General features: G+C 42.9%; 2 protein-coding genes and 1 long non-coding RNA gene across 32 annotated transcripts; 2 read left to right on the top strand and 1 right to left on the bottom strand.

The window, feature by feature from the left end:
- The first annotated feature begins 1,685 nt into the window (after positions 1-1,685).
- CACNG1 (calcium voltage-gated channel auxiliary subunit gamma 1) lies at positions 1,686-9,270 on the top strand. Of its 2 annotated transcripts, XM_086355734.1 has the most exons (6): positions 1,686-2,131; position 2,460; positions 2,932-3,018; positions 7,402-7,476; positions 8,260-8,397; positions 8,646-9,270. In XM_086355734.1, exons 1-6 carry the CDS (start codon positions 1,895-1,897, stop codon positions 8,870-8,872), a joined length of 765 nt encoding a protein of 254 aa, XP_086211860.1. In that variant the 5' UTR covers positions 1,686-1,894; the 3' UTR covers positions 8,873-9,270. The 2 variants fall into 2 exon arrangements, with proteins under 2 accessions (XP_086211860.1, XP_086211859.1); XM_086355733.1 differs by lacking the exons at position 2,460; positions 2,932-3,018 and having other exon boundaries at positions 1,704-2,126.
- Positions 9,271-11,627: 2,357 nt separating this feature from the next.
- Positions 11,628-12,636, top strand: LOC147350909 (uncharacterized). The gene is made up of 2 exons (XR_015146965.1): positions 11,628-12,121; positions 12,205-12,636. It is a non-coding gene; the product is annotated as an uncharacterized LOC147350909 (long non-coding RNA).
- A 3,802-nt stretch (positions 12,637-16,438) lies between these two features.
- On the bottom strand, positions 16,439-169,099 carry HELZ (helicase with zinc finger). 29 transcript variants are annotated; one of them, XM_086355704.1, is made up of 34 exons: positions 169,051-169,099; positions 167,745-167,800; positions 163,814-163,870; positions 156,659-156,821; positions 148,132-148,359; positions 145,348-145,384; positions 128,997-129,121; positions 126,973-127,029; positions 122,265-122,316; positions 120,824-120,899; positions 118,647-118,845; positions 118,077-118,184; positions 116,763-117,060; positions 111,335-111,602; positions 103,043-103,376; positions 102,069-102,199; positions 96,800-96,979; positions 96,153-96,257; positions 88,429-88,607; positions 85,160-85,278; positions 83,878-84,023; positions 82,349-82,496; positions 78,066-78,249; positions 76,679-76,907; positions 68,410-68,614; positions 61,490-61,541; positions 60,339-60,529; positions 58,443-58,650; positions 49,065-49,144; positions 46,501-47,050; positions 45,870-46,110; positions 44,569-45,082; positions 29,033-29,285; positions 16,439-24,339 (listed from the first exon to the last, which is right to left on the bottom strand). In XM_086355704.1, exons 5-34 carry the CDS (start codon positions 148,339-148,341, stop codon positions 24,005-24,007), a joined length of 5,814 nt encoding a protein of 1,937 aa, XP_086211830.1. In that variant the 5' UTR covers positions 148,342-148,359; positions 156,659-156,821; positions 163,814-163,870; positions 167,745-167,800; positions 169,051-169,099; the 3' UTR covers positions 16,439-24,004. The 29 variants fall into 29 exon arrangements, with proteins under 29 accessions (XP_086211830.1, XP_086211843.1, XP_086211829.1 ...); XM_086355717.1 differs by having other exon boundaries at positions 96,153-96,254; XM_086355703.1 differs by lacking the exon at positions 156,659-156,821 and adding an exon at positions 152,360-152,407.
- Between the last annotated feature and the right edge of the window lie 74,694 nt (positions 169,100-243,793).

Below are 243,793 nucleotides of genomic sequence, written 5' to 3'. Positions count from 1 at the left end.
TTGACTACACCCCAAAAGAGGCTACTGGTGACTTGAGAAAGGAGACGCAGACCCGGGAGGGTGTCGGGGTGCCAGCCTGGAGTACCAGCCTGCGGCCGGGGGGTGGAATGGGTGGACATGATGGGGGAGTCAGGACCCTCGCTTGGTGGTCCCAAACCCCAAGTGTCCTCTGCTGAATCCATACACCCAGTAGCCACTTAATCAGATCAAATCAGATCAGATCAGTCGCTCAGTCATGTCCGACTCTTTGCGACCCCATGAATCGCAGCACGCCAGGTCTCCCTGTCCATCACCAACTCCCGGAGTTCACTGAGACTCACGTCCATCGAGTCGGTGATGCCATCCAGCCATCTCATTCTCTGTCGTCCCCTTCTCCTCCTGCCCCCAATCCCTCCCAGCATCAGAGTCTTTTCCAATGAGTCAACTCTTCGCATGAGGTGGCCAAAGTACTGGAGTTTCAGCTTTAGCATCATTCCTTCCAAAGAAATCCCAGGGCTGATCTCCTTCAGAATGGACTGGTTGGATCTCCTTGCAGTCTAAGGGACTCTCAAGAGTCTTCTCCAACACCACAGTTCAAAAGCATCAATTCTTCAGCGCTCAGTTTTCTTCACAGTCCAACTCTCACATCCATACATGACCACAGGAAAAACCAGAGCCTTGACTAGATGAATCTTTGTTCGCAAAGTAATGTCTTTGCTTAATAGTCACCTGTAAATCAATCTACTTTTGTTCTTCTTCACTGAAGTATAGTTACTTTGTAAAGGACAATATAACCTGAAAATCTTTATTACCTGCCATTGAAGTGAAGTCGCTCAATCGTGTCTGACTCTTTGCGACCCCATGGACTGTAGCCTACCAGGCTCCTCTGTCCATGGGATTTTCCAGGCAATAGTCCTGGAGTGGACTGCCATTTCCTTCTCCAGGGGATCTTCCCCACCCAGGGCTCAAACCCGGGTCTCCCGCATTGTAGACAGATGCTTTACCGTCTGAGCCATGAGGGAAGTCGTTGATAGAAGGTAAACCTAAAACTAAAAGCCTGGCGTGCTACAGTCCATGAGGTTGCAAAGAGCTGGACGCGACCTGGCGACGAGCAACAAAGCTGACAGGACAGTGAGAACAGCGCTGCAGTCCGGTCAGCGGGCTTTGCTCTCCCTGCACGAGGCTTTGATTTGCAAGTGTCAGAAATGCGTGAAAGACTTACTAGCCCCCAAAGAGCTTTTCTTCTGGACCCAGTTGGAGGGAAGGAAAGAGAACTGACAAGGAGACAGTGCAGGAGCGACCTGGGGTGGCTTGTGGGGGTTCAGGTCTAGAGCGTGCCCCCCTGGGCCGTGGGCGCCAGAGGCCCCGGGTGGGGCCCCCCAGGCCCCAGAACAGAGCCCCATTCACCTGGTCCCAGGCGAGGACAGAGGCCTGTGTCCCTGGGTCTGCGCCCTCCCCCAGCAGCTGACTCCTCTTTCAGCCCCAGCAGGAAGAGGCTGGCACGCGTAGCGCCAGGCCTGTGCCCCTCGCCCTCCCGGCTCAGGGCCCGGTCTGAGGGTAACCCGGACTTTGAGGGTGGCGAGTCTGCAGCCCGTCTGGGCCTTCTCTCCTGCCCCACCCTGGTGTGCTCCTGGCCCCCGGGAGGGGAGCCAGCCCTGAAACCCAAGGAGCAGCCGTCCTCAGTGAGGCTCCGGGGTGCGCATTAATAGAAGCTTCCTCAGGCCTCTGACACGCCTGGGCAGCTGCTGAGCCCGTCCAGTGGCCTCGCCCACGGCCAGCCCACCCTGGCTCAGCCCGCACACTAAACTTAGCTTCCACGCCCCGCTGGAGCCACTGCCGCCGCCCCAGCCCGGCTGCCCCCGGCCCGGAAGGACACGGCCGACGGACCCCAGGCGCCCACGGCCCCGGGATCACCATGTCCCAGACCAAAACCCTGAAGGTCCGAGTGGCCCTCCTCTGCATCCTGGTGGGCGTCGTGCTGGCCCTGGTGGCCGTGGTGACGGACCACTGGGCTGTGCTGAGCCCGCACGTGGAGCACCACAACACCACCTGCGAGGCGGCCCACTTCGGCCTCTGGCGGATCTGCACGAAGCGGATCTTCGTGGGCGACAAGGAGAGGAGCTGCGGCCCCATCACCCTGCCCGGGGGTAACGTACCGCCGCGCCCGCCCCTGTGGGACGACGGGGCTCCAGGGACCGGAGCGAGCCTGGGCGGGGGCGGTGGGCCGGCCGAGGCGGTGCTGGCGGGGCGGGGCCGGGCTGCGGAGTGCGGGTGCTCGTCTCCCGCTATTCCGTGCGCTGGGGCTCGCGGCTGGTCAGGGGGCAGGGGTCTGGATGGGCGGACAGACCGCGGCTCAGCAAAGAGCGCGCGGGTCTGCAGACAGCCTGGACGCCCGGCCCCCACCAAACGCAGGCCTCAGGTGGAAGGGCCGCCTCGGGGGAGTTCATTCCAGGCTGGCGTGCGGACACACTCCGCTAAAGGGTAACCCGAGCCCGTGCAAAAGGGGAATGCAGGACTCCTCCTCCTGAAGGCGGCAGGAGGAACCCGGCGCGCGGCCCTCCTGGGTGCCGGCCCTAAGTGCCCACAGGTGACTGTCTGTGAGGCGGGGCTGGCTTTGTGCAAGGACTGTGTCCCGCGCCTCCTCCTGAACGGGGTCCCCTTCAGACTCAGAAAACGCTTCCTCTCGCTGTGATTTAAGTGCCTGCCTCACTCTCCTAGTGGTGCGCGAACCACACTTGAAGGCCTCTTTGTGGAGAACACCTGGTGTGAGGGTGGCCGCCTCTCCGCAGGTGTGGAGCCTCCACGTTCTCAGTGGGCAGAGGCCTGCTGCGGAAAGGCCTGGGGCCGCGTCAGAGTCTGGGCTCCGTGCGGGCCCTGCCCACCACCCCCAGAGGACTGGGCGCTGACAAGCCCATCGCAGACTCCACGCCTTCCTTTAACACACGGGCTCAGGCCCAGCAACCCAGAGTCCCCTCCAGCGCTCCTTCCAATGTCACCCCAAGGCGGCCAGCAACCAGGCTGAGTGCAGGGTCCCGCCTGGTTTTCAGAATTAGTCTGTTATCAGACTGGGTGTTCCTTGAACCCTGCTCTTCAAGGAAGGCACTGCTAAGTCCCCGAAGACCCTGCGGCCTCTGTTGGGGGTGAAGGAGCCCAAACCCCACCCCTCCGCCTCTCACCTTCCTCGCCCACCCCCACCCCCCTACCCCAGGAAAGCCCTGCCCTGCTCACTCCCACCGATCACCTGGAAGACACAGCGAGTCCCAAGCCTGAGGGCTCTCACAGGCACGGACATGTGCTCGAAGGGTATCATGTAGCCCACATGCCCACGCCTCTCGGCCACTGCCGAACACACCCATAAACAGATGCACCATCCCTCCAGCCCTCCTGGGCAGGGCAGATCCTCCAGGGACCGTGCGTGGGAACGCACTGTTACGGTCCACCTGTCCTTGGCCTTTTAAAGCCTGGTGAATTTACAGAGCAGATGAGCAGGGTGGTGAGGGGAGTCTATACAAGGAGAGACGACGTGGGACGTGACCAGACCCGCCAAAGGGGATGCGCTGGCTCAGCCGTGAGCCTGAGTCGAGTCAACCTCTAGGCCGCCTTCTCCTGGCCCAGAGTGAATGGCACCTTCCGAGCCTGTGAGCGCTGGACGAGCTGTCCAGGTGCACTTCTGCCTTCTCCCCTATCCTTTCTCTGCAAGTAGACGTCGTTTCCCTTCTCTACCCATCCTGCCTATGCTCTACTGGATCAGTGTTTCTTGGAGGAAGAGAGCTCATATGCCTTCTCTCATTAGTTAACAACATCTACAAATACAAGTATAGCGCTGTCTGCCAAACGTATACATGTTAACTTCGGATGACATCAGAAAAAACAACAGAGTAAGGACCTCCAAAAATTCTTTTCTCCATAAAAACAATGAGAACATTGGCTAACACGGTCAGGATACACTTTTTCAGAACTCTAGAAGTTAACCAGTCTTGCAGCAATAAGCAAGTGCTTATTCAAGAAAGAGGAGTGAATCCCAGTAGGAACAATGAGGTCTGTGGTGTCTTAAGCTGCTATTCCAGTTCTTTCCTCCCTGACTCTGTCACAGCCTCAAAAACCAACAGCCTGCCATCAGAGTGAAGCCAGCTGCCTGGAAGTCACCAGAAGGGACAGACTAGGGCTGGATCCCTTTCAAGGCCTCATTCCCAGAGTGCTGTCATTATCTGATCTGTCTGGTGGCTCCCTAGAAGTTCGTATTTGCAAGGCTGTCTTTATTTGACCTGACTCTGAGCTCATCCAGTGGAAACAGTCTTTTACCCAGGAGGCATTTGTCAAAAACAATTAGAGACAGTTGTTTAATATCGTAACTGCCTAAGGGAGCACATAACAGAGCAAACAATAGGCTAACCAGAAAACTGGAGAATAAGATAGGTGGCTTTGAAAAGCCCCAAAATATTCCTGGGAGTTTAGGAGGCCACGTGGGTCCACAGTGCAACAAGCGTGCACGGGAAAGATCTGAGAAGGCCATAAGCTCTCACCTCTGGCTTATGCAGAGCTGTGTGAAGAGAGAGAGAGAGAAGGAGGGAGACAGCACGAGGGAGGGAGAAAGAGACAAAGAAGGGAAGGGAGAAAACGAGCCCAGGGCAGGGGAGTGGGGGAAGAGAAAGGGAGAAAAAGGCTAAGGCAGCACGCAGGCCACTTGGCTGAGTGCTTGGCTGTCTACTGGCACGGAGCTCCTCAGCAAAGACTGGGCATGGCTTTAAGCATTCTAGGAAATGTCTGCGAGCTGACCACCAAACTACCTGAGCAGAGATTTCAGTGGCCATACATGAACACAGACTTCACATATTTCATTCAGAAATGAAATTTAACAAGCAGCCACAGAAACAAACCCTGAGGAAGAGTGGACATCTAATTTCCACAGTTACACTGTTTAAAAACGTCAAGTTTTTAATTTTAAATTTTAAAAGATTACAAGACACGAAGGGGCTGCCATCTCTGATGGGCATTCACAGGGCCCTGTAGCGGTGCTTCTCCTGGTTCAGCACAGGGGACACCAATCCTCCTCAAGCACTGAGTCAGGAGAGGGCACGGGCGGGAGGGCCCATCCGCGCGCCCGAAGACCTGCCACGGAGGGAGGGGACTGGGAGCCCCCAGCCACCCTGTGAGAGCACTTAGTAAGGGGGGTGCCTGTACTTGTCCCCGCACAATCTGCAGAGGGGCTTCCCCAGAGGCTGGTGCTGGTCTGGGGGTGCTGACACCCCAACCACCACCTGAGCAAGAGGACCTTTGGCAACATGGACGTGCCTGCCTTGGCCGGGTCCTCGATGGGCCTTATGTCCAGGCCACTCGTGCTGAAGGCTTCTAACTCAGGGTCTGCAAATTGTCAGGGAGGCAGCCAATCGTGAAACACACTTGAATTCAGTCAATTCCCTTCAGAGGGTTTTCAAAAGCAACCAAAGTTGGCCCTTAAAGAATGAGACAGAAATTATTCCTCTGTCCAGAGGGAGACTCTGGGGGACCCATCACCTCGCAGGAGCCATTAGAGCAGGTCTGCTGCAGCTGATAACCTAACACATACATGAGAGCTCCGTTATGCTGGAAAATAGCACCAGAAGTGCCTGACATCACCAGCGGCAGCCACACACCCCAGGTAACTCAGCTCAAAAGGAGAGTGATTTAAATATAGAAGCTCAAAGAAAAGGCTGTTTACTTCATGGAACATTTGCTGCTGCTAAACCAGGCTCCATCTCCCGGGGCCATTCTCTTCCTCCACTGCGGAGCAGCAGTAACCTTGACATTAGGGGGTCGGGGGCCAGAGATTTCAGTGGGAGATGATCATCTCAGGCAGACGGAAGCCTGGACTCCAGTGAAAGTTAAGACTGGCAGCAGGCTTTTTTCCAAAAGAAACGAGGCACCAAACACCTGGTGAACATTAAGCTGTGGCCTGAAGATAAAAACCAAATGCAGGCGCAAAGCAGACGCGTCTGAACCCGGAGCACAGAGCTTCCCACTGGGGCTCCAGGAGACACAGGAGAAACGATCCCATGCAGTGCCTCACACAAATAAAAAGCAACATGGTTTAGTTTTTTAAGAAACAAAATAGTATAAAATAACCCATTCATCTACTTCCTAAATCAGCAGTAAAGAATATTAAACTATGCAATAAGCAATAGTCCTTTAATTTTACAGTATATCTAGTTGTAAGAGAGATTTAAAGAGAAAAATGGAGGAGAAATTATATTGAAAATCAGTGTGAATTTCTTTGTTCTGTGTTCTTCCTCCACTGCTGCTGCTGCTCAGTCAAGTCAGTCGTGTCCGACTCTGTGCGACCCCATAGACAGCAGCCCACTAGGCTCTGCCATCTCTGGGATGCTCCAGGCAAGAATACTGGAGTGGGTTGCCATTTCCTTCTCCAATGCATGAAAGTGAAAAGTGAAAGTGAAGTTGCTCAGTTGTGCCTGACTCTTAGCAACCCCATGGACTGCAGCCCACCAGGCTCCTCCGTCCATGGGATTTTCCAGGCAAGAGTACTGGAGTGGGTTGCCATTGCCTTCTCCGGAGTTCCTCCTCTGCCCCCTACCAAATCCAGATTTGGGGCCCTGTGGCCAACACACGTTTTCCATGGCTTTCCCGGAGCTAATCAAGTGGGCCGAGCAGCTCACCTAGGAGGTCTCAGCTGCGCTGCCTCTATGCTCACAGGCGTGGAGGGCCTAATGCGTGAGATGATGGTCACACGTGGCCCTTCATCCAAGCCCACACAATGGCCCACTCAGCAAAGCCCTTCGGGCGACATTTTAAGGGGGTTGGAGCCAGGTTTCTAAACCTGGCTGAACATCAGAATCTCCTGGAAAGTTCTTCAAAAAGACTTTGCCTGGATGCTGATTGGAAACCAGCCCTGGGTTGTATGTGATCCTGGGTCTGGCAACCCCAGCGGCTCTGGCATCTGAGGGCTGGTAGTTTTGTGCACTGCAGGGTGTTTGGCATATCCCAGGCCACCACCCACCAGGTGCCAGTAGCCGTCTGCCCAGCTGGGACACAGAAATGTCTCCAGACACTGCCAAGGGTCCCCTGGGGACAGAATCAGCCCCAGCTGAGGACCACTGTCTGGCCCTGATTGACCATGTGTCTCACAGTCCCGAACAGACTTGAACTCTAGGCTTCAGTTACCCTATCTGCCAAAAGGGCTCAGTACCCAGTGCTCTGCACCTGGACTGAGTCAGCCTCAGCTCCCTGAAGATCCTCAGGCTCTTATGCAGCCTCTTTCCCACCAAACTTTTGGTCTAAGGGTGGAAGAAAGATGCTTGTTTCAGCCCAGAGTCAGGGTTTAGAGAGCAGACAGCAAGCCAGAAGCCCCAGTGGGACTGGCCCACCCCCTCCTTGCCAGCTCCCGCCCCAGCTGCAGCCCTTTCTCTCAACTGTCTCCCTCCTTTGCAGAGAAAAACTGTTCCTACTTCAGGCATTTTAACCCAGGCGAGAGCTCGGAGATCTTCGAAGTCACTACTCAGAAAGGTGAGCCTGGGTGGAGGGTAGGGAAGGGGAGGAAAAGTAGATTCTACCACTCCCTGCTGAGCTGGAAAATCCCTGGCATGAAAGCCCCAGCCTCCTGCTTGATGACAAGCAGCCCCTCCTGAAGTTTGTCAGAGGCAGCCGGGCCAACCTCTGTGCCCAGAAACGACAGCTCCCACCTCCAGGTGTCTCAGGTCTCTGCATCAGGGCTCCCAGGCACACACACGCGTGCCCAGGTACACACATGCACGCCCAGACACACACACACACACACCGACACACACATGCACACACAGACACACATGCACACACACGCACACCCAGGCTCACCCTGGCATACGCATACAGATCCTCTCCGGCACCGAGCTCTGTAATAAGCCGCACTCTGTCATCCTTCCAGAGGCTGCTTGTCAGTCCCAGGACAGGCCACCCTGAGCCTGGGTGTCACCTTCAGCCCTGACTCTGGGAGGGAGGTTTCTGCTCCAGGCAGGTCTTAAGCCACAAATCTCCCACCACCTTCTGAGGCCTGTGCCCCTGGAAGGAGGACCTTCATTTTGGTGCCTGGACGACCTGGAGAAGGAATTAGGTCGTGTGGACATCCTGGCCCCATCCCTTACTCATGTGCCACTCGGAAGGAATGGTTTCATCTCTGGCCCTCAGTGTTCTCACCTGGGAAACGGGGACGACAGAAGGCGAAGCATGGCTAATCTGGGGGGCAGGCACAGCAGGTGAGGGGACGCCGAGCCCCTCCTGAGGCCCCGGCGTCCCCACACTCTTGTGCCGCAGAGTACAGCATCTCAGCCGCCGCCATCGCCATCTTCAGCCTGGGCTTCATCATCGTGGGCACCCTCTGCGCACTCCTGTCCTTCCGGAAGAAGCGGGACTACCTGCTGAGGCCGGCCTCCATGTTCTACATCTTCGCGGGTAGGATGGGCCTCCTGTGGGTGCGGGGCCGAGGGATGCTCCTGCCCCTCTCCCTAGCCCGCCGGGGTGGGGGCTGGGTTTGGACAAGGCCCGGCTCCAGGCCCCTGCTCCCCATGCCCCCGTGACCCCGCCCCACCCCCCAATACCCCACCTGACTCCCGCACTCACCTTCCCCCCTGGTCCCCCCGCACCCCCCGCCCTGGGTCTGCCCCTCAAGGCCCGCAGCCTGAGCCCGGCTGTGCCCTCAGGCCTCTGCCTCTCGGTGTCGGCGGAGGTCATGCGGCAGTCGGTGCAGCGCATGGTCGACAGCGAGCACACGGCCTGGATCGCGCACTCGCTCGCCTGGTCCTTCATCTGCGCCTGCGTCGCCGCAGCTCTACTCCTGGTCGGCGGCCTCGCGCTGCTGCTCCTCGCGCTGCCGCGGATGCCCCGCGACCCCTGGGAGTCCTGCATGGACGCCGAGCCCGAGCACTAGTCCTGGGCCCGGGCGCGGGGCCTGCCTCGGGAGGCTGAGCCTTGGACGGGCCGGAGGTGGCGGCGTGACTTCTCCGCGTCCCCACTGCGCGCACACGGCGCGGCGCTTCTCCGGGGCCGGCCAGTGGACACGCGGCGCGGCCCGCTCGGCCAGTGGACTCGGCCCGGCCGGCCGGGAGGGGCGGGGCAGCCGGTGCTGGGGTCCCCGGGGGTCCTCGACCGGCCTCCCCGATGTTCCTCCGCGGCTTGCCCGCAGCCCCAGGTGCTCAGCTGTCCGAGCCGCCAGCGCCTCTCTGCTTCCTGGTCACCCGACATCCCCTCCTTGGCTTCCGGCAGACCCGACAAGCACTTTTTAACTGGTCTGACGGCGATTTGAAATAAAAACTCTTTGAAACATGCCTTTCCTTGGCCTTGCATAGAGATCGCTTGGGTTTCTGACCACACAGCCCAAGGGCCCCCTTGACCCAGAGGAGAGATGAAGGCATAGGCCCCGGGGATGGTGAGGACTTCTGTGGGGACACAGGGACAGAGGGTCTGTTTACTGGCGAGACTTAGAGGCTCTGAAATCCAGTTTCTAACTCTGGGCCCTGGGTTGTCTTCAGGAGAAACCAGAGGCCATCTGAATTGGCAAGAGCGTGAAAAACAAGGAGCATTATTTCCAGAGCTGCCAGTGCCAGAGGCATCCCAGTTCTGACACAGGGCTCCAGCTGCCCGGCCACGAGGGTCTGGTTTCAGACGCTGGATTTTTGTGGCAGAGAACATTAGGTAGCCGGGCTTAGCAGCTAGACACGAAGGGCCACCTGGAGTGTCACAATTTACACTCTTCTGCCTTTGAATCCCCTGCATTCAGCCAGCCCTTGGGGATGGAAAGCCAGACTAGTGAGCAGAAAGGACCCCGTGCCCCTTACCTTGATCTGTTCCAGAGGCTGTGGCCAGCCCCTTTTGCAGGGACGGGTCAGCAAACTACCAGCTGAGGGTCAATCTGGGGCCTGTCTCTTGCTAAGAATGGTTTTTATAGTTTTAAATGGTTAAGAAACATCAAAGAGGAAAAAGATTTCATGATGTGAAAATTTCACGAAATTCAGATTTCAGTGTCCATAAATAAAGTTTTATCAGAACTGCCAGAGATAAACAAAGCCACAGGTATAGTGGTCAGGACAGATTTTAATCAGTAACACACTATTGCAGCAGGAACAGAACTCAACTGTATGCCCAGAGGTGATCAGGAGTTTTCTAGGGTGGGCAATGGCAAGCCACTCCAGTACTCTTGCCTAGAAAATCCCATGGATGGAGGAGCCTGGTGGGCTACAGTCCATGGGGTCCGCACGAGTCAGTCGAGACTGAGCAACTTCACTTTCACTTTTCACTTTCACGCAATGGAGAAGGAAATGGCAACCCACTCCAGTGTTCTTGCCTGGAGAATCCCAGGGACTGCAGAGCCTGGTGGGCTGCTGTCTATGGGGTCGCACAGAGTCGGACACGACTGAAGCGACTTCGCAGCAGCAGCAGCAGGCTCTGTAGAGTTAGAGAAGCAAAGGGCTGTCCAGGGGTGGAAGGGGGTGGGCCTGGGAACCCATCTGGGGGTTGTCTAACAGGAGGTGATCCAGTTAGGTGCCGACCCTCACACAGAGGTTGGGAGACCAGGGCCTGTGGCAGGTTTTGGCTGGACAAACAGCAGAGTCTTCAAGCAGCCTCGGATTTCCTCAGGCAGACATTTTGGGGGGGTGGGGGGCTGGGGTCATCCTAAGGATGTGGCCTTGAGCAGTTAGAAACTGTGTTTGCATCTTTCCAGGCCAACAGTGAGTGCAGAGAGGGCTGGGGGCACCGGGCTGGAGTCTGGTCCCTTCGACTCTAGTTCCCACGGGACCGGTGTGAACCGAACGGTCGTCAAACCCTGAGGTTCCATAACGTGTTCACTTTCTTAACTTTTAAAATTCATCAGATCCCACGAGGTAAGGGGGGTGGCAGAGCCAGGACTGGCAACTCAGTCAGATAAATAACATTTAAGTGTGAGATCTTTTTTAAAATGTGGTAAAATATACACAGCATGAAATTTACCACCTTAATTATTTGTACGTGTCCAGCTCCACCATGTTACCCACTGTCCATGGCTCTTTACATCTTGCCAAACAGAAGCTCTGCCCCCTTTAAACGACTCCCCGCCCCCGACCCCTCCAACCATACACTTTCTGTCTCTGTGAACTTGACTGTTCAGGTGCCTCATACGAGTGAGAGGAAACAGTATTTGCTCCTCTATGTCTGCCTCACGTCACTAATTAGTGCTAGTTCGTCTTCTTGGGGCTTTGCTCCTGACGAGTTTCTGGCCTGAATGTGAAGGACTAGCCACCTGGAGGTGCTTGCTGATTTGGCTTTAAGCCTGCCTCTGTCTTCGCCCACAGAGCAGTCCTGGTAGAACCAGAGAGAAACAGAGGTGGGGGGAAGGAGGTGTTTGCAGCCACAGTCTGAGGTCCTCAGCTCTGAGCTTCAGAAGCTCAGAACACCACCCAAGTCACTGATGTAAACAGCTCGCCCCGCCCCATCCCACCCCGTCCCGCCCCCACCACGCCCAGCCACGCCCCCCATGCCCCCCGCCCCCCCGCCCGCGCCCCTGCCACGCCACGCCCGCCCCCACACCACGCCACGCCACGCCACGTCACGCCCCCGCCACGCCCTACCACGCCCCCCCACGGCGCCCGCCCCCACACCACGCCCCCTCTGGCCACGCCCTCGCCCCGCCCCACCTCGAGACAGTCGGAAGCCCATCCAGGCTGAATGTTCAGTAAAGGGGAGACCCGGCATGTGCCTCACGGGCCGAACGACCTCCGGATAAACAGGGATACAGTCCGGATACGTCCCAGAGGCAGGGAGGTGGCAACGTACGACCCGCTCCACCTAATGGGAAGGAAAATGAGAAAAGGAGCCGACACCAAGGCTGCCCCCACCTCAGCGAGAGGCGGCCCCCAGTCACTGAGACCAGGAGGTCCTACCTGCCGGCTCCAGAAATCCAGGTGTGAGCCCTTAGCAGAGACACCGATTCCCGGAACACAGAGCCACGCCCTGTGGGTGTCGTAGAAGTGAAGTGACCTCTGCAGAGGACCGGGCCCCTGGCTGGAAGAAGCGTCGTTTTCCTCCCACCTTCTCCAAGGAGTTGGACGGTGTCTCAAGCCCGAAGCAGCGGTCTGCGGGGTGCTGACAGGCTCACTCCGGCCCGTGGCCCCAGGACGGCACGAGCTCGGGGGGACACACTTCGGTCTGGTCCTTTTTTCGTCCTGGGCCCACTTCCAGCCCCAGGTGGAAAGCCTTAAAATGACATTTCCATTGCTTTTCTTACAGATGGCCAGGGAAGGTTTGAGAGAGGAAGCGGTGTGTGATGAAGGTAAACGAACTAGCTGCAGAGGAGAGGAGGTGCTGTGCTCCCTCACCCGTCTCTGCTTCCCGCCTCACAGCTCCCTCTTGAAAGGACCTCTGCTCACACTGCGTCCATCTGGACCATCCACGCTAAGCGCTCCCCACCCTCAACCCACCAAGGCCCTTGGCTCAGTCATGTGTGCAGCGTCCCTTTTCCATACAAAGTATGGTTCCCCCGGTCAGGGTGTGGACATCTTGGGGACCATTGTCCTGTCTCATCCCCTGACTGCAGCATGTGTGCTGAGCCAGGACAGGACCTGCTTGTGGACAAAACCAGGGATGGGTTATGGACCTGCCCCTCATGGCCTAGAGTCCAATATAGTCAGTGCCTTTAAAGTAAAGCCAAGTGCTATGTGATTGAGGTTCCTTGGCCGCAGGTCGCCTGCCCCCTTTCAGAAGCTGCTGGAGTCCTCCTTACTCCCTAGGGCCCAGCGTGGACATGCCTCTAACCCCTCTGTGCAAAATCCATGCTTTCTTCCTTGTGTGGCCTTGACACTGGGCTCATATTCCCAGTTCCTACCCCATTCTGCGTGGTTCCCCGCACCTGCCTTGGTTGGTGATATTTTCCTGAGTCACCCTGGCAGCTAGAACCTTCCCCACCCAGTCAAATGCTCCTCACAGTGCCCCTGGGGTGCACCGGCACATCAGACAGGTGTGTGAGCTCGAAGAGAGCAGGGAGGAGAGCGTAGGGGTGCTCCAGAGAAGCAGCAGGACGCACAGGGAGAGGACCACTGGATCTCACTGGGGACCTGGGCCATGCCCACAGGGCCCACAGCCCTGTGGCTCGCCCTGGGCTGGGCCTGGGCCCCTGCATCCGCCACAGCGGAGCTCGCGGCTGCAGGCCTGGATGAGATGGGTTTTCTCAGCTGGAACACGTCAGCCGGCAGCCTTTAAGAACAGACAGGTTTCTGCTGAACACCTGAAACTGACACAGCTTCAATTAAAAGAAAAAAAGGAATAGATAGATTTCTACAAGGCCTTTGCTGGATGATTCAAAACTACCTTTAATGACACTAGAGCACAATTTTTTTTCAAAATGCTGTCTCTTCCACTCTTTAGCACAACCAGCAGGAACGATGCAGGTTTTAGAAGGTCTATAGCAGGGTCCCCAACCTCCGGGACCTAGTGCCTGATGATCTGAGACGGAGTTGATATAATAATAATAAAGTGCACAATAAATGTGATGCACTTGAATCATTCAGAAGCCACCCCCCTCCATCCAGTCCTTGGAGGCCAAAAAGGTCCGTGGTGCCCCAAAGGTTGGGAGCTGCTGCCTGCAGGGTTGCAGGGAGGAGAGCTGATCTGTCGGGTAAAGCCTGATCGCTTACACACCTGCCAGCAGTTCCCTGTTACTTTGGTTCCAGGTCACACCGCTCGCTCTATGCCCAATTGCCAAGTTAAAAGAGGACTAACGCCTTAAAACTTTGAAGGGGAGACTCAGCCAAGAGTGCCCACTCCTGCTCAGTTTGTAGAAACACGTGCCTGTCTGGATTCCACGCCGACAGAGGACCTAAGAGCAGGTGCGTTTGAAGAGCAGGCCCAGGGACAAGCCACCTACCCCCGGACTTCAGGCCCTTCCCCTGTGGCCCTGCTCATGTCTAGAGGGCTTGTCAGAGATGCCTCAGATTACATTTCTGTCCAACTAGTGGGCAAAACAGCAAACCCATTCTCCTCTGGTTTGTTTGCAGAGGAGCCCATAGGGCAAGCCACATGACCAGCCAGCCAAGCCCACCTTCCAGAGCCTTGGCTGGTTCACCCCATCATCACACTAGTGTCCTCTCTTCCAGGAATTAGCCCCACGGTCTCCCAAAACAATGGTTTAAATCAATTTGCAGAGCATCTGCTTTAATGAGCTAAGAGTGGGCTAACACCACAGACTCAGCAAGCTGTAGCTCTCATTCTATTTAGTCACCTCCCTCTGTGGATTTAAAATCCACCAGAGCTTCAGACCAAGGGGAATGTCATCACTTTCCCAAAAGTCTGTGTCGTAGGTTTAAGCCTACATACCGGGAGATGCTAAGGTAGGCAGCATCCATCAAAGTTGACGTAACCATGGTGAAGCTGTCACATCAGGGGTTCCAACAGTGACACCCGGGAAGACACAGAACACTGGTGACTGTTAAAGCCGTGTCATTGCTGGGGGGCGAAGCGGAGCGGACGGGGATGTGGCTGCGCCCGGGCCATGGCTGCCAACAGCAGCCGGCGTCTGGCCGCACCGCACTGGCAAAGGGCATCCGTGGGGAGGGGAGAGGGTCCTTACGCTCGTCTCTGAATCCACCCCTCTGAGGTGCTTCCGCCGGCATTTCAGGATGTGCTCTGTAGAAGGTGCAGAGCCTACGCTGTAGGTCTGGGGCCTCGGGACCCATCTGTCACCCAGAAGCTCACCAGCTCCCAACTCGAACACAAAAATTGTGGTAACGCAAGTATAAGGCCCTTAGAGGAGAAGGGAGCTAATTCCAAGTGGGGAGTGTGGGAGGTGAATTTACAGAATCCTGAGTACCAAGTAGCATTCCCCAGAGCAAGCCTGGGTGTCTTTGTGCTGAAGGGTGTGCTCCTTGCTGAGAAGCAAGGAAGGACGAGGGTTCATCTAGGGAAGGAAGGGGAAGCAGACTTAGGGGTCTGTGTGCAGTACTCTAGAGTCCAACTAAGAAGTTGAAGGTGCGACAGGAAACCATGGAGGGCTTCCCGGTAAGAGTGGCACCATCAGATCCACTTCAGAAAGGTAGGTCAACTGCAGTCTGCAGGTAGGGTGAACTGGAACTGAGGCCATGCGATCAAGAGGTCTCCATCCTCGTGGGAAGTGATTTGTTAGGACAACACCGCTGTGTGCATCAGGCACACAGCCCATAACAGACCCTGCCTCAGCTCCAAGGCACAGGAGCGTCGGCACGTTCCAGTTTAACCAAGCTCCATTTCAGCGCTGCCCCCAAAGCCGACTCTCCATTCTTCAGCTCAACCCATGCTCCATACAGAATGATCCCGCCTTGCAGTTTTGATGAAATCACATTCTACTTTCATTCTCAGAAAAGTGCTTCAAAGAGCACCAGTAATGCACAGGAATTAACACCTGGGAGAGTCTTATTTGCATGTTTCCCAATGAAAATTGGTCTTGGTTACTTCCTCTAGAGCAGATAGCAGCCCAAGGGCTTCTCCACAGCCGTTTGATTTATATGTAAAGAAGTGTGTTTCTTTGCAAAACCCAGAAATGATTTATGTCGGATCAGATCAACTCAAAGAAAGCAGGATACCCATCTTGATTATGATTCACTGCGCTAAGAATTGTAACTTGTCTTTAAGAAAGGCCAACTGTCCCATCTCCCCACACTTGCAAACCTGAAGCACAGTATACTCAAGTTTGATTCATGGTGCCACATTAATGGGAGGTTAAAATAAGACTGCCAGAGCACACAGTGCCTCTGTGACTGGCTAATGCTTCTCGAAGTCGTATCATGGCACATGCGAAGAATTATTCCCCCAACGAAAACGAGACCCTGACTCAGGACAATTTTGTGCCCAGCCAGCATTTGGAGGGTAGGGGAGGGAGTGTGATTAATGCTTGGCACACCCCCTAATATGTTGATGTTGATGTCAACTAGGTTTACAATGTCTGAAATAAATTCTGGGTTGCACAAGCCCAGCATTAATAAGGGACTTGTTAAGAGCAATTCATGATTGTCTCTTCTCTCTCAGCTCAGTCGTATCTCCTTTAGACTCTTTGGATTGCATCCTACCGGGCTCCTCTGTCCATGGGATTGTCCAGGCAAGAACACTGGAGTGGGTTGCCGTTTCCTCCTCCAGGGGATCTTCCTGAGCCAGGGATCAAACTTACATCTCCTGCATTGGCAGGAGGATTCTTTACCACTGAGCCATCTGGGTTACTTTTTTAACTTGAAAAGGGCTGATGATCTTTAAACTTTCAGGTAACTAACAACTGAAGGCTTAGGCCTTCACTACCGCTGAAGTTTAGAGATTTACGTTGTAAATTGCTGAAAACCAGAGTCACAGCTTTACAAATTAATATTTAGTTCTGTTACTTTAGCTGGTTTTACTGATTAATATCATGAATAAAATCAAAGTACTGTGCTTCACTTCTGTCAGACCTTTGATCTTGAAAGGAAGCAGAGGACAGTGTTTCACAGATAATAAACAGATCTCCAAATTATTAAAAAGGCATTTTATTATAAATACATTTTAGTTGTAGCAGTAAAATACATTTTGTGTTACCATGAATCTTTTAAAACAAAAGAATTTCACTGAGACAATGATCACAATGTAGGAATTGTAGAACTCTGAACTGAAACCTTGTTCTAAGGAACCAATGTGGCCAAAGTAATTCCAAAACTAAGTTTTAAAAGAAAATGACAAAAAAGAGAAGGAAATAAAAACCCTAGAGAGTGGCTTTGGGGTTATTTTATGGTACAAAGTCATTTTTACTTTTAAGGATAAACTCTTTAGGCATTAGAATTCTCAGATGAGGTATCATTAACCACAAAGAAAAAAATAATAATTTTGCCATAAATTATGATTATTAGATAGATGGCTGTACAGCTGGTACTTTTTGAAGAGATGGAAACGGGTCAAATCAGTTTTATGTAACCTTCCTTTGGAAGGCTTGCCAAACTAAGGCCCTGTATGACTTTGCTAAATGACTGTATGAAGTTAGCTGAACAAGTGTAGGTAAGAACTGTATTCTTGAAGCATTAAAAAAGAAACCACTGTGTCACTAATGAAGCCTTCAGTAAAATGAAAACCCATTACCTTTACAATTTAGAAGAGAGGTATTCTATTCACCCTATTCACCTAGGATACAACCACCATATTTAACCAGTACCTTCATGGGCTTCAAAGAATCAGACTGGATGACTGGCACAGAAAGCGGATACAGTACTTGTCATACACACGGGTTATGAGAAGCTGGCCTGGTCTGGATACATGGAAACCTGACTCGTCCTCTGGGGGGGTGGGGGCTGAGAAACATTCTCAGGTGCAGCGGACCTGTCAGGACTTCAACCTGGACAGAGCCCCCGGACCAAATGAACGAGAGAGAGAGGTCTCCGTGCCCAAGGCATCGTGCAAAGCAAAGGATAAATAAACTGAAGCTCCCTATGAGCTGCAACTGAATACAGTAACCTGTGCTGAACATATAAACAATCCCACCAAAGATTATCAAGGCTTGCAAGGAGGAAGTACTGTGTTTTAAGACTTCCAAAGCTGTGTGTTCTAGGTCGCTTGTCATATGGTCTACATCTAAGTCATCCTATAATCTGTTACCTTAAAAATAATTGTTTCTCTCTTTCTAGTCTCAGTAAATTCAAAACCAAACAAAAAACCAGAGGCAGAGACCAAAACCTCTCAAGCTGCACTCCAGGGGGAGTATTAACGACAATAACACACACATTTTAAAATATCCATAGACCTGTAGGTTTATTATATCAAAGGCAGTTTCTCTCAAAAATAACTTGCTAATACGTGTGGACCTATAGTTTATGAATAACTCATGCTGTGTAGGTGGTAGATTCCTCTAGACTGTTTCTTGCAAACATATATAAATTTTTTTTAAAGGTAGCAAAGAAATCAGAGACAATTGTCAATTTTCTTCCCTAAACAATACTGCAGGTTCCCCTAACACCTATTGGCAAAGAATCCAAAATAAGTTTAACCTGAGAAACACATAATTTGAAAAGCAAATCCTTTGCCCTCACCTTTCTCATCCCCCAAAACATGAAAACCACAAAGACATCATTTGGGGATTATCTATCATCTTCCACGCTCAATGTCACTGCCGTCTTAGTCTGGGGCCTTTGATGCTTAGGGCCTCCATAAACGCAAAGGGCATTCCCGTGCCAGGCCGATGGCTTCCTACCACAATGCTCATTTCTATGTGTGGAGCATCAAGACCGACTCTAAGCTCTCCAAACAAATGCTCAGCTTCTAGACAAAAGCCCAGGCTGCAGTGCCCAGGAAACCAAACTTGCCCTGGAAACGACAGCACTCCTACCCTGACTTGGACGCGCAGCACAGACCTCGAGGGTGAGTGCTGCTGGGGAGAGGTGGCGGCCCTACCCAGAGGGCTCTTGGCTCCAGAGGTCTTTCTCCATGAACGTCCCGAATTATAAAAATGTTTCAAGAGATCAGTTTTGCACACTGAATAAATACATGCATGATTAAAAAGACCCTCGGACTTTCTCTAGATCAGTGGTTCTCAAGGTGTGTTGCCTGGACAGCAGCCTGAGCCTTGTCTGAATCTTTTTGGAAATGCAGACGACCGGGCTCCAGCCTGGAGTCAGAGATGGCGGGAGTGGGTCCAACAACCTGTACTTGACAAGGCTCCTGGACGGTTCTGACGCAGGCGCTCAACTCTGAGGTCCATGCTCTGTCCTGCTCAGTCAGACAGGACAGACGTGTAAACAGATACTCTTTCTATTCTGTGTGGAAACCTATGGAATTCACCCCTTCCCCTCCACTGCTCAGACATCAAAAAAAAAAAATAGAAGCTAATGACAAAATTTATTTCAAAAAATCAAAAAGAATTTAATATTGGTTTCCCCTCCTATACATAGTTCTAAGGCAGGCAGTCACATGCTAGTATGCAAAATAAAATACAAAAGACACCTCAGATGAGGTGTAGAAACAGCTAAAAGACTCCCAAAGAATATAATGAAAAGTCCATAATGTTGTTTAATAAACTTACAGAATTATATAAAACTTACTATGCATTATGCTTAATATTCGTATCAAAATAAAATCTCTCTGTTGAACAAATTGCAAATGAAGTCTGGTCTAATACATTACTGGAACTATAAGTATATGAATGTCTCTGGGTTTTCTCAACACTCCAGTTTTAGAAGCTTTAGACTAACACTGTAAAACTGAGTTTAGGATTTAACCACAGTTCACGTTACTAAGTCTAGATTCTTCTGTTAGGTATCTCCTTTCAAAGAAATTTAGAAACTCCTGTGACTATTTCCTTAACATTTATTCCAAAGTAGATTATTTTCAAACATTTCAAAAAATTTAAATACATTAAAATTTTTGTAATTGTTTAATCTGATATTCTAATTTAAAGGAATAACAATGCCATTTCCTGAATGTGTTTTATAAAAATGTTAGTAAGATCCATTCCTTGTAACAATGGTCTTGAAATTGCTTATTAAACAGGTATGGAAGTAGTTAAGTGTCAATTTAGCAGCTTGACAGTGAAACCTCAGCACATAAACATCCAACCTCAAGTAGAAGGAGAGTTTGAGAAACCTAATACAAGGAGTACTTTGAAGGCTGAAATGCCGCTTACTATTTCCTGATGTCTTTATAGTATGTGACGGACAGCACTAAGTGATATTCTGAACAAGAAATCATAGTTAGAACGTTATCCGTTATTTCTAAGTGCCTAATAGTTGTGGATCAGGTGGCAAAGAGTGGAGCAAACCATCAGATCCACTCAAACATTTATTTTGAGATTTAGGAACACATAGCGTCATGCTAGAAATTGAGGGTTCTCCTACTTTAAAGGGATGGTTAGCAAGAAACACGTCCAGTAAATCTTACAAAAGACAAATTACTACCTTCGTGGAGCTAGAAGAAAAACCAGATAGCCTAAGTAACATTTATGGTAGCAATTTGTATCTTTCAATATATTTAAAGTTTTAATCTTGTATTTTTATAGGCTTTTTCTGGGTTCTCTTTTTAAAAACAACTCCAGTTTGAAAAAATGCTGTCTAAGGATAACAGGTGTCTCTTCTTAAAATGGTGATTTCAGTAAGTCTAATCTTCATAACAGTAGTTGAAATCTAAAATTTATCTTGACGCTGGTTTTCACACCCTGGCTCTTAGGCAAAGTGGCTCTCTCCAGTCAAGGTGGCTAGAGATGAATTCTTACATGTTTATAGCTTTGCTCTCAGATGTGTACATGTGGAAAATATGAAACATGTAAAATCGACTACACGAGAGCAAGGTAACACTATATATTCATTATTTCAAGTTAGGAAATTCAGTTAACTTTCTCAGCAATTTCAATGCCTCCGTAAACACGGAAACTGTTTTCACAAATAGGTCTTGGAGACTGCTATGTTTAATTAGGTGATGCTTATTCAGTGGGAATTCTGCTTATTTTACTTATTCTGAAATTCTTTGAACTGAAAAGACCAATTGATGTTTACATCAAACCCAAACTTATTCTAGAATCTTTGATGAATAAAGCCACAAGGCAGTTTGTTATTTCACACATACAGCATGACCCGGATAGAGAGAAAGCCGACCTGTCTGAGGAAAGGAAAATGAAGGTTATGTTGTTTAAACGGTCAATAATTAACTGCTGGTTAATCAAAAACAAAGCTCTGCTACAACAATTTGGCAAAGCGCAAGCCAAAATGCCAAAATAGCAACCAAAACCCCCTTTAAAACACACCAGAAATATCCATGTTACAGTGAATGAAGCTCTTCAAATCTTAATAGAAATTCATTTTTAGATCAGGAAAAAAAATTAGCATGAAAACTCTACAAATTCTATCATCCAAAAGAAGTTTAATGTAAAAAAAAAAAAATCTCAGTAGCACTGAAATTAAAAAGTAAAATGAATAAAAAATAGTTCTGGCAAAAGAAAAGGAAACTTCAGAGTGATACAGAGAACAAAGCAGCAGAAAGACATCATGTGAACAATTAACTTCACTTGGAAGAAATCTGTATTGCAAGAAAAGGAAGTTGGTAACACTTGGTATTATCCCAGAGGCAACATCAAGCTTTAAAAATAAGGAAGTTCTATCTGAACTTAGGTTGAACCTTTATATGAAATAAGGTCATCCCTTGGGATCTGCAGGCGCTGGAGTTCAAGTCTCTTCTATAAAATGACACGGTATTTGCATGTAACTCACACACCCTCCCATATACTTTAAATCATTCTCTAGATTACTTATAATACCTGATACAATATAGATGCTATGTAAATGGTTGCCAGTGCATGGCAAATTCAAGTTCTCCTTTCTGGAATATTCTGGAATCTTTTTTAGTATCTCTGATCTGCACTTGGTTGACTCTGTGACCACGGCCCCTGCAGACAAGGGGGCCGACCATCAACTGCTGTATCAGTCTGATCCGTGGGCGCCTGCTCATGCTGCCCAAGTCAGATCCAGGAGCAGGACTGGTACTCAGAAGCCACGCCTCACTGCAATGGAAACTTGCAATGATTCCTGCAGTTAAGACTTCCTCAAAACTCTCACAAGGATTACACATACATAATACTCAAAGCACAGCTGGAAATATGGCATTAAGGAAAGCTGAGGACCAAGCATATTAGAGGTTGGCGTACGCATTTGAAGGTGAATCTAAGAGCGTACTGGATGGGAAGAACGTTGATTCCTTGACTGGCTACAGGAACGACAAAGAAATAAGGATCACTCAGACATGCTCAGCACAGCAGAGGACTAGGAAGTAGCTATTATTTTTAGTTTTTCAGAAATAACTGCTTAGCACATTCAAGTCACAACGACCCAAGCTTCCTTAGGCAAAGCTTCCATCATCAACATACTTATATAAGGTGGTGGGGTGGGCACATTTAAATAATTTTAAAACTAGTATTTTTTAAAGGTTCAGGTATGGAAAACAGGTAATTAGGCAATTACTTTATGACACAGGCTTAACTGACAGCCCTGAGGTGACAGTTCAGTCTTCACCAACATACTTTCGACCATTCACCTAGCTGTGTCGTAGTCCTGGATATTTGTGGGGGAGGAGGGTCCTCACTAACAAGAACGCTGCTTTTCACAGACACCCTCACGTCAGGAGATCTCATTTTCATCTGGGCTCTATCTTGAGTTTTGTCACCAAGTTGGAAATACGCAGCTATGTAGCAAGATTTTTCTTCTTTTTTCACGACTAAAGTTATGTTGAGTAAAATCCAACACCGCTGAATGTGGTGATCTGACATGGTACACAGAAACCGAGGTGCTGTTCAATTGCTGGCTTCATTCCCAACTGTGACTTGCACTAACCGTGACCACGCGTGCAGCCTGCAACACCTGCCCCTCACACAGCACCAAGGCCTCTGTGGAGCGGCCACACACAAGCCAGCCGCACTCTGGACAGAAGAGGCTTCCCCGTTGGTCGTGCGGCTCGGCCACCTCCAACCAGAGGCCCACTCCTCTCCTCTCCCGAGCTCCTATGGCTACAGGGGACTGCTGCTGCGGCCAAACTCCTGCTCTACAAGTTTTCCTTTATCCCTCTGCTTTTCAGCTGTTTTACAAATGGACTGCGAATATATGATGGCCTACTCAAAAGGAGTCTTCCAAAAAACTATTGCTGAACGGATCATCAGGATCCATTCAGGATTTGCAATGTTTCCCAACCTTATCCTATTATTTTATTTTTTAAAAAAGGTTATATTGTAGTTTCAAGACACCTCTGAAATAGAAAAGTAGTACGACTAGGTCAGGAAAACAATGCGGACATGCTTTGCTTCAAAAGTGTCACAAGACCACACGTTTGAAGAGGGTCAACGCTTTTCTTTGGATTTTACCAAAGTTCACTCAAAACAATGTCTAGACTGTAGAATATTTAGGAGAGCTGTTTAAATTTTATATTTTTGTACAAGTTCAGTGGGGTTCTTTCAGAAGAATCGAAAGACGAAAAACAAGGGTAGTTTTTGCCCCAGATTTTGATGAATTTTGATACATCTTTGATAAACATTATATTTCTTCTTTAATTATATTCCTCAAACAAAACAGTTAGCAAAATATTTGAATTTGCCATGTATAATGTCACATTTTAATGTAAACATCAAATAAGGTACCAAAATTTTTACTGGAGGGAAAAGAAACCGTAAAGCGGCACAGTTCTTTAACCACTGGAGGGGGAAGCCAGATTACAAACATTTACACATGCAGAGTGGGGAAAAAAAGATTTTACTAAATTCACGCATTTTTAAAATAGTTATCAAGTCTACTAAGCACCAACAATCCTAAAAATTTTTCAGCTTCATGATTGTTTAAAAAAAACCACACTATCAAATGAACATTAAAAACAAGCTTGAAGGGTAGCTTGTCCAAAAAATAACTAAGTATGCCCATGTTTTTTTCAGGTTACAAAAAACAGTGGCATAGGAAATACACCTGCGAAGAATGCCTTTAACTCTGTCCTACGGTGGATGGAGAGGACAATAGCGCATCATACAGACTAAAACTATAAAAGTTTTAGAGGGCAGCATCTTGCCACCAAAAAAAGCTGATGAAACTTAAAAGTATTCAGAAGATGCTGCCCCTTTATTTTAAAAAATTTTCAATGAATTTAAGCAAAAATAACATACATTTGTACATCAACTGGCCATTTCTGGTACAGAAACCCAGCATATGGTAATATTATTGAATAAATGTAAATGCTACTTACAATTTTTTTTCTCTTTAAATACATTTTAGACAAACTTTTTTTTCTTTTTTTTTTAATAGTTGCACAATTAACTTCTTAGCTGCTAGCTTGATGCAAACATATATAACAATACACAAATTTAAAAATATTTTTTTATTCCACATAAAAGCTGTCAAAATTCTGACTCACGTCAAAAATGCAAATAATGGAATATACTTAAAAAAAATTAGTTGCAAGTCTAGCAGCAAAGCAATTAAGTGAGAACATATTTAACATGAAAACAAAGGAAACTGTGCAGCTATAGGTGAAGGCTGGCTACCTTAGTTCTACTGATACAGAAATTAGAACATTCTCCCTGGAGGAAAAAAAGTGATTATTTAAAATAGGAGTAAAAGCCATTGCTGCCGGCTGAGCTCCCCAGGCTGAGTTCTTGAAACAGAGACAGAGGGTCGCTGCTCTTCTTGGCCTGCTCGGGCGGGGGCCTGGGCTTTGGAGGGGCCCGCAGGGCGCTGGCGTAGGACATGGCAGGCTTGCCGCCCCCGGAGCTCTGCGGGCTGCTGCTGCTGGCCGACTCGGCGATCTGCTTGTTGGGCATGAGCGGGGGGAACTGGCCGAGATGCTGCAGCACGCTGTAATTGAAGGAACTGGACCCCTCAAGGCTCTCAGGCTTCAGATGTTCCTCGGGGGCTTTGACGGTCTTGGGTGGAGCTAGAAGCAGAAAACAGTAACACCGATTTAGGGGCAAGCCCAGCAACGCCCAGGCACCTCATTAACTCCGTGTCTCTACTGGTTCTCACCTCCAGGAACTCAGGGACAGATGGCTTCTGCCACAGAACCCTGAAACCACAACATATCTAAGCAAACTTCTTCATCTCAGAAACGCTTGAAAAAAGTTAACTATGTAAGCTGCAGTAACTAGACATATTAAAACCTGAAGGTCAAGTCTGAAGGTCTGCTTCAAAAACTAATTTGTTTAATTGTACACTTTGATATTTATTAACTACTCATAGGCTGAAAATGGGAGCAAATACGTTCTTTCTTAAAAATGAGCTCTTCAACCAGTCGTCTGGTTAAGATAGCTTCTATTATTAACTGAAGAACAGTAGCATCAGATTCTGTTTCTTAAAAATGCTACCTTTTCTTGTAATATGTAAGTAAAAATGGAATAAAGTGAGAGAAGAACGGTAAACTTCACTTCACACTTCCTGTAATCTGCCTGATTTTAATATTGACTCCACTCTTCCTAACTCATTTCATGGCCCCACTACATCATAACTTGCTTTAAACACTGATTTTATTTCCAATGCTTTAAAATTTTAACCATTATATTGAGTGATAATCATAATACATATTCATTGAGGATAACACGAAACTACACAAAAGCCAAAGAAGAAAATAACCATTCAGATTTCCAGATACCAGAGCTAAGGCTTAACCTGTTGGTGCATTTTCCCTAAGGATGTCAAACAATGCAGACATTTCGTAACTTTTTAAAGGAACCTCTCATTTAAAGAATCTGGATAGCAGTCAATTTTTCACTTTTCAAATGTTATAAAAGATAGAGTTTCCTAAATATTCATGCCTGTTTCCTTCAGATAAATCCCTAAAAGTACCATACAGCACATGTGTGTGTGAACGTTGCTCAGTTGTGTCGGACTCTTCATGACAGCCCACGGGATTCTCCAGGCCAGAATACTGGAGTGGGTTGCCATTCCCTTCTCCAGGGGATCTTCCCAACCCTTGGATCGAACTCGGATCTCCTGCACTGTAGGCAGACGCTTTACCAGCTGAGCCACCAGAAAAGCCCCATCTAATGAGACCCCACTGAGCAGTTATCAGAACGGCCCATATCGGGACGCTGACATTGCCAAATGCTGGTGAAACGTGGAGCAACAGGAACTCTTGGTGCAGGAGTTTGCTGGTTTCTTACAAAGCTAAACATACCCTAACCATCAGAGTGAAAGTCAAAGTCACTCAGTGGTGTCCGACTCTTTGTGACCCCAGGGACTGTATATTCCATGGAATTCTCCAGGCCAGAATACTGGAGTGGGTAGCTGTTCCCATCCCCAGGGGATCTTTCCAAACCAGGGATCAAACTCAGGCCTCCCGCACTGCAGGTGGATTCTCCACCCACCAGCTGAGCCACCAGGGATACACAGTGCTAACTGTGCTAGCTGTGGCCAGTCACCCCGTGGGAAAGCACTGCCCGGTTACACTCAGTCAACAAATCTGCCCGCGTCCCTGCTACATCACAACACAGTGTTACTATTTATCTTAGCCTAGTTTATAAGTGAATAATTATCTTACAGTTCTACTCTGCATGTCTTTGATTATTGATATTTATGGACATTTTCCGCTATGTTTATTACCTATTTGTGGACTGGAAAGTTTAGTTTTAGTATTTCATTGACTCAGTATGCTAATTTCATATTACTATTTTAAAACTTTAAAAAATTCACAAATTGTTTAAAATTATTTTAAGCCATTTAACAGCTTTCTGGAACATTTATCACCTTTCCCGTCTAAATGTCATTTTGTGAATGAAAACAATTGCTTTTAAGCGTATTAGTTTAACAAACATTTCAATATAAAAGGATCTTGCACTGCCTAATACACAAAATAAGTATTTTATTGGTTGTTCAAAACTATTTTTATTTACCAAGTCTTCTTACTTAACCATGCTCTCATTTTCAGAACAATTAGAGTTTAGAATATTTTTAATTAAATAATACATACAAAATAATATTTTAGAGGCAGTTTAACCTAATGCCTACATGCTTATTAACCATGAAAGTAAAGATGTCTGTCAATCTGATTTACCACATATACTCCAGATAAGACAAACTATTCTTTAAAACTATGAATTTTACTAATTTGGCAACCAATACTTTTTTTCAAATACATTTTTCTACCTAATCTTTAATTTTCATCTGTTTATGAAAAGAAAATGCTTGATAAAGTATGCTTTGTCACCAGGACAAAAGAACAGAACTGGAACACCCAGTGTCGGGGGCTGAGCCCCACCCTCACTGTGGGCGCCGTCAAGGACCAGGCCCCACACTGAGACTGGTCACCCCCTCGATCGCACAGGATCTGTTTTCATGCTCTCCTTACTCAGCAGTCAGGCGTTCACCAAGAGCCAGAAGTGTGATCAGTGCCAAAATGGGAATCCAAAAGTTCAAAAAGGTCAGAAACATGACCTTTGCTCTCATGCTTGCAAATGTGGAGAAATACAGCCATGTCATGACCTCCTTTAAATTCCAAACCAATACAGTTTCCTTCAACTCAAGAAATAAGTCTCAAACTTTAGAAAGAACTTTCCCAAGTGGTGATAATTCTCCTTCTGATTTGCTACTGGCAATTGCTACCTTCCTCTACAAGTAAAATAAGACAAAATAAAATAAATGCATATACACATATATACATACACATATATACGTGCTGTGAGACTAGAAGGTGTGCTTCAGGATATTAGTGATTTTTGAATTAGTTTTTAAACATTTAGCTAAGTGGTGTGTGTGTGCTTTGTCATGTCTGACTCTGTGTGGCCCATGGACCATAGCCCACCAGGCTCCTCTGTCCATGGGATTCTCCAGGCGGGAACACTGGAGTGGGTAGCCACGTCCTTCTCCAGGGGTCCTCCTGACCCAGGTTCTCCCGTCTCCTGCGTGGGCAGGCGTTTTCCTTACTGCTAGTGTCACCCAGGAATCCCTTAGGTAAGTGTTACTTTCAGCTAAAGGACACTGCTATTTGTTTTCTAGCAATGAAGAAAGCGGGCTTCCCCAGGGGCTCAGTGGTAAAGAATCCTCCTGTCAATGCAGGAGACCCAGGTTTGATTCCTGCGTCAGAAGATCCCCTGGAGAAGGACATGGCAACTCACTCCAGTATTCCTGCCTAGGAAATCTCATGGACACAGGAGCCTGGCGGGCTATAGTCCCTAGGGTCACAGAGTAAGACACGACTTACCAACTAGACACACCACATGACTTAGTGACTAAACAATACAAGGAAAAAAATAATAATATTTGTGGAAAAGACACCATAAATGACATATGCTCTGGGCACTTGTTCAGGAAATTTCTACCTTATCAACTTTTTATTGATTTTGGCCAAAGTGAAAGTGAAAGTCTCTCAGTCGTGTCTGACTCTTTGCGATCCCATAGACTACACAGTCCATGGAATTCTCGGGGCCAGAATACTGGAGTGGGTAGGCTTTCCCTTCTCCAGGGGATGTTCTCAACCCAGGGATTGAACACAGGTCTCCTGCATTGCCGGCGGATTCTTTACCTGCTGAGCCACAAGGAAAACCGAAAGCTATCTTAAAGTTTAGGTTGGAAAAAAAAGGAGAAATGATGTTGTTTTTAAAATAAATTATAATAAACAAAACAACTAAAAAGGAACAAATTTTCAACACTTATTTGTAATTTAGATGTTTCTCAGGAAATCCAAATATGATGAATGTGTTTTTGCTAGACCTCGAAAATGACAAAGCAATCCCAGGTGAAATACAGCAGCTTACACACAGAAGGTACTAATGAGTGTTTAAAGATTAAAGTGACAATGTCTCTTGCTGGGAATGAAACTAGTACCTATTTAATGCTTCTGACCTACCATACCTCTTGTTCTAAAAATATGCTTGTATGCACATTCTCCAAAATGGGTCAGTTACAGAAACAATGGATTCACATTCTAACGAGGAATACAATTAACAAAACACAAAGGTTGATGCTACCAAGGCAGAAATTTACCAACGACTACAGACTTGTTCACAAAGATCAACACTTACAGCCTACAAAGACAAGGCCACAGATCAGACATCAAATAACACCATTCTTCACATTTAACATTTCTTTACAGTCAACATAAAAAAAGGAGACAAGGGAAAGACAATGGTGTTCAGACTTCCCACCATACTAGTTCACAGCCATGTCTGTTCCAACGCCTTCCTATGTCTTCTTTTTCTTCTTTGGATTTGGATTTCTTACTTCATCACAATATAAGAAATAAACTCTGGATTTCTAAATCTCAAAATATTAGACCCTACTGGAAAAAAAAAAAAAAGAGACAAAAATCCCCAAAGCAAGCTCTTCCCAAGCAAAGGTGATTCTATTTAGAAATGTATTTTTGTTGCCCTTACTTCTTTCACCCATTCACAGGTTACAATCATCAAAATAATCAGTTCCCAAATATTGATACATTACTTACCTTCCAGATCATATATGTAGAACCTATATGGTCCTAAATTAATATGAATCCTGAGGCACAGCTGTAAGCAATGACCATTAACTACTGTTCAAAGACAATCATGCAAATGGAAGAAATGGGAGAAGAAAAAACCCCATCTACAGTGGGAGCTGACCAGTTAGCACTGCAGCTGTGGCCACCACCAACCCTGTCTTACCTGCCAACTCTCTGGGCTGGGCTGGCCTGCTGGATCCATTGCACGGAATGTTCTGATAGGGGGTGGATGAGGTGGCGTTTACCCAGGACTCCGGGGAGGAAAAGGTGAAAGAAGACTGGTTATTATGGTCCTGAAGCTCTTTACGCTGAGCAAGACTGTCTTGAGGAGTGCTTGCTTCTTCAGAACAAGGCTGCACTGAGCTAGATGAGATTCTTCTTTGGTACAAGGGCCGACCCGGTCCTCTGGGTTCATACTACACAAAGAAGAAGGACATTTCATAAATCTGTGAAACTGACACCCTACTCTCTTATGTACACAGCAATCTCACTGTATTAAGTGGAAATTCTCAAAACCACTCTCTTCTGTGACTATGAAACACCCCCACAAAGCAGCCTGAGCTGTGGACATGGTGTATGGAGACCTGGATTCAAACGCAGTTCTGGCCCTTGGCAGGCAGTCCTATCACACGACACATCTCATTTCTAACTCTGCTTTCTTGTTTGTAAGACATGGGACTGAAGCACCTGTCTTCAGTTCCAAAGTTCCATCAACATTTTAGGTAACATTAAATTAAGCATGAAGAAACATATCTGCTCAAAATTAAAAGGGGATATTATAGTCACAACCAATTGAACCACAACATCTTGAACATACTCATCCATTTGAGACTCATCTTGTGGGCCCTTCACAACCTCCTGGTTTATTATTCCTTAGATCTGATAGCAAGGCAGGGTTCCCCACCCCCAACGAGGTGCACCTGCTTGGCCCCACTGCAGCCTTCCTTTAAACCGTCTTCAACTAAAACGGAACATTCATTATTCTTCAACCAATCCTTTGTATGTCTGAAACTTAAAATTAACGTTTTTCTCTTCCCTACATTGCATGAAAATTTCTTTAGCCCTCTGTCAGGATGCATTTGCCAGAAACTCCTTAAGTGCCCTCCAAGTTTCCTGGCCTGACTTTTGTGACCATGGCTCAATCTCAGTCCTAACAGCAAGGCAGGATGTAGCAGAGTGAGTTGCCCAGCCTCAGTCTATGGCCAGACTCTCTGGGCAGACTTCAGGCTGCTTTTACTGGGAACATCACCCTGGACAACTGACTTCACCTCTTGGGAACTTCAACCGTGCGTGTATCTTCATAACCCAGAGTACGCAGCTCTTAGGACTGTGAGAACCGAGTGAGTTCGGCTCACACAGCCGCTAGAGCACTGGAAGGGTCCGTTGTGACCTAACATAGAAGAGACTTCCTCGCTAGATCTTAAACGACAGGATGGGGCTGGCTTTTTCTTTCCCCCTCCCTCTCCCTATAGTAACAGATTTGCTATTCAGTTTCTAGTCATTATTGTTAGGGGAAGCACACTGATTGAAACCGCCCACCGTGGCCTGCCGGGGTCCAGCCCCGGCTGATCCAGGGTGTTCGAAGGAGAGACGGAGTAGGCGAGGAAAAGGAAACAATTGCTTAATTAAACGTTAATTAAGGATATAAAGAGTAATGGAATGAGGATAGCTCAGTGAGGAAATTCAGTGGAGAAAAGAGGCTGAATAATTCAGCCAGAAGGTGAGAGAAGGAACGACATGGGGAGACCAAGTTTCGGAGAACAAGGCCCGCACTTTATTTTCCAAAGTAGTTTTTATACCTTAAGTTATGCATAGAGGATAATGGGGGAAGGGGTAGAGTCTTGCAGCAAACCAGGCTTTCTTCCTGCAAACTTATCATACGCAAAAGCTTAGGTGATTTGCATCATCTTCTGGCCCGGAGGCCTGTTAACATTTTAAGACCCTTTCTTCAGAAAACTTATTTTTCTCTAAAGGTGATCGGTCAGGAGCCACCCTCCAAAAGCATTAGATAAAGTTGCATTCCTACAGAGCAAAGGTGTGGTGGGCTATAACAAGAAAAAGAATTAACTCAAGGGTCCCAGGTTACAAACATTAAAGCTACTATTTACACCAATTATATTAATCAATACACTGCCAGGGACACAGCAGGTAAGGGATATGGAAACTTAGCAGCAAACATTGGCCCAACAAGTGAAAAGCCCTTCACCAATACAATTTCTAATCAATCTTTTAACTGCTCAAAGGAATCTGTATTTAGACAGTTTAGAACATCTCATGCCTCTCACAGTTGGGAGGCTCTGAGCAATCACATGTGGCCGGAAAAACCTATTCAGGCAGGCTAGAGGACTTCCAAAGGAGTTTGTAGGTTAAACACTGTCACACCCAGAAACTGTTAACTGGAGCTGTAAGCTAACTCTTTTTTCAGAGAGAGGTAGTGGGGGACAGCCCCCCGTAAAGTCAGAGGTGTAGGTGAGAGCACAAAGCAGAAAGTAGGCAGACTCTGGATTTGGGGGTAGATGGGGGACTCCTGAGGCTCGATCCCGCCTTTGCGTATGCCGAGCCTCCTTCCTCATGACCTTTGTCATGGGCGGAGTTCCTCACGCTGGCTCCCGGCAGTGACAGAATTCCAGTTGAGCCATTCCAGATCCTGAAAGATGATGCTGTGGAAAGTGCTGCACTCAATACGCAATATGCACTCAATATGCAATATGCCGGCTCCCGGCAGTGTCCAGGCACCATAGCGACTATTTGCATGAGTTGTTTTATGACAGGAGGGCCTGGTAAGGAACATGGAACTAATAAGCTACCATCAACCGGAAGAGTTCGGGAAAAGTCAGAAAGAGACACCCCATGTCCGACCACCTCCCAGAATCCTTCTCTCTGGCATCCGTCTTGGCTGAACAAGGCACCACCAGGAAGGACTGAGTCAGAATGATTGGCTGAAGACAACTGGAAACTAATGCCATCACCATAAACGCCTCGTGGCAGAGCTGTTCTCCTGCGTTCCCTTACCCTGCTGCTCTCCCTGGGGGCGCCCTTCTCAATAAAATCTCTTGCTTTGTCAGCACATGTGTCCCCTCAGACAATTCGTTTCCGAGTGTCAGACAAGAGCCCAGTTTCAGGCCCTGGAAGGGACTCCCCTTCTGCAACAATTATGACTGGGAGGGAACTTCCTTTTACCTTTGTTGTTACAAAAAATCGGAAATCAGGAACTGGATGTTAGATTACAAAGAAGAGAGAGAGATAAATAGGCACAGAAATAGCAGGATTTGGGGGGGATAAAATGTAAGACAGCACAAGCAGATATTGTCAGGTCAATTAAATGGGGAAAACTGTAGAGTAAGCACGTGAGAGTGATCACCACAGATGGAACCACAAGGATATCAACTGGGGGAGGGAGTGGGCCTGGACTGGCTGCCCTGAAGCAGAAGGAAGGAGGGAGGGAGGAGAGACTCTCACTGTCAAATAAGGGATGTCCGGGTCACTTCTGCATTTCCAAAGTTTTAGCTACTGGGTGAAAAAGGCAAGTGACAACTCCAGTACTTCCGCCTCATCAATCCTTTCTCATATATTTTTACTGTTTTTCTGTCTTTATGTATAGTATCTAAATTCAACTTTAGTTTTACTCTACTTTAAAGGTATTTTTTTCTCCCAGTGGTTAAGATCATTCTGAATTTCCTATTTTCTAGACTATTAACCATTCTAACTACTGTCAACTGTGAATTTAATCAGTACATTTGAAATTTCTTTGTTGCAGTTATTACTTTACGGTATTGGGTGGAGCGACCCAGCTTCTCGACTGCTTTGCTCTCCTTGGACGGGCAGGGCGTGAACGAGTGGCCACAGCAGCCTGCACAGTGCGCCCCTCTTACCAAGGTCTGCCGCGAAGAAGCTTAGCTCTCAGAGTCAAAACAAAGCACTTCTTTTCATTACCATGCCCTGAGTGTTCAGCACAATCAAAAACTGTAGGGGATCACATTCTAAAGGCTTTATGTGTGAAGGGTGGTTGTTGTTCTACTCAAGTACAAAACTAATGTCTGTTACAGCCTTAAAAGGAAGAGGTAGAATAAATGATCTTCAAGGCCTCAGCTAATTCCAGTGTTCTAAGTTTTACTTTAAAGTCTTCAGTAAATCAAAGTTCTAATCAATGACAATATATTTAAACTTTTTATTGTTAAAATATCCAAACATAATCCATCAACTTTAACAATCATCAACAATTTGATGTATCTGCTAAAATAAAGTGTTATGCCATATAAAGCCTATTTAAGTTACTTAAATTAAAAAAAAAAACTACTGAAAGCATGCTAATTGATTACAATTGTTAGGTAGTTAGAATAGGAACAAGGAGTCCACAATGGCAGTGGCTAAAAGACAAAGGGAAAAGTCCCCTGACGTGAGTGAGAACCTCAAGTGAGACAAACACTCCCCCTTCCAGGCTAGCCCTAATTTGCATAAGGCTGGTTCTGGGGAAGAGACAAAACCTATAGAAAGAGAAAGCAAGGCCCTCACGCTTCGAGGGGGTACCATCCTCTGCCAAATAAAACTCTGAGGGAGAACCACTCTGGTCCCCCTGGTCCCCTGTCGTGAGACAGAAATGAGGAAATTACACTCTTCCAACACAATGAAATCCATTACGCACAATGAGTTCAAAATTTCAGATTTTTTTCCCCAGATGGAAATTCCTATGAAGTACGTTGAGAAAGAAGGGCTCGCTAACAAAAATTTGAGAAAAAGATCCCTTGCCTATAAAAAATTTATGTATTTTTGACAGAGAATGTCCTTTTATTTCCACCTAGGCTATGGTTTTTCCTGTGGTCGTGTATGGATGTGAGAGTTGGACTGTGAAGAAAACTGAGCGCCGAAGAATTGATGCTTTTGAACTGTGGTGTTGGAGAAGACTCTTGAGAGCCCCTTGGACTGCAAGGAGATCCAACCAGTCCATTCTGAAGGAGATCAGCCCTGGGATTTCTTTGGAAGGAATGATGCTAAAGCTGAAACTCCAGTACTTTGGCCACGTCATGCGAAGAGGTGACTCATTGGAAAAGACTCTGATGCTGGGAGGGATTGGGGGCAGGAGGAGAAGGGGACGACAGAGGATGAGATGGCTGGATGGCATCACTGACTTGATGGACGTGAGTCTGGGTGAACTCCGGGAGATGGTGATGGACAGGGAGGCCTGGGGTGCTGAGATTCATGGGGTCACAAAGAGTCGGACACGACTGAGCGACTGAACTGAACTGACTGACACTTAGGACCCTTAGGCTGTTTAAATATATAAGTTATACTTTTCATCGTTTATTTTGTTTCTTCTTTTCTTATTTCCTGACCATTTTTTGTTTCCTGTTGTTTTTGCCCAGCTCTCATTTTTTTCCTAAAGAGACTACTCTTTCTACCTACATCTCCTGCCAATCCGAATATTCTGTTACTTTTAGATGGCAACTCTACCAATGACTGGCATGCAGATTTAATTTTAGAGTCCTCAGGTCTAATAATTGAAATAATAATAAATAAAATAATAAAAATAATAATAAATAAAAATAATAATTGAAATAATTTCACTGCTTACTCCTTAAAGTCTTATTTTCCTCTGTCAGAGATCCTTACACCTGGGTTCAGTATCAGCTTCACACATACTGTGTGTTTACAAACATTCTTCGTGTTTAAACTGTGAATTCATTATGTTGCTAAACATATGATCATTATTTTCTAAGTCTACTGCTAATATTTCCTTCTAAAAATCAAAGTATAATGCTAAAGTTCCAAATACGTTTAAGAAGAAAAAGCTAAATGACTAATTTCATGTATGAATTTCTATTTTTAAAGACTGCTGTCAGTTTAAGCAAAAATTCACAGTCTGCTTACCGCTGTCTTAAAAGGTCCATCTCTAATATATAGGGTTAGCTGGCCATTCATTTCACGTGTATATGTATAAATAAAAACCGGGGGAGAGGTTAGCAACTTAATGAATCAGGGCTCTACTTACAATTATACTATCAAAGCTGATCACTAAGGAAGAGCTAAATGCTCTGGTGGAAATTCCAAGTCTCATTACCTACGGTGCCAGAAACCTTAATTAAAACAGAACATCTCATTTAAATGATTAGCCTTGATAATTTGAGCATGAATAGAGGTCTGATTTATTAATCTGTCGATCACTGTCTCTGTTATACGCATTAGATGTTTGTGAGGCCACGCAGTGACGCGCTCTCTGAGAAGAGAGCACTACCTGGTTATGCAACATCAATCATGAGCTATCGTCATCCACCTTTAAAGTCAGGACAGGCAGAACACGTCAATCAGCCAAAAATATAGCCTTCCAGCTCCACTTGTACAGTAATACCGTGTTCCACAGAAGGAGACCTGGCTGGAGAGCTGGGGTGGGGGGATGGGAGGATGATCAGACAACAGTATTGAAATCGAGTACCGAAGGACAAGTACTTCCTGAAAATGTACTGAAAACTAAGCTCAAAACAGAGTTGATTCAAAGAAAAAATGAAAATAAATAGATAGGTCAAAAGTGTCTTTGTTCAAAAGCCTACATATAAGACAGAATTATTTCAAAGCAGATAACATCACACAGACTTACATGTCATCTCTAAGATGGTATAAGTAAATGCTGATTTATAGGAAGCCGATCAAAATTGGCGACTTATAAGAATTCTGTTTTCTTTAGCAGGCCACCTAAAATACCACCACTGCAGCACAAACATGTACAGCTTCATAACCATTTGGAGACTTTTACAATGGCATTTTAAAAAGAATTTTCCATTTATTACTAATTGAGCACTTTTAAACAAACTATCTCATGATAAGTACATCTTAAATGATAAGAACTTGGCTCTGCACCAGTATCAGCAGTGCTGGCTCTATGTTAAACAAAAGTTTTTTTACATGATAAAACTATCTCCACCTAAGAAGAATGAGGATTTGTCTCTCAAGACAAAATGACTAGAAAGTATAATGGGGAAAAGAAGGTCCTATTCATAACAAACAGCAAGGAAAAACCAATCTAAGGATACATTCAACCAGAAATGAAAATATTACAGAATTTTACAGAGGAACATTCAGAACACAAAGAAAAAAGGAAGGGAGGGAGGGAAAAAGGAAAAAAGAATGAAAATATTGGAGACTGTACCAGTTCCTAAGTCAGAGGTTTAAAATATTTTTAAAGACAAAATTCCTCCAGTGTAAGCTACCCACTCAATGTCACTAAAATTAAAACCTCAGAAAGGTTTTAGCTTCTGTCTCAGGGGGAGGTGTTCATACAGGTATTCTAAGTTTCTAGTACAAAAAACAGAGAATAACCTCCTCTGTCCTGCACTTTTGAACAGTGACTGGAAGAAAAAAAAGAAGTAATAAGGGAGACACTTCACACCATCCAATCAGAAGACCAGAAAGCCTCAAAAATTAAAACAGTGTAATTCTGGTACAGAGACACATAGACAGATGAGGCAGAAAGCCAAAGTCCAGAGACACTGCAGAGTATACTGAAGAAGCGCGTCTCAGAGGTTAGACTCTAAAGTTATCGTGCAAAGCGGAAACCCACTCAGATCAAAACCACCCCCGAAAAAATCCAAGTCACAACAAAGTACTAGAAACTGAATCCTTGGAAGCTCAGAAGTCAGAGTTAACTTCTATTGTTTCTCTTTGAATTTCAGTGCTGTTAGAAAGAATTTAGTATTTGACAAGAAAGCTACTATTCTATTCCGTGAAAATGCAATAATTTAATAAAGAGCATGAAAACAACTGGCTAAATATTTGGAGAAAACTGAATCATAACCTCAAGCTTACACTGAAATTTGAAATCAAACTGGAGCCAATCAGGAGTGGTCTGTAACCTGGGCCAGGTAAGGAAGACCCTTTGCCCTTTGTTCTCCTTACTCCATCACAGTGGCAAAGAATTAGATGTGGGTGAGACCGCAGACACCTCTGCCAGACTCAGAGCCCCAGCCTCATCCAGGCAGCTGAGGGCCCAGTGAAGCAGGTAAGGGAAACTGATGGAGTAAAGCTTTAAGCACCTAAAAATACTAAAAATTCTATGAGTTTTAAGTTGCAAAGAGTGTCACAGAATAGTATGAAGGTCACCTTTAGGGATCTTGACCTGGTGGGGAGAAAGGTCTGATGGGGTGACATAACTGAGCACAGCAACTAGGGAAAAAGTTGTTTCATATCTTCAACAAGCAATCCCCCTCCACTAATCAGTCGCGTGCTCTCACCTGTGAGTGCTACGAAGCGCTACCCGTCACTGCAGGAGAACAAAAGTGGCCACGCCAAAACTGTCTCTCTGGCGTGAGGGTTCACTTAGGCTGACTGTCTGTAAGGCCTGAAAGACTCAGGAAGAACCTCCCTTCCCCTTCACCGTCTAAAAGAATGCAGCTAGAGGGCCTGAGAGAAATACAGTGCGAACCAGGGGTCCAGCCAGGGAGGAAGCCAGCAAAGTCTGTCTGTCAAGATTCCTCTCCAGTCCCCTTGCCTCTGCGCTGTGGGCAAGCACCACACCACACCTGTGCTTTTCCCTCTCCCTGTCAGCTGGCTGCCTCCCTCCACTCGGAACACCCAGCTACCCCACATCCTTTAAGTCTTCAGTTGAAGACGGTACCTGAGGTAAGGGCTTCAACCATTTTGGTGAGTTACTCAGTTTTCTTGGATCTCACCCATGTACAGACAGTTATTAAACCTGGTTTGATGTTTCTCCTATTCATCTGTTTCATCATGTCAATTTAATTCTTAGGCCAGCCGGAAGAACCTAGAAGGGCAGAGGAAATTTCCTCCTTCCTGGCATTACAGTAGCTATCTTGGTATGACAAAATTAGGAATAATTGCTCTAGCTTCCACACTTTCCATGCTGAACAGGTACATCTTTTGTTAATACAAAATCAAAATTATTATAAAAAAGAAAAAACAAGCAAAACACAGTATGAAAACCCGTCTGCTCAAGCTAGCTGCTCACATCTGGGTATTTTCATCCTGCTTAAGCCTCATCTATCAAGGCTCCTAGCAATGAAGGAATTCACAGTAAACATCAAAACCTGCAAATGTGGTAAACATATTTTTCTTTGTCAAGGTATTTTCTTCAGTGTTGCAAGTTAGTCATTATTCGTGAATTGCATGCATCAAAATAAAGATGACCAAATGTTTTTGCAAAAGCAATTTTACTCTGAGAACCCAATGACAATTGAAAGCACTTATTCATACCCTCACAGCTAAACAGTAATAACAAATGTTAAGAGCTTGAAGGTATAAAGAACTAAATTCCAAAAATAAGAAATGCTTAAATAGATCAATGATTTTAAGTGTAGTATTCAGTATTCAGCATTATTTACCAAAGTATGAAACTTTATAAAACCGTATAAAAACTTTGGCATGCTACTTCCCCCACACATTATGAGTTCATTTGACTAGAGTATCACAAGTGTTAGCGGTAAAAACGGTGGAATAAGGAACACCATAACAGCAATGAACACTGACAAAGACTGTCACAACCACTTTCTTGGAATTCAGAAGATTAAAGCCGGGGAACACTCACTCAAGAAAAACCAGGAAAACTTAGTAAGAACAGCAAGATTTGTGGTACTTTAACTTACCCTAGTCCCATTCCCCTAGTAGCCTTAAAAATAAGACCCTCCATTTTCCAGCACCAGTATCAGAGCAGAAGGGCCTCACTGCCACAGAGCTGTAATTATTTATTTTGGCCTTTCTGGTACAAAACAACACCTGACTTCTCTTATCGACCCCAGAACTCAGCCAGCGCCGAAGGGGCCGTGTTGCAAGTACTGACAAGGCCAATGAGTTCGTTGCTGCTGCCTGAAGCGATGGGCAGCGACTGGACTGGCAACAGACTAGCCAGAAAGCTCTGGAGGAAAGGCCAAGGTGTAAGACATTTCAGGGAAGAAAGACCTTGACTAGCTCTGACCTATTCCTTCCTGGGAATCCAGAAGACCGCAGACATGCTGTGCACCCACTCAGGACAGGCCTGAAGAGTTCTCCCCTCTGGCTGAGCTAGAGCCTGGAGAGGCAGGAAGTGAAAGTTAAAGCAGACATGTGAACTGCCCAGCTCAGTGTGCAAAGTGCACACACGCACACACACATACACCTCTGCAAAACTGGACAATGTCTTTGGTCCTGAGCCTTTAAGGAGATCTCTTGGCAATGACTAGTCAATTACTCAGCCCTTCGAAGAAAAACATCAAGAGGCCACACACAACGATTACAGACTTTAAAAAATTACTTCAAAATTTAAAATTAAAAAATTAGTTCAGAAATGTCAATAGACAAATGACAACAAAATAAAAAAGCAAAAAGATGAGAAAAAGACAGTCCATGCAAACAATAACCAAAAGTGAGCTGGAGTGGCTTTACAAATGTCAGAAAAAAACACACCTGAAGACAGAAATTGTTAGGAGAGACAAAGGACATCATATAATGATGAAAGGTTAATCTATCAAGATGATATAACAACTATAAATATATAAATCCTAAAGACAGAACTCCAAAATAACATGATGAAGTATAAACTGACAGAATTAAAAGGAGAAATAGACAATTCAACAACAACAGCTACAGACTCCAACATTCTCCTTTCAATAACAGATATAAGACCTGAACAACAGATCCAAGGGAAAGACAAACTGTGAACAACAATATAAACCAAAGAGACCTAACAAGTCCACAGAACCCTCCATCCGACAAGAGCAAAGCACACATTCTTCTCCAGTGCACCAGTGTTTCAGGCACATCAAACAAGTCTCAAAAATTTTTTAAATAATAGAATTATACAAAGTATGTTCTCCAACCACATGGTATGAAATCAGAAGAAATCAATAACAGCAGGAAATTTGGAAACAGAACCCAGCAATATCTGTTTTCTCTAATTTTGCCAAATATATACCTTAGACATTAAACTAGAAGTTCTGGCTAGGGCAATTAAGCAAGAAAAAGAAATAAAAGACATCTACGTTAGAAAGAAAGAACAAAATTATATTTGTAGATGACATTATCTTCTATATAAAAAAATCCAAATTACCCACCAAAAAAATCTATTAGAGCTAATGAAGAGCTCTGCAAGTCTGAAGATATACAATCAATACACAGTCAACTGTATTTCTAAACACTAGCAGTGAACAATCAAAAAAAAACGGAAATTAAGAAAACATTTACAATAGCACAAAAATATACTTGGAATAAATTTAACAAAGGAAGTGTAAGAAATAATTGGAAAATTAAAAAACACCACTGAAAGAAATTTTCAAAGACATCTCATGTTCAGGTACCAGAAGACTTTATATTGTTAAGATGTCTATACTTCCCAAGTTAATCTACAAATTGAAAGCAATCCCTTTTAAAATCCCAGCTTGCTCTTTTTTGCAGAAACTGACAAACTACCCTAAGTTCAATATGGTAATTCAAAGAACCCAAAATAGCCAAAACTATCTTGAAACAGAAGAACAAAGTACAAAGGCTCACACTTCCAAACAGGAAACTCAGGACAAAGCCACAGATGGTATACAAGCCAGTGTGGTCAGCATAAGGACAGAGATCAATGAACAGAACTTAGGAGTCGAGCTGTAAACCCAAAGGTCTAGGGTCAGTTGATGTTTGACAAGGTTGCTAAGATCATAAACTGGAAAAAGAACAGTCTTTTCAACAAATGGTGCAAAGAAAACTCAACAACCACACGTAAAATAATGAATTAAGACACCTACCTCACAAAATGCACAAAAATTATTTCAGAATGAATCAGAGAATTAAACGTAAGAACTAAAACTATAAAACTAGGAAAGGTAGATGTAAATCTCTGTGACCTTGGAGTAGACAAACATTTCTTAGACATGACACCAGAAGCATGATGACCAAAGGAAAAACAGATGAATTGGACCTTATCTGAATTAAAGCCTTTGCTGCATCAAAGGATACTCTCAAGAGGGTGAAAAGACAGTCCACAAAATGGGAGGAAATACTGCAAATTATGTGATACTGCTACTGCTACTGCTAAGTCGCTTCAGTCGTGTCCAACTCTGTGCGACCCCATAAACAGCAGCCCACCAGGCTCCCCCGTCCCTGGGATTCTCCAGGCAAGAACACTGGAGTGGGTTGCCATTTCCTTCTCCAATGCATGAAAGTGAAAAGTTAAAGTGAAATTGCTCAGTCATGTCCAACTTTTAGTGACCCCATGGACTGCAGCCTACCAGGGTCCTCTGTCCGTGGGATTTTCCAGGCAAGAGTACTGGAGTGGGGTGCCATTGCCTTCTCTGAATTATGTGATAAGAACCTAGTAATTAAGATATACATAAAAATCCGTATGGCTCCACAACACAAAGACAATTGTCTTTCAAAGCAAAGGATCTGAATAGACATTTCTCCAAAGAAGATGTACAAATGGCCAATACACGTATTAGAAGATGTTCAGCATCATTAGTTGTTAGGGAAATGCAAACCAAAATGAAATACTATTTCACACCCACTAGAAGGCTATAATTTTTTTTAAAAAAGGACAAATTAGAATATAAAATGATGCAAGACACTGTGGAAAACAGTTTGGCTGCCCCTCAAAAACAGAGTTACCATATGACCCAAGAATTACAGGTACAAGAGAACTGAAAATATACTTTCAAACAAAATTTGTTCATGAATGCACATAGATACATTATTCATAATAGCAAAAGAAAAAAAAAAAGAAACAACCCAAATGTTCATCAAATGATGAACAGATAAACAAATAGCAGTATATCCATGCAACAGAGTATCACTCAGCCATGAAGAATCATGAGGTACCAGTACATGCTACAAAGTGGACGAGCTTCAGAAGCATGACGCTGAATGAAAGACGACACAGAAGACCACATGTATGACTCCATTTATACCAAAAGTCTCTACAGAGTCAGAAAACAGATTATGAGTTGTTGGGGACTGGGGGCAGAGAGGGTTGAGGAGTAATTGCTCCATGGCTACGGCGATTCTCTTAGGGTGACAAAAATGTTCTAAAATTAGATGGTGGTGGTTGCTGCATGATATTGTGCATATACGAAAATCCATTAAATTTTACTCTAAAATGGATACTTTCAAATGAATAAAATAGTGAATTGGAACAAATTACCTCCAAAACAGACAAATAAGATATATATAAATGTCCCTATGACACCTAACTTTTTAATCAGCATCTACAGCAGAAAACTTGCAAAATATGAATAAATTATTTCTAAAGCCTTTAGAAATCACTAAGGAACCACCAAAATGAAGTAAAAAAAATTTTTATATAAAAAGAATTTTCATATCTCAAAATTCTAAATGTTTACCCTGTGTTAAGACATCTGTGATTGACAATGATCACATGAACTTTACACATTCTTATTTCTAATAACTGAGCTTAAAAGGAATAGCTAGACAACATTTTTATAGTCCAAACAGTACCATTTTTGAAGTTTTATAATCTAGAATTACTATGATTTTTATATCAGTGAAGATCCATAAAGATGCTCTTTGGTAACATCAATATATTTTTTTAAAAATTCTGTTTACCTTAAAATGCTTAGTTTAGCATTGCCAATTCTATGCTAAACACTGCACATTCCGACGTCTGGGAATCAGATGTTAACTGCCCCAGGCTAAGAAAGCACCGTGATGGGCGACAGGAGAAAGCACTGCTGGCTGAGAAAGCCAGCACTGGTCATGGACTCTAATAAACAAACTTGTAATTAAGAAAAATAAAGTAAGTAAAAAGATGAGACACTAAATTCCATTTCCGCAGATTAAATAGGACAAAGCTTCTTGAATGAAGAGACTCAAGTGAGTCAGATGTTAAATATTCTAAAACAGTTACAACAAAATGCTCCGACAGGCTTCATGTTTTAACAATGACCCTTCTACAAGGTCTGAAATAGCACAGTAACAGGGGAAAAATGAAAACGAATTCCAAGAACATGCAGGTAAATCAATGAAATTAGAACACTCCCTCATCTCACATACAAAAATATACTTAAGATAGTTTAAAGACCTAAATATAAGACATGACAACAAAAAACTTCCAGAAGAGAACACAGTCAACATTTTTGGACATAACGCATAGCAGTATTTTCTTACATCAGTCTCTCAAGGCAAAAGAAATAAAAGCAAAAATAAACAAATGGGACCTAATCAAACTTAAAAGCTTTTGCACAGCAAAGGAAATCATCAACAAAATGAAAAGATAACCTAAGGAATGGAAAAAATATTTGTAAATGATCTCACCATCAAAGGGTTAATTTCCAAAGCACACAAATAACTCATACAACTCAGTGGCAAGAAAGCAAACAACCCAATCAAAAAATGGGCAGGAGACCTAAACAGACATTTCTCCAAAGAGATACAGATGGCCAAAAAGCACATGAAAAGATGCTCAACATCGCTAATTATTAGAGAAATACAAATTAAAACCACAATAAGGTACCACCTCACACTAGTCAGACTGGCTATCATTAAAAAGTCTACAAATAATAAATGCTAAAGAGGGTGTGGAGAAAGGGGCACCCTCCTGCACTGTTTGTGGAGTGCAAGGTGGAGCAGCAGCCACCGTGGAGAACAGTGTGGAGGCTCCTCAACAACTGGAACTGGAGCTACCACATGGTTTGGCCACTTCACGCCTGGGCACACATCTGGAAAAGACAAAAATTCTCATTTGAAAAGATACATGTGCCCCAGTGTTCATAGCAGCTCTGTTTAAAATAGCCAAACTCAGTGTCCATCAACAGGTAAATGGATAAAGAAAATGTGTGTGTGTATATATACGGGCCTTCCTTATGGCTCAGAAAAGAATCTGCCCACAATGAGGAAGACCCAGGTTCGATTCCTGGCTTGGGAAGATCCCCTGGAGAAGGAAATGGCAAACACTCCAGCACTCTTACCTGGGAAATCCCATAGACAGAGGAGCCTGGTGGGCTACAGTCTGCGGGGTCATAAAGAGTCGGATACAACTGAGCAACTAACACTAACACACACACACACAGTGGGAGATATGTGTGTGTGTGTGTGTGTGTGTGTGTGTGTGTGTGTGTGTATATATATAAAATAGAATACCATTCAGCTACAAAAAAAAATGAATTTTGCCATTTGCAGCAACATGGACGGACCTGGAGATTATCATACTAAGTGAAGTCAGACAAAGTATTATATGATACCATTTATATGTAGAATCTGTAAAATAACAGAAATGAACCTATATACAAAACAGAAACAGGCACACAGACGTAGAAAACTTATGGCTATTAACTTATGGCTATCAAAAGGCGGGGAAGGGGGATAAACTGGGAGTACGGGATTAACTAATACAAACTGCTGTAAATTAAACAGATAAGCAACATAGATTTGCTGTGTAACACAGGGAATAGTATTCAGTATCTCATAATGACCCACAATGGAAAACAGATTAATAAATATACACACATGTATATATACAACTAAATCGCTTTGCTATACCCCTGAAACTAACACAATATTCTAAAGCGGCTATGCTTCAATAAAAACCAAATAAATCTTTAAAATGTAGCTGAAAAATAAGTTGCAAGAAAAGATTGTATTTACGTAAGATAATCTTTTAAGTTGCAAGAATTTAAGACTATTAAATTCAATAAGATCTGTCCACTATCATTATCAAACCAATAAATATTGATTTTTTCTCACAATCAACTCCTGCTGAAAGGAGAAATGGAGAAGAAAGAAACGCACCTCTTCTAAGCTGGGGAGCGAAGAGGACGACACTGTCCGAGAGGACAGCGGCTGGAGCGGCTCCTGGCCAACAGCGGGCTGGTGGGTCTGCATTTGCACGAAAGGGTTCTGCGGGGGCCTGTGAGGCAATGGAGGTAGGCCGTAGGGGAAACTCGGCCCCATCAGGTGATTCTGCTGTAAGTTAGCAAAAGTCCAAGCTCCATCAGGCGCCAGGTATTTCAGAGGAGGGGTGAGGTGCTCAGATGGCAACGAGAAAGGAGAGCTAAACATTGGGGGCGGCAGGCGCTGTGGGAACGCCGGGCTGTTGGCCACTTCAAGGTCTCTGCTGCTGTCAGTGAAGTTTGGAAAGTGGGTGCTGTGGTCTGCGCCGGACGGGGGCGAGGGGGCTGCTGGTGGGCTCCTAGTCTGAATTTGTCTATATTGCAAAAGCCTTGATTGAGGTGGTGGCATTTCAGCTAGTTCCCGTGTTTCACTTTGCTCACGATTAGACAGTTCTCTGAGTAAGTCTTGAAACCTATGTAAGGATGATGAAATATGAGGAGAGCTTAGTCAACTACATGTGTAATTTTTACAAACAAAAGCACAGTAACTAGAACTAGCATTAATTCATCTCAAAAGTAAGCGTCAGTGCTCACAGATGTTGAGCTGAAGACACTAAATATACCCAAGTATCTGATTTCTTTCTTCCCCTTGGCTTTAAAAGCAACTGTCCTTGTCTTTCCACGCCTTTGGTAGCTGGCAGTTACAGAAGGTCACCGTAACAGTGGATCTTACTCAGAAGGGATTAGGAAACGCTTCACTGCAGTCAAATGACACACCATAAAAACAAATTTAGAATGAGCACTGAATACTCAAACATCTGACTTAAAAGAGGGTAGAATTTTGTGCAAAAAATATATTGATAGTAAATTTATAATTTTTAACTTTTAACCTCTAATTTAATTCTGTTCTCTTTACATTCTTTGCATTATGACTGAATATGGAAAAAACACCCACAGTGATGGTACATGTCTCTTTCACAAGAGACTGCAAAGCCAGAGGCCACATAAATGCACGGTCCACAGCAGACCTTCCACGCCTAGGTTTTCACAAAAGTTACTTCTAAAAAGGTGTTCTGTATTTTAGAGTCAATCAACAGAACTGTGTAGCAGCTGCCTAGAAGGCTGGCATCCAATTTCTTTGGGACAGTATTCCAGTATGAGGCTAAACGGACAACATTCAAGAGAGAAAACAGTAAGCAGGCCACATTTCAGGGGCCCTTTTCAGTCTGCTGAAATGAGTGTGAGTCAGTTGTTTCTGACCGTGAGTCAGTTGTTTCTGCTTCATCTTCGGCACTGCTGGGGAGTTTCCAGTCTGCTCTCACTGGGGGCTGATGCAATCCAACGGGCGGCTGGGGAAGGTGCTGGAGGTGCGGGTGAGGGTGGTGATGGTGCGGGTACGGGAGGCTGCCCTGACTGAGATAGGCGTGGTGCTCGCTCCACTGCTGTAGCCGCACATGCTGCTGCCTCAGGGTTTCCAGAGCCACACTCCCGTGCATACGATCTGCAAACATATTTGTAACAAGTTTAAGTTTTCAGCATTTAGGGTTTCCAGTTAATTTCTTCAAGAATTTTTACAATCAGACATTCTCCACAGAGACATAGCTACCATGTGAGTTTGGAGAAAACAGGACTTCTAATTTTGCAGTAACTAAATCACGGTAACGATGGGGATTCCTCCTCACCTACAGCATGACGTAACCTGACACCAACTGTACGCTTAGTTCTGTGTAGCATTTGGAACTAGATTCTGATTATTACACTAAGTGATTTTTTGGCCAGCGTTATGTGAAGAAGTTACTCAATCCTGAGTCAAATGAATACTGTACAGCACATGTCTCTGAAGTAAACACTCTCAGACGCTGTCCCGTCCTGCAGTGACACGAGAACTCACCCAAAGCCTCCCCCATCGGCAGGCCCGGGGGGCTCTCGTCCGGGAAGCTGTTCAGAGGTGAAGGCAGGATGGGGCCGGGCTGTGCGAGGGCCCGCAGGGGACTGTGGCCCTCCTGCAGCACGGGTGGGGGCTGCTGCTCGGGAACCACAGCCTCTGCAGGCGGGGACTGTGGTCGGTGGGGAACCGCGTTATTGAAAAACGCGCTGCCGGGGCCAGCCGGGTAGGCAGGGGAGAGCTGAGGCGGCGGCGGGCCCAGCTGAGGGGCCACCTGACTGGGCTGGGCTGGCACGGGGCTCGGCTGTTCAGGCAAGTTACTCTGCTGCTGATTCAGCAAGGCGTGCTGCTGCGGAATTGGGAAGGGTGGTCTCGGGAGCTGGGGGAGGGGATGAAAATGACGACCGGGGATGGCATACTGGGCATGGGGGGCAGGGAGAGGAAGGTTTATGTGTCTTGGGGTGAGATTATCTTTGCGATGAAATTTGGGATGGGGATAAACAATGCCAGAACGTGATTCAGGACTTCTGTTCTGTGGGTTTGATTCCAAATCAATCTAAAAAAAATAGAGAAATATTTTTTAGCTGCAGAAGATCTAAGTCCTGTGGCTGCCCACCTCTCCTCCCCTCAGCACTTCTAAAGGACATGATCCATTCTTATCAGCAGCAGCAGGAGCACTGCGTGCCTAGTAAATCACTTTCTGACAATCAAAGAAGAGAATATGCTTTACATCAGGGAAGATGAAACTGAAAAAACGCATATTACATCTGAGTCATAAAGAGAGATACTATTATTTTATTAGCATATTGACTTTAAAAACATCATTTTTTTTTTTACACTTCCTTCCTTGGAAAGACAACCAATTATTTACTACTGATACAAATAATTGAAATGTGTTCTTTCTTTCTGATTTTATTGCTTTTATACATCTCTTCCCTCAAACATATCTACATTAAAATAAAAAACTTGTCTCAACTTAACTTTGAAGTGAACAAAAAAATAAGTACTATATCATCTTTGAATAATCACTTCAGCTGTCAATTTTTGCCATCATTCCTTCAACAAACACTTATTGAGGGCGTACCAAGGACACTGTGCCTGGTGTGGGAGATTAAAGGCACAATAAGTCTGTATCTGTACCATCGAGAGTGCAGAGCGAGGGCTGGCAGACCATGGCCCCCAGGCCATTTCCAGTCCACTATATTTTTGTACAAAAAGTTTTACTGGAACACAGCCACACTCATTCGTTTACATGTTGTCTGTGTCTGTTTTCTCACAACGATGGCAGAGGTGAGTAGCTGCAACAGAAGCCATATGGCCCACAAAGTCTGAAAATTTACTATTTGGCCTCTTACAGAAAGTTTGCTAAAATCTGGCTCAGAGTCCAGTAAAGGACATCAACATGTAAACTTAAAATCAGAGGTGTTGTAAGATGATGTGACATGAGATCCCACAGCCTGAGAAAATCAAAGGTGACTTCACAGAGATGATGACACTTGAGCTGAATCTTTACAAGAGGTTGGAGTTTTGCAGTGAGGGAAAGACATACTAGATAAAGGTAACAGCTTACACACTGAGAGAGGAGAGAAGAGAAAACGTATGGTGGATCTGAGGGGATGAGAAGTTTTGTGTACACAGAGCTACAACTAGGCTTGCATGCTAATTTCCTCCTCCTTGACATCAAATGAAACTACAACAGCCCAATTACACAAGACCCTGAATGATTCAATACTGAATATAAACATTTTTCTTTTAATCTCAAAAACTGTGGTAAGCTACTGAAAGTTTTTAAGCTACTGAGTGCTGTCTTCCTTCTGAAACACAAGAAGGGAAGTGACTGGAAGAGGAGACATTAGTTTTCATGGCAACTCCCTCTGAGGCTGGTGCTGAAGTAAGGGTGTCTGAGGACAAAAAGTGTCAAGTCCAAAGTTCTCAGCTAGCAGGGTGAAATCCTGAGGGTTTAATCTCTAAGGCGAGGTCATCTTCTGATCATGAGAATAATGGCAGAAGGTACCCAGTCACCAAAAGAGCTGCTGAGTAAACTGGGCAAAGGGAGCCTGGCACACGTAAGAGACACATGGAGGTGCCCCACGGGCGCCCCGATTAGGAGACACGAATCTCCAGTAGCACTGATTCAACCATGATTTGACTTTTCCCTAACTGGTTCATGAGTACAGACGCAGATGAACAAACAGGTTAAGAGTTAAGGATGGACATAGCAGGCGTGATGAGAGGGGACTTGAGAATGTTAAGTCTTCCTTCACTGTAACAGCTCTTCCCAATGTGAGATAATTTTTAATGACACAACTATAGCTATGTCTTCACTTACTACTTTATCATAAGAAGTCTCTAAATTTGAGTCTATCACTGAATAACATAATTTGAGAAAAGTACTCTGATAAAGAAAATAATGTAGCGAAGAAACAGCAGAGGGAGAGAGCGCAATGTGCCCTCATCAAACAACAAAACCTAAAAGGGGAGATAATTTTCTATAAAACACCAGGATTCTAAGATGATCAATTAAATTAAATCCATGAGAACAATGCATTCACCAAAGATAAATCACATACCTGTTTTGCTTCTGTAGGTTTTTTCTCTGGTGTTCGAATCTTATTAATTTCAGGTCCAGGATTATTTGTATCACTTTTACCTAAGGAAATATTTTAAAGCTGTTATACACTGTCTCCAGTAGATGTCACAAATTCCAATGACTATTCAATATTAGACAGAGAGTAGGATATTTTAAACATTTTTTCACCCATTATTGAGTATTACTACTTTGGTTTTGTTCTTAAAATTTTGGAGTTGCAATTTCTCAGCAAGAAAGAAAGTTTATAAATAAAGCAAATTTCTTTGACAAGGCAAAAACTCAGTAAGGGATAACCTTAAAACAAATAATCCAAAAGATAACTGCCCATTCTCTAGGAGTTTACAGCCTCATTTTTGTAGACTAGACTTAGAAAAGGCCTTGGTGTTCCTGCCTATGTATGGCTTAATACTTTGGCCACTTACAAATGCAATTAAGCAAAAATCCAAATAATCTGTCTATTTTATTTAGTAAAGGAATCTAAGATCCCCTGGAGGAAGGCATGCCAACCCACTCCAGTATTCCTGCCTGGAGAATCCCATGCACAGAGAAGCCTGGTGGGGTACAGTCCATGGGGTCGCAAAGAGCTGGAAATGACTGAAGCAACTTAGCACACATGCACGCAAAGGAATCTAAACTAAATAAAGATATTCTGAAAAGAATGCAGTTCTATTTTCAAAAGTAATAGATATCAAACTAAATATAAGTGGATGATAAATAATAAAGGAAGCATATTAAGGTTAAAAAAATCACAATTATAATAGACAAATAACGCTAGTTCATGCATGTGAAAGGCTTTTAATCTATAAGAACTAACTACTGGATATTCTAAACCTCTTGAAAGAATCCTTAATTTGAGTTCTTCCTTGAAAACATTCTTTTAAGAATGCCACTGGAACTCTGTGCCAAAAATAGCCTTACTACTAAACCTCAGAAATGAAAACTACAACGCCCAAGATGAAAATACACCAGATGGAGTGAGCAGATTAGACATTGCAGAAGAAAAACAGTGAACCTGAAGGCATTAGCAGTAGAAACAATGCTTGATGAAACACAAAAAGAAAAAAGAATTTTTTTAAAAATGAAAAGGGCATTATCACAGTGGAAGTGATAAACAGATTCAAGGGATTAGACCTGACAGAGTGTTTGAAGAACTATGGACGGAGGTTCATGACATTGTACAGGGGGCAGGGATCAAGACCATCCCACATGAACTGTGGGAAAATTTTAGCTCAGTTCAGTCGCTCAATCGTGTCTGCTCTTTGCGACCCCATGAACCGCACACAGCACGCCAGGCCTCCTTGTCCATCACCAACTCCCAGAGTTTACCCAAACTCATGTCCATTGAGTCAGTGATGCCATCCAACCATCTCATCCTCTGTCATCCCCTTTTCCTCCCGCCTTCAATCTTTCCCAGCATCAGGGTCTTTTCAAATGAGTCAGCTCTTCGCATCAGGTGGCCAAAGTATTGGAGTTTCAGCTTCAACATCAGTCCTTCGAGAAGCCTAATAAATCTATGCCCCAACCAGTAATGCTGAAGAAGCTGAACGGTTCTATGAAGACCTATGAGACCTTCTAGAACTAAAACCCAAAAAAGATGTCCTTTTCATTATAGGTGATTGGAATGCAAAATTAGGAAGTCAAGAAATACCTGGAGTAACATGCAAATTTGGCCTTGGAGTACAGAATGAAGCAGGGCAAAGGTTAATAGAGTTTTGCCAAGAGAATGCACCGGTCATAGCAAACACCCTCTTCCAACAAACACAGGAGAAGACGTCACACATGGAATCACCAGATGGTCAACACCGAAATCAGATTGATTATATTCTTTGCAGCCAAGATGGAGAGGCTCTATACAGTCAGCAAAAGCAAGACTGGGAACTGACTGTGGCTCAGATCATGCACTCCTTATTGCCAAATGCAGGCTTAAATTGAAGAAAGCAGGGAAAACCACTAGACAATTCCAAACCAAATCCCTTATGATTATACAGTGGAAGTGATAAACAAATTCAAGGGATTAGATCTGACAGAGTGCTTGAAGAACTACGGATGGATGACATTGTACAGGACGCAGTGATCAAGACCATCCCCAATAAAAAGAAATGCAAAAAGGCAAAATGGTTGTTTAAGGAGGCCTTACAAATAGCTGAGAAAAGAAGAGACGAGAAAAGCAAAGAAGAAAAGGAAAGATATACCCATTTGAATGCAGTTTCTTTTTTTTTTATTTTATTTTTAAACTTTACAATATTGTATTAGTTTTGCCAAATATCGAAATGAATCCGCCACAGGTATACATGTGTTCCCCATCCTGAACCCTCCTCCCTCCCCATACCATCCCTCTGGGTTGTCCCAGTTCACGAGCCCCAAGCATCCAGTATCGTGCATCGAACCTGGACTGGCGACTCGTTTCATACATGATATTATACATGTTTCAATGCCATTCTCCCAAATCTTATGCAAAGAAATAGAGGAAAACAATAGAATGGGGAAGACTAGAGATCTCTTCAAGAAAATCAGGGACACCAAGGGAACATTTCATACAAAGATGGGCTCAATAAAGGACAAAAATGCTATGGACCTAACAGAAGCAGAAGATATTAAGATGAGGTGGCAAGAATACACAGAAGAACTATACAAAAAAACCCAGATAATCACAATGGTGTGGTCACTCACCTAGAGCCAGACATCCTGGAATGTGAAGTCAAGTGGGTCTTAGGAAGCATCACTAAGAACAAAGCTAGTGGAGGTGATGGAATTCCAGTTGAGCGATTTCAAATCCTAAAAGATGATGCTGCGAAAGTGCTGTACTCAATATGCCAGCAAATTTGGAAAACTCAGCAGTGGCCACAGGACTGGAAAAGGTCAGTTTTCATTCCAATCCCAAAGAAAGGAATTGTCAAAGAATGCTCAAACTACCTCACAACTGCACTCATCTCACACACTAGCAAAGTAATGCTCAAAATTCTCCAAGCCAGGCTTCAACAGTATGTGAACCGTGAACTTCCAGATGTTCAAGCTGGATTTAGAAAAGGCAGAGAAACCAGAGATCAAATTGCCAACATCCGCTGGATCATCAAAAAACCAAGAGAGTTCCAGAAAAACATCGACTTCTGCTTTATTGACTATGCCAAAGCCTTTAACTGTGTGGATCACAACAAACTGTAGAAAATTCTTTAAGAGATGCGATTACCAGAGGACCTGACTTGCCTCCTTTGAAGTGTGTATGCAAGTCAAGAAGCAACAGAACTGGGCATGAAACAACGGACTGGTTCCAAATCAGGAAAGGAGTACATCAAGGCTGTATATTGTCATCCTGCTTATTTAACTTATATGCAGAATACATCATGAGAAATGCTGGACTGGATGAAGCACAAGCAGGAATCAAGATTGCTGGGAGAAATATCAATAATCTCAGATATGCAGATGACACTACCCTTATGGCAGAAGGCAAAGAAGAACTAAACAGCCTCTTGATGAAAGTGAAAGAGGAGAGTCAAAAAGTTGGCTTAAAACTCAACATTCAGAAAAGTAAGATCATGGCATCTGGTCCCATCACTTCATCGCAAATAGATGGGGAAACAATGGAAACAGTGACAGACTTTATTTTCTTTGGGGGGGGGGGGCTCCAAAATCACTGCAGATGGTGATTGCAGCCATGAAATTAAGAGATGCTTGCTCCTTGGAAGAAAAGTTATGACCAACCTAGACAGCATAATAAAAAGCAGAGATATTATTTGCTAACAAAGGTCTGTCTAGTCAAAGTTATGGTTTTTCTTGTAGTCATGTATGGATGTGAAAGTTGGACTATAAAGAAAGCTGAGCACCAAAGAATTGATTCTTTGGAACTGTGGTGTTGGAGAAGACTCTTGAGAGCCCCCTGGACTGCAAGGAGCTCCAACCAGTCAATCCTAAAGGCGATCAGTCCTGGGTGTTCATTGGAAGGACTGATGCTGAAGCTGAAACTCCAATACTTTGGCCACCTCACGCAAAGAGCTGACTCATTTGAAAAGACCCTGATACTGGGATTGACTGAAGGAGGGAGAAGAAGGGGATGACAGAGGATGAGATGGTTGGATGGCATCACCGACTCAATGGACATGAGTTGGAGTAAACTCCGGGAGTTGGTGATGGACAGGGAGGCCTGGCGTGCTGCAGTCTATGGGGTCGCAAAGAGTCAGACACGGCTGATTGACTGAACTGAACTGAACTGAACTGAACTGAATAAATGGGTAGCTGAAATTCCAGAAGAGAAAAAGAGGTGAGACAGAAACAAATTCTAACGAAACAGAAATCAAAGCTTTCCAAATTTGATGAAAACTGTAAACCCACATATCCAAGAAGCTCAACAAACCCCAAACCCAAGAAGCATGGATAAAACTACTCCAAGGAATATTATCCTAATCAAATTACTTAAACTAGTATAAAAAGAAACTCTTAAAAGTAGTTAGAGAAAAAAAGACATGTTATATACAGAAAAACAAAGATAAAGATGACATCAGATTTCTCACTGGAAACAATATAAGCAAGAAAAGGAAAAGATAAAAACTATCAACCAAGATTCTCTACCCTGGAAAAATCTTTCAAAAATGATAGTGAAATAAAAACATTTTCAGACATATAAATGCTGAAAGAAGTCATCACCAACAGGCTTGAAGTACAAGGAGTGTTAAAAGAAGTACTTCAGGCAGAAGAAAACTTATTCAAATAGAAACATGAATATCAAGATTATCAGAAATACAACATGGAGATACAAAAGATTATTTCTCTTATTATTTAAAACACTTTAAAAAGATTCTTGGCTATTTCAATGAAAATAATAACAATGTTTGGGGCTTATAACATATGTAAAAGTAAAATGTATGAAAACAATACTTAAAGGCCAGAAGGGGAAAAACTGAAATATTGTAATGTTCTTTTGCTATACCTGAAGTGATAAAACATAAAACGGAAAGTAAACTGTGGTGAATTAAAGATGAATGCTATTAAGCTTAAAGCAAATACTAAAATAATAAAAAGAGCTAAAGCTAATGATCCAACAAAGGAGATAAAATGGAAACATAAAACATATGCAACTAATTCAAAAGAAGGCAGAATCAAAGGAAAAAGGGAACAAAACCAGACTGGACAAATTTAAGACAGATAGGAAGATGATAAAATAACTCTATCAATAATCACATCAAGTATAAATGTTCTAGATCTGCCAACTAAACAACAGAGATTGTCATATTAGATTTTTTGTAAACTAAAAGAAATACACTTTAAGTATAAAGACACAAACAGATTAAAAACAGAAGTTAAAACAAATACTGTGCTGCTGCTGCTGCTGCTGCTAAGTCACTTCAGTCGTGTCTGACTCTGTGTGACCCCATAGACGGCAGCCCACCAGGCTCCCCCATCCCTGGGATATTCCAGGCAAGAACACTGGAGTGGGTTGCCATTTCCTTCTCCAATGCGTGAAAGTGAAAAGTGAAAGTGAAGTCGTTCAGTCATGTCCGACTGTTGAGACCCCATGGACGGCAGCCTACCAGGCTCCTCCGTCCATGGGATTTTCCAGGCAAGAGTACTGGAGTGGGGTGCCATTGCCTTCTCCGAAATACTGTGCTATCACTTGCCAAAAGAAAGCTGAAGTGTCTGCACTGATCTTCAGCAAAGTAGAGCACAGAGCAAAGAATATTATCAGAGATAAAGAACTCCATTCCATAATGAAAAATGAGTTAATTAATCAAGAGTTGTTGTTGTTCAGTCGCTAAGTCGTGTCTGACTCTTTGTGACCCCATGAACTGTGGCATGCCAGGCTTTCCTGTCCTTCACTATCTCCCTGAGTTTGCTCAAACTCATGTCCAAGAGTATACAATTCTAAATGTTTATGTACCTAACATCAGAAACTTCAAAAATCATCAAGAAAAAATCAAAGGAAAAATAGATAAACACCAAAGGAAAAATATTTGGAGAATTCAACATTCCTCTCTCAATATTCATTTTTAACAGGTAGACAGAAAACCAGCAAAGACAAAGCAGCCTATGAAGCGCCCTGGCCTGCAGCACTGGAGCACTCCACTCTTATCCAATGTGCACGGAGCACTGGAAAGACAGACCGCATCCTGAGCTGTGAAACACATCTCAATAAGCTCAAAAGGATTCAGGTCATGCAAAGTGTGTTACCTTATCACAACTGAATTAAAACTAGAAAGCAGTAAGAGAAAAATACTTAGAAAATCTCTAATAACTCACCTAAATTCACCTTTGTAAATAATCCATGGATCTAATTTTAAGAGAAATCAGAAAGTGTACTGGACTGAATGAAATAAAAATGTAACACTGGGATTCTGCAGGATGCACTACTGGGGAGATACCTGTATCAATCCAGGCCGTCACCTGAACAAAATACGTGCAAGATTTGTAGTTTGAACAAAAACCTTTTTTAAGGCACAAAGTAAGGATCTTAAAGAAGAGAGAGACACTCTGTTCATATATCAGAAAATTAAATATTAAGATGTCAGTTCTCCCCCAAAACTGACCCACAGATTCAACCAATTCTAATCAAAATCCCAGCAGGCTTTCCAGGAGAAACTGATAAGCTGATTCTAAAATGTAGGTGAAAATGCAAAGGACCTGGAATAGAGTCTTCTGAAAAAGAAGAATAAAGTTGGAGGACTCACACTACCTGATTTCAAGACTTTCATAAAGCTATAGCACTCAACAGGAGCATATTTGGCAAAAATAAGCACATGCCCAGCAGAAGACAACACAGCCTTCACACATGTGGTAAACTGACTTTCACAAAGGCACCAGGCGATTTTAACGGAGGAAAGGAGACTGCTCTCAAAAAATGGTGTTAGCTGTTTACAATAGCCAGGACATGGAAGCAACCTAGATGTCCATCAGCAGATGAATGGATAAGAAAGCTGTGGTACATATACACAATGGAGTATTACTCACTTATTAAAAAGAATGCATTTGAATCAGTTCTAATGAGGTGGATGAAACTGGAGCCTATTATACAGAGTGAAGTAAGCCAGAAAGAAAAACACCAGTACAGTATATTAAGGCATATATATGGCATTTAGAAAGGTGATAGCAATGACCCTATATGCAAGACAGCAAAAGAGACAGATGTAGAGAACAGACTGTTGGACTCTGTGGGAGAGGGCGAGGGTGGGATGATTTGAGAGAATAGCACTGAAGCACGTATATTACCATGTGTGAAACAGATCACCAGTCCAGGTTTGATGCATGAGACAGGGTGCTCAGGGCTGGTGCACTGGGATGACCCTGAGGGATGGGATGGAGAGGGAGGTGGGAGGCGGGGTTCAGGATGGGGAACACATGTACACCCATGGCTGATTCATGTTAATGTATGGCAAAAACCACTACAATACTGTAAAGTAATTAGCCCCCAATTAAAATAAATTAATTTTTTAAAAATAAAGAAAAACAAAAAAATGGTGTTAGAACGACTGAGCATACATATATGCAAAACAAAATGATCATAAAGAAAATTTTCAATTCTTACCTCATACCATATATAAAAATTAATTCAAAGTAGACCCTAATAGCAGCTGAAACTATTAAACTTCTAGAAAAAAACACAGAAGGCAAAAAAATTTCAGAAATAATGCCAAAAACATGGCACATAGAAGAAAAAAAAAATGAATAAACTGGACTTCATCAAAAATGGAAACTTCTATTCTTTGAAAGATACTGTTAAGAAAATTAAAAGGCAAGAGACAACCTAGGAGAGAATATTTTCAAAACACACATCTAATTAAAGGTTTTTATCCAGAATGTATAAAGAACTCTTATAACTTAGTAAGACAAGCCAATAAAGAAGTAGACAAAAGATATGAATAGACACTGCATCAAAGACGTACACATAACAAATACGCCCAACGGAGAGATACTCAACATCACTGCTCACCAGGAACGTGCAAAACAATACAGCAATTGGATACTATCAGATATCCATGAGCAAGGGTAAAATTTAAAAAGCTGATGGCACTAAGAACTAAGGAGAACTAAGGAGCAACCAGAAATCTCACACATCGTAGAAATTAAAAATGGTTTTGGTCACTTTAGAAAACAGTATGGCAGTTTGTTACAAAGTTAACAGAAGTGCCAACATAACAGTTCATCCTGGGTATTTACCCAAGAGAAATGAAAATATGTTTGACACATGTTCATGGCAGCTTTACTCATGACAGCCAAAACTCAGAAATAATTAAGGACAGATAAAAACAATTAATGGATAAAGACAGTACAGTTCATCCATACAAGGGACTACTAATCAACAGCAGAAAGGAACAAACAACTGATACAGACAACACAAATCAACCTCAAAAGTTTAAATTAAGCTAAGTGAGCGAGCCCAGACACTATGATTTAATGTACATGACAGACTAAAGACAAAAGTACAGGGACATAAGTCAGAGGAGCAGTCGCCCAGGGCTGGGGCTGGAGGAGGAGACTGACTGCAAAGGAATAAGAGGGTGTCTCTAGGGTAATGTAAAAACTCTGAATGTCGATACTGGTGGTGGTGAACACCTCTATATATGTGTCAAAACACGTCAAATTACATTTTAAAAGGCTGAATTTTACCATGTATAAATTATACCTCAATGAACTAGAGTTTAAAAAATATAGAGGGTAATTTTTCCTTATTTATAAATTCTAGTAGACAAGAGACTAGGATTTACAGAAGAAAAAACTACTGTAAATCAATTATTGCCAGAGTAGTCATTCATGTTTGCTACTAAGTCGCTTCAGTTGTGTCTCTGTGTGACCCCACAGACGGAAGCCCACCAAGCTCTCCCGTCCCTGGGATTCTCCAGGCAAGAATACTGGAGTGGATTGCCATTTCCTTCTCCATGCAAGAAAGTGAAAAGTGCAAGTGAAGTCACTCAGTCATGTCCGACCCTCAGCGACCCCATGGACTTCAGCCTTCCAGGCTCCTCCATCCATGGGATTTTCCAGGCAATAGTACTGGAGTGGGGTGCCATTGCCTTCTCCGAGTCATTTATGTTTAGTATGCTATAAAAATATTTTGCATCAACAAAAATGTTTAACAGGAGAGGGCTTACTGTCTCAGTTTTAAATGATTATCATTTAAAATTATCTAAATACTAACTTTTTTTTCAGAAAATGGATAATATTAATCGTAAGTGACAGGCTTCATGCAAATTATGTATATCTGTGCACATATCTGTGTCTTCTGGAGAGAGGACCCAGGGTTTTTATATTGGATTCCTTCTCAAAGAGGTCTTCTATGAACAAGCTAACAACCATCCTGCTAGAGGAACTTTACATGGTGATACCACTTGGCATGTCATCAACTAATGAGCATGAGAACAATGAAGCAGCTCACCGTTGCGACTTTGCTCATGCTGATCCTTCTCCTGATGCTGATTCTGTGGCTGCCCTATGCTGACAGGTGGGTGGTGCCCAAGGCCATAAGGAATAGGAGACCCACGTCCATGTGTCTGTAAGAGGTTCATGTTGTAGGCCATTGCTGCCTGGTGTGTAATGATTCGAGGATCAACCGCAAACCTGCCCTGGTATCCTGTCCATGGCACCTAGGTTATTACAAGAAACAAAATAATTGCTTTAAGGGCATTTTGGCAGTCAAACTGCTATAGTGCTATTAATTAGGAAAGAGCAAACACACAGAGATGTTAATTCTACCAAACTGAATAACTACAAAACGAATGCTGGTGGTAACAACTGGTAGAATGATGGTTGTATCTTAACTAGCTCTTTGAATCTTTAGTGTGGAAGGGAAAATTGATCATTTCCTGTATACACTAGGTTAGGAAGAAATCAAGGACTTAAAATAGGTATTAACAATTATTTTTTGAGGCATCGAATCATTTTATAGACTTGAATCATTTTCCTTCAATATGAATGTACATATGTAACAGATTACCATGAAAATTGCCTTTTAAAGTCATAACTGTATAGATATATGGTTTAATAAACTTGAATAAAAGAACAGGGAAAAAATTTAAGAAAGAATTCAGTCTAAAGAGTCTCAACCCAAAAAAATATGTATTACTACTCTTTTATATGACTAACCAAATCATTTAAGGTTCATTTACTGTCAGCAAAATTCAAACAGGTCACTAATTTAACTAATGCTTCTGATTAATTAAACTACAGAAACAGAAAATTTCTTTAGGTGTGTCTAAATATATAATTGCTGCATATTAACACAAAAGGAATAAATATGATGACATCTGAGCTACCATCTCTATTATTTGAATCTAACTGTTAAATGCAGACTCTTAGAAATCTTATATAATAAAAGCCTCTGTGACCTAGCGAAATGAAATCTAGATCCTAAGCGACTTACTATTTAAAGCAGATGATGTATAATGTTGCCAGGCTGTCTGGGAAGAAATAACTCAGCTAAAATTCAAAGTCTATGGGGAGTCGACATAAATGAGATACTTCTTATTGACAGTTATCCTCCCTGGCTGCCGTGATTGTGAACTATCATGACCAATACGGCTGAAAAATGCCAGCAGCTATGCATTTTTGCATTTTGGGAGTGTGGACAGGGGTGTCCAAGATCCTTGACAGTGATCACCTCCATTTGAAATTATAGCACTTGTCTTAAATGAAAGAAATATTTTCTAGGCTAAAAATTCCTGAATTTGGAAATATTTGTTTAACAGTAAATTTTTCACTTACCAAAATATTCAAAAATCTTAAAGAAAATAAAAATGAGTTTTACATAAGTTGGAAACCCTCTAAAAATCTAGGCAGTCTTAGAAATGATTTAATAATGTTTTTAAGTACAGGCAGGATTTGCAAGGAAGGCATGGAATTCCTCAGATATGTTTAGATCCAAGGGAGCTAGACTGCTCTGTGCCTTTCTGTCTCCTTCTTAGGGAGCGGTAGTAAATTATAGAAGAATGAAAAGGCAAAAGATAAAATAAAAACATCACTTTACAAAACAAGAGTCCAATTTACTAGCTCTGTTAACTTTTAGCCCAACTTTTCCCAGTAAAAATATTTAAAACAATACAAAGGCTTCTCAATCAAAACATCCAATCTACAGATTTCTTGACAGCCACTGACAATCCAGTAACAAACTGTAAGCAACAATTCACATTTTTGGGGCCATAAGAGCTGCTTTTAAAGAAGCTTACAGGCACTGAAAAGCTGAAAAGAGAGACTGGTAGAACACTATTTGGGTAGGAATTTAGTGAATCCTATTTTATCTCATTCGATAGAGAGTATCTTAAAAACAGCTACTTACAGGTACAGGCACCGACATAACGACATTCCCTCCATAGACAGCAGGTACATAAAGAATACTCGTCCCAGTGTGAGGATCGATTCTTTGAACAGGACTTGGAGATTTCCCCAAATTTGGGTGAGGTCCAAGAGGAGGTGGAGGAGTATATGCTCTGATAGGATTGCCAATAAGCACAGAGGGATTGGGCTGAACTGAAAAACAAATAGAAAAAGGACATAATAGCTCTACATATTGACATAGACAAAAATAATTAAAGTCATCCCACAGCAAAATACATTTCCTAGGTTTGCCATAAGGTATCTTATAATCAAAGAGTTATCAGTGTGGAAGAGTAAAGCATATTAAAAAAACATAATCATTTTACCACATTCACTGAAATTATTTGACTTGAGAGGTACAATGTATTTCTTTTATAAACTTTCTCACAAGGGAAGCCCAAGAATACTGGAGTGGATAGCCTATCCCTTCTCCAGCAGATCTTCCAGACCCAGGAATCCAACCGGGGTCTTCTGCATTGCAGGTGGATTCTTTACCAACTGATCTAGCAGGGAAGCCCTTTTATAAACTAGCGTAATTTTAAATGTCTTGCAAGGAGCTGGAGACATGTCTTTCAAAAGAGACAACCATACATATAACACATAAACATGCACATACAGTAAACATTCTTCTAGAGTAGAAAACAAACACAATTCTTCAGAATAAAGTTCTGACCTGCAACTGTTACACAGTCATGTACAAAATGGTTAAGCAATTATTGTTTTAAAAGCATAATTCTGAAATTTTTAAAAAATTTTTTGTGCTTTTTCTTTGATAATTCTGCAACATTTTGAATCAAATAAACTTTATCTTAAAATGTATAAACAAACATTTGTAAGATATCAATGATATATCAATATTATATCAAAACCTTATACTGCACAGGAGGCTTAAATGTTCATCCTCACAACTTCTAGAGCATGTACCTTGGTGCCCATAAAACCACCCCTTGACAGATATGACATATCAAAGCATTCACAAGAACAGTTGTGTTAAATAAAAGTTGGCTGAGTTCCAACTTTTAGAGGGTCTGCGTGTCCCTCTCCCCATGAAATCTGGGATAAATGTCTTACATCACAAAAACAAGTTTTCATAGGACTAATTCTTCCACTTACCAATTCCATCATTCTGGAAATGATCATTCTGGGTATGATGGAGGCTTTTCCCCTTTACAGAAAAACACAAATGTATAATAATTTAAACATACCTAATATGAAAGAACAATAACCATTTTCCTAGTCCCATGCAAAAGAAATGTACAGAACAACAATTAAAATTTAAAGATTGTGAGTCTGTAATTAACAACCCATAGATGCCTCTGAGCTGAGTTTCTGTTTTAAACACTAAGTCATGGTGCTAGGCCTCAAGTTTCCTCAACTTCAAATTAAGGGTACTTAAAATTCTTTTTTCTTTTTAAACGAATTTTTATGTTAAAAGAAATATGCACAAATATGACTGACACCTAAATTCTATTCCTTTGCAGCTTCTCTATCAATTCTCTATGAATTAGATGAGGATGTACAAGCTCTTTTCGAGGGAAACATATCCGTCTTCAACTCTTGAGGATGAGAGCCTTTAAAATGGTGACGTGGACGTAAATACGCTCTGGGTGTGAGATGCTGTGAGTGTGACTCACGGTGGTCTTACATTGTGAGCGTGACTCACAGTGGCCTTACATTGTGAGCGTGACTCACGGTGGCCTTACATTGTGAGCGTGACTCACGGTGGCCTTACATTGTGAGCGTGACTCACGGTGGCCTTACATTGTGAGCGTGACTCACGGTGGCCTTACATTGTGAGCGTGACTCACGGTGGTCTTACATTGTGAGCGTGACTCACGGTGGTCTTATATGGTCTTATATTGTGAGCGTGACTCACGGTGGCCTTACACTGTGAGCGTGACTCACGGTGGCCTTACACTGTGAGCGTGACTCGCGGTGGCCTTACACTGTGAGCGTGACTCGCGGTGGCCTTACACTGTGAGCGTGACTCGCGGTGGCCTTACACTGTGAGCGTGACTCGCGGTGGCCTTACACTGTGAGCGTGACTCGCGGTGGCCTTACACTGTGAGCGTGACTCGCGGTGGCCTTACACTGTGAGCGTGACTCGCGGTGGCCTTACACTGTGAGCGTGACTCGCGGTGGTCTTACATTGTGAGCGTGACTGTGACTCACGGTGGCCTTACATTGTGAGCGTGATTCACGGTGGCCTTACATTGTGAGCGTGACTCACGGTGGTCTTACATTGTGAGCGTGACTCACGGTGGCCTTACATTGTGAGCGTGACTCACGGTGGCCTTACATTGTGAGCGTGACTCACGGTGGTCTTACATTGTGAGCGTGACTCACGGTGGTCTTACATTGTGAGCGTGACTCACGGTGGTCTTACATTGTGAGCGTGACTCATGGTGGTCTTACATTGTGAGCGTGACTCATGGTGGCCTTACACTGTACAATTTACTGAGTGAACAGGAAAGTACACAGTGTCATAATCTGCTTAAAATAATGTACAAGTTTTCTAGAATGTAATGTGGCAGTGCATGTCAAAAGCATCAGAAATGTGCATACACTTCAACACAGTGATCGCACTGGTAGGGATCTAAATGGCCATCAATAGAAAATTTAATAAAATAAGCAATGGCAGATTCATACAGTGGCATTAAAAATGATGACTCTGGGGCAGAAATAACATTTGAAGAAACAATGGCTGTGCGTGTCTAGACTTTAAAACTTGTTTTTTCTCTTTCCATGGGCTGAACTGAACATACTAAGCCACTGTATAGCACAAGTAAGCACACTATACAACTCACCCTTCAGCCACATGAATTTTTTATTTTGTATATTACACCTGAAAACTCAAGTAGGGGTAATGTCTACAGCAAGAAGAAAAGTTCATTCTTGACTAGAGCAAAGGTCAGTGATGCCTCATTTATCTCCCTATCAGTTAGCACTTTAAATACCCAGATCATCCAGCTGGTTAGAGATGGGTATGCAAGGGCAGCTAAGCTCTAACTCTTAAAAAGTTAAAACAAAAACAAAAACAGTCCAGGAAGAATCACAGTTGGTTCATTAACCAGAGAAGGTTCACAGTAACTGTCATTAGCTATAAAAACAAACAAACAAAAACAAAAAACGAGCTTCTGAGGAAGAGAGAAGTGAAAAGAAAAGCAGGCAGAAGAAAGGAGAGCAAGTGAGCACAAGGAGCGCACAGCAAGGACGGCAGCACAGCGGGAAGATGAGAAGCACAGGCAGTTAGAAGTGAGAACAGGAGCAGCCGCAGGCAGACGCTCGGCAGAAGAAAGGAGAGCCAGTGGCACAGAGTTAAGATTGGTCCAAGAGGTTAACAAACTGTTCAGATTTCTTAGCCGGTAAACCCGTCAACCAGGGGCAACTGTGTAGCACGTGGAGAAACCACAGCAGTGTAGTCAGTGTGGGAAGCAGAGCAGTCCCCCACAGATATGTCCACCTCAATCCCTGGCCCCATGTTATGGGGCAAAGGGGACTCTGCAGATGTAACTAAAGACAATACAGGAAGATTATCCTGGATTATCTGGGGAGACCCAATCTAATCACATGAGCCTTAAAACAAGGGAAATCTCTCCAGCTGGAGTCAGAGATGCGGTAGAAAAGGCAGTAAGGGATGTGGCAGAAGGGGAAGTCAGAGATTCCCAGAGACAGAAGGCTGCATGCACTGCTGACAGCTCTGAGATGCGGGGCCACAGTGGGGAACTGGAGAGAAGTCAGCAGAGGCTAAAAATGGCTCCCAGGTGACAGCCAGCAGAGAGACAGGAACCCCAGTCCTTACAGCCACAAAGACTGGATTCTGCCAACAGCCTGCATGACCTTAGATAAGAGCCCAGCTGACCAACACCTTGATCCTGGCCTCCTGAGGTGCAGAGCCAAGAAACCAACCAAAAGAGCCTGGACATCTGACTCAAAGAAATGTGAGATAGGAAATGCGTGTTGTTTCAAGTCACTTAGTGTGTGCTAACTTGTTACAGCAGCAATAGGAAACCAACACAGAGAGTAATAATAGTCTAGAGTAGACAATACACACCAGCACCGTGGTGCTATGTTGATCACCTGAGTGGAAAAGAAACTTGGAAAGATAACATCCACATCTCAGTGCTGTTGTGATGACTCTGTTGAGGCAGACGATGCATGTAAAGTCTGAAAGGACCTGAATATCTGGGAGTTTATCTGTTTACCTCCTTAATGATTCCCTGAACCTACAACATCTCCTGGCCCAATGAATAGTGCTGAATAAATGGGGGAAAAAAGCAACCTGAGGACTCTCACATTAAAAGACAGCATACTATCTTCAAGCGCACCCGGCACCGGTACTGCTCGCTGCACTTCAGTGTGGTTCAGTGCTGGGAAGCTCGTCCAGCGTATTTAGACCAAGTGTGCAACGGCAGGGCAGTAAGTGTGCGTGGTCTATGCAAAACACACACTGTTTGGTAGCATATGAACAAAATAATAATGCAGCAGTCAGCTGGGACTAACTGTAAAAGTCATTCTATGATGATAATTCCAAACTTTTGTGAATACATCTCAGAAAGTACACATACCTCTGGTAGAAAGATCATAAGTAAATGCAGTTCGTATCATCTATTTTTTGAGGCCTGTTTTTTTTTTAACTCTACCGTTTATTCATTCAATTAATTACTTTTCATTCACTCATTCTTTCATCACTTTCCATTTATTCATTCAACAAATGTCTGTGGGGGCCCACGACATGTCCACCCTGCCTGCTGCTGCTGCTGCTGAGTCACTTCAGTCGTGTCCGACTCCGTGTGACCCCATAGACGGCAGCCCACCAGGCTCCGCCGTCTCTGGGATTTTCCAGGCAAGAACACTGGAGTGGGTTGCCATTTCCTTCTCCAATGCGTGAGAGTGAAAAGGGAAAGGTAGAGGCTAACGGAAGACTAAGACACACACAAGTAGCTGGAGACAGTGAGGAATGCCGCACAAACTACAGTCCAGAAAACAACGCTACAGTCTGCTCAGAAGGTCCATTTCTGAACACTATCCACCCTCTGAATACCTCTCGGAGAGGTACAAATGAACCCTTTCCATTTTAGCAGCTTCTCAACACTGCTCCAGCATGGAGCCTAGGACTAAGCAGACCGAAGACAGGCAAATCAAGTCCTCCATACACACTCTGTAGGCACCTGTGAAACAGACGCTTTCCAACAAATACATGATGCCTGGAGACAGTGAGGCAATGAAAGCTTAGCTAGGACTACCTGCTGCTCCTCACATCTGAAATATTTTGCACCTTCACTAAACCACAGGACCGACATCTCAGTGAGGAGAAAAAAGCGACCTGACTGATAAACAGCTGGAGGCATGCTTTCCTGCCAAAGACGGTCCTGAGGAAGCAGGTCCCAGAGCATGTTCAAGCATCACCCACCCCTGGATGACTTTATCCACATTAAATCTTGCTGTGATTTTAAGTCTTAGCCCAACATTAACAACACTAAGCTTTAACATTTCTTACGCCAAGAACTGTATTAAAAGTTAAACATTAAGGAAACTTGGCGGGGAGGGGAATGACATGGCTTAATGTCATGTTTTCAGAAATAGCATTTTTACTGCAGTGAAGTAAATTCCTCTTCATCAAAAGAGTCTAGCATATGAAATAAATTATCCAAAATTTGTTTCAAAATTCTCCATTGTGTATATGCGGTGGTGGTAGAGTGAGAGAAGTGGGCTGTAGGTGAAACAAAATTAAAGATAAATTGATAGTTAAATGAAGCCAAATGATACGGACTTCCTTATACTATTCTATTTATGTATACGTTTGAAATTTTCTACAATAGAAAGCTAGATTTAAAATAATGATTCCAGTACAAATTCAATCCTCAAAACAATTTAATAGAAATAAAATAAAGTACTGGGGAGTGAAGGGAGAGAGGATGACAAAAGTAACCTTTGGCTCACTGTACCTTAGTTATCTAAAGTCACTATTATTACATATGAACAAGTAACAACTTTAAATAGCCAGGTATATAAACAATTTAGTGAACCACTGTGTTAGTGACAGTAAAATACCAGATGATAACCATTGGATCAATGAAGAAAATTTCCTAAAACGTTAAAAAGAAAAAACTCGGAAAACAGCTACTGTGGCCTTTAATCACACAGTCTTCCTGTTGAAAGAAGAAAGCCACATGGCGCTCTCCTGGACGCATGACAACCTTTATTTACTTATCAGATCCTTACTGAGCGCCCACTCCGTGCGGAGAGGGGCTAGGCGCTAGGTGCCATAAAGAGTACAGAGACTTGGAGTTTTGGCTTCAGGGAGCTTAGAGTTTTAGAAAAGCAAGTGGATTCAATACATATTTTCTTTACCTTTAAGATAAAAACAAAAGCAAACTTCAGGATCTTGCTTAGGGTCAGTACACATCTAGTATCACGGCTTAAATATAGCCACATCTATCATACATTGATTAATGTTAACACTGGTCAATTAAAAATTTATTGTAGTTATGGTATTTTAAGAATGTGCAAAAGGTATAATGTCTTTGCAACATTTTAAATATAAAACAATAAAGTTTAAGGGTTTCTAACTGGGTTTCCACTCTTCACACACTTTAAGCTACTTGGGGCTCCCTGAGAGCTCGCTCTCTCTCATGCCTCTTGCTTTTTGTCTGAGCTCCTTATTGGGCATCACTCACTCATCTTCTAAGCACCTATGATAAACCAGATGCTGTTCTGGGCACAGAGGCTGGAGCAGGAACTAATATAGGCAAAAACGTTTGCCCCCAAGGGAGCTTCTACCCTAAGTTTCTGACACACCTCCCCTCTCTTGCCCTCACTCCGTTCACTCGGTGCTCTCCTAAGCAGTATCTCCATAGTGGGAACTACCCTAAACCTCCATACTTGTGGAACGTACTTCCTCTGACCATCATCCCTCCAACATCTACCACAAGAAGACTGGAGCTAATTTGCTTCTCTAGCACACACTGTAATGGCTGTCACATAGAAGAAACTTAGCTATTTGATAAATAAGTTGATTATTAGTTTGTTCATAGTTTAAACTTTAGAAATCTAGAGGATTCAGTTATGCAAAATGCTTAATCTCCTGGCAACCCCAAATCACTGAAGCATTACTGCACATCAGGTCCATTTCTATTAAACTCAGACAACAGCATATTAACACGGGAAAATCAGTTCTCATCTCAGTTGAATACCTACTCAGCTAAAAGGTTCAAGATATTAAACCAGTAATTACTTCTTACACCTTATGTTTTACGTTTTTAAAATGAAGTCCCAAACTGGCATACTCTCTCAATTCGTGTCAGTAAGTTTAATATCATGCTGATGACTATAAATATACCCCCCAAAACCAGAATAAATACTAAACAGACCACTCTCATAGCTTTCTTTTCTAGATGGTAAGTGCAAGCATTTCTCTTTTTTTAGGCAATCTAGCAAATAAACAGCTGTTTCTGCCCAAAATAACTATAGTTCAAAAGTAGAAATGGCCCTGATTCCCCCACATCCAATCCCAATGCCTGGACTGTTTCTTACAACAAACTCTTAACAACAAACAATTCAAGTTATCTTCAGGAAGTTGGCCAATTTTCTCACACTGTCAAATTCCACTTGAAACTAGCCGATCATCAGTAAGAGATGAGAACTATTTTCTTTATACAAACATTGTTATATTATTCCTTGTAAAAAAATGCTGTAAGAGCATGGTTTTACTACGTGTGACAGTCTTTTAAGCTGCTTTGCTTTATTCATGTCTTGCTAAAGTATGTCTATCAGTAGAGAGGACTGGGAGATTATACTAAACAAAGGACCCAGTCAGGTCCTTGAAAACGTTTTGAGGATGATAATGCCATCAAGTAGCGTGGCTGATCAACACACCGTATTTTCACTTACATGCCCACACTGGACAAGCTCCTTGCAGAAACTGCTGGTTGTCAACCCCAATACTTGAAGTAACCTGAGGCCCAAAACAGCTCTGACACCTCAGTGTGTTCTCTCGCTTTAACCTCTTCGACTTTACTAACGGGCTTTACCTTGGGGGGTGATTGCTGCGGTTTGTTGGTGTTTCCCGCGTGCTGTGCTCTTAGAGCCCGGGGTATAAATTCAGGTGCCAGTGGATTCAACACGTACGTCTTCTTTAGTTCTAAAGCCTCTAGCTGAGCTTTGATCTGTTCAAAAGTGATTCCATGCAGGCTATTGTTTTCATGACACAGGGCAATAAACCGCTCCCAAAATTTCCTACAGAAAAGATTTAGATCAGTTTGCAATTAAAGTGGACAAGATCACAGAAATGACTGTAAGCAACTAAAGATAATTTAGGATCCCCTCTCCCACTCCAACCCCAAACCCTTAGGTCCAATATTCATCTATGATTCAGGTATAATCTTCCCGCCAGATCACAGGACTTTGGAAGTGTGGTTCTGAAGCTCAGTTACGTCTAGTACCGTGGGATATACAAACTCTCAATTCATTCTGGTGGGCCACACAGTCAGTGCTCGACTATGCATACAAACAGGTTTGTTATCCACACAATAGGCAAGGATTTCAGAACTGATAAGAAGTAACTAATTACTACCATACTTATCTTTTAATTAACTGATGCCTGTCACAGCACAGCTTATAATATTAACTAAGTTAAAAGAGTTAAATTATGAAAAATACAGGAAGTTGGAATGCTAATTTTAATGATTATCTCCTAATCAAATTAAAAAATACTAATGGAGAAAAATACATTCAAAATTGTTCCAGTCGTACACTGTTGTCCTAAAGTTTTGAAAACTGATCTCCAAATAGTAAAAATATTACATATATATTACAAAAGACAACATATAAAAAGTTTAAAGATTTTAAATGATTATTATAAATATGCATCAGTTCACTCCAGTTCAGTCAGTCGTGTCTGACTCTTTGCGACCCCATGGACTGCAGCACGCCAGGCCTCCCTGTCCATCAATAACTCCTGGAATTTACCCAAACTCATGCCCACTGAGTCGGTGATGCTATCCAACCATCTCATTCTCCGTCGTCCCCTTCTCCTCCTGCCTTCAATCCTTCCCAGCATCAGGATCTTTTCAAATGAGTCAGTTCTTCGCATCAGGTGGCCAAAGTACTGGAGTTTTCAGCTTCAACATCAGTCCTTCCAATGAACATTCAGGACGGATTTCCTTTAGGATGGATTGGTTGGATCTTGCAGTCCAAGAGACTCTCAAGAGTCTTCTCCAACACCACAGTTCAAAAGCATCAATTCTTTGGTGCTCAGCTTTCTTTAAATATACATACCTATTTTTAATATGAGGTTCACATAATGTTTTATTATGTTATGAAAGCTGTGTGATATGATTTCTTCCCAAGTTGGTATCCTTGTGTCCAGGTGGACAGCAGGTAATCAAAATGGCTTCAAGAAGCATAAATACAAAGCTGTATATCACAAAAGTCAGTATATGAATGGGAGTGGAGTTAAAGTATTTATAAAACTGCAGATATTAATTTCAAACTATGTTTCTCTTACATACGCTTTTTTTAATTTTTTAAAGATGAGTTTAAGAAATAAGTAGAGAAAAAATTTCAGGCCTCCACGTCAACAGGAAAAGTAAAAATGCTGCAAGATAATACATACGTTGAAGAAAACTCTTGAGAACCCTTGGACTGCAAGGAGATCAGACCAGTCAATCCTAAAGGAAATCAGTCCTGAATTGTCATTGGAAGGACTGATGATGAAGCTCCAATACTTTGGCCACCTGAGGCGAAGAGCTGACTCATTAGAAAAGACCCTGATGCTGGGAAAGATTGAGGGTGGGAGGAGAAGGGGACGACAGAGGATGAGATGGTTGGATGGCATCACCATCCAACCATCAATGGACGTGAGTGAGCAAACTCCGGGATTTGGTGATGGACAGGGAAGCCTGGGGTGCTGCTGTCCACCGGGTCACAAAGAGTCAGACACGACTGAGCAACTGAATTGAACTGAGCTGAGTAAGTATGTATTTCTGACAATAAGACATAAAGGCTAACAAGATGGTTACTGAGCCACTGAAAGTGTGTGTCTCTAAGAAATGCTCTTTTATTCTTAAGAACCTTTCCACAGGAATCAAGTTTTTATTTTCATAGTCTGATGGCAAAGGGAAGATGGTTGTCAACATAGCACTCAGGATCTAAAAATCCATGAAGTCTCTACTCTTTTGATAAAATCCCACAATGTTCAACTGCATTAACATTTATCAACACATTCCACTACATGCTGTATTAAAAAGGAATTTTTTTTTGGTCTAATTGATAAAGTAACAATTTCATAGAGTGACATTTCATATTCATGTGAACTTAAAGACACAGCAAAACAAGGAGAGAGTGGACTGACTTTACTATAGCCCAGTTTTTAATATTAAATTCTTGTATTTCATTCCCAGCTTACATAGCCAAAATGCTAGAACTTTTTCTATTTCAAGCTCCTTTTTAAACTCCATACCCTGCCCCTATACTCCTCTCACCGACCTCAATGCACTGAGTGAAGTCCAGTGAAGCGGAACCGTGAACCAGCCTCGCGCCACGAGAAGCCGGTAGCTTCCTGACAAGGCTCTGTCTGTAACAGAGGTTCCCAACCTTTGGGGCACCAGGGGCCAGTTTCATGGAAGACAAATTTTCCACGGACAGAGACGGGGGAAGGGGATGGTTTAGGGATGATTCAAGCACAGGGCTGAGCTCCTTTGAGAATCCAAAGCTGCTGCTGATCTGACAGGATGCGGAGCTAGGGGGTAACGTGAGCACAGGGAAAGGCTGTCCACAGGCATGGAGCTTGCCTGCCTTGCTCTCCTCCTGGGGTACAGCCCGCTCTGTGGCCCAGGGGCTGAGAAACCCTGGTCTGTACGATCCCAGGGATCTCAAGGTATGGATTTCAAGTTAAAGGACACCATTTCAGAAGTAACACTGACCACTGGCTATAAGCTCATCAAGCTAAAACAACTCCAAAAGCAGCCTGGAATCTCCCTCTTAAACTTCACTGTCTCCTGATTGCCCTGGGGAGGTCAAGTACAAGGGTTCCAGATCTAGCCTGCCTGGGCCTCAGTCAAGGCTCAGTCAGCTGGGCAAGTTATTTAACCTCTCCTCCTACCTCAGTCCCCTCATGTGTAAAACAGGGCACCAACAGTATCATTATTATATTTTATTACTTAATAAAAATGCTTTATTTCTCCACTTTTAAACCTTGAGAGAAACGTATTTTTTCCTTCAAAAATTCTTACAGCCAGAAAGATTCCTTTCTCTCTGTGAAGGCTCTTTCACAGACTATTTCACTGTTCTTGAACTCAGAACTTTAATGCAATACTGGTGGCTCAGACGGTAAAGCGTCTGTCTACAACGAGGGAGACCCGGGTTTGATCCCTGGGTTGGGAAGATCCCCTAGAGAAGGAAATGGCAATCCACTCCAGGATTATTGCCTGGAAAATCCCATGGACAGAGGAGCCTGGTAGGCTACAGTCCATGGGGACGCAAAGAGTCGGACACGACTGAGCGACTTCACTTTCACACATGGTATTATGAGGCATTTCAGAACACCTAACTCAAAGATCACTTGAGAAATTCAACACTCAGACTGAAAAATTTACCACTAGGTTATTTAAATGCTTCATCAATTCTCAGCCACTCCATAAAATGTTAACATGTTATGTAATGTTGGTTAGAGAACACAAGTGTGTCTCTACGAGAAAACAAAACCTTACTGTCACTCAGTACATGAATACAAAGTCTGCTTTTAGTTTCACGCCAACCTTGCTTCTAGGATCATGGATAAAACACTGAAAATTCATTTGGTATCCTTATTTCACACAGAGAGAGGGTGTGTGTGCACACACACATATACACACGTCTCCACGTCTGTGAAATACGTTTATATCTTATAGAGTACATGAAGTGAAGTGAAGTGAAGTCGCTCAGTCGTGTCCGACTCTTTTCAACCCTGTGGACTGTAGCCCACCAGGCTGCTCTGTCCATGGGATTCTCCAGGCAAGAAAACTGGAGTGGGTTGCCATTTCCTTCTCCAGGGGATCTTCCCAACCCAGGGATCGAACCCAGGTCTCCCACATTGCAGGCAGATGCTTTAACCTCTGAGCCACCAGGGAAGCCCTATAGAGTAGATGGAATTCACTAATAAATTCACTTCAAAAGAAGATCTTTTCCAAACATGCTTGTTTGGAGAAAATGTACAATCCCCCCCAGCCCACCCCCACCCACTCCCTCCCCACCGGCCCCCTCTGCCTCTCCCTCTTCAGGACGCTTTTATCCACACATGCACCACTTCCTGGGAGAGGCAAGGTAACTCAGCAAAAAGAGTGTGGGTTTTGAAGTCAATGTGACATCTATTTGAATGAGCTATGTGGCCCTGGGCAGAAACTGAAGCTCTACTTCAGGCTGCCCATTTAGAATGCAAATAAAATACCCACAATTGCAGGGTTATTGCGATGACTGAAGAGGCTGAGTGTGCAAAGCACTTGACCCAGCACCTGGCACTGAGAAAGCTGTCAATAAACAGCAGTTACTATACTAAATACTTGCTGGTTTGGCGAGGAGGAGAAGGGAAAGTTCCCCACATTCATTTAGAGTTAACAGGAAAATTTTGTTTAAAAATACTTTACAACAAATAAAGATTATATAACTGGCTGCCTTCTAAACCGATATACTATACACAGTAATTATTCCTAAAAACTTGATCAGTATTTGGAAGTATCACATTAGTTTTGTATAAATATCATATGAGGGATGAGTGAGACAGCCTGACCGCCTCAAACCACAAAGAACCTACACCTTCATCACTACAGCACCCAAGAACCATGATATGTTCTCCAGGGTCACTTGTATTTTGAGATTAATTTAATTCCTAATTAAATTAAATTAAACTGGAAAGAGTGAAGCATAAATATCCATATGCCTCAACTATCAGCACTTGGGTTATACAGTTCACTAAACTGTTCACATGACACAGACAATCAGCATTCCCATTCAGCTACAGGGCGTGTCATTTTCTCTCCCTGCACAGTGTACTGACTTCTTTGAAAATATTTTACCCAGCTTATACATTAATGTGAGGTCCTCGACACACTCCAACTGAGTAGTAAGAAATAAACAACCAATAGACCTGGCTTCAAGTTAAAAATTAGCCTGACAGCATGGCCTCGAAGAATTCTGAGGAATAAAAAATAATTTTTTTAAATGCAAAATTTAAGATATTTTACAACAGAATTGTTTAGCTATATAAAACAAACCATGGACCATTCAAATTTTATTTCCTTAAAAATAAAAGGTTATTGTTCATAATGTAGCCATAAATTAAACTCTGCCTGACTCCATTGTTAATGGCTTTCCCCTATAAAGTATATTAACTTCGTTTGGAGTCTAATATACACAGCTTACTCGTAAATTAAAGGTCCCAAACTGTCTCCCTTCCCCAAAAGTACTTTTTTCCTGCTGAGACAGGAAAACAGATAATAAACTGCTGCTCTATCTGTCCTCCAACAAACGACTTGGTCTAAAAGGGCCACTTTCTAACAGCTTGTCTACTTCAACATATCAAGAAGTAACTACCCAAGGTATATTTGAGGTCATTCTACTTTTCTGAACTCACTTTGACAGGTACTACAATACTTCTAAAATTTTAAGTAATCTCTAGTACATTTTGTCCTTTTTCATTAAGAATCATCTAAATTTCTGTCCATTTTTTTTTTGCTAACACAGTCTTTCAACACTGCATAGGCCAAGTCTCACATTACAGGTTTCATACAGTTAAAATTCCTATTAACTAGTATAAAACATAAGTGTACAAGGAGAAACTTTTTATCAGTTCAGTTCAGTTGCTCAGTCGTGTCCAACTCTTTGCAACCCCATGACTGCAGCATGCCAGGCCTCCCTGTCCATCACCAACTCCCTGAGTTTACTCAAACTCATGTCCATTGAGTCGGTGATGCCATCCAACCATCTCATCCTCCGTCGTCCCCTTCTCCTCCTGCCTTCAATCTTTCCCAGCATCAGGGTCTTTTCAGATGAGTCAGCTCTTTGCATCAGGTGGCCAAAGTATTGGAGTTTCAGCTTCAACATCAGTCCTTCCAATGAACATTCAGGACTGATTTCCTTTAGGATGGACTGGTTGGATCTCCTTGCAATCCAAGGGATTCTCAAGAGTCTTCTCCAATACCACAGTTCAAAGGCATCAATTCTTCAGTACTTAGCTTTCTTTATAGTCCAGCTCTCACATCCATACATGACTACTGGAAAAACCACAGCCTTGACTTAGACAGACCTTTGTTGACAAAGTAATGTGCTGTCTAGGTTGGTCATAACTTTTCTTCCAAGGAGTAAGCATCTTTTATTTTCATGACTGCAATCACCATCTGCAGTGATTTTGGAGCCCCCCAAAATTAAGTCTGTTACTGTTTCCACTGTTTCCCCATCTATTTCCCATGAAGTGATGGGACCCGATGCCATGATCTTAGTTTTCTGAATGTTGAGCTTTAAGTCAACTTTTTCACTCTCCTCTTTCACTTTCATCAAGAGGCTCTTTAGTTCTTCACTTTCTGCCATAAAGGTGGTGTCATCTGCATATCTGAGGTTATTGATATTTCTCCCCCCTAATCTTGATTCCAGCTTGTGCTTCATCCAGCCCAGTGTTTCTCATGATGTATTCTGCATATAAGTTAAATAAGCACGGTGACAATATACAGCCTTGACGTACTCCTTTCCCAATTTGGAACCAGTCTGTTGTTCCATGTCCAGTTTCTAACTGTTGCTTCCTGACCTTCAAACAGATTTCTCAAGAGGTAAGTCAGGTGGTCTGGTATTCCCATCTCTTGAAGAATTTTCCACAGTTTATTGTGATCCACACAGTCAAAGGCTTTGGTATAGTCAATAAAGCAGAAATAAATGTTTTCCTGGAACTCTCTTGCTTTTTCAATGATCCAGTGGATGTTGGCAATTTGATCTCTGGTTCCTCTGCCTTTTCTAAAACCAGCTTGAACATCAGGAAGTTCATGGTTCACATATTGCTGAAGTCTGGCTTGGAGAATTTGGAGCATTACTTTGCTAGCGTGTGAGATGAATGCAATTGTGTGGTAGTTTGAGCATTCTTTGGCATTGTCTTACTTAGGAATTAGAATGAAAACTGACCTTTTCCAGTCCTGTGGCCACTGCTGAGTTTTCCAAATTTGCTGGCATACTGAATGTAGTACTTTCACAGCATCATCTTTTAGGATTTGAAATAGCTCAACTGGGATTCCATCACCTCCACTAGCTTTGTTCGTAGTGATGCTTCCTAAGGCCCACTCGACTTTGCATTCCAGGATATCTGGCTCTAGGTGAGTGATCACACCATCATGATTATCTTGGTCATGAAGATCTTTTTTGTACAGTTCTTCTGTGTATTCTTGCCACCTCTTCTTAATATCTTCTGCTTCTGTTAGGTCCATACCATTTCTGTCCTTTATTGAGCCCATCTTTGTATACATGCTGATATTTTAACACTCCTTATGACTACAATCTACAGAATATTATCCATTTTTTTTCTAAAGCCAAGTAACAACCCTTCTTAACCCCCTAATTTTAAGGTTCTCTGAATTAACCAGACACAAAGAATTATTTGCACTGTGAAGCCTTGAGAAAAAATGAGAAGGGAATTTATCAAAAACAAGCTAAAGCAATACTGAAGGAGAACAAAGGGAAGTAAGTGTATAAAATTCAGTCTATCAAAGATAACGCACGTCCACAAAGCCACTTTCAGGACCCCACTGGGTGCCCGCTTGTTCTGCAGCACTTTCACGCCAGACGCCTGCAGAGCACACAGCCCACCTCCAAGGTCAGCTTCTCCAAGAGGCCAACTCTAACCACACAGAACAATCACAAGCTGGTCCATCTACCCCCATCACTTTTAATCCCCCTTTCATGTTCTATTTCTCTTCCACTGAAGTTACCACAAAATATTACAAAGTGTTTTTATTGTCGGTCTTCCTCTCCTCCCCAATAAAATGTTAAGCCCCCAAAAGGCAGAGATTTTTGTCTGTTTTGTTCACTGATGCATCCTCAGTGGCTAGAAGAGTGCTTAGAACACAGTAGGCACTCAGGAAATGTTGAATGAACGACGATGAACAATGAATACACAAGTGTATATATACAATGAACACACTCAAAGCAATATATTTTTGGTTCCCACTGGACATCAGGTAAGACTAAACTTTAATTAGCAAAGAGGTCATGTAAATAAACAGGCACACAGGGATACAGATCCCTACATTTCTCCATCCACCGTCTCCCACACTAACACGTAATTACCTGCATCTCCCAATGGAGCACAGAGCGATGGGGTCCCCCACCACGGCAACCAGGGACTGTGCTCTTGTGATGGCGGTGTTGAGGAGCTTGTAGTTAGACAAAAAGCCATAATCCAAGTCCTCTGTGGAGTCTTCTAGCAGCTGCTCCTTCTTTTTAATTGGTGTCTGTTTATGTTTACAAGTATGCCTTGTACGTACTGTGCTAAGAAACAAAACTCTGAATTGCTTTCCTACAACAAAAGAAAAGAGGACTGTTATTCTGAACCAGTGATCTAATAAGAGAATTTCATTGTTAAAATGTTACTGCTGAATAACCGGTGCTGTTAAGGACGTGGAGAAGCTGGAACTCTCGTCCCTGTAGGTAGAAACGTAAAGTGGTATGTGAAGACGTACAGGAAACAGTACGGCAGTTTCTGAAAAATCAAACACAGAATTAACATATGACGCAGAAATTCCACTTCTGGAAATAATTTCCAAAATAACTGAAAGAACTGACACCAGGAGGAAGCCTGGAGAGCCCAGTCTATACCCTTACCCCAGGTTCTTTATTACGTTAACATATCTATCCCTCATTCTGTGACAAGCCTCCACATATGTGAGTACAGTTTTAGCATCAATTCTTAGTACTTTCTTCTCCAGGCCAAACAACAGTAGTTCTTTCAAGCATTTCTGACTCCACATGGAGGTTCTAGACCACTAACCAGGCTAGGTCTTCTCTGGATGCTTCCTGGTTTACTAGCAGTATTCTTCCTAAAACGCACACCCAAATTCTGCGTGATCTGAACGCACGGTACAGTGGAGCTATTCCCCCCGTCCCCAGCATAATTTAGAAAGTATTACTGGATACTCCCATGGAACCTAATATTGTACTTGGCTTCTCCGGCACTCACATTATAGTGCTGCTTTACTTACTTAAATGCACAAATTTCATAGCAACTAATCACATGAAAATTTTTAAGAGTTGCTTTATTCACTTAGGAAAATTTGGATAAAGAACAAACTATGCCTTTAATAAGCTATGCCTATGCCTTGCTTGACAGGTGCAAGTTTTAAAAAATCTTTATGAACAGATAAAATCTTTAGTTCTTGGATACATTATAATGACAATAAGTGCTGGACGCCACTGTGACTGTAACTATAGCACACATATTCACACAGTTATAGCCACAGAAGAAGTCAATTTGTTCATACTTCTTTTATTCAGATACAAAAAATTAATAAGCATGTAAATGAACTCAACATTTAATTGCCAATGTTGGCATTAAAGAACTTGATGTGAAATGAATACACAAATGCTTGTCCAGAAATCTTGAAATCTAAATATCAGAAGTGCACATACTTTGAAATTTAAGCATTTGAATAACCAATTCATTTCAATTAATAGTTACCTTGAACATTGAGCACCCTTTCTACGTTAACGTCAGATAACCTCTTTTTTCGAAGTTCGGCGCGTATCCTGAACACCTGGTCTGCATATGGGGTCACCACACCAATACTGCCATCATCCAACTTGCCCCACGCTACTGGCCACTTCCTTCTCAGCTCTTCCACTCGCTCCACCACTTCAAATACCTTTAAGTAAGCATACACGTAGACATATTAAAGGCATCAAAAAAATACGGTAACTGAAATAGATGTACAAATGATCCCATATCAGCAAATGTCAGTTTAAAACAACCTCTAAACAGGAGTACTGCTTTGCTGATATGAACACAGGGAGAATAAAAAATTTTTATTTACATTTCGAGCAGTCAATTTCTACAATAGTGCACCCAGTGAGAACATGGAAAGCAGAGAAAATGTGACTGGCAGTTGGCCCCCACCCTTTGCCTCACCTCCATTCCTATATGAGGACAGGTTTGAGTTCCTACCTGGAGAGAAGGGCATGAAGCTGGCAACCCCACTGGGGAAACAGGGAAGCATGTTCCCACATCACTAGCATTTCTCAGTCCATCTCTGCAGGTCAAGCCAATGAAACCACCAGACTCCCAGAGTCAGGGCCTCCCATCAGGTCTCAGCAGTACAAGGGCTAACACCACCTCCATCCCCACTGACAACTCAACAGAGCAGCCAATTTGGCAAAACTAATACAATTATGTACAGTTTAAAAATTAAATAAAAATTAAAAAAAAAAAAAACTAAAAAAACAAAAAACAAAAAACAAAACAGAGCAGCCGAGAGCTGGGGGCGCCAAACTGCAGCTGGGATGAGCACACACCTGGACAGAGGGACTGATGTTCAGCAGTCACTGCCTTCCAGCAGCTCAACTTCACCCAGGCCACTTCAGGACCAGTGCAACCAAGCCATACCACATTTCACCCATTTGAATTTTTCAGACCCCACTTACTGAATCATAACATGGCTTTTAGTGTAGTTCAATCTACTTTAACTCAATGAATTGATCAGTTTCAATGCTTGGCACAATAGGTGATAAAATGATTAATAAAACAGGTTCCTTGTCTGCTAAAAGATCACTGTATATTTAGAAAATAGTGTCCTAGTTTAAAATGGATATATAAGGCAAGCTCAATAGAGGGTCAGGCAAGAGTCTAAGGGGAGAGGAAGGACATAATTTTTAATATATTTTAAATACATTATTTATTCACTATTTGTCAGTAACATCTATCCAAATTTATAAGAGTGACTATACAAAAATCTGATAGTTTTATTCCTTTTAAGAACTTGAGGATTATTGGCCAGGATGCAGCTCCCACTTGCAGATATAAATTCAAATGAATGACAGAGGAATAGCCTCCAGTCGTCCTATTGCTATAATGAAATAGCAGCAAGTGAAACAAAGACTGTCTAAGGACTCTGGTGAGCCCGCTGGATTGAAAACAGCATGCTCTCACCACAAGCATGAGGAAGGCGGGTCCGAGTCTCCACAACAAGGAGCAAGGGCAAGCTATCTCGCCCAATGCATTAGGTGTGGTGGTGTGTGAACGGTGGGGCCACAGCTCTGCTGACCACCTCTACACACTGTCCCCCGACTAAGCAACACAACCATTTCGTCTCTCCCCTGCCCTTTACATCGTAAGCAGCAGAAAACTGCAGTCAAAATACACAGACTTGGAATGCTTTGAGGATTTGGGGAGCCTCTCTCCTAGACAGACTCTACCAAGCTCATCAAGGTTAACAGATAATCATCTAAAGTCTCTGGAGATTAATCAAAGAGTTCACAAGAAACTGAGAAGCACTGTTTCAACAAAACCTACAGGAAGTCAGAGTGCGGAGTGGAAGGCTAGGCACTCAGGCCCGGGACTGCACCCACTCTCCACAGCAGAGTCTCAAGGACCACGTCAGCGGCCGAGGGGCAGCCCCATCTGCTCGTGCTCCCTGGGCTGAAAGAGCTACTCCAGGCGGCTTGGGCAGCAGTTGAACATCAGAGATCTCCTTTTCCCAGCAACGTGCAGCAGAAGGCCTGTGAACAATTAGCAGCACTTGGGCAGCACCTCCTTCTCCTCCCCTTCCCGAGCCCTGGTCTGCAGCGAGGACCTGAGTGGATGGTGGGCGAGGCTGGTGGCCTTCTCTGCTCAGACAGGACATGTCACAGGAGAGCTGATCGGGTGAGCCCAGCAGCCAGGTGGCAGCTGCCACCTCCTGCAGCTTCCGAGGACAGAAGACCCACTCTGTAGACTCAGCAGCCAACAGACAACAGCAGACCTTGCCTCCCAGCTCTGGGCTGCAGAGGGCCCACTCTCCGGGACAGCAGCTCCTGGACGGCAGCACAGATTCTACACACGTGACACTCAGAGCTCCTTCTGCAGGACAACGCAGTGAGATGGCCGAAGAGCAAGTCCACACCTTCCTGCAGCAACTGTGCGAGTTCTGCCCTGGAGATCAGAGCGAACCTCACAAGGCAGTGCCCTCTGTCCTACCGAGGGCCCAGCTTCAGCTGGACCGCACTGCAGAGCGCCTGATGCCTCGGGGAGATGAGAAGTGAAATAATGGAGACGAAGAGTGCACCAGAGGGTGCCAACAATAGATCTGAGCTGGTAGAAAAACAGACTAGCAAACAAAAACATTCAGATAGAGATCGTGTGATTTGAAGACAGAGCGGGGATGGAAAAAAAGACAAAGCCTCAGAGAAACATGGAACACCATTAAGTTCACCAACATACTGGGAGACCCAGAAGAGATAGAAAAGAGCAGAAAAAAAATTCAAAGAAATAATGGCTAAAATTTTTCCAAATTTGATGAAAAACTATAATCAACACATCAAGTTCAATGAACTTCAAGTAAGATAAATGCAAAGGGATCCACAACCAGACATACCATGGTCAACATGGTGGGAGTCACAGACAAAAGCAAGTCCTTGAAAACAGCAGCAACAAAAAAACTCATCATCTACAAAGAACACCAACAAGATTAACAGATGACTTCTCATCAGAAACAATGATGGCAATAAAGCAGTAGGAAAGCATATTTCAGTGTGCTGAAAGAACTCAAACTATAATCTAATATCCAGCAAAACTACTTTCCAAAAATGAAGGCAAAATAAAGACATTCCCAGAAAAACAAAAACTGAAAGATTTCCTTACTAGCAGACGTGCCCTAAAAGAAACACTAAAATTCTTCAGGCTGAAAGCAAGTGACTCTAGACAGTAATTCCAATCAACACAAACAAAGCATACTGCTAAACTCAATTACATGGTTAATTATAAAAGATGGTAAAACAGTGTATTTATTCTCCTTTCTCATTTTAACTGACTTTCCAGCCAGCATTTTCCAACCTGAGTGCAAAAGTAATAAAGGAAATCTTTAGAGCTATCTGTCAATATTTCAAACGTAAAGAAAAGTTTACCTTTTCCTAAAATTAACTGGCACAGACTAATTAAAATGCCAAGTTGCTTTGCTTCTGGCTAGGATTTTACCAAATGGGTGCTGTCAATTTTCTTGTACTGACTTCTAACTCCAGGCCTCTGATCAATTTTAAAAGGGAAAGATGAATTATTATTACATAATAAAAGCCATTTCTCTATAAATAAAATGAGTAAAGCATGGGACTCAAGGGAGGAGATAGAGATAGACATCACAGATCAAGAATCATTCCCCTAGTGACCAACCACGCACACTGCCTCCCCTAGGCTTCCTGAAGTCCAGAACTCCACTCCCATGTGACAGCCAGAAACAAACCTCAGGGTCTCTGGTCTGAGACCCTGAAGACACCAGGGTTTTTGTCTGCTGCCTGATCTGACCCCTTATACTATCCACATTTTCTCTAAACTTAAAAAGTCAGAACTGTAAGAGAACCGTATAAGTTGTAGCACATAATGGGTTGGCGACGTCGTCATCCGTGTGACCTCTTGGAGCACAGGACTCTTGTCAAGTCTTACACGTTTAAAGTTGATACCTGATTCAAGCGTGCACTATAAAATGTGATCATAGTCCTTTTTAGATGGCTAACAATAATAACCTATATGAAAACACCGACTTTTAAATTAAGCTCTGTACTTCGGCATAAGACAGAATGTAAACCAAAATTTTTGTTTCCCACAGGAGATTTATCTTAACAAATCAATGTTACACAAAAAAGAATAAACCTTCATACCGTTTTTATGTAAATCAAGTCAACACATGATAAAATATCAACCCAAATTTTAAATAAATGCTTAATAAGACCAGACTTGCTGACTGCAAAAATGTTGGCAATTTGCAAGAACTAAGGTACCTCTGCATTATTATAAAAAGCTGTGCTATTTTTCTCCTGTACGTCTTCCCCTCGTGCTGTAAAGAAGGTTAGTGGATAGAACTCCTTGTGTGCTGGTTGCTTTCCACTGGCCATCAGCTTGCCCTCATAGAAGAGCTCAGAGGTGTAACTGCAGAAAAAGACCAAAATAAATAAATAAGTAAAAAGCAACTGAGCTCCAAAATTAATTTTACCCATAAGAAACAAAATTTATCAGTCAAATCTAATGTTGCTGTATGCCCATGGTTAATTTTAATCCAAACATCTAATATCCATGATGCTACGATTTCCTCCAAAATTAACCACAGCAATACAAACACTGTAGGCTCCTGGTATACCACCACTATATGAACTGACCTGGGGAAGGCATGAAGCCAGATACAGAAAGAAAAGAAGAAATAATGACAGTTCAATTCTAAATGAGAATGTTGCTCCATAAGGAAATTTGCTAGCTGTTATGGTTCTCTACACTAAAATTATTTTAAACGCGTATTTTTATTTATGTGGCTCATATACTTTTGCAAACAAAGATCTATAGATGCTGAAACAACACACACAGCTGAGGGTCATTCCACCTTCAACAGTAAAATGAATGCTCTTCACTGAGGGAGGCGCTGCCTAGTACTCGATCCATCACTGACTGCAGCCAACGACCGGCAACAATAAACGAGTCACGTGTTGAGATAAAGATAAAAGCCATAGTTAAATCTAAATTTATTTTTCTCCCTCCTGTTGCTTTCACAGAAACCTAAAAATGATTTTCCCACGACCGCCATAATCAATATTATTAAATTACACTAAATTTGAAAAAGTCTTAAGTTTTGGTGGTGATAGGGGTTCGTCTGGATGAGACTGGAGGGTACTCTGGCCTGTGGCTATTCAGTGAGCTACTGCTCAAGATACTTTCACTTTCAACGATGCACGCTCTACTTAACAGAAACCTTTTAAAACTTTTGTTACTAATTTCATGGCTTTCCTTCCTTCCTTCCTCCCTCCCATCCTTCCTTTCTTCAAAACAGATTCCTCGCGTAACACAACCAGACACATATTCATAAACCATTGTGCAGTCTGTCAATGCGTTTGCTTATTCTATCATGTAGTTTTACATACACATTATGTATTCACTCACAGAAAAAGGTGTTATAGCTAGCAGAAACTGAAGATTTGCCTCCAGAACAGCCCTGCTATAGAAAATTACAGCCAACTCTTACTGCTGCTGCTGCTAAGTTGCTTTAGTCATGTCTGACTCTGTGCGACCCCATGGACTACAGTCCACCAGGCTCCCCTGTCCATGGGATTTTCCAGGCAAGAGTACTGGGGTGGGTTGCCATTGCCTTCTCCAAGCGAACTCTTATGGTGTAACTTTTACGGACATAAAATTAAAAATAATTTGCAACACTAGGGATGCCATGTAGCTCTGCTGGGAATAACCTGTCCCTGGGACAGCGCTGTGCTCAGTCACCTCCCACCAGGCCACAGACAGCGCGCCAGAGCCAGCAGCTCACACCTACTTGATGATAGCTTCGTGGGAACGGTAGTTCTCGCACAGGAGGATCCTACAGGGAAACTCGGCAGGGTAGTGCTCATAGAGCCGATCAAGTAACGACACGTGAAGGTTCCTCTCCCTGGCAAACTCGCTGTAAACAAAAGGACTGAGCTGTAACAGATAAACACATGGGAGAAAATTTAACTAAACAGACAAATAGTATTCTTATTAACATACTTATAAAAAAATCCACCACGCTGGAACTTCTGATATACTAAATCTCAGCATGCTGAATGTTGCAATAAGCAGAGTCAAACATATATTCTAGGAAAAACTTTACTACTATAAATAATGAGGCTAAGTTTTCCAACTTTTCCTTCCAGTATGTCAACACTAACCTTGAGTTTCTGTATCCAGGTTAATAAAGGACTTCTCAGACTTAATAATAAATAGCTACTACCTTAGTAATTTTAGGAATGTGACCCATTGTATCACTGGTGGAGTCAAACGACTGTTTCACTAAAATTAATCAACTATTTCAAATGGTAAGCTGGCAACATATATAGCCTATGACTAAAAAACTTCTTTTTAATAATTAGCAGAAAGCCATACTTATCTCGTAAAGTGTAACGAACCATTCTCGACTATAACTTAGACGCTAAGAACAAAAACTAAACTACTTCTGGCAAAGCAATAAACAGAATTTGTTCCTCTACATTCAATTCTTTCCTAAAGGTCTGGACAACTACAATACTCTATGCGTTCGATCAATCAGCTGTGACAAAAGAGAAAGAACCTTAATTTGCATCTTTGTAAAACTGATATTTTATTAGAAAAACTGTAATTCTCTTTCATATATAGGTATTAATAAGATCAGAAAAGTTCCTTGAGATTTTGACTCATTTTTTATTTTAATTTCCCATGTAATGAAAAATTTAAGGCTTCAGGAAAACAAACGTTGGGGACAGGAACTGGGGAATCATAGGGAGCATGATTTAAATTTATTCAGTAAAGAAAAGAATCAAATATTCCTACTGTAGAGACCTGAAATTCAAATTAACAAACATGAAAATGGTAACACTGATAACTTTATTCATTCTACTCTCTATCCAAAGGAAATAAAGTGGTAGGGTAGCAATTTTCCTTCAGAAATACCAACATTTTTCACTATTAGTACAGAAACATTTAAAGTACTTGAACTGAAACGCATGGCACAATTTCATAGGATGCTTTAGAAAACAAACAAGATATGAAACATCAAAACCTAACACAAACTCCTTCTGATGCACTGCCTTGGAGGGACCTACCTGCATGTGGTCGCCAGCCAGGACAACCCGCGTGTGTCTAGTCGCTAGTGCCAGAGGCATGATGGTTTCACACTCCATGGCCTGGGCAGCCTCGTCTAACAAGATGTGAGTAAAAAACCCTACAAGGCACAGGGCAAACACAGGACAGCCATTACAGCAGCGATAAAGGGAGGAAGTCCTGTTTTCTCTGCTAAGGAAAGAATTCAGAGGCCTAATTTAAGAGTTCTGAGTGCTTTAATGCCAATCCTAGATTTAGAAGCCTGTACGTACATTTCAGTCATTATTTAGAAAACAGAAGTTGAAAAGAATAACTATTTTACTCAATAATAGACAATAAATGGCACCTGGACCTCCTGGCCTCCAGACTAACAAGTTCCATCACTGCATGTGAAAGAGTCTTTAGAGTTCAAGATAGCAGCTGCTGCTGATGCTAAGTCGCTTCAGTCGTGTCCGACTCTGTGCAACCCCATAGACGGCAGCCCACTAGGCTCCCCTGTCCCTGGGATTCTCCAGGCAAGAATACTGAAGTGGGTTGCCATTTCCTTCTCCAATGCATGAAAGTGAAAAGTGAAAGTGAAGTCGCTCAGTCCTGTCTGACTCTTTGCGACCCCATGGACTGCAGCCTACCAGGCTCCTCCGTCCATGGGATTTTCCAGGCAAGAGTACTGGAGTGGGGTGCCACTGCCTTCTCCACAAGATAGCAGCTCTCACCACAAAGAAAAGCTAGCAATGAGACAGTGACAGGCCCAAGTCCTTTCACTGTTTATTTGCTAAAACACCAAAAATAAAACAATGGTAGTTCATGAGTAACTTTAGCTTAAACATACGTATTAGATATACGATAAAGAATATCATACCCAAAATCTAATATAAAAGAGAAAGTTATAATCCATCTTTGACCAAAAACAAAGGTTATCTATCAGCAAATTCACTATTTTGATTATTTAGGTTTATTTTGTGTGTGTGTGTCTGTGTGTGTGTGTGTATGTGCGTCTGTGTGTATGTGCGTGTGTGTGTGTACAGACAGATTATATATAATTTTTTAGTCTAAGAACCTATCCTGGTTGGAAAAAAAATAAATCACCAGTCTGAAAAAAAATGATACAACAAGCATCAAAAATGTACATTATCAAATATTCCCCAGATGCAAACATCCCAGGCCTGGCTCACTGCTGTCGCTCACACTGCACACAGGAATCTGTGGACAGGGTGAGGAACCTGTGCCCTTTCCTGAGGGGGAGCAGAGTGGGAATCTCCCTGCTGTCTCGACGTGCAGGAGTAAACGCTGCTCCCGCCGCCAGCTCCGAGCTGGGGGCCCTGCTTTCACTCCACAGCAGAGAACACAAACGCTTTCTCAACAGAACGGCTTGCTATAAACTCTCTAGGTTATTTAGCCTCCTGTGAGTTGGCCCAAGAACCTAACCTCTATTTCTCTGAATAGCAATGAGTTCCCAACAGTCTGTTTATACAGCTTTCTATGCAACTTGTTTCTAGGTTGGAAACTTTCTAAATCTTACTGACGGACAGGAATCACCACCACCACTACCTTCATCGTGGTCTATTCAAATAAATGGCTGTGCTGACAATACAAGTATCAGTAACTGTTGTCTGTTTAATGACAGTGGCCCAAGCATGATGTGGACACATGCGATTTTCTCCCTGTTTAGGAGAACTTGTGCTTTCTGTTCTATAAGAATAATTAAAAGATGTCTATGTAACTACAGGATCGAATTGGAAAAACTGAAACTAGTGAAAAAAATCTACTGTTTCTGTTAGATAACTTTTTAATTAAATATAGTTAGGCTTAAATCAGGAATTGAATAAATCCTGAAATTGTTATACTACAGCTTAAGCTAGTAAAATAAACTTAAATTAGTCAAACTGATTTAGCCTGGGCCTTGGTTGTCTAGCGTCTAAAATAACCCTCCATGAGTTGACATGAGAATTAAAGTATAAACAATGCCAAAAACAAATCAGGTAGCTGACTTCCAATAAATGTACTACACTCTTGCTCTTCAAAGCCATTCTTTACTCTTCACAAAACTATACTGTTTAGGAGGTTTGGGTATTTAATTTACGTGGCAAATATGCAGAGTATAATCATAAAGTAATGAGACTGATTGTTAAATAAACATACCAAAATTTACATTGCAAATAAGTGTTGTTCCATCAAAGAAGTCAGTTGAGAGGAAATATAACTCATTCCAATGGATGCAGCCACTGTTCAAAACATTTTTGAAACTCTGCTTTTGTAACTGCCCTCACCAGCCAGCTATGAGCTGCGTGCACAAGAAAAATAAGTCTCATTACATGAGAGGCACGTCTCTCTCTTTTTTTATACCCCTAATGGTATTGCTCAGTTTGATAACCTACCTTATTTACCAGACATGTCTCCAAAAGATTTTGAAGCTTTTCTAAAATTAAATCTACCTTCAAAAGAGAAAGTTTGGCCATTGTTCATTTTTTAAGATAAACAGAGGTTTATCAAGGGCCTCCAGGTGCCTATGCCCTGGGCCAGGTGCCAGGAATACAAGGGGAAGGGAACTGTCTCTACCTTTCAGAAATGGAAAAGAACTTGGTACTGGCTCTGAAAGCAATTCCAAAAGGAGAGAGCAAAAACGGGTTGAGCAATGTCGACAACTGTAATATTAGAACAAGAAATGAATGTCCTTCCAAAGCAACTATCTTAAAGTGACACACATTCTGATGGTTAAGCTTTGCCATATTTATCAGAACTTTTTGTTACCTTATATCTGTACTTTCTATATTTGATTTTACATAGTTCCTATAATTAAATATAATAATCTTAATAGTATGTCAAAAAAACTATCCTAATTGTTGTCTCTACACTGTATTAATGCACAAGTATTTTAAAATTATATACTTGAGAAAACTGTAAAAAAAAAAGCTGTCCAACTTTGAATTTCTCACGTGATCAATATTAAATACCATCTGATCAATCAGAGAACAAGACAAAGTAACAGCCACTGAAATGTCTGAAGCAGGGATGGGTAATGCTTTCTGTGTGAAGGCCAACAGTGACGTCTCAGGCCCCAGCCGTGCATCTGTCGCGACTATTCAGCTCCGCTGCTGAAGCACAGAGGCGTCCGAAGAAAATATAGGGAGTGAGTGGGCACGACTGTGTTCCATCCGATAAAACTTTATTCACTAAGACAGTAGGCCAGATATGGCCCACACGCCAATGCCTGGTCTAAACTGAACGCAGAAGCCCTGTGCAGTCACTCTTTCTGGGTCTGGAGTCAGCATACCAGGTTCGAGGTCCAGCTGACAGAGGTACTGGGAAGTGTTCAATGTAACAACCACCACTCGGTGTTTCAGAATATCTTCTTTCTGTGGCATCTGAAAGGTGGAATGTGCGCTTGAGATCAAACAGTACTGATGCACAACTGGGTGGACAGTCTTCACCCAGCGGTTTCTGAAATATACCCTATAAAAGAAGATAACATGTCCTGTTTATACTTATCTACATCTTACTGTATCTGATTATCAAAATACTGAGTATCATTTTAAGACAACACCTGGAATTTAACAAATAAATCTGATAACTGTTATCAGTCTACTGGATTAGAATTTAACATACAATGGTGACTTCCCCCAGAATGAAGCAGAAAGTACATACACTATGATAGGAAAAATATCAAATGATTTTAAGCGTTCAGATTAATTTTACAACAGAATGACACAAAGGGTTTCATAAGCATTGGTTTTCTTTTTAATTGAAAACATTTCCAATTACTTTTTTCCCTGGAATATCTTACAAAAATAACATTTTAATTATCTATGCTAATAAAAAACAATGAATTGCATACTTACAAGAGATTTCAAAAGTTACTTGCATTTTCACTTTAGAATACAGTCTTACACCTATATTTAAGCAGATCTTTATCTAACGTTCTGGAGATTTAAAAATAAATTTAAATTCTGGACAACCAGAAAATCTTAAAAGCATCTCTTCTATTAATTGCAAAACAAAAATATAAATAGGACTCATGCAACAGATTACTAAGATGGTATAGAAACATCTCATCCACCTTCCTCCCGTCTCTTAACTCACACCATCACAAAGATCCACTGGGTACCTATCCACTACAGCCCAGTACAGAGGCAAATCACATGGCTTGCAAGCTTTCATAAAGACTTTGGGTTTACTGTGATTTTAACTGAAAGCCATAGGAGAGTTGTAACAAGGCACATGTCATGTGACATGACTTATGTTGTTAAAGGACTGCTCTGTTTCTGTAGACAGAATACACCGTTCCGGAGGCAGGGAAGACGGCTGGACAGCGGGGTGCCGGTAAACGCTGCACAGTCAGCTCTCAGGCGCAGGGGGCACGGCCTGATCTGTGCTATAAACCTCGCTATCAGGGCCCATTTCAAGCTACCAACATGATGTTACTGAACATGAACCTGGGCAGACATGCACATGACTGGCTCTCACAAACCAGCACGAGCGGCTCCACCACACCACAGACTACGAGAGGCAGGGGCAGGGACCACAGCAGGGAGGCCCGTTAGGAGGCTACGCTAAGGACCTGGATAAGAGAAACCAAATGTGTGAAGCAGGGTGGTAACAACAGAGACGTGAAAGTGGTCAGATGCACTGTACACTCTGAGAGGAGCACTAACAGGATTACTGATATACCAGATGTGGCATTTAAGAGAAAGGTGATTCCATGGCTTTGAAACTAGATGCATGGCAGTGGTGATGAAACGGAAGAACAAGTCTGGGGTGGGAACTGAGAATTCAGTCTTGAATATATTTAGTAGCAGACACCCAAGTAGAGATATCCAGTAAGCAAAGGCACTTGTAAGGGTGGAGAATGCCCTAGATGAGAAAATACAATAGAGTTAAACCTGAAGACTAGAAGAGCTCGCCTGGAGAACAGAGTAGTTAGAAAGGAAACTAGCTGGAAGAATGGTCAAGGGACCATCTTGACAAGCAGAGACTGGGCAAGGAGAGGCGCAGGGGGGAGACCAGGCAACGGAGAGGCGCAGAGGGGAGACTGGGCAATGGAGAGGCGCAGCGGGGAGACTGGGCAACGGAGAGGCACAGAGGGGAAACCGGGCAACGGAGAGGCGCAGGGGGGAGACCAGGCAACAGAGAGGCGCAGGGGGGAGACCGGGCAATGGAGAGGCGCAGGGGGGAGACCGGGCAACGGAGAGGCGCAGGGGGGAGACCAGGCAATGGAGAGGCACAGGGGGGAGACCGGGCAACGGAGAGGCGCAGGGGGGAGACTGGGAAACAGCAGTCAATGAAGCAGGAGAGAACTCAGGAGATGGTGGGGTCCGGTCAGGGAACGTACACTGCCATGGCAGTAAATTGTGCGGGCATTTTCCGGGCCCATCAAGTCACTTGCAGTGGCACCTCACTCTCTGGCTGCATCCTTCCTGAAATGCCCTCTTCTCCCGGCTGCCAGGACTCAGCCTCCCCTGCTCTCCTTCCTCCTGCTCCCCCTGCTGGGGTTTCTCAAGGCTGAGTCTTTAGCGCTCTCCCCTATCATCCCAGGCCTAAGCCTTCAATTACTACCAATGACCACCCTGATGACTCCTCTCTTCAGCCATGACCTCACCTCAGCTCCAGGATGCATATCTAACTATTTGACAGCTGTCTCTTCTAGAATGTTTCAAAGGCAGTTCAAATGTAATATGTACGAACACTAATCTCATGATCTTCTAAAATGTGTTCTAACCCTCCTTGAAACAATTAAAACTGGTTGTCCTTTTTTTTTAAGCAAAGCAAAAAAGAAAAAAGGATTTAATAAATGTCCCTAATTTATAATTATAATAGAGGAAAGTAAAGTAATGTATTTTAAAAACATTACTATGATAGGAAGGACTGTGAAAGTAACCAATATCATTCCTAAAAGATGTAAAAATCTTAAACATGTTTTAGGCTTTAATAAAAAATATTTAAGATCAGCGAGTCAGAATTTATTTTTAAATATATGAAAAACCTAATTTTACAAATTATCTGAATAAAAACACTTACAAATTATAACTCCATTAATATTAACTTCAGTGTGTGTATTTAAGCATATAAATTACCAGAAATTAAACTCAAAAATGTTAGTATTTATCTCTGACTGGTAAGATTACAGATAATCTTTATTTTCTTCTTTATGTTTTTCTATATCTTCTTAAATGAACACTTCATTATAAAATTGAAAAAGTAGTTTTCAAATTATTTATCCGATCTAACTCCAGGCACTGCTTCTTCCTCAAAGACAGAACAAAAATAGAAGCTCTGAGCCTCAACACTGACTTTCTGTAGTTACCCCAGAAAGTGTCCTCAAAGCTGAAGCTAGTGAGAATACAAAGTTTGATCATCAGCCCTCTTTCCTGAAAAATACAAGTTAGTCTAGGGCTAACTTTAAAAAGACTTAAATCTTTTCTCAGTATTTTCATTTTGTGAAACATCTAAGGCAGACACCATCTAGAAGATCATTTAAAACACACCCAACAACATTTTTCACCCACTCCAGTGTTCTTGCCTGGAGAATCCCAGGGACGGAGGAGACTGCTGGGCTACCGTCTATGGGGTTGCACAGAGTCGGACACAACTGACATGACTTAGCAGCAGCAGCAACATTTTTCAAAACTGGAGAACTGACACTCCCAAGTTCATAGTATAAAATGTAAAAGTGATACCAACTAAGTAATTTACATATTTTTAGAAACAAACTGTCTGCACATCCCACAAGAAGTATAATGAAATTTAAAACAAAAGACTGGTAATATATTATTTCAATTCACTGAAATCTTATTTATGTATTCTATACATATGTAATGAATACCCCCAAAATATTATTACTTAAGATACTACAGAATCAGAAAGATCTGATCTATTTATTTAAAAATCTTTATAAAATAATACTTTATATCTGTCCAGGAAACACTACCCTTTCTCCACAGATAGCCTTTATGTAATAGGTAAGAACTCGGCCAGAATCAGATACTGATCTTCAGAACCATATATAGAAACAAGCTATGTTTTCCTTTCTATTCCATTTTAAAATCTTCTAACAAAGTAGCAAGTAAACACTGAAACTAAATGTCATTAAAGTAGATTCTAAAACCTCCATTCCTAAATAATTTAAGGTCCTGCTGCTGCTGCTGCTAAGTCGCTTAAGTCGTGTCTGACTCTGTGTGACCCCATGGACTGCAGCCCACCAGGCTCCCCCGTCCCTGGGATTCTCCAGGCAAGAACACTGGAGTGGGTTGCCATTTCCTTCTCCAATGCATGAAAGTGAAAAGTCACTATGGAGAACAGTGTGGAGATTCCTTTAAAAACTGGAAATAGAACTGCCTTATGATCCAGCAATCCCACTGCTGGGCATACACACTGAGGAAACCAGAAAGGAAAGAGACACGTGTACCCCAATGTTCATCGCAGCACTGTTTATAATAGCCAGGACATGGAAGCAACCTAGATGTCCATCAGCAGATGAATGGATAAGAAAGCTGTGGTACATATACACAATGGAGTATTACTCAGCCATTAAAAAGAATTCATTTGAATCAGTTCTAATGAGGTGGATGAAACTGGAGCCTATTATACAGAGTGAAGTAAGCCAGAAGGAAAAACACCAATACAGTATACTAACGCATATATATGGAATTTAGAAAGATGATAACAATAACCCTGTGTACGAGACAGCAAAAGAGACACTGATGTATGGAACAGTCTTATGGACTCTGTGGGAGAGGGAGAGGGTGGGAAGATTTGGGAGAATGGCATTGAAACATGTAAAATATCATGTATGAAACGAGATGCCAGTCCAGGTTCAATGCACAATATTGGATGCTTGGGGCTAGTGCACTGGGATGACCCAGAGGGATGGTATGGGGAGGGAGGAGGGAGGAGGGTTCAGGATGGGGAGCACATGTATACCTGTGATGGATTCATTTTGATATTTGGCAAAACTAATACAATTATGTAAAGTTTAAAAATAAAATTTAAAAAAAAAAAAAAAAAAGAAGTTACTCTCTAAGAAAAAAAAAAAAAAAAGAAAGTGAAAAGTGAAAGTGAAAGTGAAGTCGTGTCCGACTCTGTGCGACCCCGCCAGGCTCCCCCGTCCATGGGATTCTCCAGGCGAGAGGACTGGAGTGGGGTGCCACTGCCTTCTCCGATTTAAGGTCGTGAGTGGGTGCTAAGTCGTTTCAGTTGTGTCTGACACTGTGACATCATAAACTGTAGCCCGCCAGGCTTCTCTGTCCAGTGGAATTCTCCAGGCAAGAATACTGGAATAGGTTGCCTTGCCCTCCTCTAGGGCATCTTCCTGACCCAGGGAGTGAAACTGTATGCCTCCTGCATTGGCAGGCGGGTTTTTTTTTTTTTACCACTAGTGCCACCTGGGTGGAGAAGGCGATGGCACCCCACTCCGGTCCTCTTTCCTGGAAAATCCCATAGACGGAGGAGCCTGGTGGGCTGCAGTCCATGGGGTCGCGAAGAGTTGGACACGACTGAGAGACTTCGCTTTCACTTTTCCCTTTCACGCATTGGAGAAGGAAACGGCAGCCCACTCCAGTGTTCTTGCCTGGAGAATCCCAGGGACGGGGGAGCCTGGTGGGCTGCCGTCTCTGGGGTCGCACAGAGTCGGACACGACTGAAGGGACTTAGCGGCAGCAGCAGCGCCACCTGGGAAGCCCAATTTAAGCTCAACTCCTGATAACTATAGAATTTTATATGTTTTAACCCTAAGTGTGCATATTTAAACACATTCACTGCTTTCACTGCTTCCTCTCTATGGCCGTTCTCTCCCTTTATCGCGTGTGCTAGGCCCCCTCTAAACTATAGGGTGAGAGGCAAGGTTGTCAGTATCACTTGTACTCCACAGACAACACATCTTCAAGGTCATATGTGGACAATGAGTGTCCCCTGGTGTCCTCTCCCCTGAATCCTGGGACAACTCAGACAAAGCTGATCTCCCCAGAGTGCTCAGCCATTCTAATTTTCTCTATTCTGGCTCCCACACCTCTCATATTTGTTGTCCATTAGGAATATCATTAATTAATCTCACGTAATATGATTATTGGGCTTCCCAGGTGGCTCAGACAGTAAAGAATCTGCCTGCAATACAGGAGACCAGATTCAATCCCTGGATCGGGAAGATCCCCTGGAGGAGGAAATGGCAACCAACTCCAATATTCTTGCCTGGAGAATTCCATGGCGGGAATTGAGAATTTCCGGTGGGCTAAAGTCCACGGGGTCGCAAAGAGTTGGAAATGACTGAGCAACTAACACTCGCTGTAACAGATGGTCCTAAGAAACTCTAACATTTCAATGTACTAACTTTTCTAGGAAACACATTCACAAGTCAACATCTTTCCTCAACATAAAACTATGGTGAAAATATAAGACCACATAAAGAAAATAAATGGGGAGGCCAAGCCTTTTCTTATTTTATTCCACTTACTAAATGAAATAACATGAAATTTTTATTTAAATAAATTTAAGTATCTTTTGCCAGAGGGCAAGTTTCTGTACTTGGGCCACCCTACTGGAATATGTTGGATTATAACTCATCAAACATAATTTTACACAGGAAAAGCCAAACACAATGCTAGTCAATTAATGGATTTCAGTGTTTATCACCAACAGCTGTCATGCCCTCAAGGCCAAATGACCTATGGTGGGTCAGCCGAGAGTGGAGGGGCCTTCACCCCACTGTTTCCAAGCCGAGTACAATGATAAGTGAGACTGTCACACTTCCTACATAACACACATATACAAACATACAGACATAAGCACACACACAAGCTCTACCAACAATAAAATCTCTTCTCTCCACTGAAGTAAGAACACGCATAGCAAAAATGCTATTGCTAACTCAATTTCACTTATGAGCTAAAAAAGATTAGAATATGAAGCAAACTAGTTACTGATTAATTTATCCACTGGTAGATACCACATTTTCATTTATAGTGATTGTATGCATGTGATATTTTCTTATCAAATAAAACTGAATTTTACTTAAAATAATGATCTCTTCTCTCATCCGTCTTGAGAGTAGGAACAGTACAGCGTAAACGCCTGTGCTAACAGGCCAGGCCACTTTCTTCTCTTCTGTTCTTCTTCATGGAATTGTTACCTCATTCAAATGGCTTTGCTTATGGTTATTAAAGAATTAAATAGTGTAACCTCATTTTTCCATGCCTATGCTCAGCTAGAAATAAAAAGTTAGTGTATTATGATTCAAAAGTGTGGTTAGAAATTAATTTTTAAACAATAATTGTATTTGAACAACACAGGGCATGACATATTAGTTTGTAAAATGGCAAAACTAAATATTAATTCATATAACAATGAAAGCAAATGGTATAATAAATAACCATTTAATGACTCTTTATTGTTTTCTGAAGAAAAGGATTTTATTCCCCCACAATCCTGTATTTAAGAACATTTCATATCCATACACACTTAGAGGACCCACATTAACCTAGAATTTTCTTTGACAGTTTATCTCTTAAATGATAGCAAAGAGTTGTAAACACCAGTCAGTTACATTTTGTTGCAGCAATCACTTCAATTTCAAGCTTCTCTAATGTATAGTGACTATTAAATTACCTGCATGATCACAGTCAAAATTTTATTTCCATACTGAACTATCACTGCATGACTACTCTGCCATGCAAAATATACTACAAATTTAATTAAAATTGGTATAATCATAAATGTATTATTTTGTCATAGTAGTTTTTAGAGGAACACATCAAAACTGGCTTAGATTGTAACAACATTTCTTTACATACAAAACTTAAAAAAGGATGTCTTTCTCTTAATGTTTAAGAAATGAATGGTCAAAGATTTTAAAACTTTTCCTTAAATAGTTTCTTCAAAAGGCATAACCTCCAAATGCCAATGCATAGTTAAAGATTTTGGTTTTCTCAATGTTACTGAAATCTTAATAGACACCTTTTCTTAAGAATAATAAAGTATGATACAGATACATAATAAGCCTTAAAAAAATACCTGAGAGGTCTTGCCTGGGGATTGCCTGCTTCTACATATGGATGTAAATAATCCTTTATGTAGAGATCAGCAGCACTATTAGAATGGGTGCAAATGAGAATCCTGCTGAAATAAATGGTGCAAATAAAAAGAATGATACAACACAAAACTATTCAAGCAGTATAACACCAAAAAAAAAGCAGTGGCCATTTTAATATAATACATTTCCCTCAACCTACTCAGTAACCTCTAACATATTCAATTACTCTTTTAGGCAATTATTCTTAAAGCTTAATTACTCTCTAAGCTGTAAAGGAGAAAACTTCCCCCAAATTATTTTTAAATCATATAAAATTATTTTTTAAAAACCCAACCCTTTTAACTCTAATATTTATCACAACTCTTAGCAGACTCAGCATTTTGATGACTATTTAAAAGCTACTATTCTCTATGTTACCAATTTTTTAAAACAAGATGTTTTCAGAAAATTCAAATTTTAGTGCTTTGGGGTCCGAGTGTGGGCTCTTTTGGGGTCTTTTTATAATTTTATTTTTAAAATCTTTACAAGCAAGATGAAAACTGTCTTGCTAGCCCTTGCTCTGTTTTCACAACAAGGACACGAGCTGTGCCCTGCTGATGAGGTCAGAGCACGCGCACGGCCATCTTACCTGGTCTCCTGTTGCTGGAGAATGTGCTTGACGGCCTGAGCTAGAGTGAATGTTTTGCCCGTCCCGTATGGGCCGATGATGAGGACAGGAGGCAACTGTATTGAAAGTGGGGTGGTAATGGCCAGAACAGCCTCTTTCTGTTTTGCATTTAGCCGAGGATCCAACTGTTCGTCCCATTGCCTAAAGAAAATTAAAATCTAAGTTATTTTAAACATAACACGACATATAGGTATCCTGAATTTCAATGAACCATTAAAAATACGGAAATAACATAGCACCTCTAACACCAAATGCTTATTCTAAAACTACATGTCAAACTTCCCCAGGGACTTCCCTGGCGGTCCAGTGGCTAAGACTCTGAGCTCCCAGTGCAGGGGGCCCAGGTTCGATCCCTGGTCAGGGAGCTAGATCCCACATGCTACAACTAAGACCCAGAGCAGACAAATAGATAAATAAAATTAAAAAAAAAAATAATTCCCCAAACAGAGTCAGTACAGGGTATTTTACTATGATGATCAGAATTCACCTGTAGTCATCTTGTCCTTTCCAGGCACACAAGACTCTGATCACTAACCTGAAGACATCACAACACACTTCTAGTCGAGCTGCTGCCACGTCTTCAAACAGTGACAGTAATGTCTCAGAAATGTACTTTCCCTCTTCCATAAAAGCACCAGAAAACTTTTTTTCTGGTAATAACATATTAGCAGTTTCTTTGCATAGCAAATTAAATGCCAAAGGAAAACTAATTTTTAAATTCTAAACCACTGCAAGATTTCTCAGTAAAATCTAAAACAAAAGAAAAATAAAAACCTTTGTGTGTCACTGATTAAGAGATATCAAACTTTTATAAAGATCTTAATTTAGAAAATAAGAGGTTTTGTTCATGGTGCTTTTTAGGTCTATCATATCCTTTAACTTTTCTATTCATTCTATTAATTTTTGAGAGTTTGATACTGAAACTTCAACTAAAAATCTTAATTCATCTACCCAAAAAATAATTTTATAGTAGAACTTTATGTAACTTTGTTCTGTATTCTCCAAGTTTCCTATAAATGTACTATCATACTTTCATAATTTAAAAAAGAAAACAGTTTAAGGCCAAACAAGATGAAATGTTTTCTAATATTCCCACACACAAGTAAGACAGGTGTGTCATATTCTTCAGGGCAGAGACACCTGTCATGACAGCACAAATGGCTCTCTAAGGAGGTCTATCTTATTAGTGTCACTTCTCTGACTTGGCTAATTTTGAAGATTTAAATGGACAGCAGATGCTGAAAGGGATCAAACTAAGTGGAGAATCAACAGCATTCTTTCTCACAACTACAGTTATAGTACTAAAGACTGCAGCAACTATGGTAAAAATGAGAAAGATGTGAACCAAAATAGGAAGGGTGTGCAAAGAGACTCTGGGAAATTTTGCAAAATGCCTACAAAACAATCCTGAAATAGGAGAACACGGTTTAGACAGAACAATTCCCACTCTATGAGGCTACACTGTACTTAAAACAGAAGCTAGCTATTTATGGAAAATCTTAACTCTTTCAGTTTTAAAAAAGTATAACAAATGCTATGTATTATGATAGAAAATGTCAAACAAATTCTACTAATGTAAAACCTCAGAAAACAAATTTTAACCATATAAGCATGTCATTACTTATTTTTCTGATATTTACAATTTTTTTTTTTTTAAGTAAAAACCAAAAGGACTCTGACCAGTGACACTAGATTTCCTAGAAGGAATTCACTAAAAATTCAAGGACTCTCTCATCCAATTTATTTACTCACAATTCTGCCAGTACCCAGCAATGCTCCATCTTCTGTAAGTAAGGAAATTGCTTTAGCTGAGTACTGAGTCCAAATCTGATCTATGTGGCAGACACTGTGGAACGGGTCCCACTCAAACCATCCACAGCACCCTTCTCTACCTCCTCGATTAGTGAACCTAGCCAGCAAGAATACTCCTTTCTCCAGTCTCTGGAGACCCAACTCTGGTCTAAGTGGAGAGGAAAGGGAGACCTCATCCTCAACGGCACTGCTGAGCCCCTGCACCGGCCCTGGACCACCAAGCTCTGGGTCTCAGTTACTACTTGCTTAAGGCACAGTTAGTTCAGCAAACTGCTACCTGCATCCATACTAACCACTGTGATTCTATGATGCCTCACCTCAAGAGCTCCCTTATCTGTACATGGAGATAATCACATTCCATCAGATAGATATTTTAAAGATGAAATGAGATAATGCATGCAAGCTGTTAAGAAAAACAGTTGAGCAACAAGTGCAAAATTAATGCTGACTTCTATTACTATAATATTTTCTAAAGATTTCAGAAAAATAAGATATTATTATATTATTTGACCAGAGCACACTTTTGAAAATACAAGAATGTTCTTAAAATATCCTCTCATCTCTCAAATTTGGGAACTTTAATGAGACAGATATTAGATTATCGATATATACCTAAGTAAAATCTAAGAGATTAACGATAGATTTATAGGTATAATTCTAAAATATGTTGGTATCTTTTGTTTTATTTATATTGGCCATTCTATTTGTCAATTGTTTCAGTGTAAATAAATGCTTCAGAGTAGATGAGAAACTTTATCATGTGTTGTCTCTCTAGTTTCTGGTTATGAATAATGAACATGTATAGAAAGCCAGTAAGTAAAATACACTGTCTTTATTTATTGTACCACCTGCTTAATAAAGAAGAAGATTTACAATAAACATGCTGGTAAAACTTCTGATTTTCACAATTAAAAAAATGTAAAGTCTCTCCATTTACTCTTCATTTAAAGGTTATTTTGTTTCCTGAACCAATTTAATATTAAGTTCTTTTTTTTCCTGGTCTAATGCATTGTTATTATTAATTTATAGGCTACAGCTTCAAGAATAATTTCTAAATTTCATTTATCTTTGCATATTTCATCTTATTCCAGAAAAGATTTTAAATAGCTAACAGTTTCTTAAAACTCCTAGACTCAGATACATTTTAATTGCTTTTTAAATTATAGTGATATGAACTCTCTTCCTGCTTGAAAGTTTTCTGCTACTTGACCTTTCCTTACTGTTGCAGTTAACACCATCAGTGGTACCTGAATATACTGCTATATACAAAACATTTTTCAGAAGTGAGTATATCAAGGAAACACCTAAAAGTTTACTGGTATGGCTTCACATTTAAAATCCTAATTTTCTTCTTTAAACATGATGTTCTTATTAACTTAAATGTGTCATATATTAATAATGTGCGAGGCCATGCTGGAGACTCAAAGAGAAATAAGATATGGTCTCTTCTAAAAAGATCAGAGTCTAATGAGAACAGAAATGTATACAACTGAAAAAATTAACGTTGGAGAAATTATGCTTGAAAGCACAAAACCGACTGAAACAAGCACGTAGTAGGCATCAGTAAGTATCTGCTGAAATACTGAAATGGAAAGGTCAGGTTCATTTTCTTTAGGAGAGAGCACTTAAGCTGAACTAAATCTTAAAGGACAGACAGATTCTCTAATAGAGCAATACTGGGCAAAGATGGTTTCAGGGAGGAAAAAAAGCAGAGCTAGAACACAGGGCTGGGGAGGGGGAAACATAGAGTTTAATGAGCATGAAGTCTCAGTTTTACAAGGTGAGAAAGTTCTGGAGATTATAAACACTGTGAATATAGTTAGCACTCTTGAACTATACACTTAAAAATGGTTAAGTCTTATGTAGATTTTACCAGTTTTTTTTTTTTAAGGTCTTTTTTTTAAAGATAAGGAAGCAAGTAAGTGCAGGGCAAACTGAACAAACATCAAGGTAATTCAATATGGCTAGTACATGAGGATTTAGAGGAAGAAAGGGAGAGTAAAGTAGGAAAAACTGTAAGAAATCTGAAAAGATACTGTTGGAAAGCACTGTCAATGAGACACATAATGAAAGTTTTGTATTAGGATGTTCAGATTTTATCCACATATGCAGGAGACGCCTTCAGGGGTGTGTATGTAATGAAATGAAATGATTATTTTAGCAAAACAACTTTGGAAGAAAGAAATATGTGGGTTAGCCCACAGAACTAGTGGGACTGACGATCAGCTTGAAGGCTACCAAAATAGTGCAGCTCTAAATATGCACTGGTCTACGGACAGAGAGGAGGAAGGATGCAGAGAAGCCAATCACATGAGAGCTAGAAAGGTGAGATGTCAGGGGTTTTTACAACTGGCAGATCTCTGACTGCTCTCAGGAGAGTGAGAAAGTAGAGAACAGAGATTACAGGATGGGTAAATAAGAATGCCAGAACCAGGCTGATTGTTTCCACTCAAGAATGTTGGCGATAAAAAGAAACACAGGGAAGGGGTAGCAGGAGTCAGTGAGAGCAGGGAGAAGTGACGTGGATTTTGTGCCGTAAGGTGTATTTTGCTTTGTTCTGTTTTTAGGACCAGAAGAGACGAATGTGAGGGGAAATGATGTAAGTCACGTCTAGGCCTGGCCCATACAAACTTCCCCCGTGATCCTCTTTGCTCATGCTTCCCTGTCTGCCAGCTCCTGTCAACACTGAGGGTGACCTTGGAAATCACTTATTAAAGATAACCAGAGCCTCTGTTAGAGACGGAGCAGGGCCCCCTCCCACGGCTGGATTGACACAAGTGATGAAAAAAATAACCCATTTTGTATAGCCACTGAGATTTTAAAGAAACGTGGAGTGAGCTGAGCCTGGGTGGGGGCTAAGAGGATAAACCAGGAAGAGAGTGAAAAGAAGGTGCAGGCATAGGGCATCCACTGCAGTCCATCTGGAGACAAACAGAAGGGTCATATTTAATTACATGTAACAATGTGTAAAGAGAGTTAAGCAGAAAAATATTTACACAATGATTAATTTTATAGCATCTTCTATAATACATCCTCCATTTTTTCTTAAATTACAAAAATGTATTTCATACTCAAAAATCACTTTATATTAATTCTTTGAACTACTTTTAAAAAGGCCCTGGATTTCCTATTCAACCTCTACTCAGAAATATTCCTAAATTGCGTGGCATCAATCGATCAAATTACATCTGTTGAGAAAAGCAAAAGAACTCATTAAGACTCTGAGGGAAAGTGAAGAGAACAGATGAGGAACTTCAAATGCTTTATTCTAAGCGTTCCTGCACTCTCTTTTCTCAACTAAGAACATGTCTCTTGAAGAATATATGGAAATTTTCTTACAAACATGCTTGAGTTACTTGATATAGATATTCAGTTTAATATTAACATAACCTCCTGAACGAGGTATCGCTTACTGTACCTGTTGGGACTCCAAGGTATGGTTGGAGCCATAGTGATGTCTGGAAACAAAACCCCATTGTCCTTGACCCTGTCTAGCGCATAATGCATTTCACAGAGGGGTAATCGATTTAACTGAAACTGGAGTTCAACCTGAAATACAAAAAAAAAAAGGTTCTTTAAAAAGCATTAAGGTAAACACCGATATTTTTCAGTTTGCTAGAATGCTCTGTGGAGATAACCTTTGACAGGAGCCAAGTTTAGAGATGCCTTTAAAGTGTCATCATTGTCTAATCATAATTATTTATGTGTAATATTTGCTTTATTTAGTACCAGGCACTGTTATATTCACTTCACATAGCACCAATGATGTGTATACTATGATTAACCTCATTTGTCAACTAAAGAAACTGAGGCACTTAATTACTTAATCATTAAATAAAGGCTATCTGATTCCACCATTTCTATGAAGAATATATTTGGCAAAATTAGTAGAACATCTCTGAAATACCATCTCTCAAGGATTAAAACCAACCCTATGACACTGTATTGATTTACTATGAATGAATAATATTCACCAAATGCTATATTTAGATATAAAAAAAAAGCAGCTTTCCACTTAAATATGGCAGACAGACTGAGCAGAGTTCACCTAAAAATCCATAAAGACACAAAGCACGAGAGCAGATACAACTTCAGATAAGAATGGCCCCAGGACCTAGCTCAGTTTCTCTTTAAACTGCTTTTCCATTGCTGATTTAAAACAGAAATCAGAAAGCTTGACCATGTATAAAAATGGAACATTTTAGATTTTACTTAAATAAAATCGATTTTTCTCTGAAAGTCACCAAAGGTCTGATTCTCCACCCACCAGAATTAATACTCCAAGACAGCTGTACTTCTCGCTGCAGCAGAGAAAGGGAAATCAAACCAGAAGAAGAGTATCAGCTAACAAGGAGACCAACCACAGCGAAGTCGCCACTCTTCGAACCATACCTGTGTGTCGTAATCAGGCCGAAGATTAAGTTCTTCACAGCATTCCCTGGATATCCTTAAAAATATATATTCTTTTGTTTTTTCTTCAATAGTAGCTTCATAAACCTTCTCTTTGGTTCCCTGGGTCTGTACTAACTTTTCTTTAGGGACTGGTAATAAATAAACAGCATTGACTTTGGTCATCACCAGCCGTCCAGCCAAAGTATCTTCAGAAAGAGTTTCAGTAAGCTTAAAGCGACCAAAAAGTTGTCCATTCTGAGCGTACTTTGCACCTCCAGAAACTCCAGTGAGCATGAAGCTTGCTAGAATCTGCAACTGCACTTTAAGATTGAACCTAAATCAGAAGTAGAAAAATGAGTTTAAATTTTTTACATTTAAACATTTTTACATTCAAAACATTAAAACTAAATAAAAGAATAAAACAAAATAAAAATAAACAGAAAAATTAAAACTTAATTATCCATTACATTTTGCTGAGCTACAAATTATATATACTTTCTTTCTGTCTTTAATCCAAGCTGGAAACAGCAAAACTTTAAGTGAATGAATAAACTCTGCATGTTTACAAAAATGCATGGTTAGTTGTATTGAAGAATACACATGTTTTTAAATCTGAGCATTTAATATGAAGCTAAGATAGATTTTTTTTTTAATAAAATGAAACATCACGTACTATTTAATGTGAAAGCCTGTTTGAATACACCAGTAAGACAATCAAGACTTTAAAATCACCTAAGCCAGAATGAAATGTATGTGTTGAAACTACAACAGACTTTGATTAAACTGATGCTAAGTAGTTCTTACCGAAAGAGTCTAACCATAAAATTTCACTTCCAGTGCTGTTAATGAATAACATCCAGAATACATTTCTGCTCACACCTACACCGAGGCAGATCTCATGCCCAAATCTATCTTATCCCCCATTCCCACTCCATGCGCACATGTGAGCATGAAAGAGAACATGTGTGTGCAAGACGCACACAGAGGCAAAATTAACCCACAGGCAAGAAAGACGAAGGGAAAGAAATATTCAAATTAATTAACAGCTCTTCTTTGCCATTCTGAAATGATGCTGTGAGAGAGAAGACAAAGTGTTAACAATAGGAACATTTTCTTTTTCTTAGTAAGGTTTAAAAATTTACTTGTTTTATAATCTATACACCCATTTGTGGAAAGGCTACTTTTTAGTGGTGGTATGGAACTGTTTGCTGTTCAGGTCTTCTTTTGGATACATGATGTCCAGAATGTCTTATAAATTCTTAAAGAAAAAGAAAGAAATATCCTTTTCCAAAACATTATACATTTCACTATACAAAAACATCTGTATTGTTTACAATATTAGGAAATCAATTCTAATTTAAATATATTAAAATTCTGAATTTCCATTTATATACTTTAAAGTTAGAAAACTGTAGTTAGAGAAGTATTTAAACAGCAATAATAAAATATTTAAGAAAAATAAAACAGCTATTTATGTACGTAGTAAGTCACAGTATTTATAAGCTCCATTATAAGTTATTTTAAAATACACTTACAATATACTCAAAGCTACAAAAAATACATAAAAATGTTTTATTATAAATATAAATTTAATATTTAGTAACATGGCTTTCTTCAGGATCAGATGAATTCTAGGAGTACTTGCTGAGTGTGTGATCATACACATGTACACGTAATGCATGGGATTCCTGAAAGCCATATTCTATCTCTCTCATTCTCTACGCACCATTCCACTAGATCCAAACTAGAAAAGTAGGGTATAATTTAAAGAAACAGACTGCATGTTATCCAGATACATTTGACTCTTTGAAGACCGGAATGTGCACTGAAGATTCATATAAAAATACGTCACAAAGTGAAAGTGAGACAAAAGTGTGCCACCCTGCCCAGCTTACACACAATCCCCATTCACCTCCCTTAAAAACAAGGCAGAACAGAGCACAAGCTTTATAAAAGAACAGGAACCCTTAGGTTATTCATGTTTTTTCATATAAAGTTAAATTTCTACTTTGCTTTTATCACCGTATAACTGAGATGTGTGAACATTAGAACTTTCTCAGAGAAGAGATCCCTTACAGCCCATTCTTCACTCACAAATGACCTCTATGTTGCCAAAGGTGATGAACACATTTCTGACTTTGTTTCTCATTATCACTACTTTGCAACCACTTTCCGTTTCTTTTAAACTGCTTCTCCCACTGGCTTCTGTCCAGTCACACTCTCCACAGTTCCCTTCCTGCCCTTCTGCCTGATCCTCGATCTCCCAACTAGGCACCACCCACCCTGCCCTCTTCTTGTGTTGGCTGAGGTCACCCTCTCACCAACCAAGGTCATCCTCTCCAAGATGTCTCAGCTCAGGGCTGTAAACCCAACTGCCAAATACGCACCCTGGATTACGTGCTCTGCAAACTCAGTGCAAACAGAAGAGACTCTGCACCCAACCTCCCTGCACGCTTCCATACACCAACCCTCCCATGTGTCACACAGCCCAGATAAGGGCACTGTTTACCTAGCTGCTGCTGCTAAGTTGCTTCAGTCGTGTCCAACTCTGTGCAACCCCACAGATGGCAGCCCACCAGGCTCCCCCGTGCCTGGGATTCTCCAGTCAAGAACACTGGAGTGGGTTGCCATTTCCTTCTCCAGTGCATGAAAGTGAAAAGTGAAAATGAAGGTGCTCAGTCGTGTCTGACTCCTAGTGATCCCATGGACTACAGCCTACCAGGCTCCTCAGTCCACGGGATTCTCCAGGCAAGAGTACTGGAGTGGGGTGCCATTGCCCTCTCCATTTACCTAGGGTCCCAGTCAAAAGTTGTCCTTGACTTTGTCTCTATCACCAACCTTCATTCCCCACCACATAATCACCAGGCCCTGTTATTTCCTCTTCTTCCTAATCATCTGCATGTCAGCATTTCTAACCTGGATGACTGTAACAAACTCCTTCCATAACTTCTGGCTTCAAATCTATTCTCTAAACCACCACTGGAGAATCTCTGTAAAATGCAAGTCTGATGATACACAGCTCTGTGGGTAAAGTTTAAACAGCTTTCTATCTCACCAACCCCACTCCACCACACAGCACCCTCCATGAAAATTACGATGACCTACTTGCAGTTTCCCCCAAAACTCTATGCTCTAATTCTCATATCCTGCTTCTTCAAACTAAGTACCTTTGTCCTACTTTGCCACCTGACAATTCTGCTTTTCAAAATTCAGCTTAAATGCCAGCTAGTCCAGAAAGCAGACTTGAAAGGCCATTTAAGCTTTGGGGGGACAAGGAAACATAACTTGTTTGCATTAGAATCAGCAAAGACCAGCCTAGAACCTGACACTTTGAATACTCAGTAATTTTGTTCACTGAATTAATTGTACATGTTTGTAATAATCTGACTTTTTCCAAGGCACCATATTCCCATTTCAACTACTTTATATTATTCTCTAACAAATTCTTACAACCGTATGATATTTTCTCAACTAACTTGGGTAATATTTAAAGTCTTACTGTTACACCTGTTTTAGAATCTGCCATCCCAAAACACTTGGTCACAACTTAGGCATGAAAAATTAATCTCAGTTTTAAAGCAGTGAGAGGGTTCTTTTATGACACTCAATTGTGCCCTGCAACAAAACTCTTAAGGCAGAGGCACTGGAAAATAAAAGTACTAAGAAAATAAAAGTACTAAGCTCCTCCCACAAAAGACTCACTGTTATGTTCAAGAAGAAAACATCAGAGACCTTCTCAAAGTAACAGTTACCAATACTTAATTTTTCTAAAAGGTTAATAGGCTGAAACTAAAAAGACATTAGTAAGTTTTAAGTATTTTAAATAACATGCATTTTTGAGATTTAATAACTCAAATACCTAGAGTATAAAATACATCCTATAATTAGCAAAGATATTTCCACTGTTACACGCCACACTTTGAAATCAACTTTAAAGCTTACAGAATTTCTAACATATTTGGAAGTGGCAGAAGAGTAGCCCATGGAAGTAAATTAACCCAGAATATTCACTGGAAGGACTGATGGTGAAGCTGAAGCTCCAATACTTTGGCCACCTTATAAGAAGAGCCGACTCATGAGAAAAGACCCTAAGGCTGGAAAAGACTGAAGGCAAAAGGAGAAGGGGGTGACAGAGGATGAGATCGATAGATGGGATCACTGACTCAATGGACATGAGTCTGAGCAAACTCCAGGAGACAGTGAAGGACAGGGAAGCCTGGTGTGCTGGGGTAGCAAAGAGTCAGACACAACTTAGCGACTAAACAAGAAGATAAAAGATATATGGTTCCATCAGTGTTAAAAATAGTTAAACTTCTCGAAAAAGTCACTCAGTCGTGTCTGACTCTTTGCGACCCCATGGACTATACAGTCCATGGAATTCTCCAGGCCAGAATACTGGAATGTATAGCTGTTCCCTTCTCCAAGGGATCTTCCCAACTCAGGAATTGAATCCAGGTCTCCCGCATTTCAGGCGGATTCTTTACTGTCTGAACCACTAGAGAAGCCCTCTTGAGTGTAACTTTAAAAAAACTTCAAAGCTATAGTGAATTTCCTTTTGTGCAATTGCTGACTAAATAAATGACAACAAAAGTCAACCAAGGTCATATGTCAAAAAACACCTGGGGCTCCTGAGGCCAAGCCAGGCTGAACCAGTAGAGGCCTGAACCACTGCAACACAATGCCCCAGCGAGCAACATGCAGCAGGCCTGTTCTGCCGGCTGTCAGCGTTCCCAACACCTCGATCCAGCAGGCCATGACACACTCTGATGCACATGCACACAGCAGCTTCAGCCAAAGCCAATTTCTTTTGAAAATGTTTATCTTAGAATGAAACTGATTTCACTTCAAGGTGGAATCATTATGGAATGCAGAGCAATATGTAGCTGAGGACAAGAGAAGTTAAAAAGAAAATCTTGAAAGAACTCAGAAGCATATTTTAAAACTTAAATGAAATGCAGCATTATTCTTATCAACTCCAAACATCTCACACTAAAAATTAACATAAAAAGAAATCTTAATATCTGGACTGCTTTGAAAAAAATTATCTTAAAAAAAAAAATATATATATATATATACACCTATCAAATTCAGCCTCAAGTCAAAATACATTTTGTCTAATCTTGAGAGGCTTCATTCAACCTATTTCCAAAAAGGGAATTCTAAGCTGATCATGTAAAAAGCACAGGCATAGGTCGTTTTACTGCACTTTATGGTCCTTTGCAGATATTGCTTTTGTTTCATTTTTTTTTTTCTAAACAAATTGAACGTCTACGGTACCCCTAAGTCAAGCAAGGCTATGGGCACCATTTTTTCCAGCAACTGTTTATTACATATCTCTGTGTAACGTTTTGGTAGCTGTCACAGTATTTCAAGCTTTTCCACTATAACTACATGTGTGGTGGTGATCTTTGATGTTACTACTTTAACTGTTTTGGGATGCCACGAAATGTACCCATTCAAGACAACAAACAGTTGACAAATGCGTGTGTTCTGACCACTCCACACCTGGCCATTCCCCCATCTCTCTTGCTCTCCTCAGGCCCCCTACTCCCTGACACACAACAATAATGAAATTAGGCCAATTAATAACCTTATAATCAGCCTCAAGTGAAAGGAAGAGTCACGTCTCTCACTTTAAATCAAAAGCTAGAAATGATTCATAAGCTTAATGAAGAAAGCCTGTTGAAGCTAAGACAGGCCAAAAGTTAGGCCTTTTGCACCAGTCAGCCAAAGTTGTGAAAGTAGAGGAAAAGTTCTTGAAGGAAATTAGAAATTGTGTTTCAGTGAACACACAAATGGTAAGAATGAAAAACAGCTTTATTGCTGATACGTAGAAAATTTTAGTTGTTTGGATACGTGATACCAGCCACAACACTCCCTTCAACCAAAGCCTCATCCAGAATAAGCCCTGACAATTATATACAGGCTGAGAGAGGGACTCCCATGGACAGCAAGGAGATCCAACCAGTCCATCTTAAAGGAAATGAGTCCTGAATATTCATTGGAAGGACTGATGCTGAAGCTGAAACTCCAATACTTTGGCCACCTGATGCGAAGAACTGACTCATTTGAAAAGACCCTGATGCTGGGAAAGATTGAAGGCAGGAGGAGAAGGGGACGACAGAGGATGAGATGGTTGGATGGCATCACCGACTCAACGGACATGAGTTTGAGTAAACTCCGGGAGTTGGTGATGGACAGGGAGGCCTGGCGTGCTGCAGTCCGAGGAGTCGCAAAGAGCTGGGCACGACTGAGGAACTGAACTGAACTGAATTGAGAGAGGGAGGAAATCACAGAAGAAAACCTGGAAGCTAGCAGAGTTTGGTTCATGAGGTTTAAGAAAGAAACCATCTCTAACGTAAAAGTACAAGGTAAAGCAGCAAACACTGATGTAAAGGCTGTAACAAGTCAACCAGAAGATGGAGCTCAGATAATTAATGCAGGTGACTGCACCAACCAGCAGACTCTCAGTGTAGACGGAACAGCCTTCTCTCAGAAGGAGACTCTGCCTGGGACTGTAGAGTCAGAGAGAAGTCCATGCCTGGCTTCAAAGAGCAGGCTGAATCTCATTATGGGCTAACGCATTTGATGGCTTTAAGTTGAAGCCAATGTTCACTTATCATTCCAAAAACCCTATAAGGCCCTTAAGAATTATGCTAAATCTACTCCACCTATGCTCTATAAATGGGACAACAAAGCCTGAATGATGGCACATATGTTTACAATATAGTTTACTAAATATTTTAAGCCCACTGTTGAGATCTGCTCAGCAAACAGGATTCCTTTCAAAATACTACTGCTCACTGACAATGCACCTGGTCACCCGAGGTCTGATGGAGATGAACAACACGACTAATGCTGATCCATTCTGCCAACACAGATCCATTCTAAAGCTCATGGATCAAGGAGTAATTTCGACTTCCAAGTCTCACTCTTTAAGAAATACATTCTGGGAGGTTAAGGCTGCCATAGACAGTGACTCCTCTGACAGATCTCAGCAAAATAAACTGGAAACCTGTCAAGGATTCACCATCCTGGATGCCATTAAGCAAATTCACGATTCACGGGAAGAGGTCAAAATGTCAGCACCAGTCACAGTCTTGTTGGGATGACTGAGAGGTTGACGACTGATGACTGAGGGGTTCAAGACTTCAGTGGAGGAAGGGGCTGCAGATGTGGTAGTAACAGCAAGGAAAGAAGAAGTGGAGCCTGAAGACATGACTGAACTGCTGCAAACTGTGATAAAACTTTAACAGCTGGGAGTTGCTTTTTATGGACGAGCAAAGAAAGTGGTTTAAGATGGAATCTACACCTGGTGAAGAGGCTGTGAAGACTGTTAAAATGACAACAGAGGATTTAGAATATGACATAAACTCAGCTGATAAAGCAGTGGCAGGGTCTGAGAGGACTAACTCCAATTTTGAAAGTTCTAACTGTGGATAAAATGCTGTCGAAAAGCACTGCATGCTCCAGAGAAATTGTTCATGAAAGGAAGAGTTAACTGATGCAGCAAACTTCACTGTTGCCTTTTAAGAAATTGCCACAGCCACCCGAACCTTCAGCAACCACCACCCTGACCCGTCAGCAGCCATCAGCACTTGACGCAAGACCCCCAGAGCAAAAAAGACGACGACCTGCCAGATGGTCAGCAATTTTTAGCAATAAAGGATTTTTACTTATGATATGTTATTTTTTTTAGACATAATGCTATTTAACTTAATAGCCTACAGAATAGTGTGGGCTAACTACACTAACTCTTATGTGCACTGGGAAACCAACAAATCCACGTGACTGGCGTTACTGCAATATTCACTTTACTGCGGAGGCCTGGAACTGAACCTGCACTCTCTCTGAGGTGTTCCTACACAGTCCAACCCTTACAATTAAAATGTAAGAAACCAGTATGAATTCCCTCGATACGACTCTCATGATTACTTTTCAAAATATGTGGTCTCTTTCAGTTTTTGTACATTTTTCAAAAAATAATCATTGAGTGTTTGCTCTACCACTGAGAGGAAGCTCCTGAAGAGCAAGGACCATGTATGTGCTCATACTCCCAGAACACGCAGAGTCATGTGGAGCGCAAAGAGGCACTGAACACGAGACGCCACGGTGAGCACAGTGCTTGCCTGGAGAGGCTCACGCACAGTGCTAAAGAACAGCTACTGAGTAACAGCCAGTTCACCACCTGACTTCATTAAGGCACCCCTCCTTAATTTAAATATGAACAATACCATCCAAAGGGGAGATTTTGAAAAAGAAAGAAAGAAAAGTGTTTCTAAAGTAACTTACTTGCTGACTTCCTTATACTGGGCTATCTCCTCAATATAAAGAAGGTCATGCAACCGTGACTGATAGTTGGTCTTGGTCAATGATTTGTCTAAAACGGACTGGGTAAACAGCTGGTCAGCAGAGAGAGGAATTTGGTATCTGATAAGAAGGCTCTTCTCCAAATCAGTAGTTTCATTAGGTTCAAAATCTACAATAGTCTTAGAAGAAGAATCCCAACGTTTAGCTGTAGTTACTAGCTGTTGTTTTGCATGCATCAGGTACTCAAGATCTAAATGGAAACAAAAAACACATTTATAAAGGAACACAACATTAAAATTCTCAAGTAATACATTATGCATTTTGGTATGAGAATTTTATATGCTAGAGCTAAAGTTCTTAAAAATGAAACAGTACAAAACCCCATTTGACAGAGTATTTTTCCCACATCAGAAATCTTTTTTTTTTTTTGGTCTAGATTAACAAAATAACATAAATTGGAATACATGTAAAAAATATTCTTCTCTACCTCAGGCTGGGACACACCAGAAATAGTTATTAACATTTTAAAAATACAGAGCAGAATTTAGAATTTAACTCTTCAGTGAAGAGAAATCTGATCTGCAGAAAGAAAGCATGGTAAATCTTTCATAAGACAAATTTTTATTAGGTGATAATCACTTTTCTCCTCCTACCAGCAATACCTGCCCCATTATAGAAAAAGATTAGAAAACTGTGAGAGGTTAAATCTTGTGTGGTAAAGCACAGTGAAACCCTCTGAAAATCAATCTACAACAAACAAAAACCTTTTGTGTCTTTTTCCCACATTAAACTGCACATTAAATCATGGTATAATGTACTATTCAAATGCCATTTCAGAAAAATCCAGTTTAGTCTCAGTTAAATTGCACGGTGACTAGGGCACAATGTAAAAATGAACGGCTGTTCGAGGTCGCCAGCTCTAGGGAGAATGCAGCACAGGGCAAAATGTGTCGCAACGTAACTCTGAGCCTGTCAGGCTCCCTGTGTGTGCGTCTCAGCCGTCTGCTGGGTGGGACACAGACACCTTCACTGTGAAACCTGACCAACTCACTGGGCTAAGACCCAGTTTTTATATAATATAATTGGAAAGATGGTCTTGCAACTTATTAAAATTTCAGGAAGAAATAATAACAAGTTTAAACAGAGATTAGTCTCCAAAGTACAAAGTTAACCTGTGCTATCTATGAAATGACAGCAGACTGTATAATTGTCTTGTATTGCTTAGTGAGAGCTTTTACTATATTAAAATGCTATATATAAATTATAAACATGTAAGTATAATCCTCCTCCAAGAGAAATTTCTCAATATTAGAAAATAGTTCATCCTAATTATCTTTAAAGATTAAAATGGAAAAGTCCTAATTTCTAGTCTTTGTTCCTTGGAACCAAGTTTTCTTATTCACCAAACAGCTACATAAACACTAGTATAGCCATCAGGGTACAAAGATGGTTTTCTCATGGAAATTCTGCATTTTAAAACTACTCTGGAAGAGACAATGACGGTCAGTTTTTGCAATAGCCTCAAAAGCAAAAGTTTCATAAAGTAAACTAACTGCATTTTCATCCTAAATCACTCTAATATTGGGCCTTTCCTACTCATTCATTAGAACACAACTATAAAAGATATTTAAATTATACAAATGCCAACATTCCTAAAACAAGACTATCCCATGTCACTAAAGATCAAATACTATTAACCAAATAGCAATAATGTACTTACTTTTCTTCCTTAATCAAAAGTCAAAAGGAGAAATACAAATGGCACAGTGACAACCCAAATAACCAGCCCTCAAAAAAAACAAACTAAACTCTGCGTAGTGCTGAGCAATTCAGTATATAATAAAAGGATGTGTATTCTTTTGGCATAGGGAAATTATACTTCATAAATTTATTTTAAATAAGGAATGGATTCAGACTATGCCTATATCAATATTATATTCCCATTCTTTAAAAAGTCACTATTCTTCACATTTAAGTAACTAGGATAAAAACAAAACTAAAATGGTACAACTTTCCTCTAAAAAAAACTTTTTGTATTACCTATTTAATATATAAAGCAAATTATACAGAAAATCATTCCACCCTGGGCTAAAAGTATTCAGGCTTTTTGGTAAAAGTGCCGTGAGAAATAGTATTTGTTTTTCTCATTTTATCTATTTAGTGCCATGATTTTATGAAATTTTTAAAATGAGTATCTTCAGCAGGAAGATACAAGAATTTCAAAACAAGTCCAAAACAATGTTAACTTTTATTCCCTCTTTTTACTAACTGTAAATACAATACAGAAGAGAGGAGAACTAGGGAAGCAGAAAGAACAATCTTGAGAAAATCCTTGCGTGCCGGCATCAGATAAAGTCCACAAACAATGGATCTCGGCCATTAACTCAGGTGTCCAATATGAGCCGGGCCAGCGACTACTGAGGAATCTCCTGCAAGAACCACTTCTGTTTCCCTAGTCATGTTGGTCTTGAAACAAAATTCTGCCTCCAGTCCTCTCAGCAGTAAAAAGCTTCTTTAAATTAAACTTGTTTAATTTCCATTTAACGACCTTTAAAGGCCATTAGGTACTAAGAGCTCCTCTTCAAACAGGAAGAAGCTGAGGCTCCCCCTGGGGACGCTGGACACAACCACTCCTGGGGCTCATTTCATCCCATGTGCACACACGCACACCTGCCAACATCTAACCCAGATGTGTGCAGCACCCAGGGGGGCCTGAACCAGTTCATTCTCGATAATTAAGTACTTTTCTTCAATCTGCTGCTGCTGTGGCGCTTCAGTCGTGTCCGACTCTGTGCGGCCCCATAGACGGCAGCCCACCAGGCTCCGCCGTCCCTGGGATTCTCCAGGCAAGAACACTGAAGTGGGTTGCCATTTCCTTCTCCAATGCATGAAAAGTGAAGAGTGAATGTGAAGTCACTCAGTCATGTCCGACTCTATGCGACCCCATGTACTGCAGCCTACCAGGCTCCTCCGCCCATGGGATTTTCCAGACAAGAGTACTGGAGTGGGTTGCCATTGCCTTCTCCGTTTCTTTAATCTAGATCGGGCTAAAAAAAAGAAAGCAATTCTGGGAAGATGAAACGTGAACAGGTTAGAATCAATATTCATAAAATCACTTAGGAAGAGTTTAATGCTGCCTTATTAACCAACTTCTATAATAATACACCTGAAATCCTGACAAATTATAAACCTATGGAACTTGTTACCCTGAGATATGATGGGTAGAAGCTACACAAGTATTTTAAGAGAAATTCATAAGAAAAACTTAAAGATAGTTAGAACATACCTAATTTCCTGAAGATAACATAAGGGAAGAACTGCTACTATCAAAAACAGAATTCAAGGCTGGAGTCAACCAGTGGGACGCAAGATTTGCTACCCAACTTCCCTCACCCCTCTGATTACTGTGAACAGCAAATGCTCTCATTTCAGCCGTATAGTTACTATTCTAATAAAGTATCCAAAGGGTTGGTCCGTTTTCTCTTGAAGTATGTAGTACAGCAGACTTGCAAAATTATCCTTAACAAAACCTGGACAGTGGGTAAGATAAGAAGTAAGGAGGAAAAAATCCAGTGTTCTTTGCACTCAGCACAAGGGGTGAAGAGGTATGCCATAAATGCATGTTAAACGTGGAATTTATTAAAAACAAGTATATTTATCTAGTTCTTAAAAAGAATGAGATGAAATGATTCCTAATTCCAGAACCGGACACAACACTCTTCGTTAGAAAACATCTGGGTCTGTGGCTTTAATAAAACAAAATCCCAAAGGAAAGCCACACTAGGATTTCAGCTATCCTTTCCAACATCATTCCTTTCACTAAGACAGCTACACAGAGGTAAGATGAACATTTCTTAGCTTATGTATGTTGTCTGTTCTCTTAATGAGGCTAATGAAAAGTTAAAACAGTGGAGTAACAACACAGGAGCACCTCACACTTTTTACATGCTTCTACTCAGTTATATTTAGTATTTACTGACAATTAAACTATTTTGAAATCTATTTTTCTATTAATTTTCCTATAGTTTTAAATTTTAAAATTTATTTTTAATTATTTTTAATAATTTTAAAATCTATTTTTCTATTAAATTTCCTATAATTTTCTATTATATATTTATATATGTATAATTATGTGTGTGTGTGTATATTATATATATAAACATGTCTTTAATTTACCAACAACTTTGACAGCTGGAGATAATTTTTAAGACATACTAACTTTTAATGCTAATGTTAACATATATTGCTAGACTGAAAGTAATGAATAATATCAAGTTTTCAAATTTAAATATAAGAATTAATTTCCAACATATAGCTTCCAGATATTCAAAGCAGAATTCCAAATCAATTTTGTTAAGCAAAAATCTTTCATTACTTAAAGTTGAGGTATAAAGTGTATAAAACAGTTTGTGTTCTAAGCAAGGGGAAAAGTCACTAACTTTCTTTTTCTGTAAATGTCCTTTTCCACAAATTTGTGAGAAGCACATCTTTAACCACTCCCCTCCACAAATTTTTTTTAATTCATATGGGGCTTCCCTGGTGGCTCAGCAGTAAAGAATCCACCTGCAATGCAGAAGATGTGGGTTCAATCCCTGAGTCAGGAAGATCCCCTGGAAAAGGAAATGGCCACCCACTCCAGGATTCATGCCTGGGAAATCCCCAGACAGAGGAGCCTGGGGAGCTACGGTCCACAGGATCTCAAAAAGTCAGACACGACTTAGTGACTAAACCACCACCAAATCCAACCAAGAGCCAAAGAAATGTAGACTAACATGCCCTTCCCTTATCCAGCTGGATCTTGGCATAAAATTTAAGTTGAGGCAGTAATAGACAATTTACACAGTAATTCATCATCTCCACAGGTGCCTACATATTGAAACCAGGACCTCTTCCCAAGACTACGAAGCAGATCCTAGTAAAGGCACCTTGGTCTCCTTTATACTAGTGAAATCAACTTATGAAAGCTAGTATTTAGGACTTTTCTTCCACAGGTAATGTACTACTATGAACAAAGTTAACTGGACCGTCAGTAGAACATGGAAATAGACACTGTAGGTGTATTCACAATTACCATTAAAATTATATTCTACCCAAATTAATACTGAAAGGTTTTACTGTGCTGAATAAAATCAACCAATGAAGTTGGCAGACCAAAAAGAGACCTGATCACCTACTCATACCAGTCTGGGGAACCTCAAAGCAAGCTTTGCCTGATGACTGTATAAAGTGACCAGGGTATAATGCAAACATTCTAATTCCATCACACAGTCAATGAGTCAAAGAACTTGGGATCTTTTTCCTTCCTATTCCCTTCCTATCCATGGAATATTTAGGGGCCAATACATATCTTTTAATGTTGTTATAGTGCCTTTTAATACATAGTATCAGGGGGAAAAAGTCTAAATATTACCTTCTGTAGAAGCTGCATCAATCATTACTCTTTGCATGAGTACTGGTTCCAATCCAAAGTCGAAAACTATGGTTTGGCGAAAAGTTCCAAATATTTCTGTGTTAAATGCTATCCCGACTTTATACACGTAATGATCTAATCCATTTGGGGCCATCTTCCCTCCTATCCATTCTTGACAGTTTTCTGGGACTTCTTGTGATACCTGGGTAGTACTATCTCCGGCAGATATTGCAATGATACTAAAATGAGGACGATGAGCATCATAAAGCAATGCTACACGACACAGCATTCTTGCAGGCTACAAGGAAGTTAAAATAATTCATTGAGTACAAGGGGTTGAAAAATCCAGTTGTAATTGGGCTCTTCAATGAAAATATTTCCATAAGGGACTTTTACTTTCCCATGCTTCTAAGATACTATATTAAAAATACAAATTGTACTCATAAGCCATTTAAGAAAAAAAATCAGAATGGTTAAAAAAAATCGTTTGTTAAAATGATATATTTATGATGTCAATTATATCTCAATAAGGTTGCCATTTCTAAAAACGATATATTCACACTACATTTCTAGCCTCCCTGCTTTCTGCGATACATTCATCCTTCACTGTGTCAAACGCTTTCACCCTGTACCACCATCACCTCCAATTTTCCATCCCTTGGCCTCAAGTAAAAAGTCTTCACAGGAGAGCAATTACTTCTGAAAGCACTTGATCGGGTTCACGGCTGAAGCCAAATGTTCCCAGACTTTTCATCCCAAGATACAGATGGTACAGTGGAGGAAACATTACAAAAAAGTACACAAAACTTTTCCACTGCACATATTAACAGAAATTGTTTACTTTGCTTCATTCTTAAACTTTAAACATTATAATTCAAGATAGGAAGCACTGCAGAAAATGCCTCAAATAAAAAATCTGTTATCACAGAGTTTGTGATTTCACAAAATCAAAAATAAAAACAAGTTGTTGTTTCAATAGTTTAGAACTGCCAGATTAAACAGTTCAACTTTTAAATACTTAACTACAAGCCATGAACCCCATCCTACGTTTCAAGTTTGGAAGACAACATGTCAAATATATCTTCATCAAATAAATAAATAAGCAAGTATCTCAGTATCTACAAAGATTTTATCTCAAAAATCTCAAAAAATATATATATATAACCTTGATGATCAAAATACAGAAATACACTTTATTATAATATAGAACCTACATAATTTTCAATGCTCTTTCAATATACACATTTAAAGGTCCATAAAACTCTAAGAAAATGGAAAGCAATTCACACTGCTTAACTGTCACAAAGCTCATACCTTACAGGTGAGAGCGAAGGTCCAGGTCTGGTGGGACTTTTTGGTGTTGACAGTGACAGACAGACCAGGGTCATGCTCCACCTTCACTCCTTCCACACACTCACTGAGCTGAAAGCAGAGAGCAAGTCCCGTTATGCTCTCATTCCTAAGAACACAGACGCTTTGGCATGGTAAATAAATGTCAACGGTAAAGATGCTGATGGAACTGTTTACAAAGCAAGGTACTTTATACATTAATTCTCAGTTATTTTTATAAGTACAAAATAAAATAAAGCTAAACTAAGAGACATAAGAAAACTAACAATAACAACAACAACAAAATGGCAGTAAAAACTCCCTGAATGAAGACAAGTTAATATAATTCCTGCAAGTCTCCAAACAAATGGCTTAGTTCTGCTCTTTATTTTAGTAAATGGGTCTACTTTTGCTACCAAAACACTTTATCAAGAATCAAGTGTTTCATAGAGGATAGGGATATAAACCAATACACAGCATGAAATAAAGTCAAGATTCAAACAAGGTCACTGTTTAAAACAAACAAACAAAAAAAATGCAGTTTATTTTCCTCACCACTTTCTCAGGAGATAATGAATTCATCCACTTTTCTATCAAGGTTTCCATGTAACTGCCTGAGAGCTGTTTATTCTCATTTTGCTGTTTCAATTTTATCAACCGTGAAGCATATCTTTTCTGCCATTCTGCTAGTTCTTCCTGGGAATGTGCTGAAGTACACTGCGCACCATACCTACAGATTCCTTGCTCTAAAAATCTAAGTAGAACAGGAAAGACTGTTTTATCATATACTTTGTTGGACCATTTAAAAGATAAACTTCCAGCATTTGCCCTCCGTCTCTTCAGTAACAAAAACAAAACTTCATCTCCTGAAAGGGTTTGTTTATCACAGAGGAGGAAGAAGAGGTTAGAGAACATTCACAACAGTTAATGAAGCAGCAACCCCTCTCCCACCAACATGCACTGACCTCTTTCTCTGGAATAAGGGGCGACAAAGCAGAACATGTTCATAACCATCCCCACCCACAAAAATGGGCATTGAAAAGGTAGGCTCCTTCGTGATAAAACAACTCTCTTAGACAATTCCTCCTAGAGCAGTTTCTCTAAAGCAACACTGACATCGAGTGGATTAGTTTGTCAAGCACAGGTATGCCCTACTTCCTAAACTGAAAGGACCTACAGAAAATTTTCCACATCCTAGGAATTTTGTTCTGGAAAAAAATAAAATATGTCACTGAATTAACATTTCAAGACTTCTACGTTTCACCTTCAAATGTAATCCCTTCACTCTTCTCTACATTACTATTACCTATATTTCACTGAAAATACTGGACTATATTAATTTGCTTTAAGTTTTAAATAAATTAAGAATAAAAGTTTTATATAAGAATCTTAATTATTTCAATAGATTAAGTTCTTCAATGGGTAAATTCACAAATGTCCATTTTAAAGGATATATAGTTAATGATTTCTCAACATTTATGACTCAGAAAATTCAACTGACAATTCGATGGTCAAAACAGATAAAAATGCAAGACTGATCAGTAACTTTAAGTCTAAAATACTCTATGAAATAAGAGATCCAGCCAGTTTTTAAACAATTGAAACATTACAAAATTAATGAAAGATCTTCTGAGAGAAAAAAAATGAAAATCAAGTTATAAATAGCAATGGGTTAAAAAGGATGCTATGTTTTAGATAATTTTTCAATTGGAAAAATATGGACATTACAAAATACAAAATGAACCATCAAGTGGCTCATCCTACTTGAAAAGACAAGTGTGTTTAAAGTTTTTTTTTGATGATACACAAAGTATTTGAACTTAAAGTATGCTATTAAGTTCTCATATGCTTCATATAAGACATTTAAAATCATGCATTTTTTTTCTCTTTAGTATATCTTAATGAGCCAAATATTTGTTTTCCTATTGCTTTAAATTATTTCCCTAAAGATGGAAGGCTTGATACTCTATCTGGACTACAAAATTTCTTATATGTCCTTTGCATCAGATTGTGTCCTACCTCTCTGCCACCAGAATCTTCAAATTTACCTCTCAGTTTCTTTATTTCTACTATAAAATCAAAACTACATATCAAATTTCCTTCATTATCAAAAGTAATCTAGAGTAATTAGAACTTGTATCTAAAAAACCACTAGTCACTAGTTCTTATAAAAAGAACCTTCTGATGTGACTTTAATAATTCTACCTTAACATACAATCACTAAATTTTGAAAGGTTAGCCCTTCAAATATAAACTACTCATAAATTCTATATAAGATTATGTGAAGGTAATAGATTTTCTTTTTTCTTAGAAAAGTTATCAAAATAATTCAACATTTATCTATTTTATGCTCTATTTCAGTTTATATAAGGTAACTTCAGTTTAAATCATCATAATTTAGGTTAGGCAAATTTCACATAAACAAGAGACCAGTAATTAAGTCATATTATTCCAACTGGTATGACAAAAGTCTTAACAATTTCCATTTAGATCATTGTTCTTTATAATTAAAAGAAGGATCATCAATATGGTTTTGATTTTTATTATTTAATGATAATGACCATTATGGCTTCTGTTTCAAACTGAAAATAAACCATTTTACTCAATCATTATACTTCTTCCTTCACTTCCTTTATCTTCTTTAAATTTGAATTATTTTCAAAAAGTGAAGGAAAATTAACTATCCTTTGAATAAAGATATGTCATTGGTTTAAAAAAAAAATTCACGTTACCTTTTACACAAAGTATATTCCTCGCTGCTTGTGATTCCCCTAGGTGGTGGGCGGAAATGCCAACCATTACAAGATCCTAGAGAGTAATCAGGATATAGTCTTATCATTTGAGGCTTGCTGATAATTCTGATATTTAATGTGTAAGAAATACTATTAACCCTCCATACACATCATCTCAGATGATGTAAAATGAACATGACATGCTTGTCTCTACCAAAAAGAGTAATTCACCAATCAAGTGGATTAAATCAGTTAGCCACATGAAACTTAGAAACCACTGAAGGAGCAGTTACACAACCGCTAAAACAAGTCAGTGACCCTTACTCTATCCCAGCAACCGGTGGACATACTCCAAGTGCAGTCTCTCCCCTGGCACCTAAAGGGGGATGTGTTGGCATGCTTGTCACGTCTTAGGTATGAGTTACATCTCTATTAGGAACTACTTCCAGAAGCAGAAAATTATGGTCTCCTGGGAAGAGGAAATTTTGTAAAACAAATTCCAGTCCTGTATATGGAATACGTTCCACATTGCCATCCATGTTCCTTAGGGGGTGTCTGACACGTGTCGCTGCATAAAGTAATCCTTTTTTAACAATTAAAGTTCATAAAGGTGAATTCTGAGATAGGAGCTAAAAATAACACGTGTTTACTTCTGAATACAGTGAATTTTGATGCATTCAGATAAAAGGTTCCAAATAATCCAATGGAAACAAAGTGTCCAAGAAAAAAGGCTGGAGCCATCAAGGCTCAACAGCAGCAAGCCTCCAGGACCTTGAGGCCATTTCCTGCCTCCTCACAAGTCACTGTGCCCAGCCCACACCGCCGGACAAAATCCACTGAGCCAGACTGAGCTTAAAGCTATGAGTCATCCCTTTACTGTATGCGTGACTGGGAAATTACTGAACCTTAACAAACATCAGTTTCATCACCTATCAAAAAGATGGAGAAGGGCTCTAATAACTCAGTACTTGTTTTGTGAAAGCCACTGAACAGCAGACGTCACTGAGCAAACACTCAGTGAGTGCTGGCCTCTCTCCACCTTCCTCTGGGAAGAGAAGAGGAGCCCACGGACCTTACTACTGGCAGGACCATTTCCAGAAAGTAGTAACTGCACCAGCATGTGACAGAGCGTGAGAAAGGAGAAAAGATCTCCCTCCACAGATTGCTAAGAATGAGGTTTTAATTTAGAACTACGTATACGGTGGAAAAGAGATGAACAGATGACTTCCGCAATTACCTCCCGCCTCCACTCCTCTATTATTCTATGAATAGGGGTTAGGGAAAAAATTGCTTTCATCCACATTTCTTAAATGAAACTTTTATATTCTCTTCTATGCTTCCACTAACCTGTACTATAACTCAGAAATGCCCTCCCATTAATCAACAAGAAGCAACGCCCAATGTAATTATAGCTACAGAGGTTGCACAGTTTAGTACTTACCCTCCTCTAAGTCTTCCACATGATATCCAGAGAGGACGTTACTAGTTGCTGTCTGCAAGTTTTCAAATGAAAGAAATTTTTATATAAGAAATAACTAGCTGATTTGAATTAAACTTGGAAAATTTCAACATTTTAAAAAGCTTGAGATGGAATATTTAGAAACTTAATAAACACTAATATTACAAGTGGTATTTTTTGCTCTTTGCGCTATGGTTCCACATTTAAATATGGAAAAGAAGTAACTGTGTGGCCCACATTAAGGAAACCGATAAAAACTCCCTACATAACAATTACCTGTGGGCAAAAGCAGCCTCGGTCCCCAGCCCTGAGCCCCAGGGAGCAGCACCCTCCCCTGTTGTGTGCACGGCTCTCTCTTCTAACATCTGGAGCAGGGCCAGTCGGGGCGGCATCACACCCACCCCCACCCCCCCTCCATTGAGTCCAGTACCACCGCTCACTGTCTGAAATCAGCCGTTCTCCCACAGCAGAGGCCGTGGCTGAGGACCTACTCACTCTGATTTCCTCTAATGCAGACAAGTCCTCCATCTGCCCCTTTGGCTTTTACTTTACTCTAAGTAAGCTCCGTCTAATCAAGGCTATGGTTTTCCCTGTGGTCATGTATGGATGTGAGAGTTGGACTGTGAAGAAGGCTGAGCACCAAAGAATTGATGATTTTGAACTATGGTGTTGGAGAAGACTCTTGAGAGTCCCTTGGACTGCAAGGAGATCCAACCAGTCCATTCTGAAGGAGATCAGCCCTGGGATTTCTTTGGAAGGAATGTAAAGCTGAAACTCCAGTACTTTGGCCACCTCGTGCAAAGAGTTGACTCATTGGAAAAGACTCTGATGCTGGGAGGGATTGGGGGCAAGAGGAGAAGGGGACGGCAGAGGATGAGATGGCTGGATGGCATCACTGACTCGATGGACATGAGTCTGAGTGAACTCCGGGAGTTGGTGATGGACAGGGAGGCCTGGCGTGCTGCGATTCATGGGGTCGCGAAGAGTCGGACATGACTGAGCGACTGAACTGAACTGAAGTAAGCTCCACATCCCCAATTTCAACTGAGTGCCAGCTAAAGCATTTTCACTTAACGACTCTATAGCATTTTACCTGCTGGGTCCCTGTCAGCCACATACAGATCCACTGTTAACAGCCTACAACTAACTGCCTGTCTGCATTCCTGTGCCTCAGAGCATCTGGCACATAATGGATGCCCAGTAAATCTGGATGGCTGGATAGATGGGTGGAAGGAAGGGTGGGTAGATGGATGGGTAACTACCCAAGCGCTTCAAACTGTAGTATGTCTAAAATAAAACTCATCAACTTTAATTTCAAATCTCATCATCCTTCAGTGCTCCTTGTCTCAAGTTAATGGATTCACCTTCCCCAAAAAGAGCCAGACTGAAATCCTGAAAGACATCTTGAACCGTCCCTTTTCTGTTCTGCTCTGAAAAGTGAAAGTGAAAGTGAAGTCGCTCTTTTGTGTCTGATTCTTTGGGACCCCACGGACTGTAGACTACCAGGCTCCTCTGTCCAAAGGATTTTCCAGGCAATAGTCCTGGAGTGGACTGCCATTTCCTTCTCCAGGGGATCTTCCCAACCCAGGGATCGAACCTGGGTCTCCCGCATTATAGACAGATGCTTTACTGTCTGAGCCACCAGGGAAGTCCTGTTCTGCTCTGAGTAGTCTCCAAATCTTGCCCAGCAAGGTCCAGAATGTCTCTCACGTCTATCTCATACTCGACCCCACTGCCACTGCCCTGTAAGCGCCTCATTCTGCTTGTCTCATCTGCCCCAAAGCTGCCTGACGGCCAACTTAGTATTAGTAGCAAGGCACTTTTGGGTCTGCCCTCAGCTGCCTCCATCCTTTAACCGCAATTCTCACACTCTAGCCTCCCTGGTTTCCCACAGGGTGTCTATCTCCCCTCTCCCTGCTTGTTCTTCTGGTACAGCACTTACTGACCACAGGTAGCCCTGTGGGTACATTAGCTATGCACATCTTGGGTTGGCCCTTCAGACTGTTTTCCATGGCTCTCTCAGCTTTCCAAAACCCACAGACCCGTGAACAGCACAGCACTCAGTAAATGCTGAACTGAATCACAAGGAGGAAACAGTACCCCAGGACGAAATTTGGAATGTTTTGTATCATAGAAAGAATGTCATAAATGCTAATTGGATATAACTGAAGCAATATCACCGTAATTTACATGTTACTGATTAAATTGGACCCTTTTGAGGCTGGGCTGGAAGTAAACCAGGAAAAAGCTTTCTGATTCTCAAACTACTTACTAAATAGTTTTTGAAGACAACTCAATTTTTTTCGTAAAACAAGGACCAAGTTTAAGACTATGTAGAAGCTAGCAAATAAATCAGGACATAATTATTCACATTATAAAGACTCTATACCCACCAAAAAGATGTATTTAATGATCCTTTAACATTCTATAAGCAAGACCTAAATGGTACAGTCCCATACTAGCCCTTAAAATATGATTCCAATTACACAGAATTTATAAAAGAGCTAAAAACTCACTTCAAGTATGAATTGAAAGTATCTCCTCTAAAAAAAATTTATCAAAATAAATTTACCAAATACGCAAGAAAAAATGGAGGAAGATGTTTGAGTGATGAGATAAAGCTTAAAGCATCTGTAACTGCTGAAAGGGAAAGACACGCGTATATCTGTGAGTCTGCGTCTGCAACAGCCTGCAGCGGCAGGAGATGCCTGTGCCGACACTGTTGCTCTCAGCCTGGAGCGGGGAGCGGGGAGGGGTGCCGGTGAACTGCCCACCCTCATCAGAAGAGCCGGTAAGAATAAGAAAATCGGCCACTGTGGCTTTTAGGTTCCAACGTATTGTACTTTTGAAAACACCCTTTTTATATGCTCAGACCCCAAGACAGAAAGGCAACATCAAGAAGGTCTTTACTGAGACCTTCAGGGAAAGCAGACACATTTCACATTGCTAGAATTCTTATAATCTTATAATCAAATATTGATTTGGTATTGAAATTTCTCTGAAGAATATGTATTGTCTCTCTGTTTTCATTAGTCAGTCTTTAGTTTCATGTCTTTATTCTAATCCACTAGCACTTACAGGTTAAATATCAGCTCAGCCCAATCTTTAAATAACAAATTGTTGCTATTTTTAAGTATATCAAGTGTAATTATAAATAAGAGTAACACTGTTAGCTTTTTCTAGATGGATTTTTTTTTATTAGTACCAGTTCACTAACCAAAAATACTACTACTCTGGTTACACAGAAATTATAAACAAAACTTGTCACTTATTCCAAAGTATGGTAACAAAATGAGAGTCAAATAATATTTGTAACCTTATACAGAACAGGATTATAAATATCAAAAATAAAACTTTACATATATTTGTGTATGATTATCAGACGTAAAGCTGCTAATTCAATTAAGGTAATAAGAGAGAAGAACAAGGCCAAGAATCTTAAAACGAAAATCATCTTATTTTATGTTTTCATTTTAAAAGTCTAAAACACTTATAATTGTCTTATTTTACTTCTTAGAAATTAAAAAGACTACATAAATACCAGAGGGAAATGGCTCTGAAGTTAGAGCTTATTGATTTTCATTTAATTCATAATAAGACTAAGAAAATAATATATTTTAAAATCCTACTGAATTGTAGCAAAACAGTACCTTTATCCAGCTTATGTACCTCACGATGACTGTCTTCTTTGCATACTTATTTGTTGCTATGAACTGTAATGCATTATGATATTTGAAGTGTGAATGTAACCTACAGGAGGAGGTCAAGGTTTACACCTGGGTGCTCTTCTCATCCTCTCAGCCTGACGGGAACGCCCTTCACCTCACTCTCCAGGACACAGCACTTTATTAATTCTCAACTGAGCTTAAGTGTCTCATCCCCTCACTACCATTCCAGTTATTTTTCCATCACAGAAAGCTCATCCCATGTACCTCAATGTGAATTACACCTATACCTGTGTTTAATTAATTAATTTATTGTCTATTTCCTCCCCAAGACTTTAACCTCCCCAAGGACAAGGACCACAAGTATCTCGTTCAGGGCTGTATCCACAGCACCAAGCATAATACCTAGCATATAGTAGGTACCAGTTTTTAAATAAAAAAGCCAATCAGTCAGTCAGTTTACATGGATTTCCATTTATGATAAAAGCTGACAAAAACAGCTATTTTTAAAATAAGACAAAAAATAAAACGAGACAGCTAAGTAAAAATACATTTACATGACTGTATGAGGAACAGAAATTTGAGACTTACAAATCCACGGGCCTTTTACACGCCCTGCTGTCCCTGGCCTTCAACTCATCACCAGAGCACATTTTTGTTCACCATTTACCCTGTTACACATTATTCCCATCACCTAAACTCACTCCATAAAAACATCACAGACTTTTATTAGTTACTTAGAAAATATTTTCTAATAGCCAGATGTAGTTAAAAACCAAAATTTCCCAATCACCTCTCCATTTATTGGACAGAGACAGCTAAAAAGAATTAGGGACAAAACAGGCACCTTGCGAGGAAGCAAAGCCCCTAGGATGGGAGTGAGCCTGGCCACAGAAAGGCTAACAGCTTCCCTACCCACTGGTAAAGCCTCTGATGCCCAGTGACCACCCACATCTTAATACCGAACACGTGCCATTCAGAATAAGTCAAACTCTGCCCAAAGAGATCGGCTGAAATAGTCTTACCTCTGTTTCTTTGAGAAGTGTTTTTAGCCTTGTCAAATCTTTTGTTACCATCCCATTCTGAAAGGGCAAATGAAAAAGGGGGAAACCAAGCGGCATATTAGTTTTTTACTCTGAACTTGACTCTTTGGCTATTTCTAAGGTTTACCCATAAAAAGAAAACTAATGCTATGCTCCTCTCCTATCCTCATTACTATTAGAGGTGACAGCAAAGCCAACCCTCTATGTGGGAAGTTAGAAAGATGAACCGGACAAAACATACAGTATGCCCTAAAACACTGTATTCATCTTGTAAGAATTTAAGATTAATTCAATAACATTAACAATGAGTATCACTCAAAGTAGGATTAAAAAAAAAAAAAAAAAACTTCAACTTTTTAAAACTCCTTTTCCTAAACCAAACACGTGAACTTGGTTACTTATGATTCAGATTCACATACGATGATCACACTACTACAGACGGTTCATTAAAGCTGCTGAAGGAAAACATAAAACATGAGCTCTTGAGAAATTCAAATTTCACTTGAGATTTGAAAGCAAATTGCTTCTTAATTTTTAATTTAAAAATCCAACAGGTAAAAAAAAAAAAAAAATCCAACAGGTAAAACACTGTAATATGCTCAATTTAAATAGAAAAGATCCTTAAAGATAGAATTATCTAAATAATAAAGAAGAGAAATATTCTTTATCACCTATTTAGAACTAAATACCCATACAAGACTCTTGAGAGTCCCTGGGACTGCAACGAGATCCAACCAGTCCATCCTAAAGGAGATCAGTCCTGGGTGTTCATGAGAAGGACTGATGCTGAAGCTGAAACTCCAATACTTTGGTCACCTCATGGGAAGAGTTGACTCATTGGAAAAGACTCTGATGCTGGGAGGGATTGGGGGCAGGAGGAGAAGGAGACAACAAAGGATGAGATGGTTGGATGGCATTACCGACTCGATGGACATGAGTTTGGGTAAACTTCAGGAGTTGGTGATGGACAGGGAGGCCTGGCGTGCTGCGATTCATGGGGTCGCAAAGAGTCGGACACGACTGAGCGACTGAACTGACCCATACAATTTTGCTATAATTAATAAGATACCTTAGCTTTTATGTTCATTTGTTAAGATGGTGAAATAAAAAGATACTATTAAACCTACTAAACAATTTACTGCACAATAATTCCTTAGAAAATAACTAAATTAGCCCCCGAGATGGGTCATTATATTACCCTCAACAATATACAAAGTACTTTCCCGATTTCCTTCTTTTTCACCAGATGTATATTTATTTGCAGTGAGAACACAACTTTGCTCCAGGTTTCCACAGTTTATGATAATTCAGAATATAGAGAACTCAGGCTGTATAACAAAGTATACATATGTTGTTTTTTTTTACTTTCACCATCTTTCATTATGACTCAAAAAGTATCAGTTTTGTAACAGTTACCAACTGGTGAAAAAAGTCATAACATATCTTTTCTTCCAATTTCTATAGACTGCCAACTCTAAAGTTCAAAAAAGGAAGTCTTTCCATTAAGTCATCCGAAAACAAATAGACAAAAACTCTAGAAAATTTAATAGAGCATACAAAAATGTATCCCAAGGTCTGAATAGAACGAGATAACTTCATCAGAGCAGCCATGAATATGAACATCATCAGAAAGAAAAGTAATTATTACTTAGTTTAGATAAATTTAAGCACTTTATATACAATAAATGACTAAATTTAACAAACCTATAAGATCATATATCCACAGAAGCATTTTAAAACTCAAAAATACCTTCAGGCTCTGTTAAATTATACCTTTAAAGAAAATCAGTTATTCTATAGTTTCAAAGCTTTAAAAATTATCTCTTAATCACAAATGACATTAATACAAGAATCCAATGCTTAAATATGAGTATGTTGAAAAGAAGTAAGTAGCTACTCATAAACTTTGATTTCTGACAGAACCTACAGGATGCAGGTAATACACCTAAGAAGTCCAAGGGGTGAACACATTTTTGGACATTCAAATCTAGAACCAGTCAACATACCAGGGACTCTCCTGTCAGTGACTTGGCAAGAATGTGGGATACAGGCTGGAGCTTTCCTTTAAGCTGCATGCAGCAAAGCACTGCCTGAAAGGCGCCATCTCCCTTGGCCAGTCCTTCTCCCAGCACTGTCATGAAAGAAAAGCCATCATTAACCACGTGACATTCAAAACACATTTTTCTTAATTTTATTATTAGCACACTATCCTAGGCATGGCTTCTTTTTTTTAATTGGACTATGGTTACTTTACTCCGCTGTGTCAGTTTCTGCTCTACAGCGAAGTAAACCAGCCATACATCAACTTACACCTGCTGTTTTGGATTTCCTTCCCACTGAGGTCACCACAGAGTACCCAGTAGTTTCCTGCTCTAGAGCAGGTTCTCGCTAGTTATCTGTCTTATACATGGTAGTGCATACATCAATCTCCACTCTTCCAATTCACCCCTCCCTTTCCCTCCTGGTATCCATTACATTTGTTTTCTACATCTGTGCCTTTATTTCTGTTTTGCAATAAGATCATTTTTACCATTTTTCTAGATTCCACAAATATGTGTTAACGTGTATTTTTCTCTTTCTGACTTACTTCACTCTGTATTGACAGACACTAGGTCCATCTATATCTCTACAAATGACATGGTTTTCTTCTTTTTTATGGCTGAATAATATTTAATTTTTAGAAGTAACACCCCCAAAAGATGTCCTTTTCATTATAGGGGACGGGAATGCAAAAGTAGGAAGTCAAGAAACACCTGGGATAACAGGCAGATTTGGCCTTGGAATATGGAATGAAGCAGGGCAAAGGCTAACAGAGTTCTGCCAAGATAACGCACTGGTCATAGCAAACACCCTCTTCCAAGAACACAAGAGAAGACTCTACACATGGGCATCACCAGATGGTCAACACTGAAATCAGACTGATTACATTCTTTGCAGCCAAAGATGGAGAAGCTCTATACAGTCAGCAAAAACAAGACTGGGAGCTGACTGTGGATCAGATCATGAACTCCTTATTGCCAAATTCAGACTTAAATTGAAGAAAGTAGGGAAAACCACTAGACCATTCAGGTATGACCCGAATCAAATTCCTTATGATTATACAGTAGAAGTGAGAAATAGATTTAAGGGACTAGATCTGATAGATAAGAGTGCCTGATGAACTATGGACAGAGCTTCGTGACATTGTACAGGAGACAGGGATCAAGACCATCCCCATGGAAAAGAAATGCAAAAAAGCAAAATGGCTGTCTGGGGAGGCCTTACAAATAGCCTTTTCTCTTCTTTTCTCTGTGAAAAGAAGAGAAGCGAAAAGCAAAGGAGAAAAGGAAAGATATAAGCATCTAATGCAGAGTTCCAAAGAATAGCAAGGAGAGATAAGAAAGCCTTCCTCAGCGATCAATGAAAAGAAATAGAGGAAAACAACAGAATGGGAAAGACTAGAGATCCCTTCAAGAAAATTAGAGATACCAAGGGAACATTTCATGCAAAGATGGGCTCGATAAAGGACAGAAATGGTATGGACCTAATAGAAGTAGAAGATATTAAGAAGAGGTGGCAAGAATACACAGAAGAACTGTACAAAAAAGATCTTCATGACCAAAATAATCACAATGGTGTGATCACTCACCTAGAGCCAGACATCCTGGAATGTGAAGTCAAGTGGGCCTTAGAAAGCATCACTACAAACAAAGCTAGTGGAGATGATGGAATTCCAGTTGAGCTATTTCAAATCCTGGAAGATGATGCTGTGAAAAGTGCTGCATTCAATATGCCAGCAAATTTGGAAAACTCAGCAGTGGCCACAGGACTGGAAAAGGTCAGTTTTCATTCCAATCCCAAAGAAAGGCAATGCCAAAGAATGCTCAAACTACCCCACAATTGCACTCATCTCACACGCTAGTAAAGTAATACTCAAAATCCTCCAAGCCAGGCTTCAGTAATACGTGAACTATGAACTTCCAAATGTTCAAGCTGGTTTTAGAAAAGGCAGAGGAAGCAGAGATCAAATTGCCAACATCTGCTGGATCATGGAAAAAGCAAGAGAGTTCCAGAAAAACATCTATTTCTGCTTTATTGACTATGCCGAAGCCTTTGACTGTGTGGATCACAATAAACTGTGGAAAATTCTGAAAAAGATGGGAATACCAGACCACCTGACCTGTCCCTTGAGAAACCTATATGCAAGTCAGGAAGCAACAGTTAGAAACTGGACATGGAACAACAGACTGGTTCCAAATAGGAAAAGAAGTATGTCAAGGCTATATACTGTCACCCTGCTTATTTAACTTATATGCAGAGTATATCATGAGAAACGTTGGGCTGGAAGAAGCACAAGCTGGAATCAAGATTGCCGGGAGAAATATCAATAACCTCAGATACGCAGATGACACCACCCTTATGGCAGAAAGTGAAGAGGAACTAAAAAGCCTCTTGATGAAAGTAAAAGAAGAGAGTGAAAAAGTTGGCTTAAAGCTCAACATTCAGAAAACTAAGATCATGGCATCTGGTCCCATCACTTCATGGGAAATAGATGGGGAAACAGTGGAAACAGTGGCAGACTTTATTTTGGGGGGCTCCAAAATCACTGCAGATGGTGACTGCAGCCATGAAATTAAAAGACGCTTAGTCCTTGGAAGGAAAGTTATGACCAACCTAGATAGCATGTTCAAAAGCAGAGACATTACTTTGCCAACAAAGGTCCGTCTAGTCAAGGCTATGGTTTTTCCTGTGGTCATGTATGGATGTGAGAGTTGGACTGTGAAGAAGGCTGAGCACCGAAGAATTGATGCTTCTGAACTGTGGTGTTGGAGAAGCCTCTTGAGAGTCCCTTGGACTGCAAGGAGATCCAACCAGTCCGTTCTAAAGGAGATCAGTCCTGGGTGTTCTTTGGAAGGACTGATGTTGAGGCTGAAACTCCAATACTTTGGTCATCTCATGGGAAGAGCTGACTCATTGGAAAAGACTCTGATGCTGGGAGGGATTGGGGGCAGGAGGAGAAGGGGACGACAGAGGATGAGATGGTTGGATGGCATCACTGACTCGATGGATGTGAGTCTGAGTGAACTCCAGGAGTTGATGATCGACAGGGAGGCCTGGTGTGCTGGGATTCATGGGGTCACAAAGAGTTGGACACGACTGAGCAACTGAACTGAACTGAACTGAATATTTCATTTGTGGGCTTCCTTCATAGCTCAGTGGTAAAGAACTTGCCTGCCAATACAGGAGATACAGATTTGATCCCTGGTTTGGGAAGCTCTCCTGGAGAAGGAAATGGCAACCCACTCCAGTATTCTTGCCTGGGAAATCCCATGGACAGAGAAGCCTGGCAAGCTATAGTCTATGGGACTGCAAAGAGTCAGGACACAACGTGGCAACTAAACAACAAATATTCCATTGTAATATGTACCACATATCCATTCCTCTGTTGATTTATGTTGCTTCCATGTCCCGGCTACTGTAAACAGAGCTGAAATAAACACTGGGGTTCATGTAACATTTGAATTATGCTTTTCACTGGCCATATGCTCAATAGGGGGCATATGCTCAGTCATATGGCCATTCTGCTTTTAGTTTTTAAGGAACCTCATACTGTTCTTCATAGTGGCTGCACCAACTTACATTCCCACCAACAGTGTAAGAGGGTTCCCTTTTCTCCATGTTCTCTCCAGCATTTATTGTTTGTAAATTTTTTGATGGTGGCCATTCAGACCTGTGTGAGGTGATACCTCATTGCAGTTTTTATTTGCATTTCTCTAAAAATTAGTGGTGTTGAGCATCTTTTCATGTATTTGTTGGCAGTCTGTATGTCTTCTCTGAGAAATGTGTATTTAGGTCTTATAGCCATTTTTTTATTGGGTTGCTTTCTTTCTAAGAATTTGTCCATTTCTTCCAGGTTTTCCATTTTACTGGCATATAGTTGCTTGTAGTAGTCTTTATGATCCTTTGTATTTCTGTGGTGTCAGTTGTAACTTTTTCTTTTTCATTTCTAACTTTATTGAGTGCTCCCCCCTTTTTTCATAATGAGTCTGGCTAAAGGTTTATGCATTTTGTTAATCTTTCTCAAAAAAATCAGCTTTTAGTTTCATTGATCTTTTCTATTGTTTTTTGGGGTTTCTGTTTCTTTTATTTCTGCTCTGATTTTTATGATTTCTTTTCTTCCACTAACTTTGGGGTTTCTTCTTTGTTGACTCTAGTTGCTTTAGGTGTAGGTTAGGTTGTTTATCTGAAATTGCTTGTTTCTTGGGTTAGGATTGTATTGCCATAAACTTCCCTCTTAGAACTGCTTTTGCTGTATCCCATAGATTCTGGGTCATCATATTTTCATTGTCTTTTGTTTCTGGGTATTTTTTTATTTCTACTTGGATTTCTTCACTGATCTCTTGGTTATGAAGTAGCATACTGTGTAGCATCCATGTATTTCCATTTTTTACAATTTTTCTTCCTATAATCGATTCCTAATCTCATAGTATTGTGGTCAGAGAAGATACCTGATATGATTTCAAGTTTCTTAAATTTACCAAGGTTTCATTTGTGACCCAAGATGTGCTCTGTCCTGGAGAATGTTCCATGTGCACTTGAGAAGAAAGTATATTCCGATGTTTTAGGATGGATGTTTTAGTATGTTTATACTATAAATATCAATTAAACCTATTTGATCCAACGGTCACTGAAGGCCTGTGTTTCTTCATTAATTTTCAGTGTGGAAGATGTGTCCACTGGTGTAAGAGGGGTGCTGAGGCCCCCCACTACTGCTGTGCTACTTCCGTTTCCTCGTTCATGACTTAGCATTTACCTTCTGTCCTGAGATGCCCCTGTGTTGGGTCCATAAATATGTACAATTGTTGGATCTTCTTCAGTTGATTCCCTTGATCATTATGCAGTGTCCTTCCTTATCCCTTGTTGTTGTTGTTCAGCCACTCAGTCATGTCCAACTCTTTTCAACCCAATGGACGGCAGCACACCAGCCTTCCCTGTCCTTTACTGTGTCCCAGAGTTTGCTCAAACTCATGTCCATTGAGTCAGAGATGCCATCATCTCTGTTACCCACTTCTCCTGTCCTCAATCTTTCCCAGCATCAGGGTCTTTTCCAATGAGTCAGCTCTTCGCATCAGGTGGCCAAAGTATGGAAACTTCAGCTTCAGCATCAGTCCTTCCAATGAACATTCAGTGTTGATTTTCTTTAGGACTGACTAGTTTGATCGCCTTGCTGTCCAAGGGACTCTAAAGAGTCTTCTCCAGCACCACAGTTTGAAAGCATCAACTCTTCAGCACTCAGCCTTCTTTATGGTGCAACATTCATGCATGACTGTTGGAAAAACCATATCTTTGACTATACAGACCTTTGTTGGCAGTGATGTCTACTTTTTAATACACTGTCTAGGTTTGTCATAGCTTTTCTTCTAAGGAGCAAGCATCTTATAATTTCATGGCTGCAGTCACAATCCATAGTGATTTTGCAGCCCAAGAAAATAAAGTCTACCCCTGTTTCCATTTTTTCCCCATCTATTTGCCATGAAGTGATGGGACAAGATGCCATGATCTTATTTTTTTGAATGTTGAGTTTCACTATATTGAATCAGTTTTACTAAAAAGTGATTTTTGCAACTGCAACTGATTTGAAAGTTGTAGTCTCTATATTCAAGAAGGTTTTGTTCAATTACTTTTAGTTTAGACCAACCTGCTCTCACTCCATCCATGTTACAGATCACTCATGTCCTCAACTGACAATTCCAATACATGAGTAACATATCCTTGAGAATGTCTTGAGCACCTTAGAAAATTCCACAGTAAGCCCACATCTCCCTCAGATCTTACTGTTCCTTAAACTATTCAAATATGACCTTTGGCAAGTCATTTTGTCTCTCTGGCCCTCAGCATGGTCATTTGTAGAACTGAAACATGAAAAGTGTGTTGCAAGAATCAAATGATAGAATGCCAGGAAAATGTTTTAAAGAAAAACAACAGTTCTGCCAAGGTCTGGATCATTCACATTCTCTAAGCCTGCTTCCTTCCCTGTAAAATGGAGGTGACAATAGCTACCTAATAAGGTTGTGGTAAAGATTAACTATATGAAATATCTAGCACAATCTCCTCATAAGAATTCCCTAGATGTTACCTAACCCTGTAAAAATTATAAAATAGTACTGAAAACTTGAGGAAACATCTGAGCTTCTTTTGAGTAACTGGGATATTAAGAAACTAGTTATCAAGAGCTGAGGAATGTTTCAGGGAAATGAAAAAAAAATTTAAGAATATTTCAGTCTCAGATGATTATGTCACTTTGTTTAAAAAGTATTAAACAACATATTTTAGAAACACTTTTCAAAGGTCTTTGGTTTTGTACAAAGTATTAGCTGAATTTTATTTTACAGAAGTTCTGCCATTCTATTGGTGTTTGAATGTCTCCATATTATTCTTTTCCTTTTCCTCTCTCTAAATGTTTCAGACAAGAAACACTACTCATGTACTTTCTTCTAATTGTTGTCTTTAAGTGCAGTTCAGTTTATGTCTTGTAGGATCCCACAGGAAGAACTGTGGCAAAGAAACAGTCAACTATTATAGGTAAAAAGCTATCCTGCTATTGCGTCATATGATAAAATCAAATTGCAATGCTGTCACTCTGGTACTGTATTATCTTTAACATTTTGAAAAAGCCTCAAAGAATACAAAGTATGGCCTGCTGCTGATGCTAAGTCGCTTCAGTCGTGTCCGACTCTGTGCGACCCCATAGACAGCTGCCTACCAGGCTCCCCCGTCCCTGGGATTCTCAAGTCAAGAACACTGGAGTGGGTTGCCATTTCCTTCTCCAATGCATGAAAGTGAAGAGTGAAAGTGAAGTCGCTCAGTCGTGTCCGACTCTTAGTGACCCCATGGACTGCAGCCTACCAGGCTCCTCCGTCCATGGGATTTTCCAGGCAAGAGTACTGGAGTAGGGTGCCATTGCCTTCTCTGAAAGTATGGCCTAGTGTACAATAAAACTTGCCTCAGTTATTGAACCTGCCAAACATAATCTAATCTTAGGCAACTGTAAAAAAGTTATGTTTCCTTACAAATAAATTCTCTCCCCACCAGCTATCTGTGGAACTTTGTGAGCACAGAACTCCTTCCTGCACCTTAGCTGTGATGTGAAATTCAAGGCTCTATCCCTTTTCATTCTTAAGTTTTTGTAAGATTTGCTAAGACCTAAAATATCTCTTACTTGGAATGTTCTGGACCAGAAAATGAGTAATATTAAAGGAGTATTCATTCAACTGAGCTTCCCTGGTAGCTCAGCTGGTAAAGAATCCATCTGCAATGTAGGAGAACCTGGTTCGATTCCTGGGTTGAAAAGATCCTCTGGAGAAGGAATAGGCTACCCACTCCAGTATTCTTGGGCTTCCCTGGTGGCTCAGATAGTAAAAAATCTGCCTGCAATGCAGGAGACCTGGGTTCAATCCCTGATGGGAAGATCCCCTGGAGGAGGGAATGGCAACCCACTCCAGTATTTTTGCCTGGAGAATCCCATGGACAGAGGAGCCTGGCAGGCTGCAGTCCATGGGGTCACAAAGAGTTGGACACGACTGAATGACTAAGCACACATGCGTGCATCACTCAACTGCTTCGACCAAAACAGCCTCTGTAGGTAGCCCCTGGCTACCAAAAAGAGAGGATAAACAATTAAAATATAATTCCCCTTGCCTGTAAAATATTGCCTGCCATGAGTAAGATCACTTAAAACAAGTTTAAAGTTCAGTAAATGCTGAGTATTAGTCTGTATTTTTTCAGTAACATGATCATTTTACATTATTTCTCTTATCAAGTCCTTAGTTATTTCTAAAATCTTGTACTGAAGACCATAGCCTAATCAAGGTGGTATTTTTCCAATATTCTCAAAAGAAATTTTTAAATTAGCACTAAACTAAATCTTTGAGTCATTAACAAAATGAACTTACTCACCACTTGGATATGATGACGTTCTCCGAACCAACACATCAGGAACTGAATCAAAACTAAAAATGATGGGGTGGGGGGGGTGGGGTGTGGTGGGAGGCTCAAGAGGAAGGGGATATATATACTTATGGCTGATTCATGTTATTGTATGGCAGAAATGAACACAACACTGTAAAGCAATTATCCTCCAATTTAAAATAAATTTTAAATAAATAAAAATAGATCCATTTAATAAATACATTAAAAATGTGTAATTTATACATAAATTCCTTCCTAAATATCAGCCATTTAATCTCTGGCCATAAACTCGTAGCTGAATATATCCTAGGGATGGGGGAGGAGTACATAAACAGACTCCAAATGGTAGAAGACTTAAGTCACCTCAAAATGTCCACTTATAACAAGTATCAGAAAACATGACATAAATCAAAATAACAGTTCTGTGGCAGGTCTCTCACCAGTGTCCATGTTACCAGTTTGTTTTTTTCCCCCACTATCCTTCTCCTGTCTCTACCCTTCTTGCCCTAGCTCTCTCTTTTCTTCCAATTGTAATACATAATACTTTAAGGCATGTGGGCTGCAGCTTTAGTGGCACTTGATGTCCTTCCTACCAAAGTCTTTTGCAGATAAAGTATTTCCTTAATAAAATGCTTTTGGAAAATGAAAAGCCCTAACAAAATTCAACGCTTGGGATCATTAGACCTCTTCTAAATATTTCACCCCTAGGTTTAAATTTTATACGTTCTCTTATTCTCTTGCTTTCTCTTTTTGTCCCCACATCCCTGCTACCTTGCTTTTACTGCTGTCAGTATTTGGTCCTTCAACCCAGTCACAACAATCTTTGTCATCTCTATTACAACCCCTTGTGTATACAGTAAACGTTAAAACTTTCTTTACAGTCCAATCCTCACATCCATACATGACTACTGGAAAAACCATAGCTTTGACTAGATGGAACTTTGTTGGCAACGTAATGTCTCTGCTTTTTAATATGCGGTCTAGGTTGGTCATAACTTTTCTTCCAAGGAGCAAGAGACGCACAATGAATATACCTCAACTTCTTCATCACTATACAAATATAAAATTATAGACAGCAAAAAGCTGACAACGCACATAATCATAGAAACAAACCTGAAACTTCATTCCCCAGTGTATCATAAAAGGTTTTTATTTCATCTACATGCTTGAATGAACTTTTCACATAAGGCACTGTTAAAACAGTATTTGCAAAAGTACCTGTCATACTCTGTGTGCATTAGAAAGAGAGAGAGAATATGCTGTTTGCAGAGACTTCAACCTCCTCTTCATAAAGAATTCTAATTTCCACGATTCATTTGCTATATAGTTACTGGGAAGTTCATCTGTTTTAACTGTTCAAAAACTGGAAGAAGCTTTTTCTACTTAAAAAGATCAATTTAACTGTATTTTTTTTTTAATCTAAAATTCCTTGACGGCCTTCATTTCAATGTCAAAAGCCAACATCTTGCCACCTCCATTGTTGAGCACTCTGAGGAAATCCTGACTGTGGGAAGTTCTGTGCCAAGACCCTCCCTTACTTCACTGTTTCTGTGGCTGATTTGCTTGCTAAGGAGAAACACCCAGGCGTTTGGCTGCTCTTTCGCCTTCCTCCCCCTGGGGGAGAGCGGGGTGTTCAGGTGTTCACAGCCATCTTGACTTTAGCGCCCTCTTCTGCGCTAAAATTTTCAGTTTTAACTGAAAATTTTAAAGGGCAAGCTACCACTTATTTTAAATCTTCTCTTTTTATATATAAATTTAATTTTAGCTAATATAAAATTAATGCTAGTGTTTATCCCATGAGTGAAAAACTACATGAAATAAATGTATAATGTCACTTCTGACTATCACTGACACCCTGCATAAATAAGAAAAGGCACAGAACAGTCATACGACCACAACGAGCCTCTTCCAACTGAGTTCAGAGGACCTAAGTTCAAAGACTATTGCTTTCTCAAACATCTACACATAGAAAAAAGGGAGTCTGCACACTTGAAAGATAACAGTCCTCAAACTTAACTCAAATACTAAATATTCACTCACTTTTCTGATTTTCATTCTATTCCAAAATTAGCATTTTATAATTTAACTTTCTAATCCCTATCAACTTGAATATAAGAACTTTACTTAAAATAGTTGATAGGCATTAAGGGCAATGAAGAGTGAGAGTGGAGATCCTATTCCACAAAGCCTTAGGCTCCCACTGGAGACTTGACTGTGCTGCGGCCATGCTGTGGGGCACTTTGCTACTGTTTTCAGTCACTAAGTCGTGCCTCTTTGTGACCCCATGAACTGCAATACACCAGGCTCCTCTGTCCTCCACTACCTCCCAGAGTTTGCTCAAATGCATGTCCATTGAGTCAGTGATGAACTATCTCATCCTCTGCTGTCTCCTTCTCCTTTTGCCTTCAAGCTTTCCAAGCACTGGGGTCTTTCCAAAGAGTCAACTCTTTGAATAGGTGGCCAAAGTACTGGAGCTTTAGCTTCACCATCATCTATCCAATGAATATTTGGAATTGATTTCCTTTTTATCTCCTCGCTGTCCAAGGGACTCTCAAGAGTCTTCTTCACCACCACAGTTTGAAAGAACATAATTTGATTTCGGTATTGACCATCTGGTGATGCCCACGTGTAGGGTCATCTCTTGGCTTGTTGGAAAAGGGTGTTTGGTGTGACCAGTGTGTTCTCTTAACAAAACTCTGTTGGCCCTGCTTTATTCTGTACTTCAAGGGCAAATGTGCCTGTTATTCTGGGTAACCCCTGACTTTCTACTTTTGCATTCCAATTCCCTGTGATGAAAAGAACATCTTTTGGTGTTAGTTCTCAAAAGTGTTGTAGGTCTTCATAGAACTGGTCAACTTCAGCTTCTTCAGCATCAGTGGCTGAAGCAGAGATTTGGATCACTGTAATGTTGAACAGTTTGCCTTGGAAAAGAATCAAGATCATTCTGTCATTTTTGAGGTTGCACCCAATACTGCATTTCAGACTCTCTTGTTGACTACGAAGGGTACTCCATTTCTTCTATGGGATTCTTGCCCACAGTAGACATAATGGTCCTCGGAAATAAATTCACTCATTCCCATCCATTCTAGTTCACTGATTCCTAAGATGTCAATATTCACTGTTGCCATTTCCTGCTTGACCATGTCCAATGATTTATGGACCTAACACTCAAGGTTCTTATATAATACTGTTCTTTACAGCATCTAGCTTTACTTTCACCACCAGACACATCCACAGCTGAACATCATTCCCACTTTCACTCAACTGCTTTGTTCTTTCTAGAGCTATTGCCCTCCACTCTTCCCTAGTAGCAGAATGGACAACTTTGCGACCTACGGGGCTCACCTTCCAGTGTCATATCTTTTTGCCTTTTCATACTGTTCGTGGGGTTCTCATGGCAAGAATACTGGAGTGGGTTGCCATTTCCTCCTCCGTAGACCACATTTTGTAACAACTCTTCACCATGACCCGTCTGTCTTGGGTGGCTCATAGCCTCATTGGGTTATGCAAGCCCCTTCACCACAACAAGGCTATGATCAATGAAGAGGCTGTGGAATACTACTCAGCCATAAAAATGGATGGACTATACATACACTCAAAAACTTGGATGGATCTCATACGTGGTAAGAGGGGAAAAAGTTATCTTTAAAAGGTCACAAACAATATGGTTCTATTGTGTGTTATTTTCAAAAGGACAAAATTACAGAGATGGAGAACAGACTAGTGGTTGCCAGGGTTACACAGGGAGGCAAGACCATGAGTGTAACTATACAGGGTAGCACAAAAAAAGGTCTTCACGTGATGGAACAGTTCTGTATCTCGATTGTGCTGGTGGTTCCGTGAATCCACACACAGTAAAATGACAGAGAATTACACAGTCATTGAACCAAAGCCAACTTCCTCGTCTCAATATTGCACGACGGTTACGTGCACCAGTGGGGGAAACAGTCCACAGGGCCCCCCTGCACCATATACCTTTGCGGCATCAGTGCTTCTGCAGCAACTGGAGCTGAAGAGTAAGAAACATCACTGCAACTGCTCCCTATTTAAAAGTCTCGGCAACAGGAAAACCCGGCTTAAAGATCCAAAGTCCTGTCCAACTCTACTAATGATTATCAATGTCACCCTGAGCCTCAGTTTGTTTTTTTTTTAATCCTTTCTAGAATATGAAATACCCATATACCTTTCCTCCCCCAAATTTATTATACCAAACAAAATAATGTCTATAAAACTCCAAAGAATACACAGATCAGAGCTTAGGACAGATAAAAGAGAAGGAGCATGGCCTTTTAGGTCAGAAAGACTTCACTTCAAAACCACAGTCCAGTTCTGGACAGTCTCTGTGCTAAGCAAGTTACTTAATCTCACTCATCACCTGTAAAATTGGAATGGTATTACAATGTGGTTAAACAAACTATTTCAGAGGGTCTGACCCAGAGAAAATTCTGAATAAATATTATTACCCTTATCAACTATTTTTCCAAAAAAATTTAATTACCATAAAATCTATTTAATGAAAACTCTTCAGAAAAAAAGGAAAGTGTAGAAGATTCAATCAATCATGTATCAATTTGCCTTTTTCAGGACAGTCAGCATCTATTCAACAGGGCTTTTTGGTTGCTGAATCACTTCACAGGGGAAGTATTAACGTAATAAATATCTATAGATGCCCCAAACTCCTGTTTGTATTAATTTCTTAAATTAATGACACTCTCAGCTAGAGTTTAAGAATCTTGCAGCTGTATGAAAAATATCCACTGTTATAATGATTGAGTTTGACTTACATATTACATGTAGCACAAATCTCTTTCAGTTGCTAAGACTACTATTTGATTTCACTTTCTCCATTTACCTCATTCTATTTTTTTAGTGTAAAAAATGTGAGTTTCCTATATGATGAATATTTCAAAAGCACAAGAAAAATCTTTATTTTATGGAAGTTTTCCTGTTATGCCAAATACAGCTTATGTTCAGGTAATGAACAGACTTACTCGTGGCCCCTGGCTTGACAATGCTCACTATCCAGAACACAACACCAAACTCAGAAATGAACTCTCTGAACCGAGAGTCTGTGTGGTTTATTCTCAAGATGCCCTTGAGTCCTCACTCAGAATCTGTTTATTAAAGCAGAACTCCAACTTTCAAATCTTATGACTCTGATCAGCTCCTGGCTTAAACAAATCAGCCATTAAAAAAAACACACATACACACACATTTTGGGGACAACCAGGTAAATCTGACTATGGATTGGGTTTTGGATATTAGGGAATTATGGTCACTTTTATTAGGTTAATAATAATGCTGTGGTTATACAGTTATGATCTTATTTATTACAGATGCATACTGAAGTATTTAGGAATAAATATCATGGTATCTATAATTACTTTTAAGCAGTTCAGGAAAAAATTAATCAAGTAAATATGGCAAAAAGGTGACAACCTAAGTTTCAAGAATATGAATGCTTATTATATTATTTCCCCTAGTTTCTCCTTGTAGGTTTTTCATAATAAAAAAGAATTTAAATTTTTTAACTCCATGACAAAGACTGCCTGGCTGGTTTCCCATCCCTGTGTGAGAAAGTGAAATCAGGCTCAGAAGCAAGTGGAGGGAGAGGAGGGGAGGGTAGCTGCAATGAAGCCTGTTGAGAGCTGCAAGGAATGCAAGCTGATACTGACAGCAAGGGATCCTGCAGTACATCAAATGCAAACTAGGTCTGGGGCCCTGCAGAGGGAGCTGCTCGGGCACCCAGCATACAAACCAGTATAATAATTAACAAAGGCCGAGACTCTGGTCTTGTTTTTTATTACTAACTGCCTAACCATGGTATTTTATCTTATATAAAAATAACCTTGCTGTATACCTGAAATTAAAGTAATACTGTAAATCAACTATACTTCAAAAAAAAAAAAAAAGTTACCAAAAGGGAAGAGGAAAAAATTATATATAATATAAAAGCAGAACTCTACAACTAGCAATATATACACATAAACTTTTGACATTATTTCCAAATGTCTACTTCAAATGAACAACTTTACATTAACTAAGCATTTCCATGTTCTTACAAGGAATGCATAGAATGTAATCATTGAACCATTATTGCAAGCTAACCAATTTCCCCCTTTACCACACAGCACCACAATGAAAACCATTCCACAGACAATTTTTTCCTTCTTTTGAAATATTTACTTGGGACAGTCTCCCAGAACTGAGATTAGTGGGTCAAAGGTACGAACATATGACCAAGCTGTATTCTGCTTCATACCCCGCCCGCCGCCACCACAAGCACACACTCACTTCACTACAACCTTATCTGAGACAGTGGTTTTCTCCCCACATTGCAGAAGCAGAATCAGTACACAAAAACTGCACGTAACCAATGTACAGTCTGGTGAGCTTGGACACACACACACTTTCATGCTACTATGCTCACACTCCAGGTAACAGGCCTAGCCTTCATCTCCAAGGTTTCCAGGTTAAATTTTTATATTGTTAATTCAGCCGTTGTAAAATAATACCTAACTTTAAAATGCCAAGTAAAACAATTAACAAAAAATGCAACATTTTTCCATGTGCTCCTGCACCAACAACATTTACTCTTCCACAACTTTCTACAAGTCCTTTAATCTACCGGGACTTTGTATGTCTCCAAAAAATGAAAAGTATCAACCTCATCAGTACTCAAGGAAGCGAAAATTAAAGAAAGAGGCAATTGCTCACACATGAGATTGTCACAATGTCAAGACTGAGAGGTTCCAGTTAGTGAGATCACAGGAAACAGGCATTCTCACATATTGCTGATATGTAAGATGGTGAAATGAGATATGAAAATTTTTCATAATTTTCTAAATTATGAAAAATTTAGAATGAGAAACTAGGGTAAATAGTATAATAAGCATTCATATTCTTAAAACTGAGGTTGCCATCTTTACTTCACTAATTTTTTTCTGAACTATTTAAAAATGTGTGCATTTGAAACTAATCCGAAAGTGTCTATTAAAATTATATGTATATTTTAACCCAGACATTCAATTTTTAAAACTCCTTCATCCAGGTATCTAACTTTTAAGACTACCACACAGAAACAAAGGCAGCAGTGAGAAAAAATGTATGGTTATTACAGGGTGAATTGTGACAAACTAGAAAAGTAGAGCCACCCGAACGCCCACCACCATGGGAACAGCTGAATAAATGGTGGCTATCTACACCACGGACTATGGTATAGGAGCTGGAGCTGATGCATTATTAACTCAGTAAGATATCCATGATCTATATTGCTAAGAAAGCAAGCAATTTTGTTATGATCACATAATTCTTTTTTAATTTTTAAATAAAAAGCCCATGTACGTATGTCATGTATTACGAGCATTTGCGCTCACTACAGAGAAAGGTGAAGAAGATGCAGCACACTAACGGCACGACCTCCTCTTAGGGGGAGGGGCAGGGGCCCTTCTATGTTATTCGACTTATTATATGGCTTGTTAGCAACCTTTAAACATCTACAGGTAGTAAAGACTGCACTCAGTATCTCTCAAAGGCCAGTCTTCTCCCAAGGTGCACAATTCTATGAAGCAAGGTTTACAGAGAGGTCACTGTATCGTCAACGAATGGTTCAATGTGTCCAATATGTTACAGAAGTAGATAAGATTTACATTCTGTAAGGTTTACAACAAAAATAGCTAGTACTTTGAAAAAGTTTTGACACAAAAGAACAAACAGGAAAAGAACTTTAATTTACGTTAAACACCTCAGCCCTCCTTCCCCATTTAGATAATTGAAGCACTCCATTATCCAAATCACTGAGCTGTGCAAAACTCTCACCAAGAGTGTGTGAGAATGCACACTGAACCCTTCTCCCACTCACTCCTAGACTCACTCTAGAAAACGGCAGCAATCTCGAAGAAAAGGATTTCTAGTCTATGAGCACCCAAAGAGCAAGAATCTTATTAATCAATTTCCTGACCAAAAGAAAGCAGGAAAAAGCACCAAAGAGCATTCTAGTCAGTCTCTTTTAAGGAAAATCTTCTAATGAAGGGGAAAAAAACACTGTAGGAGACAGAGGTCCAGCTTTCCAATTTATCCAAGCTTAACATTTCGATCAATGTGTGTTATGTGTTATAGTTCTTAAAATATAGCTCTCTGTTGACTGAAAACACTCACACACTTTCAAAGGGCATTATCAGTGTTCCCAAGGGAGTGGCAGCAATGCCACCACTCGTGAGCAGGGACCATGCTCACGTGCACGCCCGTCATGCCAGGAAAGCACCCAGATTAGTCATCACCACAAAGTGGAGTTTTTCCATATTAAAATCACCACTGAAATCAGTACATGAAAATATCAAATCTTAAACATTACTCAATGAAATACTTCAAAATCTTCAAAGCAGAAGAGAATCTTGTTTTTACACATACCATGCCTACAATCTTCATCAGCTTGCCCATAGTTTTTCTGCAAAATAAAAGACACAAGATAAAGTTTAGTAGTTCAAGGCCTCTTAAAACAGAGATTTTATCAAAAGGCTGCAGCTTTGTTTCAAAGTTTAATCATTAATGTTGCAAATTTACTACTCACAGACCAAGGCTAACTCATGTGCTGAGGATTACACAATCCTCTCCAAGTAAACCTCACCGCATACTTCCCTAGCCATTTACTCCCTCTTTCTCACCTCCTCTAACCTCAAGTCACCAGAACCCTCTACCCCATCCTCATCCTCAGCTCCTCACTCTGCTGAGTGAACAGCTGTCCTGCAGAGACCGTCTATGAGGGTCACCACCCCGACTGTCTACTTCCTGCCCCCCTCTGCCTCCCGCCTGTCCCACAGGCCTACCACCTGTGCAGATATGCTCAAGAACATCGCTCTGGCAAGCCTCTTCTGTTTCTCATACATCATTAATTTTTTGTTTTCTTTCAGTTTAGTCCTATAAACAAACAAGTTCTTATTTCTCTCATCTGAAAAAACCCTTTTCTTGACTTCACGTCTCCCACTAGTTTCCATTCCTTTTGGGTGTGTGTGTGCTTCAATGGGGCAAAGCTCCTCAAGAACTGTCTGTATCATGTATTCAAATTCCTTCCATCTGATTTTTTTTTTTTCTGACTTTCTCTTAAACTCTTTGTTATCAAGCTCTCACTCCCCACCCCATGTAAATCACCAGTGGCTGCCACCAGTCAGACATATTTACATGCACCCATGGAGATACACTGTCATTTTTTGTCGATTCTCAATTCTCCACGTCTATTCCAGCAATGGACATGCTGAACATCTGCTCACTTGGACAGGTTCTCCTCCTTTGGCTCCCAGGACACCCTGCTCTCATAGTTTTCCTTAGCCTCATGGGTTGCTCTTCAGGATGCTTTGCTTCTTCTCCCCAACTCTTAAACCAGTGCCGTAAGACCAAGTCCTCAGTCATCTCCTCCTGTCTATACTCACTCCCTAGTGATCTAACCCAGGCCTGAGGCTCTTATCATCCACAGACCACAGACTCTGAAAGTAACATCTGCAGCCCAGACTTCACACATGCACATCCAGCTGCTTACTCCACATCTCTGGCTGGGTATCTAAGTGTCATCTCAAACTCAGTGTGTCTAAAACGAACTCTTTCCCATAAAACCTGCTCCCCATCCACAGACCCTCATCTCAGTGGAAGGCAACTCCACTCTTCCAAACGCTCAGACAGAAAAAGTCAAAGTAAGTGAACTATGACTGCTCTAGATCTCTCACTCTCTGCCTTCTGTACACTAGGAAATCTGTTTCATTCTACCTTCAAATTATAGCCAGAAACAAACCACTTCTCACTACCTCCATGGTTACCATTTTGATCTAAGCCACTTCATCTCTGGCCTCAGTTCAGTTCAGTTCAGTTCAGTCGCTCAGTTGTGTCCGACTCTTTGCGACTCCATGAATTGCAGCACGCCAGGCCTCCCTGTCCATCACCAACTCCCAGAGTTCACCCAAACCCATGTCCATTGAGTCAGTGATGCCATCCAGCCATCTCACCCTCTGTCGTCCCCTTCTCCTCCTGCCCCCAATCCCTCCCAGCATCAGAGTCTTTTCCAATGAGTCAACTCTTCACGTGAGGTGGCCAAAGTATTGGAGTTTCAGCTTTAGCATCCATCCTTCCAATGAACACCCAGGACTGATCTCCTTTAGGATGGACTGGTTGGATCTCCTTGCAGTCCAAGGGACTCTCAAGAGTCTTCTCCAACACCACAGTTCAAAAGCATCAATTCTTCAGTGCTCAGCCTTCTTCACAGTCCAACTCTCACATCCATACATGACCACAGGAAAAACCATAGCCTTGAATAGACGGGGACATTTGTTGACAAAATAATGTCTCTGCTTTTTAATGTGCTGTCTAGGTTGGTCATAACTTTCCTTCCAAGGAGTAAGTGTCTTTTAATCTCTGGCCTAGATTATTCTAATAGCTTCCAAACTAGTCTCTGCATCTACTCTTAGCCCTTATACTTTAAACTCTATTCTCAACAGAGACCAAATAATTCCTATTATATCAGATCACGCCACTGCCCTGCTCAAAATCCCACAAGAGTGCTCTGCCAAGCAGAACAGAAACCAGACCTCACAGTGACCTGGAGACCCCACAGGGTCTAGCCACCTTGTTGCACTCCCTCATCATGTGCTTTACTCCCACACACTGGACTCCAGAGCTGTCCCTCAAATGCAGCAGGCATGCTCCTGCCTGAGGAAGTCTGCACTGAAGTTCCCTCTGCCTGTAACTTAAAAATTGCAACCCTACCCCTAACCCTAGAAACCTTCTATTTTATGTCTTTTTTCATGCAAACTGTTACCTTCTAACAATCCAAAGTGTTTACTTACTTATAATGCCTATTCTTTATTGCCTGCCCCTCCACAATACTAGAAAAAGTACTAGGGAGAGATCTTTCTTTTTCACCAACATAAAACAAATACCTAGAACAGCATCCACCACATAGTATGCATTCAATAAATATTTGTTGAATTGAGTGGATAGTAAAAAAATGCTATACAACAGTAAAACTTTCAGGTCCTAAAAACACAGTTGCTTGCCATCAAAGACATTCAGCAATCCCTAGCCACTTCACACAACTCCTCAGCCCAGAATTTGGTGATTTGCAGAGGAAATGACCAACAACAGTCCCCACTCAAAGAAAAAGGTCATTTAACATGGTTTACCATTGGCTTATTGACAATGTCTACTCACCAGCTGCAAAAAGGAGGCAATTCTATAAAGAAGACTCTCGATCTTGATGCTCTCTATCTCCAGCGGACAGGGCCCTGTAAAGTCGGCCACGGAGTACTGGCCAAGAGAAAGGAGGGCCTCTGTGCAGTGCTGGAGGGCCATCTCATAGTCCTGCCTCTTCAGTGATTCACATGCTTGTTCACATGACTTCTCAGCTCTTCTGTCTTCCATGACTCAGGGACAAAAATCCTAAAGACATGGAGAAAGAACAAGAGAAGGTTTCAAAAACCTATTAATTATAAATTCTAGCCCCATTCCTATCTCAGCTGGCTTAATTATCTATCTGAATAGTTACTGTCAACCAGCCTTTTGATCAAGGTCACAGCTGAGCAGCAGCTACTGATGCTACAAAATCTATACTTCTCAAGTCAGGATCACACTACCAACTATACATCAAATTTATAAATGAGACAAATTTATAAATGAAATATGATGCTGAGTATTACAAAACATAGCAAGCCATGAGGCTTCTCTTTTCTTTTATAACCAGAAAGTAGAAAAATGCTTCCTATGCAACCTCCAACTTTCAGTCTAATAATTCTGCAACTAAGGCTACAGAGAATCAAAGGCCGTATCGTGTGGGATTTTTGCCCACCAATACAAAAAATTTCACAGACGAAAAAGCTGGAATCAGAAACCAAAATTCGAATCCACGTCCACTGACTCCTGTGATCTGCTTCTGATCTACTAAAAGAGCCTAATGTCACATTAAGCTGTTTGACCACCCAGTATCCAGCCATCCCCTTTTCTGGTAATAAAAGCCCATGATTCCCCTCTGAGTCATTACCTCTCCCCCACTCTGAGGAAATGTGGCCCCTGAAGAGAGGGCTCCACCAAAAAAAGAAAAGAAAAGAAAATCAACGAGTGTCATGTGACCAGAACTGGCCAATCTGAGTCTCAAAGCCCCAAACTCAGGGACAGACTGGCTCAAGGTCAGATATGTGACCCCATAAGAACCAATGAGACATCATGAGACTTTTGCTGAGGCTTCTGGGAAAGAGGCTGGTGCTCTTTCCCGCTGAATCTAAACTCTGAGCAGCTACAGGGGGTGGATATGCTGCAGTCATGTTTCTATATGCAACGTCAACAACTGAAGTCCATCCAGGAAAAGGCAGAGCTGAGTCACGGGGAGAACCTGAGCCCCAACAACTTCACCTGAGTCCTGAATCCAGCTTGCTGTGCCTGACTTTGTAGTTAGGTGAGCCTAACTCAAATTTCTTTCTGGCCTAAGCCAGTTTTGGTGCTGTTTCAGGCAGCGGGAAGCTAATTGATATGTATGTGCATATCTGATTAGTACCTCACAGGATGTGAAAAACAAACTGATAGTTCTCTTACAAAACAGTGTATATATACATGATAATTAGTAACAATTAGGCCACAATTACTGATTAATAATAAAGAGTATTAAGAGAAAAACGTGGGCATTTTCATAATAACTGAGAAAAAATGGAAGAAAAATGACTTAGTGTGACATGTGGTTATCCTGACTACTGAAAATATTACAAAACATTTGTTTAAATAATTTTATCATAAAGCTATTTCAGCAATAATAATACAAGTAATAGCAAGAGCCATTTGCTGAACACATGCTGTGCCAGACGCTGCTGAGATATATAATGTATATTGTGTCATCTCATTTCCTCATAATGACCTTACAAGGTGGGTGTTATTATCATTCCCACTTACAGATAAGGAAATTGAAGCACAGAGAAGTTAAGTTGCTCACCCACAGTTACAATGTACATAAAGGGCAGGATTCAAATCTAGACATTCTGATGTAGCTCACACTTTTAGCCAGGACACTGACTGTGAGTTCTAGCGATGTTCCAGTGGAGCAGAAACTGAAGACACTCCCAAAAGCATCAATTGTGAATATAATATAGCACTACTTTAACCCTGGAACAGTCTTAAGGACTAATTCCTACATAGTTCTGCATTACGACCAGCTAGCGATTACCATTTTTTATAAAAAGTGTGAAGACCCTCACCAAACTAAACCAATTGCGTCCTTTTGTTAAGCAAAAGTTCTAGATGGTCCCCAAACTACGGAGTATATTAATTAGCACCACTTTTCCAGAAAATGATAAAATTCACACCCTCCCCTAAAGTCAACTTTATGAGAACATTCCCATCACTAAGTTGCTTTTTACCACTTTCATAGAATAGAAATTTATTAAAAGAAAATTTTCCATTTTAGTATAATACATAAAAAGAAAAAAAGCATGAAATGGACTTTATCAAAACTAAACATTTTTGCTCTTTGAAAAATGCTATTATATTAAAAGAATGAAAAAGAATGAAAAGCAAAGCTAAACACTGTGAGAAAACCACTTGCAAATCACTGCAACTGCAGAGAAAACCAATTGCAAATATCTGAAAAAGGATTTGTATCCAAATATACGAAGAATTCTCAAAACTCAAGAGGAAGAAAACAGCCCAATGAAAAGCTGGGCAAAAGATACTCCACTAAGAAGATATAATGATGGCAAATAAGCACATGAAAAGATGTTCAATGGCATCAGTCATTAGAGAAACACAAATTAAAACCGTAATTAGATATTGCTGCTGCTGCTGCTGCTGCTAAGTCACTTCAGTCGTGTCCGACTCTGTGCGACCCCATAGACGGCAGCCCACCAGGCTCCTGTCCCTAGGATTCTCCAGGCAAGAACACTGGAGTTTTTGGTTGCCATTTCCTTCTCCAATGCATGAAAGTGAAAAGTGAAAGTGAAGTCGCTCAGTCGTGTCCGACTTTTCGTGACCCCATGGACTACAGCGCACCAGGCTCCTCCATGCATGGGATTTTCCAGGCAAGAGTACTGGAGTGGGTTGCCATTGCCTTCTCCTGATTAGATATTACTATATACTTATTAGAATGCTGCTGCTGCTGCTGCTAAATCACTTCAGTCGTGTCCAACTCTGTGCGACCCCATAAATGGCAGCCCACCAGGCTCCCCCCGTCCCTGGGATTCTCAAGGCAAGAACACTGGAGTGGGTTGCCATTTCCTTCTCCAATGCAAGAAAGTGAAAAGTGAAAGTGAAGTCGCTCAGTCATGTCTGACTCTTAGCGACTCCATGGACTGCAGCCTACCAGGCTCCTCCGTCCATGGGATTTTCCAGGCAAGAGTACCATTGGAGTGGGTTGCCATTGCCTTCTCCGACCTATTAGAATGGCTAAACGAAAAATAATGGTAATGTCAGTGATGTAGAATAGCTGGAACTCTCATACATTGCTAGTATGAATATAAAATAGTACAGTCACTCTGGGAAGAGGGTTGACAGCTTCTTACAAAATTAAAAATACACTCAGTATATCATCCAGCAATCCCCTCTCCCCACAAGCAGCTACCTTAAAGAAATGAAATCTATGTTTGCAGAAAAACCTGTACACAAATGTTTACAGCATCTCTATTCAAAAATGTTAAAAAAACTGGAAACAACCCAAATGTCCTTTAATTACTGACAATAGAAAACTACTCAGTAATAAAAAGGAACAAGCTTTCAATTTATGCCATAACTTAGATGAAGCTCAAAGAGTAAAAGAACCCAGTCTAGAAGTTTACATACTTCATGATTCTATTTATATGACATCCTCAAAAAGATAAAACTAAAGGGGTGGAGAAAACATCAGTGGTTGCAGACATTATAGGATGGGGACAGTTAACTAAAAGGATAACATTAGGGAATTTTAGGGGGTGATAATATTCTGTATTCTGATTGTACTGATGGCTGCACAATTACACGTTATATTAATAGAACTGTATTACTAAAAGAAAAAGTCCGTTTTACTGTTTAATTATTTTAAGAAAAAAATGTTATTCGTTTTTAAAATATGAATATCAATGTCACAACGGACACGGATTTTAAAAACTGCAAAGAGATAAAGAAGGGTAAGTTTGTTAATAAATGGAAAACCTGTACTTTTCCCTTCGTACATTTCAGAGGCAAGAATATAGCCTCAGAAAGAATTTCTCCAAACAGATCAATGAGTAGTTCACTACATAAAAAACATAGGATACTTTTGAAGAATTCCATCATAGCTAGAAAACCGGTCCGGGACCAAAAGTAAATATGGGAAGAAAAATGAAATCCACAGTTCACCACAGAGGTGCTGGGCAGAATGGCCTGGACTACGACATGTTCAGTGACCGCTGATAAGAAGGGTGGTGATTTATAAGCATCATTCTCATACCAGTGTGGACTTCCTTCTGTGACAGTACAAGGAAAACCAACAGATCACCTGGAAATCAAGTCATGAAATGTATTAATACCATTATATTTTTTAAAATATTCAATTATTATCCTAAAATTGACTTTTCTTATTAGTCACGGTCCTCTTTTATTTCTAAAAAATTAAATCTTACTTGATTAGAGACAGACTTCAAAAAACAAAAATGAACTATGATCAAACAGCAGGAACCAATAGCAGTAACTAAAATTTCTTCAACCTAAATTGAAGATTATTTCTGTATCTCTGTCTTTTACATTTGTCTCCATTAGGGGAAAAAAATTATCTACCTCATAATTAACTTGGCTGGAATGAATCAGGCTGCATTTGTAAAAGTTTTAGAAGATCGATGAGTTGTACTAAACGTTACCATTATTTCCACCTGAATAGAAATTACTAACATCCATGATCAGTCCTTCGTTAGACCCCACCTTCTCTTTAATTATTAAACTATATAAATAATAAAAACCGTATGAAACCTGAAGAAAAATACAATAAAATATATGTTTTTTACATAACAAAGTTTAAACAAGAGAAATACTATTAAAAAATTAGAGATTCATTTTTTTAAGTCAGTAATTTGCATTTTGTCTGCCTCACACATTGTTATTTTCCCTGTGGAAACCCAATTATTATCCTGAAAACAAGACTGTTTTAGAAAGTTACTGTACTGTGACGAAAGAAAAGCCAGACTGATACGGTATTAAGGAACCCACTGCAGAACGTGCCTCCTTCTCCCCACTGGACATCACAGCAGTGGGGGACCCTGCGGCAGGAAAGTGTATACTCTTTCCTGAGGGGTTAGACAGTCAGGAGTCACTTTAGAGATGGCATCCTATAAAATAGTACCCGAGCTCATCACCAAATAACCAGGCCACCCACAGTCTGACTACAACAGAACCTTCCCACCGTTCTCCACACAGGCCCCAAGCACAGTCCAGCCTGAGTCTCTGCCAACGCCTTTGCTCTACACAAACACCCTTCCCTCCTCTCTGTGGACCTAAATCCTGCCCAGCTTTAAATGCACACTTCAAGGTCTATTACCCTAAGGATGATCCTCCCAAAACCAAAATTAATTCCTATAGGATAGTCTTCCTAAAAGGAGTACGTCAAGGCTGTATATTGTCACCCTGCTTATTTAACTTACATGCGGAGTACATCATGAGAAACACTGGGCTGGATGAAGCACAAGCTGGAATCAAGATTGCTGGGAGAAATATCAATAACCTCAGACATGCAGATGACACCACCCTTATGGCAGAAAGTGAAGAAGAACTAAAGAGCCTCTTGATGAAAGTGAAAGAGGAGAGTCAAAAAGTTGGCTTAAAGCTCAACATTCAGAAAACAAAGATCATGGCATCCGGTCCCATCACTTCATGGCAAATAGATGGGGAAACAGTGGAAACAGTGACAGACTTTATTTTGGGGGGCTCCAAAATCACTGCAGATGGTGACGGCAGCCATAAAATTTTTTAAAAGACACTTACTCCTTGGGAGAAAAGTTATGACCAACCTAGACAGCATGTTAAAAAGCAGAGACGTTACTTTGCCAACAAAGGTCCGTCTAGTAGAGGCTATGGTTTTTCCAGTAGTCGTGTATGGATGTGAGAGTTGGACTATAAAGAAAGTTGAGCGCCGAAGAATTGACGCTTTTGAACTGTGGTGTTGGAGAAGACTCTTAAGAGTCTCTTGGACTGCAAGGAGATCCAACCAGTCAATCCTAAAGGAAATCAGTCCTGAATATTCATTGGAAGGACTGATGTTGAGGCTGAAACTCCAATACTTTGGCCACCTAATGTGAAGGGCTGACTCATTTGAAAAGACCCTGATGCTGGGAAAGATTGAAGGTGGGAGAAGGGGACAACAGAGGATGAGATGGCTGGATGGCATCAATGACTCAATGGACATGAGTTTGAGTAAACTCCAGGAGTTGGTGATGGACAGAGAGGCCTGGCATGCTGCAGTCCATGGGGTTGCAAAGAGTCGGACACAACTGAGCGACCAAACTGAACTGAACTGATAGGATGGTCTGCCTCTTACACGTCATTATCTTGGATGCCTTCTCTGACCAATACAACTATCTTAGAAATAAGAGTCCTGTTTTATATCATCTATATTCCCATGACAACCATCCTATTCACTAAAACCATTCAATAAATACTTTAATTGAATTTCCAAAAGAGTTGACCTAAGGTAACCTAAATGCCAAGCATTCCAGGAACTGTCCTGAACCAAACTCAATTCTCATTCAAATAGCAATGTCATAGGGATGTTGTATTCTCTTAAAATGCAGTTGCTTTTATCCAAAACTAGAATCTGTGATGAATCTATGGGATACACAGACAGAATATTCTGTGAAGTAAAAAAGCTTTATTTATTGTATTGTGCTTAATATTCGGCCAGACTTGCATTTTCCTCTAAAACTTATAAAATCACTGAGTATGCAAGAAGTATTAGAAGACAGAGTACACCTACTGAGAAGAAAACGGAAAGCTAAGATCATCAATCATATTCTACTTTGAATAATCTCTTTCTTAAAGAGGTAAATTCTCCTAATTTCCAGAATGAATGAAATTCAATATAGCAAATCAAAATGCTTTAAATACATAAAATAATATCGTGATGGACTGTCTACTATCTGTTTTAGTAAATTATAAAAAAAGAAACTCTAAATTTAAGAAAAGTTACATCACGAGCTAAAATTAAGACTTTTTTTCCATCCATCACTTTGACTTTTCCTAACCCATTTTTGAGAACTGTCAGCAGTTCTGGATCAGTAATTCCAAATTATTTCTTGAAGACTTTGAGCCTCCTGCCAAATCATTTAACATGCTTACTAATCAATAAAGACATGAAAAAACAAAAAACCATATTTATAAAGCAAGTAAACTATATTAAAAGGCTGACTTTGCGAAAAGGTTGCTGCTTGCCAAGAGAATTTTATTATAAAACATTTTCTGTCATTTGTATTTCTTCATTTTCCCTTCCCGATTATCTGTGTAGCCTTGCAAACACATAACAGTAATTAAACACAAACCAACATAAGAGAGCCAACTGCACAATTAAAACAAAAGGGTACCACACAATGACCACCATCATTCCTCTTAAAGGCTCTCTTCAAATTACCAACAGTCTATGTTTTAGAACTATATTTTCAAATCAGATGTTTGAAATTCAGAACAGTGTTTTACAGAAACTAAGACCAGGGGTTACTTGAAAGATGTGAAATAACCAAAGCAGATTATAAAATAATATCTACAGTGCAGTCCCATTTTATAAATAAAAATCTAGCAGATTATAAAGTAATAGTCTATATCCTGGGCCTGGATACCTATATATCTATATATAGAGAGATAACATATATAGAGAGAATATATATCTCTATATATAGAGAGAGATATGTATCTATATATAGAGAGAATATTTTATATAAAAAGTCCAGAGAGAGAAAGATGAAACAAAATATTAAAAGTAAATATCTCCTTCCCCAAAGTTTTAACTCCAGTCTAATCATAGGGAGAACATCAGATAAATCCAAATTGAGGGACATTCTATGAAATACCTGAACCAGGACTCTTCAAAAATTGTCATTAAAAAAAAAAAAACAGAAAAATCTGAGAAACTGTCAGAGCCCAGAGGACATGACAACAACATCCAATGTGGACGCTGAGCAGGAAATGGGCTTTTTGGGAAAATGAGAAATTCAAATAAAATCTGGAAATTTGCTAATACTAATTTTCCAATGATGATTTCTTAGATTTGACAAATGTATCTTAAAAATGTAAGATATTAACAATGGCAGGTTAAGAATGTATGAGAACTCTGACCTACATTTACAACTTTCTCTAAGTCTGCAATTATTCCAGTATTAAAAGTAGGTATCTCTGAGTGGTAGATGACAGAGTTTTAAAAATTAATTTGCATTTTCTAATTTTTTAACAAGCAACATGCTTAATTCCCTGATAGCTCAGCTGGTAAAGAATCCGCCTGCAATGCAGGAGACCCTGGTTCAATTCCTGGGTCGGGAAGATCCACTGGAGAAGGGATAGGCTACCCACTCCAGTATTCTTGGACTTCCCTTGCGGCTCAGCTGGTAAAGAATCTGCCCACGATGCAGGAGACCTGGGTTCGATCCCTAGGTTGGAAAGATCCCCTGGAGAAGGGAATGGCTACCCACTCCAGTATTCTGGCCTGGAGAATTCCATGGACTATTCACTTTCATGCATTGGAAAAGGAAATGGCAACCCACTCCAGTGTTCTTGCCTGGAGAATCCCAGGGACAGGGGAGCCTAGTGGGCTGCCCTCTATGGGGCTGCACAGAGTCGGACACGGCTGAGGCGACTTAGCAGCAGCAGCAGCATACAGTCCATGCGGTCACAAAGACTCTGACACAACTAAACGACTTTCACTTTCAGTGCTTAATTATCTGAAAAACAAAAAAGGAAGAAGGTAACTACTCTGCATCAAAAGAAATTAAAGGGATAAAAATAAAGAAATACATGTGGGGAAAATGGGAAAAATTATATATGGGCTTGATACCTGGCAGTATAACCATTAGTATTACTGAATTATTTTCTTAGGTGTGATAATGGTATTATATCTATAAAGAAAAATGCTCTCCTTCTTAGGAGACACCTGTTGAAGTGTGAATGAAATGCCATCTAAGATGTCTGCCACTTACCTTCAGCTGGCTCAGAAGAAAAAAATTCTATTCGACAGAGAAACAGAGAATGCAAATCTTGATATAAGGCAAAGAATTGGGTATTGATTATACTATTCTTATAACTTTGCTCTCTGGCCTAAAGACTGTCATAATATAAATTAAACTAAATTTTCTTTAACTTAAAAAAATGATCCAAAACCCAAAATAGGCTAGAAGTTATAATTTCTCATAAATATAAAATATACTGTATTTTATACTTTAATTCATCTTTTCCAAAAAAGACTGAAAAGGGATGGCTTATTTTACATACTAAGAAATTATAGCTAGCACCCAGGAATAATATTTACATTTCCTTCCAATTAATATTGAATATAGTCTTTTTATCATCGGAGCAGTTTATATTGATCTTGGGCTCATTAATTTCTAACTTACCTAGTTTTTTTAAAATAAATCTGTTTATTTGAATACCACTACCTCATCCCTTAAAGAAGCTGGAAAAATGATGAAATAACTCAGAAGACACAGTTGGAAACTGTAAAGAAGCCTAAGAAATTAGTCACTGGCTGAACAGAAGAGCAGATCTCTTACAAAGCTGTATTCCATGAACCTTGGGTCAGACACAGTTCATTTTGACCCTAAGATCCAGTATAGAACCACCTGCCCAAAATGCCTTTCTCAAATGGGAAAGAGGTGGAAATGCTAAGACACAGGAGAACGTTCTTTCTTGTCTACAGCTAACTGAATTAGAAATCTTTAACACCATTTCTAGTCCTGAAATTCTGTAATTCTACATGTTGCTATTGATTAGTTGCTCAGTCTAAACTCTTGTGTTCAACTCTTTGCAATCCCATGGACTGCAGCCTGCCAGGCTCCTCTGGCCATGGGATTTCTCAGGCAAGAATACCGGAGTGGGGTGCCATTTCCTACTCCAGGGGATCCCCAGGGACTGAACCCGTGTCTCTTTTGTCTCCTGCATTGGCAGGGGGAGTCTTTTACCACTGAGCCATGAGGGAAGCCCATAATTCTACATAAAATACCTTTAAAACAAGAATACGTTATCATTTCACATCCATTAGGAAGGCTGCTATTAAAAAAACAGAAAGCAAGTGCTGACAAGCAAGTGGAGAAGTTAGAATACTTGTACACTGCTGGTGGACATACAATGGTGTTACTGCTATAGAAAATAGTAAGGGGGTTCCTCAAAACATTAAACACAGAATTACCAATTCCACTTCTGGGTATTTCCCAAAGAACTGAAAGTAGGGATTTGAACGATATATATATACCCATGTTCACAGCAGCATTATTCACAATAAGCCCAAAGGTGGAAGCAACCCAAGTGTCTATCAAAAGTTGGATGGATTCTTTAAAATGTATTTACATACAACAGTATTGCATGTGTGCATGCTAAGTCACTTCAGTCGTGTCTGACTCTATGCAACCCTATGGACCACAGCCCCCAAGGCTCCTTTGTCCATGGGATTCTCCAGGCAAGAATACTGGAGTATAGGTTGCTTGTCTTCTTCCAAGGGATCTTTCCAACCCAAGGAAACCCATCAAACCCACAGCTCTTAGGTCTCCTGCATTGGCAGGTGGGTTCTTTACCACCAGTGCCACCTGGGAAGCAAGTAATACAATAGTATTACTTAGTCTTAAAAAGTAAGGAAGTCCTGCCACATGCTACAACATGGATGAACCCTGAAGACGTACCAAGTGAAATAAGCCAGTCACAAGAAGACACACACTATGTAAGTGCACTTATAGGAGATACCTATGGTACAAACGGGCCTTATTCATCCCAGAAACAGAAAGCAGGATGATGTCTGCCAGGAGGCAGCGAGGAATGGAGAGTTAGTGTTTAATGAGTAGAGAACTTCAAGTCAGGACGATGACAAAGTTCTGAGATGGAATGGATGGTGCTGACGGTTGCGCAACAAGGTGAAAGCACTTAATGCCACTGAATTGCATGCTAAAATGGTCTAAAATAAATGCTATGTTTCATATATTTTACCAGAATTAAAAAAAAAAAAAACACCTCAAGTATATAAGTCATAATACCCTCCTACCCTCCTTAAAAGCAGTGAGGCCCATGTCCTAATCCTGGTGCAAACTGAAGGAATGCGCACTGCCCATTTCCCAACCTCCCCTGCCCACAGAGGAGGACTGAGAGCTGGCAGAGCCATGGCCAGAGACAGGAAACAGGTCCTGATATTAGTCCCACTGAACAAACTTAGGAAAGTCAGAACAGAGGGCGAGGCCCAGGATGGCTGACAGAGGCAGACTAGGGAGGAGAAGGCGAAGGCAGAAGGCAGGAAATCCCTCAGAACGCGGGCAGCTGAGGAGACTGGGAAGGGAGACTGTGAGGAAAAGGAGGGTCAGAACAGGCAAGGCAGAGAAGGGAGTTTCCTCAAGATAAGGAAAGAGAGGAGCAAGAGAAACAAGGAAGAAGAGCTGTAAACGAGGAGATTCATTCGAGAAGAGACTCTCCCCAAGTACCAGCAGAAAACTGACTTCCTTCCACTGGCTTGGCCACCTGTACCCAAAGAATCCACGAAAGCCGGTGCAGCCTACCAAAGTCAGGGAGAAAAGTACTTCCCTGTGCAAGAGTACTAATACACGCCATCCACAGAGAACCATGTACTGCCATTGTTTTCATCCGTGTTTGTGTTTTCATTTCAATGAGAATCTGGGCCTACCTTTTTTATTTGTATCAAACACTAGTACGCTGTGAATGAGCTGAAGAGTTCTAAAATGGGGCTAAGAGTAAAGGCTTGAAGCCAGATCTGCCAGCATTTGAATCGTGGCACTGTGACCTGAGGCTATCTGCCTAAAAATCTGCTTCCATCTCCAAATCTGCAAAATGGGAATAATAACAGTCTACACTTCACAGTTGCTGCAAGAATAAAACAGAGTGAAATATGAAAGCACTTAGAACAGCGTCTGCTCCACACTAAGCACTACTGAGGTATGAGCTTCCTGTTATCCTCCAGACCTAGAGCATGAGCTCCAGGAGAGCTGCAGGTTTGTCTGTTTTGTTCACTGTTGAAGCCTCAGGTGCTTCACGTAAGTATTTGTTGAATAACAATGTATTTAATAATATAAATTTCATGCCAGCAACATAGAAGCCCAAAGGAACAGCACTACCTTTTTGTTATTACGGACAACTAAATCTGTATCACACTTGGGCCTCCAAGTTCACAGATGGTTTTTATATATCTCATCTCAAGAGATTCTGTGAAGCTGGCATTATTATCTCCATCTCACAGAGAAAGTAAAACTCAGAAGATGTAAGTGATTTGCCCCAGGAATTCTGGCAATGAATCCCACTTCTGTTCACTACAGACCCCCACCCAGAAAACTCAGCACACACCCTGCTAAACTGCTCAGCTCCCCTGCCTGCAAAGCGCACAGTCCGAGTGCACCAAGACACTGTATCCCACCTGCTTCAGTACAACTGATGCAAACAGATGAAACAAGAGCAACAGCTACTGACGCTGGATTGACAGGTACAGTGAGACTGACTATATCCTACTTCCGTGTGTCTGAAATTTTCCATAGTTTAAAAAAAAAAAAGTAAATAAAAAATAAACTCTTTACTCCCAACATAAACTCTGCCACTTCTAGCTTTCTATCGAGCATACCACAGCAGAGAACCTTCTCTTATGAGGCAGTGAAGAGAAAGCTAGAGTGGGAATCAGGACGCTTCATTCTTCACTCTGCTTTATTTAACTATGAGACCTCACTGATTCCTTTAACTCCTCTGGGCCCTAAACTCATCTGTTCCTTCCAGGGTTAAAATACTCATTTCGGCTTCCTACTAGCTCCTTAAACTCAACACACAAAATGCAACTTGTCTTTTCTCTATTCTGAACCCCTAAGACCCATTCTTCCATATTCCTGATGTCTTCCAGCTATCCAGCCATAAAAACCTCAGCCTCAACTCCGACTTGAGAGACAGAACTGATGGTTCCCTTCCCTCCTACCTAATCAGCACATCTCTCTGCTTAACCTCCAAGATACCTCTTGACTCCATTACCTCCTTTCATTCTCAGGGACACCAATTCAGGCAGTCACCCCTGTCTTGGGCTATCACCATGGACCCAACAAAAAGCCCCACTGCCAATCCCTCACGTTCATTCTCCTAAACCCAGTCACGACCTCTCAATAGCCTCACCGTCCACATTCGCCTTCAGGTAACCAGAGTCCAGGAAACCGGGATAACGCGGTTTCCGGATGCAGCCTCACTTCCGGCCCCACGGCTCCGCCGCTGCTCTGGCAGTCCGTCCCTCCGGAATGCCCTCCTCTTTCCACGGCCTCTCGTGTTCACGCGGGTGCAGCTGACGTGCTCCCCGATAGCCCCAAGGGGGCAGTGTCACCCCTCCACGGAACCCCTCTTACGGCACCCTTCAAATTCCTATTAGTCCTTTCTGGTGTCCCTAACTCTCTCCACTAGGCGATTCGTTCCTTGTCAAAGGAAACGATGCTTTGTTCATCTTGGCGTCCCTCTGAACTGAGCTTCCGAAGCACAGCAGCACAGCGGCATGCCACCACGAGCACACGAGGCTCCGGAAAGCGCTCCCCGCAGCCCTCCAGAGCGACTTCAGCAGCCAGCGCCCCGAGCTGGGCAGGTCCTGAGCAGCTTCCTCCTCCAGCCGGGATGTGCCCTGATACCCTTGCGGGCCTTGCGTGGTGCACAGCGGACACCTGAGGGTAACTGAGGAACTGGACCTTGAAATAACTCACCTGTTCCCCTTCACCACTCCTCTCAAGAAAACTCACCATCCAGGCCGGGCTCTCTTTAAATATTCTCACTGAACTTGTTCGGATCATCTTTTTAACGACTACCTGTTTATTAGCTGGTTCTATTTGCCTTACCAACCAAAGCCCCACATCAATAGTTTATTGATTAAAACTGCCAAGGATATGAACAAACAATTCACCATGAAGAGACTCAAAGAGAAAAATCCAACAGTGTAGAACTAAGAAGTGCAAGTGCTACTTTACACTACGAAACAAGGAAGGACTTACAAAGAAAAATGTATTTCTATCCAGTTTTGGTGAAAGAGGTAAGTCTGTGTATCTGTTAATTGTACAAACTGGTGTAACACTCTTGAAAAACAGTACCACGATATATACTAGGTTGGCCTAAACGTTTGCTTGGGTTTTTCCACAACATCCAGAACGCACTTTATCGCCAACCCAATATCAAAAGCCATAAAGTCATTCATATCATTTAACACAACAATACATTCTGAAATTTATCCTAAAGATATAATTAGCTAGAAAAAAATACAATATCTACAACAATGTAGATTAAAGTATTAACTGAAAATCAGCGAGCAAAACAAATACCTAACATAAAAAGATTTAACATAAATTATTGACAGCATGACTTGTCTGCAGCCTCTCAAAGTGTAATCATGTAAATTAAAATTGTGACACCTATAATATGGAAATGTTTCATCATTTAGTATACGGGAAAAATACAAATTATGTGCATAATTAAAAATGAGTACAGTAAATATATATATATATTTTTAATGGAATGCCAAAAGGAAAATCAACTGTTTGAGGGTGGTAACTCAAATATTTAACAATTTACTTAATATTAATTTTTAAATTACTTCATCATATAAGACAAAATTTTACCATACTGAGGAAATGAGGGGTTCCAGGGTATAAATTTGACACGGTCTCAAGAAGAGGTCCATGCCTCTCTTCTACTACTCATTTTGGCCTTAACTGAGAGCCCTCAGTACTTGTTTTATCACAACAACAACCCAGACTCCAGCTTTCCAAGGACTAACAAACTAGCTCAACTAGTCTTCTGATCATCCCCAGGAACCTGTGGACAATGAATCGTGCAAAACTACCGCAACTCAAGAAACAAAGAACCCTACAACTATGTTTCACTTTAGCCATCAGCAAGCAGCCAAGCCAGAGTTTAATTACAAACTTTAAAAATATATAGCATTATCACATTAAAGTCTCTGCAGCTAGCACTGAAAATACATCAAAAACTAATTTTAGCACTGATATCCCAGAAGGACCATATTAAAGCAGTCTTCTAATTTTTTCTGTAGTACAATCATTTTCTAAGTTTACTACTGAATGGCCAAGATACTATAACAGACTAAGAATACTAATTACTGTGAAATAATACTCAAGACTAAATTGTCTTTCTTAGGGCATTTCAGCAAAAAATAAGTAATCTGAAAGACTAAAACCACCATTGTGTGGAGTGAACACAACCATTAGAAAAAAAGTTGAACCTGCGTTCCACTGATCTGTTCTCAGTACCTAGATCCTCAAAAATGCAGACATGTACAGTCATCCATGACAACACGCACGCACACAGCAGATAACAGGAAAAACAAACAATTTAATACTTAACCAGCTCATCAGAGCACAGGGTGACTACCACTCAAGAATGTTGACATGAAACCTGAAGCACTCTTAAGATCCAATCTTATGCAGATAGGTTGAACTCCTGTGCGGTTACTCATTCAAAACAGAAGTGTAAGATTAACCTATCCTCACTTCTCTTCAAACACACTGACGAAGAGTCAGGTGGTCTGTTCACCATCATCCCATCAGTACCCGAAGCTCCAGGTCCAACTGCTGCGCCAGAGCCCTGCTCTCTCCACGCTGTCCCACCTCATTCCTCCTGAGCAGACACTCCTCTAGTTTAAGACTCTTCTCACGCACCATCAAGTTCTTTCTTTCTAAACAAGGTTCTCCCAAGCCTTACTCACCTGCAGTTCACTGCACTGGGTATTACCCAAATAGCCCATCAGAGCTCTTTATAATTTCTGAAAGAGAGAGAAGGAATCTTTTAATACAGAGTAGAAAACAGGATTGCTGACATATCAGTTCTGAAGCATTTGTATCCAGTAGTCACAGAAGATGGTCTTTTGGTCCACAGTATTTCAGTAAAATGTAGCATAACCAGCCAGGACCAAAAGTCCTGAGATAAGGGTCCAGAGATAAAAGCTTGATTGAATGTTGCTACTGATTAGCTGTGTGACCTTGGGCAAGTCGCTTGCCTCCTCCAGGCCTCAATTTCCTCACGCAGAAAATAAGAGAGACTAGACACAAACAGCAGAGCCCATCACATGGGAAGAGCACGCCCCTTCCAAGGCACAACGCAGCGCCGCTGCTTACTAGTCTTGTGACTTTACGTGAGTAAATTCACATTTAGCCTAAATTTCCTCTGCAAAGCAGAAATAACAACTATCTTGAAATTGTTCTGAAAACTAAAGGAAAGATAATGAGTTATAACAAGCCTATAGTAAATATACTGTGCGTCTCACCATAAAATTCCACAGATGCTAATTTACCAACATTACTCCCAGCCCTAACGCTACATGAATTCAGTTTCCAAATATTTATTTTCTTAGAAGATCAACAAATCAAAACTGTACCAACCTAACAATGCAATTAACAGTTTCAGTGTTTGACTAACAATTCAGTCACAGTTATCTTACAGTGATGGAAGTTTAAGATTATCAATATTACTTAACATCACAGGAAACAAGGGCGGACTCGTCCCTGCACAGCATGTAAGCGAGCTCAGTGGCCATGCCTTCCCCACCCTCCAGCTGCCAGGGCGCCTCAGCAAAGGGCTCCTCCAGAAGCCGATGACACCAACTGTTTCTGCCTCAGATCAGGGGAGCAGGACCGCAGGTGGAGGAAGGAGAAGAGGCTTTTTTCTTCATCTTTTTTACTTTATACACTTAACCATGGCTCAGGTTTGTTTACCATGGCATGCCATCAGTTTTACATAAAAATAAGTAATTTTGTAAACCTATATTATTTACACATATTGCTCACTGATAGGAAGCTCGCCTCACAGGAATATTTTCATACAAGATCCACAGAAGAAAGCAAAAAGGCAAATTCAGATGTGCAGAGAACACCTAAAATATGACATAGAAATGACAAAAATCACAAACATTCACACTTCAAAATGGTTCAGTCAAAAAATATGCCATGCATTCGTTGAAGAACCTAATGATGAATCAGGGGTTTCTGGGGTCAAAACAAGTTGAACACACCAACTCTGGTTTTACCAGATAACTTCCTGCTCTTGGAGAAACTGACCCAGTACCACTTACATGAGCAAACCAGTTAATGTGATTGTTTAGTAGTATGTTGAAAGCTTTCAATGTGCTTTAGACAAGTGGTAGCTTTACAAAAAAAAGAAGATATATGCACACATATGTATACATATATATAGAAATTAAAAATCTTCATGTTACATCTACTATTTATTACTGAAAGAAAAATATTAACTCTGTTAAATTCAGGTTAACTCAGAGGTATTATCCCAGCCACCTCAGAGGTAACAGACCACTAAGTTTTATGCTGCTCCTAGCCAGCATTATAGAAATCACCCTGACTACAGCCAGTAACTTAAATGAACGTAAGCTGGAGGAGCCACACTCTCCACACATATCATAGTTCCCGCCTAGAAAACATTTCAAAATATTACTCGGAAATCAAATATTTGCATGTATACTTATCTAAGTTGATGGAAATAAACAACCATAACAATCTGTTTATAATTTTTAAGTAGCTCCTCTGCCTCTCTTGTTTGCCAAGTTGATAAACTTGGCCCCAAATTTTCTATGCATTTAAAACAATAGGCAAAGGACCTTATTTCTTGTGCTGGGCATGTATCTGGAGTCTTAAAAATAGAGTCGGACAGATAATGAGAGGCTTATTTGCATTTGATATCAATGCCGTGCCTGCTTCTTAAACAGAGAAAAAACTGCATGTGTAAGGTCTGGTCTACCTATTTGTAGAGCCCTCCTCAAAATTCTTAGCCTTTCGTGAGCATGCTCTATATTCTTCAATTCCACAAGGCACTTTGCAAGTAGGAGTGATTTCTACTGTTATTTTGGCATCACTCCCTTTTCCAGTGAAACACTGGTCTGTCCATAAATTGTGTACAGACTTTGAAACAATCCAGTCTGAGTATTTATGGTATCAGAAATGAAACTTCTTGGTAATAATCGCAAAATCCAAGTGTACCAGCTGATAGAGAGGTACTTACTGACTCCCCAAAACTACAGCCTTCCACGAAATAGTGTCCTACTCCCCAGCCAAAAGGACAGACTGAAAAAGCTGTGTCTTTATTCACGTCAAAGACACAGACTCTCACTTCACCCAAACTTCTACACTATGGCACTTCCCATTTGAGAATGCTTTGTGTAAAAACCTGCTTGGTGGCCAAACACCAGCTTCACTTTGAAGTGAATATTAACACTTCACAGGATCTACAGGTGTGAAAATTGTGGAAAACGTCTTTGTGGAAAATTTCTTAACACAGTTCAGGCCAAACAACACTAGCCATATAAGATTATCTATTTCTAAATATTCCCTTTTGGATTATAAACAAACATCTCCATAGGCCAGAAAGTAGATTAGGTGATTCTTTCCACAAAGTAATATGTAAATTAAAAAAAACAAAGGTACACATTGGGAGATCTAAGCCATGAATATGCCTCCATCAGTAAGCTGAAAATAAATTTTTAAATCCATATTTGCTCTAAGAATAAAAATAAAAAATATACGTGATACACACAAGCACTATTGAGTTTCAAAACACAACCAAACGTGGTATGTGCATTTAGAAAAGGATCTTAGTTTATGTCCACCTTCCTCTCCCAAGTTTTTTTTTTTAAGGCAAAAATGTCAATTGTATGCCTCAATCTCGAAAAAAATAAAGCACAGCTTATTCTTCTAGACATGTGATAGAGAGGATTTCAAAATACAAAGGCTATCCAGATGTATTAAAGGAAAAAAAAAAAAAAAAACTGCAGTAACCAATCTACCAAAACTTACATGTTCTCAATAAAACATAGTAAAGTATTTTTATAGACATACACACTTACACACACTGTATAGTACATCTACAATGCCTAAAATTTTTTTAAAAAAGATATTTTTTTCAAGTTGAGAAAACTGCTTGTGAAGAATGTAAAATTAGCAAACCACTCTCCTTCTCCCCAGTGCTGTTCATTGACATGTATCAGCGCTGTTCTGTAAATTCAAAGCCTCACAAGTTGGCTTAAGTAAAGCAACACTCTGACTTCACATATTACATGTGACCAGAAAACAATGAAAAGCCAGTCTTCTCCATAATGTTAACCAAAACTTAATACTATTATAATTCAAAATAATTACGAGAGAGACCAGCATTATTCCATTTTTCAGAAAATAAAAGCAGGATTTGCCTAAAATAATTCTTTCCAATGGAAAGGGTGTACTTGACACAAGACACACAAAATCCACATACACAATCACTGACACGCGATGTACAGCAAGTGATAAACACCACGACACAGATAAAATTAAGACATTCAATTAAAGTTACACAAGGAAATTTAAATAGGCAAACTATAATTACCCCTGGAAAAGACACTCATCAAGGATGGCTCCAAATAACATTTGGCTCTGGATAAGCTCCACTACCGTTGTGTGTGCTGGAGTCCCTGAAAAGTCTGTACACTTGACACAGTCTTCTTTTCTGAATCCAGCTCAGCCTCTACACCCATTTGACAGAGGGACTCATTTGAAAATAAAGATAGTCCCATCCAATTACTTAGCTTCAGTCTTACCCTTATGACTTGATTAAAATAAAGAAGGAAAAAGGGAAATCATTTTTAACTGCAGTCTCACCTTACACATCTCACCAGCACTGTAGTTCTTTAGTGATCAATTACTTCATCCAATTCCTGAGGCAAACAGAAAAGTAAAATGTGTCTGTACAACACCAATAAGAGACAAGATAAGTAGTAGCAAACGTTCTATCAACGTGAAGTGAAAGGGCACCTAAATTTCAAATGGAAAAAGCTACCAAAATGGTACAGTATGCAGCTTTGTTAATGAGTCTGTTTTACTTTAAAATAAAAAAGAATAAATTATAAAACGCCCTTAAAATCCAAAACATAAAAAAGTCATCTCTTACAGACTGGACTTTCAAAAAGAATTAAAAAGAAGAGACGAAGGGGACGAAATCCTTTCATATGAGTTTAAGGAAGTGCAAAATTCAGAACAAGCGAGCCAGGACAACTCTACTCCCCAACCCCCTCCCCCACACCCAACTCTAGAAATCCACTATGTCTGGAGTTATACATTATTATATTAATGATTTGCCTTAAAAGTGTAAGTGGCGAGGGTGAAGGAACAACAATTCTGAATTTCAGACAAAACCTGAGGATCTCAATCCAAGAAGAATCCTAAAACCCTGATTTCCAAACCGGGCTGGAGGATCCTCAGCAAAGGAGAGGGTACAGAAAGCTCAAATAATTTGGGGAGAGAGGAATCAAAGTTCCTTAGATGAAACTGCAGTCCTTTAGCTCTAGAAAAGGGGAGTCTTAGAGCAATCTCCGGAAAGGATCGTCTGTTTTTATTTTTGTTGATGTGCTCGTGGGCCAATGAGAATTTCCGAGGAGGGGGCGGAGAAAGGGGGGGGTAAGAAAGTGAAGCTCAGGAAACAACCCCCGGCTGGGGAGGCAGGGGCCCCCGGCCCACTTTTCCCGGCCCCCGCCCCCACGCGGGCAGAAGTCCGATCCCAGAGGGGCAATCGAGCGGGGCGTGGGAGGCCCGCGCGCTCCCCGCCCCCAGCGGCGACCCCGCCGAGGGGCGCGAGCCTCCCGGGAGCCCGGCGCGGACGAGCCTGCCGCGGGCCCGCGGCGGGGTCCGCGAGGCCTGCTCCGAGGCCTGGGCGGAGGGCGGCGCGGCCCCCGGCGGAGGGGAAGGGGATCGGGAGGGGAAGCGGCTGTAAACAGCCCCAGCGTCCGGGCCTCGCCTCGACGAGCCCCGCTTCCCAGGCCCCGCCGCGGGCCGCCCGGGCCCCCGGCTCGCGCCGGGGCCGCCCCTTCCGGGGCTCGAGGGGCCGGAGGGGAGCCCAGCGCCTCTCCGGAGGGCGCCGGCAGCTCGCGGAGCGGTCCCGGCGGCGGCGAAAGGGGAAGTCAGGACTTACCTGTCATTACTTTCTACGCCATCTTGGATCCACTTGTCAACGTCCCCACAAAGCATTGTGGGTAAGAAAGAGCCTTTAAAGTGACTCCCCTCGGCCCCCGACTCCCGCCTCCGCCGGCGCCGCCCCTCCGGCCGCACCTCCGGCGCGGAAAGTTGCCCGCCGCCTGCCGCGCGGCCCCTCCCCTCCGCCGGCTGTTTGCGTTTAAAATCCGCCCCCATCTTTAAAACGGGGCTCCGGGTCTCTGCGGCCGCCGCCGCTCCCGGCCTCCCTTCCCCCACCCCTCGCGTCCACGCGGGCTCCGGCGCCCCCCGGGGCGGACGGACACCCCAAGTCTGCGTCTGATCGGCCGCGGGCTTCCCGCGCCGGCGGCGAGGAGCCGCTCAGATTCGTCTGTGCGCGCTGCTGCGTCGGTTTCGGCCCCGGACCCTCGCCGCCCGCCGGCGGGCTTCTGCTCCCCGGGCCGGGGCCCGAGCGCCGGCGCTGGGCCGCCGCGTACGCGGACGGAAGGTGTGTCCAGCCGCCCAACGGCCCGGGACCCTGCGGAGGCCGGCTTCGCGGCGGGGGCAGGGGGCACGAGGCGAAAAGCAACTTTTACCCGCTTGCGGCTCCCTTCCGCGGGCTCTTCCCGGGCCGGCACCGCGATCCGCGACCCTCAGACGGAGCCCCCTCCCCTAGGAATGTGGCCTCTCTCGGCCGAGTCCGCCCTTCTGCAGTCCGCGCCGCGCGCGTTCTAGGACTTCCCCGGGCAGGTAACGGGGGCGCCGCCTGCGCGCTCGGGCCGGGGCGCAGGGGCGCAAAGGGCTCGGGGGAGGGTCCCGGCGCCGGGCCGGGGAGAGAGGGGGAGCGCGCCCCGCGGTCCACCTGCCGGGTCCCGGGGGTGGGGGGCGCTCTGAGTCGTCCAGGAGAGCGACCCCGCCGCCCACGCCCGCACCCCGGCTGCTGCCCGAGGGCCCCTCGCGGGGCGGCGAGACTGTCCCCCACGCCCTCCGCCCGCATTCCTTGGCGCGGGGTGGGCCAAGCACCGGCCGGCGCCCTCGCGCCGCGGGCCCCTTGCCCCGGGGAGCGTAGGTCAGTCTGCGGAGCTCTCACTCATTGCCTCTGGGCTGTGCTTTGCAGACTTTGGGGACTCAGATTGCTCCTCCCCACCCCCAAGCAGATTTTTACAAAAAGGTGTCCAAGGGAAAATCCTCCAGGACATCGAGACTTGCGAAATTGTATTCTTTGTGAATGCTGTTGAAAGGCTCTGAAATTAGAAAAATGCACAGGCATTAAACGCCCCGTTCAGTGCAAGGGGAGGGCCTGGGGCCTTGGGGTCCACCCAACTTTTCCGCTCCTCCAGACCCTAGGAGAAGCCTCTCTCGAGGAACCTGGACGCTTGCTGACATAAGCCCTGCCCCCGGGGAGTTAAAAACTCCACCAGGCAATCGTCCCGGCCAAAAGAGAAGAGTGGGGTGTAGACTCATTAAGAGATTGGCCCGGGGTCAGCAGTGAGGGAGGGAGCGAGGTAATGAGTCACTCCAGGCCGGCCTCCCCTGAGTCACCGCTTCTCTGAGCTCCGAACGAGTTGGGAAACTGGAGCCTGGAGTCAGGTTCTTAGACAATCCAAGCCCCACCGTCCCTGCTGCCGGGAGGGGCATTGACCCGGGGGGCGCGGAGGCCGCGCTGCTCTCGACCCTCTAGCCCTTGCCCGCTGGGAAATGGACCGTCTCTCTGGGCTAGAGAAGGCTCCAAAGACTCCTCTCCACAGGGTAGCCAGTCACTCTGTTTCCAGTCCCACTTCTGCACCTGGCTACCCACTCCTGTGCACTGATTTATTGCTTGCCCTGTGTTTACCCGGGACGTTTATATGTGTGGTCTGAGTTTCCTATAATTCAGCACTCAGTAAGCGGAGGACAACAACTGTGGCCGGACCAGCATCTCTTCAGTAGGTACTTTTCTTGGCCCTGTGTGGGCCTGGACCCAGAGAAGAGTGATGTTGGCGACTTGCACCCATTCATCCAATCCAAGGTACATCCGGCCAGTCCTCCTCCAAGACTGTGACCTGAACTAGAAAACCCTACAAAGTCCTCTCCCTGCCTCTACTTTGCCCCTGACAGTCTCTTCTCCATCTGACCAACCAACCCAGCGAGGTCTGTGCAATGTTAATTGTATCACCTGACTCCTCAGCCGCAGGGAAGGTGTCCCCAACACCTTAGAATAAAATCAGAATTCTAACTAGCCTATGAGCTCCTGGGACTGCCCCCTCACCATGACAGCACACTGTCCTTCTGTGTCCCCTGCAAGCCTCCCTCCAGCTGGATCCTTGTCCCCCAGATGGGACGATCATCATCTGTTCAGCACTCAGGGCGCAGCTCAGATGCACCTCCTGGAAGAGACTTTTCATGATTCCCTTAACCAGAGCGGAGTTAGAAATGTTCTTGTCTGTGTGTTGGTTGATTGATTGTTAGATCTGCCCAGGGCCTTGGAGAATGAGCTGCATAGGGGCACAGGCTTTGTCCGGCTTGCTCACTCAGCGCCTCCACCAGGGCCTGGAACATACAAAAACATTTCAGCAAACATTTGTTGAATGAATGACCAAACCTTAATGAGAGTGAGGGGTGGTGGTGAGAGTGCAGAAGCATGGAATGAGCAGCTGAAGGTGGGGCGCACCAGAACACTCGGATTATACACAGCTGGAGGCAGGCAGGCAGGATTGGAGTTAAAGAACACAGACTCCTTGACCACCATTAATGGGACTCCATTCTGATTCTAATCTGATGAGCGACAGCCTCAGATAACTCCCCAGTCACCCCTCTTTGCTTCCTGCATGTTTTCAGCCCCACAAAGGATGTGTCTTCTTCCTTGCAGCCCTGCAGCTCAGCCCTTGGGTCTCTCTTACTCAGCTACACCGCCTCCCCTTCCCATCCAGCCTGTGCTGTGCGAAGTCACTTCAGTCATGTCTGACTCTGTGGACTATACCTCCGAAGCTCCTCTGTCCATGGAATTCTCCAGGCAAGAATACTGGAGTAGGTTGCCATGCCCTCCTCCAGAGAACAGTTCTGACCCAGGGATCAAACCCATGTCTTTTATGTCTCCTGCATTGGCAGGTGGGTTCTTTACCATTAGCTCCACCTGGAAAGCCCTTCTTCCAGGCTTGAGGCTTTAAATACCATCTTTACCCTGAGAAAGAACTCTAAACCTGTAGTTCAAGTCCAAAGCTTTTTCCTGAGCTTCAGACTCTTAGCCGACAGCTTCTTAGCATCCCTACTTAACTCTCTGATAGACTCTCTGATAGACTCTCTGTAGACTCACACTTACACGTCCAGAGGGGCATTCTTGACCTCCCCCGACAAAAGTGCTCCACCACGGTCTCCCCAGCTCCACTATTATAACTCCGTCCTTTAATTGTTCAGGCCACAGTCACTCCTGTCTTTCAAACTCCATCTTTAATCAGCCTTCTTTATGGTCCAGCTTTCACATCCATACATGACTACTGGAGAAACCGTGCATTTGAGTAGACAGACCTTTGTCAGTAAAGTGATGTCTCAGCTTTTTAATACACTGTCTAGATTTGCCAAACCCTTGGAGGAGGGTATGGCAACCCACTCCAATATTCTTGCCAGGAGAATCCCCATGGACCGAGGAGTCTGGCAGGCTACAGTCCATGGGGTTGCAAAGAGTCAGACACGACTGAATGACTAAAGCACAGCACAGATTTGCCATAGCTTTTCTTCCAAGGAGCAAGGGTCTTTTAATTTATTTTCACTTATAATAATCTTTATTTTAAAGTCTGTTTTGTCTGATGTGAGTACTGCTACTCCAGCTTTCTTTTGATTTCCATTCCATGGAATATTTTTTCCAGCCCCTTACTTTCAGTCTGTATGTGTGCTGGGAAAGATTGAAGGCAGGAGGAGAAGGGGATGATGACACAGGATGAGATAGCTGTATGGCATGAGTTTGAGCAAACTCCAGGAGATAGTGGAGGACAGAGAAGCCTGATGTGCTGCAGTCTAGGGGGTCACAAAGAGCTGGACACAACTTAGTGACTGAACAACAACAATCTATAGTAGTCAGATTCTTAAACAGAAAGCAGAAAGGGTGATTGCCAAGGGGTAAGGGGAAAGAAGAATGGGGATTTGTTAACTGGATATACAGTAGAGTTTTCAGTTTAGTGAGACGAAAAGACTTCTGGAGATTACAGAACAAGGTAAATGTACTTAACATTACTGAACTGTACAACTGTGAAATGGTAAATTTGTTACGTAGTGTTTAGCACAACTTTTAAAATTTTTGATGGTTAAGATGGTAAATTGTGCATTTTACCACAATTTTTAAAAGAAAAACAAAAATGTAAAAAGACAAACCATGCAAAAACTACCAAAAGAAAGTAGGCTTTATGGCAAAAAAAAGCATTGCTAGAAGTGAGGAGGGACACACTATGAGAAAGGTATTCATCACCAAGAAGACGTAGCAGTTTCGCATTTGTGTGTGCCTAGCACACATGGCCTCACCACATACGAGACAAAGGAAGGAGCATGGGCAGAGTCACGAAGAGGTGGAGACAAACCTACAAGTATCGTGCGAGATGTGCGTATCAGTAACTGTTCAGAGGAGCAGATGGAGATGGTAAGAAGCAGACTTGACCTAAAAGATGCATAGTATAGATAGATAGATACAGAATCACAGATCACAGAGTTTTCCCAAGTAGGCATGGAATGTTTATGAATATGCTGGGCCATATAGCAAGTCTCAACAAATTTCAGATGCTCTAAGTCATATAGAGTACATTCTCAGACAGTGATGCAATTAAGCCAGAAAACAAGAGAAAAAGTAAGTAGAAAATATCTACATATTTGAAGTCTATATATACTCCTGAATAACTGATGGATTTGGGAAATCGCAGTGGGAACTAGAAAATATGCTGAAAGTTTTGAAACTTACATCCTGTAATCAAGATGTCATTAGGGCCATGCTAACTTGGAAAGTTTTTTAAAGCATATATTAAAAAATAAGCTTGAAATACAAATAAAGTACTTTTCATGAGAAGTTAGAAAAACAGCTAATTAAGCACAAAGAACGTGCAAATAAATGGAAATAGTCAAAAGTTAATTGAAAAGTGATAAAATGATAAACCCCTCATGGGGGACTAATTAAAGCACAAATAGCAAAAAAATGAAAACATTTGTACAGATTTTTCAATCATTAAAAAGATAATGAGAATATTATGAACAGCTTTATGACAATAAGTATGAAAATTTGATTGAAATAAACAAGTTTCTTGAAAATACAGTTTTTCCAAACTGGCACAATCAGTCCTACATCTGACTGGTCTTAAATCCTCTATTTTAAATTAAGTCTATAATTTTAAATCTTCCTACAAAGAGAACTCCAGGCCCAGACAGCTTCATCAGTGAGTTCAGTGAGTTGTGTTTAAAGAAAATATAGCACCAATCTTCTTTTCAAAGAATAGAAAAAGGAAATAGTCCCTAACCATTCTATGACGGCCACACTGCCTTGATACTAAAACCTAGCAAAGACATTACAAAAATATAACAACCTAATCTCACTCATAAACTTTAAAACTAAACAAATGATCAGCAGAATGAATCCAGCAATGTGTAAAGCTGATGTACCTCACAACCAAGGTGGAGTTTTTGATGAATGTTACTTTGGTTTGACATTCAAAAATCAGAAAAAGATGTTGAATAAAGTTCAGCACTACTTATGATTTTTCTTGATGTAAGTACTAGCAAAGTAGGAATAAAGAGGAATTTTCTGAACTTGATAAACGGCGTACACACTCTTCAACAAACACACTAAGTAGTGTACAGACGTGTAAGTATCTTACCAAGTAGTGAAATGCTAAATGCTGTCCCTTTGGCTTGACAGCAAGGATGCCTACCCTGACCACTTCCATTCACTATCACAATGGAGCACCAAGCCTGTGCAATAAATAATCCAAAAACAAAAAACAACAAAAAAACCCTGAAAGGTGTAGGTCTGAAATGGAAGAAAAGGTGTTTACAAGATAACCTGATACGTGTGTTTAAAAACCCACAAATGCACAATGAGAATTAACAAGTGAGGTTGGCAAGGTTGTTAATATTCAAATGTATTTCTACATGCTAGTATATCCTGTATAAAGCAATAGTCAGAATACAAAAAGTTTAAAAAGAGATTTACACACGTACAGCAATGTCTATAGCAGCGCTGTTCAATGACCAAGGCATGGAAGGTGACTCAGCCGCGAAACACAGTGACATGCTGCCCTTTGCAGCAACGTGGGTGGGCCTCGAGGGGACCATGCCATGCGAGGGGAGCAGGTAAAGGAGGTTAGTGTATGACAGGACTTACAGGTGGCGTCTCATGCCATTCGAGGGACGTCATGTAAAGGAGGTTAGTGTATGACGCGACTTACAGGTGGCATCTCATGCCATTCGAGGGACGTCAGGTAAAGGAGGTTAGTGTATGACTCGACTTACAGGTGGCATCTCATGCCACGCGAGGGACGTCAGGTAAAGGAGGTTAGTGTATGATGCGACTTACAGGTGGCATCTCATGCCATTCGAGGGACGTCAGGTAAAGGAGGTTAGTGTATGACTCGACTTACAGGTGGCATCTCATGCCATGCGAGGGACGTCAGGTAAAGGAGGTTAGTGTATGACACGACTTACAGGTGGCGTCTAAGAAATAACACAAACGAACTTATTTACAAACAGAAATAGCCTCTCAGTCATAGAAAACAAACTTACGGTTACCAAAGGGGAAAGTGGGGAGGGATAAATTAGTGGTATGGGATTAATAGATACACATCTCTATATGTAAAACAGATAAACAGGTATTTACTGTATAGTACAGGGAACTGTATTTAATATCTTGTAATAACCTGTAGTGGAAAAGAGTCTGAAAAAGTGTGTGTGTGTGTATATATACACACACACATATATATATGCATGCATCACTTTGCTGTACACCTAAAACACGATCATTATAAATCATCTATAGTTCGATTTTTTTAATTTAAAGGTGATCACACAAAAAAAGATAGCCTACACAGTGGCAAAATATTGGCTACATAAGAATATATGAGTTGAAACACATACCAGAATTCCATGCAAAACTAAGCATTCTGGGAGGGAATGAAGGAAAGCCTGAATAAATGAGAGGGCGCCATGCGTGGCAGACGGGAACCGTCTTCTAGTTGCCCTTCAGGAAGGAACTTTCCGTTCAGCTGTGCAGGTGTGGCCTGCCCGAAGCCTCCAGCTGCAGAGAGCTCCCTTCCCTGAGGTGACATAGGTCCCAGAGCTGCATACAACCAGTGAGAAGCGAGGCAGGGACATACTTAGGGCCATTTCTACCAAATACAGGACACCCCAAAATCCTGAGCAACTCCCTGCTGCCTTGACTGGAGTTCTGTGGGGCCGGCGTTACTGTCTGGCCCCTTCCTAAGCCTTATCTTGCTGCCTTCGCTTCCTCCCACAAGTGTTGATCCCTCATAAACATTGTGCACCTCAACTCAGCCTCTGAAGACTAACCTGTGATAGCTGACTCAGGAGAGGTCTCAGAGAGCAAGTGATGAGATGGGTTCAGAGGAGGCCCCCCACCCTGGTGGAGGCAGGTGGGTCTCAGGCAGCGCTCTGCACAAGGTGCTGGTTCAGTTGTTCACACTCTGTTGGTACATGAGGGGGTGTGTTGGTCAAAGTGAAGGCACTGGCAGATGTAGTGGAGGAAGTAGTTGCTGTAGAAATGATTGGTTTGGATGGCCATTGGTGTGCATTGTCAGTGTTCTACGGAAAGACGCCAAAAAGCTGAAAGTAATGAGCAAGTGAAAGCCAGGTGTGAAAGCTAGAGGCCTTCCTGGTTGCATGAAGCTCTCATCTACAGCGACAAGGCAGAGAAAGCTGAGGACCTAGACCATGAGCATCAAGCACCCAGCAAAGGCACGTATCTCATGCCAAGGTCAGGCCCTGGATGGGATGGAGACAGATGGGAGATGATGATGATTTTGACTCCCCAGCTTCCTGTGGACCTTCCGAGCCTACAGAAGTGGCCCATCCCCAAACCCGCTGGAAGAGCCAACACTCCCAACCTTCTGGAACACAACACAGAAGCCTGCCCCTGAGAAGAGCATGGGTTCCCTCCTGGGTCACTAGGCCTATCACTGGCTGAACTCGCAGTACATAGGGTTAGGGACGCTAAGGGATTACATCCCACAGGACCTGCAGGCCCTCACCAGCACCCAGGAACTGAACTCTAAGCTCGATTGATCAAGGGGCAGAATATAAAACTGGGTGAAGAAAAGTCTGCTGGCTTGGGAGGGCTCTCTTGACATGCAGGATCTAACCTCTTGAGGATCCCGGGTCATACTCACTATTAGAAAAGTAGAAGTTCATGGGTCACCAGGATAGGAGGTGGGGCAGCGAAGGGCTTTAGGGTGAACTGTGCAGACCTGCAAATAACCAGATACATCCCACCTCTTTTGGGGAGGGACCGCTTCGAGCTGGCAGCACCTTGGGGCCTGGCTGGGCTGCCGGGTGCTGCTTTGCCTGGGGTCATACTCTGCCCGCCCTGCCCAGGCAACCTGCACTGTAACTCAACATGGACATGCAGCCCAACAGAGGACACTCTGACAACAGTAAATGCCCCAGAGCAACGCACTAGGGCAGCCAGCGCTCTGTCTGTTCTGGGTCAGATTGCTTCCTCTGCCCAATTCTGGGTCTTGCCTTTTCCCTCGTAAACTTTTGCCATCCAAATTCCACTAAGCGTCTGTTTCTGCACCGTGACCTGCGTACCATACTCCTGGTTTTTAAAGACTCGGAATGTTCAAGAGGTCAGTTCACTGCTAAATGCTCTATAGATTATATGCAACCATATCAAAATCTCCAAATATTGATCTTTATGCAATATTTTTTGCACTATAACACATTTATTTCCAAAGAGTATTTCCCATAGTAAGTTTTTGAAAGTAGGAAGTTAACAAATGTTCTGTGGGGCTGTATTTAAGGATTGACAGATTTGGAAGAGAAATGCTTTATATACTATGCGATATGTGTGTGTGTGTGTGTATGTGTGTGTATATATATATATTCAGGACAAATGCAAACATTATTTAAAAAAGTAAAATAGACAAAAAGATACAAACACCATAGAATGGTAAAGCAATTCTGAATTTATTAGGAAATGCTGAGGGTGAGAAATTATCAAGACACTCTTGAAGAAACAGGAGGTAGGTGGGCGTGCTCTACCAGATACGAAAACAGTGTAAAGCTACGGAAATGAAGACAATGTGGTTTGGATACAAATACATAAAAAGAATAGAGAACACAGACACAGTTCCTTTTTGAGTGCTTGATTTCCTTGAAAGGTGGAACTCTAGACCTGTGGAGGGCGTCTTTGTCATTATATGGTGCTAGGACAGTTGGATATCCTTACAGAAAATGGAACCTGACCACCCCACACCATAAACAAAAATTAGCATCAGGTGGTTTTAGATCTAACTCTGAAAGACAAAACACTAAAAGCTTCTAGAACAGTGCAGATGAAGAGAAAATGGAAACATTCTATGACCTGTACTGTCTAATACAGGTAACTAAAGGAGTGAATTTTATTTCATTTTAATTAATTTTCACTTAAATAGCCCCAAGTGGCTGCCAACAGTTCAGAATTAGAAGATAATATTGAAGACTGTCTTCATGACCTGAGGATATGAAAGACTTCTTCAATGGGATACAAAAACCACTAACCAAAAAGAAAAAAACAAAAACAAAAAAACTGCATTAAAGTTAAGAATTTCTATGCATTTAAAGATACCATGATATACTTCAGTAGAGGCACAAAGGCACGTTAGAGTAGGAAGAGAGTTTGGCAGGCAAAGGGCTCATCTCTGGAGTATTCGAACAACTCTCAGGTCAAAAAGGAAAAAACCCTGAAGAAAAGTAGGTAAAAGATTTCAACAAGCAGTACATCAAAGAGAATATCCAAACGACCAATTAACATGTTTAAAAGTGTTCAACCTCATCAATAATCAGGGATAGACAAACTGAAATCATAATGAATTATTACAGCACACCCAGCAGAATTGCTAAAATCCAATAAAAAATTGACAAGGCTAGTGATAAGACTGGAACAAGAGAATCTTCAAATGGAGTTAGGGAGAGTTTAAATTGGTATGACCACTTTGAAAATCTGTTTGGCAGCATCTGCTAAATGGACCTGCACATAATCCACCATTTCACATTAGGAATATGCCTAACAGAAACATGTGAACTTGTACACCAAAAGACATGTATGAGAGTGCTCATAGTAGCATTATTTGTAACAACCAGGAGTTGGGTAGAACCTGTTAGCCACAGCAGGAAAATAATCAAATCATCATATTGTACAACTTAAATATATACAGTTTTATCTGTCAATTATAACTATATAAGCTGGGGAAAAGCTACATAAAAGAGTATCCATACAAAAATAAATAAACTACTGTAAGTTACACAATGGCATGCTATGCAGCCATGAAAAAGAATGAACAACTGTTACATTCAACAGCATGAACAAATCTTACAAAGGATGCTAAGCCTAACACACTTTATTACAAAAGAGTCCGTGCCTTGTAAATCTATTTATACAAAGTTCAAAATGCAAGTAAAATTAAGCTATAGTGTTGAAACATACACATTTAGCAAGGCGACAATTGCGATAAAATTCAGGGTTGAGATCACCTTCACAGGGAGGTAAAAAGCACATGTGAGCGTTCTGAGTGGCTTGAGGTGACGTTTATGACATGGATCTATAATATGCACTGTTGTCTTAGTTTTTTTTAAGCCTCAGTGATGGTGGCGCTAGTGGTAAAGAACCTGCCTGCCAATGGAGGGGACATAAAAGATGCAGGTTCGATCCCTGGGTCAGGAAGATTCCCTTGGCGGAGGAAATAACAGCCCACTCCAGTATTCTTATGTGTAGAATCCCATGGACAGAGGAGCCTGGCGGGCTACAGTCCATAGGGTTGCAAAGAGTCAGGCACGACTGAGGCAACTTAGCGCACGCACACGATACTCTGTGAAGGGTCCTAACATTTACCTGCTGGTCCCTGGCCAGACTGGTATCAAGGACAATAATCTGGGGGACAAGAGACAGTGGAGACTGGGCACAAGGTGCCAGTCTGCCGTGGGGCAGCAGAAGCAGCCGTGTAACACAAGCAGCTCTGGGCTTTTCCTTCCAGCCCCAGTGAAGGCAGATGGAAGGCGCGATCCTTTAGTCTAGTTTCATGGTTCTGTTAGGGGAAGCACAATGATTGAAACCGCCCACCCTGGCCAGGCACCATAGTAACCATTTGCATGCGTTGTTTTACGGCAGGAGGTCCTGGTAAGGAACACAGACCTAATAAGCCACCACCAACCAGAAGAGTTAGGGAAAGGTCAAAAGGAGATACCACGTGTCCGACCACCTCCCAGAATCCTTCTCTTTGGCATCCATCTTGGCTGAACAAGGCGTGCACCACCAGGAAGGACTCTTGAGTCAGAATGATTGGCAGAAGACAACCCGGAAACTAATCCCATCACCATAAAACCCTAGACTGCAAGCCGTGTGACAGAGCTGTTCTCCTGGGTTCCCTTACCCTGCTGCTCTCCCCCGGGGGCCCTTTCCAATAGAATCTCTTGCTCTGTCAGCACATGTCTCCTCGGACAGTTCATTTTCGAGTGTTAGACAAGAGGCCGGTTTCGGGCCCTGGAAAGGGTCCTCCTTCCTGCAACAGTCCTGCCACTCTTCCCAGCTGTCTGTGGGTGCGGCCCCTCAGCTCGTGAAGCAGCTGTGTGGGCAGGGGTTGGGGCAGGAAGGAGGGGCAGTGACTGGGAGGTGTGGCCTTTTCTTTTGGAGTGCCAGAAATGTTTGAAACCAGACTTGGGGGCTGCACATCACGAAGGCGTACTAAATTTGATTAATTTTATGTGAGTTTCATCCCAATTTAAAAACAAATAAAACTCATTGGATAGATTTAACAAACAAAAGACTATATTTTTCTCCTTCCTAACAAAGGAAATATATGCCTTCTGAAAGGAAATAGATTTTTAAAGAATTTCTGGCATCCTCAAACTTGACTACTTGCTTTTCTCAGTTGTTTTTTTTTAGGTTGTACAAAGCAAGTTTTTTAAGGTGTACCACATGATGACTTAACGTGCATACACATTGTGAAATGATTACAATAAATACGTTCATCTCCTAACCTTTTGAGGGAGGAGTGAGAACACTAAAGATCCACTCTCTTAGCTGATTTTGCGTGCTCAGTGCAGTGTTGTTAACCGTAGTTAACATGCTGTAGTTAGATCTTTACAACTTCATCTTCTTATAACTGAAAGTTTGTGCCCTTTGACCAACCTCTCCCCATTTCCCCCACTCCCCAGCCCCCGACAACCACCATTCCACTCTCTGGTTCTAGGAGTTTGACTTCTTTAGATTCCACATGTAAGTGAGATCACAGCGTGGTTGTCGTTCTGTGTCCAGCTAGTTTCTCTTCGCATCCTGTCCTCTGCGTGCATCCGTGTTGTCTTGCCTTTCAGCCCTTTCTCACATCTGCCCTTCCCGTCTCCGCTGGCCAGGTATGCATATTTGCCTCTGGCTTTCTGACCTCCTGCAGCCTCTCCGGAGGGCAGTCGCTGCTTTGCTGAGTCTGCATCTCTGCTGGCGGTCCTCACAATGATCTTGACAGGAAGCTAGGCTTCCTGGGTCCTGAGTCAGCAGAGTGGAAAGGAAATGAAGGCCACAGAGCAGTCAGAGAGGAAGCTGCCACCCTACAGGCAGAACTGACACTTCTCTGTAGGTCTGGAAGAGAGTCCAGTCCTCTGATTCCAGAACACGGCTCCTGAAACACTGGCTCCTGGGTCAGCCAACCCTGAGCAAGTCTTCTGCCTCTCTCTGCAGTCATTTGCCCAGATATAAAGTGGGAATGGCTGTGTAAGGATCTCAGGCATCAACAGCCATGGCCTGGATAGAAAAAGTCTGCACAAGGGCTAGCGCTAACTCCTTTCAAAAATTTCTAAGTGGAGAGTTAAAAAAATACCCATCTATTTTCTTCCTGCTTTTCCTCTCCATGATCTGGTTAAGAACTGATATCAAAAGAGCAAACAAAACAAACCTGAAACACCCTAGTAACCTATATTTTGGCATTTTGCAGTTGAACCAAGATTTCTTTCACGGGAAAGTGGCACTTAAATAGGATAATGTGTTTAAGGACATTTCCTTCCTAGACCTGATTGTAACTGGCAATTGTATTTAGGGCTCGCAAGTCTAACTCCCCTATTTTAGTCATTGAAGGTTCAAAGTGGAGCTTTTTCATATGCACAGCAAGAAGTACCCAGTTTAGTGATGAATTCTCATGTGGCAGCCTGGTCTTTAGAAGCGTTAGGGTGTACTGGAAAAGCTTGAACTCAAAGGTGGGTGACCCAGGCTTCAGTTTGGATGAGTCCCTGGGCTGATTACTTCGCTTTCCTGGGCTTTCCTGCGTGTTAGATAGGCACATTAGATTAAATGGTGTTTAAAGTTCCTTCAGTTCAATAATTAAGGATTCCTAATGTCACCCCCGGAAAAGGCAATGGCAACCCACTCCAGTACTCTTGCCTGGAGAATCCCATGGATGGAGGAGCATGGTAGGCTGCAGTCCATGGGGTCGCTAAGAGTTGGACACAACTGAGCGACTTCACTTTCATGCATTGGAGAAGGAAATGGCAACCCACTCTAGTATTCTTGCCTGGAGAATCCCAGGGACAGAGGAGCCTGTTGGGTACCGTCTATGGGGTCACATAGAGTCGGACACAACTGACGTGACTTAACAGCAGCAGCAATGTCACCCCCCCAAAATAAAAAGGAGTCATGAGGGTTTGGGCTAAGAACCAGCCAGGGGGAAAAATAGGCCCTTAAGGTCCTTTTTTTTTTAAGTGTGTTTTTTAATTACAAGTCGAATTTCACTTTCAGGGAAAAAACAACCCTTAGGCATTTTATGTTCTGTTTGGTTTAACTTTAATCTTTCTCCCCAGCAGATAGCTCTTCAGTTGAAGGGCTTGGGGGAGGTTTCTCACACTTTCCACCTACAGGCCAGTTTACATACCACAAGGGACTCCCTGGATTTTACCGAAGGTCGCTGCCGAGAGAGAAGGGGTCACTTTAAAGGGACTCGCATGGATCCCTGGCGCCACTTCTGACACTGCGGGGCTGGTGCAGCATGAGGACGGTGGCACGCGCAGGGCTGAAATGGGTTCCACGCTCATGACCAAGGGCTTGGCCTCCTGCCCTGTCATGTGTTACGAACCAAGCATGTGTTGCTCTCAGTGTGTTTGTATTGGACAGGCAGTCTGCAGTGCTTGGGTCTAGACTCAGAGACCCCGGGACCCTCCCGCTGCCTTGTCACCTCTTTGATTGGTATCTTGCCCACCCCCCACCTCACCCCAAGGCTGTGTTTCTAGAGAACAGATGAGGCCACATGGGTGTGACGTCCTGGGAGCAGGCGAGGCCCACGGCGGCTTAAACTCTTCAAAGGGCTTCGAGTTCGGGTCTAATTGGTGTTTTGCAAAACCTGCAAACGCGCATCAGTTTTAGATTTGGGAATTATCAGCACAGGCAAGGTCCTCCATCGTGAAATTCTCCGGAGTAGGGTGGAGCAGACTTCCATAAAGCAAACTCCAGTCTCCCCAGCCTTCTGTGAAAACATTTGTACCCAAAGAAGAGTCCCTTCCAGCTCTCGGATGCGGTAATAGAATCATTTTTCTCTAAATGAAGTGCTTTGTGAACCAGCTTGCCTATACCTTCGGAAACTTCAAGTGCATAATTTGACCTCAGTTCATCTTTTTGCCCCATAGGCTTGGTTGAAAGGTCAGTATCCCCGCTGATTGTCCTCACAAGGAAGAAGCCTTCCAGCCATTGTGATGTCCCTGAAGACGGTAGCACAGCCATGGATCAAGTTATCAGGAGTTATTAGAATTCCTACTTGCACAGAGTTGGATTTCCTTTCAGTGTAGCCTGTTTTATTTTTCTGGCCCTTGTGCTGTGCTCGCTCACACAGCTTAGTTGTATAAAGGCTTCCGTGACGTCAGGAGCGCATCCAGCACTACAGATGACCACTGGAGGCGGACGATGGTTCCTGACCCCAGACCCAGCTCTGCTTCCCGGAACTCTGCTTATAGATGAGGAAGAGGCCTCAGCCCCAGGGACCGCAGAGCCAGCCGCCAGTGGCTCCAACAGCTGGACATCACCCTCCTGCTCTTTGCCCACCCCCCGCCCTTGTTCAAGCCCTCTTGTGCTTTCTTCCCATCTTTCCCTTTTCCCTGTTTCCCGACTCTTCCTTTTCTCCCTATTCAGATGGAGTGGTACTCAGTTAAGCAGAGGCCGTAGCTGTGTTTCCTCTCGCGTCCTGGCGTCCGTGTGGTCGTTTTCATTTTCTCCTTCTCTTTGCCAGCAGGGCTTGTCTCCACTTCACCGTCCTTGGCCACCTACCCAGCGGCCTGTCCTTTGTGCCACCTGGCGGCACCAGCGCTGTCTCTGAAGTCATGGTTGCAGGACTTTCCTCATAGAGGACATATCTCACCTCAGAACACAGGCTTCTTACATGTCCCGATTACCATTCTCTTCCTCTCTAATTTTTGGATGGAACTTGACGGCCCAGACTGCAATGCACAGCCTCTCCTGAAGCTAGAAGTTGCCTTGGAACAAAGGATGTTACTGAAACTGTTGTGCAGTGTACAGAAAGTGTCCTTAAATGGGGGTCGTGGATGCCTTCTTTGTTCCTTTCCAGTTTCTGTTGATTAGAATGGAGATGTGCTGCGTGGAGCTTGAGTCCCCAGCTTGGATCATGAGAGCCCAGGCTGCACACATGCGAGGGGTGTAGCAAGACACGGTCTGAACCTCCCTCCAGACCTGCCCAGTTCTGTTACCCGAGGGAGAAACTAAACTTCTATCACATTTGACCACTATTATTTTTTAAAGATACATATCCAGAGATACATTCTAACATACGGAATTTATAAATTCATATTGCACATGTCACATTTATCTGTACACAGCAGAGGACGGGCCTTGCCAAGAGAACAAGTAGAAAGGTAAGAAATTCTAATGACTCCAAGTCATTTTGACAAGTTTTCATCTTTACTAGACTCCTTTGGTGTCACAAATGACATCCAATAATGGCTTTAATGATGAAAGACAGAAGATATTTTAACTTTCCTAATCTTTTTTGAGGGAGTGGGGAGGCTGGTAATTACAGACTTACAGCAAATCGCAAACGTAGTACAAGGAGTTCCATCCAACCTTCACCCGCGTTCCCCAAACGGTAACACTAGCACATCCACGTTGTCATTGTTTGTATGTCAATTCTCGTCTGAAACGTTTGAGAATGAGTTGCAGAGACACTGCCCTTCTACCCATGAAGACTTTAAGTGGGTATTTCCTAAAAACAAGGGCTTATGTGCAAAGCAACCACAGGAAGACAAGCAAAATAAAAAAATTCACCCTCATACAATACTATTAGGTAACCTATAGGCTTTCTTCAGATTTTACCAATTGGCCCAATAATGTCCTTTAAAACCCCAAAAGACAAGAGAGAACCCCAAATTATATGTTGCGATCAGTTCTAGTGTCTTCCTAGTCCTTTTCAACCTGCAGAAATTTCTGTCTTGCCCTGTTTTTCCGAGCCTTGACGTTTTTGAGGAGTCAGTTATTTTATGAAACGTCCTTCCATTTGGGTACTTCTGATGATTTTCTCACAATTAGATTCGTTTTTTGTATTTCTGCACCAGAATCTTCCAGAAGTACTGCTGTGTGTCTCAGCGTGTCGTCTCACGAGGCACATATGGAGGCCACTGTCCCATTCCTGGGGGTGTTGATGCTGATTGTGGGTTGGAATGGTGTCTGCTCTGAAAAGTTACTCTCTTTGTAAAATTAATAAGCACCTTTGAAGAAGGGCCCTTGGACCCAATTCCAGTGTGTCTGTGTGACATACTGTACACCAACAGGCAATTCTTAGACACCAGTGGGGTGTGCAGGAACTCAACTCCACTCTGACACTTTGGAAATAGAGTCAGGCTCATCCCACAAGACGGGCCTCTGCTTCAGATGCCAGTCACAAGCCCAGGTTGTTTTCACCTGTGCTTCTGACCAACTGATCACAAATCAGAGGCTCCCACACCCCCTCCTTGGGTTTCATTAAGTTTTTAGAATGGCTCACAGAACTCAGGAAAACTTGTTTGCTCACCAGACTACAAAAAGGGTATTAAAGGATATGAACCAGCCACGAGATGAGATACACAGCATGAGGTATGGGAAGGGGTCCCTCCATTCTCACACATCTCGTGTTCACCAGCCCAGAAGCTCCCCAAACCCTCTCCTTCGGGGTTTTTTTTGGAAGCTTCCTTAGACATGATTGATTAAATCATTGGCCATTGGTGATTCATTCCACCTGCAGCCCCCTACCACTGAGACAGGGGTGATACTGAAGTTCTAACCCTCTAATATCATGGCTGGTTTTCCTGGCAACTGATGCCCACTCTTGGGTGGGATCCAAAAGTCACTTTCCCCAGAGTGTTTTCAGGAGCTGAGGAAAGACCAAACATCATCCCACTGCTCTTATAGCTCAAGAAATCCCAAACATTTGGGGAGTGGGGAGCCAGAACTGTAGATGAAGTCCAAATATATGAGAAATAAATATTTTAGTGATCTGAATGATCAAATACTTATCTCTTTTAAATCATGATGTTACAATCTTGTGGAAAGACACTTTGAGACTGTGTAGTTGTTGTTTACTCACTAAGTCATGTCCGACTCTGTGACCCCATGGACTGTAGCTTGCCAAGCTCCTGTCTGTGGAATTCTCCAGACTAGAATACTGGAGTGGGTTTCCATTCCCTTCACCAGGGGACCTTCCTGGCCCAGGGTTAAATCTGTGTCTCCTGCCCTGCAGGTGGATTCCTTGACATTGAGCCACCTGGGAAACCCGAAATTGGGTAGATATCCCGCTAATTCTTCAACTTTCACCCACTAACTTGAGCTTCCAAGCTTCCATTCCTTGCATGAAGAAAATATTACTTTAATGGCTGCCCAATAGTGACATGATAACACTTTTTCTCTCATATTCTTTCCCAAAGAGGATTGAAATTATTTATTTTAAGTTTTTAGTTTATTTAACATGGGTTCGATTCCTGGGTCACGAGGATCCTCTGAAGAAGGCATGGCAACCTACTCCAGTATTCTTGTCTGGAGAATCCCATGGACAGAGGAACATGGAGGGCTATAGTCCACAGGGTCGCAAAGAGCTGGACACGACTGAAACGACTTAGCAGGAGCTGCTTTACCGGCATGTGAGGGTTGAAATTTATAAGATGAAAGCAAGAACCCAGGTCACTGTCACAGTCGACACTAAATAAAAATAACTGCTGCTGCTGCTGCTAAGTCGCTTCAGTCGTGTCCGACTCTGTGCGACCCCATGGACGGCAGCCCACCAGGCTCTCCCGTCCCTGGGATTCTCCAGGCAAGAACACTGCAGTGGGTTGCCATTTCCTCCTCCAATGCATGAAAGTGAAAAGTGAAAGTGAAGTCGCTCAGCGTGTCTGATTCTTAGCGACCCCATGGACTGCAGCCTACCAGGCTCCTCCATCCATGGCATTTTCCCGGCAAGAGTACTGGAATGAGGTGCCATTGCCTTCTCCGAAAAAAAATAACTTACTATTAAGAAATCTCTGGAGGCCCAGAGCATGTGTGTGGCGCCATGCCGGGCCATGGATTCAAAAGTACACGAGACGCACCCGGATCCTCAGGGAGCACGCTGTTTTCGGCGTAGGGGCAGAACGTGAGCCTGTATTTTCTGCAGCGCAGCGAGGGCCGTTGCAGCTGTAGAAGTAGGTACCTTGTGTGGCAGGGCTGGGTTCCTCCTGAGGATCTTGGAGTGGAATGAGAGCACTTGATTTGCTGTCATAAAGCCACATGCACACACTGATTTTTCTGTAGAATAACAAACTCTCTGGAAGGCAAAAACTTCAGCCCTGTCTATCACAGTTTTTTTTTTTGTTTTTTTAATTTAATTTTATTTTTAAACTTTACATAATTGTATTAGTTTTGCCAAATATCAAAATGAATCCGCCACAGGTATACATGTGTTCCCCATCCTGAACCCTCCTCCCTCCTCCCTCCCCATACCATCCCTCTGGGTCGTCCCAGTGCACTAGCCCCAAGCATCCAGTATCGCGCATCGAACTCTATCACAGTTTTGACTGACGAACGTGGGAGCGCAGACAGGGCGAGACTACCGCAGAGAATTATGGGAGCCGCAGGAAAGGAAGAACCAGCTACGTGAAGCGGCCTCCCTGTCCTAAGACCCTCGTAGTCCTAGCCGCCTCCTCGTGGGGGTCTCAGCTCTTTTTATGTCAAACGTGAATACACCCACATTCCCATATTCCATCAGTTGGTGTGTATGCATGTTAGTTTCAGATGAGTTGGTTTTCATTGTCTCGTTGACATAATATTATACTTTGTCAGCTTTTGATTTATTTCAAATCTTTACAGTTTAAAGCCAATACTTTTTTTTAGGTCTCAAAAAAATCTTTTTGTAGGTTCTCACAAAGCTCCTAGGCCCTAGGAACTGCATCTGAAGTAACTGGTGAATTATTTTTAAGTTGAAAGAAGTTTTATTTGTCTCGGAGACAAATATCTCTGAATTATTCAAACTCCTTTTCAAAAAACCTTTATCGAGATATAGTTTACATACCATAAAATTCATCCATTTAAAGTATACGATTCAGTGGCCTTCAGTACATTCACAGAGTTGTGTAACCAACACCACTGTCTAATTTTAGAGCATTTCATCACTGCAGAAAGAAACCTTGTAGCCACTTAAAGTCACTCCCCACCCTTCCCCTGGCCCCTGGAAACCACCAAACTACTTTTTGTCTCTAGATTTGCCTCTTGTGGACGTTTCATGTAAATGGCAAACATGCAATGCGTGGTCTTTTATGGCTGTCTTCTTTCAGCTCCACCTAATGCTCTTCGGGTTCCTCCCTGCAGCAGCCTGTGTCAGAGCTGCATCCCTCTTCACTGCCATCAGTGCATCAGACTGTGTGGAAATAGCACAGTTAATCTATCCATTCACCAGTTGACAGGCAATTGGGTTGTGCCCAGTTTTTGGCTACTGTGAACAACACTGCTATGAACATTTTGCGCAAGTCTTTGTATGGACATTTATTTTTTTTTCTTTAAGAGTGAAATCGCTGTGTCATGTGGGAACATTATGAGAAGTTGCCAAAATGCCAGGGGTTGCACCATTTTACATTCCAGCAATGAGTGAGGGGTTCCATTTCTCTACATCCTCACCAACACTTGCTATTGTCTTTTCTATTCTAGTCCTCCTAGTAGGTATAAAGTGGTATCTCATTTTGGTTTTATTTGCATTTCCCTAATGACTGATGATGTTGAACATCTTTTCAGGTGATTACTGACCATTTGTATGTCTTCACTGAGAACTGTTTCTTCAAATCCTTTGCACATTTTTAAAAATGGAAATATTTGTTTTCTTCTTAGGCTGTAAGAGTTCTTTCTTTATATATTCTGGATAAAAGTCCCTTATCAGTTATATAATATGCTAGCTTTTTCTGTTCTGTGAGTTATCTTTTCACTTTCTGGATGGTGTCATTTGAAGTGTAAAAGTTTTTAATTTTGATAAAGTCCAATTTGTGAATTTTTCCTTTTATCATTGTGCATTTGATGTCATATCTAAGAAATTGTTGCTTAACCCTAGATCATATTTATTCCCCTTTTCCTCTAAGACTTTTATAACTTTAACTCTCACATATAAGTCTATTTGCCATTTTGAATTAATGTTTGTATAGAAGATATGAATTCCATTCAATTCTTTTTAAATAAAATTTTAAAAATATTTATTTGTTTATTTATTTGACTACACCAAAGCTTAGTTGCAGCACATGGAATCTTTGCTGCAGGATGTGGGATCCAGTACCCCCACCAGGGATGGGAACCAGGCCCACTGCATGGGGAGCACAGAGTGTAGCTGCTGAACTACCAAGGAAGTCCCTCAACTTAACTCTTTTAAATGTGGATATTCAGTTGTCCCAGCAACATTTGTTGAAAAAACTACTTTTTCCCTCATTGACTTGTCTAAGCACCTGAATTTTACAATAGTTCTGAGAGCTTGCTGTTGTCCAGTCGCTAGGTCCTGTCCAACTCTTTGCAGCCCCATGAACTACAGCACAGCAGGCTTCCCTGTCCTTCACTATCTCCTGGATCTTGCTCAAACTCACGTCCATTGAGTTGGTGGTGCCATCCAATCCTTTGTCCATCTCATCCTTTGTCACCATCTTATCCTTTGTCACCGCCCTCTCCTCCTGCCCTCAATCTCTCCCAGCATCAGGGTCTTTTCCAATGAGTTGCCTCTGCATCAGGTGACCAGACTATTGGAGCTTCAGCTTCAGCATTAGTTCTTCCAATGAAGATGCAGAGTTGATTTCCTTTAGGATTGACTGGTTGGATCTCCTTGTAGTCCAAGGGACTCTCAAGAGTCTTCTCCAACACCACAGTTCAAAAGCATCAATTATTTGGTACTCAGCCTTCTTTATGGTTGAACTCACATCCATGCATGATACTGGAAAAACCATAGCTTTGACTATAGGGACCTTTGTTGACAAAGTAATGTCTCTGCTTTTTAATACACTGTCTAGGTTGGTCACAGCTTTTCTTCCAATGAGCAAGCATCTTAATTTTGTGGCTGCAGTCACCATCTGCAGTGATTTGGAGCCCAAAAAAATACAGTCTGTCACTGTTTCCATTGTATCCCCATCTGTTTGCCATGAAGTGACGGGACCGGATGCCACGATCTTCATTTTTTGAACACTGAGTTTTAACCCAGATTTTTCACTCTGCTCTTTCACCTTCATCAAGAGGCTCTTTAGTTCCTCTTTGCTTTCTTTTATAAGGGTGGTATCATCTGTATATCTGAAGTTATTGATATTTCTCCTGGCAGTTTTGATTCCAGCTTGTGCTTCATCCAGCTGGCCATTTCACACAATGTACTCTGCATATAAGTTAAATAAGCAGGGTGACAATATACAGCCTTGACGAACTCCTTTCCCTATTTGGAACCAGTCCATTGTTCCATTTTCGGTTCTAACTGTTGTTTCTTGACCTGCATACAGGTTTCTCAGGAGGCAGATAATGTGGTCTAGGATTCCCATCTCTTTAAGAATTTTCCACAATTTGTTGTGATCCAAACAGTCAAAGGCTTTAGTGTAGTCAATGAAGCAGATGTTTTCGTGGAATTCTCTCACTTTTTCTGTGATCCAGTGGATGTAGGCAATTTGATCTCTGGTTCCCCTGCCTTTTCTAAATCCAGCTTGAACATCTGGAAGCTCTTGGTTCACATACTGTTGAAACCTGGCTTGGAGAATTTTGAGCATTACTTTGCTAGTGTGTGAAATGAGGCAGTGATCAAAATCATTCCCAAGAAAAAGAAATGCAAACAGGCAAAATGGTTGTCTGAGGAGAGCTTACAAATAGCTGAGAAAAGAAGAGAAGCAAAAGGCAAAGGAGAAAAGGAAAGCTATATCCTTCTAAATGCAAAGGTCCAAAGAATAGCAAGGAGAGATAAGAAAACCTTCCTAATTGATCAATGCAGAGAAATAGAGGAAGACAATAGAATGGGAAAGACTAAAGTTCTCTTCAAGAACCAATCAAGAGATACCAAGGGAACATTTTGTACAAAGATGGGCACAATAAAAGACAGAAACTGTATGGACTTAACAGAAGCAGAAGATATTAAGAAGAGGTGGCAAGAATACACAGAAGAACTATACAAAAAAGATCTTCATGACCCAGATAATCACGATGGTGTGATCACTCACCTAGAGCCAGACATCCTGGAATGTGAAGTCAAGTGGGCCTTAGAAAGCATCACTACGAACAAAGCTAGTGGAGGTGATGGAATTCCAGCTGAGCGATTTCAAATCCTAAAAGATGATGCTGTGAAAGTGCTGCACTCAATATGCCAGCAAATTTGGAAAACTCAGCAGTGGCCACAGGACTGGAAAAGGTGAGTTTTCATTCCAATCCCAAACAAAGGCAATGACAAAGAATATTCAAACTACCGCACAACTGCACTCATTTCACACACTAGCAAAAAAAGTAGGAAAGGCTACTATAAAAGATTGGAAGGGTGACAGCTCAGAGCAATTAAGATGTGGGCATTCACTCAAATGAGGTTTCATCTGTACTCATTGACTTGTGAAAGTATGCCTAATGCACAGTGGGAGCCCCTGCACTCTCCCTGGTGATGCAGTTTGTCAGGATCCAGCAAGGGCCTAAGAATGGGGGGAATTATCTGTGGATTCCAAGGCAAGGAGTTTGGAGCAGGGACTTCAGGCCAAAGAGATAGGTGGGCCAAAACCGCAGTGAAATAGAGAGATATGCTAAGTCGTGTCTGACTCTTTGTGGCCACATGGACCAAAGCCTACCAGGCTCCTCTTGTCCGTGGGACTCTCCAGGCAGGAATACTGGATGGAGAGATGTATCAGGAACCCAGTGTCAGGACTTAGGAAGGCAGGATAAAACAGAGACATTAAAACCGGGAGGGTAATAAAACATGAGAGAAACCAGAGACAACATTATGATTGGGAGCCTAGGTAACCTTATAGTTGGATTTAGAGACAAACGGGTATTTTTCCCACTGTCCAGCCTTTTAGAAAGTCCAGGCATTCTCAAAACACTCATTTCTGTGTCTCACAGGTGGGTTCAAGGCACAGCTGGTCTCAAATTTGGTGCTTATAACATTGTGCTACTGACACAAGGCATTCAGATGCTGAACACCTAGTCTGTATCCCACACACCTGTGGAGTTGAAGGGGCCACCACAGCACGAGACAAGAGTCTGTTCTCAAGAGGCTGAGGGGACAGCTGGCTGAGAGCACTTCCGGGGTTGACACGGGTCCTGGCATGGTGACGTCTCTGTTCAGCTTAACCACAGTGGTGATCAACATCCAGCCCCAATTCATAGGCATGTGTCCAGTCAACACAGCTAATAGATGAAAAAGCCAGGATTAAAAATCTGGTGCCTTTACTCACATCTGCAACTTTTCCTTCTACACCAGCTTCAGAGGCACAGCTGAAAGAGAATAAAAAGGACTGAAACTTCATTATTTCTGTAAGAAAGAATGATTCAGTTCACTTCATTTGCTCAGTTGTGTCTGACTCTTTGTGACCCCATGGACTGTAGTATGCTAGGCTTCCCTGTCCATCACCAACTCCCAGAACTTACACTCATGTCCACTGAGTCGGTGATGCCATCCAACCATCTCATCCTCTGTTGTCCCCTTCTCCTCCCACCTTCAATCTTTCCCAGCATCAGGGTCTTTTCCAATGAGTCAGCTCTTTGCATCAGGTGGCCAAAGTATTGGAATTTCAATTTCAGCATCAGTCCTTCCAATGAATATTCAGGACTGATTTACTTTAGGATTGACTGGTTTAATCTCCTTGCAGTCCAAGGGACTCTCAAGAGTCTTCTCCAGCACCACAGTTCAAAAGCATCAATTCTTCAGCGTTCAGCTTTCTTTATAGTCCAACTTTCACATCCATGACTACTGGAAAAACCATAGCTTTGACTAGATGGACCTTTGTTGGCATAGGGAAGAAGAAAGAGCAGGGGAGGGGAGGGACACTGGAAGGAAAAGAGGTCACTCAGGAGAAGCAGTAAGAATGAAGGGGAGGGACTTGCCTGGTGGTCAAATGTTAAGAATCCACTGGCCAATGCAGGAGGCACGGGTTTGATCCCTGGTCCATGTGGAAGATCCCATGTGCCTTGCAACAACTCAGCCTGCACACCCCAGCTACTAAAGCCTGCATGCTCTAGAGCCTGTGCTCTGAAACACAATAAGCCATGGCCATGAGAAGCCTGCACACCACAACTTGAAAGAAGCCCCCGCTCCCTGCAACTAGAGAAAGCTTGCCCATAACAATGAAGACCCAGATCAGCCATAAATAAATAAATACAATTAAAAAAAAATTAAAACGAACGAAGGGGTGAGGTAGAGAGGGTATCAGTGAGGGTTCTGCAGAGAAACAGGACCAGGAAGATATAGATGTACAGAATATACAGATTCCCTTATCTCCTCTGTGTGTGTGTGTATGTGTGAGAGAGAGACAGTCTAAGGAAGTGGCTTATACAATGCTGGAGGATGCAACGACTCAAGATCTGCAGAGCAGGCAGAGGGGACCTCGTTTGTCCAAGATCCCCTGCAGGCATCAGTAACCCCCTCTTCATGGATCACTGGCAGCAAAGAACACTGACCTGAGTGACTGCACATCAGGGAAACCTGTCCAATTACTGGCTCCACAAAGGACAGCTAGAGACACTGTGTAGATCGAAAAGGCCGGGGCCTGGGGAGGAGTGCTGGGAGAGAAGGCTCCCTGAACACAAGCAGACTCTGCCTTCCCCTGGGAAGGATCCCAGACAATTTGCCCTTTCTTTTTGGCAGCCATTCGGGTTTTCCAAGGGCCTGAGCAAGTCCTAATTTCCACAGTCCTCATGCTGCTTCTTAACAGTTCTATCCATTCCACTCCATATTTCTTGTCTACATAGATCTTCTTCTGGGATCTTTCAGAGGTCATTCTCCCAGCCTCATGTTGTTCCCAATACAGGGCTACCAACCTACTCCTTCAAATCCTGGTTTCAAATTTATTTCCTTCTTGGCCCCTTCCCAAGATGCAACAGCAGTTTCCACATGACGCTGTGGCGCAGAATCCAGGTGTGACCCACTCTTGCCTGGGACCAGTTTCACTCTTGTTCCATTGCCATGTAACTGCTGACCAAGCACACGCTCCCTCCAGCCTGGCATTGACGGTGCTCCTGGCCTGGGCTGGAATCCAAGGCCAGGTTTGCAGGGAGAAGTGGGACACGGTCTCCCAGTGTGCCTTTGTAGAAACCGGAGCCACCTACCCTGACCTCATCTGTCTCACAGTTGCCACTACGCTTCTCTTGGCCGTGAGGATGGGCTCTGTTACCACCAGTGTTACATCTCTGCTTCATCTTCAAAAAATAAATCAAGGGCAACCAGTGTCCAGCATTTACACCCAAGAGGAGCAGGCATCAGGAGAAGCTGAAATCGTTATGGAGGCAGGTTCAGCTACTCATCCTTCAAAGTTCTCTTTGCCATTTCTCTTAGGGAATGTCTTGAGTTTGTATTGAATCTCCAAGCCCTAGCCACAAACACCTAGCCATTTGCTACACGTTGTTGGTGTTTTTTAGTCGGTAAGTCATGTCTGACTCTTTGCGACCCCATGGACTGAGGCCTACCAGCCTCCTAAGTCCCCGGAATTTCCCAAGCAAGAATACTGGAGTGGGCTGCCATTTCCTTTTCCAGGGGATCTTCCCGACTCAAGAATTGAACCCATGTCTCCTGCATTGCAAGCAGATTCTTTACCACACAGCCACCACACATAGATTTAGTACACTTTACTTTGCTACTTGTAAAGTATACTAAATCTATGGAATCCTGAATACAATTCAACCTTTTTCTTCTGCTAATTTAGAAATAGCATATTCTGTGTTGTATCAGAGAATTTTTTTTTTTTTTTTCGAAATCTCTCTGTTCCCTCTCTGCAGGCAGCTTTTGCCGGTAAACCCCCTCCTTTTCCCAGACTCCCTACTCTCTCCCCCATCCATCACCCTCCTTTACAGGAAGGATCAAGCCTCAATTCCCTCTTTCTCTTTCTCTTGTCTTACAAATTTCACAAGCCTCTGGTGTCAAAAGGAGGTTGAACCTTTCTCCTCCGCCAGGTTACCGGTGCCTCTGCAGCGCGGCCAGTGTGCTGCAGGAACTCAGTGCTTCCCAGGGAGAGGGGAAGAGTCAGCTCTGATTTCAAAGGTGGGGGAGTTCCACATGGAACAGCAGCTGGTTTCTCTTTGCCTATTTAAAACCAAACATCTCTTGCCTTGACCAGGATTAATTTTCTTCTCAAACCCCCTCCTTTCTAGACTCCATAGGAAATTTGCATTCCTTCTATTAACACAGCTCCGACTGGTCCCATAACTAATCTGCTAAAACCCGCGCTTCTTAAACCTGTGCATTTTCCTTGACCTCCGACGCAAGACAAAGCACCCTACCTCAGCTGGCAGTGCTGGTAGTGCAAATTACAAGCAACTTTCTCTCTGACCACAGGCCTGGTGCCTGGGGGATGCTCTCAGCCTCAATACAACTGCAATTAGCATTCATGCCTCTGCTCTACACCCCTCTGGCTGGGGGAGCCCGAGGAAGCAGTGTTTGCAAATTCTTTAAAAACTGAATCAGCAAATGTCTGACCTAAATATAAATCTCTAATAACTGGAACGTCGATTACAAAACAACATCAACAACAACAACAAATCTGTACTTTTTTAGGCTTGATTTTATTATCTGTGTTAGGCCAGATAATCAGGTTTACCGTACAGACTTTACTGTGTTCTGCCTTTGAAATACATACATATTATTGACACCCTGACATTCCCATGTCAGGGTCATCAATTTCAAAATCAGAATTCCCATCATAAAACCGCATGATTGCCCTTTTGAGGGTTTTTGTAAAATTAAGTAAAGTACATTCTAACAGAGTTATTTAGATATAGAGCCATTTTGACTAAAGGAAATCAAGCGACACTATATCTAAAAACCAATTTTTTAAGGCCATGAAATTTTTCCACTTGGAGATTTCTTGAGCTTATATGACACTTGATCAAGTCTATTTTTGTGTCAAGGGTCAATTAACCAGGATTTAGAAGATTATCAATAAACATTTGATTGAATGTTTTTTTAAAAAAAAAAAAAAGATGTGAAATGGTAATACAAAAGACAAGCAATTGTGATCCATCTGACTCGGATTTATTTGGGTATTTTTTTGGAGTCCAGTCTGTGAATGACTGCCATATTAATAAACAAGAAATGTTACAGCCATCAGCTATTTCTGGCCTCCAAATGTGAATAAGGGCTCCCCAAACTGCGATCCAGAGGATGCTGCCACCCCCACGGTGATTGCTGAGGAGCTGGGGAAATGCAAGAAGCAGGGTGAAGTAGGAAACAGGATTGGCCCCAGATAGCTGAGGTGCATAAGAAAGGAATGAATGCAATGAGCCCAGAGGCTTACATCTTCTCATAGATAGAATGCTAAATTCCTTAACTGGATATCTGATCTTGAAGGTTCAGACAGCCTGTTCCCTTTGTTGCAAACTTGTATATAGCCTGACTCCCCCTCCTGCCTCCTTGGAGCTGTTTTCTAAGAGCTACTGAAATGCTGTCTCCTGGGGTCAGAGTCCTAAATGTTCCCACCAAAAAAAATCACTCTCTACTTGCAGCTTGTGACTGTAATTTTTAGCTGACAAGTCTCATTAGCAAAGAGCACAGAGGAAAACTGTCTTCAGGGGTCACACACTTCTGCCCTTTGCCTGGGGACGTTGCAGGCCAAGTCCAAGATGCAGGCACAGCCCACTAGCCCAGACTTCCCAGGTGAAAAGCCTGGTACTCCTGCCATAGTTACAAAATGTCTTGCCCACCCTTCTGGCAGTCCTTCCTGCCCCACCTCCCTTCATCAGATCACTTTTTTTTTTTTTTTTTTTAATTGAGGTATAGTACAATATTCCTTGGGCAAACTCCAAGAGAGGGAGTGAGGGACAGGGAGGCCTGGCGTGCTGCAGTCCATGGGGTCGCAGAGTCAGAGATGACTTGATGACTGAACAACAACACAGTACAATATTACGTAAGTTTCAGGTGTACAACACAGTGCTTTACGACTTCAAATATTATATTCCCTTCATAGTTATTTAATAAGATTTCATCTATATTCCCTGTGCTGTATGATATATCCTTATAGCTTATTTATCTTATACGTAGTTTGTATCTCTTAATCCCTTCGTCCTACCTTGCCCCTCCCCACTGGTAACTGCTAGTTTGCTCTGTGTATCTGTGAGTCTGTTTTTTTGGTGGTTGTTATTGTTGCAGGAAGGAGGACCCTTTCCAGGGCCCGAAACCGGCCCCTTGTCTAACACTCGAAAATGAACTGTCCGAGGAGACATGTGCTGACAGAGCAAGAGATTCTATTGGAAAGGGCCCCCGGGGGAGAGCAGCAGGGTAAGGGAACCCAGGAGAACAGCTCTGTCACACGGCTTGCAGTCTCGGGTTTTATGGTGATGGGATTAGTTTCAGGGTTGTCTTTAGCCAATCATTCTGACTCAAGAGTCCTTCCTGGTGGTCCCTTGTTCAGCCAAGATGGATGCCAGAGAGAAGGATTCTGGGAGGTGGTCAGACACGTGGTGTCTCCTTTTGACCTTTCCCGAACTCTTCTGGTTGGTGGTGGCTTATTAGTTCCATGTTCCTTACCAGGACCTCCTGTCGTAAAACAACTCACGCAAATGGTTGCTATGGTGCCTGGCCAGGGTCGGCAGTTTCAGTCAGAGTGCTTCCCCTAGGGTTATTATATTCACAAGTTTGTTGTGTATTTTAGATTCCATGTATAAGTGATGTCATATAGTATTTGTCTTTTGTTTTTCTCTGACTTGTTTAATTTAGCATAATGCCCTCCAAGTCAATCCATGTTTCTGCAAATCACAAAATTTCATTCTTTTGTATGGCTGACAACTATGTATATATAGCCACACACACATATGGCTTCCCAGGTGGCACTGGTGGTCGAGAATCCACCTGCCAATACAGGAGGCACAAGAGACGCAGTTTCAACCCCTGGGTCAGGAAGATCCCCTGGAGTAGAAAATAGCACCCCGCTCCAGTATTCTTGCCTGGAAAATTCCAAATTTCCAGGGCAGAGGAACCTGGTGGGCTATAGTCCATGGGGCCTCAAAGAGTCAAACACGACTGAGCGACTGAACACACACACACACACACACACACGCCACATCTTCTTTCTTAAATTTTTTAAGAAAATATTTATTTATTTGGTTGCACTGAGTCTTAGTTACAGCATGTGGAATCTTTTTGTTGTGTATGCCACATCTTTATCCATTCATCTGTTGATGGATACTTAGGTTGTTTCCATATTTTGGCTATTGTAAATCAGATTACCTTTTAATAGTAATTTAAATTAGTAATTTAACAGTTACTTTAGTAATTTAATAGTTACTTAAATAACTTTAATTAAATAAAGTTATTTCATTTAATAGTTAAATTAAATAGTAATTTAAAAGTCAAGTGAAGAAATTAAAATATACCAGAAAATGTCCAATGCATTAAGGAATTTAGGATTGTTGTGGTTGTTTAGTCACTAAGTTGTGTCTGTCTCTTTGTGACCCCATGGGCTGGGGCCAACCATGCTCCTCTGTTCATGGGATTCTCCAGCAAGAATATTGGAGTGGATTGCCATTTCCGCCTCCAGGGGATCTTCCTGACCCAGGGATTGAACCCGCATCTCCTGCATTGCAGGTGGATTTTTTTTTTTTTTTTTTTAACCACTGAGACACCTGGGAAGCCCCTGAGGAATTTAGGATAGTGGATTCTAACTTCGTATCAAGTTTTCATCCAGCAAATCAGCTGGACCTCATTCTTGCTGTTGACTGAACCTTGTTAAAAAGTACCTAGAACGCATGTCAACTTCAACTTCAGACCCAGGTATAATAACATTTTCTAAGCTAGAGTAGTAGATCTTACCTTTCTCCCCACTTTTCTTTGCATGTGTCACCAACAGTATTCCCATGCTCCCGGTCTGATGGTTTGCTGCTTCTCCAACAGGCCAAGCTGTTCCAATGGCCCAGTCCCACAGTACCTTCTCCCACCTTTCTTGTCATAGAAGCTAAAAATGCCAAAGCTCGCCTCTCAGACTCTGTAGGGCTGGAGTATGGGCATGTGGCTTGATCCCGGCCAAAAGTTTCTCTGGGAAAGCATTTAGGCATAATTTTTCCCCTCCTGCAGATTCAAGAGAGGAAATTCCTTTCTTGGCTAGATGTGTGAGTACCTGCAGTGTTTATAAATGCTCAACTTTGTCTTCTGACCACAAGGAAGGGATGCTGCTGACAAGCTGAGAGTGGACAAATGGAAAGTCAGAAATTGGAAAGCACCCTTGTTCTCAGAGTTGTGGTTGAACCATTGCCTCTACCCGAGGGCCCACCACTGACCCTTTGACCCTTTGATCATGTGAGATAATAAATATCCTTCTTGGCTATGCTAGTGGATTCAGGGCCCCTTTCGGGTCTTGAAAATTACTAAGGACCCCAAAGAGCTTCTGTCTGAGTGTGCTATGGACCAGCATTTACTATATTAGAAACTGAGACAAAGTTTGTATATTTATAGGCAAAGATAAACTCATTTGATGTTCATATAAACAACATGGATTTATGAAAACATGATGATATTTTCTAAAAGAAAAAGAACTAGTAAGAAGAGTGGTTATTCTACCTTTCTGCAAATCCCTTTAATGTCTGAGGGAACAGGAGATGGCTGGATTCTAACAATAACTGCCCTGCACTTGATCTCTGTGCTGTCACATATCACATAGCCGTTGGAACACCTCCACTTTAGGCTGGTGGAAGAATGAAGGGGTCTCAGTCTTACCGTGAAAATGCTTTAGCTTCATGGATGCCTTAAAAGTGTCGTAGGAATCCTTGGGAATTCCCCCAATCTCACTTTGAGCAGTGGTGGTCTAAGCAGTTCTTTTTGGCTGTACCAGGGACTTGCAGGATCTTAGTTCCCTGATCAGGGGTCAAACCCAGAAGTGGAAGTGTGGAATCCTGACCACTGAAATTCCCATAAACCCTTCTTGATTGGGTTTACTACCTGGAGTGAAAATCCTGTAATTGATAATACCTCCTCAGGGTTGATACATCTGTTCCTTCCAGGCCTCCACCACCCCAGAACCTCCCCCACATTCTCCTCCATTAGGTCCTTGCTTGACTCCCTCTCACTTCACTTAAGGCTCCAGCAACAATTTCATATCCACCGAGAAACCCTCTTGAACCACCTGGTAACTGTTTCCTTACATAGCATTTATTACCGTCCTACACTTATTTTTATTTTTTAGATCAGTTTGCTGTTTAAGAATGTAAACTTCACATGGGCAGGTGTTTTGTTCTATTTACCAGCACAGGCATTCAATAAATATTTGTAAAATGAATACACGAGTGAATGAGTGTTAGTGATGATATAAGGATACTCTAGAATATACTCTAACTGATGTGAAAATGAGTCATTTTCCAGAAAGTATAAGAATGGTTGCTGGAGGCTGGGGTAAGGGGTAAGGGGGAGTTATACCTTATTCGATATAGAATTTAATTGGGAAAAATGAAAAAACTCTGGAGATGGATATGTGGTGACGGTTGTACAACAATGTGAATGGACTTGATGCCGCAGAACTGTACACTTGGTTACAACGGTAAATCTTTTATCACAAGTTAAAAAGTAAGCTATTGACAAACGCAGGTATTTTATTAGAAGAAACAAATTACCTGTAATATAGTCACACATGAGGGAGCACCTATACATCTACTAAAACACATTATTTTCATCATCAACAAAGCCCTGGCTCAGTCTTTGGTTGGATTCACTTGCAAAACTTTTCATTCACAGTCATTTATTCTTCACAACTGAGTCAGCTGGGGAAGGGTAGATGATCTATTTGAATGAAAGCAGGGGGAAAACTGCATTAAACAGCTTCATACTATGACATAAAATCACAGTTTGGGGCCGCACACACACGCAGGCACGCACCCACACATGCACACACACGTGGACACACACGCAGGCGCACACACACACACACAACACACGGAGGGTTAGGAAACAGCCTGTCCATTTGGGCTGCAGAGGCAGGGATTTTGATTTCCTTGTCTTCAGCGCTGTGCTTGAAGCGGGGCCATCAGGAGAAACTGAGCAAGTCCAGGGGTCCATCGACCTTGGGCTGGATCCCTCAAGGACACAAAAAACAGACTGTCCAGCCCTCTCCCCTTAGGGGCGCAGACAAAAGTGTCGTTGATACGGAAGTTGTGAAAGCTTCAGAAGGTCCCAGGGGAGGAAACTTGGCATGAGCGGCGAAGCGCTCTGACCGACGCTGGACGCGAGCGCCGCGTGGCTGCGGTCCAGGCCTGGGCGTCGTCCGGGCCGCGCCGCGCTCCCTCCGGCGGGCGAAAGGCGCAGCCGGCCCGCAGGCTCTGCGCGGTGGGCTCCGCAGCGTCTGCGGGGTCTCTCAAAAGGGCGCCTGTGGAAAAAGGCTCATGGTGTATGTCAAGGAGAAGTCAAGGTAAATATATATGTATAATATATATATGTGTATCACAAGTGTCTTAAACCAACGAACAAGGCCGGGCAGAAACACACGACAGTCGTGTCAGAGACGTTCTCCGGCTGGTTGGCTCCGCCGACGTTCAGGCGCTCAGTCCCCGACCCTTGGCGCCCCGGGGCCGCAGCACGCCAGGCCTCCCTGCCCTTCACCGTCTCCCGGAGCCTGCGCAGATGGACAGCAGGCAATTGTTCGTCTCCCTGCACGTTTTCCCCTGTGGTGTTAACGTCTCCTGCAACCACAGCGGGTACTCAGCACTCGTGGACGCGTGCGGACGCCCCCCGCGCAGTCGCCCTCGGCGGGCTCGCCGGGCCTGTCGGGCGGCGCAGAAAGCCGGCCGCCGAGCGGAGGGGCAACGTCGGGAAGGCGTTGCGGCCTCACGGCTTCTCTCGCAGGCCCTCCGCTCTCCCTGATCGCGCGCCCACACAGCGAGAACCACAGCTGCAGATGGTTTTTCCGCAGAAGAGCGCCAGCGCGGGACTCCGGAGCCTTTCCACAGACGCCTTCCGGGCGCCCCGCCAGACACCGTCTGAGCGCTTCAGCCTGCGGCCCACGCTGCGGGTGGGGTGGAGCCTCCGTGTTCTGCTTCCGCTTAAACCGTCCCTCCTGCCGCCTCACCTGTGTGGCCTGTGCACCGTGTTGCTCACGCCAGCCACCGCTGTGGAAAACGGCCAAGACAGGTTGTCCTTGGGAGACGCTCGGCAAGTTCCTTAGGAAAAACGGAGCTCCTCCCAAGAAACAGGGCAGAGCTGGGGCTAGTACAGCCATCTCTAGGTTCCACAGAAATCCATTTCTTGGCTTTTTAAATTATTATTAAGACTTTAAACAAAAAACTTTTGGACCATTTTTGAAGTTTTTATTGAATTTGTTACAGTATTGTTTCTGTTTTGTGTTTTGGCTTTTTGGTTCCAAGGCATGTGGGTTTTTAGCTCCATGACCAGGGATGGAACCCACATTCCCTGCATGGGACGGCGAAGTCTCAAGCCCTGGACCGCCAGGGAAGTCAGCATCTATCATTAGACACTTCTCTGTAGCCCCTAATTGCCTAAAGAATTAATTTTCTTCACGTAAACACTATGCTGAACAGAGGAGTCCTGGCCTCTTCACAGCTTAGTTTCGAGTTGCTTCCTCAGAACTCTCACCTCATGGTGGGGGTCCGTGGGTGGGCTGGAGGGAACCCCAGAATGTGACAGAGAGAGAGTTCCAGTTGCTCTGGAGGATGGTCTAATAGCAGAGAATACTGGGAGGAGATGCTGGTGAGACTGAAACCCAGCAGACAAGTGTGTGCGGGGAGACCGAGCTGCGTCTGCTGCAGGGGCAGCACCTCCAGGGGTGACACGCACACACACCCACGGGTGGGCTGTCCCCTGAAGGCCTGCACGCCCAGTACTTGCCCAAACTCAAAGAGTCTGCAGTCAGCGACAGAGATATCAGTGGCTTAACGGATCTTACTCAGGGGTCCTGGAGAACACCCTACCGTGGGCTGCAGACGGCAGGTGGGACATGGGAGCAGCCTTTGCTACTTGGGAGAGAGGGCAGTGACCAGTTAGAGGGGACTGATGTCAGGTTGGCTCAGCAGTTACCAGAGAAAACAGCAAAGGAGGCCCCCCGCCCCACCCCGTTGGCCCTCTGATGGGCTGCCACGGTGGAGGTGGTTCTGATCTGAAGATCTGGATGGTCACTAGATGCAGCAGGGGCAAAGATGTAGGCATTTATTGATTAGGCTCTTCAATTAAGAGGGGTGGTCAGCCAGGTGAGGAGGGCACACATGAGCCAGGGAATGGTCGAGCAGGAATGGACAGAGAGCAGGAAAATAGCTGTCTCGGTGGCCTGATCTCACACACACAGGTGCACAAATGCGCGCGCACACACATACACACACTACTGCAGATGGGAGGAGGGGGCATCTTCAGATCATCGTGTCTCCGGCTATGATCTCTCGAGGTGTTACTCCAGGAATGGGAATGAAGGAAAGAGGGCAGGAGGAGGGCTTAAATGCCAAGGAAGGTCCTGGTTTTCCCCTGCCCCTGCCTATCAGGTATGGGCCCTTTAACATTCTTCCTGGGCTTCTGGTGAGCCCCCTTGGCCTGAATGGGACCCTGAGTATGTTTTTTGCTCTCTGTTCTTCCTCTGACACACAGGGCTTCATCCTGGGAAGGTAAGACTAAGAAGATCAGAATCCCCCTCAAGGGACCAGGTAGCCACTGCAGGAGGTGCCTTCTTGCGTCATGTCCTGGGTCTCTCTGCAGGGCCTGACTCTTGTCACAGTGCAGGAAGGACAGCCCCAGCTCTGCCCACCAACAGCAGGGCACTGACCACATGAGGTTGGCACAGTTCACAGCATCCTCTGCCCCCTCCCCCCACTAGCACCTTCACAATCCTCCATGGCCTTCCCACTGCCTTCCCCTCAGCCCACCCCCACCCCCACACCAGCACCTTCACAATCCCTTTCGGCCTTCCCACCTGCCCAAGTCACCCTTATCCTCAATCAGAGTTCCCCACCCCCGCCTCCCCTCCTTGTCTCTGTCATCTCAGTCAGAGGATGTGAACTTTCTGGTGGACCTTTGAACTGTTCTTGACGTTGAAGAGAAGTGAGCCCCTGAGTCAGTCTATTAACGGGCTGAATTGTGTTCCCAGGTTCAATGAAGCCCAACCCCCAGTACCTCAGAGTGTAGCCTATTTGGAGATGAAGTCGGTAAAGAGGTGGTTAGTTTAAATGAGGTCCTAATCCAACACACCTGGTGTCTTTCAAAGAGAGGGAGGGCCTCCTGGGTCAGAGGCATAACTGTTGAAGCGGCAGCAAGAGGCCTCAGAGGAAACTGAACCTGCAGTCACCATGACCTTGGACTTCCAGCCTCCAGACCTGTGAGAAGATGGATTTCTGTTGGAATACCACTGAGTCTGGTATTTTCTGATTGCACCCTGAGCAAACCAGTACATAGTCCCACAGTCCTCACTGGGCCTAGGGGCCTCTGGACTTCATCTTGGGGCAACATATACACATGTGCACACACGTACATACACACACATTGGGTGGGCAAGAGGTTGTCTGCTGAGGTGGAGGGGCTGATGAACAAACTGTGGAAGCAGTACCCTTCTGTCCACCGTCCATGAGACATCCAGACAGCGAGTTGAGCCCTCCGACTTCCTGCTGGGAATGGGGACATCCACCCCAAACCTGGTCTGGGGCCCACCTTGAAGCTGAGCGGACCTTGTGGGTCTGTCCTTCTGCCTCCTTTCCTCCTGTTCTCCACCTGGTTCCCTCCCGTTGTCCCTCCAGGTCACAAAGGGAAATTCCCCAGGGCCCAGCCCTGCCCCTCTGGGGACCCTGCTTCATTCCTGGGGCTGCCCTAACAAAAGGGACTGGCGCCAAAGCTCTGGGCAACTCAACCCCTCTGCGCTCAGCCTCAGCGGCTACAGAAGGAGAAAACAGTGGTTTCCTGTAGCTGTGAGAGGGACCAGAGAGCTTGCTCAGCGCCCATCCTGCTTTTCCTAGCCTTTTTGCTCAGTCCCTCAGTCGTATCCGACTCTTCGTGATTCCGTGGACTGTAGCCTGCCAGACTCCTCTGTCCATGGGGTTTTCCAGGCAAGAATACTGGAATGGGTTGCCACTTTCTATTCCAGGGCATCTTCCCAACCCAGGGATTGAACCCACGTCTCTTGCATCTCCCGCAGTGGCAGGCGGATTCTTGACCTCTGCGCCACTTGGGAAGCCCTTTTCCTTGGGAGAACGGATTTGATCTTTCTTACAGCGAAGGTGATAGGAGAGCTAGCTGAGACCAGAGCGCAGAGCTGCCCTCTAGTGGCTCCTCAGGGCCAGGCCGGCTTCTCCAGGAAGTCATGTCTTGTGTGCGTGGGTACTAAGTCCCCTCAGTCATGTCTGACTCTTTGTGACCCTATGGACTGTAGACTGCCAGACGCCTCTATCCATGAGATTTTCCAGGCAGGAATGCTGAAGTGGATTGCCATGCCCTCCTCCAGGGGATCTTCCCAACCCAGGGATCAAACCCACATCTGCATGTTCTGCATTGGTGAGAGGATTCTTTACCACTTAGCTTCACCTGGGAAGCCCAAGTAATGTCTTAAGAGTTCCTTAAAAAATAAACAAAAACTTAAAAAATTAACTATTGGAGAGAATATTTCTCCCTTTTCTTCCTCTTTCCCCCTATACTGCTGAAGAATGGAGGAAGGAGACAGGAGAGCAGAGAAACAAGATGGGCGGGTATACTGCATGGTAAACAAAGGCACAGTTAGCATTCCCGTAAAAGGACCACGAGTTTATTTGTTCTGCGACACTTCAAGTTGGGCGCCTTTTAGTAAACCAGCTAGAAGTTCAGCTGGGTAACTGTATCAAGTATTATTTTACTGGGATAGGTTATTTTATTTAATTCTTATATAAAACCTCAGATCAGATTAGATCAGTCACTTAATCGTGTCCGACTCTTTGCGATCCCATGAATCGCAGCACGCCAGGCCTCCCTGTCCATCACCATCTCCGGGAGTTCACTGAGACTCACGTCCATCGAGTCGGTGATGCCATCCAGCCATCTCATCCTCTGTCATCCCCTTCTCCTCCTGCCCCCAATCCCTCCCAGCATCAGGGTCTTTTCCAATGAGTCAACTCTTCGCATGAGGTGGCCAAAGGACTGGAGTTTCAGCTTTAGCATCATTCCTTCCAAAGAAATCCCAGGGCTGATCTCCTTCTGAATGGACTGGTTGGATCTCCTTGCAGTCCAAGGGACTCTCAAGAGTCTTCTCCAACACCACAGTTCAAAAGCATCAATTCTTCGGCACTCAGCCTTCTTCACAGTCCAACTCTCACATCCATACATGACCACAGGAAAAACCATAGCCTTGACTAGACGAACCTTTGTTGGCAAAGTAATGTCTCTGCTTTTGAATATGCTATCTAGGTTGGTCATAACTTTCCTTCCAAGGAGTAAGCGTCTTTTAATTTCATGGCTGCAGTCACCATCTGTAGTGATTTTAGAGCCCAGAAAAATAAAGTCTGCCACTGTTTCCACTGTTTCCCCATCTATTTCCCATGAAGTGATGGGACCAGATGCCATGATCTTCGTTTTCTGAATGTTGAGCTTTAAGCCCACTTTTTCACTTTCCTCTTTCACTTTCATCAAGAGGCTTTTGAGTTCCTCTTCACTTTCTGCCATAAGGGTGGTGTCATCTGCAAATCTGAGGTTATTGATATTTCTCCTGGCAATCTTGATTCCAGCTTGTGCTTCTTCCAGCCCAGCGTTTCTCATGATGTACTCTGCATATAAGTTAAATACACAGGGTGACAATATACAGCCTTGATGTACTCCTTTTCCTATTTGGAACCAGTCTGTTGTTCCATGTCCAGTTCTAACTGGTGCTTCCTGACCTGCATACAAATTTCTCAAGAGGCAGATCAGGTGGTCTGGTATTCTCATCTCTTTCAGAATTTTCCACAGTTTATTGTGATCCACACAGTCAAAGGCTTTGGCATAGTCAATAAAGCAGAACTAGATGCTTTTCTGGAACTCTCTTGCTTTTCCCATGATCCAGCGGATGTTGGCAGTTTGATCTCTGCTTCCTCTGCCTTTTCTAAATCCAGCTTGAACATCAGGAAGTTCACGGTTCACATATTGCTGAAGCCTAGCTTGGAGAATTTTGAGCATTACTTTACTAGCGTGTGAGATGAGTACAATTGTGCGGTAGTTTGAGCATTCTTTGGCATTGCCTTTCTTTGGGATTGGAATGAAAACTGACCTTTTCCAGTCCTGTGGCCACTGCTGAGTTTTCCAAATTTGCTGGCATATTGAGTGCAGCACTTTCACAGCATCATCTTTCAGGATTTGGAATAGCTCAACTGGAATTCCATCACCCCCACTAGCTTTGTTCGTAGTGATACTTTCTAAGGCCCACTTGACTTCACATTCCAGGATGTCTGGCTCTAGGTTAGTGATCACACCATCGTGATTATCTTGGTCATGAAGATCTTTTTTGTACAGTTCTTCTGTGTATTCTTGCCATCTCCTCTGAATATCTTCTGCTTCTGTTGGGTCCATACCATTTCTGTCCTTTATCGAGCCCATCTTTGCATGAAATGTTCCTTTGGTATCTCTGATTTTCTTGAAGAGATCTCTAGTCTTTCCCATTCTGTTGTTTTCCTCTATTTCTTTGCATTGTTCGCTGAAGAAGGCTTTCTTATCTCTTCTTGCTATTCTTTGGAACTCTGCATTCAGATATAAAACCTAGACAGAGACACTTTTATTTTTATCATAATCATCATCCCCAAAGAAATGAGGAAACTGGAGTGAGGAGAGGTAACCCGACTTACCTGGGGGTGCCGAGCTGTTGAGTCTGAAATTGGGATCCTGTCCAAGTTTTGGGCACAGTACCACATGTTAACCCCTCTGTTGAGCCAACCAGCAGTCAGACTTAGGGTTCTCAGGACTTCCTGTCCTCTGGGCTTACCAGTATTCCCTCATCTGTGTCTCGGGTCCCTCCTCCAAACTCTGACATTTTCTACACCCATCAGACATGGAGGGAGGCACAGGGTGGTTTTTACTCCCCACAATCCAATAAGCAATCTGTGACCCTAGGTCATTGGACCAAATTATAATAATTGTAAAGAAATGAAGGCCAGGGAAATTTTTCTCTGGTAGAAATTTTTCTGGCAGAAAAGACAGTTATTTCCAAAGATTGCGAACCACCCTCTGATCTCCTTTGTTTCAAGTCATTTAAAACAGCCTGCCAAAAAAAAAAAAAAAAAAAAAACCCACCAAAAAAACAGCCTGCCAAAGGGAAGTAACAAACTCAGAATGCTACCACACACACCCATTAATTCCACAAATATGTATTTTGTATCCAAAGAATAAAGATGCGATTGTGTTTCCAGGCACTGTTCTGAACTCCAGGGACATAGTAGGGAGCAGTAGCAGTAAGGACAAAGGACAGGGGACAGTTGGTACTTAGATAAAGAAGGAGGCATGCAGTCATTTCAGACAGTGACAGATGACACCACTGGACTAACTCTAGGAAGTGGGGCAGAGAGGCTCTCAGGACCAGCTTAACCAGAGAGGCCAGGGGAGTCTTTTCAGACATGGCATTCGCAGAGACCCAAGTGGGAAGAAAGAGCCCAAGAGAGCCCACTGGGCCAAGATCTGGGGAACAGTCTCAGAAGAGAGACATTAGCACGTGAGAGATGCCGACCCCAGAGGAGTCAATGTGCTAGAGATGTGCAAGGAGGAATGAGTTGACAGTTGAAAATATCCAGCTAGATATTCAAGTAGAAATGAGTTGATGCCTGGAGTCTGAGGCTCAAGAGAGAACCTTGAACAACTTTGAAGCAAGGTAGAACATAGTGACTTGAAAGTCATCAACCTAGACATATGTCTAACGCCATGGGATTGGATGAGAGCCTCTAGGGAGAGAGCCTGGGTGGAGAAGTGGAGACGGCTGTGGAGAGACCCGGACCCTCCACTCAGAGCCACTGGTCTGATGATGTTGCTGGAGAAACAGCCACTGAGGTAGAGTGTGATGGTGACTCTGGCAGAGAAGCCAAGAAGAGGCTTCAAGGCAGCTGGGACAAATGCTCCTGAGAAACCAAGTAAGATGGGAGCAGGACATCTGGCCATTGGATATGACATGCTAGACGGCACGGATGTCCTCCAAAAGGCCCCTTTGGAAACTGGCAGAGATGAAGGACAGGTCACAGGGCACACAGGAGAGAAAAGAGAGGAGAAGCAGACACAGTGAAAAAGACTAGAGGAAATGTTTGTGTCCAAGTCTTGGCCACTTCCTAGACCCTTCATCCTCTTGTTGTTCAGTCGCTCAGTCGCATCTGACTCTTTGACTCCTCTGCCCCTGGAATTTTCCAGGCAAGAACACTGGAGTGGGGTGTCATTTCCTACTCCAGGAGATCTTCCAGACCCAGTGATGGAACCTGTGTCTCTTGTGTCTCCTACATTGGTGGGCAGATTCTTTACCACTAGCGCCACCTAGGAAGACCCCCTCATCCTCATACCTCTCATATCCTAAAAAGTAAGGAGGGGTCTGCATTTGCTATCTACCATCCTGTACAATCCCGAGAACTCTGTATTTTATTAAAAATAAAATATGTTGATCACTAGGAAGATTTACTAATGGCTTAAAATGAGTGTAATCATGTGGAAAGTACCAATTGTCTTAACCTGGATTCTCTAGAAAACACAACCTGAGGCAGAAGCTTTGTGCTACCAGTGTGTTAGGGAGTAGGATTTCAGGGGGCAGGAGTGAGGGACCAGGGCAGGGAGGCTCAAAAGGAGGAGAAGGCACTACCAGGAGGAAGAGGCAGCATCAGCCTGTAGCTGCTCGCTGTATCCATTGCAACACTGGAGTATGACACCAGAAGGACCGTTTGCTCATTGCTAATGAGACTTTACCTGTTATCCACTCGATTAGCCCTTCCTCTCCTGGTAGGCAGACATATACAGTATCAGAGAAAGCATTGTATGTATGTGTGTATGTGTTATTTCTCATTTGATTTCTCATTAGAGTAAAATCTAATAACATAAAATGTACCATTTAAACAACTTTTAAGCATAGGAAAAGTATTTAAAACTTGGAAATAGGTAAAAGAGATTGTTGAGTTTTCTTTCTGGGCAGTACTGATCCTGATTTTGTGCTATTTTGAAATTCGGTTGGTGTGGAGATTAATACATATTTCTGCCCAGTAGTGATGCAAATAATACCTGTCCTGGATGTGTGTATTTTATGTTCACAGGAGTTGTGATCCTATCTTCTTATTAAAAAAACCCCAAAAAACCTAAGGTGAAATTCACATAAAATTAACCATTTTAAAGTAAAAAATTCAGTGGAAAATAATACATTCACAATGTTGTACAAACATCACATCAGTCTAGTTCCATAACATTTTATCACCCCAAAATAAACCCCCATATATACATTAAACAGTTATTTTCATTCTCTCCTTGTTCTTGTCACTGGTAACTACCAATCTGCTTTTTTCTCTTGAAATTCACCAAAGCATGTTCAGTCTATATTTTCCTCAAAACTCTAATAGTATCAGGGACGGGGGAGCCTGGTGGGCTGCCGTCTATGGGGTCGCACAGACTCTGACATGACTGAAGTGACTTAGCAGCAGCAGCAGCATCTAATGCTATCATTTAGATCTTTACACTATTTGGAGTTTATTCTGGTGTATGGTGTTCAGTTCAGTCCAGTTCAGTCGCTCAGTTGTGTCTGACTGTTTTCGACCCCATGGACTGCATCACACCAGGCCTCCCTGTCTATCACCAACTCCCAGAGCTTACTCAAACTCATGTCCATCGAGTCGGTGATGCCATCCAACCATCTCATCCTCTTTGTCCCCTTCTCCTCCCACCTTCAATCTTTCCCAGCATCAAGGTCTTTCCCAATGAGTCAGCTCTTCACATCAGGTGGCCAAAGTATTGGAGTTTCAGCTTCAGCATCAGTCCTTCCAATGAATATTCAGGACTGATCTCCTTCAGAATGGACTGCTTGGATCTCCTTGCAGTCCAAGGGACTCTCAAGAGTCTTCTCCAACACCACAGTTCAAAAGCATCAATTCTTTGACGCTCAACTTTCTTTATTATCCAACTCTCACATCCATACATGACTACAAGAAAAACCATAGTTTGACTAGACAGGCCTTTGTCGGCAAAGTAATGTCTCTGCTTTTTAGTATACTGTCTAGGTTGGTCATAACTTTTCTTCCAAGGAGCAAGAGTCTTCTAATTTCCTGGCTTAGGGTGTCTTCTGATTTCATGCTGGTTGTCATTGTTTAAGGAACCTCTGCACTTCCTCCATAGCGGCTGCAACCAATTTACATTCCCAGCATCGGTTCCCTTTACTCCACACCCTCTCCAGCATTTATTGTTTTCAGAGTTTTGACAATGGCCATTCCAACCAGAGTGAGGTGGTACCTTGTTGTAGTTTTCATTTGCATTCCTAAATATTATTTAGGGCTGTTGGCATCTTTACATGTGATTTTTTTTTTAGGATGTGAGTTAACCTTACTTCTTGAAATTAGCCTCTTGAACGACTGCCCAGTTTTGAATTTTTTTTCGATGACCACACCTAAGATATTTCTTTTTTTTTTTCTGTTCCACGATGAGATTTATTTTTTATTATAAATTTATTTTAATTGGAGGCTAATTACTTTACAATATTGTATTGGTTTTGCCATTCATCAAAATGAACCTGCCACAGGTATACAAGTATTCCCCATCCTGAACCCCTCTTCCACCTCCCTCCCTGTACCATCCCTCTGGGTCATCCCAGTGCACCAGCCCCAAGCATCCTGTATCATGCATCGAACCTGGACTGGTGATTCATTTCATATATGATATTATACAGGTTTCAATACCATTCTCCCAAATCATCCCACCCTCTCCCTCTCCCACAGAGTCCAAAAGACTGTTCTATACATCTGTGTCTCTTTTGCTGTCTCGCATACAGGGTTATCGTTACCATCTTTCTAAATTCCATATATATGTGTTAGTATACTGTATTGGTGTTTTTCTTTCTGGCTTACTTCACTCTGTATAATAGGCTCCAGTTTCATCCACCTCATTAGAACTGATTCAAATGTATTCTTTTTAATGGCTGAGTAATACTCCATTGTGTATATGTACCACAGCTTTCTTATCCATTCATCTGCTGATGGACATCTAGGTTGCTTCCATGTCCTGGCTATTATAAACAGTGCTGCGATAAACATTGGGGTACACGTGTCTCTTTCAATTCTGGTTTCCAGAATATTGGAAATAAAAGCAAAAATAAGCAAATGGGACCTAATTAAAATTAAAAGCTTCTGCACAACAAAGGAAACTATAAGCAAGGTGAAAAGACAGCCTTCAGAATGGGAGAAAATAATAGCAAATGAAGCAACTAACAAAGAACTAATCAAAAAAATATACAAGCAACTCCTGCAGCTCAATCCCAGAAAAATAAACGAGCCCATCAAAAAACGGGCCAAAGAACTAAACAGACATTTCTCCAAAGAAGACATACAGATGGCTAACAAACACATGAAAAGATGCTCAACATCACTCATTATCAGAGAAACGCAAATCAGAACCACAATGAGGTACCATTTCACACCAGTCAGAATGGCTGCTATCCAAAAGTCTACAAGCAATAAATGCTGGAGTGGGTGTGGAGAAAAGGGAACCCTCTTACACTCTTGGTGGGAATGCAAACTAGTACAGTCACTATGGAGAACAGTGTGGAGATTCCTTAAAAAACTGGAAATAGAACTGCCTTATGACCCAGCAATCCCACTGCTGGACATACACACTGAGGAAACTAGAATTGAAAGACATGTGTACCCTAAGATATGTCTTGAGGACGGGTGTTTTTTACTTACATTGAAAGAGACACGTATCCCCTAAGATCTTTCTTGAGGGCGGGTGTTTTTTACTTACAGCCGTACAGGACTTGTCGCGTCCCTCAGCACAGCTTTTAAAGTTGTTGTTATAGGCAATGGCCACAGGTGGCAGCATTTCTTCATGCGACACACCGGAATTTCATTTTTATTTTATATTAGAGTTGATTTCTGATGTTGTGGGTTTTTTCTCTGTGTGCGTATAGAGAAACAATTCAGTATACATATATGTATATCTATTCTTTTCAGCGTTCTTTTCCCCATGAAGTTTTTTTACAGTGTGTTCAGTAGACTTCTATGTGCTTTTTAGTAGGTTTTTTGCTTATCCATAGGATACATATTAATGTGTATATGTTAATTGCAAATTCTTCATGTGTCCCTTTGCTCTAACACTTTTTTCTGGATAATCATAAGTAGGTTTTCTAAGTTAGTGAGTCTATTTTTCTTCTGTAAATGAGTTCATTTGTATAAATTTATAGATTCCACATGTCAGTGATATGTCATGATATTTGTCCTTCTGTCTCTGGTTTCTTTCACTTAGTATGATAATCACTCGCTCTATGCATGCTGCTGCCAATGGCACTATTTTGTTCTGTTTTATGGATGAGTAGTACTCCTGTGTAGAGGTGTACCACTTGGTCTTATTTTTCTGTGGATGGACAATTTGGTTGATCCTATGTATTGGCTATTGTAAATTGTGCTGCCCTGAAAGGAGGTTGTCAACTTAAAAACATAGTCACAACCTAGAAGCTGAGGGTCAGTTCTCCAGGGTTACTTGAGGTCCTAAAATTTCCCACCAGATAAAACATAAACACAAATTCTAGGTTGTAACTATTTTTTAAGTCAAGAGGTGTATGCTTCATTTTGAATTATGATTATTTCCAGATCTAAGCCCAGAAGTGGGGCTGCTGGGTCATATGCTTCCTCTCCTTTTGTTTTGTAAGGAACCTCCATGCAGTTTTCCATAGTTCCTGCAGCCATTTATATCCCCACCTAGAGTGTAGGAGGATTCCCTTTTCCCTATGCCCTCTTCAGCACTTATTCTCGGTAGATGTTTTTGTTGATTGCCATTCTGACCAGTATGAGTTAATGCCTCATTGTAGTTTTGATTTCCATTGATTTACTATTTAGTGAGTTGGAGTATTTTTCCAGGTGTTTTTGATCTTATACCGTGTAAGTGCGATTTATCTCTTGAAATCGGCTTCTTGAAAGTCTGCCCTATTTTGAATTCCATTCTGATGATTTACCCCAGGATGTTACTTGAGGGCACGTGTCATTTAGAGCCCCAAAGTTCCTGTGAATGTCAGAAGCCCATCAGCACCGATTTTAAAGTTAAGGGAAGCAGTTACAAGGAGACAGCATTTCTTTCTGCCTTGTTGCTTGGGCAACCAGAGCCTTAGGCAAACCCTGTTCTGCATTGTCAGTTAAAAGTGGAATGTGCCAGAAGAAACACCCAAGGCTGGTGTTAAGGAACTTCTTCCCCCTTCCCCTTTATCCCCAGGACACATCCCAATTTCTGCAAGGCTTAGCTTCCCTGGTGGCTCAGAGGATAAAGCGTCTGCCTGCAATGCAGGAGACCCGGGTTTGAACCCTGGGTTGGGAAGATCCCCTGGAGAAGGAAATGGCAACCCACTCCAGTATTCTTGCCTGGAGAATCCCATGGACAGAGGAGACTGGCGGGCTACAGTCCATGGGGTCGCAAAGAGTTGGACACGACTGAGCGACTTCACACACACACTATATGCAGGTCAGGAAGCAACACTTAGAACTGGACATGGAACACCAGACTGGTTCCAAATAGGAAAAAGGAGTACGTCAAGGCTGTATATTGTCACCCTGCTTATTTACCTTCTATGCAGAGTACATCATGAGAAACGCTGGGCTGGAAGAAGCACAAGCTGGAATCAAGATTGTGGGAGAAATATCAATAACCTCAGATATGCAGATGACACCACCCTTATGGCAGAAAGTGAAGAGGAACTAAAAAGCCTCTTGATGAAAGTGAAAGAGGAGAGTGAAAAAGTTGGCTTAAAGCTCAACATTCAGAAAACTAAGCTCATGGAATCTGGTCCCATCACTTCATGGGAAATAGATGGGGAAACAGTGGCAGACTTTATTTTTTGGGGCTCCAAAATCACTGCAGATGGTGACTGCAGCCATGAAATCAAAAGATGCTTACTCCTTGGAAGGAAAGTTATGACCAACCTAGGTAGCATATTCAAAAGCAGAGACATTACTTTGCCAACAAAGGTCCGTCTAGTCAAGGCTATGGTTTTTCCTGTGGTCATGTATGGATGTGAGAGTTGGACTGTGAAGAAAGCTGAGCACCGAAGAATTGATGCTTTTGAACTGTGGTGTTGGAGAAGACTCTTGTGAGTCCCTTGGACTGCAAGGAGGTCCAACCAGTCCATTCTAAAGGAGATCAGTCCTGGGTGTTCTTTGGAAAGAATGATGCTAAAGCTGAAACTCCAGTACTTTGGCCACCTCATGCGAAGAGTTGACTCATTGGAAAAGACTCTGATGCTGGGAGGGATTGGGGGCAGGAAGAGAAGGGGACGACAGAGGATGAGATGGCTGGATGGCATCACCGACTCGATGGACATGAGTCTGAGTGAACTCTGGGAGTTGGTGATGGACAGGGAGGCCTGGCGTGCTGCGATTCATGGGGTCGCAAAGAGTCGGACACGACTGAGCGACTGAACTGAACTGACTGTGTGGAGTGTGCAGTCATCTGCATTTGTGGTGACCCTGAGGCTGCAGGCTGGGAGTGGGAACCCCCCCCCCAGAAGGAGACTTGGAGCCCAGGGAACTTTTCAAAGCTCTTCCAGCCCAGAGGCTCTGCTGTACTTTGGGTGCAGCAGGCTTGGTTTCTCTGCAGTAAGGCCTGCCGCTGTCTAAAGAATGCAGGCTCAGGAAGAGGGCAACAGTTGCTCCAGGTACATCGGAGCCACCTGCCTGGCACACATCTCCCAAGTTTTTAAAAAAATCTTTTAAAAGTTTATTTATGTTTTAATTGAAGGATAATTGCTTTACATAATCTCCCTCCCCATCCCACCCCTTTAGGTTGATACAGAGCCCCTGTTCGAGTTCCCTGAGACATACAGCAAATTTCCATTTTACATATGGTAATAAATTTCCATGTTACTCTCTCCTCCCCTCTCCGTGTCCATAAGTCTGTTCTCTATGTTTCTCCATTGCTGCCTTGCAAATAAATTCATCGGTACTATCTTTCTAGATTGCATATATATGCATTAGTATATGATATTTATCTTTCTTTTTCCGACTTACTTCATTCTGTATAGTAGGCTCTAGGTTCATCCACCTCATTAGAACTGATTCCCAGCTTTTTTAGTGAGACGACAATCTAGCCTCAGGATGCAAGCCTGCTTAGGTTCCAGGGATGTGGCAAAGCCTAGGTCATCATGGCAAGAGAGGAATAGAGTCAGCGTTTTTTCTCTTTTCATTTTCTCCTTATTATATAACCTGCATTGTCCTATATGGATGAAGTTCAGTGTTTTGAGGTTGTTTTTTTCCTTTTTGATATACAACAACATGATTCAATAATACATAGGTATATATGTCCTTTTTTGGGTTTGTTGTAGCCATGTGTTCCGGGAAACAAACTCACTCAGAAGGACAATGCAGATAGTGGAGTGCAGTTTACTACACCGGCGGGCCCAAGGCAGAGTTTCCTCTTAGTAAGGACCCCGACCAGCATTTGTGAAAATCTTTCATACCCCATGTGTACGTGTCTGAACCCACCACTCCAAATTCCTCGAGACTTACATAAACCGAGGAAAATACAATCCCTATAACCCCTTATTCACATGCTATGTGCTCATGTGCTCAAACAGTCAAACAATCAGCCAATAATCAATAAACCCAAGGTTACACTCCAATAGATAAAGAAAAACTTATGGCCTGTCTGGAGGAAGGGGTGATTAGTGTATGTTTTCTCTTAGGCGATGAGTAACCTAGATACGATCTTCAAGGTTCCACTGTCTGGCAGGGGTCTTATCCTTCTGTTGTTGTTTTCATAGGCACTAAACATAGAGTTCAGAGTCCATTGGAAAGGTGGCCGAGCATGATCAGCATGAACAGGCCTAAGATGGAGTCCAGGCCCTATGAATTCCTTCTTCATGTTCTTTTCCAATATAGGTTATTGCTGCTGCTGCTGCTGCTAAGTCGCTTCAGTCGTGTCCGACTCTTTGCGACCCTATAGACAGCAGCCCACCAGGCTCCACCATCCCTGGGATTCTCCAGGCAAGAACACTGGAGTGGGTTGCCATTTCCTTTTCCAATGCGTGAAAGTGAAACGTGAAAGTGAAGTTGCTCAGTCATGTCCAACTCTTTGCGACGCCACGGACTGCAGCCCACCAGGCTCCTCCGTCCATGGGATTTTCCAGGCAAATAAGGTTTCTTGTAACCCCTGTGGATTGTTTTTGTAAATAGTAGTGTGCATATGTCAGTTTGAACAGGCTCCTTTCTCCCTGCCACCCTTTGTCTTTACTGGTAACGTTGTAGCCATGCGTTTTGGGAAACAAACTCACTCAGAAGGACAGTGAAGATAGTGGAGTGAAGTTTATTACACCAGCGGGCCCAAGGCCGAGTCTCCTATTAGCCAAGGACCCCGACCAGTTTTTGTGAAAACTTTATATACCCTATGTGTACCTGCCTAAACCCATCTCCCCTAAATTCCCTGAAACTAGTCTGAACAAAGGAAAAAGAAAGTTACAATCAAAGTTAACCCATGATTCATAAGTCTTAAGCCTAGGTAGTTAACAGTGGACAATTATCAATAGACTTATGGTCATACCCCAATAAGCATAATAGAATGTATAATTCTATTGGGTTACACAGATAATTAGGGTATTCTTTTAGGCAAGAGAGTCTAGGTATGAGCCCTGGGGCTCCTCCTTCCGGGGGCCTGGTTTTCCAGTTGGTATGTCGTTTCCATAGATACTGGGCACATAGCTCCAAGTCCGCAGTCCGGCCCAAGATGGAGTCCTGCTTTTAAGACAGAGCCTGTTCTGTTTCCTCCTTCAGTAACATTATGTTTATTTGCTAAGCTAGGTGAGGCTATTTACCCTGGATAAGAAGTTAATTTGTTACATGTTTAGATTTCATCTAGCAGTGAGGTCATATAATAGTAATCTCTCCTTGACTCCCTTAGTACACTTAGTACGATCACCTGTACTTTCATCCATGTCCATGTGGCTGGACGTGGCATTATTTCCTCCTTCTTAATGGCTCAGTCATATTGCACTGTGTATCTGTTTCCCTTTCTCCTTTGCCTTTTGCTTCTCTTCTTTACTCAGCTATTTGTAAGGCCTCCAGAGACAACCAATTTGCCTTCTTGCATTTCTGTTTCTTTGGGATGGTTTTTGAATTGTGGTGTTGGAGAAGACTCTTGGGAGTCCCCCGGACAGCAAGGAGATCAAATAAGTCAATCCTAAAGGAAATAAACCCTGAATATTCATTCGAAGTTCCAAATTTTGGCCCCCTGATTCGAAGAGCCAACTCATTGGAAAAAACCCTGATGCTGAGAAAGACTGAGGGCAGGAGAAGTGGGCAACGGAGGATGAGATGGTTGGATGGCATCAGTGACTCAATGGACATGAGTTTGAGCAAACTCCACGAGATAGTGAAGGACAGGGAAGCCTGGAGTGCTGCAGTCCATGGGGCCACAAAGAGCCAGACAGGACTTAGGACTGAACAACGACACACGCGTCTGTCTTCTTTATCCTATTCTCTGTCCTTCTTCACTTAGGTTGTTTCTGTGTCTTGGCTTTGGTCCCTGGTGCAGCTGGGATCCCAAAGGTGCCAGTGTCTTTTAAAATGTTGCTTTTCTTTGGATTTATGCCTAGGCATGGGAGTCCTGGATACTGCTGCTGCTGCTAAGTCGCTTCAGTCGCGTCCGACTCTGTGCGACCCCTTAGACGGCAGCCCACCAGGGTTCTCCGTCCCTGGGATTCTCCAGGCAAGAACACTGGAGTGGGTTGCCATTTCCTTCTCCAATGCATGAAAGTGAAGAGTGAAAGTGAAGTCGCTCAGTCATGTCCGACTCTTCGTGACCCCATGGACTGCAGCCCACCAGGCTCCTCCGTCCATGGGATTTTCCAGGCAAGAGTACTAACTTAGTTGCAAGAGTACTAACTTAGTACTGACTCGGTTGCCATTGTCTTCTCTGGTCCTGGACACTATTGTAGTTTAAGGTTTGTTTTTTAAATTTTTTAAAAAAAACCTCCATACTGTTCTTTCCAGCCAATTACCAATTTACAGTCCCAAGGACTGTAGGAGGATTCCCTTCTCCCCACAGCAGCTCCAGCTTTATTGTTGGAGAATTTTTGAGATGGCCATTCTAACAGGTGTGAGGTGATACCTCACTGGACATCTAATTTGCAATTTTGTAATAAGCAGTGATGCTGAGTATCTTTTCATGTGCTTCATGGCCATTTGTATGTTTTCTACATGAAAATGTCCATTTTGAACTGTGGCCCATTTTTGTGTGTGTGTGGTTGGATTTTTTTGTTGTTTAATATTTAGCTACGTGTATTTGTATGTTTTGGAGATGGATTCTTTGTGGGTATCTTCGTTTTCAAAGATTGTAATTTCCCATTCTGAGTCTTGCCTTTTTCCTTCAGGGTTTCCTAGCTGTTCAAATGCTTTTCAGGTTAATTCAATCTCAGTTTATGTTAGGTTTACTTTGCAGTATTCTAAGATGTGGATCCAAAAGAACTCGCTGTGATTTACATCAAAGCATGTTCTGCCTGTATTTCCCTCAAGTATTTCATAGTATCCATCCTGATGTTTAGATATTTATACTATTTGGAGTTTATTTTAGGTATGGTGGTAGGAGTATTCTAATTTCATGCTGGTTTTCATTGTTTAGGGAGCCTCCACCTTATCCTCCATAGTGGTTGTGAACAGTTAACATCCCCTGTATCCATGCAGGAGGGTTCCCTTTTCTCAACACCCTCTGTAGCACTTAATGCTTGTAGCTCTTTGTAGCTTTGATTTGCATTTCTCTAATATTTAGTGCTGTTGGCCTCTATTCATGTGCTTTTTCTTCAAAGGGTGTAAGTTAAACGTACCTTTTGACCTTGGCTTCTTGAAGGATTGCCTAATTTTCAATTCTTTTTTGGTGACTCCGCCTATGACATTATTTGAGGGCAGGTGTTTTTTACTTAGAGCCCCACAGGCCTTGTGAATCTTCAGTGCCCATCAGCACAGCTTTTAAAGTTGTTGTTATGGGAAATGGCCACAAGGTGTCAGCATTTCTTTATGTCCCATCAGTTCAGTTCAGTTCAGTTCAGTCGCTCAGTCCTGTCCGACTCCTTGCGACCCCATGAATCGCAGCACGCCAGGCCTCCCTGTCCATCACTAACTCCCAGAGTTCATTCAGACTCACGTCCATCGAGTCAGTGATGCCATCCAGCCATCTCATCCTCTGTCGTCCCCTTCTCCTCCTGCCCCCAATCCCTCCCAGCATCAGAGTCTTTTCCAATGAGTCAACTCTTCACATCAGGTGGCCAAAGTAGTGGAGTTTCAGCTTTAGCATCATTCCTTCCAAAGAAATCCCAGGGCTGATCTCCTTCAGAATGGACTGGTTGGATCTCCTTGCAGTCCAAGGGACTCTCAAGAGTCTTCTCCAACACCACAGTTCAGAAGCATCAATTCTTCGGCGCTCAGCTTTCTTCACAGTCCAACTCTCATGTCCCATAGTTTTTTTTTTTTTTTGGTAATTTCATTGTCATTTTGTATTAGACTTGATTTCCTTGTGTTTTTTTGGAGGCGGGTGTACAGGGACCCCCTTCATTTATCCATAGATATATATCTATTCTTTTTCAATTTCTTTTTCCCATAGAGGTTTTTACAGTGTATTCAGTAGACTTCCCTGTGCTACTCAGTAGGTTCTTTTTCATTATCTTTTGGATATATATTAATGTGTATATATTAATTTCAAAGTCCTCATGTATCCCTCCTCCTTAATACTCAGATGGTAAAGAGTCTGCCTGCAATGCAGGAGACCCAGGTTCAATCCCTGGGTCAGGAAGATCACCTGCAGATGGAAATGGCAATCACTCCAGAATTCTTGCCTGGAAAATTCCATGGACAGAGGGGCCTGACGGGCTACAGTCCATGGTGTTGCAAAGAGTTGGACAGGAGTGAGCAAGTTACACACACATAATACTTTTTTGAATAAACCTAAGTTGATTTTCTAACTTTGTGTGTCTGTTTCTGCTGTGTAAATGAGTTCATTTGTATGAATTTATAAACCCGTTTTCAGTGATATGTCATGATATTTGTCTTTCTCTCTCTGACTGACTTCACTTACTATGCCGAGATGAGTGGCTGGCTTTCATCTCCGTAAGGGGCTCCAGCAGAGCCAGACTGTGGGTCATCCTCGGTGTAACAATGATGTTTCCCCAAACACAGAACGTTCCATGGGACCCCTCCTGACAGCTGGCCCTCAGGGAAACCAGGTCCTGTACTGTGGCATAGATTCTACTGGAAAATTGATATAATGCCCAATGCCCCAAATCATATGGTTGGGCTTTCCTTATTGTGGAATGAGAGTTGGTCCGGGGTGCAGGCAGTGGGAGGGTGACTAGTTCTGGGGGGCCCAGCAGGGGGGAGTAGGGCTCGAGTAGGGCAGGAAGCGTGGGGGTGGAGTCAGGGTGGGAGCCTCCATTTGCCAGAGCTATCAAGGTGTTCCTGCAGAGCTGGACGCTCCCTGCAGGTCCTGGGTGGCATCTCCCCTCCCTCCCAGCTCAGTATCATCTCACAGGCTCCACAGGAGCTGCATCATCCAGGAAACCACACACTGACTGGCCTGTGCAGGCTGAGGGCAGTCTCCAGAAGGGCAGGTGAGGGTTGCCCCGCCCCAGGTACCAGGCTGTTTCTGTTAAATCCCCAACCGGCCCTTTGGCACTCTGGCCCGTGTGGACAGCCTGCCACCTGGGTCTCCTGATTGAGCCCACACATGTCAGGTCCCCTCTGGGGGGTGGGCTTTCTCCCCGCCTCCTAGCCTCTCCCCTCCGGGCCCTCCCTGGACCCCAGTCTTCTCCTGAGAAACCCCTCTTCCTCCCACAGCCAGGCCCTGCCCCTCTCCAGTGTCCCCTGCACGTCACCCCTCAGAGAGGCCCCTGCACCTCCAGACCAGCCCCTCTCCTGTGACACCCCGTTGGTGTTTGAATTCCCACTGGCAAGTGTGCTTTTCTGGGTGATGGCATCCTCATTCCATCCCCTGAATGTCCAGATTGGGGGTGGGGAGCTGAGGAGAAAAGAGAGGGGGAAGTGTAGCAGAGCTCAGTGAGCTCCGCCCTTAGCAGAGCAGCCATTGCTGTGTATCATGGCTCTGCACCGTTAGGGCAGGTCCTGCTCAGCCATTGGTTGATGCCTGGGGGATGGCGCCCACTGGCAACCAACTGTCAGTGAGCTGCCATTAGAGTCCTGCTCAGTCATTGGGTAGTGCAGCAGTGAGCCCCGCCCACAAGCAACCGTCGGTTAAGGAGTGACAGTTAGAGGAGTCAGACGAGTGGCGGTCCTGAGGTAGAGGAGAGTGAGGTAAGAGGTGGATCCTGGCCTTCTCCCCGAAGCCCTCCAGCTCACCTGGCCTTGCAGGCCCCAGAGAACAGGCTGGGGATTGTGTCCTGCAGGACTCCAGAGCCCTCGCTAAGACCACCCGCTAGCCGAGGCTGAGGCCTTGAGTGCTAAACCTTGCCTCCATGCTGGTAGCAGTGGCCATCTGCCTGGGTCGCAGTCTGAGAGACCTGGTCTATCCCCCTTTGGGTGGCTGAGGGCCAGCTGGGCTGGGTGCCTGGCTGCCTCAGTGATGATAGCTGGGCAGGCTATGGGGACTGGCTCTGAGGGAGCTGTGAGCTGAGCTCTGCCTCTTCTTAGCCAGGGCCAGGACCCTGGAGGGTGACAGCTGTGCCCTGGGACCTTGCCCTTTCTTGTCAGAACAGAGAATAACATCGTTTGGTAGCAATTTACAGGAACATCATTACCAGACCATGATCTGACCTCAGGAACAAAGGATCTGACAGCAAGAAATCTTCAACAACTAACCACTCCCCTCCCTCACCTTTTGTTTTTAAAGAGGCTTGCTGAAAACTTTTAGTAACTTTGGGGTTATGGGCATGAGCTACCCCTCTGCTCGCATGGCCCTGTAACAAACCTTTCTCTGCCCCTGACTCCAATGTTTTAGTATTGTTTGGCCTTACTAAGCTTTACAGTAAGATGATGCTGTGAAAGTGCTGCACTCAATATACCAGCAAATCTGGAAAACTCAGCAGTGGCCACAGGACTGGAAAAGGTCAGTCTTCATTCCAATCACAAAGGAAGGCAATGCCAAAGAATGTTCAAACTACTGCACAGTTGCACTCATCTCACACACTAGCAAAATTATGCTCAAAATCCTCCCAGCCAGGCTTCAACAGTACATGAACTATGAACTTCCAGATGTTCAAGCTGGTTTTAGAAAAGGCAGAGGAACCAGAGATCAAGTTGCCAACATCCTCTGGATCATAGAAAAAGCAAGAGAGTTCCAGAAAAACATCTACTTCTGCTTTACTGACTATGCCAAAGCCTTTGTGTGGATCACAACAAATTGTGGAAAATTCTTAAAGAGATGGGAATACCAGACCACCTCACCTGCCTCCTGAGAAATCTGTATGCAGATCAAGAAGAAACACAACTGGACATGGAACAACAGACTAGTTCTAAATTGGGAAAGGAGTACATCAAGGCTGTATATTGTCACTCTGCTTATTTAACTTACATGCAGAGTACATCATGAGAAATGCTGGACTGGATGAAGCACAAGCTGAAATCAAGATTGCCAGGAGAAATATCAATAACCTCAGATATGCAGATGACACCACTCTTATGGCAGAAAGTGAAGAACTAAAAAGCCTCTTGATGAAAGTGAAAGAGGAGAGTGAAAAAGCTGGCTTAAAACTCAACATTCAGAAAACTAAGATCACGGCATCTGGTCCCATCACTTCATAGCAAATAGATGGGGAAATAGTGGAAACAGTGTCAGACTTTATTTTTTTGGGCTCCAAAATCACTGCAGATGGTAACTGTAGCCATGAAATTAAAAGACGCTTGCTTCTTGGAAGAAAAGCTATGACTAACCTAGATAGCATATAAGAAGCAGAGACATTACTTTGCTGGCAAAGGTCCATCTAGTCAAAGCTATGGTTTTTTCAGTAGTCATGTATGGATGTGAGAATTGGACTATAAAGAAAGCTGAGCATCAAAGAATTGATGCTTTTGAACTATGGTGTTGGAGAAGACTCTTGAGAGTACCTTGAACAGCAAGGAGATTCAACCAGTCCATCCGAAAGGAAATCAGTCCTGAATATTCATTGGAAGGATTGATACTGAAGCTGAAACTCCAAACACTTTGGCCACCTGATGCGAAGAACTGACCCATTGGAAAAGACCCTGATGCTGGGAAAGATTGCAGGTGGGAGGAGAAGGGGACAACAGAGGATGAGATGGTTAGATGGCATCACCGACTCGATGGACGTGAGTTTGAGTAAGCTCCAGGAGTTGGTGATGAAGAGGGAAGCCTGGCGTGCTGCAGTCCATGGGGTTGCAGAGAGTCAGACACGACTGAGCAACTGAGTTGAACTGAACTGTGTTTAGGCACAGGGACTTGTGTTATTCAGTAACAGAAGGAGGGAGATGGAGGAGAGTGGGGTGGATGCTGGTGTCAGGAAAAGGCCCAGGAAGAAAGGAAAATGGACCAAAAGGGGCTCCCCAGAGGGAGGAAGGCAGGCAGTGTTGGGGGGCTGGGCCAGCAGGGCAGTGTGGGCAGCAGGGAGTGGACCTAGACTGCAGAGTTCAGTGCTGAGATGGTTACTTGACTGGGCTAAGGGATGCCCAGAAGGCTGGTAAAACTATTCTGGGTGTGTCTGTGGGGTTGTTTCCATAAGAGATTAGCATTTGAATTCAGAGACTCTGGAAAGGGTCATGGTCATCAGTGAGGGTTTTGCCCAGTCCTCTGAAGGCCTGGAGACAGCAAAAAGGCAGGGTGGGGGGAAGGAGCATTGAAGGATTAGGGGGGTGACAGGGTGGAGGATGGAGCTTGTTTTCTGAGCCTGGACTTCTGTCTCCTAAAATTGCCTTTGGTTCTGGTTCTCAGGCCTTCAGGCTCAGAATGGGACTTGTGCTGCTACTGCCCTCGTTCTCCTACCTCCAGGTTTGGAGAGAAACCACACCACTGGCTTTTCCATGCCTCCAGCTTGCAGATGGCATGGCAGCTTCTGGGACTTCTCAGCTTCCATCATCATGTGAGCCAATCCCACCTAAAAAATCTCTTTCTAGCCATCTATGTGTAACCTACTGGTTCATTGTCTCTGGAATGTCTGACTCTGCGACCCCACGAACCCAGGCTCCTGTGTGTATGGAATTCTCCAGGCCAGAGTACTGGAGTGGGTTGCCATTTCTTTCTCCAGGGGATCTTCCTGACCCAGGGATTGAACCCGGGTCCGTTGCATTGCAGGCAGATTCTTTGCTGTCTGAGCTACCAGGGACGCCCCTTTTTTGGAGGACATTGAGTTAATAGAGATGCTTTTTATTTTAATTTATTTCTAATTGGAGGTAATTGCTTTACAATACTGAGATGGTTTCTGCCATACATCAACATGAATCAACCCTAGGCATACACATGTCCCCTCCCTTTAACCTCCCACCTCCAATCCCATCGCATCCTGGGGTTGTCTCAGAGCACCAAGTTAGAGCTTACTGAGTCTTACAGCAAATTCCCATTGGCTGTCTATTTTACATATGGTGCTGTGTGTTTCAGTGTTACTCTCTGAATTATCCCTCCCTTGCCTTCCCTCCTGGTGTCCACAAGTCTGTTCTCTGTGTGTGCATCTCCATTGTTGCCCTGCCAATAGGTTCATCAGAACCATCTTTCTAGATTCCATATATATGCATTAATTTATGATATTTGTTTTTCTCTTTCTGACTTCATTCTGTGTAATAGGCTCTAGGTTCATCTACCTCATTAGAACTGACTCCCATGTGTTCTTTTTTATGGCTGAGTAATATACCATTGTGTATAGTACCACAACTTCTTTATCCATTCATCTGTTGATGAATATCTAGGTTGCTTCTGTGTCTTGGCTATTGTAAATAATGCTGCAATTAACATTGGGGTACATTTGTCTTTTTCAATTATGGCTTTCTCAGGGTATATGTCCAGTAGTGGGATTATTGGATCATATGATAATTTATGGGACTTCTCAGGTGGTGCTAGTGGTAAAGAACCCACCTGCCAATGCAGGAGACATAAGAGGTGCAGGTTAGATCCCTGGGTTCGAAAGATCCCCTGGAGAAGGGTCTGGCAACCCACTGCAGAATTCTTACCTGGAGAATCCCATGGACAGAGGAGCCTGGCGGGTCGTGGTCCATGGGGTCACAAAGACTCGGACACAACTGAAGTGACTTAGCATGCACGCATCATTTTATCAGAGGCTCAGTTACGTATTTGGTAATATCAGAAACAATTTTCTGAAGCAAGTGACATAGAAAATATAGCTATCAGTTATTAGTAAGGTCATAAGTAAGAATGTAAGTCAAGAACTTCCATTAGCCATAGCCCAGTATATCTCCAGGTCATCTGACTTCTTTGTAACCCCATGGACGGTAGCCTTCCAGGTTCCTCTGTCCATGGGATTTCCTAGGCAAGGATACTGGAGTGGGTTTTTACTGAGAAGTGCCATTCCTTTCTCCAGGGGATCTTCCTGGATCAGGGATTGAATCCATGTCTCCCGCTTTGACAGGCAGGTTCTTTACCACTGAGCCACCAGGCTTACATAAATCATCTTATAGATATATCTATTTTATGCTGATAATTTTGATTGTATATTAAACCTCTACCTCCCCCCTCATGTTTTGGATGCCACAATTTACCTCTATTTATATCATGTATTCATTAACAAATTTTATAGCTATAGTTACTTTTACTACCTTTGTCCTTTAATATTTATATTAGAGTTAAATGATTAACACACAACCATATTCAGCATTCAGTTCAGTTCAGTTGCTCAGTTGCGTCCGACTCTTTGTGACCCCATGAACTGCAGCACGCCAGGCCTCCCTGTCCATCAATAACTCCCAGAATTTACCCAAACTCATGCCCATTGAGTTGGTGATGCCATCCAACCATCTCATCCTCTGTCGTCCCCTTCTCCTCCTGCCCCCAATCTTCCCCAGCATCAGGGTCTTTTCAAATGAGTCAGCTCTTTGCATCAGGTGGCCAAAGTATTGGAGTTTCAGCTTCAACATCATATGCTGAATTTGACTACATGCTTATCTTTATCTACTTGCATCCTCTGTTTTCATATGAGTATCATGCCCTTTCAAGGCAACTTGAAGAACTCCTTTCAGCTTTTAGTGGTAATGAACTCCCTCTGCTTTTGTTTGTTTGGAAAAGCCTCTACCTCATTTCTGAGAGAACACTTTACCAGGTAAAGTGCCGGGGTCCTGCCCCGGCTGATCCAGGGTATTCGAAGCGGGGACGGCGTCGGCGACCTATTTATTTAAATATTTTATCAAAGATATAAAGAGTAATAGGATGAGGATAGCTCAGTAGGAAAATTCAGTGGAGAAAAGAGGCTGAGTAGCTTGGTTTACGTGGGAGACCAATAAAACTTCAAGACAAGAAGTTTGCACCACTTACGTAGGCCGCAGGCGTCCTTCCGTTCTCCCGAAGGAGAGGAGACACTGAGGCCTCCCTGGTCGGATCTTAGAAGCCCAGGCATAATTAGTAAGCATGGCGGGTTCCGCGCTCCAGATGGAGACTCAGCCAGAGTGAGAGAGAGAGCGACATGGGGAGACCAGTATTTCGAGAAACTGATCCCAATTCTTTATTTTCCGTGGTCTACTTTTATACACTGAGATGTTATGCAAAAGTCACGCGGGGTCAGCAGTCCTGACTTTTATCAAAGTCAGGTGCTTCATACAAATGTATACAGAGGTCTTAGGGGTGTTACATCATCTTCTGGCCAGGGGGGCCTGCTGACAATTTATGACCCTCTCCTTGTGACAGCGGTCAGTCAACCAGGACACTTATTTCTCCAGGGGTGATTATTCTTAAAACAGACACTACCCAAATAAAGTTACATTCCTATAGGGTGAGGATATAGTGGGTTTTAGTTAAGGAAAGAATTTACTTAGCCTAAGGTCTAACGTAATTTATATCAAAGGTTAATACTTATTTCTTCTATATATTCATTAATGTGTGTAAGGGCAGGTGCCAGGGACCAGCCCCAGCTGATCCAGGGTATTCGAAGGAGAGACGGCCTAGGTGACTATTTATATGCTAATTAGAGATATAAAGAATAATAGAATGAGGATAGCTCAGTAGGAAAATTCAGTGGAGAAAAGAGGCTGAGTAGCTTGGTTTATGCGGGAGACCAATAAAACTTCAAGACAAGAAGTTTGCACCACTTACGTAGGCCGCAGGCGCCCTCTTGAATAGCGGAAGGTGCCTCACCCTAGACACCTTCTCGAGTGGGTCTTAGAAGCCCAGGCATAATTAGTAAGCGTGGTGGGTTCCGCGCTCCAGATGGAGACTTCAGCCAGAATGTGAAAAGAATGACATGGGGAGACCAAGCGCTGGTGAGCAAGGCCCATAGCTTTATTTTCAACAGGGGCTTATATACCCTAAGTTACACATAGAGGATTATAGGGGATGCAAAGTCAGCTGTCTTTGATCCTTATCAAAAACCAGGGTTTCTTTCCTGCAAATTTATCGTATACAAATGGTTTAGGTGACTTACATCATCTTCTGGCCAGAAGGCCTACTAACATTTTATGACTCTTGACAAGGACTTATCAACAAAGACTTATTTTCTCTAAGAGTAATTATTTTAAGGTTTGGCGCCATCTTCCAAAGATAAAATTGCATTCCTATAGGGTGGATGTGTAATTGGTTTACAACAAAGGCAAGAATTTATTACCTTAAGGGTCTAAAGTTACTAACACCAAGGCCACTACTTATTTTTTCTACATACCAACTATTAATACATATTCAAGGATACAATTCAGGGGATGTGAAAACTTGGCAACAAACATTGACTCATCAATGAAATCCTTTACTAGTCTTATTCTGACAGTTTCTAACTCTCTGAGAGGCTCTAAGCTATTTGAATATCTTAAGCTTCTCGTGCCTCTGGAGGCTGGGAGACTGTAAACAATCATATGCATAGCTGCAGGAGTCCAGGTAAACTTGTCAGGTGAGTTAGAGAGCCATCTGAGGGGTTTGGATTTAAACACTCCTAATTGCCCAGGAACTTTATTAATTGGAGCTGTAAGTGGACTCTTTGACAGAGAGAGCGAGATGGTGGTAGGGGACAGCCCCCAGTAAAGTCAGAGGTGAGAGCACAAAGCAGTAAAGTAGGCAGACTCTGGTTTTTTGGGGGAAGATACTCGAGAATATCCGGGGAGACTCCCGAGGCTCGATCCCGCCTTTGCGTATGCCAAGCCTCCTTCCTCATGACCTTTGTCACGAGCAGAATGTCTCTCGCCGGCTCCCGGCAGGCAGGGGATATGGAGACTTAGCAACAAACATTGGCTCAACAAATGAAAAAACCCTTCACCAATACAATTTCTAATCAGCCCATTATACTTAAACTAGTAGTTTTCTAACTTTTCTAAGGAACCTGTTTTTAGAAGGTTTAAAGCATCTCGTGCCTCTCATGGTTGGGAGGCTGTGAGCAATCATATGTGGCTGGACAAGCCTGTCAGGCAGGCCAGAGAACCTTCAGAGGAGTTTGTAGGTTAAAACACTCTTGTCACACCCGGGAGTTTTTATTAACTGGAGCTCTAAGTTAACTCCTTCTCCGAAAGAGGTGGTGGGGGACAGCCCCCTGTAAAGTCAGAGGTGTAGGTGAGAGCACAAAGTAGTAAAACAGGCAGGCTCTGGTTATGGGGGTAGATGCTTGAGGAGTTCCAGGGGGACTCCTGAGGCTCGATCCCGCCTTTGCGTATGTCGAGCCTCCTTCCTCATGACCTTTGCCACGGGCGGAGTACCTCACTCTGGCCCCCAACAGTAAAGTATTCTTTGTTGGCAGTTTTTCTTCTTTTAGAATGTTTATTAATATTATATCATCCCACTCTCTTGGCCTGAAAACTTCCTGCTGAGAACTCTGCTAATAGCGTTCTAGGGGTTCCCTTGTATGAGATAGACTTTTTTTCTGTGTTGTTGCTTTAAAAGTCTATCTTTTATTTTAGACAGTATTGTTAAAAAATAGGGACAAGATTGTTGTGTATTGAAATTTTCAGATGACCTATTAGCTCTGTAAACTCAGATATCAAAATTTCTCCCCAGACTTGGCAAGTTTTCAGCCATTATTTCTTTAAATATACTTTCTGACCTCTTGTCTCTCTCTTCTTCTGAGACTCTGATACTTCTTAGATTGTTCACAGGATTCACAGGATTTTTTTTTTTTCGCTCTTCATTCTTTTATCTTTCTTCTCCTTTGGTTGAATAATTTCAAGGTCCTATCTACTACTTCACGAGTTCTTTCTCTCGATCCATTGTGCTGTTGATGTTGTCCATTGCATTTTTAATTTCATCCATTGTATTCTTCAGTCTGAGAATGTCTACATAATTCTTTTTTAAAATGATTTCTTTCTTCCTGCAGAACTTCTCATTTGTTCATGTATTGTTTGCTGAATTTTAGTGATTATCCTCTGGTTTTTAGCTCACTGAGATTCCTTAAAAGTTATTTTGAATTATTTATTGGGTAAATTGCAGATTTCCATTTCTTTGCGGTCAGTTGTTAGACAGTTACTGTGTTCCACTGAGGGTGTCATGTTTCCTTAAATTTTATTTCTTTAAAGATTTTTTACGGAAGTGTAGTTGACATACAATATTGGTTTGGGGTGTACAGCATAGTGAGTCAACATTTTTATATATTATGAATTGATCACAATGATAAGTCCAGGAGCCTTTTGTCATCATTAAAAGTTACGGCAATTTTATGGACTGTATTCCCTATGCTGTATACTACCTCCCTGTGACTTATTTATTTTATATCTTGATCTTGATATTTCATATTCCTTGAAGCCTTGTGTTGCTGTCTTCACATCTGAAGAGAAGTGACCTATTCCAGCCCTTATTGGCTGACTTCAAGAGAGAAACACCCTCTGTGGGCTGTGCTAGGAATTCTCACATCGTTACTGTGGGGATGCCTGCCCCACACATCTTGTGGCGAACGCTGAAGCTCAGGTGCCCTCTCTGGATCCTGCAGAGCCTGGCTGACAGTATCCCTTTGCTTTCCCTAGGGCCCTGCTCGGTGGTCCATCCTGTGGTTTCTCCTAGGCCTGCCGACCCAGTTTTCTGCTCAGGCTCCCTGACTGCCTGAGTGCATTCTCATGGCTGTGAGCGCATCCACAGGGAAGGGTGCGGGGGGAGGCATCAGGTGGGTGCTTACCATGCAGGCTCTTCAGACCAGGAAGGTCTAGTTTAGTCCTGAATTGTCCCCTTGGGGGAGGGGCAACATGGAAAACTCAGGCTGTTTCTCTCACCCTGCTGAATGCAGCCAGTATCTGACTGTTTTCGTCCAGCCTTGTGCTGGCACCCACTCCTGGACTCTGGGCTTCCCACAAAGGCTGTCTCGTCTGTGGGTGGCCGTCCAAATTGGTTTTCTTTGGGGGAAGGTAGTAGAAATCTCCTGTTCCACCATTTTGATGTTGCTCCTCTTCCTTGTGATAGTTTTTGATGAAAACTAGACTTTTGAGTGCAATAATGTGGTAACTCTGGAAATAAGTTTCCCCCTCTTCCCCAGGGTTTGCTGTTTGTGAAAGTTACTGATACTATTTTTGTGCTTCTAATTGTTGTGGGCAGTCTCTGAGCTGAGGACCAGCCTGAGATGTAAACTTAAGATCTCACATCTTTTCTCAATCTTTCTTTTGGCTTGTGTGGTTACTTCCTATTTTCCCCTTATATACACTTGTTTTTGAGTTACTGTCCAGTGTCCTTCATGCAAAACAGGCCTAGTGCTAAAGAACTCTCTTACTTTGCCAGCCACAGGATTCTTGGTTGACTATTTTTTCCTTCAGTGCTTTGAATAAGTCAACCCACTGTCTCCTGGTCTCCCAAGCTTTCTAATGATGAACTTGCTGATGATCTTATTGAGGTAAATATGATGAGGGTGGTCTTCTTTTCAGGAAGGCCACTAACAAGAGTCAGCAGAACTCCTTCAGCCTCCAGAGACTTTTCTTGCAAAGTCCAGAGCATCAGGGTCTTGAAAGCTCCTCCAGGTGTTTGACACTGAATAAATGTTACTCCTTGTCACGGAGTATGTGAGTGGACAAGACATGATTGACTGTTTACTGCATGGTGGCCACCGGGTAGATGAGGCGGCCAAAGCCTGTCCCAGGAGCTGGTGCCTGCTGGGCAGTGCTGCCACCAGAAGGTGTCGCCTGCAGAAGAGACCTGACGCCAGAGACCCTACTTCTTGATGCTGAGCTGAGTATAAGAATCACAGACTTTCCCACTCAGCACCTTCTGTGATGGCCACTCACCTAGATGCGTGGAGCCTGGGAGTGGTTCTGTACTCATGGGGCCTGGGTCCCTGCCCTTCATGGGACTGGACTTCTGGGAGCTGCAGCAGCGGATCCTGCGTGGGCAACACCATGTTCCCACTTTATCCCTCTCTTGAGATAGAAAAATCTCTCTGAAACAATGATAATAATTGACCCCAACAATGAAGGGGTCACTTGAAGTGACCCGTGAGGCATCCGTGAGTGAACATGGACCAGGAGGAGCCACTCAGGCCATCCAGTGAGCTGCCGTGTGACGAGGACTCCCCGGGTGACAGGTGATGACCATGGGCTTGGGGTGGGGCCATACAAGGGACTCTGCATGTGTCCTGCATGCAGGATATACAGGGGGATAGGAGCCCAGGTGGGGGTCATCCTGTCACCCTGAGGCCCTCCCCTTCTGCTGACCTCAGCACAGGTTGAGCCTCTTGGGCCCTGAGGTGGGTGCCCAGGATGAACCGCTTATCCCCGCGCAGTTTTGTGAGGGGGAAGGGGACCAACCTGGGGGGTCAGAGGCCCACACCCCCAGCCCTGGTGAGAACCTGGGGCTCTTCCTCTACCAGCAGGCCTGGGGCCCCAGAGGAACCGGCTGCCCTGGGTGTGTCGCCCTCCAGAAGCTCCCCCAATGTTGGGCAGCCCAAGTGTCCCAGCACCGCTCCAGCCACAGCCAGAGACAGTAGGGGTGGCTGGGAGATTCTAGAACTGTACTTTAAAGCACTTATGTTGTAGACTGCCCAGCCATAATCCTCATCACAAAGTGAGCCCAAGGTAATTCCCCATGGCCAGCGAGGGAGGAAGGTCAGGCCAGACCCCCTGCATTGAAGTGGAGGGCAGGAAGATGCTGAACCCTGGGCCCCTGGAGGCCAGGGCTGGGTGCACCCTGGGGGCGGTGTAGGCAGTGCCCGCTGTGTGTACCCTGATGCCTGGGGAGAGAGAACACGGTCCAGGAGAACACGGGGGTGTTCTCTGCCCCAGATTCAAATCAGGAGGATGTCCCACACCACCACGGCCTTCAGAAGCATCGTATTCAAAATACCTGGCCAGCTCGGACGTCGGCCTGGCACTGCCTGGGGACAAGAGGAAAGGCCCCCCTGATGCAAGCCCACCCCTTGGTCCCATCTGGGTGGGGGCTGGACTGTGGGAGGCTGGACGGCCTTCCCTGCAGCACTTCTCCCCTCCCCACCTCTTCCCTGTCCTTTCTTCCAAGTGAGTAGAGGAGGGGACGGTCCTTCTAAAGCACCGGGAATAAACATGATGCCCCGGGAAGCTGTATCACAGACACTCTGTTTTGCGTCCCCCGTGCCTGGAACTGGGGCCGTGCATGCTCCAGTTAGAGACGCGTGTAGGCATGTGGTCCTTGGAGTTAATCAGAGCAACTAAACAGAAAAACGATCTAAGAAAATTATCACAGTGACTCCCGACACCGCCAGTGTGGTCGTGAAGGGGAAAGACTTGAGCCGCACTGCAGGACCGGAATATGGAAAGTGTGTGCTAGCTTCCTGCACTTGTGTTCCAGAACACTTCAGAAGGACCGAGGGGATCTCCGAGGTCCTTACTAGGAGAACAGAGTCTGTGAACCAGGCGGCATGGGCAGGCAGAGAAGGCGGCGTGGGCATGGCCGTCCCTGCGCAGCTGTCTCCTGACTGTCGCTCAGGGGGCCTTTCCATGGCGAGTTCCCCTGTTTACAATGGGCGGTGGAGCAGCCCCATCCTGGGGATGCTCCTGTGAGCCACACGTCCCAGGGGGAGGAGTCAGGAGGAGACACAGCAACCCAGAAGGGCGAGGGCCAAGGAAAGGGCCTTTAAAATACTAAGTTCCAGAGTCCCGGGAACCAGGTGTTTCCACTTTAGGTGGTGAGGCTGTGTGTCTGTGTCCGGGGCTTCCCCCTGGAAGCCCTGGGCGGCTGCATGTGGCCCGGGGGCCCTGTGTGCTCGGCTGTCACCATGCAGTGACGCTGCCTATGGGTCCACGCCAGACCAGTCGGAGAGGACCGTCCTCCAGGCCCAGAGAGCAGGCTGGGAAGCAAGAGGTCTGGGACGGGGTAGGGGCCCTGCTGTAACCTTTTATCTTCCCAGTTCTGGCTTTCTTTGCACCAAGCAGCCCAGTGTGTGGTTAACCAGTGCTACACTCCTTGAAGTCTGTCCGCAGCTCTCATCCCCTCCCCGTGAGTCCCAGTTCCTCACGGGGGTTTTGGGGTCCTCTGTGGCCGCCCCCTGCAGGCCCACCGTGCAGGTCCCAGTCCAGCTGGGAAGATGAGACGGACCCAGTGACAGTGCAGTCACCGGTCCAGGGACCGAGGAGGACACACAATACATGCTCCCTGCAGGGGTGGGGTCAGGGCAGCTGCTTGAAGGAAGTGGGTCCCCATGTACGGGTTTGACCACAGGGACTGGAGAATAGGCATCCGGGCAGGACGAAGCTGGAGTGTCCGGCGCACACAGGACTGAGGCTGGGGAGTGGGTGCTGGGCTGGCCCCCTCTCTTCCAGGACCACCCCGGCTGGTGCTTTGTGTTCCGTGTCTCCAAACTGAAACACCCCTCAGTTCAGGGCTGGAAGGCAGTCGGCTCCCATGATGGACACTGGGCTCAAGAGACTGGCTGCTCCTCTATGAGCCTTGGGCCGGGCTGGCTGGGCCATGGCTGCCTCAGGTCAACCTCATGTTGACTGAGGGAGCAGAGAAGCCAGGAGCAGGGAATGAACACAGGCGCCTTCCACTGGACAGGACGCCTCCGGCTGCCGATGCCCATGAGCTCTGTTGGGGCTGAGGGAAGCCTCCAGGTTCCAGCTTCAGTAAGGCAACCCCGCCAGTAATCTGCAAGCAAAACTCATGAAAGGCACCCGGCAGCCCATGATTTTCAACTGATTCCTGAATTAGGGTTCACTTCATGCAACTTTCTCTCTCATAAAACATGACCTGTAGGTACAGAGTGAGGCGGTTGTGAAGGAACATTGGAAGCGATGGGGCCAAGGCGTCCAGGCGGCTCCAGCAGCCTCGTGCACTTCCCAGAGCTCGGGCCGACCTTTAGCAGGTCATGTGCCCTCCCAGGACTACAGAGCTCCCACCTCCTAGCGAGGCTGGTTGTGCGACCAAGCTCTCCCTCCAGACAGGAAGGGAGTGGTTTGCACAAGCGCTAGAATCCGCCCTAGGAGAGAGAAGCAGATCCTCCTCCTCCTCTCTCTGTCCTGCGCGTGGGGACGAGGCACCGCCTTTGGAGGAAAGGGTGTCAGGGACAGGAGCCTCCTGGACCTGCCCTGGACTGTCCGCCTCCGGACCCAGCGTGAGGGGTGCCAACTTCCATCTGCCTCTCAGCTGTGGGGCCTTGGTTCCAGCCGCGGAGCCTTGTCCTAAGCAGGATGGCAGTGCCAGGGGATATTTCCCACGGGTCCCTTGGGTCCGGCCACTCCCAGGAGGCAACTGCATGACGTTTCCAGCCCCCGCTTGCGTGGGCGACAGCCGAGTTCAGCTCCAGCCCACTACCCCTCCAGGAGGCAGTTTCCGGACAGGCAGCTGGCAGTCCAGGGCCGCGACCTCTCAGCTCCACCCAGAGCCACCTGGGGGTGACGTGGACCCGGATCTGCAGCCTGGGCTCCCTACATCCTCGGCTTGTTCCCTGATACTGGCGGCCCTGGCAGTTGTTTACCCCAGTCATCCTCACCGGGAGCGCCAGCCCCAACCTACACCAGTTCTTCCTTCTTTCCACTCGCCTGGAGCTGCTCTCCCGAGTGGAGGGCATTCCCTACACAGAGCAGGCAGGAACCAAGGGGGCAACTGAGCCTTCACACCTGGACCCACCGTACAAACTGTGTGTGCACTCAACTCCCAGGAAGGGCAGGACTTTGGAGGGAGTGGGGTGCCACCCTCCTTTTATCCTTGTTTGGACCAAAAGATAAGGGCCCGAATTAGCATGGCAGGTGCCGGAGGGGAGGGCGGGGCAAACAGCCCCTCCGCCCCTCCCCGGGAGGCCGTGCCCACCCAGAACCCCGCTCCGGGGCGCCCCGTCCAAGCCCCGACCGCCCTCTGGTGCGCGCGTGCCGAGTAAGCGCTGCAGACACGTCCCTTGTGCTGCGGGCCCCCTCCCCTGTGGCGGGGCGCTGAAGAGCACAGCGAGGGAGGGTCGCTGCTCACCAGGGCCCTCCCTCTGCCCAGCGAGCGCGGCCCCGGGGGGAGTGTGTGCGGGGGTGGGGGTGGGGGCGGGGGGGCGGGGCGGAGAGGGGGGCGCCGGCTCCTCCTGGGGGTGCCGGTCTGTGTGGGTCCGTATGGACCTGCCGCGGTGGGACTCAGCCTCCTAACCGCCACTCTCCCCCACCCCACAACATCAGCTTGGCTTCTGATGTTTTCATCTCCCTCGCTGAGCTGCTTGCTTCAGGGTTAAATTCATTTTATTGCCTGTCTATTTGTAAAGCCTGACAAGGCCCCTGTAATAGATAGATCAGAGGGCTGCGCTCAGAGGTCAAAGGTACTCACATGTTGGGAAGGGGATCAAAACAGAAGGAGGGCTGCTAAGCACAGCCAGGGCTCCCTGTTTGCTGTGCAGACTTACTAACTACCAGAATTTCCTCATCCGTCTCTGGTGGGCGGCTCTGCTGGTTTCACTGTATCCAATTCAACAAGAGCCTAGCCAGATGATTTCCCCTGAACTTCCACAGAAGGAAGTATCCGTTCTTGGTCTGAGTGGCTGTTGAATCCTGGGCAATTTTGAATGGCCCCATGAGAAGAGCATGCCTAGAAGGGAATTCCTCTCAAGCTACCAACAGTATTTTTCACAGAAATAGAACAACTAATTTCACAATTTGTATGGAAACACAAAAGACCCCAAATAGCCAAAGCAATTTTAAGAAAGAAGAATGGAACTGGAGGAATCAATCTGCCTGACTTCAGACTATGCTACAAAGCTACAGTCATCAAGACAGTATGGTACTGGCACAAAGACAGAAATACAGATCACTGGAACAAAATAGACAGTCCAGAGATAAATCCATGCATTTATGGACACCTTATCTTAGACAATGGAGAGAAGACAAAGGTCTGTACAGTCAAAGTTATGGTTTTTCCAGTAGTCATGCATGGATATGAGAGTTGAAACATAAAGAAAGCTGAGCGTCGAAGAATTGATGCTTTTGAACTGTGGTATTGGACAAGACTCTTGAGAGTCCTTTGGGTGCAAGAAGATCCAGCCAGTCCATCCTAAAGGAAATCAATCCTGACTATTCATTGGAAGGACTGATGCTGAAACTGAAGCTCCAAAGCTTTGGCCACCTGATGTGAAGAGCCAACTCATTAGAAAAGACCCTGATGCTGGGAGAGACTGAAGGCAGGAGGAGATGGGGACGACAGAGGACCAGATGGTTGGGTGGCATCACTGACTAAATGGATGTGAGTTTTCAAAAACTCCAGGAGATGGTGAAGGACAGGGAAGCCTGGATGCTGCAGTCCATGGGGTTGCAGAGAGTCAGACACAACTGAGAGACTGAAAAACAACGTGTAAAAGAATGAAACTAGAACACTTTCTAACACCATACACAGAAATAAACTCAAAATGGATTAAAGACTTAAGTGTAAGACCAGAAACTATAAAACTCTTAGAGGAAAACATTGGCAGAACCCTTTCCAACACAAATAACAGCAAGATCCTCTATGACCCACCTCCCAGAGTAAGGGAAATGAATAAAAAAATAAACAAATGGTGCCTAATTAAATTTAAGAGCTTTTGTAAAACAAAGGAAATTGTAAATAAGGTGAAAAGACAGCCCTCAGAATGGGAGAAAATAATAGCAAACAAAACAACTGACAAAGAATTAATCTCCAAAATATAGAAGTGGCTCAGGCAGCTCAATACTATAAAAGTGGACAACCCAATCAAAACTTGAGCAAAAGGCCTAGACAGACATTTCTCCAAAGAAGACATATAGATGGCTAATAAACACATGAAAAGATGCTCAGCTTCACTCATTATTAGAGACATGCAAATCAAAACCACAATGTGGTAACATCTCACACCAGTCAGAATGGCCATCATCAGAAAGTCTACAAACAATAATTGCTGGAGAGAGTGTGGAGAAAAGGGAATCCTTTTACACTGTTGGTGGAAATGCAAACTGGTACAGGCACTATGGAGAACAGTGTGCAGCTTCCTTAAAAAACTGGGAATAGAAATGCCATATGACTCAGCAATCCCACTGCTGGACATACACCCTGAGGAAACCAGAAATGAAAGAGACACAGGTACCCAAGTTTCACTGCAGTACTATTCACAACAGCTAGGACATGGAAGCAAGCTAGATGTCCACCGACAGATGAATGGATAAAGAAGTTGTGGTATACATGCACAATGGAATATTACTCAGCTATAAAAAGGAACACATTTGAGTCAGTTCTAATGAGGTGGATGAACCTAGCACCTATTATACAGAGTGAAGTAAGTCAGAAAGAGAAAGGCAAATACTGTATATTTATGCATATACATGGAATTTAGAAAGACGGTACCAAGATCCTACATGCAAGGCAGCAAAGGAGACACAGATATAAAGAACAGAATTTTAGACTATGTGGGAGAAGGCAAGAGTGGGATGATTTGAGAGAATAGCATTGAAACATGTATATTTCCATATGCAAAGTAGATGACCAGTACAAATTCAGTACATGAAGCAGGGCACCCAAAGCTGGTGATCTGCAACAACCCAGAAGGAAGGGGTGGGGAGGGAGATGGGAAGGGCGTTCAGGATTGGGGGGGGCATAAGTATACCTGTGGCTGATTCATGTTGATATATGGCAAAACCCATCACAATATTGTAAAGTAATTATCCTCTAATTAAAATAAATTAATTGGGAAAAAAGAAGAATACGGAAGTGGGTAGCCATACCCTTATCCAGGGGTTCTTGCTGACCCAGGGGTTGAACCCAGGTTTTCCACTTTGCAGGCTGATCCTTTGCCACTGGAGCCTCCAGGGACGCCCTAAAGGCACTTCCATAAGTGGTCCTGATAGTGGCTGTTACCAGTTAGAGCCCACCAGCGCCACGGGAGGATCCCCTTTCCCTAGCCCCACTCTAGCATTTCTTGTCTGCACATTTTTTTGGTGATGGCCTCTGCTGACATTCCTGAGGTGATACCTCATTGTCAATTTGATGTCTTTGCCTCTAATAATTCACCATATTGTGCGAATTTTCATGAGTTTTTTTTCTTTGAACATTGTAAATTGTGTTTACCTACTGATATTTTCTTCTGATAGTTTGCACTTTTTTTCATCTTTGTGTGATTAGTTCCTCCTGAGTGTTTTTGAGGGTACCTATCATCACAGTCCACAGTCGTGCATATTGTGTGTTAGTTGCTCAGTCGTGTCTGACTCTTTGTGACCCCATGTATGGGGGTCCTCCAGGCTCCTCCATCCATGGGATTTTCCAGGCAAGAATACTGGAGTGGGTTGCTATTTCCTCCTCCAGGGGATCTTCCTGACCCAGGGATTGAACCTGGGTCTCCTGCATTGCTGGCAGAGTCTTTACTGTCTGAGTCACCAGGGAAGATTATTAAGTGCCCATAAACAATTATTAAGTGATTATTAAGTGCCCATAAACCATGATTTTCATTTTGCTGTTGCTGTTGTGGGGAATGGCCACAAGGTGGAAGGATTTCCTCTGAGCTGCTGTGGTTATCCTGGAACTAGAACTTTACTGGAAGTCTTGTTTTGGGGTTGTAAATAAGAGTGTAATTTGACAGAATAAACACCAAAAAACTTGTCTCATTTTTTTAAATTAAATTAACTTGTATTTCTTATTGTAGTAACGTTTTCTACAAGGTGGGTGATGTGGGCTGAAGGTGTACAAAATGTTTTTCACCTATACATATTCGTGTATCTGTTCAGCTTTGGATTGCTTTCCTATATAGTTTATTACAGACTGTTGATAGACTCCCTCGGTGTTCATAAGCTTTTGGTGGCACCAGACACGTGGGTCCTGGTGTGGTCAGGCCTCAGGCGGGAAGGCTGGATTCCATCGCCTCACCATCCTCTCTTAGGGCCCTTGGCATCATCTGCATAGAAGGAGGTGGGTTGGCCTGAACCCACCTTTCCTCTCTGCACGCTTCTGCTTTCTCTCCCAGAAATGGAGCTGTGCCAGAGCAACCAGGCCAAGAGCATCCTCCCAGGACAACCGAGAAGTGTGAGCAGGTGCTGGGGCTCCTCAGAAGCTGTGACCCGTGACTGCAGTGCCGGGGTCTTTCTGAGTGCCGTGGCCCCCGTTCCCTGCTCAACGGAGTTGTCGTCAAGCTTGGTGGTGGGAGCAGCCTGGGTATTGAGATTTCATGGGTTGAAACCATTCATTTCTTTCCTGAGAGAAGAAGGTCCCCTTCTACTTTGTTTGGGAGACCCTCTTTTAAATAAAGAAAAATGACAAGCTTTAATTACATAGTAAGGATTACATTGTGTACACGTATACAATAATCATAAAGATCAAGAAACAGAACATGATGAGCGGACACCCAGGAGCGCCCTTCTCTGGTCACAGCCTCCCCCCGCCCCAAGGTTACTGTCGTCTGACTCTGAGCCCTTGGTCTTGTCCGTGTCACTTCCCCCTGGCAGGCAGCCCAGCCTCACCTCGCCCCAGCTCTGTGCGTGGTGTGCTGTGCATGCTGGCTGTGCCCTGGTGTCTCAGCGATGTGTCCATGGTTGGTTTCGGGTCTGGCTCCTGAGGGTGCAGAGTCCATGCCTGTGTATCCTGGCGCAGTGTTCATGGGCTTATGTTCAAGTCGGAGCATCATTGTGGGGCCATGTGCGCTTGGACCCTGCGGTCTGAGGTAGGACAGTTTCAGAAGGGGTTGCACCCCTGCAGGTACCAGGCTTCTCATTGCTCCATGTCCTGCTGGTATTTGATACTGTGACTTTCCTGTCTGCCAGTCTGGCAAGTGTATGCATAGCTTATTCTTATGGTTTCAATCCCTAGATTATTAGGACAGCTGTACATCTTATTTCATTCGTGAATTATTTTCTGTTTTTAAGTTTTAAAAATTTGTGATCACATACGCATAACATCTGCCATCTTAATCCCTGTTGAAGTGCGCATTTCAGGGTCCATCACACTGTTTTTTCCATTTTTTCCCTCATATAGGTTATTACATTTTGTTTAGTAGAGTTCCCTCTTCTACTCAGTTGGTCCTTTTTCATTATCAACTTGATATATATTATTAGTTTGTTTATTTTCATCCCAAACTCTTTTAATTTATCCCTCCCTTCTGACTTCCTTTGATAATCATAGCTTGGTTCTCTCCGTCTGTGAGTCTGTCTCTGTTTTGGTCACCAGCTCATTGGGATGAATTTATAGGTCCCACCTGAATGTGCTCCCGCAGGATATCTGTCTTTTTCTCCCTGATTTACCCCATTAGGATGATAATTTCTTGGTACATCCTTCTGCTGCCAGTATGAGTAGTTGGTTCTGTTTTATGGCTGGGTAGTATTCCAGTGTATAGATGTACCACATAGTCTTCATTTTTCTGTCAGTGGTGAATTCTGTGTCTTGGCTACTGTAATAGTGCTACCCTGAAAATCAAAGTGCATGCATCATTTCGAATGGTGATTTTCTCTGGACCTAAGCCCAGGAATGGGATTGCGGGATCATGTGATACCTCTGTGTTTAGTGTTTCAAGGACCCTCTGTGCTGTTTTCCATCGTGGTTTCACCATTTACATTCCCACCAAGCTTGTAGGAAGATCCCCCTTTCTGTACATCCTCTGCAGTATTTACTCTTTGTAGCTCTTTTCAGTGATGGCCATTGTGACCAGTGTGAGGTGGTGCCTCGTTGAGGTTTTGATTGGCGTTGATTTAATAATCATTGATGTGGAGCGTCTTTCCCTGTGCTTTTCTTACTTTACACTTTGTGATTACAAGTTACCTCTTGAAAGTTGGCCCTGTTTGGAATTCTTTTCCAATGATTCCAGGACATTTCTTGAGGGCAGGTATCATTTACAGCCTTGTTGGCCTTGTGACTGTTAAGAGCCCTTCAGTCCCTGCTTCAAAGTGTATATATTGATCTGAACCAGCTCATTACTCCCTGTCCCTCTGCCTTTCTTTTTTGGTATCCATGAGTTTCTTTTCTAAGTCTGTGAGGCTGTTTCTCTTTTGTAAAGAAGTTAATATGTATCTATGTTTAGTCTCCACTGTAAGTGATGACCTATGATACTTGTCAATCTTTCTCACTTACCTCACTTAGTACCATCATCTCCAGTTTCTTCCCTGTAACTGGAAATGACATTATTTCACCCTTCTTTGTGTCTGGATAATATTGCATTGTGCATATGTACCCCATTTTTTCTGTATCCATCCATCTGTCCTCATATACTTAGGTTGCTTCTGTGTCTTGGTTATTGTACCTAGTGCTGCCATGATCTTGGGTGCAGGTGGCTTTTTAAATTTTGGTTTTCTCTGGATCTACGCCTAGGCATGAAATTGCTGGTCACTTGGTTCTTTTATGTTTAGTTTTTAAAGAACCTCCATAATGTTCTCCCTAGTGGGTGTACTGATTTATATTCCTGCCAACACT

The sequence above is a fragment of the Bos grunniens genome, chromosome 19 (genome assembly GCF_055505025.1).
Source record: "Bos grunniens cultivar Pamir isolate PY7600 chromosome 19, Bosgru_T2T1.0, whole genome shotgun sequence".
NCBI classification, from domain to species: domain Eukaryota; kingdom Metazoa; phylum Chordata; class Mammalia; order Artiodactyla; family Bovidae; genus Bos; species Bos grunniens.
This window is presented reverse-complemented; position numbering and strand designations above follow the sequence as displayed.

Bases quoted from the DNA above. Each gene is read 5' to 3' on its own strand.
- CACNG1 (XM_086355734.1), top strand. From the start codon at position 1,895: ATGTCCCAGACCAAAACCCTGAAGGTCCGAGTGGCCCTCCTCTGCATC. The intron at 3,019-7,401 runs GTTTTCAGAATT...CCTCCTTTGCAG, and splicing joins TGAGTGCAGGGTCCCGCCTG to AGAAAAACTGTTCCTACTTC. The intron at 8,398-8,645 runs GTAGGATGGGCC...CTGTGCCCTCAG, and splicing joins CATGTTCTACATCTTCGCGG to GCCTCTGCCTCTCGGTGTCG.
- HELZ (XM_086355704.1), bottom strand. From the start codon at position 148,341: ATGGAAGACAGAAGAGCTGAGAAGTCATGTGAACAAGCATGTGAATCA. The intron at 96,980-102,068 runs GTACAGTAAGCG...AATTTTCTTTAG, and splicing joins ATACCTTGGAGTCCCAACAG to GCAATGGGACGAACAGTTGG. The intron at 46,111-46,500 runs GTGAGTTCTCGT...ATATGTTTGCAG, and splicing joins GCCGATGGGGGAGGCTTTGG to ATCGTATGCACGGGAGTGTG.